Source organism: Podarcis muralis, chromosome 6 (genome assembly GCF_964188315.1).
Source record: "Podarcis muralis chromosome 6, rPodMur119.hap1.1, whole genome shotgun sequence".
Classification (NCBI taxonomy): Eukaryota; Metazoa; Chordata; class Lepidosauria; order Squamata; family Lacertidae; genus Podarcis; species Podarcis muralis.
Window position 1 is genome coordinate 59,671,297 of NC_135660.1, and position 288,358 is coordinate 59,959,654.

The window sequence follows — 288,358 nt, forward strand, 5'->3', positions numbered from 1 at the left end:
TTTCCATCTGTGCTCGGGGCGCTCCCCCTGTCAGAGCACCCTACCTGAGTGTTTTGGCTTGGCTAGAATGCACCATTGAATTTTGATTCCTCTTGTTTCCCTGGATGGAGGATAGAGGTATGTTTATGCACATGTAGAAACTAGGCTACTGTACAAAGGTAAGTTTTTGCATGCATGGTTCCACTCACTTTTGCCTTTGGCTCCAGTCAATACTGGCATGTGGCCGCCAAAAGGTTACCCAGAAGGGAATGTGGCCCTTGGAGTGATACATGTTCTCACCCCCTGCCATAACTGTTTGGAGCCATGAGTATCGGGGTAGCAAATATTTTAAAGCATTTATTTACTTATACGGATTCATCTTATCCTTCTAGTGCACAGCTCAGAACTTGCAACCATTCAGAATTAGAATATCTTGATCCTGTGGTTAATTTATGTACTACTTAATGTCAAAATAGGCTTCTAAGCAGTTTACTGAGTATAAAAACCTGTTACATGGCCATTAAAATATAAACATCTATAATTAAAATGCACAATAAAACAATCCCATTAAAACAACACAGCAATATGGTGTAAATGCAAAGATCCAAACTGACTACTTCTTATAATTTTATTAATCTCCAATGTGTTTTGAACTGTAGCTCTTCCTTCAAGGAGCTCACGCTTTTTAAGCAAGGCCTTTTTAAATAATAATAAAAAACTTCTTATCAAGATGCCATTCCTCAACTTGCTATGGTAATTTTTTTGGGGGAATAACTTGGATCTTGGGCACAAATATCAACAATATCATATAAAAAGGTTAGTCCCAAAAGCCTGGGAAAGTAACAACAAAAGCCCTGGTACCTAACAGTGCGACCCCATACATTATGTACTCAGAAGCAAGCCCCACAGAGTTCAATGGAGTTTACACCCAGATTAAGCAGGCAGAAACGACTTACCAAGTGGGGTGGAGCCATGAGGTTTGCTTCCCAGTTGGTTGGTCACTATTGCTTACTATGAAGGAGCGGTGGAAGGGCAAGGAGGCTGGCACAGTGCCAATGCACCATCAGAAGTACCAGATTGGCTCCGCGGCTTTGTTTGCACTGTACTGTCATGAGCTGACAGGACTTCAGGGAGGAGGAAAATGAGGAAGAGGATCCCAGTAAGGGTACAACTTGGAGTGAGTCACACAGGAGCCAGCTGGGGATGGGGAAGGAGAGGTTGGTGTAGGTAGTACTCATGGGGTGACAAAGGACGATGAGGGGACAAGGGACAGTGCACAGGAAGGCGAGTAGTGGGACCCCTCACTAGAGGCAGAGAGGCCCCTGTCCTCATAAACATGGCAGGTCCTGAGACGTAGGGAACAGCAGGCTTGGCATTCCAGGTAGCAGAGGTAGGCCAGGGCCTGCAGCCTAATTCACTAGCTGCCCAGGTGGGGAAGGAGGCATGTGATTCCTCAGCTGAGACAAACTGAGAGCAGGTGAGGGGTACATGCCTCATCAAGCCCAGATGCTGCAATCAGCAGACACAGTAGAAGAAGGCAACAGAGCTGAGGTGCTGTGTCTGTTCAACTGCCCACGCTGAGGGACCTTGCCTTGGATTCTCCTTGGACCATCAAGGGTTTCTACTTTGACTCTGGACTGTATCCTGACTGCTTAACTTCTGTCTTGGCTTACTTGGACAGACCCCAGACTGTGTTTCCTGATATTTGGACTTTGCTTGTGTGGATTGATCTCTGGACTTGGAACTTTGTATTGGCCCACTGTCTGTCTGCCAGGTAGGTCAGGGGATCAGGACATGCACTAGCCTGCAGGATGCCTCTTGCTCTCACTCCCAATTAGCAACAGCAACCCACCTGCTGGGAAGCTAGCATACTGGTCCAACTCCACCCACTAAGCTGCTTCTGATGGCAAATCTCAGCCCAGGGTCTGAATGGTCTTTGGGGCTCTCTCCAGACCACATCTCCCACTGGCTTGCTGGACATTCTCTTCCAAGTTATTTTGCCTGGCTGAATACGTCCATTAACTGTGATGATGTGTCCTTGCACGCGGCGGGAGGATGGAAAGGTTTGTAGAAATCTCTTGTTTTTACGGTAATTTTATTTTGTAGCTTGAGTATTGCCTACTATGGAAAGTAAGTCACATCTACTGTCCCCCCCACTGTTTGCCTCTGGCCCCACTCACATTGTCTCAGGCTGAAAAACGGTTTCCCTCCCTCCAGTGTATTAGATTTCAGCCTTAAGTTTGTCACACCAGTCACTAAGAGAGCAGCTTTCAAGTGTTGGGGTGCCACCACAGAAGAGGCCCTTTCAGTGGCCACTTCCAAACCTGCTTCTGAGAGGCAGAGGCACTTAGCATTTGCGGCAGCCTTCTGAATCCATTCAGGGAAACCCAGAAGCAGGTCTCTGCTCTTGAGCCCTCTGCTGCTGGGTGTACAAAAGGCGACTCCAGTATCTGCACACAGTGCTCCTGCTAACTGCAAGGCAAATTGCCAAGCAGATGATTAGTGCTGTCAGGCTCTGACAGTGCTGATCATTTCAGGGACGGGACCTTTGGCCTATGCTTAAGCTCCATCCCCCCGCAACAGTGACTCACACTGTCACGGCAGACAGCAAGAGCACTAATTGTAGAGTACAGTGGGGGATATTGTACTGTGCAGATCTGACTACGGCAGAAGGTGTGCAGCCATCTGCTGTGCTAAAACATACCAGGATCAGGGTTATGACATCTTTCTACGCATTCCGCCACATCTTTCTACCCACTGAGTGTGTGATCTTTTGAAACATTCTGTGCTACAAGGAGTTTTGTTTCGCAAACACTTTTTTTTCTAATGCACCAGGGCTGTTTGGTTTGCTGAGCATCCACAGCTACTTTTCTTTTCTTTTGCTTCTTTGCTATTCAAATTAGTGGACAAATGCATCAAAATGTAATCTCTGAAAGCATTTGTGTCACTTTTCTTTCTCCCTATAGTGGGGCTGAAAGGCTAGGCTTTCACAGGGTAATAAATTTGCCATACCAGCAGAGGGAAACAGTCCATCCTTCTTTCAGCTAAAGAGACTGAAGGTGGAACTGCGAGCTAGGAGAAACCACAGTCATATTATGATCCAAGATAGGGGGATGCCCAACCAATGCAGGGATGGGAAGAACATGCAGAGGAAAACTGGAAGGTGGGAGGGAGTGCTTAACCCTTTCGCCAACCACTCCTTTTCCCCAGCAAGTGCACTCTAGGCAATTTTATGAATTTATTTCCCCAGATAGCCTCCAAACCCTGGCTATAACAAACAAAAACATTGAGAAGCATTTGTGGGAAGAGAATCAGAGGTTATGGGCTGAGTTAAGTATCCTACCCACCTACCTGTTCTCCCTTGCATACGCTCCAGTCCCCTTCAGTCCTTGCATCCCATTGGGGTGAAGAGGGAGTCAGGACAAAGTTCCTTAGCCAGGTCTGTTCTTGTATTAACACTGCGAGGTATGGATGGGGGAGAAATTGGATTCATTTTGTATTTGAAGGCGAATCCAACCTAATCCACGCTTTCTTAAACACAAACTTAAAACACAGTTGATGCAGTTCTCCAGCCAAGTAATGCAAAAATGCAAATGCAAAGTTTCATCAACATGCATACGTTAGTGAAAACAACGTGGAAAAAGGCTTTATATTATAGAAAATTGCTTAGCAAAAATGTGTGTATTCGGCAAAATTGCCTACAAAATTGGGTCAAAGAAAGTTGCTGAAATGCTGATGGGTTTCTACGAGGACTTTTAAAAAAGGAAACTGATGTGCAGAACAGTATTTAAGACTGGAGAAATGGAGGTAAACCAAAACTGACAGATTCGCTCATCCTTATTATCAAGTTTGTTTAAGCCAACCTTAGTTGTCACTTTGGGGGATTCCACACATAGTTTATCTGAGAAAAGGTCATGGGGAGAGCTGGGCTTTGGGGGATCAACTGCTGTCTGTCCTCCTGAAGGCTTTCTGTTTTGCTCTTCTTAAAACCACAGGGATGCTACCTGCTACCCCATTTCATGGATTAGTATTAGCGAATTGTATTTGTATAGCCTCTAGAGGGGAGGAAGAAGGGCTTGGGATTTGCTGCTTCTCCTTTTAGTTGCAGAATCAGCAAGTATCTGTAAGACTCAAAATCTAAACAAATCGTATAGGGAAACAGAGAAGGGGGCGTAATAAGAAAGGAAGAAATGAAAAAGAAGAAAAGAGGGGGAATGAAAATGTCCTCTAGATATCAAGAATATCTACCAAAATATCTATCAACTAGGAATAAAACATCTGACAATGCTGTACATTATTTTGAATTCCAGTGATTTATAAATACTATTTTTAGATGAATTTATTAAGGGCACCACCTTTCTCTTTTTAAATAAATAAATTTAGTCATTAGAGCTGTCTCTCAAACCTTCTCTTATTACCTTTTAAATATAAATGTTGAGGAGATTGCCAGTTGATAGCAATTACTTCTCTGATGACTGGAGGGAGTTGTAAATTCCAATTTTTTCAGGGACAATTCATTTTAAATATGGCAAAAGAGCTCTTTGAGGAGGCAGGGGGATGTTACGGGCAATTAAACCTTGTTTTATAGCATCATAGATTTAGAGTTGGAAAGAAAAGTGAGGGTCATCTTGTCCAATCTCCTGCAATGCAGGAATCTCAAATAAAGCAACCACGATAGGTGGCCACCCAACCTCTGCTTTAAAACCTCCAGTGAAGGAGAGTCCACCACCTTACAAGGAAGTCTGTTCCACTATCTAACAGCTCTTACTATCAGAAAGTTCCTTCTGATCTCTTTTCTTGTATCTTGAAGCCATTGCTCCATCTTCCATGTGTGACAGCCCTTTAGATCTTTGAAGGTGGCTACCATAGCTCCTATCAGTGTCCTCTTATCCAGGCTAAACATACCCAACTCCTTCAACCGTTCCTTGGTTTCTAGACCCTTGATCATCTTGATCACCCTTCTCTGCTCACGTTCCAGCCTGTCAATATCCTTCTTGAATTGTGGTGCTAAAAAGAAATAAAACACCTCTGTCTTCTACATGTCTGGATAAGCTTGCCTAAATGAAAACGTGTCAAAATGTTCTGAAGAGTACAGCAAAGGCAATTGCCTGAATAATTCCATAAGCAGGGCGTTCCAAAACGTAGATGCTGCCATACTAATTTTTTTTTTTTAAAATCAATTTTTTTTCTTTGCTGTGGAGCAAGTATTATGTGGCACCTCTAGAAGTGTCAGGTCTATGGATCAAAGCTGTCAAGTGGGCATATATGGGGTAACGTGATCCTGCAATAAACTGGTCCCAAGCTGTTAATGGAATTACGGTAGATACTAATAGTATCACCTTGAACTTGGTCAACCAGTACAGATCTCTGAGAAGGGGGGTTAAATGCTGACAGGGTCTCACTCCCACCAGCAACTGTGCTGCAGTATTGTGTCTGAACACTGTTATATTGCCAGTGCTATTTACATGACCGCACAACCTGCCGGTTGGTACCAGTTCATAAATTGCAGCTGGGCAGCTAATTCAGAATCACTCTCTTTAGCTAGATATTATGGACCAAGAAATGATAACAAAAGAGGTTTTATGCAACTTATTGCAGGATCCACCCCCAGCAAATCCTACTCAAGTTCATAACAGTTGACTAGTTAATCCAAGGATGGTGAATGTGGTCTTCTTGAGCATCATCTTCTGTTGTTTATTATTTGGTCCTAACTTGCTCATTGGCTCTGCCTCTTGTTTTTTCTTGGATCCTAACTTGCTCTTTGGTCCTGATATCTAGCTTGCTCCTTTGTCCTACCTCCTGGCTGATGCCATAGAATCTGGTTTAAGCTCCTTGGCTTGGTGCAGGCAAATGCCTATATCCCCCCACTCCAGATCTTTCCTCTAGCACTAAGTAAATTGTAGAAACATACTTTGGAATTCTGTTTGGTTTATTATCCTGAAGAATGAGGTAATTTCCAAAGATGGTCAGAAAAATGCAAAGTTTGGCTTCTCTCTCTCTCTTTCTCTGTGTGTATATATATTATAAAATAAGCAGAACACCATGCATTTTCTTTTTAACATATGCTGTGCCAGTGTAGTTATAATTTATTGCCCAATTTAGAATAATTTTCTTGGAGAAATGCAATGTAATTTTCTACCTCCTCTAGATAAAACCAGATTATCTCCAGTTTATCAGTGCTCATTTTCAGTTTTAATTTAGACAAATGTGAATTCTAACATATTGCAAATGTAGCCCATGATGCGATAGGATTTGAGATCAGCTTACCACTGTGCATATATCTCTGCTGTGACTGGAAGATTTTAATCCACCCTTCTGGAATACAGAATCACTGATATTTGGGAATATTTGTTTTCCCATGGTAGTTTTGCCCAACATCTGAGTTGCTGATTAATGATGCTGAATCTGACTATAGATTTCACCTTTCTGGGTGGGTTTGTAGCATCTTAATTGGATACAGGTGGATGTAGCCTCTCAAAAGGCATACCTGACTCTTCAACAGCTGCAGTCCTTACAAGACACTTGAATTTCATAAGTAGGATGTAATCTAGCTGCTGCTACCTGAAGAGCAAAACAAATAGTCATTTGCAAGTTTATTTGGTATTCGAGAGTTTTGTACTCTTTTCGAAGAAGAAACAACATATTTTGAGCTGCAAATCATTTCAGCTCATTTAGCTGAGAGAGCCTAGTTGATTACCTGTAACATATCCACCATGTGCCCAGAAATATATAGGTCACAATTCAACACAGAATTAGGCGCACTCAGTTCACTAAAATCAGTGGGCTTAATCAGACCTTACTATTTGCTGTGTTGTGGCTATTATCCTCTCATTCTACCTCTCCATTGTATTTTAATTAATTAAGTAAAGGAGGAATACTCAAGCCAGTGCACAATATATCCTCATCAAAGCGAGTGGGACAAAAATAGCTACTGTGAATTATATTGCAGTTTAGGATGGAATGAAACCGGTGCTTAGCTTTATCATAATTCAGCGGCAATATTAATTGGCAGTAAGCACATGCTAGATTGCAGCCACTTCATTGTCTCACATATTTGGCACTTAACAGATGTACAAGACCAGTTAAATACGTACGGTATATTCTGATGTTATCAGATGTTAACATTTACTCAGGTTTATTCCGATTGGCAGGGAACACAAGATTTGAAAGGTTGTAGGAGAATCTAATTCAAACAAAGCGTTTTCAAGTGACAACCAGAATCTGAGATCTTAATTTTTATGGAAGGAGAGAACCTTATATGCAAAGAGGTTGTTACTAAAGTAAACACATATAGGCTGCAATCCTATATCTCTTGGACAGTAATCCTGCGCATGGTACTGTTGACAGTACAGATAAAAACATGCATATGATCACACTGTTATTGACTCTTATGTGGAGTATAAGCCTTCTACAGCAGAAACACAGCCATGAACATCAATGACACATCAACTTATGGCAAACTGCATGGATTGCCTGTCAACAAGGGCAGTCTGTGACCCTCCCCAAAAAGAAAGTCCACTTACTAGTAAAAAAAAAAAGGTTACTATACAAGCATGTGGCACTTTCCCTTTGATCCATTTGCCTTTTGGACCATTCTTTTCACTCTTTTGATACAGCAGTTTTGCAATAGTATCCCTATGCAGCACTGAGTCTTGTGGATTCAAGGCTTCTACTGTGCCAGCATTGGCACAAGGGCAATTGAAGCTGCCGTAAGTGTGGTGGCAATGAAATACCAGATCTACAAATGTGCATTGTTTTGGAATTGCTACATTGAGCCACCTGACCAAGTAATATCTATTGTGTCCGACAGCTTGATTTCATGGAGTTTGTTCTTGATGCTGGGACTTTTTAACTTCAGACATTTAAGATTGAAACTGAGTTTTGATGCAAGAAAAACATATGATCTGTATTACTTTACTGGCCTTCCTGTGTAGTGATGGGGGATAACTTTGATTCGGTTTGCATTTAAAGGGAAATTTACCAAATTCACGCTTTCTGAAATTTGTCTGTCTTTGAATTTTTCAATACAGTTCTCCAGTAGAGGCACATGTGTAAAAATGCATATATTAATGAAAACCACATACAAAAAAAAAACATTATATTATGGAAAATGGCTTGGCAAATATATGTATATTAGGATGGACGGTCTAATCCTTTCACTCTGCACAATTTTCCCAATGAAAACCACCCTCCTCAAAATATCCTCCTCTTTTGTCCAAGGAAAGGATTTTTGTTCTCTCTGCCTATAACAGCTTGCATTCCAGGGTAGAATTCTGCTTTTCATGCCTTAACCTACTTATCCTAGGACAAATAGAAGTTAAGGATGAAGAGTCTTTCACTGGGACATGAAGTGCAGGAGAAACAGTTAACTCCATGCAAATATTGTCACTGGTTTTTTAAAAAATAAAAATAAAAAAGTCTGCACATTTAATGACTACCTTGTTTAATCCTAATTTTGGATTTCTGGATATAAGAATAAGATGAGAGAGTAGTCTATTTTTTCATGCCTTAAGAACTTATTTTTGCCCACCTTTCCTTGGCCTCTCAGCCTGAGGTAATTCCCTGCCTTTCATGGTTCAATAAATTCTATGCAAGTTGAGCAATGAGGGTGGAGAGTCTTGATTCGCCTTCATGCTCCTCAACCTTGCAACATAAATAAATAAATAACTGAATAAATAAGCCAGCCTCAGCTTTTGCAAACATTTGAGACAGTTTTGCATGTATCCTCACTCTCAGCAAAGAGAAAAGGAAGGAAGGAGGTCCATTCGAAGTTCCTAGTCTTTGTAATTGCTAGTATCTGTTACGATATGAGAGCAACGCAGCTGCAAACTGGCAGCTTGGTGAAAACATCACATGATGTGACTAGCTGTGGGAAAGAATCTTCCCGGATGTTCACAGGCTTGAAAAGTCTTTGTGAAGTGTGTAATATGAGACCTTCCTGTTGCGTATGTGAAGGAAGTCTTTGCCACTTGATTGCTGAACACTGAACTGTTTGGACATGTTTTTTGTAGAGTTGCACAGTCAGAAAATAAACAAGATGTAAAGGATTTTCTGGCTATCTTCTTCCCCTGCTAGGGAAGCAAGGGGGAGAAGGGGGGGTGCATTTTCCACGCTGGGAAATGTCGCCTATCTCGATCTCCTGGACTGCGGAGATTGCAGCCAGGGCAGATCACCGGTAAGCAAGCCCGGGAGCCTGGGAGAGCTGCCAGCCTCTCCCGATGGGGCTTGTTTTCCAACAGTATCTTCGTCATTGCTAATATCTCATCGTTGATCCAGAACCTATCAAAACAGCTTCCTTGGCTTTGGAAGAATTGCTTCCCTAAACATCCATTCTTGTAGCCTTGCGAGGATCACTTCCTTCCTTCACATCCCCCATTGCTTGCTCTTTCCTGCCCCCAACCACCTCTGCCCAGCAGCTTCCTTAGGTCGTTAGTGACAAGCAGGTCATTACATTGGCTACAAGCTAGCGGACAATCAGAAACTGATTCAGAGTCATGGAAGCCAATAGATGATGCCCCCTCTTGATCTCTGAGCAGATGCTGCTAATAAAAATGACCCCTGGAAGCAGTGCGGGCAGTTCTTGCAATGTGTGTTTGTAAGCAGAAAAATAAAGGGTTTCCTTTTTTGGTAGAACTGCATTGGAAAAGCAATGTACTGGAAAGAGAACAGCCTTCGAGAGTGGCTAATAGGTAGGAGCAAGGGGAGAGCAGATAATTGAGAATTGAAACAACACAAAACTACTTCCAGAGCCCTTTTACTCTTTAGCAAGGAATTATTTCTTTGCAACCTGAATCGGTTCTGCTAACACCACATTCATAGTTCCTGATAACATTTCCTTAAGGTTTATCCTGAAGTTAAAGCCTTTAATTATGAAATAATAAGGAAATGGTTGTCTGCTTTGACATAATTTGTTTGCTTGAAACAACTGCCCAAAAATGAATGGGTATATCTTAAAGTTAAAGTGAACATACCAGAATTGAAAAACTTCCCCTCTACCAGCCTTGAGCTGGTTTATGAAATAATATGAAATAATATTCTTAATTTATAATAATAATCTTCTTGATTTGAAGTTGGGAACCGTCAAACGTTACCCTGATGAAAGAATACTGGGTGCTGCCAGTGCAAATGAACATGGTTCTTCTGAAATATAGCCTAGAGCAAGAGTGTTAAGCTGTGTTCATATGCAAAAAGCCTTTGTCATGGATGTCCCTAATTCTGAGGAGTCCTCTAATTGATGGATCCTCTGGTCATGCGATGGAAGGTGGAACTGAAGATAAAATAACAAAAAAAGCAGGTGTGAAGGTCATCATGATTGTTGTGTGAATGCATTGGAAACAGTTAAGCAATTTAAACCACAGTTAAGAAATTAATCAAAATCTTACTTAAGAGAATAAGGGATCAATCCTAAAATTATAACATTCAGCACAGTCAATGACAGTAGCTCAATGCAGATAAGGCACACCACATGCTAGGTGAACTGGGCTAATATATCCAGATTTCAATAGGTTTTTTAATATTAAAAATGTCATTGAACAAATTCAGTACAGGGCTAGAGCTCCTACATATTTTATACTGAACACCCTTGAAGGTATTTTAACAAGGCTGTTAAGTCCCCCTCATAAATGATTCTCGTTTGGAAATGTTAGCACAATGAAGGACTTCAAGCAGGAGCAACTCTTCTCTCTCTAAAATTTTGATGCAAAAGCGTGATTTTCATATACAGTGGTGCCTCGCAAGACGAAAATAATCCGTTCCGCGAGTCTCTTCGTCTAGCGGTTTTTTCGTCTTGCGAAGCAACCCTATTAGCGGCTTAGCGGATTAGCGCTATTAGCGGCTTAGCGGCTTAGCGGCTATTATAGGCTTAGCGGCTTAGCGGCTAAAAGTCTATTAGCGGCTTAGCAGCTTAGAAAAAGGGGGGGGAGCGAAAAAAATCGCAAGACTCGCAAGACGTTTTCGTCTTGCGAAGCAAGCCCATAGGTAAATTCGTCTTGCGAAGCACATTGAAAAACGGAAAACCCTTTCGTCTAGCGGGTTTTTCGTCTTGCGAGGCATTTGTCTTGCGGGGCACCACTGTATGCACTACTATATCATCAAAGCTCGTTGTGATGGCACATGTTGAAGCAAAACCTTGATAGGATTGTTCAGTGCCTGGATGGAAGATTACCCAGTCATGCTGTGTATGCAGCCTCCAGTTCCATATTGGGGGGGGGGGGGAAGAGGGATATAAATGAAACACATCCATGAAGGATGGTTGGGGTTTTGCCTGATGGCCCAGATAGCCACACATTCAAAGGCATCTTGTGACTCTTACGTATCTGTCTGACTTTTCAGTACACATATTTAACAGTGAAAATTTTCCACCACTATCATAACTCAGCTAAACACATCAACAGGATGCAAGTACTAAAATAAAAATAAAAATGCAGCATCTGTGGCCCAATGTAAGTACATAAAAGGATCATGCCGGAAAGTGGTTTCAGTTCTCATTCCTAATAATTTTACTCAGAGCAACAAGCGCCTTCAGATATTGAACCACTTATGGAAGCAATCTCGTTGGGCTTTGCATTGCACCCATACACCTAATAGAAAATGTCCACCTACTCAAAAAGATTTGCATTTCAGTGTGAAGGAAGAAATCAGCAGCCATTAGAAATGAAATAACAGCAGACTGATAGGGCAAATAATCTACCAAAGATGGTGGATGAATTCAAAACAAGAATACTAATGTTCCCAGAGCTTTTGCACATGCACGATCTAATTAATACTCACTAATTGTTATTAGTGTTGTTATTTCTATATGGCATGTGCAGGTCTGAGGTTCAGGAGATAGCTGAGGTTTGAATGAGGGATTCAACCTTGAGCCACCCTGATAAAAAAACAAAGTCTTGAAGGAACAATAGTGGTCACGAAGCTTGGGATCCCAGCCGAGGCTGCAGTCCTATGCACCGTTACCTAGGAGTAATATTTATTGAACACAATTGGACTTACTTCTAGGTAAAGACAGATGGGGTTGTGTTATAAATGCAGATGAGGGACCTGCCCCTCTGGCATTTTTCCTCCTAATATTTTTCTTTAATCAGCCAATTTCATCTATGGAAAAAATGGATTTTCCTTTCTCTTTTATTAATGAGATCAGCACTTCCTCGCAGTCATGCTGCAACAGTGCTACCAAAAAGATAAAGCTTCTATAAGAATGTGTGCCTGCCAGCAATTACCATAGCTAGTAAAATCTATATTTCAAGTACAATTGAAGACTGACAGGAACATGCCTAGGATTTTCTTTTCTGGAGGAAAGAGTTCTTTAGCTCAGAAACACACACACACACACACACACACACACACACACACACAGCCTTTCCACAGCAACATAAACATGCACAAGAGCTACACAGATTTTGATGTTCAGCCTCCAGCGGCTTTATAATGTTCACCCACCATTATTAAATCAATACCCCCTTCTTTGGGGAGGAAAGGAACAGTTTATGGGAAATTTTGATAAAAACAAAACACCACCTGAAACGCCAGTCTTTACAGTCGGATCTTCCTTGGATGTACTGTACAGCCACCTATTCTGCTAATGCTCTTTAAAGCTAAGTATATTCTCTCTCCTCATGTGGTGCTTGTTTTGAGCAGAGAAAACAGCTCTGTCCTTTTGTGACAGAGAAAAGCTTATTTCTTCAAAGAAAGAGGAAGAAACAACTACAGAAGCTGTTTTGCTTTAGCTGGTGAAACGAGATCTAAGCACATGGTTACAGAATGATGCTTCAGTTCACAGGGAAAAGATTGCTTTCTTCACAATATGCTATGGAGCTCATTAGTATATTATTTACCCACAATACTTACAAGCTTTCCTTCTCCTTCCTATTTGGGAATGTTTACAGCAGTGAAACTTGAAAAGGCTCCATCTTGTTTGCAATTCATTTGTACTGCAAACTTGTGACTGTGGTACGTAGATAAAACAAAGTCACCCGGTAGTCTTAAAATATTTATTAATTAAAAAAAAGTTAAAATATTTGTTTATACAAAGATGAGACTAATCTCATGCAAACTCTTCGCATACAGTAAAAATAACTCAAATATTAGTAGGATGGATTTACAAAATAACTTCTTTATAGTAGCTTTTTAATAGAGAAGTGCTGCGCTGTTCAGTGTGCTTGGAGCACCATCCAGAATAATTTACTTACAAAGCCATTTCTTTTCTTTTTTAAAAAAAAAGATTTATACATTGTTCTATGGGGAAAGGTGCCAAGATTTTCACACTCTTCACTATGGTTAACAATTAATACCTTATTACTACTACTACCCATAAAACTAGACTTAGACCTATGAACATTGAGTAATGATATCCTCAGTACCACTGAACCTTGGGACCATTGATGTTTAATGTACAAAGCTGCCCAAACATTGCTGTGCAGCAGATTCCTAAGCGCCTTTACTAGGAAGTAAGGTCCAGGGAGGTCAAGGGTTCCATACTTCCAAGTAAGGATGCATAGGAGTACAGCCGTAGATATTTTTTCTTAAATGGTTAAAGAAAAAAAAGTATTGAGATCATTATGGATGGCATCTGCTTCTGCTTAATTACAAATCACATCGGATTTAGAATTTGTGTATATTACAAGTAATTTGCATAATTAAAACAATTAAGGGACTGACATATCATGGTAATTAGAAATGCATCAAACTTGAATGTTGTACAAAAGAGAGCTTCAATATGAAACATTAAGTCTCTGAGAATGAAGTATCCTACAGATTCCTGCACAACAGTCTTGGACATACTTGCACCGAACCTTCCTCTGTGCACAGATGGCAATTTGGGTTGTCTGGCTTTCCTCTAAATTGCTAGGATCCAAAACTCAAAACGGTGACACAAAATGCATGCCATTCATTTCTTCCGCTGTAGATGCCACAGTATTTGACTTGCGTTCTTTTCTGTGTGTCTCCTTTTTATCTCATTTTCCGTAGCCGTATCCTGTTCTCTTTGTCTCTCTTTTTAAGGATAAGTATGAATTGGTTGAAAAAATGCTCCTGGTCTTTCTTCTTCTGAACAAGCCGAAACCGCTGATCTGTGCCATATTTCTCTGCAAATTCCTTAAATGTTGTCCTGGGGAGCAGGTGGGGGAAACCAACATAAGCTACATTTTCACAAAGCTCTTTGTTTGTCAATATATATATTCTAATTCTTTGGCCCTTCATTAAATGTTCACCTTTCTGCATTGAACTCATTCTTAATGTGTCTTGTCATTGTCAGTAATGTTGGAAGTAGAAATGTGAAAGCCAAAATGTTGAAGTCTCATTGATCTATCCAACTTCTCATCCCAAGCCATTATTTTCATTCTGCAGAATGTAGACATACTTATCGATTGCAGGAAGCTTGATTAATAATTAGTTCACTGTGGACCATCCACAGTAATTGGATAGGATTCTCAAAAATTAAGAATGTAAATTCTTCTTTAGCTTCAGCCTGCCAATCGAAAGGATGTGACCCACATAATTTTAGCTGGAGTTAACAACACTATAAAAATTTAGAAGGCGAAGACTTTTGTCAGACTCCATTTAATGAAATGCCTTTTGACTCCAAACTGAGAAATGGGGATTGGATCTATTTATTTTATTTTATTTTATTGCCATGGACCCTTAGAAGGAACAAATCAGAGGCATAAATCTAGCATAGAATAATGGGGAATAGTGTGACTTTAACACATGGAAACTGAAATATTCGCTTATATTTGTGTTCCAAAAGGTTTAATTTTGTATTAATGTCTTTCCTGTGGTCTGTTCCCTGGCTATGAAAGCTAGCCATGCCTGAGCTTCAGTCTCAGTCCTCTTTGGATTCCCCACCCTCCTTTATTTTATGTGTCTGTGTGTTGCCTGAGGGAGTATAAGTGGGCAGACCTGTATGGGAGACCTTGCTATGGAAGTTCTTTGGCTGCCATATTCGGAGCCAGGGAGGAATTTGCCAGCAGGTTAATTGGGTCTGTCTGAAGGCCTTGCCACCTTCATAGCAATTGTCACAACTTACTGGTGGATAAGGGATTGGGTTGGCTCACTGGACAGGGAGTGGCCCTACCCTGCTCCACACTATCAGAGTATCCCCTTAGTGAGATTCTGGGGGAGGGGCTCCTTGTCCTTGTTGGGGGCTGATGGGTCATAGCACCCCAAACAGTGACCGTGGCAGGTTGCGCTGGTTTGATGCATGTGGGACAGCCCTTAACCTTGGTCAACCATCAACCAGCAGTCGGACTGGTTGATTTCAGGATACATACCCAACGCCTACGCCAAAACCTATTCACATCTGTAATCAATAAAACTCTGGCCTGTTTACACCCCAGTACTGCTGTCCTGTTTTACTGCCATTGCTGTTATGTTCAGCCTCCACCTGCTCGTGGCTTCACTGTGCCTGGGGCTACAAAAGCTGTGCTATATAGGACTGAAGCTAATTGCTTCAGGCTCAGGGCAGAATGGGTTCAGGGCACACAGAGACAGAACCCACAGAGGTGATTGTGTTTGTGCAGAACCCCTTCATGCTTTTCATGAAGTTGAGCCCCTAGTTAACCCTTATCACTTTAATCCTGGGGTAGGTGCAGTGACCATAAATACTGCAGCAGCTCCCAGAGAGTTTTGTTCTTATAAAATGAACACAAATCTGCTCCTGCCATTCTTGTCTAACTATCACATTATTCTGGAATGTTTTCTGTTAGATTGCCAAAGGAATACTTTTACTCATACTATCAACAGAAGCTGCAACTATATTGTTTATATCGGTATCTGACGGCTTGCACAATTCTTTAAAATGCTAGTTTTATTCTTTATATTTGTAAGATGAAGCTTCATTATCATAAAGAATCTATCTTGATGATTTGCAAATTCCGTTAAGAGAATCACATTTTTTCACAAAGGGATTCTCAACAGCTTTTATGGAAAACAGCTTAGGAGAAGCAAGTAAGCAACCATTCAAAATCTTACATTTATTGTACAGTACTGACGATAAATTCTTATGTGGAAATAATTTGGGTTTTCTCAAAAGGCCGGCAAAGGAAACGCTTTACTGATTTTGCATTATAAACACACTCTTGTACTTATACACACTGCAAGCACTAATCACATCTGCAATTGGGTTCCTTAGTCAAAAGCATAATGAACTACTGCAATGGATTTTTAACAAGTTGTTTAGTATGATATGAGAAAAGCTACGGATCAAATCATCAAATTTAACATATGACTATGAAGATCTCAATCAGCACATTGGCTCTGATACTTAGTGCACCAATATATGAACATTTTGTGACTATGGACATCAAACACTACATCTATTATAAAATATACACCTTATGTACATAATCTATAGAGATGCTACTGGCTATAAAGTTTAGATCTTCCTGCATGGTTGAGTTGAGAACTGAAGGAAAGGAGAGTTGGTGAAGACTAGCACTGAACTGACATTTCAAGATTGTCAAAAGTTCAGCCTGAATTTGGGGAGAGGTACAGCTTACTGGAACACCCACAAAGTTCCAGTTGGCGGGTGAACATCTGGGAGATATTCTGGGGGGGGGGGGGAAATGGCTACCACAAAATGGCACCCACCAGCAGAATTTAATGGCCTATGAGTGAAGTCGTGGGAAGGAACATAGGAAGCTGCCTGAGACTGAGTCGGGCTCATTGGTCCATTTAGCTTGTTTTCACTGTCTGGAACTAGCTCTCCAGGGTCTCAGACAGGTCTCCCCACTCCTACCTGGAGATGCTGGGGATTGAACTTGGGACATTCTGCATGCAAGACAGATGCTCTACTACTGAGCAATGGCCCTTCCTTATGAAATGGCTCAGGATATGTTACCTAGTCCAGAGGGGCTATAGTGGGACCATATAACAGGATTTTGAGGTTTCATATGCAGTTCACCATAAAAGTTTTGAAGTTTGCCTATAAATGTGAATTGAATCAAATTTCTCCTCATCCTTAACCACATCTTAGCTTCTAGTTCAAGGTGCACTAAGCACAGCTATTGTGCAAAAGCTTTAAACTATAATGGGGTTTCCTCAGATGTGCCTGGAGTTACAGGGCTTGCTGCATTGTATCTAGTGCTTCAAATTTAAAACAACATATTCACATTCAGCATTGCATAGATTTCTAGGCCAAACAAGCATAACCCAATTCTAGTTCCATACCGTGGTGATAATTTAGATTCCTCCAGAAGCTTCTTAAACTCTTCTTTGGCTAGCAATAACTTATTTTTCTTTTCCTTGTATTCTTCTCTTATTCTGGTCTTGACAAACTGTTCAAATATCTTAGGTGGAGAATAAGAAAACAAAAGTCACACATAATTAAATTTGCTAAATTGGTTGGTGAAGTTCATATTGGCTTCTAGAACAAAGGTGGTGAACCTGTGGTCCTTCAGATGTTGAAGGCAACAACTCCTGTCACTGCTGACCACTAGCCTGACAGAAGTCAGAGTGCACAGCTTAACCATCCCTGTTCTACAAACAAAGCATGGTTCTGAAGCACATCTCCTTTCAATCATTGGAGAATGGGGACTGACATGAGAGCGTTTCAAAGAGAAACCATGAGAACCTCATTTATTTTGTCTATGGAGAGTTGTTTTAATCTACACCCACCCATACACCCACACCAAAAAGCAGCAGTATATAGTATAATAACCAATGTATTGTTATTAGCATGACTACAGTCCTATGCAGTGTCCTGGGAGTGAGCTAGCCTCAGTGCAGCTTACTTTTGACTTCATTAGCTCAACCTGTAACTCACATTGAGCTCTAGCAAAACATCTTCATCTAGTTCAGGCACCCCCAACCTTTGGCCCTCCAGATGTTTTGGACTACAATTCCCATCATTCCTGACCACTGGTCCTGTTGGCTAGGGATCATGGGAGTTGTAGGCCAAAACATCTAGAGGGCCGCAGGTTGGGGGTGCCTGATCTAGTTGCCTGAAACACAACCTTTAACTTTTGATTAGAAATGCAAACAATCTTGCAAGGCACTAGCTGTTGGTGTGATGTAGGAACCCCAGATGTTATCTTTCCTTTTCCTCTGGAAAATGTCCCAGAGCTGCACACATTTACATTCTCCCTCCACTACACCACTGATCAGCAACATCTGAATCAACTCTTGAAATTGTTTGTTCTAACTCCAGGGGTTTCACAACAGCTTCTTGGAGTTTAATCAGGGAAGGTTTCGAGACAAAGCTTGTGATTCAGCAGTTGAATTCAGATAGGACAAGGTCCTGAGTTCAGTTTAGGGTGTGCATTTGGAACAAGTTTGTTTTTTAAATGGAATGAATGAGATCTTTTTAGTCCATTTGTTACAAGCTGAACCCAAATGTGCAAGCAACTCAAAATGTGAAGCTATGGATTTGGTGCAATTTGGTGTTGTCTTTGCTATTTTCTTCTTGTTTCAATGGATGGAGTGCTAGGGGAAAGCAGGGGGTGGGGAACTGACTTATTCTGTAGCCATCATAAGAATGCTTGAACATATGAAGATTTTGCTGCATCAGGTCAGTGGCTCATCTAGCTTGGCATCCTGTTCCCACCATGCCTAATTAGTTGCCTATGGGAAGCCCACAAGCAGGGCCTGAATGCAACGACCTGCTCCCCTCATTAGACTCTGATAATCTGATGTTATTTTCTTAGCCTGTGTTTTGGGGCAAAATAATGATATAAAATATGGAAGTTATTGGCAGTGGAAGAGAATTTGGTTCTGTCGGAATCAATGGGAATCAACAGAAATTGGAATGGCAAAAAAGAACCAACACCATGAGAAAGCAAAAGGAAGGAAGTTTTCAATCATGAAAATGAATAGACCAACAAAACTGTTGCTGACATCACACACCCCTAGTCCAGTTCCCAGCAGTTCTAATCAAGAGGATCTAGGTGCCAGACTTTGGGGGACAACTCTGCAGGAGGCCTTAAATAACGGTTGCTGGTTGGATCATACAGCACTGGGCTCAATGAACTCATGTTTGGCTCTGTTTCATAAGTTCATAAAGGGACTTTGGCAAATTGCTGGTAGGCATGTAAATGAAGCAATGCTATACTTTTTGATGGCACCTAATAGTAATTGATTTGACAGGTAATATCTGCCTGCAAAGGGAAATTGCTTCACAAAGACAATTTTACTTCTGTGTGCCTTAGTACTCCTAGTGTATGTTCCCCAAGGCTCACAATATCATTTCTTTTACATCTGTAGAGTAATCATTGTTAATCTGCTGTGACCTTTTCACAGTAATTGATCTGTGAGATGAGATGAAATACCAATAAAACAAGAGAAAGTTCAATCCACAATCCAATTCTGATCCACTTAGTTCCAGGGTAACTGGCTTTCTGCGGAAAGATTGGAGAGGAAGTAGCTTGATGGTTGTTCTAACAAATGTAAACCTGAGGCTCTTTGGGCAGGACTGGAGTCACCATCTATGTATGGTATGGCATGTAGCTGAATGTTGTAGCTAATTAGATGTTAAATAACAGTAGACTGTTGGGCCTGAACCATGGGCCGAAGGCTAACGAAGCAGTTTTCTGGTTAATTGCAGCACCATGATTCATGACTTGCTTGATTCATGCACTGGCATAACAAATTGAAAAAACCATTGGTCTAGAAGGCTCATTGCAAGATTCATTGAAGTGACTCAAGTGAGCACATTTGCAAGTGGAGTAATTTGAGGGCTGGCACTTAGAATTCTAACTTGACTGGGAGCTACCACAGATGAGCAGCAGAGCTCATATTTTCCATGCAGAAGGTCCCAGGTTCAGTCCCCGGCATCCAGGTAAAGCTGAGAAAGGTTTCTGCCTGAAAAGCTGGAAACCTGCTGCCAGCCACTGTAGACAATGCTAAGCTGCATGGACCAATGATCTGACTTGGTATAAATCAGGCACATGTGCTCATCATATGATGCATATTTTAGGGAGAAAAGAGCATGTGCTGAATGGGAATTACAGAAATGTAGCTCAACTCAACTGATTTAGAATAGCCTATTTTTATATTGCATACCAACAAATGATGTCCTCCTCCCCATCCAACTACGGGTAATGGGCAAATGGAAGCAGGCTTCAGTCCAAGTATCCCTATCTGCACATGAAAACTGCACATGGAAACATGTATGTGATTTCCCAATCCAGCAGCTATGATGCACATTTAGCCTTGCAAATAAATTGCACCTGTACTGATTAACACTTTAGGAATGGGGTGGTGGTAATTTTGGACTTCCCCCAGACAGCCCTCCCTGCAAACTGCCTTATTGGCATATCTATGCTTCTTCGCCAGGGCCATGCATGCACAGCTGGATCATAGCCATTCTCTTCTGAGAACAGCAATAAACGAACTATTTTCTGTTAGTAGAGCAAGGATGTCTTTTAATTATTTTTACTGAACCCATCTCAGGTTCTTTTTTAAAAAACAACACCACATCAATGTACTTTCCTTTTGACTGTTCTTGAGACTGCCAAAGAATAATATGATAAGGGGCCCACTTTAATAGTTACAGGAAAGAGCTTTCCATGAGGTCAAAAATAGATGACCACATTAAGTTAAAATTGATAAGTGGCTCATTATCCCAGCACCCGAGCCCCTAAATGCAATGCTATTTCTAGACCCCAAATCCACTCATTTGTTGAATATTTTGCTGTCGGGAATGTAGCTTCATTGTGGGCAGAGAGGAAAGCCATCTGTTGGGACATAACAATCAATAAATAATTGCGAAACGGCAATGCAGCATGGGGATTTGAATTTAATCAAAAGAAGCCCATTCCTCAGATAGTCTCAAGGGAGCTGCGCCTAGTTATTTGCTCCGTTAGCAAACAAATTCTTGCGAAAGTTCAACATCTGACTCGCTGGCCTTTCATACAACGGAGAGATAATATGAGAACAGACCTTTCTCTGTTCATCGACAGGCCCTTCCAATAGACGAAGTGATAAATCTGCCCTTTTCAAAGCCCTTATCTACTTAGGGGAAGAGGCTACATCAATAATACAACACATAATTTGCCAAATAGTCTTTCATTTTTAAATATAATCGGTTTAATCAAGTATTATTGAGCTAAGTGGGAGCCTGGATGTAGCAGGGTTTAATCCTGTCCCCAAGGTTATTTAGCCCCATGCTGAGGTTGCACACATTCTCTAGGCCCCTCCCATGTGGTAAGATGGTGAACTGCATCAACAGGGAGTCTGTTGTATCTGTGGAGACTCCTTGCATGATTTGGAGCCCTGATACAAAAGGCTCCCACTGCAGAGATTCACTTTCATCAGATAAGACCCAGAGAATCACCATAACATCAAAGGTAGTGGGCTAAGCAAAAATAACTGCAGCTCTGTGTTCCCTTGTAGCTCAAGATATGTTTGAAAAAGACTCTCTTCTACCTGCAATCCAGAGCATCAATTAGAATGTCAGAATTCTAATGCATAATGTGCATTATGCATAATTCTGCATAATGTGTCAATTGACTTAGTTAGTAGGAGGCCACCTCTCACCCACATTCTAATGGAACACAACTATGGCTCTGAACAACCCACAAATATTTTGCATCCTAATTCAGGCATGAAGGTTTAGCCACAAAATCTAGTGTTCTAGCTTTCACCTGTCTCTAATTTTAACTTGTGTAGTGCTTATTTGTATGAAGAGTTGCTAAAGGTGAGATGATCAATCCTGCAATAAATGTTAATCTTTCCAGTTGACCAAAAGGAGGACATTTTTAACACTTCATAAAATTTCCTTCTCTGCAATTTGATTACCCTCTTTTACTAGTAGGAACACAATTTTAATCTTCTATATAAAGAAGAACTGAAAATTGCTTTTCATAGTCATTTTCCTTGAGTACGTAATATATTCCACAAATGAGACCCATGTCACCAATGTTTCAAAGCTAATATCTATAGTATAAGCTTTATCGACTGTTCATTAAGCAATTTTACTATATCATGTACATGCTTGATAAATGAAAGGCGCAATAAAGCTTGATTGACTAGGCACGGTCTAGACTGTGCCCTTGCTTAAATCACTGAAACAGAATACAGTGTTCCCCTTGCTGTATAAAACAGTCTTCTAAGTGCATTGTTAGGTTACAGTTTCAAATTCCCAATTATAATTTTACCCTAAAAATGGTAGCCATTCTTTATTAAAAGCAAACACATTTTAGATATGGCTCACCCCAACATGATCACTATGCAAGGTGCTCAGTCTCCTCATGAGTTTGAGGGCAAAGGTCTGAAGCAGGAAGCCTCCTAAATTCATGGGGGTTCCTTTTAGGATTTTGAACTTCTGCACCATCAATTTTTAATTGCACTGGGAGCTTCAAAGGTAGACGGGGGTCTCCACTCAGTGGCACTGAATGGGTTACCAGCATCCGGGGTTGCGTGGGAAGGAAATGGATGGAGTACGCATGCACATTCAACTGCCTAATGGTGTCTGCATCACCCAGGAGATCGCAGCCGCACAGGTAAGAAGAGTCGTTCTGTTGCCTGGAAAGGTCACTTCCTGGTTCTCATGGAGAAGCCATTTTCAATGGAGCCCAGCAACAGAAGTGCACAGCTCTATTGAGGCAGCACCAAATGGTACGGCCCTTCATCCACAAATCTCAGGGCAGTTCACATCATTTGTAAACTGGAGATTCTGATCACCAGGAAGTGATATAATTTAAAGGACTGCTTATCTATTTGTTCGGCTATAATAGTGACCTAAAGTACAAAATGCGGCTGCTTTGCTAACCTTAGACATTGCAATAGTCCTTTGAATCATAAGGAAATAGTGTGATGCCCTCATTATTTTTCTTGTTGGCTCAGAATAAGGCCTATACAGGCTTGGATTTATAGAAGCTAGCGTGAATCAGAATTTTTTTAGTAGAAAAGACTAGAATGCATACCCAAGTTGAACAACCAGGAGACTGTCTTCCAGCACCACATTCTCACATGAGTCATGTGACCCATGCAAGATCGTGCCCCCCCCAAAAAAGTGTTTTTCCAGTGCAAGATTGCAGCACCCAAAATGGCTGCCATGCTGTCACATAAAAAAGGGGATATCCCAGTTTTCTTGGGACAGTTGAAGGATATGTAGAATGTCCATGGCGGGTAAAGTATGAGGAATGATGCACTAATTCAGTAGATCAAAGATTGAAACTAGCCAGCTGTTTATCTTTTGTCCACCATGAATTCCACAGAAATGGATGGACTTCCCTGTTTCAACTTTCCTTTGCATATCTGTTTATATTTTCAGTTTGCCTCTTTCTGAAAGATATTCGTCGCCCATTTCCCTCAGTTTATGTTTACAGCATGGAAGCAAGGACCCATTTGTTTTCTGATGCCCATTTTTATACCATAGTTATTTCAGGTATGTCATGTTCTTTAAAAGAGTAATGTGAATTGGCTCAAGCACTCTGAACTGTCGGGGGAGGCATGCATTGTTATAAAACTTTAAACTCACCTGTTTACGTTCTTCTGAGTTGAGTAGGAGATAACGTGGATCAAATACTATTTTGTGTAACTCTTTTTCCCATGTGGAAAATGCAGAGACCTGAAGGAAGATATGAATGGAAGATATATAAACAATTTTCTGAAGGTTTTGGAACTCATCTGGCTGTAAATTCAATTTCTGAGTGAAAAAACAGAACACTGCAAGAATGCCACAAGCTACAGCGTTTGCCATGACCTAACTTACTCAAGAAACAGAATAAATCTTAATCAAGGGAACTGGGATTAAGAGGAGAACTGGCTGTGAGAACAGAATGGAAAATGTATGATGCAGAAATGAAGAACAGCAAAAAAAAAAAAAAACCCCAACATGTTTGAAGGAATGATCAATACCATAGGAAACAGATCAGAAATCAATATGACACAACTATAACTGTTTCATGGTGTCCCTCACCCACTCTTTTAACCAGGAATTTTAATTCAGAAATTATCTTATTCCTCAAATTCATTTCATTCAGCTTTCAAGTTTTCTTCTTTTTGTAATGGTCCTCTAAATACTTGTTAGCGATAGGTTTTGTAAGTTGCTTGGGGTCACTTTTCCATAAGTGACTAATAAAAGCAGATGCAAATCATGATGATAATAATAATAGATCCATTTGAATCAGCTTTCAGATCAGGCTTAGGCTGAGTAGAAACTGGGATGGGCTAGTTTAGTATTTTTATTTAACAGGATTTATATACTGATTAATCATCCAAAACTTATTGGTTCACATAAACCTGTATAAAATTACTATAGAAAGTAATTGTTCCTCATTAGGTAATTCATGCATGTAATCCATCCTGCTTTGCTTATTCTTTAGCAGTTGGGGTCCATAAAAATAAAACACAAACCAAATCTACAGTAGGGCAAAACCTTAATGAAACCAAAGTGTCATAAAACAGTGAATAAGCTTTAGAGTTCTCCAGAACTCTTCATTGGGCTAGATGCTTCACTGGATCTTGCTTGCATAGTTATGAGACACATGTAGCTCTTTCATGGCTGGGTCCTTCTGGTCTCTGTAATAATGGTCCCCTTTTGTCTGTCTCCATATCTGTACCTATCTGCCAACATCCGAATACAATGCGAGCCAGTACAACATACAACAGGTACTGGGGCAGTCTTAGGGAAGCCAAATAGACTATGCTGATATTGAATCTTGCTCTAATTAGCCTTCTCACCAGGGGAGAAACTTAGGTCAAACATGTTGGGAATCTCCTATAGGAGATCATTGCTCTTTAGGCTGAAGGCTTGTGTGAAAAATTTACTCAAAGGGCAAGATCCATGATTGTGCCAGCAAATACAACAATACTCCCTTTCCTTTCCTTTCCTCCCCTCCCCTTGTGTCCCCAATTTATCTCCAGGGGGTTCCCCAGCCCTGTAGAGAAAGGGAATGTTGTTTGGATAAGCATAAGTCTGTTGCATAGGCAAGACACCATGATTTAACACCCAAAGTGTTAAACCTAACAAAACTTTATCATTTTCACTGAAATAAAAAAGTTGGTAGAAATAAGAACAATTTTCAGATATTTATGTCCCGTAATGGATTGGATTATTCTGTTCTAACCTGTCCTATTCAATGCGTTTCTTCATAATGAATAGAACATACTCTTAGAATCATTAAAAAATTGTCCAGTAGCACCTTAGAGACCAACTAAGTTCTGGGTATAAGCTTTTGTGTGCATACACACTTCTTCAGATACACTGAAACAGAAGTCACCAGACCCTTATATATAGTGGGAGGGTGGGGTTTTTCTCAGGACGGTAGTAGGAGATCAACCCAAATCAGTGGGTATGGAAAACCTGTTGACAACTGTAATTAATCCTACTTAGTTGGTCTCTAAGGTGCTAGTGGATAATTTTTTATCTTTTTATTTATTTATTTTGACTGCGTCAGACCAACACGGCTACCTACCTGAATCTTAGAATCATATCATTAGAAACATGTCAACCATGGGATGTGGAATTAGTTAGATCAAGTCAGAGACGGTTTTGTGTGTAATGGAATGTAATTAAACATGTTTCCATTGGGTACCTGAACTGTTATTCAAAGACCTAAAATCAGGCAATAAGAAAGATTATAAGCTCTCTGGGCACAGATTACATTTATATCGTGTCCTTTACATCACCTAGCCTTTTGTACAACAAATGGAAGCAACGTAACATCATTCAACAGTGATAAATGTTGATAGGAAAGCAATATTAAAAAGCATTTATAGAAGCGGTAGGAATCATGAGATGGTTGCAACATACTGTTACAAATCTTGAGTTTATATCGTGTTCTCATAATCTGCTGGAATCAAGCCAGTCCAACCTTATTTCTTACCCCTCTTTCCAGAAGCATATCTCTGAAATGGGTAATACGTTCTTCCAATGGAAGTATAATCTGATCTTCAGAGGCTTTCATGTTTTTCTCTTCGACCTTGTCTAGCCCAGCGTTCTCAGGATCTTCCAGTCTTAAATAATGCAAGTAATATGCAAGATGGAATAAATTTTTAACGCTCAATTATCTTTAAAAACTCAGCAGGAACTAGAAAAATAAAAGCAGCAACTTGTTGCACAGAGTGTTCTTGTATTAAGTTATTTTTGTCTACGTTTAAAGATATGCAGCTGGTGTGTTCTTAACCTCATTCTTTAGAGGCATTAGAAACAGACTTTCCTAACCTGGTGCCTTCCACACATTTTGAGCTACAGTTCTCATCAACCATGCTGGAAGGGGCTGAGTGAAGTTATAGTTCAAAACATCTTGAGGGCACAAGGCTGAGAGAGGCTCCATAAAGGATGCCTTAATTGGAGCTGAGAGTTCAGATGGCACACTGTTAGGACTGTTTTATTGGGGGATAGTCCTTACTTGGATGTTCAGCTTTATGTGGAGGAAAACTCCTACCTTGCTCCATTTAGGATAGAGTGTGTTCTCAACTTCTAGACTGGGGGAAAACTCTGAAGTGATGTGGCACCAGATTTTGATTTGTGGGAAAGCCACTTCCACCCTACGGAGGAGGTGGGGTTGAGGGCTTCACGGCCCGAACACATGCGCAGCGGCTGCAGCCCAGCACCTGCGCAATTGGGGGGATTGGGGGGATTCCCGGCCGTGTCATCCCCTGGTCAGCCAATCGGCTGGTTCAGGGAGCATGGCCTGCCCTATTTAAGGCAGGACGAGGCTGGGGGTCTCCCTCTTTGCCGCCAGTCAGCTGTTCCTGCGTTCCCCACCCTACTGTCCTATAAGGTTTTTGTTCCTTGACCTTGCTATGGACCTTGGTTGGTCGCTGATGAGGGGCCTGGTAGGAATTTTTCCACTTGGAAAATTTGCACCAGCCACTTGGTTTTCACCTACCTCATAGCAAATCACCACAACTTTCTTGGTATTGGCAGTTAGGCATAGGTATTGTTCTGTAGATGGAAGAGGGGAGGTAGCGCCATCGCCTGTCCCACATATTGAAGGGTAGTCCGATAAAGGATTCTGGGGTGTGTGGCCCTGTCCAAAGCCTGGGGAGGTGAGGGCCTAAGGCACGCCCCCTAGCGGTCACCCCGGGGGAGTTCCTAGTTGATGTGCATCAGCAGGACTCCCCCTACTGGTGGTTAACCCTTTCCGGACTTCAAGCAGACGGGCTGAAGTCGGATATAGTCAGTTAGGACCAATGCCTAAGCCAATACCGCTCATCACCTGCAACCAATAAATTTGTGGCCTTATTTAGCCCATTAACCTTAATAATTGTGACATGTGTCATTATTTCCACTGGGGGGGGGGGCTGGAACTCGCCGCGCAAAGATATCTTATTCTGAGCGCTTTTTTGAACGATGCATCTTCTCAAGATATTTACATTTATACATTTCCTACTTAGATGTGATACGGCTTTAAAGTCAGTGAAGTGATAAATATTTGTTATCTCTTTTTACAAACAGTTTCCTCTATTACCCACTGTGCTTACTATAAGCTTAGTCAGGAAAGAAAACAGGAAACAGTGTTTTAACACTTGTTAATTGCTTGCCTATGTATTCCCACCAAGCCATTAGAAGCAAGAACCTCTAAATTTCCCTGCTAAAATACTTTCTATCTGTCACTTCCTACACAGCAGTAGATTAACAAAAGGGCTAACAGGACCTGGCTTGTTCAGTGCTAACCAGAGACAACTGGCAACCCATTGTATTTCATGCCATATACAATGTGCAAGATTTGTTTGCAGGGTGACTAAAATGGTTGCTAGTTTTATTATATGTGTGCTATGTAAATTATAAGGGCTAGTTCCTTGGGTAGATTGGAACTCTGCCATCTCAGCACTGAAGAAGCCCCTACAGAAGTTCCTTCAGTGAAATAAATGGAGATGCTCACATGCTCAAGAGATACATTATTCACCTGATGCGGGTGGCGTTGTGGTCTAAACCACCGAGCATCTTGGGCTTGCCGATCATAAGCTCAGCAGTTCAAATCTGCACGATGCGGTGAGCTCCCGTTGCTTTGTCCCATCTCCTGCCAACCTAGCTGTTTGAAAGCATGCCAGTGCAAGTAGAAAAATAGGTACCATTGTGGCAGGAAGGTAAACCGTGTTTCCATGTGCTCTGGTTTCCATCACACTGTTCCGTGTGCCAGAAGCGGTTTAGTCATGCCGGCCACATGACCTGGAAAACCTGTCTATGGACAAACGCCGGCTCCCTCGCCCTAAAAGTGGACATGAGCGCTATACCTCATAGTCAAATTCGACTGGACTTAACTGTCCAGGGGTCCTTTACCTTACCTTTACCTATTCTGCATCTTAGTCTCTAGCATGGGGAACAAAACTATAAGGGACATGGGTTAACATTATTCTGGCATTCTTGCTACACAATCAGTAGTTTAAATATATTGTAGTTCCAGTAATATCTGTTGTAGAAACTTTCAGAAAAGAGATTAGTCTCTCTGACAAAACCAAGCTGAAGTCAACTAACTACATTTGCACCTGATTAGAAACTTTTAGCCATTGGACATAAGCATGATTTTATTCTCGAAAGGTTCTAAATGGTTCAGCTGAAATGGGAAATGTTAAAATCTTTCAGCTAATAAATTCCATTACCCAGTAAAGCAATATGAGTCCTAACATTATTTTCCTTGCCATCAATAATTGCATTATACAAATTCACTCTTAAATTATACTAAAATGGGTATTGCATGATGTTAGTAGCTCCAAAGGCATCAAATTGTCACTCTTCATATAATAGTGACTTCGATATTATATTAGCCATTCTCATTCTCCCGAAATTATCCTATTCTGTAATATGATCTATAAAGCTTCCAGTCCAATTTCTGGTAACCAAAAATCATTTTTATTTCCAGAGAAATGGGTGGAAACCCAGAAAGCTACTTCATTAACGAAGATGCTCTCTGGCTGCCCCTTTTTTAGTACAGTTAATTAAAAATGACGCAAATAATGATGAGCATTACTGTTCCCAACCCTAATCCTGTGGAAAACCATCGAATTATATTTTAATTTGATCCTGGCTTGTTTTTAGGAGGTAATTTAATTATTGTTTGATTTTATACCAATGTTATATATTTGATGTTAGCCGCCCTGAGCCCAGTTTTGGTCGGGGAGGGCGGGATACAAATAAAGGTTTATTATTAAGAGACTAGGACCCTGTGAGATTTGACATCTTTCCGCAGGGCCTGCAAGACAGAGCTGTTCCACCAGACCTTTGGTCAGAGTTCAGCCTGACTCATTTCTCTTCGTATAAGAACAAGCACGAAGGAGGTTTCCAGCCTGCTCATAGGTCCTTAAAATATCAGTGGAAACAGTTTGTCTTGGAGTGTATTAACCACTTCCAGTTTTAATGTGAAGAGTGCCACTTGTCCAGTTTTAATTTTAATTGGTTGAATGAATTGTGGGATGTATCTTAATTCATTGATCGCTTGTATTATGTATATCGTCTTATTTATATGATGTTAGCCGCTCTGAGTCCGGCTTTGGCCAGGGAGGGCGGGATACGAATAAATATTACTATTTCTGGGTTAGCGGAGTCTGTAACCTGAAGCGTATGTAACCCAAGGTACTACTGTATACCAAAATGTAGTATGATTCATACAGCTATTATTTTTCTCAAAAATATATTACCCCCAAATAACAAGTTCTATTCCTGATTTGGCCAGGATACTGTTTCAACAAATTGCTTTTATATTGTAAACTGTCTTGGATGAAGGGTGGCATAAAAATTTAATAAGCAAACAAATAAAATACAAAAGCCCATTAAAATTTTTACTCGTCAGATATTCTGTGGGCACAGTTTACAAACTAAGCTGCAGAGGAAAGTTTAGGATGGCTTTCAGTTAAGTTCTTTGCAGAGTAAGCCCACTGAAATTAATGAACATGACCAAGTTAGCTCTAATAATTTCAACAGCTCTGAGTAAAACTGTTGAATTCTTCCCTTAATCCATGCAGATAAACACCTCTGCTATGGTTGGGTTTAATTTTAATTAAAATAATTTAAATTTAAAATAAGGACTTGAAATTCTTCATATAGCCAAAGTCCATTTTGGCATCTTCAGCAAAGGTTACTTCATGGATCTCATGTCAGAAAAAATATTACTTACTTATTTCTCTTTGTTTTAGTACTGTGATCATCATTTAAATCTTCTGCATAAGAGCCATCACTTTTATCTGCTAAAAGTAAAAAAAAAAAAGTAGTTAGACAAATTACAAACTTTACATTAGACTAATCAGCTAATAATTGTTTAGCTTTTCCTAAAGTCTATTCAGTTTCTAAAGATGTGCCCATTTATCTGGCAGTTTGGAGTTACCCTAGAACACTAGAGTTCCTGATAGATTTAGAATGATTTTAGAACAACAACATATGGCAATTTCTTGTTTTGATCTTCATACATTTTATTTAATACTACTTTTTTTAAAATGAAAGGTTGTCATTTCACATTTGGATAATAAATAAAAAGAAAAATATGTTCATTTTATTGCTGACAAGTTGAAAAATTTGATAGAAGCTCCTTTCTGCCAGAAGTATCGGTGGTATTCTTACTCAAATGTAGGGGAACTATAAAGCTTCTCTGTCATTAAACTTGACACACTGTATTGCAATCAAAAACATGCAGACATTACTGTCTCTCAAATTTAGAGGATAGCCCAAAGAAATGATTCATTCCTGTTTTGGCATAGATATTGTCTAACAAATTACAGTGGGATGTGGCTGTTTTTCAGAAGAAGTGTGATGTTTATGATCCCATTATCTATTTCTGCAATTCTGAAGCACTTTATCTTTTCTGCATATAGAGCACCACACTCTGAATAAAAATGAACTGGAGACAAACTCCAGCTCAGTTCAGTGTGGCTTGCAATTTCTAGTGTGTCTTCTAAAGTCAACATGATTTCTGATAAGCAGCACACTTTTATTGAGGGGAAGGGTGAAATACTCCTATATGCCCTCCTTTTTGAATATTTAAATATGAGGCTGGTCTATGATGAGAGAGGGAGTCATGGAGTAATTACAATTAAGTGTGTAAGAGAACTTTAAAATAAAAGTGTTCTCCCCAATCCAACTTGGGACTGTATCTATAGGCGCAAGGGCCCTCAAAGGTCATCTACCCTTTGTGGACACATGGAATACATTGTGATGCTGTCCCTAAAAGGTGGACACTCCAGCTGCTTCTTAAAAACCTCTAACAAATAATAGCCTACCATCTTTAGAGGCAGACAGTTCTACCATCCAACAGATAGTACCACCAGGAAGTTCTTCTTCATTGTTTCAACATAAAGTCCAATTTCTTGCAAATCTGAACCCAAATGTTTTCAACTCTCTGGAGCAGCAGAAAAGGTTGTCGGTCAGGTTGTTGAGTGAAACACCCAGGCATCGCATATTCCAACTGTGCTGGTTCAATGCAGCTATCAGGCCATGTTCAAGGTCTTGTTACTCTAAAGCCTGGAGCAACTTGGGACCAGGTTAGCTGAAAGACTGTCTGTCCCTGAATAGAGTTTAGAACACTTATGGTGAATTTTTATTCGTGGCACCACACCCTATACAATGCCACAGGGTGGTGACTCAAAAAGGGCGTTTTCCAACATTGCCCCTGCATTATAGAATGCCCTCCCCCCTGTCAAACATGAAGCATCAGCCAACAGTTATTTCTCTCAACTTGATGAGTCATCTTTTTGCCTAAGTTTTTCCTGAGCTATAATATTGGACCCTGTTTTTACTGAATTCCCATTTTTACCTGGTTTTATGATCATAGTTTTTAGGTTGCATCTCTGTCTTTACGGTAGTGCTTCCCTCTTTTCATGTTGCATTTCTGTACACCGCTTAGAGATTTTTAAATACAAAATATTTCAGAAATGCTTTTAAATAAATGAGGAATTTACCCCATCATCTATTTGGCAGCCATTCAAGTATTTGAAGATTGCTATCATATCACCTCTTAGTAATCTCTTTTATAGGCAAGAAAACAGGCTTCCATATGATTGTTCCTGCTTAGACTGCAATAATTCCCTGACCTGATCTAGCAGTCAAGTCCACACATACACACAAGCCTCCTTTAAACATTGAAATATTGGCAATCAGCTGTTTGGGTGGAATATTCAGCTGACTGGCAGGACTCCAAGTTTGTTTGTTTTTTACCCTCAGCCCCAGCTGCTACACATGTGATCTATTAAATCAGAGTCAGGAAATGTGACTTTAAGGTCTATGCTCACACTTTATTTCAGTCATTTTGCCCTTAATGCTGTATTCTGTGCTATGCTAAACTCACTCTTACAGGTTCAACCCGTTCTGTCAGAAAATAGGAAGTGAATTGTTCTATTTTAGTTCAGAGTCTTGGTCACATCGTATATCAATTTTTCAAAGCAGGCTGCTAAAGAAATGAATCAAGGAACACACATGCCCACATAAAACCAAACTGAACAAAATTACATTTCTTACTACCCCAGGACAATTTGCTATAATACTGCAATGGCTGAAGACCAAGGGTGCTTCCAGATGGAACCGTAACATCGCAAATAGGTCATTCGGGTATTGCAAACAGGACACTGGCAAAATGATTTTTTTTTTTGGGGGGGGGAGGAGTTTTGTTTATTGAATTTTCCCTGGAAAGGGGAAAACCTGATTGAATGAGAAAAGAAATACAGGCTGGCATTTTCATGTGGGTGCGGCAAAAATTTGACATGCATGAGTAGCACCGACTCCACCATAAATGCCCACCTGGGAGCAGCCTGAACAGGGGAGGGGAGGTTGGGCTGTCAGCAGTTATATCCACTTGACAACATAGTAATTTGTGAGGAATCAGATATAAATACTGTATAACAAGGCACACATAAATGCACAGTATAAAGGTAAAGGGACCCCTGACCATTAGGTCCAGTCGTGACCGACTCTGGGGTTGCGGCGCTCATCTCGCTTTATTAGCCGAAGGAGCCGGCGTACAGCTTCTGGGTCATGTGGCCAGCATGACTAAGCCACTTCTGGCAAACCAAAGCAGTGCACGGAAACGGCGTTTACCTTCCCGCCGGAGTGGTACCTATTTATCTACTTGCACTTTGACGTGCTTTCGAACTGCTAGGTTGGCAGGAGCAGGGACCGAGCAACGGGAGCTCACCCCGTCGCGGGGATTCAAACCGCCAACCTTCTGATCGGCAAGTCCTAGGCTCTGTGGTTTAACCCACAGCGCCACCCGCGTCCCATCAATGCACAGTATAGCTGGGTACTATTAGTACCCAGTAGGGACTGGTGAGACAGCATATGGGTGGGTCACGTGGAGGGGGGAAGTGTGGGCAACTTGGCACTGTGAAAGGCAGCATCAATCTGATGCTCCTGCTGTGACACACCACACCTCTGAGCGTCCTGTGACTTTCCTCCCACCTGTCCTTCTCGGCAACTGCCAAAAGCCAGGAGAACAACAGGGTCCCCACCTGCACAGCTTCACTGGCTGGTGCTCACAATGCCAATAATAAGATAACATGCAACCTGTTCTGTTGAGGGAGGTCCTTGCATGCAAAAGACTGAATGTGGCCCAGGTGTGGAACCATGGACACTCCTTAAGAGTGCACACTTCACTGAAGTTATCTGCAGACATTCTACCTGGGATTATTTTAGCAGCAATTTCCTAGTAGCTGAAAAAGTAGGTAAAATTAATTCCTGCAGCCTTCTAACAGAGATCGTTCTAGTTCTGATGATATGCCTCTCCCTCTCTGAACTGGGCCAGCATGTTTAAGGGAGCAGCTGCATACCCTTCCCACAGCCACCCAGCATGTCCCATACTGTATAGGTAGTCTGGTTGAATGCATGACCAAAAAGCCAGCATTCTGTTCTCACAGTGGCTAGCCAGGTGTCTATGGGAAGCCTGTATTCATGACATGAGCGCAATAGCCTTCTCCCACTTACAATCCTTAGCAACTGGCATTGAGAGGCTTAGAGCATCTGATACTAGAGGGTATGTGCAGCCATCATAACAAGTAACCATTGATAGCCTTATCTTCTACAAATTTGTCTAAGCATTCTGCTGATGGACTTTCAACCTTCTTGAAACAAAAATAGACCTAACCTATAATAAAATATGTAATACCATACTTGATGCTTATCAAAAGAGTATATATGTAACCATTAGGAATCTGTAGTGCAAACAAAGTATTATCTTTCTCTTAAAGAAGACACAAGTTCTTTAAGTGATTTTAAGCCACAGAAGAACCTGTTAGGAAGACGTATCTGAGTTAAGCTGTCACAAGTTAGCAGGCATCTGAGATGGAACATCTCTAAAACCTTTTATCACCCCATAGGCCTCTCTGAGCTGACTAGAAAAATCGACACAGGGATAGACTTTAAAGTTATTTGTCTCTGTGTGAGAATAGATAGCTTGGATAAAGAGCATATGGAAAGCAAGCAGTTTCAAAAAAGGCACCAAAACCATCCACTTTCTGGAAGTAAACAGAGCTGGGAAACACAATGACTAACAGCAATACAAGAAATATACACAAGGGTCAGCTCTATACTTTACTCAAAACCAAACGCAAGGTCTATTCCCGAAAAGGATAGGGCAAGACTGTATTGTTAAATTGGCCATAAATGTGTTTATTAATGCTGAAGCTGACTTGGTGCCAGATCAAGCTATTAGATTCTACTGAGTTCACATAAAAGTGAAACTGATAAAGAAGAATGACAAAGGGAAACGAAAAGCATCTGGAACTTTAGGTTAGGACACAAGTCCACTTTAACCCCAGATCCTGTTTTAACAGTTGAGTTCTAGGGACGCTGAATGAGAATTTGTACAAGAGGAAAACCATTTCATTAATTCCCAAGTTTCTAGCTCTCTCCAGAACACAATCCACTGGGGAGTTCTCCTGTGTAAGCCCCAATGAGTGAATGGGAGCTCCATCTGAAATATACGTTTAAACCAGTATTCTACAACTGTAAACAGTCATGGCTTCCCACAAAGAATCTTGGCACCTATAGTGTGCTAAGGCTGCTGAGAGATGTTAGGAGACTCCTGTTCCCTGCACAGAGCTACAATTACATGAATGATTGAACAACCAAGCCCTCTTCCCAGGGAATTCTGGAAATTGTAGCTCTGTGAATGGAATAGGGGTCTCCTAACAACTCTTGGCACCCTTAACAAGCTATAGTTCCCAGGATGCTTAGAGGGAGAGGTGCCATTTTCTCCAGTTGATTGAGGGGACCCAATGCACCATCCTGGTGTCATGCACGTGACATCACGCAACATCCTGATGTCATGTTTGCATCATCTTGAGAAGCCAGGAGATGTTGCTGAGCACCCTCTGAACATTGAGGGAGCCAGGTCTCTTCAAAAACAATACGGGGGTGAAACTGTGTCAGCCCCTAGGAACTGGCACATATGCTTTGATGGAGACTATGGCTGTTACAGTGGTATCATAGTGCTTTCAATGTATAGTGCAGAAGGGGTCAAGTGTTCAGCACATTTGGAATCAATTGCACTTCAACATCGAAGTAAAAATGCTTCAGATGTGGTGTTAAGGTAAAAGGTCAATTTGACCATGAGGATAATTGCCTCAGCACACTGATTCCTCCCTATCCCGTATTCTATCAATGGCATTATTATACCATTTCTACTTGTTTCTGCTGTTAAATTCCCAGGAACAAATCACTCAGCCCAAGCCCAATCAGCTTTTTAATCTGTTAGCAAAGGCTCTTTCTCAACAGCTGCCACCTGTCTATCTTTAATTCTGTCAGGGATATATAGGCAGCCTTGGACAGAGAGTTCCAAAAAAAGTGGAGCCTTTTCAGAAAAGCATGTAAGCAAGCAATCTCAAGAAGCCTCTTTCCTAAAACGTGGGTGAAATACTAATGCCTGATTAGACACAGCATTTCTTTAAAAAGGTGGCTTCTTATAATGGAGACAGAGTCAACAATTTACAAGGAAAACCCTGCAACAAAAGACAAGATTGCTTAGCCAGATAACTTACTTTCTTACACTTATACCTTTCCCCCCATCATGGAATTCACAGAACATGCACATGTTCTGCTTAACATAAGCAAAGTGGTAGCCTCATATGCTTTCAGACCATGTCCAGTTTGGAAAACATCTAGTGCAAAAACTACACAGAATTCAAAAGAGCTTTTGTTCAAGCCCATTTCACAAAGTTCCCCATGGCTGTGGCGGCATGGTCAGTAGGCTTCCCAATTCTGGAGAAACCACTCCTGTTGTCCCTAATCAACCAATAGGTAAAAAGTATTAAAGGCACCTCCTAGGCCTGCCTCTTAAAGGGGGAGGGACAATCAAAATCCATCATGATTGGGAAAGGGTGTCCGCCTAACCCTAGAGACATGAACCAAGCAAAATCTGAGATGGACCAGCAAAGGCAAGACTTTGAAAAGTCAATTATAGAAGGTTATGCTAGTATGAGGTCACCACTCCTTAGCCAATGAAGGTGAACCATCAGGTAGACCAGGAAGTTGAGTGTTTCCACTGGATGCCACTTAAGAGTAATCTTATTATCAGGAATTAAGACTCATAAAAGTCGATCTTTTTGTTTTGGCGGCCAAAAAGATCAGAAAGACGACCCTGGACAATATAGCAGTGAACTGTAAGACTATCATTTGTGGTGTGACACCCCTTTTGCTTGTATTTATTGTTGATTCAGATTTGTCATGGCCAATGGCTAGTACAATAAAGTTATTTGGATTGGATTGGATTATTGGGAATTAGGGAATTCTTGAGGGGAATTAGAGGATCTAGCAGGGCCTAGGGATCTCTAGCTCTGAATCTCCTGAATCAGAGGGTTGAACTAGATGGCTTACATGGCCCCATCCAACACTACAATTCTATGAATGAGTAGCACATAAGCAAGCAGGAAGACAAGTCTAAAGTGGACTCCCCCCCCCCCCCAGTATTGTCTGGTTTGACTGGCAGCATTTCTTCAGGGTCTCAGGCAGAGGTCTTGCGTTTCATTTCTGATCCTTAACCCTTCTTTTTAGAAGGAACAGAATGTGAGATGCATTGCATTGAAAAGCATAATGCACACCCATGAAATGAGCTTATGACACCTTCATGAATATCAGTGAGCATAAATTGTTACACAAATGTGCAATCTTTTTAATTATTTTCATTCATGCATTCATTTCAAGCACATTTGATTTCATGCAGGAAGAGATGCTATTAACCTATAATGTTCTGATAACTATGGTTAGTCTCACTTTTGTCCACCGCGGCAGTCTAATTAAAGTTGTAATAACACCACAATTCAGTTCAATGGGACACTTAAAATGTAGTTTATTTGGGCCATTTATCTTGTGCACTGACCATTTTTCTGGCCTTATCTTTGTTATGAATATACTAATAAGAACTTTAGCTGCAGTTGCCATGGGAAAATGGCCTGGTTATATCCCCCTGCTTTATTTCAAGAAAAACACAGGACAGAGCCATTTCTTTCCCCCCACCAACTATGCTTATTTATTTATATATTGCTATACATACACCTTCAGTTCTGGACCCACTTGGTTCTGCTCTGAACCATCAATTCCCAGTTGATCTTCATCTCTTGCTTCCATCTATGACCAGCACCAAGCCCCAAGATCTTAACTCCAAGCCCTATTGTCAGCTCTCACTGGAGCAGGTCCTGGGCTCTTGTCAGTGCCCTCCCTGCTAGAATGTGGTCCCCTTGGCAATTCCATGCCAAGGCTTTATGTCTAATATGCTTTGCACCCAACCTGTTGCCAGAATGTTTGGTTTTCTGACACGGTAAGCCTAGCTACAGTGCACACAAACAGCTCCATAAAGGTTATCTTGAATGTGGTTTTTTTTTGTTCTAATGTCACTGTGGGTATACCTCACTTAAGCCAGCATAGCTGCACATAAATGACCCCATTTGTCATAGCATCTCTGTGTGGGATTAATATGAGTGATTTCATATCAATCAGCATAAGAAATAATAAAAACTGGAAACAGATATATAAGAATGTAATATAAAATGACTTTTCTTCTTCTGATCTATAGATAGTGTCTTTGGGGAAAGCTTTAGCTCATTAGTAGTCTTTGGCTAATTAAATCTATGGCCTTTTAAACTGTGGGGTAGCATTGTAGTTGTTTGTTACTACATTGTGCATTTCTGTGCTTATATTGTAAACTGCCCTGAGCTCCACGGATGAAGGATGGTACAGGCGGCAACCATTTCGCATGGGAGTTCCGTTCCTGGCTCCCGCTTGCATCGGCAGAACACGTATAAGCATGCCTTGCCCCATTCTACCCCGCCCCACCTCTGTTCCGCCCCAGTTCTGCCTCCTTCCGGGTCCAAAAGGACCCACGCATCAACGATCGCATGACAATTGGACACACCTAATATGGTTGCCGCCTGTATAGAAATTTAATACATAATCATGGTAGTATAGAAGAATACATGCCTTGCAACCAGAAAACCCCCAGGGAACTTTTGGCAAGATTCCTGTCTGAAACCCCAAAGTGCTGCTGCCAGTCAGTTCAGATGGATCACTATGAGGAAACTTCCTATGCATCCATAGAATTTTCTGCCTGCCTGGGACTTGCAGCTCACACATGGGCTGTGTTTGACTTGGTGACTGACAAGTTGTGCAGGCTGCTTGATCATCCTGGAATAAGCTCTAAAAGAAAGTTGCATCTTGGTTGCATAACAGTAAAAAGGAAAATATGTATGCTCAAAGGTGTTTCCTTCCTAGCAAAAGATGAGCGAGCACTGCTGATTTGCCCACCAGTACTAGACTTTAAAAATATTGCGTCAATACACACACAGACACATACATATATAGAACACATACAATTTAAAATATATCTGAGCTCAGCAGCAATAATTCTTTCTTAGTGCCAAGGATGTCTTTAAGAAGTCTCCGGTGTCTGAAGATTGACTAACAATACCATGTTTTGGACGGAAGTACCTACATTTCTGCCAAATCTTCCATCATTCCAGCGAGATGGATCTTTGAGATTTGTTTCCTACAGCTGGGTTAAATAATCATTTATTACAAGACAGCTCCCCTGGGCAGCATAGTCAATAAAACATTTGGATAAAACAAGCTACGCTGGGGCTTTTTTCTGATAAGAACAAATGAAATATAACTGCATAGAAGACAAAAGAAGGCAGATTTGAGCTAACATCCCAAGTCTAATTGCATTTTGGCAGAAGTGAAACCCGCCTGCTTCCATTTAAACATGTTTAGGGTCAGGTTTTAAAAATAGGTTGACATAAAGAATTCTTGGCTCCCTGATCACAACAGGTGGATGCCCATCTTAACATAATTTATCTTTTGAAACATTTCTATGTTGCCTTTTGGTCCACAAAGGAATTTACAGAAATATATATTTTAATAAAATAAATTTTGATTTTTAAAATCCAGAATTATAAATAATATAGAGGAGTGGCATCTGGTACAATGAAAATACATTAAAAGCTTAGAGGAATAAAACTGTCTTAACTACCTAGCTAGAAATCATGAATGCCATTCTAACCTCTCTTGACACAAAGTTTCACAAGTGGGGCACTGCCACCAACGAGGCTCTATCTCAAGTTTCCTTCAACCACCCTTCTCTTGGTGGTAGTAAGGTCTCCATAGATTATCATAACTGATAAGAAGGTCCACGTAGGAGGAGGCTATTCTTCATTTAACCTGGTCCCAAGCCATTTGGGGTACTCCAGTAATAACCAGCAATTTAAATATTAGACCTTTTAGTGTAAATCAGAACTGATGAAGAGACCATTCAAAGATCAGATGCTGAACTAACACAAGATCAACATTCAAGTTACGATCATTTGACATTCAACTTTGCATATTTCATGGCCATCATCTCAGATCTAAATAGACATCTTTTAAATTTAAATAGATGAAAATAATCACAGCATTAGTTACTTGCTGAAGTTTCCAGTTTGCGTTTATGAGGTGGGTCTTCAATGATTCTGTTAATATCACCACGATTCTTTAGATCCACAGGCTTCTCCCATACTGACAACTGCATTGTAGGGTTGAAGAAGAAGACTCGGTCATCTCCAGTCCAGACTATACACCTATTTCAATCAACAAACTAGGCTTAGAGAATCTCAAATACAGTGTGGGAAGAAAGATATTTCTTGCAGTGCTAATTCCAGTCTTATGCTGGTGTTCCCAGCCATGGTTCTAAAGAAAGTAGGTCTATGCATGGTGACTCCACCTGCTGCATTGCATTCCCATTATCTGGCCAGGCTGTGTAGATTCTCCTTGCAATTTGGAACAATGATTGCACACAGAGCTTTCATGTGTAAAAAATAGCTCCCCACTTCAGACCTTCTCCCTCCAATGTGTGGAGGGGAGCACAGTTGGGCAATATGGACACAAAGGAAGGGTTGGGCCAGTATGTACAGTTGGGGCCAGCAAGGTGCTGAACAGAATAGGACTTTGGTATTTTCCATAAGTGAATGCATATTCCTATCCATAGTTCCACATTCATGTGAAGCTGTTGGAGGCTGCTAACTTGTTCACATCAGTGCCATGGGGAGGGCTATTTAACCCTTACCCCTTGGCCATTTTCCAAATAAATGTCACCTCCCTAGAGTTGCTGCTATCCCAAGAATGATAAATGCAATTTCCTCCTGCATGGGAAAGGGAGCATCTTGGGGAGGACAAATTTGGTCATGGTAATGGTAAAAGTAAAGGTACCCCTGCCCGTACGGGCCAGTCTTGACAGACTCTAGGGTTGTGCGCCCATCTCACTTAAGAGGCCGGGGGCCAGCGCTGTCCGAAGACACTTCCGGGTCACGTGGCCAGCGTGACGAAGCTGCTCTGGCGAGCCAGCACCAGCACCGCACATGGAAACACCATTTACCTTCCAGCTATAAAGCGGTACCTATTTATCTACTTGCACTTAAGGGTGCTTTCGAACTGCTAGGTGGGCAGGAGCTGGGACCGAACGGTGGGAGCTCACCCCGCCGCGGGGATTCAAACCGCTGACCATACGATTGGCAAGTCCTAGGCGCTGAGGTTTTACCCACAGCGCCACCCGCGTCCCTCCATGGTAATGGTACACGGTGGCAAAAGTTGAACACTGCTGCCACCACCGTTGAACTAATAGGCAATCTGCCCACCATGACTACATTTTAGAAGATCTGTCATGGATTTGTCATGTATAGTTTGGCCCTTTAAAAAAATACATATACCCAATAATGTATTTTTATACAAGCATGTCATGCAATAATAGGATGTAAACTTTGCAAAAGCTGGCTCCCCAGCAGAGCTGTTGGAATAATTTTCATTGTTTCATGACCCTGGTATATGTTAAGAAATCATCACTCACAATTATCAGCACATTTTCACAACTAGTAATTGTAATTGCCGTAATAATAGGTTACTACTGCAAATAATAGGTTACTACTCCAACACAATATGGTAAAGAAAGAAATACTTTTTTTTTTTTAAGGCCATGGTTCATTTCTAAATTGATGAAGGCTGTTAGGACAAAGGAGTCTCCAGCTGTTTTGCATGATGTATGCCATATATCATTAATCTACCAGCTATATTTATCAATCCATGCCAGGGGTGGATGGGGGTGGAACGAACAATAACCAAATATACATTGTACAAACATTTATAAGGGTTTATAAGGGTAGGCATCACTAGATTCATTTTACTAACAACTGAAATGAATCTAAATCTAATAGAAAACCAGCAGAATTTAGATAACAAAGTTAATTTTGGGATTAAAGCAGATTTCTAAAATTTGAACTTCAGAGTATGAATATAAGTGTCATTGGAAAAATATATATTAAACTTTCACAAAATGTTATTTTTTTTACCAATCATAAATACTCCACAGGGGCACCAAAAAACCCTTAAGCTCTTATCTGTATGGTAGGTGTCAGATGGAGGAAGGAAGCTAGATTTCAGAATGAAAGCTTGCATATAAATGAAAGATTAATAAAGATTAAGCAGTAGGAAGATGGAATTAGTTTTCACATAATAAATTAGGAGTAATTAAATTACAGCAAAATGTTACTGAAATTATTGGTAATACCTAATGGCTTTGGAATGAAATCTACTGGGCAATTTTCAAACATGTTATCTGTGATAAAGGATTTTTTTCATCTCCAGATTAAAGAAGAAAACACTCAGTTTAAAATTATTGTTCTTGTTGAACTATGAATTGGATAAACATTTTATACTGTGATTTTTGTAATAATGTTTAAGGGAAATTTTATGATTGTTTTTGTGCATGTTTCGGAAGCATGGTTCTTAATTCCACTACCAACCCTGTTAATCAGCTCAGAAACTGTAAGCACATCATTGACCAGGTTTTTAGCTCACAGTAGATCACACTGAAGTTGATAGAAAGCTTAAGGAGCAGAAAGCTAAAGTACTATAAATATCATGGCCATGGAAGCATGCACATTAAGGAGCAAGCATGTGATGTGAGTACAGGAGGATAAATCAGTACTTAATTGATTTAACATAAGACTAAACGTACTATCTCAGTAGAATAACTATCTGGGTTATATGAAGAATAATATTGAGTGCCACCAATGAATGCATAAACACTCATATTATTAGTGTCAGTAACAATCAGGGGCAGAGACCTCTGCATATGGCTTTCTATGGATGTTCTCATATACCAGTTAAGAATTTGTAAGCCTTTCCTCCCATGCCCTATAGCTAATCGAGTGGGGCTGGCACAACATCCTGCCTGTCTCTTCACAACCCATGGGACAGTTTTGGACAAAGGAAAATGGCAGCCTCAGACAAATGAGCAGGCCTCACAAACTGCTTTGAATTAACAAATAACCGCAGGGGATCCTGATCACTGATCTTCCAAATCATCTCAAGATAAGCTGTTTGTTCAGCTCAAAGCAAAGGGCTAAAACTGGAGAAACTCAAAAGAATGCTTGAGGAACTAAATATTGGCAAATTTCAGCAAGAACTGAGCTGATCCACACCTCCCAAATGGACTAATGTGCACATCCGCTGGCTTTTGCACTTTCAGAATGTTCAGGTGCAATTCTTGACAACAACAACAACAACAACAACAACAACAACAACAACAACAACAACAACAACAACAACAATACTTGATTATTTATACCCCACCTGTCTGGCTGGGTTTCCCCAGCCACTCTGGGCGGCTTTCAGTAAAATACTAAAATACAATAATTATTAATATTATCAAATATTAAAAATTTCCCTAAACAGGGCTGCCTTTAGATGTCTTCTAAAAGTCAGGTAGTTATTTATTTCTTTGACATCTGATGGGAGGGGGTTCCACAGGGACTAAATCAAGATACATGCAAGAATGCAGCTTTAAAGAGAAAATATATTTAGAAATGCATATTTTGCAGGAAAAAGTAGGCATTTTAAAGTAGGGCTTAAATAAATATTAATTTTTTTGGTGCAGATTATTCTTTTCTAAATGCATAGATTAGTGTAGAAATGGGGGTATTAATGAACTTATGGGTGAACAGAGGCAAATGTGCTTGAAATAGATTGATTCACCTATCCCTAGAACTATGAAGTGGCACAGCCTAACAGATCTATGAATACAAGAAATAGCTGGGCTTTCTATTTTGAGGCGGGGGTGGGAAGGCTTGCAACTGTACTTATTATGCTGATTTTATTGCTTGGCTTGTATTGTTCATTGTATTTTATGGTGGACTACCCTAGCAGCCCCTTAGAAGGAATATAAGGATATGAACTAAATGCATAAAATAAAAGCTAATAAATATTCAGAGCTGTAGATAAGTGTCCCAAATAAGATACAATTTCCAAGCAGTTAGAGATAAGGGTGGGCGAGCCCCCTGTGGATGACATTGGAAATGAGCTGAGCCATGTTCCAAACAATCAGGAAACGGTCTAATTCATTTCCAAGCCAAGCCAAATTTGACCCCTGATCTGCATCCACTAAAACAAAGTGGGAAGAGGGCCCCCCAACTCCTGCTGAATGGTGAGGCAAGAAGATTCTCACCAAGGGTGGCCCATCCTGTTTTGCCACCTGAGGCACAATGGGAATGTGCCACTACCTGCCTACCCTCCCTGCCATCATGTCCCACTTCCCATTTTCATCATGGCCATTTCTTTTCTTTTCTTTCTTTTTTTGATCCATTTATTGACGTTTCAATGCCTGTACATAATATTTACCTAGAATTTTGTATTTCTCATATTTATACATTCACATTTTCTATTACATTGTAAATCCACATTTACTTTTTACTTAATTATTCCATGCTTCCCCCCCTCGTGACTCAAAGACTTCTCTCCACCCGTGCATGACTTCCTAGCTTTGTTTTAAGATTTATTATTGTGTTTGTACTGTGGTATTTACATTTATTCTTGTATTTCTATCTATATTGACTTTGTGAGATCAATTGATTGACTGATCTCATGGCCATTGCTTTTCGCCTGCCCCGGGGCAACACTGTGCTAGAGGTGCCAACTCATGGGGCCCAAACTGCTTTGCCCCCCATATCTTTTGGGAAGGGGCGCTCCCCTCCCCAATGTCTAGAGGGCAAAGGAAGCTGAGCACAGAGCCGAGCACAGCACAGTTTCAATGGCTGGCTCCTCCTCCTCCTGCCATGGAAGGAGGCCAAGCGCAAGAGAGGAAGGCCACTGGCCATTGAAGCCGCGCAACACTTGGCTCTGCACCTGGCTTACTCCCGATGATGTGACATCACATGTGCAGTATGGGAAAGAAGAAATAAAACTTTCGCGAGCTACTTGAATAGGAAGCCGATGAGCTAATTCTTTGGGAAGGGAGAACAGCAGTATCTCCTATCAAGCATGATAGCAAACTTAGCCATCTTCAAGGGTGACCATTTTGCACATTCTACGTTACTATTTTGCTTTTGCAATGGAGGAATACACATGAAAGTAGAAGACGGCAGGCATTTATCTATTCACTGTCAGTGAGCTCAGTGTAATACCCATTGTAATATACATTACAATGTTGCCTTGGAGCCAACACATTGAGTTCTGAGAGCTAATTCTAAACTAAAGAGGGAAACCCTCAGTCTTTTAAGTAGTGGGATGTTAAGAGATGCACAGGAGTAAAATCTTCTGAAGCCTTTTTGCCAATAAAATTCTTGATCATTTCCCTGTCCTGGAAATTTTGATCATTCCACAATTCATTCTCTCCTCTGTTTCTAAATTCCACTTCTCTGGTCTGCGTTTTCTGTGCCATGGATGATAAGAGAATTGATTACCACCAAAAACGCACATTCATTTTGTGGACCGTTACCACTGGGCTGGCTGAAGTCGAGGTATTTATTTAATAAAAGCAAGGTAATAGCTAAAATAGAAACGGTCCTTTTCCACATCTAACTGAAAAACCCAGCAAGCCCCTCTGGAGAGGTGCTTAGAAATGGATCCAAATGGCAGCTCCCTCTAGAAATGCCTTCACTTTCTCACTTCTAACCCAATTTGACATTTAATTTAACCATTATCGGTCTCATCTCCCAGAATCGCACACTGCTTGTCCCTATTTGGCATAATAAAGGTTTCAATTATCCAAATGCAAAAGTATGGTAATTTGTTTCACTCACAGGACACTAATTAAAAAAAGGTGGCGATAGAAGAATTTTATATATAAAATCCTCTGAAAACTAAGGCTACAATACTAAGCACACTTAATCAGATTTAAGTACCATTGTGTTCAGTGGGTGTAGGACTGACATGTTTAGGATCACACCGCAAAGGGATAAACTTCAGAAAATAGTTCTTAAAGCACTAATTATTTGATGTGACAAACTTCTGTTTTTTTTAATCATCTTCATCTGAGAAAGTGGGGTTTAGTTCACAAAAATGGACACCACAGTTAATAGTCTTCAAGATGCCACAAGGCTCCTTCCTCGATAGTTAAGATTAGCTTTTTAAAAGCAAAACTCCTGGTTTATAGCTTCAGTTTAACTTGGATTATCACCTTTTGTATCACACATTCTTCATTCATTTTACAACAGCAAAATGTCCTCCACTGATTTAAAAGCCAGGAGGGCAAGTGGTCTTTGAGGTAAACCTATGTCTGATTTTTTTTGTTTTGTTTTAATCTGCAATGTTATCGACACTTAAAAGTTCATATCTGCTAGAGATGAAATCTATTGCCTCCTCAATGATTAATCAACTGTGCTGATTATTCTACGCATGTGTAGTTAGAAGTTCCACTGTGTTCAGTGGGGCTTACTCCCTAAGCAATGTAGGGTTGCAGCTTTAACTATAAAGACCCTGGAGCAGCAGCTGAACCCTAAATAATTTAAAGCTCTATTTTAAATAAGGCATTCCAACAAGCCCCCCCCCCCAAAAAAAGGACTGTGGTTTTCAGGGAGCAGAAACAAAAACTAAAGGGATTGTCTCTGGAAAGTATAGAGCTGCCATACGTCCAGATTTTCCCAAACATTCAAAGGCGGAATTGGCATCTGGGGGGAATTTCTGAAAGGCAGCACTTTGTCCTGGATCTTAGGGAAGTCAATTGAAAAATTGTGGTTTTTGCAAACTTTTTGAAATATGGCAACCCTAGGAAAGAAGGAACACCTGGATCACATGATAGTGCTTGTGACTGAATCAAATGCTAGTTAAACAGCATCAATGCTGAGGGAAATAAGTATTGTGTGGAGGGAACAAGAAATATCAGCAATAATTGAATCATAGAGTTGGAAAGAACCAAAACAATAGCCTCTCATTTGAAAGGATCTAAGTGGAGGGGGGTCACCCAAGGGTCTGTTTTGGAACTTGCATTCTTAAACTTGTTTATAAATGATATGAAGTTTGGGGTGAGCAGTAAGAGGTCAAGTTTGCTGATGACACCATTATTCAGGGTATAAAAAAATTGCAAGGAGCTCCAAAAGAATATCTCCAAATGGGATAAAACAGAATTAAAATGACAAATGAGGTTCAGTGTAGGCAATTACAAAGTGATGCACAAGGGGGTAAAAAACATCCCACCCACATATACTGAAGTGGCAGTGACCGATCAGGAAAGAAATATTGGGATCATGATAGATAGCTTGATAAAAATTTGAGCTAGGGTGTTACAGAGGAGAAGGAGGTGGTGGTGGAGGAGGAGGAGGAGAGGGAGAAGAAGAAAGGCAAATTCCATGTTAGAATTTTAAGCATTTAAAAATAAAATTGCCACTGTTGTAATGCCTAACACAACAAATTTATAGAGCAGTCACACTTGGAATGATATTGCAGTTGCTGTGAATCACAGGGGGTGAGAGTACTGTTGCACTTGGCGTCTGGGGAACACAAGCAGTGTGATTGTACCAATAACCTGCTTGCAGGCTTCCCATAAACATCTGGTTGGCCACTGCAAAACTGGATTGATCTTTGATCCAGTAGGGCTCTTATTCTGTTCTTGTCTAGTAGAAACCCCTGCTGATGCAGGAACTCCTGAAAGGTGGCCATCCAGCCTCTAATTAAAAATCCCTTACACAGGGAAGACTACTTCCTTCCAAGGCCATCTATTTCAGGAGCAATGTACATAACCATTAGCCAACCAATTCACTGTAAACACAAAGAAGACCCTAGTGGCATTTTAAGAACTAAGGGTGTGATCTTATTAGGACTTACTTAGGATTACATCCCATTAACTGCTGCGGGACTTCCACTTAAATGTGTATAGGGAAAAGCTGTAACACCTTTATTGTGGTATAAAATTTTGTGGACTAGAGTCCACTTCATCAAATGCATGAAGCACGAGCCTCATTTGAGAGATATACATAGATATAGCAATTAAGATAGATAGATAGATAGATAGATAGATAAATGTAAAGGACTGTTACAGACTGTACCTTTGCATTTCACAGTATTTTAGCTCTGCTGTTTACATTTCCTCCCTCTATATGTGTGTGTGTCCCCCATCTGCCTGCCCATCCATTCATACCCATATACACCTCACAAGGCTATAGAGCAAGTGTGACAAACTTTTAGCCCTCCAGGCATTCCTGAAATATGGCTCCCACCACACACAGTAAATGTGGCTAATGAGCAGGGATTATGGGAGTTGTAGTTCAGCAACATGTGGAGGACAAAAAATTCTGGTATATAGGAAACCTGGTATATAGGGAAATAAATTGTGACATCAAGCTATGAACAGTTTGACTCTATTAAACAGGATTTCAATACACTGTGGATTAATATAAAGGAACTGAGGTGTATTGTGAGGTTTAAAACTACCATTTAGGATGCAGAGATCCAGATTTTGAACCACTGAGAACAAGGAAAAAGGAAATATGTTGCTTATTAAACTAATTCACACATCCAGTCTAAATATCTTCATAATGGCATACACATTCCTCTAAGCAAATGCAATGACCTATTTATGTTCTTTTAATGTACCTAGAAGACAGAAAACATCATTTTCCTTTAGGTATTTTGCCTGTATGTGAATTGTGAATATGATGCATTATTTGCTATGACTATTCCATGGCCTTGCATGCAGTATGCCATAAATCATAGAATTGTAGAGATGGAAGTGGCCCTAAGTATCATATAGTCCAATCCCCTGAAATGCAGAAATCTCAAAACATGGTCCCCCATCCAATTTGGAACCAAACCGGACCCTGCTTCACTTTGCAACTGTGCTAGCTGCACTTCTAAGGGGAGCAAATATGGGTGGGGGCAGGCTGCACAGAAGCAATCAGAAACTCACCTTTTAATCTGCTTTAAGCTATACAACCTGGAGTCCCTCTCAGAATTCCTGCTCTTGTTCCCTCTCAGAATTCCTGCTCTTGTTTCCCAGCCTATGCCTGGTAATGTCACATCAACCACAGAAGCATGGAGCCAACCTACGAGTGGAGAGGGTTGGGGATCAATTCCAGGTTTTTACTGGGTGTAGTAATATTTTATAAATATTTCAATTTTCTATATCTAAATAGGCATGAATTAATAAGATGCTCCTTAAAGGATTGCTCCATGTTTCAGTGTGATTCTGTGATAGATTATCTGGTGGAATCAGCTTGATGTTAAGTGTCAGGTTGTTATTGTTATTGTTATTATTATTATTATTAATAATAATAATAATAATAATAATAATAATAATATCATCTTCATCACCATTATATCAGATTGAGTCTCTATGGTTCTATTGGGTATTCTACCATGATTAATGTTATTCCTTTGTGATATTATGGATTATTTTTTTACAGTATTGTTATGAATCAGAGTTCTGAATTAAGGTTGGGATGTTAGAACCGGGAAATAGCCAGACTAATGTGTGATTAAGAGGGGAAACAAGTGTGTAGTAAGAGTTGTCGTGGACCCACAGATAAGCCTCTGTTATTAGCATATGTGAAAGCTAATTAAATCAGGCAGACATCTTAAGACATGACCCCTCCTTAATCCTAGGAAATTAACATGAGTCAGGCACTAATTGAGTGAGGCAAGCTTCCTTGAGATGACAGCCTGATAGGGAGCATGGGATAAACTATTGGGAAGTTCAGAGCATCCAAGGGGCTAGGTGTGAAAAGCACAAATTGAATAGGCTTCTTCGCTTCTTTAGGGGATAAAAGTTGAGAGTTTAGAGTGACACAGAGGAGTTAAGGAACAGTTACTAAGCAGTGGGCTGGAGAGTCAAAAAAGCAGGATGCTGGTGCCTGTTTTGAATCCAAAGTTGTGGCTGTGGGAGAGGTCAGAATCTCTTGGAATGTAATGCTGGAGATCCCTCCACAGGATTCAGCTTGTAAGGTAAAGGTAAAGGTACCCCTGCCCGTACGGGCCAGTCTTGCCAGACTCTAGGGTTGTGTGCTCATCTCACTCTATAGGCCGGGAGCCAGCGCTGTCCGCAGACACTTCCGGGTCACGTGGCCAGCGTGACAAGCTGCATCTGGCGAGCCAGCGCAGCACACGGAACGCCGTTTACCTTCCCGCTGATAAGCGGTCCCTATTTATCTACTTGCACCCAGGGGTGCTTTCGAACTGCTAGGTTGGCAGGCGCTGGGACCAAGCAACGGGAGCGCACCCCGCCGCGGGGATTTGAACCGCCGACCTTTCGATCGGCAAGTCCTAGGCGCTGAGGCTTTTACCCACAGTGCCACCCGCGTCCCCCGATTCAGCTTGTATATATGTGCAAATAAACCATATATCATAAAAGCACCACAGACTCCGCTGTGCCTAACTGTCCAAAAGGGAACACAGAGTCTGGTTAGCATGCCTGGTACCCCTGGAATTTCATACTGTTTGGAGATTGGAGTGGTATGTAACTTTATGGAAGCATGGAAGTTGTCATGATAACAACAGCTAAAAATGGGAATCAGCATGATGCACAAACGGAAGTGTTTTTGTCTTAACACCAAGATAGGGTTGCATCCTGCCATTCTGCTCATGCAACAGACTTCCTCTTGTACAATGGAACTTCGCCTACTCCCCTGCAGCTCCCAAGCACCCTCAGAACCTGATACAATGAATGAAAGAGGAAGGGGAAGTTTTGTTGCAGTATTAGATACTATACAACCTGGAAATATCATTTGTCAAGAAACAAAACAGTTCCTAGGTGTCCCTAGACTTTTTATCTGGGCTGCTGTGTAACTGACAGCACAATCCTGTGCATGTTTTCCTGGAAGCAAGTGTCACCAAGTTCAATGAGACATACGTACTTCTAGGTACATGTACCATAATTTTGAGATTTTGGTATCTATATTAAATCTTATTTTTCCCAGTACTTAATGTGGACTTTTAACTAGGCATCTGTTCTGAATTTTAGGACTAGAGCAGGTTTAAATACAAAAATGTATTGATTTCATTTTTTTGTACAGTTATGAGACCAGTAGCAAAAAGTCACAGTGATAGTTTTGGAAGGAAAATTGTGAAACATGTCATTATGTCCAAGATATTTCTTTCTCCTCTGTTTCATTGGCCATGGCAAAACAGACCCTCCATTTGGGTGGCAATAGGATGAGTGAAACTATCTGGAGTAGATATGCTTACCATGGAGATCCCGGCACAGGAGTGGATGCCACAGGCTTGTTGCCATTTGAAGAATTGTCATCGTCTGGGAGCAGTTTTAAAGGGTGATTCTTCACATGGAAAAATAGAGAGATTGATCAACAAAAGACATGTTTGTTAAGTATAATTGGTTTAATTGACACAGAAATGGAAAATGCCTCTGCATTAATGAAGGTTTAATATTCAACCTTTAGAGTTGATAATTAACAAATTGTTTTCTGCTAGCTAATGTGTGAGTGTTGTAACCTTAGTTCAGGTGACAAAGGTACTGAGTTGCAAATAGCCATTTTGGATGGTGTTGCCTTTAGTCTTTTGTCTCAAAGCACTGTGGAGTGAAGATGTAAATGAAGCTCTCAATGAAAACAGCTCCAGGTGAAATGGAGAGAGAGAGAGAGAGAGCACTTTGCTTATAGGTCTGTTTGGATTTTTTCATATTTTGTAAGATGCTGAACTGATTATGCTTGGTCAAGCATATGTCTTATGGATAATTTGGCTGTATCTTTGATTATTTTGTTCTGTTTTGAAAGAGTTCTTCTAGTAAAACTTTGAATAATATTTTTATGGGTCTTGACAATGTCTATTTCCAAAAAGAGTCATTTATTATGCATCCACTCACTTCATGCTTCACAATATTAATATCTGCAATAATCATTATACTACGTGCTTCACTTCAACTTGCAGTCACTATTGAAATTAAGCATATGCTATTTTGCACTCATACAAACAATACATCAACCTATAAGGAACTTAGCAAGGAGCAATAAACAATATAAAAGAACTAGAAAGAGATGAATAGAAAGGTAATTGTAGCCCTGTACTTAATCTTGATAATAACATACTTATGTACAAAATACAAAAAAATGTGTGTATAGATAAAACGATTGTCAGGATTGTTACAGAAAAGAACCACTCTATATCAGATGTTATGACTCAATCCTATTGTGCATTTCAATTAAATTATTATTTTACTATTCATTTATTTGCAACCATCACAACTAGTTCCATTTCCATTTCAGGTGGGGTGGGGGGTGTTATTGTTATTTATTGTTTATAAGCCACTTTGGGAGTCATTTGAATTAAAAGCGGCATAGAAAACTAATAAATCCAATCACATTATGCTAGGTTTTAGGTGAGAAAAAGTATTTGAACCTAGGTCCATTGAATTCCAGAAACCTTATTCACTGCGCCACATATTAATTTATAAATTGCTCTGTGATGCTTCTTCAATGTCACCCTATTATTACTTTCCTAAGGGGCAATCCTGTGCAACAAAATACAATAAATAAACCGGAACGTACGTGGTATAAAAAAATTACAGGGTTTCAGCAGAACATTTTGGAAATGAAGCAGTACGACCACCCTGAAATGTTAGCAGGCATAAACAGTACTGAAAGTGGAATCATATATAACTGCCCCAATATGAGCACAAATCATCATTAATGCCCAATAAAAAGGACCTCTGAGTGCCCCCCTTAACCTTTCATAGGATTTGACTTTTTCACATGCTAAGCACCTCACGCGGTTGTACAAAATGCACGACAGCATTTATCTATCCAGTTCCACTGTCACAACTTTTATGAAGGTCATAGCCTGTTCATTTATGCTAGTGGCTTAAAGAATGAGTGAGTGAATAGAAGGAGAAGGCAGGTCCATAAAGGGCTACAGCTTGACAGTGCTTTTTCTTTAAGCACTGTAGGACACTTAGAGAGTGCTCTTCAAAATTACTTCATGGATTCTTGTAGCATTTAAGAGTGCGTCTGCAGGCCAGTGGAGAGATGAAGACACAGAGCAATGTTGATGTGAAACATGTACTTCCATAAATCCACAAGGACTCTGCAAGGCCTATGGAGAGGCAAAACCTAGAAAATGAGGGGAAATGTATTGATCAAGTACCTCTGTTCAACCTTCTGTTAAAACAAAAACAGTGAAGGCTGAAATATGTGGAGAGGCTGAGGAAATTCCAGCAGGGATCCTCCTTAGTTTGAGAAAATGGCAGAGCCAGTATCTTTCCCCTGGAAACAAGAGGAAGTTTCAGGCAACAAATGCAGTTTTACTGACTTATGGAAGCGTAGCAGATTCTGATGACAGACCTTGTGTGCATTCAGGACTGCATTTTGTGAGAAAAATACAGTTAGAAATGTAATTTTTGAGGGGAAAGACTGCCCCTGAAATCCATTCAAAAGTGTCATATGGTGCAGAATGGAGTATCTGGAGTTCTCACTGACATTACTTGCCCAGGTCATATAATGGCAGTCTTAAAAGAACTCAGTTGGCTGACTATTCATGTTCAAGCTGAATTTAAGGTGCCAGCACCTTAAACCCCTCAGTTTTTGGGGGATCTAAGCCCTTCCTCCCATATCAACACAGTAAGGGCAATGACTTTCTCCAAATACCAACTGGATCAGAAGTGAAGTTTGTTACAATAAGAGGGCAATGACAATGTTACAATAAGACGGCAATAAGAGCTCCATCTATCAAATGCCCTCCTCAAGGAGGTATGCCTGACACCAACTTTGCTATCTTTTAGAGGCATTTAAAATATTTGAATTATTAGACCTGAAGTACTGAAAACTCTCTAACTTTTAATGGTGTTCTTACCTGCTGGTTGTTTTGTTCATATTAATTGTTTTGAGATTTAATTTATAAACCACAAACAAATAATTAAATTTTGTGTGTGTGTGTGTGTGTGTGTGGTAGCTATTCATGAGCAGAACAGTTTTGGCTTCAGTAAATATTCAGTCACCAGTGTGCAGTTTTAAATGATATAGTCTCATGAATTTTGAAGCATGTGATCTATCTGAATCTTTTCCCTGGTTCCCATGTGCAGTGAGGGGGGAAAGTATTTGATCCCCTGCTAAATTTGCCCGTTTGCCCTCTGACGAAGAAATGACCAGTCCATAATTTTAATGGTAGGTTTACTGTAGCTGTGAGAGACAGAATAACAACAGGAAAACCCCCAGAAACCCAGAAGACAAAAGTCAGAGATTGATGTGCATTGTAATGAATGAAATAAGTATCAACCAGAATGAAATAAGTATCAATCTATCAACCAGCCAGATGTCAGGCTACCTGGTATCTTCACTGTATGTAACAAGCTGAGATTAGAAACACCTGCTGTAAGGAACAGGTTTTACCTGTAATCCCAGCTCGTTACAGTACCTGTACAAAAGATACCTGTCAACAGAAGCAATCAATCCAGCAGATTCCAAAGTAGCTACCATGACCAAGACCAAAGAGCTGTCCAAGGATGTGAGGGACAAGATTGTAGACCTGCACAAGGCTGGACTGGGCTACAAGACTATTGCCAAGCAGCTTGGTGAAAAGGTGACAACAGTTGGTGCAATAATTCGCAAATGGAAGAAAAACAAAATAAATGTCAACCTCCCTCGGTCTGGGGCTCCATGCAAGATCTCATCTCATGGAGTTGTGATGATCAGGAGAAAGGTGATGAAGCAGCCCAGAACTACACGACGGAACTTGTCAATGATCTCAGGGTAGCTGGGACCATAGTCACCATGAAAACAGTTGGTAACACACTACGTCGTGAAGGACTGAGATTTTGCAGAGCCCACAAGGTCCCCTTGCTCAAGACAGCACATGTACAGGCCCATCTGCAGTTTGCCAATGCACATCTGAATGACCCAGAGGAGAACTGGGTGAAAGTGTTGTGGTCAGATGAAACCAAAACCGAGCTCTTTGGCATCAGCTCAACTCGCCGTGTTTGGAGGAAGAGGAATGCTGCCTATGACCCCAAGAACACCATCCCCACCATCAAACATGGAGGGGGACATATTATGCTTTGGGGGTGTTTTTCTGCTAAGGGGACAGGACACCTTCACCGCATCGAAGGGACAATGGACGGGACCATGTATTGTCAAATCTTGGGTGAGCACCTCCTTCCCTCAGCCAGGGCATTGAAAATGGGTCGAGGATGGGTATTCCAGCATGACAATGACCCAAAACACACAACCAAGGCAACAAAGGAGTGGCTCAAGAAGAAGCACATTAAGGTCCTGGAATGGCCCAGCCAGTCTCCAGACCTTAATCCCATTGAACATCTGTGGAGGGAGCTGAAGGTTCGAGTAGCTACACTTCAGCCTCGAAATCTTACTGACTTGGAGAGGATCTGCAAAGAGGAGTGGGGCAAAATACTTCCTGAGATGTGTGCAAACCTGGTGGCCACCTACAAGAAATGTCTGACCTCTGTAATTGCCAACAAGGGTTTTGCCACCAATACTAAGTCATCTTTTGCAAAGAGATCAAATACTTATTTCACTCATTATAATGCACATCAATCTCTGACTTTTGTCTTCTGGGTTTCTGGGGTTTTTCCTGTTGTTATTCTGTCTCTCACAGCTACAATAAACCAACCATTAAAATTATGGACTGGTCATTTCTTCATCAGAGGGCAAACGGGCAAATTTAGCAGGGGATCAAATACTCCCCCCCTCACTTTATGACCAGAGCTTCTGAAATAGATAAATGGTACAATGCATTCTTGAAACTTGCACAAAGGAATTTGGTACATTGAAAAGCAAAATCTATGGAACAAACCCTTGCTATCTGTTTGATTTTTGCAGATAAATATCTACCCCCAATATGAATAATATAATGAGAAACAAACCTTCTCATCTTCAATCTCTGTTGGCTTATTTTTCATTTCAGTATGTAGAATCAGGGTTGGCGGGCAGGAGGTCCTGTTTGATTCTTTGCCTTTATCCGAAACTGAAACACAAAAGTAATTGGATCCAATAAGTGACTATATCCCACTGAGCTGTCAACGACTTATATTTTCCCCATTATTTGGGGTTTTTACAGTTTAACTGAAAAAGCTTGTTAGGCAGACATACAAAAAAGTTGCCCCCCACCCACCCACCCATGAGTAAATTATGTTGCACTTAGAAAATGTGCATCTCTGCAATACCCAACACTTTGTTGTCAAAATATGGTTTTCCTCATGGAGGTACAAAATGTGCCAGAGAACATTAGCCATTGCTTCTTGAAATTGCTGAAGTAGAACTATATGATCAAGAAAACTTTTTTCACTAGTTACTTCTGGCAATGGATTGGAACCTCATAACATTCACATAGCCCTTGAATAACGTGTCTCCGTAGAGCTAATCCAGAGATGTCTAGCATGGACCTTAGGTCAACAGGTGTTACATATTCCAGGACAAAGAAGGAAATCTGTGGCTTGTGTGTCCCACCTAAACTTCATGTATGATACAGTCGTAGTGAGGTGTAAGAGCAGACCTTAGGCTCATGCACTCACCCATATTGCATGTAGAGTTGTCAATATTAAGCAGGCTCGCTTATTCAGATATTACATAAATGATACCCATTTTTTTTATTTTCTAACCATAGAATTTTGTTTCTGCAAGCACAGTGAGAAGGTGCATGATTTGAGCTTTGCTCCTCTGCTGTAGCACATAATGGTTTTCATACACATTAAGTTGAAGCCATAACCAATTTGCCGTGTTGATTTCAAAGGAACGAGTGCATGTGTGTGTACACAGGTTTCATGCTTACAGAATAAAATATAGTTATTTATTATTTGCTTTATTTTTATTTATTTAACAATATTATGTACCAATTAATTAAGCAGTCACCATAGTACAATATAAAAATATTCAAAATAAAATATCAATAAAAGACAGACAGGCATAAACATGGTCAAAATTTGGATAAAAACCAGCAGTTCTGAAACGAATATACACAATAAAATTACATGTCTAAGTACACTTCCCTAAACAAAAACAAAAAAAAGGCTTTAGTAGATAATGAAAACAAAACATTAGCAGGTGCCTGCCTTATCTGCCATTGTATAGAAATGGCTGGAATATTGCACAAAATTTGGGGGTAAATAAGTAAGCAATAGAAAATAAAGGCATGAAAGAGACAGCTCTTACGCTCTGAGTTGAGTCCCAATTGAAACCATATATCTGACAACTCGACTTATCAAGTTATCTATAAAATAACTTGACTTTGGTGGTCTGCTTCAAAAGAAGCCAGCAAATTAAATCCCATCTCTCTTCCTCACCAGTGGCCTGCTGGCAGATGCTCCTTTCACAGAGAGAATGGCTGTGGGCATTGCTGCTAGTGCGGTGCATCAGCTGTGCACACAACGTAGAAATCTCATTCACAATTTTGAAACTTCTGGTGCAAAGATAAAGAGATACCAGAGATGGGCTCTTAGGCTACTTAATCTTACTTTAACTCTGCAAATTGAGATTAGTGCTGGGACAAAACAGAACCACTGACAGGATGTTGGCAGGCACACTGTTTTACAGCGCTAAGGGCATTTCCCTTGGTAGTAGAAAGCAACAGAGTTGCATTTCTTCCTAAACGTTCTAAAAATAAGTGAATCAGCCAGGGAATTAAGAGTCACCATCAGTTTTAAACATTTATCCCACCATATACATTTCTATATACATAAAACTGCAATGATTTGCAGTGCTGCATCAAAATCCTGGATTTGTATGAAGTCAGGGAGGGAAGGAGGCAGGGAGGGAGAAACATAATGGTATACATATTTTAAAATGGTGGTTTTAAACGGTGGCAGAGATTTGAATAAAGTAGGGGTGATGGGACACAGAGGAGATGGGAGAGAGCTTGAACAAGCTGGTAATATGGAGTGGGGGGAGCTTGAAGGAACTGTGAGGATATTGTGGGACTTTAAGGAGCTGTGAGGATATGAAGGGCTGAAGCAGGGCCAGCCTGAGACATTTTGGCACTTGAGGTGAACCACAAAATGGTGATTCACTCCCTGCCAGGGAAGAAGGGGCGTGGGAAGATCTACACCGGGAACAAGGGAGGAATAAAGTTCTACATTGGAATTCACTGCCCCTGTGTATCCTGCCGCCTGAGTTGATCACCTCATCTTGCCTCATTTGTGAGCTGGCCCTGTTCACGTCTAAAAAGTGATACATTCCCGTGTGAATGAAATGTGAAGTCTTTACTTCTGATTTCAAACCTCTGAGCATGATCCAAATGAGCAGAAGAAGAAAAATCTCACAACCCATAAAGCTGGCAAGTGTGGGCAGACACAATCAGTCATCCAAATACTTCCATTCATATTTTGACAAGAGACAGCTGCTAATCAGCACTCAAAATTCATCACAGTGTAAATGCAGTGAGAACGAGGAAATCATGCTTTCACCAGCACTGACTTTTTTATCTGACTCTGGAACACAAAGAGTAGTGCTCGTCTCTTCCACACCTTCCTATACAGTGGTACCTCAGGTTAAGTACTGAATTCGTTCTGGAGGTCCGTACTTAACCTGAAACTGTTCTTAACCTGAAGCACCATTTTAGCTAATGGGGCCTCCTGCTGCTGCCGCGCCACCGGAGCACAATTTCTGTTCTCATCCTGAAGCAAAGTTGTTGTTTTTTTTAATTGTCAAAAGTTTATTCATAAGAATGCACAAAATACAACCATCTGGCTATATTTTGTTAAAAGAAAAATAGCTGCTTTTTACCATGTTTACATTATAATGTATTCAGCTAAATACAGTCATTCTTCTCTGTCTTATTTTTGGGTTTTTTCTCTTCTTAAAGCATCTTTAATAGGAAGTCCAAGAAGTGGGGGAAAGCATGCAAATATCTGAAGCAAAGTTCTTAACCCGAGGTAATATTTCTGGGTTAGCGGAGTCTGTAACCTGAAGCGTATGTAACCCGAGGTACCACTGTAATAAGAATGTAAAAGCAGTCTTGTGGATCTAAGGGGCCACATAATTCGTCATCTTGTTTCCAGCAGTGGCTAACCAGATACGTCTGGGAAAACTTCATGCAAGACTATAAAGCAACAGGCCTCTCTTACTGACTGATATGCAGAAAAGCCTGCTACCTTCAAACCTGGATACATAGCAGGTTGAGGCTGACGTCAGAAAGGGGCACCTAGGGAGCAATACTAATATCTGATCTGTCTGACTAAGGAATGGGGTTGGATACAGAAGAGGGTGAGGGAAGCTCCATCACAGCAAAAAGCCTGCAGCATCAACAAAAGATGTGGCCTGTTCTGGAACCACCACCAATAGTGCTGCTATCAACAGTAGATTTAAATTGGGTGTTTAGGTGGGGAAATAGGAAAGTCATCTGAGGATCCACTGGATCCCAAGACAGCCCATTTGTTAGCAAGGGACCGAACCTGCACCCCCTTTGTTGCTTCAGCAGAAAAGAAGCACGTATATCCAGGGATGTCCAGGATTTCCTGGGCTCAGTTCACTGTATATGCATCTTATGACAGGAACGGCTGCTTATGTACACATATTAACTTAGCCTAGCCTACCTGCTGGCTGGAAAAGCAAGATACAGATATATTGCACACATCGTTAAACTATGGAATAGACTCCCACAGGACAGAATAATGGCCACCAGCATGGATAGCTTTAAAAGAGGATTAGAAAAAATATTATTATAAATCATTAATTCAATTCCTACACTGCCTTTTCTCTGAAAGCAGTCCAAGGCAGCAAAACAAACATTAAAACCATCTCCAAAACACTTCCAGACTGGGAAAGCTCGAAAAGGCACATTGAAAGAGGAAGGTAGGTGCCAAAAATTTAAGAGAGGCACCAGCTACCTAATGTTCAAAGGGAAGGGATTCCAAATTCACGGAGGATACAGCCATCAATGGCTACTAGGTATGGTGGCTATATTCTTTCTCACCAATGGAGGGAGTATTCCTCTGAATGTCAGTTGCTGGGAATCACAAGTGGAAAGAATTGGTGTTGCATTCAGGTCCTGCTGTGGGGCTTCTCATAGGTATCTGGTTGGCCATTGTGAGAACAGGATGCTGGAGTAGATGGGCCATGGACCTGATCTAACAGGCTCTTCTTATATAATTTCTTTCACAGATCAGGTCAAGAGAGCCACAAAGCAGCTTCTTTACTTTATTTGCAGTATTTCTGATAGTCACAGCAAAGTACTAGCTGATGAGAGGTGGTCAGAGAGATATTTTTGACTCTCTGTGTGTGCATCTTTGTATTTGTGTTTGTGCTGGTATAGCTTTGGGGTCTGGCTCCACTCACTGATGGAATGTCCCTGCCAGTAATCTGGCCTTAGAATGAAAAAGGTACCCCCTCCCCACCGATTTAGGTTATGATGTCAAATACTTGGGTATTGTCAGCTTCACAACCATGGTTATGTGCACTGCAAATGAACCGTTCCTGGTTTGCTTATACACAGCAAGGTATGCATTTTCAGCTTGGTTAAAGCCTCTGATACCCATTCCTTTTCTTCTCTAAGACTGCAGGAGCAGCTAACAAATCAACGCGTTGTTTACAGACGGCAAGGCGATTGATGAAAATATTTTGAACACTATGTGCCTAATGTGCCTGCTGGAAAGAGAGTATGCGAGAGGATAGGAGAGCTGGAGCCGCTTTCATTGGAAAGAAATACTCCTTTAACAGTCATTGATTCGGCAACGGCTACAGAGATGTGCAAATAAACCTGCATACCCAAGGCTTTTTACACACATAATTGGCTCTGGTGCTTTGCCTGTTCTAGCTGAGCTGAGCCTACTCAATTGCTCTCGGAGGGCTCAAACTGCAGAGCTCTATGACACATCTCAGTATTCCTTGCTTTGTGCTCTTCCACAAATAATCTCCAGCTCGAAAGCTGTATATTCTGGTAATACAAGCAGCTAGAATATTGCAACACTTGAGGATTTACAGAGTCCAGATTAATTGAATAGGAATAATACAACATACACAGAATAGATTTTTCACATATTTTGTTTTGTATTTATTATTACATTTTTGCATCTCGAGGTCCCCAAGCCACCCCCCAAATAACTCACAATGCACACTTAATTTTTGTTTAAGGTTTTTGGCATAATTTTGGCCACAACTTTATTTAAATACAAAACTGTGAGTGGTTGTTTAGGCATTGGTTAAGACTATCTGTCCCCCCGCCTGGGGACAGAACTGACTTCCGGGCACCACCGAAAGACAGTGCGGGGGAAAGCAAGTCGGGGAGAAATGGAGCTGAGTCACAGACCCTCACTTCTCACCCGCATGCTCCCTGAAGGCTTGCCGGCCCTAGTCCCATTCCAGGGATTGGACGAAAAGATGGCAAGCCCCAGGATTCCTTTAACGGAATTCCCTTTCCGCAGCAACCATGGAGGGGCAGGCCCAGCCTATCCTAACCCCTCCCCCACCAATTTATAACCAATGCCTAACAGCAACCTTACAAGTTGTGACGATTTGCTACGCAGTAGGCAAAAACCAAATGGCCCAGCCAATCAGCCAGATGGACAAAATTCCTACCAGGCCCCTGCCCCAACGGCAGACAACCCCATGACAGCCATAGCAAGGTCAATGCAACAACCCCTTACTAAAGGGCGGGTGGGCGGGTGATCCGTTGCACGCAGCAAAGAGAAAGCTCCAGGCTGTGTGCAGAGTATTTAAACATTTTACCCCTCCCACCAAAATTGCAACGTAACTTTTACCCCAGCAACCCAGTGAACCAATCACTGCCCCAGGCCATCTTTAGAGACCCTGTCTGGTAACAGAGGGGTGGCTCAGCAGACCCCACCGCAACACGTGCTCTCCATGAAGGAGAACATGCTATACCCCACCTTTCCTTTGATGAGCTCAAAGTGACATACACAGTTCTCCCCCCTCTCCATTTTATTCCCATAAGAATACATGAAGAACCTGCAGGATTAGGCCAAAAGGCCCATCTGGTGCAACACTCTGTTCTCACAGTGGCCAACCACATGGAAGCCAATAAACAGAACGTGAGCATAACAGCACTTTTCCCACCTGCTTTCCCCAGCAATTGCCTCCAACACTGGAGGCAGAATTAGCCACCATCACTAGTATCCTCCATGAGTTTGTCTAAGCTTTTCTTGAAACCAGCCAAATTGGTGCCCATCATTACTTCTTGTGGGAGCCAAATTCCATTGCTTAACTATATGCAGTGTGAAGGAGCACTTCCTTTTGCCTGTCATGAGTCTTCCAATGTTCAGCTTCATTGGAGGCCCCTAAGTTCTAGTACTGTGAGATAGGAAGAAAAGCTTTTCTTCACACCATGCACAATTTTATAAACCTCTACCATGTTCCCTCTTACTTGCTTCTTTCCTTAAACTAGAAAATCTTTCCTCAGAGGGGAGTTTCTCCATCCCCTTTTCTGAACCTTTCCCAGCTCTACAATATCTTTGCCGAGAGGAGAACTCTGAGCAGAGGTGTTCTATGCTAACAGGGTCCCACTCCTGTCATCAGCCATGCCGTAGCATTTTGCATTAACTGCAGCTTCTGGATCAAGCCCAAGGGAAGCCCCACATCAAGTGCATGACAGTAGTCCAACCTTCAAGTCATCAGTGCCTGAACTACTGTGGACAAGCTCTCTAGGCCAACGTGTGGCTGTAGCTGTCACATTTTAAGAAATTTGTTTTTATATTGATTTAATCTTATTAGGGTTCAGTTGCTTTATAACGATTACCCTTTAAATATTTTTAGCTTTTTGTATTTTATCTATGTTGCTTTAATTTGTGTAAACCAACTTGAGTCCTCAACCTGAGTGAGATGATGATGATAAAAATGTTTCTTGGACCAGCCACAAAGCAGTTCATACTTAGAGAGGGGGAAGGATCATGCAGTCCATTGCACTGTGGATTGTCTGCTTTTAATTGCCAGTTTGCAAAACTTTTGTAAGTTTAAAGGGGTGGCATGACCCCCCCTTCAGCAAAGCATTTGAAGATTAGTCACGTGAGAGAAAGGGAGGGATTGCTCTGCAACTGCCTCCCTTAAACTTGCAAAGTGTTCACAAATATACAGTAAGGAAGAGGTAGTCATTTTCTCCTCCTTTTGCAGTGCTGCTAAAGAATCAGCAAAAAGAGAAAAACTTTTCCAGTTCAGTCCCTGTTATCAATTTTTAAAAAACAAAACCAAAAGAAATATGTGTCTCTACCATAACTGTGCTGTGATGTCAAGCTCAGCAAGAGAAACAAAGAGCATCAAGCCCTAGCGCTATCTGAAGAAGTATTGATTTGCATGATCAAACAACAAGATTCAACCAAAAGACATTTGTGGAGATGTACAATGGCTTCTATGTGTGCACTGGGGCTCTCAGATGTCACTTCTTTTTTAAAATGTATTTTTATTAGAGTTTTTTTTTTGTTTACAAAAGTATGTGCAATGTCTCTTTCCCCTCCCAAGTAAGATTTTTTACAGATCAGTTTCATTTGTTGAGACATTAGGAAGAAAAGGGGGAAAGAGGGGGGTGGGGAAGGTGAGTGGGGTGGTGGCGGTGATGTTTCTATTTTACTTAATATATGTGGGGTTTTGTGTCAGTGTCACTTGTGCAGGTTCTCTGCTATTCACTTGTGTTCCTTTGGGGTGAGAGAGGTTGGGGTTGGCCTAGGGTGTGTTTGTTTGTTTGTGATTGGCTGTGGTGGTCTTTGTTTTCATGTGTGAGTGGGGTGGGTGGGTGTTTTGGATCAGGTTAGCCATATTAATTTGTATGCTGTTGGTGGATTTTTGTCATCTTGTCGGGCTGTGTATGTGATAAAGGGGGCCATACCGGAGTGAAGGCGTCTTCTTCTGTTTGTCCTTGTGTCCGTTTCAGTTTATTGGTTAATTTTTCTAGTAAGGCTGTTTCCCATACTATTTGGTACCATTGGTCCATGCTTACTCCTGACAGGTCCCTCCAGTGTCTGGTTATGATGTTTCTGGCTGCTGAAAGTAGGTGGGTTATGAGGTCTTTGTGGTGTAAATGGGCATTATTTCACTTCTGACTCTACTTCTTACTACTGTGTCAACATCTGATGTCAAAGGGGAAGCTTGCCAAATATAAGTGCAGGCAAATTTGTCTATGTCTAGTCAGTGCCAAGCATGAACCTACAATTCTGTTCCATTTCATTAATCTGTTGGTTTCTTTTTTTTAAAGTAATAATCTGAAAATGTATTTTAATGTGTATCTTCTGTTTAATGCTTATTTTAAATGTGTAGTCTCTTTCTCTCCCCCTCAGAAAAACAGCATATTGTTCGCATGCAGAAGATCTGAAGTTCAGTGCTTGGCATCTCCAGGTAGAGCTTGGAAAAACTCCGGCCTGAAAACCTGGAGGCATTTGGACTAATAGCCTAACATAGTGAAAGGCTGTTTGCTGTGCTCTGCACAGCAAATGTTTAAAAAGTTCCAAGAACTGCATCACAACATTGGATAAATTTGAAATCCAGTGGGTAGCTACATTCCAATTTGCACATTCATCCAAGAGGTGTGAATCAGGTCATCTTGTACTGAAATTTACAAAGACTGAATTCCTCAAGCATCTCTGGCCAAATGGCCTAAGTTGCTCTGTTTGAAGTGGACTTCTAAAGCTCTGTTACATAAGCAGAAACTGCCTCCCAGCAACTAAATCCATACTATTCTGTTATATATGAAGACTTTGACATTTAAAAAAGACTTCTATTTAACTGGGTAACAGTATTCAAACTCTGCCTCTTAGCTGGGTTCTTGCCATGTGGAGGATTCAGTGATGTCTTCGCACCTATCAAGCTATTCTCAACCATTGTCTGGTTTTAAATTGAAAAAAGGTGTATTTTATATCATGTCATAATCTTATGCTGAAAATGAAAATCAGTTGTTATCTTATTGAAAAATGATCATCTAACTAGAGTGTAGCAGAAACAAAGGGAGGCTCAAATCTAACAATGCAGCCATGCTACTAGACAAGAAAATAGGTTGTTGGTGGGTTGTTGTTGTTGTTGTTTTTTAAAAAAGCCATTGCATGCAACAGGGAAGGAAGATTTCCCCTAGAATAATATTTACACCTGCCGGAAGAAGAAAACATTGCGAAAAAAGTGCACTCATTTTGTCTGGCAAATTTATTTACTCCGATTCTGGCAGATTCTCTGTTCTCAGACAAGCCATTTTGAACTTAAGTTTCTAGCACAGTAGATGTTCCACACCATGATGAGCATGGTGCCATCCCATGTTTTCAACACAATGACTTGTTCTTCAGCAATGAGTGGCAGAACTGCAGGTTTGGTTTACTGTCAGCGGTACAGTAGGAAAGGCTAAATGCTCCCCACAGACCTTTGCACACTTGCATGGACTGAGGTGAGCAATTTTACAATCATTTATCACTTTAGCTTCCACTGTGCAGATATGGCTTGTAGCTTATTATATTCATAGCTGGTATGTGCAGCTGGAGTGAAGGTGGACATGGGTTTTTAAAGGACAGGCAGCAATTTACTAGTAGAATAGATCAACAAATGTAATCTTTTTCAAGAACCCATGCCTTTCAAACATGTGCTGTGATGTTTATGGATTTTATTCCACAAAACATGGCCAATCCTAGGCAGTGTTGCCTGTTATATACTGAAGTTCTCACCCTGGGCCAGCAGGGGGATACTGTAGATAGTTCAGGTCCACATATGCAAATAAGGGGTCGAAAGTGACGTTCAGTGATTGGATAGTTACAGAAACTGGTTACTGTTGTGTTCTAGTGGAGCTCTATATAAGCAGGCTGGCTGAACCCTTCAGTTCAGTTCTGTTCTGGCCTGTGAATAAACAAGAGCTGTTTGAAGAATCGCTGTGTCGTCTGATATGTTCACCCACAACTTAACATTGCCCTTCTAGAACTCAGTAGGGAAGAAGATGGGGTCAAAATTGGTATCAGTTGGCTCTGCCTTCACCTATGGTTGGGCTCCCTCTGTCTTCTGCCCCAGCAGTTGCAATGAGCAACAGCTACTACTGTTAGAGCTTTTATCAACTATAGCATCAAGTAGTGGCTTGTGAGTTCAGTTATTCAATGTATATGGCATTGGTAAAGCTTACAAAACAGTATTAAAAAGATACGGTAAATGAATAAATAAATGAATAAATCCTTTCTACTGAGACAGCATAAACAATTAGCATTGAGAACCACACCAAACTGCAACCAGTCCAAGGCTGATTTAAAATGCAATTAAAATCCTGGCTGAATTAGAAAGGTCTTCACCTGGCTCTACAAAAGGATCCAGATGAGCATCTCTGGGAACAATATTCTATAGTCAGGTGCCAACATTTAAAAGGCCCTCTCCTTGCTTCATTTCACTTGGCAGGGCTATCCAGATATCAAACACTCCATCCAAACTTTCCTAATAGTTCCAACACAATGCTCCTCAGTGGAAACAATTCTCAAATTCAGCTGAGAGTAATTAAGAGCAATCACTTCTTAATCAATTATCTATCTGCTTATACAAACATATATGTCTTAACATGGTACCTTGTGCTGGGCAGATGTGGATAATAACCACAAAACATTATTTTTTTATAATATTTGAATGCTACATTTGAAGGTAAAGGTTCCACATGAACAAAGCCATAAAAATAAAGCAGAAATGACTAAAACAGTAGCAAAAAACATTCAGTTTCAAACCAAACCAATGCTTCAGCAACAGTTAAAACTATAGCTCTGGGATGGAGAACTTTTTTCAGTTCAGGGGCCACATTCCCTTCAGTGCTATCTTCTGGGGGTGGGTATGACATGCTAGTGATGTGAGGGGCAAGATGCAAAACTGGTCAGAGCAACAAATGTACAAATTTTCCTTTGTAGTGAAAGCTGGTCTCTCTCTATCTTCCATCCAGACAGGCAAGAAGCATTATCAGAGATCGGGGACACATTCTGGCCAGACCAATGGCCTGCAAAGAGTCTTGGAGCCAGATAAAGAGACCAAAAGGATAACATTTGGCTCCTGGGCCCAAGATTCCCCTTACTTGCTTTTGTTACTTTTCAGCACCAACTGAAATCTTTCCTCTTCCACCAGCTTTTGGGGATGTAGTCATCTAAAAGCACTGGTCAACAGCAAGTGGAGAAGGGAAATGGCGTGTTGTTTTTGTATCACACTGTTTTTAAAATATTTTAATTTATTTCATGAGTGCTATATCTTTCTGTTGTGAGATGCCCAGAGATCACTTGATGATGGGCAAGTATATGGTACACAATGGCTTCTCAAACTAACCTGTGTGATGGTTATTTGAATCCATTCCAGTCTGATTCCCTGCATTTTGTTTGGACAGAAGCAACTATTTCATCTGTGGCTCAGACTGAAATCTAAGCCAGACAAGAACTACCAGCCATGGAGGTGCTTCATTGCAGTTGGCCGAGTTTTGTGAATGTGCCAATTTATGCTCCAAGTTTCCAAGACTTTGCCAAGTTTGGTGTCATTACCAGACATAACCATAAATCTTAAGGAAGGTATATTAGGGAAGTTGGGCACTAAATAAAATCTTACAAGCAAACATACAATGTATTGAACAATGATGATTTCCAAACAGCTTGTTACAAAGCTGCTGGTTTGATTTAAGGGAACTATTGATCAAACCTCATGGCAGTATTTACAAGAAATGATTCTGACCAAAAGGCTTAATGCAGCCAAAGTATTCCATGCCATGATGAATAAAATATCGGTAATCCATCAACTGAAAGTCATCATAATGTGAATTAACAGAACGAGTAATAGAGTTGATAGCTTACTCTATCACACCAATGATCTTTATGAAGCTTTCATATGCTGATGGTCATGTTTTTGCAATGTTTTCAAAAGAAACTCTTTTCAGTGAGAAAACAAACAAATGTACATTTTAGTTATTCATGAGGATAGATTTGTAAGACCCCAAAGCACATAACTTCTCAGGTGACAAACATAGCCAAATGTCTGAGAAATGAATAGCTAATGATTGAAAAGCTTCCTTCCTGTTGAAAAGTGAAGCACATCACTGCAAGCATTTCTGTTGATGCCTCTGCTAAAAAACAGTGTGATTAATGGCAGAATGCAGGGAGCAATCATGTGTGCAAGAGACAATGATATACAGATTACAAACAATAAATCAAAAGAGCCTACTTTTGAAGAGATGCCACATACAGAGAAACCAGGGATGCCCATATATCCATTAATGGATTTCTGCATGACAACACAATGCTATTGTAACTGCGCTACATTTTTAGTCCTCGCTGTTCATCTTCATTCTGGCAAAACAGTGGAGACATTTCCTTTGCTAGCTCTGTTTAGGTATCATTTACAACATAAACATCTCCTCCAAAAATACACACTTTGGATTAGTGTACACAATATGTACACAATGTGTACATCATGTCACAATGTGTACACACAGTAATTCTCCACTGAGTGCAAATAATGTTCTCCAAGCCATTATAATCCTCCTGGGACAAAATGGAGCACAATCCAATCCATAATATGCAGTCGATAGATTCCAGATCACAATAATCCACTACTGGAGAACAGCTGTGTTTTAATGATGCAGCTGCCTCTTGGTTTTAGAGGATCTTGGTCAATTGAACCTCAGTGGAACCACCTCCCACCACCCTAAGACCTCATGGATATTCACAGATGTTGGTAGCTGGCTGGTTAGATAACTGCACGTGATGGGTGAATCCTCCTCCTCCAACCACCTGTTCATGAGTTATTCACAGTTTGAAGCACGAGCAGTGTCCTGGCCCTGATGTCCTGGCCCTTGGTTAGTACTGTCCTCCAACATCCATATGTTCAGCACAGTCATCCTATGTGGCTCGCACATAGGATCTCATTTGCACTGTATGCAAGGCATGGAAGTCAGGAGCAGGATTAGCCTACAGGCGCAATTTCAGAAGTGGGGCCAGAAGTTCAGCTTGATTCAAATTGTGAATGCCCTGCACAGGAACAGGGCTGAACAGGATTGTTTATTTGCCCTCTGAGCCAAGAGGGAGAAAGAGGAGCTGGAATCCAAGTGGTGAGCCCAACAGAGGAAACTGGAGCAATTAATAGCTATTGCTAGCTATTGCAGCTATATTTTATACAGTAACAGGAATGTCAGTGTCTTTCCAGGCCTAGCTAACACTTGGGAGTCTGCCTGGACCACGTGCTCTTTTCCTAGATCACACACCTTACTAGCCCTGCTCTGCATCCTCCTTGAGTGCTTTTGTCTATTTGGAATGTGTCCTTGAACTGTCTCCTTTCACTTGCCTAGATGGAATATGCAGAAGAATGTCTCAGAGAGAGAGAGAGAAAGTGAGAGAGCACTTTAATTTTTGTGTTGCTGAAATGTAGCCTACTACACAAAGGTAAGAACCACATCTGTTGCTGTGTCCACTTTTTCTACTGGCAGAAGGAGGCCTAAAAGAAGATGCAGGCCTTGGGCTGAAAAATGTTCCTCACCCTGATTCATAGCTACTACAATGAACACTACGGTGCTGGGAAACTGCTGTTTCAAGGAGTGGGGCTCAAACAATCATTTTCTTGATTTACAGCAAGTCTGTACATCTTAAGATCCATCAAGTCTGATACAGTTCATCAGCCAGGTGATTGACAACCCCCTGTTTTTGAAATTTGAGGCCAAACACACAGAAAACCAGGTTGTAATACTTGGCTGGTGAGCTGCATTGGCAGTTCCTGCTCCTTAATTAGGGATCTGCAGAGTTCTTTCTCTCTTTTTTTGATACAAATATTGCTTTATAAAGCATTTTTTTAAAAAAAGAAAATCAGACCAATATGAAAGAAGACATTAAGATGGAAAACTGAACATGATAGGGGAAAACAAAAGGTAGGAATCTATCCATTTTGGTTTCTCACGTTTTTGCAATAGATTGGAACTAAAAAAATAAATAAATCACAAACATTTGCCAGCATTTTAGCGCACATTTCTCCAACTTTTTTTTTTTTTGCAATTTTGCCTAAAATACTTTTTTTTTTGCCATTTCCCTCAATATAATGAGTCTTTGTTTTCAGCAATATATGCATTTTTACGACATTTCCCCCTATCACATATATTTTTATGCCAGTTTTTTGGTTGGAAAAATAAATCACAACATTTGGAGAAATGCAAATTTTTAAGGAGAGCTGAATTTCCATGTGTGTGTTGATTCAGGAAGTGTGAATTACAAAAGTTCAAACAAAATGTGAACTGAACCAAAGGTCTCCCCCACCTCTAGCAAAAAGAAGAAAGAATAGCTAAAGGCAGTTAGGAAAATGACACCAGAGTGGGGTGTGTGGGGTCTGTGTGGGAAGATATTGAGGATATGACCTATGAGTGACAGATAAGGAAAAACAGGAGTGGGAGAAATGCTAACATTTGTCTGTTCCCAGCAAGATGCTCTGAAATCTGTCCAGATTACATCTCTGTTTCAATTGCTTCCTGATAACAATGTCACCTTTCAGACTTGAATAACTGATATCTGGATCCTGAAACTCAAATAATATATACTGTCTCCTAGGCATGATGACATCCATCTTGATACATTTCTTGGTAGCATTCATTTAATGTAAATTTTAAGTTATATGTGGCCAAGAAATGCCTTGTTCTACATGGATACAGGAAATTATTTAAAGATGTCCATCTCAGGCTCTGCGGAATGTATTGAAATCCAAAGTCGTGCCCTCCAAGCACTGGCAGAGAAAATTATGCACATTTCTTTCACAAAAAACAAACAACGGTTTAGGGATACTGCAACGGGAGGATGTCCAATAAAAGAAGTGCTTTTGTGAAGCCATCAAAATAAGCATCTCTCCAAAATATTCAAAATCACCTTTCGAATGTAGGTTCCTTAAATTTGTTCCATTTCGTTGCTGCAAATAATACCACTCCTAAAAGACGAATGTTTTTAGCATTTCAAAATTCATAACACATTGACGATGTTGTGGCATTAATTTCTCCAGTGAAATACACACTATTGTGACAGAGTGGCAGTCCAACTGATGGGTAATCTCCAGCAACTGGGAAAAGACTAAATACCCATCAAAACATATGCAAGGAAAAGACAAGACACTGTATGTGTTAAATTGGTGCAGCTGGAGAGTATTGTAAGCAGTCAGCTGTCCACACATACACTTCTCCTCTCTTGACATCCTTTGCAGTCATAATGCAATGCCTGAAACAGTTGCCTCTCTTTAACAAGAGGAAGGGATGCAGGGTTCTGTCCTGGGCCTGTTGTTGTCCAACATGTTTATAATTGGCTTGGATGAAGGTGTTGAAGCATCATCCAGTTTGTGGATGACACCAAACTGGGGTGTGTCTCTGCATGTGGCCAATACTGCTGCAGCTGTATTCCGTGTATGAACCAGCTGATGTATAATGAAACCTAGATGCTTGTAGCACCAATGAACACTGCAGCAATAAGAAATATGGCTAATTCCATACCAACAAATTCCAACAATAAACTTGTGGAACTGGAAAAACTACTGTTGAGGAGCCAAACAGGGTTGCCAAACGTCCAGAATTTCCCAGACATAGCCTGCAATTGGCCCTCATAAAAAGCATTCGGGCGGAAATCTCTGAAATGTCCGGGAAAATGTGAACGTATGGCAACCCATGTTGGAAGTGCAAATTTCGTCGAATTTCTTTTAAAATAACTCAACAACTTTTGTGTCCGAATTTTTTCTTTTTGAAATATGGCAACCCTACACTAACCACTCCCCCCCCCCACAGGAACTTAATTAGTGTGAATGTCTCCACCCCCCTCTACCCCTTAATTCATTTAAATTACTTGTAAGCCCCTCTTCATTGTTCACACAATCCCAGCTCAAGGAACAACATTGAATTGCAATGAAACAATAAACCACTTAAATACAACTCAATATGAAATCAAACAATATACTAACAACAATGGCAGCACTGGAACACAAATCAAATCAAATTATATTCCCACCCACTAACCTGCAGACAAAAATAAAAGCTCAAACACTAACCCTTCCTATAAACAGTCTTACATAAGAGTCAGTCACATCAACCCGGGGAAACCCAGCCAGATGGGCAGGGTAACAACAACAACAGCAGCCAATAGAGGGGCACCAAAATTTAACCCCCATGGGTTGAGATAGATTCCTGAAGAGGGCTATTGAATTAAGGTACTCTATCGCACATGAAGATAGGAGTGCCTGGCATGCTTTGGTCCATGGGGTCACGAAGAGTCGGACATCACTAAACAACAACAAATCACACATGAGGTGACATTGAAAACCACTTTTTTTTAATGAAGTGGCATATAAATCTTGCCAAATAAATAAAAATATGCTAATGCTCCAAAAGGCAATATCACCCTCTGATGCAATGGTCTGGAACAGAATATGTAAACATGTATCTGATTTGTATATATTTTGGATCCCTTGTTGTGTGTAACCACGATACATTCAGTACCTTTTACAAATATTTCTGTTAAAAGGGCTTTTCAATTTATTACTGTGGCATTTATTGCTGTGGGAAAGTATCTGGTTGAAAAATATGCAAATATGCAACATATGCTGTAGCAGTATAACCAGGAGAGCGAAACAGAAACACACCTGTTAATGTCTGATCCACCAAATTGGTTGCCATGAATGTCACAGCTGGTGAAGAGATAGCCGCTACCCTGGTGACTTGAGTTGGCATCAGAGGAGTCATTCGGGTATCCATCCTAGAAGCAGCACCTGCATGCAAACCCATAATGAGCACATTACTAATCTGGTTCCTTTCTCTCCCCCCCCTTTTTCTTTTTCTAATTTTTTTTTAAACTTTGGGCATCATCAGATGCTGTTAGCAATTACTATTTCTTGGCAAATATTTTACAACACAATTATAATATGTACATGAATACATTTCTTGAAAAATAAATAAACCCACTTCATTTTTACTCCCATCTTGCTATAAGAAATACATTCAATCTGAGGAGTCCTCACTGAATAGCAGAAAAAGGAGCCAGTGGAAGGGATGCAGAAGAGTTTAAGAAATAGATGAGGGGGTTTAGAATTTGTCCAGTTTAGAACTCCCAAATCTAGCCCACCTTTGAATTTCAGCTTAGTAACAATAACAGTAATTTATTATTATTTCTACCCCGCCCATCTGGCTGGGTTTCTTCAGCCACTCTGGGCGGCTTTCAACAGAACATTAAAAACAGAATAAAACTTCAAACATTAAAAACTTCCCTAAACAGGGCTGCCTTCAGATGTCTTCTAAAAGTCAGATATTTCCTTGACATCTGATGGGAGGGTGTTCCACAAGGCGGGTGCCACTACCGAGGAGGCCCTCTGCCTCCCTGTAACCTCACTTCTCGCAGTGAGGGAACCACCAGAAGGCCCTCGGAGCTGGACCTCAGTGTCCGGGCTGAACGATAGGGGTGGAGACGCTCCTTCAGGTATACTGGGCCGAGGCCATTAAGCTAATAATGGTTTGGCACCAGCCATCTCATCTTTGTCAGTTTTGCTCTTACCACCGCCATCACAGTCACCACCAATGGGGCCAAAAGACAGGACCAATCTTCATGTCCAATAATAGTCAATGTTGCTCAAGTTTTTAATACAGGCATTTTATGACTCAACTTGGTTATAGATGTGTGCTTACTCCACCCTCAGCAGCTGTTTTTTTCCTTTGTGCTTGAAGGCAGATTGAAAATGGCATATCCTCCAGAATAATCCACAAGCCAGAATATAGAATCCTATCTGTGCAAATAAATCCACTTCTTACAATGTGGCAAAGAATGAAGTTCTGGGATCCAGACTAGGAAGGCTTGATATTCAGTGGGTAGCATAGCAACAGGCAAGGAACTAGTTCAACCCTCAAACCAATGTTGTCATTTAGTATATGCATCCTCTTTCTTGATCTTTGCATACCCATGGGTGCACAAAACATTCATTCATTCATTCATTTAGAAGAATGATAAAAAATATTCAACCAATGTACAAATAAAATTGAAAATAAAACAAAGCTGAAATCCACATTCCACTAAAAACAAAAAAATACTCAGAACCATCATAATTCAATTCAAAACAAAGATAAATGTATAAAAACACAATTAAAGCCCAAAAATCAATAAAATAGCCCCTAATCTTAGCTATCTATTGAAATTCATTTCAGGGTTTCACATATGTTGGCCTCTGTAAATCAACTGCTCTCAATGCAGACTTCTTGTTTTTAATCAATTAAAAAAGTAGTTGTGCAAACCACTGTGTATTATAGTGGCAGATGACCACAGCATCCTTTTATGGGTGAATGGCTGCATTAATTTCCATGGATGGAAATTCCATGGATGGGGTTCATTCATTCATTCATTCTGTTTGTATGCCACTTTTCCACACACAAAAATCATGTTGAAAGATGCATACAACAAAGAAACTGGGATGCATTTCAAACCAACACTACAAAAACAATTTCCTAATAACATAGCAAATCAACAATGCAGTAACAATTTCCTAATAACACAGCAAAGCAAAAATTGAGTAACATGAAACCACAGTTCAGTACTATACATATAACAACATGCAGCATCCAGGAGCAAAAATAACAAGGAAGCTTCACAGTTTCACTTTAGTCCTCCCCTCCCATGATGTTGCTCACAGTCCTTCTCCTGCAAGAGCTTTTTATCAGGCTTCCAAGAGGAAAGGGTAGGGCAGCTGGAACCCCCCCCCCTCCCATGTTCCTGCTCTAGGATAGCGTTCTAGCTACATTGGTTAAAAACCTGCCCACATTCTCTGGCATTGGATTGCCCAGTTTTCCACCAACAGATACCCCACAAAGGGTGTGTGTGTAGGAGAGCAGTGCCTTCTTCCTCTCCCTGTCAGCAACTTCAGTGCTGCAGTGATGAGAACAATAAGTTTCTGATTCCCTTTCCCTTCCCCCCAAATCTTGAAACCAGTTTTAGGGGTAGAGAGGAGGGGTGGGGGGAGAAAACGGTGAATTTCATGGGGCTTTTGATGGTTTCTAATAACATGCACCAATACACCACAGTCTTCTAAGGATCACTTCAAACATGTGTCCATGCCGGCAGCTGCTACTGGAGTAGAAACATTGTGTGCCATTGGGCTATTTTAGATGGTGAATCCAATCCAGATATTATGGTTTGCTGTGAGGATTGCTGCCTTGCTACGGATGGAGGGGAGAAGAAGGTTACTCCTATTTCTCAAGGAGATCTGCACGAAGAAATAAAACAGGTGAAGCTTATCCTGCAGGGGGAAGAATTTCATCTCAATTACTGAAGTGTCAGGAACAGCAACTGGGGATAGGGAGCTAGCAATCCCAGCTGGCACACAGAAGCATTTCCCCCCCATCCTCCACTGGAAGTGAGCAACATCCAAATCAGTTCTGAATGAGGGGAAATGGGAGAAGGGAAAATTCTCTCTCCCAACTCTTCCTAAGCATTTTAGAATAAAAATAAATTGATCTGCTTCCTTCTCCCCAAACTCCACCCCATAAATTTGAGCACTGGTCAGCTTTAAAACACACACACCTGGCACCAACAGTCCAGTATTTACTGCTTTCCCCATTTTTTAATGTTTTTATCATGCCTTTTAAATGCATTGTTTCTTATAGGATCAATTACATTTTCACAGGACAAGCCTGGAATTCAGGCTACAAACCAGCACTGTATCTAGCCTCTTATGAGATGAAGGCAGGTTTAAAAAGGGGATGAAGAGATATCATAAATCATTTTACTATTGCTTAGGTGTGGTGGGTTTTTTTTAGACTCCATCATTTACGGCACTAGAAATGGGAAAACATATATGTAAAGCCCAGAAATGCAACAAATGCAAGAAAGATACATAGGACTAACAAGAAATAACAAATAAAGGGATAGAGAACTGTAGGCTAATTTAACTGGCTGTTATGTGCGACCGAGCCAGCTGTGCTCCCTAAATCTATGTTCTATGGATACCATGAGCATCATTTGATGAGAAGTAGCAACACCCCCCACCCCCCCAAACACACCCTACTGGATTGTGGCACAGGTGACTACTAAGGCTCTCAGTCACAACTATGTTTGTTATTGGTATGAGCTTTCATGTGCATGCACACAAAAGCTCATTCCAATAACAACTTAGTTGGTCTTTAAGGTGCTACTGGAAGGAATTTTTTTATTTTGTTTCGACTACGGCAGACCAACACAGCTACCTACCTGTAACTCGTCACAACTATGGTTAGGTTGTATACAGGTTGTTCCTGTCTACTCTGCACCAAGTATCCTCCTGCTGTTGGTTTGGGAAACAATGTAGACGTGTCATTATCCACAGTTCATCTATCTTGTATCTATACTGTCATTTCTTATGGTACATTTCCCTCAAGCCAACTTTAATTCAGATTGGAGGAAAGAACAACCTAGTTGCGTTTAAAGCTGGTAACATTGTCTACAAGCCTTGATCTTAACAATCAAAGTGTATTTCCACTTGCTGCAAAAGCGCTAATAAGATAATTTCATAAGCACCACCAATGATATTACAGATAGGCCTAAATGACAATTTCATGCTCACTCCTTAATATCCTTGTGTTCCCCAGAAGAGTTTTAATTATTGCCTGTAGAAGATCTAAGCCAAAGGTTTTCAAAACTCATTTTGAGCAGACAAATCCATGGAAATAAGGGAACAGGGCTATATAAGCCTGTGGCATGGATAAAAGGTTGCAGAAGACAAATCCATGGAAGCAAAAACGATTTGCCCCAAACAGGAGGCTGCCTCTTAGCAGTGTTAGCAATGGAGAGTCGCAGAGCTGCACATGTAACACTGACTGGGGCACTGGAGGCAAGTAGAGTTCATGCTTTATTCATCACTCATCAAAACAACATGAAACCGAGGCTGGAAATGTCAGGAACTTGATCCCACAGTCTCAGGGTGATTAATATAATGACCTTGCTTCTCTCTGCAGCAGTTTTTACTACATGTGGTGCTGGAATTCAGAGCAGGGCCTGAGAAGGACAACGGTGCCATGGGAGACAGATGAAGGAACAATATGTAGGACCCAAGGCAGAGAAGGGCTTTACAGAGAAGCACCAGCAGCTTGAACTGAACCCAAAAGGATAATGGAAACCATTGGATGAATCGGCTTGCACCATCCCAAATCCAGAAACATGTAAGATGAAGATCCTACTGGATCAGGCCAATGGCCTATCTAGTCCAGCATCAAGTTCTCACAGTGGCCAACTGGATGCCTGTGGGAAACCTGCAAGCGGGATCCAAACATAAGACTACTCTCCCTTCCTTCGGTTTCCAGCAATTGGTATTCAGAGAACTGCCATCCCCTGGGGAGGGAGGCAAGAGCCAAATGCAAGGCTACAACCAGCAGTTGCCTCAGACACCTTATAAACACATAAGATTGGGAGAGTCACACACATAAAACATGATCCAAATTTCTGTTTTATTTGCTTTTATACTGTTGTTTCATCGGTTATAGGTTTTGTGTTTTTGTTTTAATGGATATTATTTTTATAGAGCATTTCAGGAATGCTTTTGAATGAGTAAATGAATAAGTGGTTTTCAGTTCTTCGGTGAGAGGGTGGGCTGGAAGGTAACGGTGCCACTCATTGTTTATATGGGTTGAAAGGGTACTCTCCCTATTCATTATACTAACGTACTGTTCTGCGCTTAGGAACAGATAACATACTGGAAATTTTATAGCACTACTTTATGCTTCTGAAAGGGTTACACTGTCTTTTCAAGTTATGTCAAACTGTTATTCAGACAAACTCTGCCACATCTTGCTTCATTTCTGTAAAGCCTTCTGTTCTTTTCTTTTTTTTACAGCTGGGTATATTAACATAAGCCTTGCCATTCTCATTGTGTGCATGCTTGTGTGAAAATTAACTTACAGTTTGCATCTACAGCCCATTTAAGTATATATTTTTAAATTTTCCATGTATGGATAAAGTCCAACTGCTTGATTTAAGAATACCTTATGCTCACCCAATATGCTTGATTGATTTAGAGCAATCATAACCTTTCAGGAATAAATATTTGCACACTTTAGCGCTACAAGAACATAAAAAAGCAATCTCTACAATAGATTGCTTTAGAATTCAAATGCTAAATAAGCACTAAGGATTTGGCTTAATGTCATAATGTAAGAGAAGCGTTCAGAATGAAGTGAATATAACCCGGAGGGCTGAAATTATATCTAAGCATAATCCATAAAAGTCCTAACTATAAACCAAGCAATCAGGGTGCTTTTTTATTATTATAAACTTTAGGCCAATTTTCTTGTTGTGATTACTTCCCTGCCATTTTGTATCGTTGAATGTAAAAGGAGACTGCTTGATAACTAACTCATAGCCTTTTAAGAAATAACTCCCACCTCCTTTGACAATATTTCAATATGTGCTTTGTTATATGAGTTGCAGTCTGTGCTAAAAATGTAACCAGCATTGTATGTTCTCTTTTATAAAACTAAGGTTTAACAGCAACCACCTTTTCAACTGAGCAATGGCTGAGGCTATGTTGGTTCTAACCAGGACTTCTCTCTAGCAGCAGCCAAGACATGGGCAGGAAGTGTCACCTCCTTGAGCTCCTGACAGCTGAGTGAGGAGGTGGCAGCAGGAGGCAGTGGAGAAGTTGCAAGTGCATCAGCATGAGCAATGGATTGGCTCCCCTGGGGCATTTGCACTGTGCCAGCCTCCCCTCCATCTCACCCCTGACCCTCTTGGCAAGTAGCAGGAACTCAGCAGTCAGGAGAAGCACCCCTGCCCATCACATTTGCTGCTACTGCCTTTACCCCCACAATGTCTAACTTTCCTCACCCCAGCTTCTCTCACCACTATTTAATCTCTCTAGGCTTCCGTGTGGGAGTGAACAGCTGATGCACAGTAAATGTTATTCTTTATTATTATTCCGTTTATGTATGGTTTAGTGCCTAAATAGGCTTCTAAAGCGGTTTACAGGTACAAAATCCAATTACACAGTCATCAAAATATAAACCATAATTAAAATACCCAAGGAAACAATCTCATTCAAACAGAAAAGCAAAACAATTAAAGCAGGAGACCCAGGGTCAAAAGATCAGGGGGTTTGCCTGTGCAAACAGGTGTCTTTTCAAAATCCCCTTAATAATCGCAGGATGGCTCTGTCAATGTTGGTTTCTGCCATTCACAACTCAGGCATTTAAAGAGCCTTTTGCTTATATGTCACAGCTAGGGGGAACAGTGTCTTGAGCTCTGCACTAGTGTATTGGGCGGAGTACTTTGGGACTAGAAGTTATATTTAGCTCAGTGGTGAAGTATACACACTGCATTCAGAAGTTCTCTGGATCCATTAGTTGGTGTCTCCAGTAAAAGGTGGAAGGAACCAGGTGATGTGGGTCTGGTCCTCTGTGTGAGACTCTGGAGAGCTGCTGCCACTCAGACACCAGGCCAGCAGATCAATGATCTGACCCTACTAGCTTTATATGTTCATATGTTGCAGATGGCAAGCTTTTGAGGGATGAATTTCAACCCTGAATCTTCAATTGTCTAGCTGTTCTGCTTTCAGTGGCATTATTTGGGCAAATGAAACATATAATATTAAAGCCTGATACCCTATATAAATGACTATGTAATTGTGCATTAATGCTTTTTACACAGATGATGACCCATATAGTAATATGATTCGGCCCAAGTTCAGTGAATCTGGCATGCTAGTGAAAGGACTTCTGCGAGGCAAAGGAGCTTTTCCCTCCTCTAATCTCCCAAATCCACTTGGAGTGTCAGGAAAACCCCCAAGAACATTGCATGTCTGGCCAGCGGAAATGCTTGAGCTAAGGGAACGATCAGAAGATCTTTGTCTTATTCCTCCTTCTGCCTTAATACTTGCCCTTTTGGGTTTAGCATCCATGTTTTTATGTAGGAAGTTGCTTTGCCATTTGGCCTTCACAAACACGGCAGCTAGTGGTGTCGTACAATTATGCATCCTTGTGTTCCCTGCAGAGCGTAGTCTTGGACCCAGCTCATCGCAGTACTCCTCTGTGGCTTTGTGCATACAGTGGTACCTCGGGTTACAGACGCTTCAGGTTACAGACTCATCTAGCCCAGGATGAGAACAGAAATCATGTGGTGGTGGCGAGGCGGCAGCCTCATTAGCTAAAGTGGTGCTTCAGGTTAAGAACAGTTTCAGGTTAAGAACGGACCTCTGGAATGAATTAAGTACGTAACCAGAGGTACCACTGTACCTCGTAATGAATTATATCATTACTACCCACAAGAACTTCAGCTAGTTTCCCACAATAACTTCCCTTTAAATAGAAATAAGAATTAATGTACTACTTTTGGGGCAGTATCAGGAGGAGTAAACCACTCAAAACACCGACCTGGCGCTTCCTCCATTTGGCCCCTCCTTGAAGAGCACAATAGATGCTATCCCCCCTACATTCTTCGGTTGCAATTAGAGGTACTTTTTACACCCTGTGTGACAAGAAGATGGAGAGTGTTTTATGGTAGTAATGGCTAATTGGTGCTTTTATTTATGTTTTAGTCTCATTGATGCTCGGTTTTAGAAGCTGGGATGGTAGAGGATTAAATAGCTGCCCAAACAATGGAAAATGGTGGGGCGTATGACTACTTATATTGTTCAAAAACACATCAGAGGCAACTTTCAAAGTTTCAAAAGAGGATAAAAGGTAGAGCTTCCTCTCAACCAATTAGCTTATATTTTGTTGCTTTGTTTACCTACCTAAGGAAAGAGTCAAGGGTTCTCTATTTCCAATTATTCTGTCAAAAGTGGAGTAATTGGTTTTCAAATCAGGCAATTTAAAAGCAAATAAAAATGAGATAGTGCTCTAGCCACCACAGTTTTTTAAATAAAATCAGCTGCCTTGCAGCACAAAAAAAGGAAGCAGACATCCCCCCTCCCCACACTCCAGTGCCCAACTCCTCACTGTAAAATACAAAGCTAAGACATTTATTTATTTTTCATCATTATTATTTAGCACCTGTTCACCACTCTCGCAGCTGGTTTACACACTTCATTTTGTAAAGTTTATGTCCCCACCTTTCCAAATCCAGCATCAATCTGTCAACTCACCTACCAGAACCGCTGGCTTACCCCAGCCTTGTACAAGCATCCATTATCATCAGAATGATGGTGCTACCACAAAGCTAGATAAAAACACAAAGCTCCAACTAATCAATTGCGATTCAAGAGTACACAGGCTAGATTGAGATTTCTGCAAATACCTGTGATTTTCTACTGCAGAAGCAAAAATCACATCTTTGCTATAAGGGCACTGCATGGGAAACCAGGTCTGAGACTATTATAATCTGATTCATGGGGCTTGAGGGTTAGTGTCTATATGTCCTCTCAGCATTTATTAGTTTATTCTTTTAAGCATCTATGGGTTTCCCCTCCGCCATAGGTACTCAAAAGTGATTATACTTTCCTATTGTCAATTTCACATCAACAGTAGACCTTGCAGAGGTGAGGAGAAAGTTTGTCAGTGTTGCCTTTGCTTGTTAAAAAAATTGCTCATAACTTACCAAGTGTGCAATATGTTGATTATTCAACTGCATCATTTCTGCCCATTACACAATATGCAAAATTAAGGCTATTATTGAGATTGCGGCATATATATTACGGTTATGCACAATCTACCATGGCATTTGTGTGGACGTTGGGAATACAAAATGCTCAAAAATGTAGGAAAGTTAGAAATACGATGCAGAACAAAGGGTTTTTTAAAAGAAAAACACCAACAATTATTTTATTTATTTATTAATTAATTAATATACCCGTGCTCATATGTATCCTATAACAGTTCCACATAACAAGGCAATCAATATGAATATATATTCAACCTTATATTCTAATTTGGTCATGCATACAATAATACAGAGTGACAAGTAATCACTGAGTTATTTAATCTACCCAGGTGAATCCAAGTATTGCTTTTATTTTTAACGAAAAGCAGTGATGGGGGTAGAATAAGGTTACCAGATTTTTTTCAATGAATCTGGGGACACTTTTCAAATTTCTACTAAATAGATTGATTTTGTCAGGGGACTGATTTGTAAATCCAGGGACTGTCCCCGGGAAATGGGGATGTCTGGTAACCTTGGGATAGAATCCATAGGGAGATTGCAACATGAGCAGAACCCCATTCAATTTCCCCATCTTCAAAGCTGCTGTTTGTCCCCCAAAAGATACTATCTGCTGCAAACAGAGATTCTGGAGCTGAGTGAGAAAGGGATATAGAGCTAAACCCTTTCTCTTTGAACCATGAGCACAATCCAAAAACAGCTCTTTGTCAAGAAAGAGATAGACTAGGTTCTAGTCATTTTTAAAAACAAAACAAAAACAAAATGGGGGGGGAGTGGCAGACCTATGGTCCTATAGATTTTGGGCCCCCCCCCCATTAAGCATATTTTTATTAAAGATTTCTTGGTTTACAAAAGTATGTGCGACGTTGTTGACCTCTAGCTCCCATCAGTCAACATGGCTAATAGTCTGTGGTGACAGGACTTGTAGTCCAGCAACATCTAGAAGGCCAAAGGTTAGCCCCTCCTATTTTTAACTATCGTGCTTAACATAAGTTTGGCCCTTAAATGCAATACCAGTGCAAGGGAATGTTGAAATATAAAGGGACACATTTTTTCTCCTTTTGACTGGAAACCTATATGCATGAAGATGTTTGAAACTCCCAGGATATTTCATATCTCATAGTAAAATGGCATTTCACAAACAAAATGAAGCAGCACGCTGAAAAGAAGTCATAGATACCACAGATTAGAGATCTCCCTGTTTCCCAGAAAAGCACAATATCAGCCTCACAAAATATGCATTGAACAAACCATGAGTGATCTGCGGTCTTTCTTTTTTTTAATCAACTGCATAATGATTTTGGCTACTTATAAACACAGATCATGCTTAATGAAGCCTACTGAAATCAAGAGACTTAAGTACCCTTAATTCCATGTTGGAATGAACCCTTGTTTGGAAGCTTCCATTTCCAGTCATTGCAGCAATGGTAGAATACTAGTAATTTGCCCAAAGATAAGCTAATGAATGAATGGCTGAACTTGGATTTGAGAACTAGCCCAGGACCTGCATCTCCTTCCTATGTTACCTATCAATCATCCAGCTCTGAAAATCACATTGGTTTATATGAGTATATTGCTCTGTAAAGTATTAGTTAAGGTAACCATTTTAAAATGAAGCCAGAGTATAGGAACCTTTAGTAACTCATTGCAAACTCAGTGAAGTTAGTATGACAAATCCAGCTACGCCACACTTAAAAACAGTTCAAATAAAATATCCCCTGCCTCTAAAATTTAGAATTCTCCACAGCTTTTATAATCACCTTTTTAGTATTTCCTATATTTAGTTAATATGCATGTACTATGCATATTTCCTTAGAACTAAGTCTTTTTTGTCAGGGTATCTTTTCTAAAAAAGAAAAACAAATGATGTGTTAGAGAGGAAATGCTACAGATTGATTGCTGAAAATGATACAGGTTTAAAGACCCTTTGTAGGAATACTGGCTTCAAATAGCAGCAGTGGATCTCAGATAGGAAATGTTTTTGTTTCAGTGCATAAGTTTATCATCCTGCACACAAATCTGAAAATGTAATTTCAGAAAAACGGGAACATTTTTATCTCATTGTCTACATATTTGCCCTTTATTATAACAGGACAAACTCCTTCTTAGTGCTTATTAGATTGTTACATTTATCTGTAACAAGCAGATTAATAATGTAAAATGATTTTCTACTGTTATGAGACAGAGAATTTAACAAGACACATGTAGTGAGTTATTCACAAAACTCCCACCACTTTTAAATGAAACCAAGAGCATAAATCCCCTCTTGCTGTGCTTAAGAATATTATCATTCATCTTTTCTTCTAGTAGAAATGATCTTATGCTTCAGGGTATAAATGAACCACTTATTATTTTGGGTTAGAGGGAGAAACACAACATAAGCTAAAGCTCAGCAATCTGTATACAGTTCCTTGCACATTCAAATATACTCTTTGTATATGAGTTTGTATGAAGATACAGTGGTACCTCTGGTTACGAACTTACGGTAATTCATTTCAGAGGTCCGTTCTTAACCTGAGGTACCACTTTAGCTAATGGGGCCTCCCGCTGCCACTGTGCCACCGCTGCAAGATTTCTGTTCTCATCCTGAAGCAAAGTTCTTAACCCGAGGTACTACTTCTGGGTTAGCAGAGTCTGTAACCCAAGGTGTTTGTAACCCGAGGTACCACTGTACTGAGTTCTGTCCTTTCTTAAGGCTTATCTGAGGTTTTCCAGTAGTAGTAGACAAGTTTATGGCTGCATATGTATGTATAGGTAAACCATGGTTTGGCATTGCAAGGTTGAGCTGCCACAAGTCTCAGACTTCCTGACTAGCCCATCCCACCTGCTCTTTCAATGAGGCAGAATTTGGAGGCTTTTGTTTCTATTCTAGAGCAGCCACAGCTTTGCTGTGATTTTTATTCCCAGAAAAACTGCCATTAGTCATAACTATGGTTAATGAAAAGTCAACTTCAAACCATAGTTAGGAAAACTAGATTGCTTTCACTAACACTTTATGGTCCAGACCTAATGCTAAACTGTGGTTAACCTAAAACAGCAGCGGATGCTCCCAGTATCCTCTGTGTGTGAGCAGAAGAAGCCTAAAGGTCACTGCAGCTTGTCCTCATGATTTTAAACCATAGTTGAATGTTATATGTGAACCAGGACTGCAACAAGAATGCAAAATGGACATAGTGCAACCGAGAAGCAAGGCTTGGTTATAAGAATGCAACTCTTCATTGTAAGAATGAAATACTTTTTTAAATTAAATATAGTTTAGTTGTCAAATTTGCACCCCTGAAACATGTAGACAAAGGACCTATGCCTTCCCTGCTCATCTAATTAATGTTTTTATATATTTTTTATTTTGGAACAAACTGTCTATTGTTTTAGCTCCATCATGTTGCTCATCCCATTAGTGCTATCCCATCCCCATGTAAGAATGAAATTCCCTATGGTGCACTATGACTCTTAGTTTAAGTTCCCAGTCAGTCAGGTATACATGCATATGTATGTACCCACAGTAGCACTGTGTGCAAAGGAGAGAGACCAAGATGATCAAGTGTTTGGAAACCAAGCCTTATGAGGAATGGTTGAGGGAGTTGAGTATGTGTGGCCTGGATAAGTGGAGACTGAGAAGAGATGATAACCATCTTCAAACATCTAAAAGATGGGGCAAGCTTTTTTCTCCTGCTCAGAGGGTAGGACCCAAACCAACGGACAATAAAGGAGATCCTGACTAAACATCAAGAAGAGTTTATTGACAGTTTGAGATGTTTGACAGTGGAACAGACTCCCTCAGGAGGTTGTGGACTCTCCTTCCTTGGAGGCTTTTAAGCAGAGGTTGGCTGGCCATCTGTCATGGATGCTTTAGTTGAGATTCCTGCATTGCAAGGGGTTGGACTAGATGGCCCTCTGTGTTCCAAAATTCTGGAATTATGTTATCTCAGCACGTGCTAGTTCAATGCACTAGCTGTAGCTTATAAAAATTTTATCTATAGATTCCACGTACCGCCTGACCAGATGAAGTATGAGTCTTCTACAATTCTCTTTATACGTGGCAGCATGAACAACTGTCTTTCTGCATCCTGATTGTCTTTATGAAGCGTAGTGTTTGTGAACACTCATTAAGGCTCACTGTCATTTAACTTTCTGGGAAATGAGCAGACTTCAAATTTTAGCACAGCCCTACCACCAAACCAATAAATATGTTAATTAAGAAAAGAAAAGGGGAAGGAAAACATTGTCATCTTGCTTTGGAGTACTTTGCTTTGTAATGGTGGGTTCTTTACTATCTTTACATCTGTCTGAGTTAAATGAAGTAAATTTGCTGGAGAATGTGCGGGTGGAAGTCTCCTTTCATTACTTTTAATATCTTACTGATGCTTCTCATTTGGGGTTCTGATAACCCAGGACACAAGTTATTTTCACAGCTCATTTAGATGACACATGAAACGTATAATGAGTTTGATGCCATTGTAGTAAAGGCCCATTCTGTCCGCCCTCCCCCCCACCGCTTTTAACCAGGACGTACAGAGACTGGAGTTCTCAAACTGGAATAACTACTTCCTTCGGTAGCACTATTCAAGTATAAAGTACAGTATTTTGTCTTACTTTTCATAATATTGCCCCAATGCCAGTTATCCCTTCATTCCTCTAAGACAAAACAGGGAAGTGGTTTTCTCACTGTTTTCTGGGAATCCTGAGGTCCCTTTGATTACTTAGTAAGAATATGAGATATGGCAGCCAGTTCACCATAACCAATGTTTTTCAATGAATGGACTGTTGAGTGTCATAGAATCATAGCCTTGGATGGGTTCTTCTAGGTATCTAGTCCAATCTCCTGCTCAGTGCAGAAAATCAAGAACCCATTTCTGTCCAACATCTGCTTTAAGACCACTAGTGAGGAAGATCCTACCATCTCTCTAGGTCATTGGTTCCACTGTCCAATTGCTTTAACCTTTAAGTTTCTGCTGATGTTGAACTGAAACCGTCCCTCCTGTAACTGAAGCCTGCTAGAATCTAGTCCTTTTCTATGGGGCACCAATGGAGAAATTTGTTCCCTCTTCTGTGTGACAGCCCATCAGGTACTTGAAGAGCATTATCAAGAACACCACCACCTCTGCCTTCTCCAGTCTAAACAGCTTCTTTTCCATATTGCTCTTTACTGTTCTTCTCTGAACCCATTCAAATTAGTTTTAAAACTTCTTATATTGTGGTACCCAAAACTGGATATAGTACCTGTACCTTCAGTTCACATGGGGCAGAAGTGAACTTGTCCATGAAGTGCACAGACCAAAATATGACCCAAAATTCTTTCCCAAGTACAAAGGTTCCTAGGCTGATGCTTCTTGAGCAGGTGGTCTAAAATTGAAAGCCTTCTCCAAAAGTAGATGATTTGGGAAGAGCTGTGTGAGAAGCCACATGTGGAAGTATTTCAGGGGAAATTATTGTAAAAAATAATATTTCCTCAGCAACATCCCTAATGGTTTTTATTGTGGGAAGGGGGACAGATGAACTCATATACTTGCAGCTATAGCAACAGGCTGCTGTCCACAAAAGTCTAGGTTGCACGAAATGTGCTTGTCTTTACAGTGGTTCTGCTCTTGAAGAGCTTGCTGCTACTCTTCTGGAGAGTGCCATTTATTTCATAACAGGAACCTAAACACTATTGATTTTTCACAGGCAGGGTGCAAGGCACAATGTGTCCACTTCTTCCAAGATAATGCTTGTGGAGTTGAACCCAGTTCCACCCCCACCCCCTGCTCTGTAAAGAAAACAAAGTTATGATGGATAGATGGACAGGAAGGAGGGGAAAAAATAAACGTCAGGTGTTTGGCTGTTGCAAAAGGCTTCATTTTTTTTAAAAGGAAGTAAATGCTGCATGTGCATGTTGGAAAAGCATGAAGTCATTGAATTTGAAGATGCTCGAGGAAATCTACCTCCCAGGAATTGTGATTTTTGGATGCCTACAGGCAGCCCTATGTCCCGTGAACCTGGCAAACCATGTTTAAGGTCTCCAGAGTCATTAAAATGGAAAGAGATTTGGAGCATGATTGTGAAGTGATTGAGTTTCATTCTGGTCCGGAGGAAATTGCTAAACAAGCCAAGCTTGATTCAAGACCATCACTCATCCAGATGCTATTGTTTTGTCCCTTTTCATGGTGAGCCATTGAATTGCTTCTTCTGCATTTCTACCACACAGTGCAGGCATAAGCCCGCACGACTAGACCTGAAAAGCATTGTGTTCCCACTCAGAACTATCCACAGAGTTCTCTCCCTGACACATGCTGTTCTGAAGGTTCCCCCAAAACAGAAACTCAACACAAAGCAAAGTGAAATTCTGCTTTCAAATCAAGATGGCTGTGAAAGCTTCCAGTGCCTTTTTCACTGCACACAACAAAACTCCAGCAAGCAAGTTTAAGCTGCAGCTTAAAGATAACATGTTAGTGGACCTTGGGGAAGCTGGAATAAGATCTAGGGTTGGACTAGATGACCCTGATGTCCCTTCCAACTTTACAATTCTATGATACAAATGATTGACATGTGACTTCTAATAGCATCATCTGATTGGCAGGTCATCAGGGTCAACAGAAAACAGCTTCATAGGCCAAACTGGGGGACCCCCCCTGCTTTATTAGACCTTTTGTCTAGAAAATCCCAAGTAGACAGCAAATGTGAACTTTTGCTTGCCTAGGCTCAAGAGAACATAATAGTAGATTATTAAACTGTCTCAAATCTAGGATTATTCCACAAGCCACTTTGACCCTTTCTTATCTTATACTAAAGGAAGTAACAATATATCTTCCTAGGGTGAATGGGTTAGTAAATGCAGAAGGAAAACAGTAGACCCCATTTGCCATATCCAGTCTGACAGAATGTCATTACAGAGCAATTAATCCAATAGTGAGGGTCATTTTGCTTGTTGTTTGCAACAGTCAGCATAAAAAGCGCATACAATACCGTTCCATTCCTAACTTCATTACCCTGAACCTACATATCTCACAGAAGCAGCTGCATGGTAAAACGGAAACAAATATAAATAATCAAATAAGTATATTTATAATTCAAATACATCAACATCCTGGAGATTTAGTTAGGTGCCTTTAAACATAAATAAATGTTGATTAAATGTGAAATATACAATTGGAAGAAAAATCAAAGAGCAGGAGCTAATTACGCTGTGCTGCAAGAAAGTCATTATGGATTAATTGCATTCAAGCAAGAAGTGTATTTAGGAAAAAGGTGGGAAGTAGAAAGTAAAATAATAATGGTATGAAGGACTTTGTATTCACTAGTAATGCCTCAACATGGCTCCCTTTACCAGTACTGAAGTAGAAAGTTTTCCTTTGTCTTTGACCAAACATAAGATATGCTATAATCTGACAAAGTCATATGAAACTATTTGGAGATGTGCAGGTAGTACAACCCTGTCTCACCTTCAGAAAATAAACATTAAATAAAATCTTCAGTCAACATCAGTGAACATATTTCTGTTTGGAATGTGTACTACCTATCTCCTTACCTACTGTCATTGAGCCTTTCTTCTCAATGTTCCTCAGGTATTTCTCATGAGCAGGAACCCCCAAATTCACCTCTGAAACTCACTTTAGATAAATCTAGTGGATACCAGGGACAGGGCCTTATCCATGGTGGGATCTCATTTATTTTCCTGCCTTTGTAAACTGAAGGATCCCTGTGTGGTGTGCAAAGCAATCCATTATGCCAGGAGTAGACAGGAGGAAGATTCTCCAGCATGTACCAGGCTTCTCAGCAGCAGCATTGCTATTGCTAATGGAAGAGGGGGAGCGGTGAGGTGTCAGGGAGGTCAGTGCTGTGCAGGCACAGCAGCAGGAAGCCTGGATTGGCTCCATCAGTGCACCTGCGCAGCATCAACAAGACCAGCACCTCACCTTCACAATGTCAACCTTCCCACCTGTAAGCAGCAGCAACCTTGCTGCCAGGAGGTCAAGTGTACAGTGCTACATTATACATACTTTCAACAATTTGTGAAACTCCTTGTCCATGTTGATTCTTCTGGTGCCTACCTTGATGCAGGGGGTTAGGCACCAAAATCTAGTTTTCAACCAGAGGATAGTTAGGTACAGAGATAAATAGAAACAGTGTTTTTTTTCTGTGGGGACGCATAGCCTTAAACATTTTGTGAATCTTTGTACTTTTGTCCATTTACTGTATTTATTTCCTCCGATTTGAACTATAAAATGGTGATTTTCTTGAGTCAAATTTTTTAAAGAAAAAAGCACTACATGGAAAGATAAACCAATACATAGATATAAGATACATAGATAAATATTGGATATATAGACAGACACATACACACATTCAACAATACAGTAGCTTAAGAAAAAATGCACCAAGTTAAACAGAAGAATTAGTCCTGTGTCCCACTACAACTTTTCGTGAACAACTGCAAATGCATGTGTTTCACTTATAGGTCCTTATCTCACAATAATTGCGGGGACCCCCCAAAAAAACAACAACTTTGGGGGTCACAGAGGGGGCAAAATATATTTCTAGGTGGGTGAGAAAGAAAAATAGCAGCATATGTTAATAACTCGAGTTCAGAAATGGGGGCAAGTGCTGGGGTGAGATCCCTGAGCCCCTCCCCCCAGTGCTGTCCCTCAAATTCTCTCCATAGACTCCCATGAGTATCTGGTAGAGATGACCGAGTTTCCCTTGTTTGCAAAGTGAGAAAACAGTACCATTGTTTGTGAAACTTATCCTTTTTTTAGCCCCTTAGTGCTTTTAGTTGAGCTGTAATATTTTACATGAGACCAATTTGCCATATTTGATCAATTCATGCCTCAATCATTTGCTTGTTCAGACTCTTTCGGGGTTTTGCCACATTTATCCTCACCGCTGTGATCATATAAACCTTGCAGAGTAAATTATGGACTCCCTAGCATGTTCTTCAAAGATTGATAATAAAGCTAGTTTTAGAACACTATTTATTGTTTGCTGCCTCCCACAGTTTTAAATACAGAACACCTGTATTGCCCTACATCTCCAGTACACGTATATATGACCCAGTTTCTCCACAGTCTCTCCAACACACCAGAATCATTTTCTGCTGAAAGGCTATGGAGGAAGGGACCATTTATGGACTACTTTCACTGTGTGTTCTCTAATACAACAACTACAATGGAGTTGAAGCAGGCCACAAAGTTTGTTTGCTTTTATTATTAAAAAAAATGCCTATTTTAATTAGTTCATAAGTTTGAAAGAAATAAATGGCAAGGCATAACAAATTCAAAAATTACTTTCATTCATATTTAATAGGAACACACTGTCTAGATTGCATGAAAAACCATAAATGGCTTCTTTGTAGTTGTCTCTACTGAAACAGAGCAAGCGAGCAAATCTCATAATTACGGCAGAACTAAGTCTCTGTGTACACAAGGCAGGAGGAAAAAGAACTTGATGCCCACAACTCTAATGATGCATTTATTCCAAAGCTGACTTACAGAATTCTCATGTTTCTGAACTTTGAAAAACTCCACTGTGTGTGTGTGCGCGCACTACTCCCCCCCCCAAAAAAAGCAATGAAGCAAGGATTTTTTAAAAAAATAAAAGGCTTGTCCAGAGATACCAGGTAATTGCCAGTGGAACTGACATCATTCCTTCACAAAAAGCAAATATAGATTGAACACCTAAACCATCATTGGCGGCAGTGGGGGGGACTTGGGATTCATGCCCTTGGCTGCCTTGTTCCATATATTATAAACCGTGTAAGCCTAAACAGGTTTACTTGGAAGCAAATCACACTGAGTTCAGCAAGGTTTATTCCCCAGCAGTTTGTGTGTTTTGGATTGCAACCTTGGTTTTGATTTGCCTTTATATATCTTTGAGTTTAAAGAAACTAGTGCATAGAATGGAAATGTAAAAAGTCTACAAACAGGTGTGTGACTTTAAAGAACATCAGTAAAGTATGGGCTGTCAGATGCTGCATTTCCCTGGCACTTTTGCCAGAATAGCCACTGCCAAGTAAGCGTAGTTTTCTGGACAAGCGTAGCAACAAACCTGTGAGAAAATGTAGTGTCAAAAAGTTAACTTCAGAATGTTGGGTGGGGGTATGTGATAGCACACATTATTTCCCAGGCTTCATGATGATCTGCTGTGCTATGTGTTCATGCATCGAGGGGGGGGGGAACAAACTCCCATTGGAGCTTCTCATATGCAGGTGTTGAAAACACAGTACAGCTACAACTGTTCTTATAAAAGGTAAAGGGACCCTTGACCATTAGGTCCAGTCGTGGCCGACTCTGGGGTTGCAGCGCTCATCTCGCTTTATTGTCCGATGGAGCCGGCATACAGCATGACTAAGCCACTTCTGGCGAACCAGAGCAGCACACAGAAATGCCGTTTACCTTCCCGCTGGAGCGGTACCTATTTATCTACTTGAACTTTGACGTGCTTTTGAACTGCTAGGTTGGCAGGAGCAGGGACCGAGCAACAGGAGCTCACCCCGTCGCGGGAATTCGAACTGCCAACATTCTGATCAGCAAGCCCTAGGCTCTGTGGTTTAACCCACAGTGCGTGTTCTTATAGTTTAGCTTTAAATAAACAAGAAGTTCAGAAGTCATCTGAAATTGTTCTAGTGCTTCCTGGCTAATCAACTTTTGTTGAGATCACCATACATGCATACTAAACTTGTCATAAATAATGAACTTTGTATGTAGGATCAGCACAGTAATGCCATTGAAACCAACAGTTCAAAATGTCCATGCATTAATCTAATCAATTGTTTGTTTCATTTTTTTACAGGGTATCTACTCATAGCTGTAGCATGTGTGAAAATGAAGGCACTAACTCCTCCTACGTCTGAGGGGAACTTCTCAGAAATACAAAGTTTGGTTCACAATTTATGACACTGATGCAACAACAAAAGTCAGTATAGTAATATAAATTTGGCATGCCCAAAAAGCATGTCAGTATTCTGCACCAGATTAATTCTTCTCTGGTTTGGATTATATAAACTGAAATGGAAAAGAACTGCCTCCCCTTACTTGGTTTAAGGACAGAGTTTTCTCTGTTCCTCTCTGGTGCTTAGTAATTGAATCACATAGGATCTAACCCCTAGGGGCTGTGGGGGCTTCCCCCCCATAATATAATATTTTAGGGGGCCAGGCCCCCACAAAGTTGATGGGCGTTCCCATACAAATGGTGTGTGTGCACTGCATCATGTGATTGATTATGCAGAGTGGGGCTTACCTGGGCCCCCACAATATTTTATTCAAGTTGGCATCCCTGTTGAATGCTATGCCTTCAGAAAAAATTCCGATGGTCTAGGTACCCAGGATACTGCCTTGGTAGCATGCCAAGCACCAGAAGAGGTGGTGAGATAGGAAGGAAACGGTGAAAGGAGGAGAAAGAGAAATGTGACAGACACTATCAATGCCCCAGTTACATGAACCAGGTAAGAGGGCTTTTTTAATCCAATTGGAGAGGAGTCAGAATCTGTGTGCTCCTGATTTTTTCATTAGTAATGTGACAGTTCTGAGCACAATTTGAACCCTAAGTTATTTTTATTTTATTTTGGCTTTCTTTGGTGTGCTGAGCCCAGTTCCAAATCAAAATGAAGATGAGTGTGTTCACCCATCATTGGATGTGAAATGTGTTGGCATGAAATTCCAAAGTACCTTTACATTATTTTATTAGAGCATTTAAATGGCAGGCTAGAATTCATTTCCAGTTTATTAACTAAGGTCATTATTGCAGCAAAGTGATAAAACTACTTCCAAGTCACTTGTCTGCCACCCACGAGCTACTTGCTTGATAGAATTGAATGTGGAATCACAATGATGAATTGTGTGAGATCACACATAGTGCCGCAAATGCCATTCTTGCCTTTCCCCTTACATTTTGATTGAACTTCTATATCTGTATATTGCCAACTGCATGTATCCAAGTTGTTGTGGCAACTTCAAGAATGTTGGGAAATGTAGATTTCTATTTGTACTGATGGAAAATGACATCCCACAGAATTCTTGGCACATGCGAAGCAGATGTAACGGTGCTCTATCTGCAATGGAGGGAAGGAAAGAGGAGACAGGAAGACCTCGATCCTTGCTGCTTCACAGCCAGTGAGTAGGTGGAAAAGGGAAGAGTTCTTTGGCTTGATTTAAAATCTGAGCTATTGGAGAAGAACTATTGGAGTGGGGCAGGGCTTTCTATCTCAGAGTATTGGCCTGCTTTACAATCTTGCCAAATCAGTATTTTCAATCATTGCAGGCCACCACTAGTATTATCCTTAGGAATTCGTGTCCAGAAGTTGGAAAAGAAGTAGACAAAATGTTAAGGTAATATAATTTTTTAGCATCTTATAAAGCAGAGACATCACCTTGCCAACAAAGGTCCGTATAGTAAAAGCTATGGTTTTCCCAGAAGTGATGTATGGAAGTGAAAGCTGGACCATAAAGAAGGCTGATCGCCGAAGAGTTGATGCTTTTGAATTATGGTGCTGGAGGAGACTCTTGAGAGTCCCATGGACTGCAAGAAGAACAAACCTATCCATTCTGAAGGAAATCAGCCCTGAGTGCTGAGGCTCCAATACTTTGGCCACCTCATGAGACGAGAAGACTCCCTGGAAAAGACCCTGATGTTGGGAAAGATGGAGGACACAAGCAGAAGGGGATGACAGAGGCCGAGATGGTTGGATAGTGTTCTTGAAGCTACCAACATGAGTTTGACCAAACTGTGGGAGGCAGTGGAAGACAGAAGTGCTTGGCGTGCTCTGGTCCATGGGGTCACGAAGAGTTGGACACGACTAAACGACTAAACAACAACAACAACAACAATATCATTTTTGCATACACCCCAATCTCCAAGGAGTGAGATACTCCTTGAAAACAGAACCTGGCAGACAGAGCTCCCTAACCACCTCTATCTTTCCTGGAGGTTGGAAAGGGTGGTAAGTGCTCCTCAAGAAGATGAAGAAGCTTTGGATTCAACAAGTTCAAGAATACTTTGACCTGACTCTGAAATGCCACACTTGTCATCCTAACACCAATTGTCAATGGCAGAAACACCACTGATGGTAGATCTACCAATGGAATTTCCCAAAGGTGTAATAGGGCCTCCTACAGCAGGCATGTCCCTTCTTCCAGTGAAGTTCCTATGTGGGTTATAAGTGCATTCTACCTTCATATTACTTTTGTATCTCTATGTTCTTATGATAGGATTTGTATAGGTTGGAAATTTGTCTCTGACCTGATTCTGTAGTACAGTTATGTACTAGAATGTGGAAGCTGCAGCCAAGCCTAACACTGATATATGTTTTAGGGGCATTCTTCTTACTGCAGTATCTGAGATCAGTAGTATGAAAAATATTTCAAAAATTAGGTTATACAATCTTTTCTAGTTGTTAAATCAGGATATCTCCTTTGCTATTTTTTCCTTTTGGGGTGGGGGTGGGGAGTGGGATAGAATTTCTATAAACCCAATAAAAGAATATATATAAACACTCCAACTCATTCGAACAACTCCTAGGCTGAATTAAATCTTGGCAATTATTTTTTCTAATTACATTTTATGTCTATTATGAAAGCAATTACATAAAAAATAACAATGATGTATGGCATGTAGCTCTGCAATATTTTGCCGTGTTTATTGGCCTGGCACATATTAATATCCTATTCATTTTTCACAGAAAATCTTCAAAAAAGTTGCAGTGACGGTAGGGAAAATTTATACAAAGCTACTTGTTCAGAATGGGCAGGGAAAATTAGGAGGACATGAAGCTCCAGAGTTCTTTAAAATCCTGGGTAACAATATTGGTCAACACAGCGCAGCGCAGCACAGCTTGAAATGAATGCAGAGACTCCCAAACCCCTCTCTGTTACTCTCAACATCCTTTCATTACCCATCAAAATAAAGTACGCTTTTGTAAACCTACTGAGTATACTAGCCTTTTCCAACCTGCCACTCTCCAGATGCTGTGGACTACAGCTGCCAGCCAGCTGCTTCCAGACATCTGTCCAATCCCTTCACAGCCTCTATGTATTCTGATGGAATGGAGGGGGGGGGCATGTCTCCAGTATGCTGATGTCGTCGTTGTTTAGTCGTGTCCAACTCTTCATGACCCCATAGACCAGAGCACGCCATGTCACAGTGCTCCAAATCCCTGGATGTTCCCAACCGTTTCATATACAGTGGTACCTTGGTTCTCAAATGCCTTGGTGCTCAAACAACTTGGAACCCAAACAATGCAAACCCAGAAGCAAGCGTTCCGGTTTGCGAACTTTTTCAGAACCCAAATGTGCTCCGTTTTGAGTGTTATGCCTCCGATTTGAGTGCCACACTTCCGTTTTGAGTGTTATGCTGAAGTCTGTCTGTTTTTGCTATTTATTTTGCGTATGTTTTTGCGGCTCTTTTTTGTTTTGTTTTTGTGACTGAGGAACCCAGTTCAGCTACTGATTGATTGATTGATTGATTGATTGAGTGAGTGAGTGAGTGACTGTAGTACATTGTTTATTGCTTTCATTTTATGGATCAGTGGTCTCGTTAGATAGTAAAATTCATGTTAAATTGCTGTTTTGTTGTTTTTAAAAGTCTGGAACAGATTCATCCATTTTGCATTACTTTCTATGGGAAAGCGCACCTTGGTTTTGGAACAGACTTCTGGAACAGATTAAGTTTGAGAACCAAGGTACCACTGTAGATGTTAAATAGCATAGGAGACAGAATGGACCCTTGTATACCTTGACTGCTGAAAACCCAATAAACACTAGTAATACTTTCCCATAACTAGTAATACTTTCCCGTAACAACTGTGAAGGTAAGAGTAGAACCACTGTAACACTGTGCCTCCAGCTCCTAGAGTCGCTACTCAAGAACACCATGGGCAATGATGCCAAAGGGCACTGACAGATCAAGGAGAACCAGACAGACTGTTACCTTTGTCTCTCTTCTGATCAAGATAATCAATCAGGGTGACCAATCACGGCTGGCCTGGGATGTTTTGCCACTTGAGGCAAACCCCGCCTCCACCACACTGTTGGGATGCGTCTGGGGAGACGAGGGCATTTGGCAAGCCCCCAGCTGGCTACAGCCCTCCGGCCAGCAACTGGGTGAACTCCGGTTCTCGGGACAGCATCAAAAACTGCCACTCAAGCCTTAGAGACCTTTAGATGCAATCCAGCAGTTATAAGAACTCTTTGCAACGGAAGTAGTGGACAGAGGCATATGTAAGCATATTTACAGGCATTTACTCAGCATCAGGACAAAAGAAAAACATGTCTGCTTCCCTTCGTGTCCAAGCTATATACAAAACATAAGTATATACAAAAGCTATATACAACGGAAATTCCCAGCAGACTGTGCTGGAAGTAAACAGACATGTGACATACAACAACTCCACATGCCTGTTCTAACGGTGGAATGGAACTATATCCTAACACACACCCTGCCATTGCCAGTGCACCCCAATACCATGCCCCTCCCTGTCCCTCCAACCTTGACTGATGCTGCACTGCATCAGGCAAAAGTTGGATAAGTTCAGGACCCCCCCCCAGTTCACCCCTCCCCCCCCCCCCCAGATCTATGTAATAATACATCCAAGGAGTCTTTCCACAGGATTGTAATTTCCAGATTTTGGAAAGCCTCAGATGAAATGTGTGTTGCTTTAAACTAGTTCGGGGTCAAAGCATTCCCTAGAGAACCTGGCAATGTTGTGAGGAATAGGTCCGATTGCAGCTTAGGCTGACCAGACCAAAGGTACCTGGACTAGGACTTCTTCTGAGATGCTCACTTCATCAATTTCCATGAATGCAGGAGAAAGGCATAAGCCATTTTTAAAATACGATACATATTTCTGTCCAGCTAGATGCTCGTTCCTTTCTCTAGCCACATTGCAGGACTAGCTTTCATTTTTCATGCTGAAGTAACGCTATGCATATTGTTCTGTGAACTGACAAATTTTTTTTGATGAATAACATGCATTATTAGCACTTTTAAGTATATATCAGAAGTGAAAGTGGGTCCCATGTTGCAGCTTGGGACTCAAAGGTGGGTCACAGACCTGAACTGGCTGAAGACCACTGTTGCGGGGAAATAGTGCATTGATATTTTATATTAGGAGATTATCCTTTACATAGAAACTTGGGAAGCTGGCTTATTATACCGAGTTGGACCACTGGTTCCTCTAGTATGTTCAACACTGACTAGCAGCAGTTCTTCATGATTTTAGAGAGAGGTCATACCCAGCCTTGTAGATACTGGGGGGTTGAATCTGGGGCCTTCGGCATGAGAAGCAGGTGGTCTATCATGAAGCCATGGTGCTTTCTCATCATGAGTTTCATCAACAAGGTTAGGAATTAATATAGATGGTGGAGTACCAGTCTAATAAAATCCTGTTGTGGGTTAGGGGAGGAGAGTGCTAGATGAATGATGTGCAAAGCTAAAGCCAACCCCTCTCACATTGTTTCAAACATATTTCAGGGTGCTGTTCCCACACTTCCCCAAGAAGAAATGAATTCTTTACCATTCAGCAGCAACAAAAAGCTTAAAACTGCTGTTGCTCATCACCCCCATCAGAACTCAACTTCAGCTTTGGATCGTATTAAAAAGATTTTTCTTGTAAAAATTTAAATCTGATCCATCAATCCAATTCTTGGAAGATATGTTTTGTGTCTTATAAAGCACTACAATTTAGTGCAATTTTTTATTATTAGCAGTCTCCGCTCGAGAGGATCATAAAGTTAGGTTACAAAAGACTGCTGTAAAGGAAATTCATTAAAAGAAGATTGCACAGGCTTACATGTGCTTTTCATTAGTTTTGCTGCTAACAGCTCAGAGAAAGCTGCATTTTACTAACAGTGGGGAACAAAATCAAAACAAAGCAAGCAAGCAAAACAAAACAAAAACAGAGATCCAAAAAGCACAGTGAGCAAATCACTCTTTGGAGACATATAATTTCAAAACATAAGGTAATCAGCAATTTTAGTCATACTCAGGGCAGACCTACTGAACTCAATGAACCTGCATAACTTAAGTCTGTTGGTTTCAATGGGTGACCTCCAAGTATGATTACTACCATAGTAGATAACAACAGCCAAGAAGGAACTGCTCTGAATTCAAGGTTGCAAATTTAAATATATCTGCACATAAAAAAGAAGTCTGAAAGAAGCTTCTTATGCCCCAATCATTTTTCTGCACCATTCGGAAGAATGGTAGCATATGAATCAGACTGATTATTGAGTATTTTCAGCACTTTTGATGACTCATCTTTGATTGACTGCCAATCACTACAGAACTAGTCTCTCGGTGTGTAGGTGTGTGTATCTTTCACACGCGCAAAAGGTATTTTAATCGACCATAGCTGAGTACAAAGCAAACAGCTACGCACTGTAAATACAAAAGTTCAATGAGAGAACAAATCTCACAAGGATTCTACAAATCATCATTTTCTCCCCTCTAATATAAAGCTAAAACAGCAGTTTTGTATCGGTTCCCCTCCCTTTTCCTTTTGCTTTGTAAGGAGGACACAGCAGATGTCGCCCAGATGCAAACAAATGTTTGTTTGCTCGTTCACCTTGTTTCTTACAGATTGTCTCTTTTCTCCTTCCCTCCACTGTCCTCTTCCCTCTCCATTCCCCTCCTCTCCTGCTCTTTCTGTTGAGGCCCTCTGGGGACAAACCTCTGAAAAACAAACTGGGATTGCTGCTATAAGAATACAGGCAGCCATTGCAAAGGTGGGTTAAGGCCTGTGATAAAATGTGGAGATTCAGATGAAAAGAAATTCTCAGCAGAAAGTAGTACCAAGCAGAAAATAACTACCACATGTTCCAGCCATTGTATAGACAGCTGGAGGCAGCAATGCTTCTGAATACCAGCTACCACAGGAGGGGAGAGTGCTCTTGCACTCAGACCCTTCTTCAGGGTTCCCCCCAGGCATCCAGGTGGCCACTGTGAGAACAAAAGCCTGGACTAGATGGGCCACTGACCACATCCAGGAAGATCTTAAGTTCTTATGCTCTTAACCCTGGAAAGGAGACGTAGTTCATTAGCAGAATGTATGTTTTGTACACAGAAGGACCCAGGTTCAGTCCAGAATATCAGTAGCAGGTAGTGTGTCACAGAAGTGACACTCAGCTGACATCCTGTCAGTCATGTTGCTGCTGCTTAGATGAGAAGAGACAGGGTAGCAGCAAGGTTGGCGCAGTGCAAACACACTAGTAGAGTCAAATTGATATTCCCCTGGTGCATTTGCCTTACACTGACCTTATCACTACCTCTCCTTCCCCTCTCCTTCCAGGTAAACAGTAGTAATGTGACTGGCCAGGTGAGCCCTGCCCTTCCACCCCATCCCCAACTACTGCCCAAATATCTGCCTTTTTATTCATACTTGAAAGTTACTAATCAATGGCTAAATATTAGTCAAATTCTGTCGCTCAACTCTGAGAAAATCTGGAAGTTTCCTCTCCTTTCAGAATACCCATATCTAATTATGCGAATGGTAATTGGAATGTTTTAGCCACATTGGAAATAAATATCCTGCTATCATGCCATCTGGTGACAGATGTATTTTTTGTCCTCCAGGACTCTGCAACTTTCTGTGGCTGGGTGGGTTGCAAATCACTTGTTGCCTTTTCTCAGCCATACTGAATGCCTTTATAGTACATTTAGCCTCCGAGGAATTGAGTGTGCAGATTCCGAGCCCGTTTCTCCAGGGCATACCCTGGAAATTAAATAAAAAAGAATGTGGAAACCCACAGCTAAATATATATTTTTCATGCTCACCATATGCACTAGCTGTTGGGAGGGGAGGAGTCCTTACCACCCCTTCAGATCCTACATTTCCACCATGAATATGAATTCAGCTCATAAAGATTTCTGCCTTGCAGGAATAAAGCTGTGCTCGGAGCTCCAGCAGTTCAAAAACAAGTTTTAAAATGACTCATCCAGATGTTTGAACAGTGTGTCTGAATATTTTGGATGAACAGCTTCTGATTCCATCCAACAAAAGTTCTGAAGTCTATTTTTTAAAAAGCAGCAGCAGCAACAAAAGCAACAAGAACAACACAACTTTTAATTAAATTTAAAATGTTGGCCTGACTGCCAAAGCAAGCCAACCCAGTGGCTTCTGGACAAATCATGTCAAGATTTATAAGTGAGACATCATCATCATCATCATCATCATCATCATCATCATCACCACCACCACCACCACCACCACTATTACAATCATTATTATTTTGTGTGTGTTTGTACAGAAGGAACAACTACCTCTTCCATCAGGAAGCAACAAGTGGCTCACCGGACAGTCCACTCTTTAGTTGCTGCCCATAAATAGTTTATACAATAATTAATCCAATAAAGATTATTTCAGGATTTACTCAAGCCTTTTCCATTGAATTAGCGCTTTCGCTTACACCTCTTATCGGTGAGTGAAGAGAAGTGTAAGCTCCAAGTCGTCTGACTGAAGTCAACACTACATGAGGAAAGCAAGTACAGTGGTACCTCTGGTTACAAACTTAATTCGCTCTGGAGGTCCGTTCTTAACCTGAAACCATTCTTAACCTGAGGTACCACTTTAGCTAATGGGGCCTCCCGCTGCCGCCGTGCCGACAGCGCACAATTTCTGTTCTAATCCTGAGGTAAAGTTCTCAACCTGAGGTACTACTTCCGGATTAGTGGAGTCTGTAACCCGAGGTGTTTGTAACCTGAGGTACCACTGTATAGTTTGACCTGATCATATTCAATGAACAGCCACAGTGAATGGTGTATCATGAGATAATGGAGAGCAAAGAAAAGTGGACATACACTATGTTGGCGGCATTCTGGAGCAATAGGAGCACATTGGCGTCTTGGGTGGTTCTGCCCAGTCATTAATTCCTTTTGAATGGAGGAACTTACAGAAATAGGAGCACTCTGCGCCTCACCCCTCTTCAAGGAAAATAACACTGATATTGCCCTAAAACTCCTTGTCATTTATTTATTAGCTGCAGCTCATTTGGTAATTGCCCGGGGATAGAAAGATGCTGCTACCATCTAGACAAATGGTTTTTTAAAGTGCTATATATAGCTATATTACAGAAATTAACTTATCATTTCAAGATTTTGCATAGAGATGCAGATTTAGAAGATTTCACTGCTATTTGGTGGACTTATCTAACCTTTGGGGATCTTGTGCCTGCCAAGCATGATTTTATACAGAGATATTTATTAGTTACTTATTTACTATGTTCCCCTTTGAGGGCTCCTTAAGCATCTTATCTCCTTTACTCCCCCTGATTTACACCTCTGTGATTCCCTGGTTCTTGTTTTCTTTGTGGTACATTCACTTTGTACCTCTGATTCATCTAATGTTGAAATATGAGATCTACATTGCTTTCCTGATGCAGTTTACAAATGTTTTATTTGTTGTATTTCTGGTTAGAATATAATAAAATAAATTTTAAAAACAACCAGGCAGAGGGCCTTCTTGGTAGTGGCGCCCACCCTGTGGAACACCCTCCCATCAGATGTCAAGGAAACTATCTGACTTTTATAAGTTTTTAATGTTTGATGTTTTTATCGCATTTTTAATATTCTGTTAGGAGCCACTCAGAATGGTTGGGGAAACCCAGCCAGATGGGTGGAGTATAAATAAAATAAAATAAAATAAAATGGAGAACACCACCATGGAAATACAATTTTTTAAATGTATTTTCTAACACCTAATTGGTACTGGTGTACAAAGCTCTACACAGCTTAGGACCAGAATACCTAAAGGATCATCCCATCCTGTACAATCAATTACTGAATTTTTGCAGGAGAGTGTATCCTGCATCCCATCCCATCATGAAATCTGTTCCTTATCAGAATTGGGCCTTTGGAACTTCATCCCATTGTTTAGACACCTGCTAAACATGATTCAAATTCATGGAGGAGAGGGCAATAGAACACTTCTAGCCATGATGGCTATATTTTGGCTCCACAGCTTGAAAATCAGTTGTAGGTAACTGCAGGAGGGGAGTGTTTGGTTTCTGTTTGTAGGTTTCCAATAGGCATCTGGCTGGCTCCAACAGGCTCTTCTTCCTGCACTGCAAGAGTTTGGATGAGATGACTCTAGGGGTACCTTCCAAATCTCCAATTCTAATGCTCCTTTTTCAACCAACCTTCTAACATCTTTATACCAGTTGGTATCTGTCCTGGATCTTAACTGAGTTTATGTTATTTTAAACTCTTTTTATATTTCTAGCTGTTGTTTTTAAAATTGTTTTTAAATTTCACTGTCTTCATATATGTCACTTTTATATACGCCATTATATTGTGAATTGTTTTGAGATGCACCCTGGGAAGTGATTCATAAATGAATTAGAGATCACCCAGAACAGGAAACTGGAACTCTTCTCAATCTGTAAAATGTGGTAGGGTTGTTAAGAGGTTCTTGCTGAAACAGCCCTTGGTCACAGTTGTAAGATCATTAACTTGGGAGAAAGCTCCAATGAACAGAATGAGAATGATTTCTGAGTAGCATTGCTCTGTTGATCATTCTGTAGCAAACAGAAGCTACCACTTTGAACAAAGCTACATCTTTGGATTCTCCCTATACATTCCTATAAATGGGTTGGCAGTAATGATTTTTTTTACTGGTCCTTATTTGCTTACCCATTTATTAGAACTGTATAGCCACCTGTCAATAAGCATTCTGTGGGTGGCTTAGCACAAAATATAAAAAAAAAACCACAAGTGGCAACAATAATTAAGTTGATTGATCTGGATAATTTGCTAGCCGATTTTGAAATAAAAATTTTCCACTAAAACTTTTAGTTGAATCAATATATTCATGTAAAATAATTCAGTCAATAAGAGTAACATTTACAGTGCAATCATATGCATATCTATAAAGAAGCAAGCCCCATTAAGTTCAATAAGGCTTATTTCCTGGTAAGTATAGGGTTGCAGCCTCAGCCTCTGTTCTCTTACTTCAAAAAGTGAACATTTTCTGGCTTGCAGAATCTTAGAAGACATATTAGATAAAGCACTATATACTCATATATGTGCGATGGATGTGCTGACAAACAGTGCAGGGAAGTCCATGCATTTTGCATCACAGCGAAGCTTATTCCACAACAGCTTGTCATGTAAGTTTATGGAAAATCACCAGTGCAATGAATGTTTAATGATGGAATCCATTTTTCAGGCTTCACTTGTAGCTTGTAGTTTTTATTCAAATCATGTTCTCGGTGGCTTCCATGCAATGGTCCTAATCCAGCAATGGCTGATGCATGCAGAAGAAAACATTTCCATGGAGAGACTACCCTGTCTGCATTCACAAGAAGCCGAGGGAAATGTGAGTTCCTTGCAATCAATATCTATCAGAAAAGAGGCCTGACTAGATATCTGCTGCTACAATTATGGAGTTCCTTCATCATCAATCCCTATTTCCCTTGAGATAGAGGATTGCAGTCCAGTTATCCCCCAAGACCAGGGTTCTTCAACTTCAGGTCCCCTGACATTGTTGGACTACAACTCCCATCATCTCTGACCATTGGCTAAGTTGGTTATAGATGATGGGAGTCGAGGCCCGACAAGATCTGGGGAACCAAGATTGAAAAACACTAGTCACAAATCAATGGCAGTGTGGGAAGAAAATAAATGAATGCTGAGTTTTGAATAGTTATTTACTTGCTACCAGATGTGAAAGAGCTGACTGATGTGCATATGAGCTGAAGATTGCTCATTATTAAATTATGCAAAGCATATGTTTAAAATTGTCCTCCTAATCATTCATTAGAAATATATTAGGATTCTTAACACAGTGAACTGCTTTGGCACCATAGCAAGACACATGCATCTCAATACTTCAAATAGTCTTGTGAAAAGTAACATGCCACAAAAACGAAGACATGTTACTTTGCAGCATGTCCCTGTAAGTTACCTGGATCCCTACATTTTGCATACACTTTTGTATGTGTGATTAGTATAATGGAGGGTGAATCTGTGGCTACAGATAAGGCCGGTATGCATCCAAGTTGAAGGATCCAAGGATGAAGGATGAAAAAAGTGGTCCAAGGTTGAAGTGGGAAGGGAACAAGAATTCCAATGCATGTTGATAATTGGTCATGCTTGTCACCATGTGGGGCTGAGAAACAATCCCCCCATCACACCGATTCACACATGAATGTGCAGCAGTTATCCAAATGTGTGAAGTGGCTCCTGTGGGGGGAAATGCGTTTGATTGGCATGGAAAGAAACCTCTGTCTGACTCTGTGGTGACTGATCTGTGATGGCTTAATCACACATATAGGTCATCAGTTGATGCTACCATCAACAAGGGATGTATACGCATGTGTGAAGAAGCCTGTAGTAATCCTTACAAACCCTCTGTCGCTCCAGTACTGGAGATGAGGCTATGAGTCTGAGAAAACAGTAACTTGCCTAAGGCTACTGGGAGAATTTATTACTGAGAGATAAACCAGACACTAATCTTACATGAAAACCAGTCTGGGCCTGCCGATTCAGAACTTTGAAGGCTCTCTTCCTGGCCGACAGGAGGGGGTGATGTTATAACAATGGGAAGGAAGAACCATGGCTCTGCTTTCTTCTTCTGTTCTCTATCTCCACTTAATTGTCCTCAGCAGTTTAGAAAGGTGGGAACAAAGAAAATTAAATTATAAAATCAGGGGGGACGTGGGGTAAGGATAACGGCTTGATGAGTTGCTGCTGGATTATGTGATGTGTATTATACAATTTTTAAGCAATGAACCTATGGCTCCCTGCACAGGAGAAACAGACCAGGAGGCTTCTCTGAGCAATGTGCAGTGATAACTACTGTGTCTTTCGCAGGCACTGCAGGCAGTTCAAAGGCATTGCCCCACCAACCTCAGGTTTCCCTCAACTAGTCCCCACCTGCCTGTCTTTATACTTAGAACCAGTCTCTGGCTGTCAGCTTCCTCCTCAGTCTCAGTGCTGCCCATGCAGAACTCAGCAGGGAGAAGAATATGGAAGAAACTAGAATTAGTTGGCTCTGGCTTCACCTAGAGTTGGGGCTCCCTGTCTTCTGCCCTGAGAGTCTCAATGAACACTAGCCACCACTGACTAGGACTCATGTAATCAAACACCGATTTCAGAATGGGTCTGGAAGTTCTGGTGAACAATTCAAATGATGCCTGGGTCAAAATGTCTGCCTGCCTCTATATATGAGGGTTGGGACAGGATGTGCAGCTGTAATGTTACCTCTTTAGTCCAGGACAGTTTTGCCTTCCTGATCTTTTAACTGTGGCATTGCGTAATGCCAAATTGGGATTTTGGGGAAGATGGAAGGTCGCTTATTGTCGGCATGCTGATTTTAAGCATAAGAACACATATACAATTGTTGTAAGATGAGCATTTTAATTCAGTATCAATGAAATTATGCAGGGAGGGAATGTAATTATGAAATGCTAATTGCAATAGAAAAAGAGGCCAAATCATGTTGACTCTCATTCTGCTTAGTGGGACAAAATGCTTATGCATTTGTCCCCTTAAAGACAACAAAGGAGCTTCCAAAGCCTGACAGTTAGTTCTGTTCCAAGGGCAATTGTGAATCTGGGCACAGCTAAGCTTTTCAGGCTTTCTTGCAGAACCATAAAAATTGGAATTATAGCCATAAAGATCAGTATTACAAGGAGGGGGGGGGGACAGATTTTCTGCTCTGCGACTGAAGCACAGACCCATAGTCTTATTAAACAAACAACCAAAGGAAGGAAAAAAGGGATCGATGGAACTTAAATTCATGAACAATATATTCAGGGTGAATTAGCCATTTATGTGTATAGGAAATTATTCCATCTGGGTGCAGCCCATATCCTACTGAAGTCAAGGGCAAAACTCACATTGATTCTAATTGACCGGGCACCTTATATTAATTTCATTTTAAAAATAAACCAGCAGTACTGTAATTTTTTTTAAAAATACACCATTTTCCTGCAGGCTGTTATTTTGAAAGCAAGTTCATCCATAAATCTTTATTTTCTTCCAAAATCAGAAAGGGCACGTCATCTGCTTTTGCTTTACTGTGTGACCTGATAATGCTTCAAAATTAGATTCTGTTAGGAAAAATAGTTTCTAGTCTCCCTCTGGCTCAGGTAATATGTGAAGTAAATTCAAACAAATGGTGATGAATAGGGGTCCTCAGGGAGATCATTGTGGTGAAATGGGGGTTTATGTGTCAATAAGAATGCTATGGTTCTAGAGGGGCCAAATACTTGTTATTCCAACACCTTACCCAAAAGACAAAACCATCCATCTACTCTCTATAATCCTCAATGCAATTTGCCAGAAGTGGAGATCGCACACACTACAGAGATGTGCACTAGGAACAGATCTATCCTGTGACAGAGCAAAACCAGTGTGCTGATATATTTTTTAACCTGGACAAAAGCAAGTGGCCCTACACCCAGTCCATGTACAAAAGTCAACTAGACTGACAGTTAAATCTTACTAGAGCATTGTCCACAGTACCTAAGTGAAGAGGCTACCTTACAGGTACAGGATAACCTGTAGGGCACATTCAGCTATGTCCTCCAACACCTTGCTGCTGATTTCCCACCCACCAGCATCCATCATCTGAAAGTGACTGTCCCACTCTGCCTAGAGGTAGGGATCCTACTGTAACCATAATTCTAGGCCACTGGAAACTTCTTTGTGAAGAACTTTCTACCCTGCCGATATTGATTTCATTTTTTCTTTTATAGGGTAGTCAAAATTTGATACCAGCGTTGATAATTTTGGAAACACTTGAGGAGCGCTTTCTTTCTAGTATGCCATTGGCTCTGGAAGCTATGCTTTTGACTGCCGTTTAGCAAACAGCCTCTTCTGAAGGAGATGCCTAGTGGAAGTGATCTCTGAACATGAGATTATTGTTTGTGCCTTGGAGCATCTCAACAAATCATTTTGACAGTGCGACAATATCTCTTTAGAAAATGAAAATTGGGTTGTTTAAGAGAGCTGGCTCTTATTTTCTAAACCCTAAGTGGCTTGAGACCCTAATTACCTACATGCCTTCTTACCTTTCCACCTGCTTGTTCTATTCTGGAAGCGTCTCCTGCATCAGGAATGAATCAGATCAAGCAGGGAAAGAGCTGTTCCAGCTTTGGTGGCCCAGTTACATAATAACCCTTCCCAAGGATACTCATCTCATCCATCACCCACATTGCTATCTTTTTGGCACCAGGCAAAATAAACTTTATTTATAGGTAGAACAATCATACAGGAGCAAGTAGTTGTTGTGATGGGCATGTACTGCAAACCCAAAGTCCTGCTGGGCTCACAGCAGCAACAGAGACAATATGGGTTGCATGTGCCATTTCCACCTTCCTTTTAAAGAATTCCTCCCATTGGTCCTAGGATCAGCATATCCCCCCCCCACCCCATCCCAGTTCTGGGAATGTGATGAGGAAATGGGAGGGCTTTGGATTCAGTGGATCAAAACAACTCTCAGTCTCAATCCATCCCATCATAATGCTCCTTTTTTGGTTCACTCCACCAACACAGAATATCCTGAACCCTGGTGTAAGTCCCCAAAGTGCACACAGTCCCAAAGGTAATGCTGGAGAGGACTCAGACTCAGTGGCGTAGCGTGGATTGTCAGCACCCGGGGCAAGGCAAGTAATTTGCGCCCCCTAACCCGTGGATTTTAGCAGGGGGCAGAGAGCTGCGAGTGCGAGCACGCCCCCCCCCGCAGATGTTGCGCCCGGTGCGGCCGGCCCCCCCTGCACCCCCACGCTACGCCACTGCTCAGACTGTCCAGTGGTCAAATACAGTTTCAGGTCCAATGCAACGAGAAAGGTTCAAAGTCAAACCATAAGTCCAGGTTCCTACCTCCGAAGAAGATCCAGGAATGGAATCCTACAGCCAGTTCCAAAAGCATGGCCCAGCAGAGTTCCCAAGACAGCCAAGCCATGGTCCATCAATGGTGAAAGCTGAACAGACACCGTCACTGCCTTGCTTCTCTTTTATTCCTCCCAAACATACTTGGTGCACCTGAGCTTGCTCTAGCTGAGTAGCTGTGGCTCTCCTCTTAATGAGGCGTGTGATTCTCACCTGCCCTGAGCTTAATCACCTCCTCCCAGCCCTAGCAAGTCTCGTGATCTTCCCCTGATCAACTAGTAAGTTGGGCTGTGTTCTCTTGCCTGCCTCAGTCTCTTAAAGTGTACTTTCCGTTGTTCCTAATGCTTCAGAGTCCACCGCAGAGACTGGGACATCTCTGGTTCTGGTGGTGTCCACTTCCCCTGGCTCCCATGAACTGACAGCTTCACCATCGGTGTCCTCTGATGTCCCTTGAGTACCTCCTAAGTCCCCAACCTCCCCTTCCCCATCTTTATCTTGCCCCCATGTGTACCAAGATACTCGCTGGGGTTCTATTTCCCTTCCTTGGTGTCCTGCCAGTTAATGACAGAGAAAAGGAGTGGGACAACAGTAGCAGATCTTTCCTCAGGAGTTGGAGCGAGGTGTCTCAGGTTTGCTCATCCTCTCCAGAGGTGGACCTCCTTCTCTACCCACATAGGAGATCCACAAAATCTGATAGACTCTGAAATGCCCTCCCAGAGACCACAGGACTGGTCACTGAGGCATTTTAGGTGCTGTTCTTTTGGCTTTTACCTGCTTTTAAAAATTGTTGTACATGCTATTTTTGTTGTGGATTATTTTAATTATGTGCTCTTTTAATATTTCATTGTAAATCATCCTGTAAATGCGTTTCAGTGAAGGGCCTTATACAAATATTTTAAACAAATTAATAAGCAAGAATCACCTCTTCTGTAATTAGGAGTATGTTTTATGCAAAACATTCCTTCTCATTTTCCTTATCATTAAGATTAATTAAAATCTATAAATTTAAATACCATATTGCATACATCTTCAAAACTCACACCAGAACCAATCTGAATCACCAAGATCAATCTGTTATACAATGAATTTCTCTGGCAACTGTTGAATGCCCAAAGGCATTGTCAACATTAAAATCATATAAAATCCTACACATTCTGTTAAATTGTTCATTCTTAGCCACAATACTTACCTTTATTTTGCTCTTACTTTAATTCCCGAGGCCCAAAGAGTATTGCCTGCTATATTCTACATCAACAACTCCCTGAAAGATACTGATCTTTGTCAACTGAATGCCCCAAGGGTAAGAAACTATGTTTTGGGGAGTGTAATTCATACTCCCCATATGTCTACTTCCTGCAGACTGCTACTCTGATCTTTCAGTTATGAAATCATGTTTTAAAGTATATTAAACTATCAGCCTCATACTGACACTAATCAGGAATTCTTTAAAAAAAGTTCTGTTTTGAAATCAGTGGTTAGATTAGTGCAGTTTTGAAATTTCCGGTCTGCCATCTTGATTCAAAATTGCATCCAATTGTCTCCAAACATAGTTGGAAACAGACTCCTTGATCTCAGGAAGAATCATACACAATTTGGTTAAAACCAGTGCCATTTTGGTTTGGTCTACCATCTTAATTCTTGATGGTGGTGTCAAATCATATCCAAGCATAGACAAAAACTGCTCTTTGATCTAAGAAATCATCTTGCAAACTTCAGTGTCCAAATGCATAGGGGATAGACTGGGCATCCCCAACCTGTGGCCCTCCAGATGTTTTTGCCTACAACTCCCATGACCCCTAGCTAATAGGACCAGTGGTCAGGGATGATGGGAATTGTAGTCCAAAGCATCTGGAGGGCCGAAGGTTTGGGATACCTGGGATAGACAACTTTCCAAAATATATAGTATGTAGATTCTTTTTTGGTTGTTGTCGTTGTTTCCCTTTCCCCAAAGACCTAGAATGTAAAGTAAACATGAACTGTTACTTTGAATTAGAAGCGATGGGATGGGATGGATAAGTTGGATAGTGGTTTGGATATTATTCTGAGTAATAAAACATTCTGCAACTGGTCCAATTAATACTAATCAGCATCTGAGGAGACAGGACTTTAATTATGAGAGGAGTAGCATAATGATTCATGCATTTTAAGCCTATCTTTTGTCTAATAATGTATAAAGGAAAACTCTGGCACACCCATTATACACGTTCGATATATATATTAAAAAAACCCTTGGAGCTTTCTTATATTTCCCTGCCACACTTTGCTGCCTAAGAAACACTGGCTTAAAAACTAATCTGTATCACAGTTGGTAACTTCGATAAAAAAGCACATGAAAAAAGAAAGGGAAGGGAATCAATTGGAAGCTAGATAGAAAACACACAGAGAGAATAGTGAGTTCCTGATTTTTACTTTGTGGACAGTTATCTCATTGTCAGGTAAGGCTGAATCAAAAGCCAATTGCAATTTCAAACCATTGGCAAGCGGTAAGCCTGCAGTGTGTGTGTGTGTGTGTGTGTGTGTGTGTGTGTGTTTAAATTATTCAACTTTGTGTAGTACAGAGCACAGCCAATGTGAGACAACATAGTCATTACCAGTGTGTTGCCTCACCATGGTAGCATGAGCCCCCCATGGAGATTTTGCTTTACATCTTAAAGTGTATGTTAAAAAACAACTCTTCAATGAAATGCAAAAAATGGAAGCTTACAGCAAAGTACAATAGTTGAAAGATTAGTAGAGCTTTTATCCAATATTACAAAGGCTTTGCCTCCCATTGCTGGATAATTAACTTCAGTGTAAAAAGCATGTGTGAAGTGAATTGCATCAGATGCCAAAAGTGTAGCTCAAGGCTTTACATTTGTAGGGCTTGCATGGGCTTCAAACCAATACATTAATCGTGGTGCTGACTGCCTTTGCTCCTTATTCACTAAAAACAAGAAGAAGAAGCTAGAAGATCTTGGGTAATTTATTGCTGGAAAAACAACAATGGCAATTATTTTCAAGAGTAAGGGAAAAGAAGGATAATAAGGAACATTCTTAAATATGTGACAAAATAAGCAATTTTAATTGTTTCTTTCTTTCTTCTTGACTCTATACTGCAGGGGTTGGGATGTGGCAAAAAGTGGATGGAGCAATAGCGTAATTCCTACCTTTGTGCAAGAAGCATTGTCACAGTTAAAAAACAGAAGACACGCCTGTCCACGCAAGGCATTGGGGAGAGGTCAGTGAGCATGGGTGATTATTTCTGATGCTGATGCTACATCATTTCTTCTGGCTATGTGTATGTAATGTGATTTTGCAAAAGTAAATAACATTCCAGGGAAGCAAAAGTACCTGAGGAGTGCATGGAGCTGGTGGAAAAGGGGCATCGCCTGGAAAGAGTCCCAGGGAACAAAGAGGAGAGGCTTAGAGGGTTAAAAGATCTCCGTCTGCTCCCAACATTTGCTGGAGTAAATTATTCACTCAGCTATTCATGGTCTGGCAACCTTTGACCAGCCTTGCTACTTTCTCTGTGGGATCCATGATAGGCTAGCTAGAACATGACCGTATTCTTGGCAGGACTGGGATGAAAGCATCGGTGGCACCAATACAATGCACCCTCATTTATGCATCCCAAGTTTTTTCTTGATCCATTTAGGCAAAACCAAGCAGTCTGCTGAAACGAAGTTCTCAACTAGAATAAAATTCTTGCATAGATTGCTTTGTGATTTGTTTGTTTTTGTCCCAGTCTCTGACCATATGTCTTTGTGTTAAGACGAGCTGCATGTCATAACTGCCCATTCTTTTTACACTAGAAAAATGTTAGTCTCACACATTTAATTTGATTGAAAATTACCGTTATGCAAAATGTCCCAAGTTTAAATTCAATTTACACTTATTTTATACTGGCATGAGCAATGGACACAAACCACCAGCATTTTATCCCAAGTATCCTATTAAAATGAATGCTCGGAAGGGGGTTGGATGGGGACAGTCACTGCTACAATGTGTTAAGCCATTTAACAAAAACATTGGGGGGGGGAGCACTCCTGGCACTGCTAAGACTTACCCCACAAAGGATCAATCTAATCAAACTATATAATCCATTTCATTTGTACAGAAGCCAGTCCTTTATTTCTACGGAAAAGATGATTAGGAAAATAGCAGGACCCATACAATGGAAACTGCCTCATACTGAGTGAGAGAGTACTGGTCCATTGCGTAAAGTCTTGTTTGTTTCAAATTACAGCTCTGGTCTCGTCTAGGACTCAGGCAGAGTCCTCACCCATTCATGACACCAAATATCTCTTTGACACAGCTAGGTACCAAGGACAGCACCTGAGGCCTTCTGCATTCAGTGCATGCACTATAGATCTTCTTCACCTTGTTTTGTTAATATGAAGATCCACATTCAGGGTTGGCTCTTGATCAATATGCATAGGCCTTAGAGCCTACTTTTATACCTATCCGTGCTGTTAAATATTCCATGGGGGCTTTGCTTCAGGTGCCCCCTCATTCTAAAATATGACACTCATTCTGTGTGTCTGTGTGTAGCAGAACCTGGATTTCTGAAACATTGTTTTAAAATTTCGCTTAAATGTTCTTTTCTGCTAGAGTGGAGGTGCAAGCAAACAAGACAGCAAAATTGCTCACTGAAGACACACAGAAGGAGCAAAAAGAAATTTCTTCTGGCAACAATTATCTGTAAATGTACACACTAAAAATAAAATGTCAATGCCTATCTAATCAGCTGCATATGAATAGGTATTGGATAATAAAAAAACCCCCTGTTATCTGTGTTTCTTCATTATCTAACAAACCTTTCTGCAGATTTTGGCAGACACTCTAGGAGAAAAGAAAAGGTGTGGACAAGCAGACTGAAATAAAATAGTAAGCCTTTAAATGTTTAACTGTCCCGCTGAATTTTTCATGTTATAGGGACTACTCTTATTACCTGTCTCATTAAATACTGCAGATAAAAAAATAATGAGAGGGCATTAAGTTCAGAACAAGGAACTGGTGTGGCACTGGCTTCAGAACGAGGGTGTTATTCAGTGCAGACACAAAAAGATAACCCCATCTTTTTGTATTTTTTAAAAAAATAAAAAAACCTTAAATTCCCCTCTTTGAAAAAGAGCTGAGAGGAAGAGTAAATTCATGCCCAAAGGCACGTCACCGATGGGAACTGAGACACTGGTGTAAATGAGAGCTACCCTTTATCAGTATTTACAGAGCAATCCTTTGCACTGGGCTGGGGGGTGGTTTTAATTTGGTGGCATTATCCCTCTGCCTGGCCCTGCACCACAGACTCAAAGTTCCCCATTCTACCCACCAGGGATGGGGCTGACTGTATATTTTTATTTTGTTTTTAATTAATGTTTCCATAGGCCCCTCGCTGTGATGCCAAAAGGTGTTTTCTGCAGGCCCCAAGACCTTACCCATATTTTGTTTTTTAATGAACAGTGGGTGACTTAAAACAATGACTTAAAATAGTCTAGGATGGCTGATGGAAAAGCCTTTTACAAGTCAGCCTTGCAGTTCTCGCCACACAGACATTGGCACTTTGGTCACACACGCTGAGTGTGCCCTGAGAGTTGACCATGAGCCAATGGGGCCTTCCATCCAGAATGGGTTAGCTACTCCTGCTCTACAGAAAAACCTAAAAATATATATCCAAAAGCCAATCCAGGGAGAAAATGGAACAAAAGGCACTGGATTGCCTCTTGACATGTCCTTTTTGCCTGATATAGTTGATAGAGGGGTTTGGCCTGATTGAGACATTTTCTTAAGTATGTTGGTTCGAGGCATTAACTAAATACTGCAGGAAGTGATAAGTTGATTTGGTATTCTTGTCTATTTTGGGGAGAATGAACCATAGCAGAGTATTTACAAAGCAAAGTGTTTGGTCAATAAGTGTCTTGAAGATTTGCTTCCACTTTAAAGACAGTCAAAAATATTTGCTGACAGTTATAAAGTCTCAATGCTTTTGGAAAAACAGCTTAGATGTTATATTTTGTAAAGCTGAAAGACATTATTTCAAAGATGCTTTTAAGAGTTTCCTTCCAGAAGATTGTTATGCTTTCTTTCTTTTGAAGTATTGTTGTTCCGTAATAAAGGGCATGGTGCTGCCGTCAAATAATATCCCTCCTGCAAGTTTTGTCAGGCTTGAGTTTCTCCCACTTTCCTTCCAATTGCTCAATTTTCACTTGGATGAAATCCTTGAAACTAAACATAGCCATTAGAACTGTGTCAGGTTACAATTTGTTATGAAGTCCGATGTAGCAATAGTTCCTCCCCTCCACCTTTTATTATCATGTGCCACAATCTTTGGAGTCTATGGCCTCCCATTCTCTGCAGCGTGGGAACTGCCTCCAATATGTATGGAGGTCACACAACACTTAAAGCTTTAATGGATTTGTGGCAACTGGAATACACATACAAACAAACAGAATTCACAGTGCCTGCAATGGAATTTGCCTTATACCAAGTCAGGCCATTGGTCCATGTAGCTCAGTACTGTCAAAACTGACTGGTGGAGGCTTTCAAACCTACAAGGAGATGCCAGGGATTGAACCTGGGATCTTTGACAGTCAAATGAAATGCTCTACCAATGAGCTATTGCCTTTCTCCATCTGAGGCATTCTGCCTAAATATCTGTTACTATACTCAGCGAACCATTTATCCAATTCGGTTTTATTCCACCCTGAATCAAAGTGCTTGAGGCAACCCTATCTTGAAAAGTGGGGTTGAGTCCTGATGACTCAGATTCTATGACTAGCAGGGCCATCTTACCAAAGCAAAATGCAGCTTAGCAACAACAACAACAACAACAACAACAACAACAACAACAACAACAACAAGTGACTATGGGTTGATGAGACATGAGCATATCCAATTCCCATTTTCAAACACTGATGAATTTAGGGTCCAATTGGTGCTGTGGGTTAAACCACAGAGCCTAGGGCTTGCCGATCAGAAGGTTGGCGGTTTGAATCCCCGCGACGGGGTGAGCTCCCGTTGCTCAGTCCCTGCTCCTGGCAACCTAGCATTTCAAAAGCAGGCAGTGCAAGTAGATAAATAAGTACTGCTCTGGCAGGAAGGTAAACGGCATTTCCGTGCGCTGCTCTGGTTCGCCAGAAGCGGCTTAGTCATGCTGGCCACATGACCTGGAAGCTGTATGCCGGCTCCCTCGGCCAGTAAAGCGAGATGAGCGCCGCAACCCCAGAGTTGGTCACGACTGGACCTAATGGTCAGGGGTCCCTTTACCTTTACCTTTACCTTTTTTTGCCACACTAGGGGGCACCTGACACAGGCTCATCTTTTCAATGCCTGAAACCAGCAGTACATATAGTTCATATCACTTCTAATACCCATTCAACACACAATAAGCAATAAAGTGATTGCAATATCATAAGCAATATCATAAGCCAGGCACGGAAGTGCCTGGCATGCTTTGGTCCATGGGGTCACGAAGAGTCGGACACGACTAAACGACTAAACAACAACAACAAGCAAAATCAAGCATCATGAGATACTTTAAAAGTCATGAGATTAGTAAGTATTCTTATTTTACCATAAAGGTAAAAACAGAATGCTTTAAGTGTAATATTTCAAGTGTTCCAAATGTGGGTTCAGTTTTCATTAATTTAGAGTGTCCTGGAACTTTGTAGAATTTTGTAGAACCTTCCAGAATGTTAAAATTGCATTTTCCCCAAAGCTCTCAGCATTGTTCTTTATTAGCCAAACATATCATGTGAAAAGTATACTTGTGTCATTCCTAAGAACTAAAAGTGGGGAGGATGCTGAAGAAACTCCTTAGCTAGGGATGACCCTGGCATCAATGCTCATTTCTTATTTCTTACTGGACTAAAAACCCTTCCAGATGGGTGTTCTATTGTGGGTGTATTCCACAACATGTTCTAGATACAATATAATAATAATGTATTCTGCAATGTTTCACCAATGCTGTCACATTATTGCTGTCCAGAAGTGCTATAAAAAAAGAAAAGTGGTACAGAAATAAGCCAGAACATTTGCGGTATAAAAGGTTTTGGGATTTATTGATTTTTCAAAGTATTGAAATTTCAGCAGGAAGCAACAGGATATGCACTGAATGGAAATGAAAGTGTGAATGTCCTCCAAATTTTGTGGGTGCAAATAATTCTGAAAGCAGAATTGTGCACAGATACTCTAGTAGCATCATGAGCACAAATACTGATGGATGTGCAATAAGAAAGGATGTCTGAAGAGGCTGAAAGGCAAATGGGAACTCTACTACCCTGATTTAGTCAATTAATTTCTATCAAACCATGATACAATACAATTTCCCAAAGAACTGTGACCTCCTCAAAGATATTTCATCTCATCCAAAAACTAAAAATGTAAGGGTGTTTATTTGTTTATTTAAGCTGAAACTTGCACCTTTATCATTTGGGTTGTATCTAGTGGTATTCCTTCACAGACAGAATATTCTGGTCCAGTGAAAGTTTCTATCAGCAGAACAGGGAGAGTGAGAATGTTTTTTTAGATGCTCTCCCCACGCCCTCCAGCCAACACACCATATTCTATTGGTTCTATTGTAGATTTGGGGTACATAGAGGGACTCCAGAGGGATGGGAAATAGGCAAACTTGGTTCCCTCCCCATTTTGCTGGGAGAATCCTCCACTGCCTTCAAGCGCCTTTCATCAGGAGAAAGACACCATTGGATAGGCCCTTTTGTTCCAGTTGTTTGAGCAACGTTCTTGTTACAACTTTCCACTTCAAGGGCTCTTTGCTGTTTTGTTTTTTTAAAAAAAAATATTCCAGATAGAAAATGAACTGTTTTAATAATGAACTTCAAAACAAAGGATTGGCACCAGAGATTTGTGTTGACCTCTGATATGTGTTGTGAATTGTTAAAAGATTAAAGAACCCAGAAGTTCAACTTGTTTTTGCCTCACACATTCCGACTTCATAGGAAGGTCATTAATGATGAATTGCAACTAGGTTCTTGGTTCTAATCCTTTAAGCATTCAGCTGGTTCAAACTCTATTTGTTTCGCTGGTGCTCAAGTTAGCAGAGGACCTTTGAAGATTAGGCACGCAGTCATGCAGCCTGTCCACAGTAAATTGCATGTGCAGCAATGCGACATTGTTCTCACATCCATCTTAGGCAGCACAGACTAATTTAATCCTGACATGTTATTGATTCAAAGGGTATTAAAGTCCAATAGCCTCTGTATGAATTTCAGAAAGGTTGCCTCTAACCTGCATCAGAGCTACAGAAATGTTATTTGCGCTTTATTGTTCAGACCCAAACACATAAAGCTACACAGATAACAAAGGCCACAGTTTAGGATATATTAGTCCCCAAGGAATAATACCAGGTACTTCATAGGTTGGCCATGAATTGAATAAGAAATGCCCAATTACCAAGAACAGCCAATGTGGCAGAGCAGTCAGCTGAAGCATACTTGGAAAATGTGGGGTCAGGACAGCAGTGACATAGAGGTTTTGCAGATACACTATCAGAGTCAATCTTGGGCTCCTACTGGTGCCCCATGAAGTTCCAACCTCACCGCCATCCTTCCCTGCCCTTGAAGCAATGAATTGTTGGAAGGAGAGCACAATATCATCCCACCATACTGGTTGCTCCTGCTGAGGATTCTTGGATCTTTGGTTGAAATATGATACTGGGGCTGGGAAAGGCAGAGATGTGAGTCTTATTAGAGGCCTACACAGACAGATAACATTTTCAGGTGCCATGTTCAGGCCTCTGAGCAGCTTCAGCCGCCACAAAATATACTAGCCCCTAATAATGGACTGTGTCCTTTATTAGCCAACCATACCATGCATGTGGTTATTTATTCATTTATTACACATATTTATGAATCTCCTTTCAGCCCACAGAAGCCTCCAAGGCTATATGTAATTACAATGGTTTTTAAAAGGTGGGGGAAAGAGAAGCATAACAAAACCAGAGAGTGGAATTAAAAACACACCCAAACTAGCCTCTTAATTCCATGCACTGTTCTTCAAGCAACAGAGCTAGGTTATGGAACTGATTTGTTATAAGGCCGCCCTGCATATGTTCACAACAGATGATTTTGTGCCAAGAACTGGGAGTCAGAATAACGAAAGGGTCAATACAACCTACCTATCTAGAAGCAGAGCTTCAACCTTTCTTTTGGTTTATTGCTAGTTAGAGCTGTTGCTGAGAAGAGTTAAATAAATTTAATCAAAAATCAATCACTGAAACGAACATACGCAATAGTGCTGTGCAGAAATAGACCCTCCAATTTCTTGAAAGTTTTATTCCTCTGGGGAAAGATTTGTGCCTCATTCCTCCTGCATTTGATAATTTCTCCAGAATGGGCAGTATCCAATGCACTTGTTCCTTTAGCTCCTCACCTCCCTCTGTGCACCCTGCACCCTCCCCCAATCTGCTCTGGGGGGTTGGGGGGAAATCCCAGAACAGGTTTGGGGGGTCTGCAGGGGCTCAGAAGGAGAGGAAAGGAGAAGTTCTGTTGTGCATCCAAAAGTCCGTGCACTGATAGAATGAGTTACTTAAATAGTTGATTGCATAGTGTCTTTCAAATTTCAGTTAGTGTGGACTTACTTCATTGTTGTAAGGTGGCCCTGGTGGGAGGTTGAGTGTGTCCCCCAAGCTGCCTGCCCTTCCTGACCTGAGAAAGCTCCATGGGTGGAGTTACCACAGAGCCAGCATGGTGTAATGGTTAGAGTGTTGGACTAGGACCTTGGAGCCCAGGGTTCAAATCCTTGCTTGACTATGAACTTCACTGGGTGACCTAAAATAGTCACTGCCTCTTAACCTACCTCAGAGGGGTTATTGTGGGCATTAAATAAGGAGGGGGAGAACCATGTATGCCATCATGAACTCCTTAGAGAAAAATGTGGGGTATAAAGCCAACAAATAAATAAAATAATAAATGAATGTCTTCCCCAGGTCTTTGATTGAAGCTTGGGGAACAGGGAGGGTTGTTGAGTGCATCCAGCTTTTGAATGAATGAGAGGACACTCAGAAACATCTCCCAAGTACTGCACCAATGCGAATTTCAGCAAAATTGTCTTTTTCCTTTGATCATTTTCAACCACAATTTCTCTTCTCTGTTTTCTGGAGAACGGTTGAAAGAAATGGAAAAGATTTTTTTTTTGACATGGCACTAATGAGCTATAAAAGGGACGCCGGTGGCACTGTGGGTTAAACCATAGAGCCTAGGACTTGCTGATCAGAAGGTCAGCGGTTCGAATCCCCGTGGTGGGGTGAGCTCCGGTTGCTCGGTCCCTGCTCCTGTCAAACTAGCAGTTCGAAAGCACGTCAAAGTGCAAGTAGATAAATAGGTACCGCTCCGGTGGGAAGGTAAACGGCATTCCCATGCGCTGCTCTGGTTTTGCCAGAAGTGGCTTAGTCATGCCGGCCACATGACCCAGAAACTGTAAGCCGGCTCCCTCGGCCAATAAAGCGAGACGAGCGCCACAACCCCAGAGTCGGTCACGACTGGACTTCATGGTCAGGGGTCCCTTTACCTTACTTTTTAATGAGCTAAAAGCAACCAAATGTATCAAAGTGTCAGGTCTTTGTACCAACTTTGAATCTTCAGAACTGAACTCAGACCATATGGTACCTCCCCAAGAGGTGTCCATTTGGCCAATGTGACCAACTTTGAGGAAGCTCTGATTGGCTGGAAACTGATGCTGAGAAATTCAATCCCACCCCAACCTAAAGCCCTGCTGACAGTGTCTGTATGATTATTGGTGTGCTTTAAATAGCGTGCTTAATGTGCACATCTCTTTTACTCTAAATCAAGGTAGTATGATGTCCATTGACTCTTTAGGGACATGGTAAAAAGAGCCACACAGGCCAATGTTTTCATGGAGACCCTGAATAAACTTTTAGTACAGACTAGCTCACTGTGCAGCCCTTTGGATTCACTCAAATTAGAAGAACTCCTGAAACTTACATAAATGATGTAATTTTTAAAATAAATTACTGTTTTATAGAAATCAGCCAAATTATACGTGTTTCAAATACAAAGTGCTATAATTGCTTGATTAAGTGCTCTATTCTAATTGTCAGACTGCACATTAGTACAGGGGAAAGCAACGTGATGCATGGGGCATTCATAGGAAGACAGCTATTTATTTATTTTCTCTTTTTGCTTATCCGTAGAGGATAACTGTTGCAGGCACTTGGCAAATAGTTCTGCTCATTAACTTTTCATTGACACAAGAAATGAGTTACACGTCTATTTCTCACGAATACTTGTCTAGATTTTAAAATAGTTTAATTTCATTTTGTAATTATTTCAATTGTAACCCGGTTTGAATTGCAGCTCATCCATTCTAGGACCAAAAAAAGCACAATGTACTGAAAAACCATGCACCCCTTAATGTTTTGTAAACTAAGCATCCAAAGTCAACCAAACAAAAAAATCTAAACACATATTACAACAGTAAATTATTTGCTAATGGTGGATCTAAAGCAGATATTTCCCTGCTCTAAATTTTACTGGACCAACTTCCCCCAAACTTATGTTCTTCAGGTACATTGGACTACAACTCCCATAAGCACCATGCTGTATTGTCAATGGCCAGGGATTATGGGAGATGTAGTCCAGCAACATCTGAGGGTCTGCAATTTAGGGAAGGCTGCACTAGAGAATGGTAAATGGGCAAGAAAGTTGACAATCGCATCTTTCTATTTCTGGTTCTTTGATTTATGGAATATCCTGATGCTCCCTCTGAGAACAGATCACTTGTTCTGCTGCAAACATCAGAAATCCCATTAATCCCGTTACAGCATAAAATGCAAAGCCATGCATTTCGTTTGCTTTCCCACCACGAGGCATGGAGACAATTAGCTCTTCTTTCTTTGAGAGATAAGTCTCAGGTTTGCTCTGTGTCCCCTGCCACATTTTTTGTCATGTCGGCTGTTAGAGAACTCCAACTCTTTTTGCTGGAAATCTATGGAGAATTTAAATGTATATAAAAATGAAGTCTCAGCTGTTCCCTGCCCTGCTCTCATTATTGCTATACATCTGTTTCACAACGGCCTACATTAAGCATCTTAAAATATATTATTGAGGCGATTCTGTCACTAGCAAGCCTACACAATAACATTAAACTAATATAAAGTTGTTAATAAACTGCTTCTTTTTTTAAAGGGGATGAGCTCAGCCTGTTTCAGAAAGCTGCCATCCATCAGATTACTAAACAATCCCTGGCCTAACCCAGTTTCTCATAACTCTTTAAATTGAGGCAAGTGGTGTTACATGTGACTTCCTTCCAAAAGTATTTCCTCGGGGCTTTCCAGCATTTTGCAATGAGCTCTAGAAGTGGCTGAGCAAAGCAATGCATTTTCACTTTTGAGAAGTGTCAACCTTCCCACAGGGTTTTTTGTTTGTTTGTTTGTTTTTTTGCACCCATTAAAACATGGGTGAGGGGCAAGATGGAGGCTCAAGATGGCTGCTCAGGATCTTTCAACTGTGCTTCTCAATGACAAGTGAAAGCCTGAGCTGGGCAATACAAGAACAGTGAATTGATTTAGTTGACACTGAACTAAAGCTTAAATAGTGAGGCTTTGGTACAGTAAGAGTCAGAACTGTACATCTTCTGGAAAAAGTATGAAATCTTGGGTATATGAAAGATACCCTATGAAGTTTAAATTGAGATAATCCGACATCCCTAACATTCTCAAATTCAAAAATGGCAAATTCATTTTGTAACGAGATGGGTAGTTTTGAACTGTGCATTTTGCGGCACTTGTGAGGCATAATTGAGACCAAATACACACAGAAAATCTCAAAGTGCAAAAGTGAAATTCAGGGAGATTACTGCTCTTATCCAGAGCTTATCCTACCAGCTGCAGGTTCATGGCCACCATTTTTTCTCTGCGAAGTCCACAGGAGCTGGGGGTCCCTCAGAGGAATGCTGGTGGGGGAAGATGAGTCCCCCTCCCTTCCCCCATTTCTCCCTTCCCATAAAAATCAGCTAAGATGCCCCTTCATTTATTTTATTTTTATTTTTTAAATCACACTCACACCCCACCTTTCCCTGAAGCTCAATGTCATGCTCATGGCTCTCTCAGTCTCCATATTGTTCTCACCACAACCTTGTGAGGTAAGTTAGGCTAAGAGAGAAAGTGATGGGCCAAAGGTCACCCAGCAAGCATCATGTCTGAGGAGGGATTTGTACCCTGGTCTCCCAGGTTCTAGTCCATCACTCTACCCACTGCAATACAAAGGCTGTTATAGCTTTTGCTACCTATGATTGAATGGGGCAGAAAAAGTGTGTGTCCAAGTTTAACATGAAACTTTGCTTTCTGGCAGTACTGGAGCCATCCAACTAATGTTTCTTTTGTGTGTGTGTGTGTGTGTGTGTGTGTGTGTGTGTTTTCTTAAATATAAGAGATGACAGACATTTTTCTGCAAAGATACATCAGTGAAAGTTCATTAGCTTTAATGATAAGAAATGAGGATTTGGTTCTTTTGTCTTTTCAGCTGCACTGTCTCCAATTCATTTTAACTAAGGAGCTTTAGGAATTATGTCCATTTCCAACGCTAAAATATTGTATACATCTGCAAGCTCATAAGGGCCATTTAAATTAATTCAGACAATACTCTGGCAACGAGCAATCGGCAGTAATAAATGTTTACTGAACTAAAGCACACAATATTATTGCTTTTCACTACTGAACAATTCAATGGGACTGTTATCTTTATCCTTTGCAAAAATAAAAAATGGATTGCCGCCTGCTCAAGCTAAGCAAGCGGGAAAATACGATCCTCTGGAAAGCAAACAGTATGCAAATTCACTGGGAGGAAAAATCAACAACGGTTCTCTTGCAAAATAATCTTTTTGCACACTGTCAACATAGCGCAACTGCTGAATATAATAAATGAAAGGACACTATAACACTAGTCAGGCATTTCCAAAAGAAGCAAAGATAATTGTATGAAAGAGGAGAGCCAGGCTGCGCTCGCTCAGCCTGCCTCTGTCGTCATCCTTTGCCATCATCCTGACCCAACCCTGCCAACAGGTTCCAGTCATGTCTGCAGAGCAATGGACTGCTAAAAGCTGACTGTCAGTCCTTGCTAACTGAAACCCTGAGCACACAGGCTTTCCATCTCATTGAGATAGTCTGCACAAACTTGGAAGGCTGCCCTGATGCAAATATGCCACTCCTCATGGACAATATTGGAGAGGGGCCATGTGGTGGCAGGTTAAGCATGTGAGACCCTGCTATATTCCCTCCTGTGTGTATTGCCTGAGGCCTGACTGTTCACTGGGGAAGGATATAGCTGCCATGTTACACCACTGCTGAAAGAACTGCACTGGCTAACAAGATAACGTCAAGGTGCTGGGACTGGTATACAAAGCTTGATACAGCTTGAGACTGGGATATCTGAAATATTGTCTCACCCTTTATATATCTAGTCGCTCACTGTGCTCTATCAGGAGCCAAACCACCTATGTATTAAAACTTAAGGTGAAGAAATAGAGATAAGTTGCCCCAATGCATGGGTACAATATCCATGTAAATTGGAAAATGATATAATTATGAAAACAGTAGAGCTGTGCTGAATGTTCACCTGCAAACATTTAGGAAAGCAAATAGCATTTTTTCATGGGTGCAGAAATAGTCCTTAGACAATCCCTGGTTTCAGCACTGTTCAGAAATGTTTTGCTGACATATTGTTGTTTCAGGGGCTTTTCCTCTCTCTGACTTCTCTCTGTTGGAGTGATGCCAGTCAGTCAGAGGCTCCATAGTCAGTGTGATGAAGTCACTGAGGGAAAATGTAGACAACTTAAATTTGGGTCACTGTTTCTCTCCCTGCATGTGATGAATGAGTGGAGGTGGACCAAGATCATGCCTGCTGAGCCCAAGCTTCCTTGAACATGTGAAAGGGGCCTTACACATGTACAGGATTTCAGAATGTGTGAAAGAACCTTCATACATACAGCCACATGCACAAAGAAGCCCTTTTCATGCATCTACTCTGCTTGGAGATTGCAGATAGCAGAAATGGAGGGCTCAAACAACCAGAACTAGGCTGCTTCCTGGACAAGTCTCATAAGGGATCCTAATCAGTCAGGAGCATAATGTATCTTCTCTAAACCGGCAAACCCTTGAAAATTGACAAGAGACAATGAGAGCTTCTGGGTCGCCTTTATGAACCACAGTTTTCAAGTGTTCCACCAGCTTAAAGGAGGTCATTGACAGAACAAAGTCAGCATGATGCACAGTGTGAGTCTTCCGTCTCCCTTTTTAGCGCACTCGTTAATTGGCTAGGGCAGGGGTTGGTGTGGCAGACATTCTCACCTCCTTACAGTGTTCCACGGACATTTACTGAAATGAGAAGAATGCTTTTGGCATCTGATGAAAATTTGCTCCAGAGGGTTGGATGACCTTCCAGAACAGTGTGGAAATTGGTGTTGGGGGCTCCAGGGGAAATCACCTCCACTCCTCTTCCATTAGTGGAAGCTGCTGCTAGGTCAAAAGCTCTTCTGTTAATGTAAAGTCTCCCTATGTTTGCAGAAGGAACCAACCAAATGCAATCCAATGGTGATGATGATGACGACAGCATAATCACACCTTGCAGCTAGGGTGAAATTATGCTAATAGGTTGTACATCACTTTCAGTCTCATTGAAAATGCATTTCACTGTATCTTTAGTGCTCAAATTAGATACCTTTTGCTGGATCCTGCATCATATCCCCATCATGACCCCATATCCAACCCACAGTAAAGTGGTACCTTGGTTTAAGAACGATTCAGTTTACAAACTCTGCAAAACCGGGAATAGTGTCCCGGTTTGAGAACTTTACCTCAGTCTAAGAACGGAATCCGAATGGTGGAAGGGCACTGGTAGCGGGAGGCCTCATTAGGGAAAGTGCGCCTTGGTTTAAGAATGGTTTTGGTTTAAGAACGGTCTTTCGGAACAGATTAAGTTCGTAAAACGAGGTACCACTGTACTGCACTACCATGATATCCAAAGCCATCTTAACACAAACTTAACACAAACACAGTCACTGACTTCTCCATACCCCAAACCCTAAATAAACATGACATCTTAAACCCACTTTAGGTTCCACTGAAATTAGTGGTGCGTACTTCTGAAAAAGGAAAAAAACAAAACACATTGGTTACAATCGTGTACACTTAGATTGCCTAACTCCCATTTGCTTCAAGTGGGATTTATAAAAGCCAACTCTGTGAACGATTGCAGCCTTACCTTCCATCAGAGCAGCTGGCAGGATCAGGCTGCTGTTGAATTAAAATGGATTTTAAAATATTTTTATTCAAACTGAGGCCACAATCCTATACACATCTTCCAGGGAGCAAGCCCCATTGAGCACAGTGGCATTTCATTCCAAGTAAACATGCACATAATTACACTTCACCTATGTATTCATCCATCTCCAGTATTATGAGTCAGGACACAGTAGCAAGGCGGCACAGTTTGCATAAAGGTCAATTAATATTAATAAAACAGGTTAAAAGTACTCTGTATTAATTAATAACTCACAACGCTAGGAAACATGGTGCCTTCCAGATGTTGCTGCCATAGAATTCCAATAAACAGTGGCCATTCTAACTGGGGATCATGGGAGTTGTAGTCCAACAACATCTGGGGGGCAACAGTTTGGTTACCCCTATAAAACACATTCTCCAACAACCATCAGAATAAAAAGCCAATGTAAAGTATTTCCTAAAGAACTGAAGATGTAGGCCTTTATTTGTATGATGTAGAGTTTTTAAGTCCCACCTTTCTACTGCCTCTGCTAACTCAAGACAGCTTACAACAATTTAAGAGCTATGTTATTTAATAAAGTGTATATACCGCTTACTACTGGAAAGAAAACCACTTAGCGGTTTACAGAGAACACTGAAATATTCATCAAAACATATGAATAAAAGCAAATGTTAAAAGTTGGCATAAAATTTTATCAAAATATAAATAACATCAGATAAAACCTAACCTTTACATAAATGACCAAGTACTTAGTAGACAAAAACCTGCCACAATAAAAATGATTTCAGCAACCAGCGAAAGAAAGCTGGAGAATTTAGGAAATGCACTATCCAAAAGGTGCCTAGCTTTCCTCTACATTTTAACACCACTAAAAATGAATTTCAGCAGGCAGAAGAAGCTGGCATGTAGTTATCATTTCTGATTTAACTTTTGAGATATGATGTCGTCTTATAAAGGCAAAAATGAATCTTTCTAGTTAGAGAGACTTGATGACTTACACTCTGGGGAATGGGGTTCAGAACCCTTCCAGACCCTCAGATCACTGGAGCAGATTCATTCCAACATGAAAAGGCACTTGAATCAAGCTCAGTATGTGTAATAAATATTCACAAGCCCTGCAGAGCCTGTGCCATACTATACTGGGATGTCTCCTTGACACGAGCTCTTAGTGTTTACAAAAACCACACATAATTGCCCGTAGATATAAAAGCCAGTTACCAGAGTTCTGAGTAGTGACAATGATGAATTTCAAAATGGGAGGGAGGGTTGCAGCTCCAAGTCCCCCAGTTCAAGATGCCTGAGAACAAGAAGAATAGGCAGGCAGAAAGCTGCTTGCCTCAAAAATGAAGGTGGCCCTGTGGAGACCCAAACACATTGAGGGGAATCTCAGTGGTCAAAGACTGCTCACCGGTGGCTGATTCCTCTTACCAACACAGTCACCAGTCTATCTGTGGCTTCAATGGGAGAAGCTTGAATTGGGGGCCAGGACACAGCAGCAAGGGGGCTCAAGCAGTGGGTCCATAATGCCACCTTCCCCTTTCCCCATCCTTCTTTGAAACCAGATGCTGCTCCAGTGCCATCATACAGCTTCCATCATCCCTGGTGGAAATGGACAGGCCAGAGATGGTGGGCAGTGAAGTTCCAGGTGGAAGCAAAAGCATGGAAGTGCCACACTGGAGCCAACCGCTTCCTGATCCTGGCCGCAAAGATAAGCAAATCAGGGATGGTTTCCCACTTAAGGCAGGTTGTGGTGTCTGCCCTAATTCTGCCCACATAAGTCAAGCAGAGGTATTTGTCTCTGCAAGCACCTCTGGGCCTGTTTATTGGACCACCTCTGATTACAAGCTAATCCAAAACCTCCTCAGTTGTCCAATTCGAGGTCATCCAAGCACTCTCCCCCTCCTTTGAAAGTGGCAGGGCTAATGCAAGTTGTGATCCAGCAACATGGTTCATCACTAGGTGATATGCAACGTTGGTCATAAGAGTAGATCCATTTAAATCTGTAGACCAATGTAAATTGTTTTTAATTGGTCTACCCTATGACTTATTTGGATGTCACCCATCCTTCCAGAAGTCCCTGCAAAATACAGGCCATGTCTACAATGTCTACAAACATGCCTACTTTTCCTTATAGTAATGGACATTTTTCAAGTTAACAATTTCAGGTTAACAATGTTTGCGATACAGGAAGCAGAATCAGAGAATCTGTGAAAGAATCTGTGCAAAACCATTATGGCAGAATGCAATGCCAGTGTGGATTTCGCCAATACAATCCATGAGCCAATTCCTGCTCCCTCCTCCAATACTGAACACATTTTTTAAGAATGACATTTTGTGCCAAGGTGACATTTTATCCTGTATTCCTCCATGTGTATTCATGTGTGCATGAAGATTTTGCACTGGAATTACTCCCACAACCCCCAAATAAACTGTTGCAGGACGCAGGAAGCAAGCCAAGCATACTTTTATGCACCCGAGACATAAATAGCAAAAGTCACTTGGAGCCATCCAGATGAACGCTAATAATCCTGAACTTGCTTACTGTGAAGCTATGTGCATGGAACACTGGTTCGTGACCTGTGTGTTTAACCAGCACATCACTAACTCTGGTTTATTTTGCCCATCTGAGAAAGGATATAAATCTGGTGCCATGCACTTTGCGCTTACAGCTTTTCAGAAGTACTGCATTATTTTAGAGAGAAAGATGCCGGTCTGCTTTTTGTTCCTACAATTGAAAAACAACACACAACCTACTTATGCAGTTATTATTTCAAACTCTTTTTGCTCGGTATAGTCACTTGTGTGGGGTGTATGTGCTGACGTATTATAATCTGAGTGTAGGGATAAATTTATGGGTAGAAAGCAAGCTGAATATTGTCTGTTAATGCAGTGAAGAACCTTTCTGCAAATGAAGCATGCTTGAATGTCTGTAATTACCATGGATACATGCACATGTCCTACGAACCTGTTTTTCCTAGGCTTGATAAAACACATTCTGGCAAGCTACAGATGCCCCACAGCACATCTACACCAAAGCATTCAACACATATTCTGGTCTGACCTGTCTTCTTGCATTTCACAAATGCTGAAGTGGAATGGCCTGCTGTGAATATTTTTATATTTCCAGAAGGAATGCCTTGGAAGATAATGTTTTCCAGGTGATATACTTTTAATTCTCTTTTATGCGTTGCATCATCAGGGCATTACTATCTTTTACCCCTCGGTAAAAAGGAAATGAGTTGTGTCTGATCGATCTAAAAAGGCAGAACGATGGCCAGAGAGATGCGTTTCTCTCTCAGTGATTCATACATATTTCCAGGGAAGAAGTGTCAAAGCTCTGTGGAATTTGCTTTTAAGCACTGCTGCTTCTAATGCATTAAAGAACATTACACCATATATTTTTATGAGGGGAAAAACAACAACAACAACCCAGATATCATTTCACCTGTTTTTCCAAGTCAACGTTTAACCCATTTGAACTTTTTGCACTGGGGATTTAATAACAGGAGGAAGCATGGTGCTTAATGAAAAAGAATGAATTTTGAATTTCTCACTTAGTACATCACGAACACAGCAGGAATACACACCATGCCATGGAGATCCACTCTGGTTTGCATATCACATTTGCAACTCATTAATATAATTTGCATATAATGATGGACGTGTGGTGCTATATCTGAAATAGGAATCCACAAATCTGAAAAACTTCAAAACCCTGGATACACAAATTTAAAAATTATGTGAGATGGGAAAATAATAATGTCTGGGAGCTTAATTTTACTTCTCTGCTTATTTGTTTCTCTGGACTTGGAAGGAATCGACAGGGCAGGAAGTCTAACTGCTGCCCTAGGCTAAGCTGGGGGACCAACCAGAGGCAGAGCAAGGGAAGAAGGGGGCATGAGAAGACGGCAGCTTTTAGAACATCAGAAAAAGGTCCTGGAAAAATCTGGAATGTGTGGGTGTGTGGCAGCTGGAGTATCATGGATGTGCAATGCCTGAAGGGGATAAATATTCTTTGGCATGATATATTCCACAGTAGTTTGCATACCACTGAAACTATAGCATCTGGAAACCATTGTATTTCAAAATACTTTTCTTCAAGACTTGATTATTTGGAATACACTCTACTTGGTGCTATCCTTGGACTTTGTCCAGAAGCTCCAGCTGGTGAAAAATGTTTTGGTGAGGCTTTCAGTGGGGGCAGACCATGTCCAGCACATCATAGTGGCACTTTAAACCATGCACGGGCTGCCCACATGTTTGCAGGTCAAAGCCTGGGTAGATTAAAATACCTTTGCGTTTTACTCCACATACATATTTTTTTCAAATATGCACTGGACTTCAGATACCTGGTGTCACTAATTCTACAAATTATCAGCAGTATGTTTTAAGCTAATATATCCTGTTGAGGAACAGTTGCTTCTGAACTACCACTTCTATTTCACAATTTTGTGCTAACCGGTTTTCATTGCACCCAAACTGTAAGACAATGCTTCTTATGTAGCTTTCCTCAGTCTGCTAAAGAACAAACAGGTTCTGGATTCCTAGACATTTCTAATGTAAATGGTAAAGGTAAAGGTAAAGGGACCCCTGACCATTAGGTTCAGTTATGACTGACTTTGGGGTTGCGGCGCTCATCTCGCTTTATTGGCCGAGGGAGCCGGCATACAGCTCATGTGGCCAGCAGGACTAAGCCGCTTCTGGCGAACCAGAGCAGCGCATGGATACTCCATTTACCTTCCCGCCAGAGTGGTTCCTATTTATCTATTTGCACCTTGATGTGCTTTCGAATTGCTAGGTTGGCAGGAGCTGGGACCGAGCAACGGGAGCTCACCCTGTTGTGGGGATTCGAACCGCCGACCTTCTGATTGACAAGTCCTAGGCTCTCTGGTTTAACCCACAGCACCACCTGCATCCCTCACCTGTAAATGGTACTTAGCCTGAATGAGATAATTCAAATAGTTTTCAATTCAGTAACTACCATATAAAACATTTAATTAACTTTCCTACAGTGCCAATAAGTTGCTAGCATGAGCTCTTTCTTTTTGTTAGCTGGAAGAAGGGGAACTTAAATCTTGTTCTCATCTCTGGTATCTATTTTTATCATGCAATCTTCTCCAGTGGCTCCACTAATATTAATACATTGTACGCAACATTTTATATGCAGCATTTACTGTCACTCCTGATAAACCACTGGGGAATTTCTCCTCCCCCTAGAGAAATGTGATGAAGTGGGTCTCCCCAATTGTCTGTCCACAAATAGGTCATAAGTGCACAGTTTTAACATTTATTCGGGGGGGGGGGGGGAGAGACAAACACCAGTTTAGGAGCCTGAACTGCCCACCCAGCAAACTTTACACACATACACACAAACACACATTCCTACCTCTCCAAGTTGGGCAGTAGCAGAGCAAAAAATAAATAAATAGGGGGGGGGACCAAACATAGCACTGAGGTGGATGGAGCCCAGAACCCTGATGGTAATGCACAGTTCTGCTTCACAATCATCAGACTGATGAGGGGAGAGAAGATGATTTGATGAGGAGAATGATGATAATTCCTCCCCCCCTTAGTTGATCATCTGAGGAGTGGGGTTCTGGGGTGTCCTGTGTGTGTGCATGTGGACCATATGGGGGTTAATCAAGTTAAGACCCACCCCCTAGATATAGAGGACAGTGTTTTTGCCAATTGCACATTTATTTATTTATATTTTATTTAAGAGCTATATACCCATCTTTCATAAAAAAGGGAGGGGGAGAAGAAGTCACTCTGTAGGTGCTGCTTTTATAGGTGCTGGATAGGACCAGTTTTGTCATCCCACTTGCTGTGATGTTATTCTTAGGAGGCAGTGCTAGCGCGAAGCCACAATATTAATTCTGTAGAGTGAATAAATCCATGTGACACAAACCAGGCACTGGAGGACTCCTATCTATGTAATGGAGGAAGAACTGAAGGAAGAATGCAGTTCCAAGTTCAAATGGTGAATTCAGCCTCCGAACAAATTATTACCATTAACTAACTAGTGTTACTTCCACCGCCTTGAAAGCCCTGGTGATGTGCTTGCTGGCATAAATGGTTTTGGGTTTCGCCCCCAGCAGACCAGACTACATATTTTCCAAATCCAATGGATTGGATTTGGACACTCACACTTGAAACTGAGTAGAAGTCCTCCTTTGATATTCCAATGCACCAGAAAGAGCATTTGTATATTTTGTTTATCTTACGAATCATTGTTACCACTGGGAAAACCAGTGCAAACTGGGGAAGATGAAATGGATGACTTCTAAGAACCCTGGGATATTTTCTTCACAGGTGGCAGGGTGTCCTCAGCACAGAAGTGGGGTGTCTTGAGGAGCCCCTGTACTGGTGTGACTAGAAGGTAACATTCACTATGCAGCTCCAAGTCAGAGTGGAGTTACCCATAGAACAAAGATGGGACACATGAGGATCTTCAGACCAAAAATGTCTGGAGGTCCACCATGATAGAAACATAGGGAGTTACCTTGTACATGTACACAGTCCTATAAATTGTTCTACTTAGCTCGGTATTATCTGCACTGACCGACAGTGGCTCTCTGGGACTTCAGGCACTGCCCCATGCTGCTATCCTGCCCCACCCTCATCCCTGTCATAGTGCTTATAGACAGGCAGCCTTTCTTGCAGCAGCTCATAGCAAGTCCGTAGCTTAGTGACAATAATCTTCTTTGTATGCAGAAGGTCCCAAGTTCAATCCTCAGCATCTCCTGGTAGGTCTGGGAATGTCCTTTGCCTAAAATCCTGTACTGCTACTGCAAGATCAGTGCAGATAGTATTGAGGTAGACAGGCCAGTGGTCTGACTAAGTATGGGCCAGCTTCATGTTACAGCAGTGTGTTGGGAGTTCAGGCATTAACAAGTTAAGTTGAATACCCCATGCAGATTCTTAATAAAATGTGTCCAAGTTAATTCCAATTATTGTATGTTGTCTTCACTCAGCAACGAGGGCAATGGGTCATTGAATTAGTAATGTATAGGGAAAAGCAGTTGAAATAATTAAATGCAGTGGCGTTTGTTAGGGGAAAACACAGTAATTCCAAATTAATGGGGAATAATTGTGAAAATTGCCGCCTGGAAATAGATCCAGGAGACAGTAATTCAAAGTGGGAGCTCTTAATTCCTGGCAAATGTGATAATGTTGGTGGAGACCACACTCAGTAATCATATATTATTTCTGCTTCTCTAACCCTTCCAAAAAGCAATATAGGAAACTGACAGAGTAAAGGGGGGTATTTAAATGATGCTGAAAATCATGAAGGCTGCAATCCTGTACACATTTACCTGGGCATAAGCCAAACTGAAAACAATGAGACTTCCTTCCAAGTAGACATGTACACCACATTTAACACCACAGGCTTAGGTTTCACAAGCAGAACCTATAAAAACTCAAAATCCATAAAAATGAAAACGTCAGCATGTTTTTTTTATCCAAAAATGAATATTTCACAAGGAATTTAATCATCCGCCACCCCGCAGAAATCAATTTCTTAAGAATAATATAATAAAATCTCAAAGTGCTAAAGACAACCCGCCTCTCGCTCTATGTGAAAGGAAAAATGAAAGTCCTGTATGTGCAGGTTTAATTGTTTTGTTTCAAAAACAGACATTTCTCCACCACCACCAACTTGGTTACTTCTCTTTTAGATACTACTGCTTAGTGAACTGATCAATAAGAGAGCCAGTGTGATACAGAGGTAGACCAGGGTCCCCATCCCCCCTTCTTCACCAAGAATCTCACTGGGTGACCTTGGGCCAGTCACTCACTCTCAGCCTAACCCACCTCACAAGGTTGTTGTAAGGATAAAATGGGAAGGGAGAGAACTATGTCTACCGCCTTGAGCTCCTTAGAGATCTAAATGCACACAATCAATCAGTCCGTCACCAGAATACTGTCAGTGTCTGCCTAAGTTCAGAAGCAGGCTGTGGTTTTTCCACATAAATGATGTCACTACAGAAAAGACTCGCCAATCAAACCTCCATTAACTGTGGCACCACCTTACCTGATGCCTGGACTGTTTGACCTTGAACAGACTTCAATTTTTGTGCTTTTTGTCTATCTTTCTCCAGAAAATATTTCCCCCATTGTCATTTCATTTGTGTTAGCCTTTGTGATTTCAACTGTCTCAATGACCTGTGGACAAAAAGCATCCCCGTATATTACCTATCAGCCATTTCACAGGACATTTCTTCCTCTTTTTATTGTAGAAAATCGGCTTAACATCTACTATTTGCTGACATGGGTGTTTTGGGCCATTATATTTCATGTGCAGAAACCAACACTTTATCAACAATAAGCACCACTGGAAAGAGATGGAGTGAGTCGAAGAGTGCATCTCTGATCATGTCCCAATCTCCTAAGATTGCTATAGCCGCAGCCTAAGGTCATCAATCTGCAAAGAGTAAACTATGGTGAGACTCTGGAAATAAACAATACATTCTGTGGCTCCTGAGTCATGTGAAGCTCATTTTCAGAGGGGGAAATACAGCCAGACTTTGTACCTGGAGATTGTATAAAACAGCAGTTGTGTGGCAACCTCCCCATTTTTTTCTTGAAAAGAATAACATCTGAAATGACCTTCCGATGATACAAGGTAAACTGCAGCAGATTGGCCTACCATTAAGAGACCTCAAGCCTCCACTTAGCCTTGCTTCACGTTACAAGTAAAACAAAAGGTGTGGTTCTACTCCACTCCCCACATGATGGCAGGGATGGGCTTAGAATGAAGCATACATCCTTCTCTGACAGCCTCTCACAGCTGAAAGAAGCATCATTGATGGAGGGAGGCTGCCCAAAATGGAGTTGAATTGGCCATAAACCACTGAATCCTCTGCTACTCCTGCTTTCAGAGAGAGACCTGATATGGGTCCCTCAAAAAAACAAATAAAAAACAACAACTGCCCTATGTTCCACCCTGACACAAGGAGCTGTGGACTTAGGATTGCTCTGCCCATAGGTGCCAATGCCCTGGGTGCCCAAGCACACAGAAAATTCCCCATGAAGGGGTCGGGCACCCATGGGTTTGGCACCCAGGCACCCATAGTTGTGGAACCAAGTAGGCATTCCTGGCTCTGCCCATCTCATAGAGTAGAGTATATTTTATGCTTTGTACATATAAAGTTCTAGATTCAGTCCCAACAACTCTAATGAAAGTTTTTCAGAACTGACAAAGACCTTTGCCTGATACTACGGAGAACACTGAGCTAGGTGGACAAATGGCCCAGCCCATTATTAACAGGAGCATGCCTATTTGTGCCTACTCAGAACTAAACTCCATTGAGTTCAATAAGTCTTATTGGTTGGTTGGCATCTGTCTTGAGAGACAATGGAATGCACCTCTAGGGGTGAAGTCAAACTGCTGCATTAGCGACACCAAAGTGACCTCCTGGGTGCAAGCCTGGGCAGTGTGTATGGAGGTCCTAAGCTGCCCAGATGACCCTCCTCTTTGCCCCACTGATGTGGTCCAAAGGAAAGCAGAGTAATGCGTTTGGCACCAGCTTGGCTGCAGGAGTTGTCAGCATACAAGGTGCCACCCAACCATCTTAGGGACTCCACTCTGGATTTGTGTGGGGTTTACTCCTTAGCTTTTCCTTCTCCCAAAGATACCCTGAAAAGCATTGGAGGTTTAGGACCAGAGTTTTCCTTCTTCTATAGGTTGCTGAGACCTTTAGAGGAGGGGGGGATATGAAAGGAGTAGCTCTCCACCTTCTGTAGCAGTTTCTTTTTCTTCTTCTTTTTAAAGTTGTAATTCAAGGGATTTTTCAAGTGCAGTTTTAATAGATATTTTTAGACTATGCTTTAAAATTGTCAAATTACCTCTTTCTATACCTTGCCCTGGGACTATATGATGTAGGGTGGGCTATAAACATTTATAATAAATACATAAAATAAATATAGGTATTTTGCTTTGAGGATAGTCATATCAATGAAATATGGTCCCCTGAAGTCTGCTCTGTGTAGCACTGTTTCTGCTATCCACTCTGTTCTAAGAGCTATTCCACTGAGGTGACATAGCACTTGAAGATTGATGGGGATCCATTGGTCAAAGTGAGGAAGTCGCATTCTTTTACTCAATTGCCTTACCATGCTACATTTGAAAGTTGTTAGGACTACTAGGGAACTTTCCATGAAAAGCTAGCCTACCAATGATGAGCTAGTTAAACTTCTGGCTGGATTTGGTGTATGGCAGCGTTCTAAGCCCTCAAAGAGCTTGATCCACTGTCCAGTTAAGCCAAAGAACTTGGATTGAAGTCACTTTGTTTAATATAGATGAAAAAGACTTCGAGCAAGCTCTTCCAGTTCTTTTCACCAAAGGGAAGGCTGAAGCTGAAATCCTTTTCAACTTCAAAAGGATAAAGGCTGCATTCCTAAACCGGTTGTGTGCTGGAGGTTTTGAATGCGTTCTTTTTCATTCACAGACAAAAGCTAGTTTTGTGACAGAAGTGAACAAGCAGTCTAAAGGAACGCCAATTGTACATATTATAACAGATATTAATTTGAAAGACACTTATTCCAATTTTATGTTGAGACGGAAATTATCACTCAATAACTATAAACATTCATTTGCTTGCTCCATTACATTGCACTAATGCTGGGCAAATAACCTGCCACGAATAAATGAACTGCTGGATTTTTCCTCTTCATCTATTAGCAAATTAGCCACAAATGATCAACATTTGTCATTATTGAATTATTAGAAATATTTGAGGGGAAGACTTATGAGTTGAACCATATGCATGTCTATTCAAAAGTCTATTCAAAAGTCCTCTTAAATTCAATGAAACTTACTACTGGGGCTAAGGTGGTGAATCTATTTTCAGATCAAGGGCCAAGCAAGGCCCACCCATGAGACAAGGTGAGGAGACCACCTCAGGCAGCAGGATTCACAGCAGCCTCTCAGTAAATAGGAGGCACTGCTATTCTCCTCCCACTCCTCAGGAGAAAATGGTGTACGCTGCCCTCTAGGGCCCCTGCACCTGCCTGGTGTGATTCAGAGTAGGCCCCATTCCCCATCACAATGGCCTTTGAGTCCCACTTCAAAAATAGGGTAAGGTTTATCTGATTCCCCTGCTTGTAATGAAAACAAATCATTATTCCCCCCTAGTTCCCAATGTAGATCTTCACTCACCCCATCTTCCCTGGTGGGGATGGCCAAGTGGGATTTTGAACCTCGGTTTCCCAGGTCCAAGTCTGGTACTCAGACTACTACACCATGCTGGCTCTCAAATGACTAGCCTATTCTCCATGCTTAATGACTAGCCTATTCTCCATGGCGTGCTCTAGTCCATGGGGTCACGAAGAGTTGGACACGACTAAATGACTAAACAACAACAACATTCTCCATGCTTGAATGGCAGTTCTCCTAGTGGTCAGCAACAGGTGGGTTAAACATGGACAAAAGATTCATTCCACAAGCAAAATAAAGGAGGAGAATTTCCAGCTATCTTATAGACTGGCAATAAAACCAGTGACACCATTTTGTATCTGCCACTTATCGAGATGGTCATAAGTATTATGACCAATTTGAAAGGGGCTTTGGCTTTGTTTATTGCAGAGGAGGAACATTTCTCCCAGAACACAGCCACCGATAATACTTGGATAATGGTTGCTATTAAAATCCTGTTTTACTGTCAGCAGAATTTGCTAATGAGGCAAGCTGACAAGTGCATGAAAGTCCATGTGGCAACATCCCTGGCATTAAGAAGCATTTTTGAACATGTAGTGTTGTTTGGCCGTTAAGTTACTGATAGGAAAAATACTTAGTCACTTCCCAGCTGTTCGGTGGCAAGCTACGACATAAAATTTAAACCATTAAATAAGTCTGAAAGCAAGAGAACAGGTGGCAAATGGTTTATATGGCAGATGGTGCCTTTTTAATATTTGTACTGGCTGCTAATTTACAATACAAGAGTCCATAACAACCATGCCGTATTTTACCTTTCTTATTCCAGAAATTGGTGAATTGTAGGAGGGTATATGACAATAAATACCACAATTCTTCTTTGTAACAGGTAGAGTTATCCTTTGGCTAGCCCAATGAAGCAAATATAAAATGTATAACAATTGATTTCTATTCCAGGTGTCCTTTGTTCCCAAAATGTGAATGAAATTCTAAAGCTTGTGTATTTTAGACCCTTAAACTCATCTCAGTTTCACAGCACCATCCTAACTACCGTACATCGTGCTGAATTTAATGTGGCTTACTCTCAGGTAAGCAGGGCTAGGAATGCAGCTGAAATTTATGTTTCAAAAACTCTGGAAGTTCTATGTAGGTCAATAATAAGCAAATAAATCCCCCTCTTTTTTGCTTTCTAGAAGAGAGCATATTTTATAATAGGCAGATGCACTGAAGAGTTGCCTCTTTCTTATTATAGTAATTCTATAGTCAGATCTCTATGAGAAAACCCTGCTTCCATGGCACATTTCACCCCTTTGCCTGGTTTATGAATAGGTAAACAAATGAATAAGTAAAAATTCCAGAGCAGCTAAAAAGAGACACAGAGACAATTGTGACAAACAAGACATGCAACATCAATCCTTCTAAATTAAAATGGGAACAATCATGGCATTGTAAATACCATCTGATATGCAAAATCATCACTTGCTAAATCCACAATGCAAGATAAATAAGGGTAATAATCGTTTTATAAAGCGTGGCATCACATAATCTTATGAGTGCAGTACCTATAACATGGGTTTGCTCTTATTTGAAATGTAAAGTACAGTGCAGGTGTATAGGCAGTAATTTGAAAAGATCTGTACTGGCCAAGACCCAACTGATTTGAGACTTGGATCTAACCACTAAACCTGTTTCTGAAGCATTCTCTGGAGCTCATATCAGCTGCAGCCTCAGCTCATTGCCCCAGTTCCACTTCTGCTCGCTATGGTGGTATTGCTGCCTACCGCTATCATGTTGAATTAAACACCTATGCATTAATATGTGCTACATAACAATTATTATTTATAAAGTACCTGAAACACTGGCTCAGTATCATCTACACCAAGGGAAACCAAAGTGATGTATTCCAGATGTTGTTAGAAAATTGCAGTGTTCATCTGCCTCCAACCAGAATGGCCAATGGTAAGCTGTAGTCGCATTGGCTATCCCTGGTCTATACTTTCACCAGGCAGCAGTTTTCCAAGATTTAAGAGACACCATAAATTGAACCCAGGTCCTTTTGCATGCAGAGCACTGAGCTACACACCATATAGTTATTAAAAAGAGCAGTCCCTGACTACAGACCTACAGCATAATGGCAAAAGCAGGGAAGCTGCAATACTTGTGCTGTTCAGCACAAATGCGGTATTGTGTTGTATTCTTCTTTGGGTGGGGCTTGTTTTGATTCCAAGAGCATTGTAGAGGCCCTTGGGCAGAAAAGTGACCTAGAAATACGGATATAATTAACTAAAATAAAAAGGAAGGAGGAATGGACATTTATAGTCTAGCCTGGAGGTGACAGAGCCAACGGTAGCTCACTATGACTTGTTTGCAAAGCATTTTGAGGATAACATTATTTACATCTGCTGGGACCTTGACTCCATTGTTACAGAAGATGAAACTCAAGAGGTGTCCAGAGCACTGTCTAGTCCTATTATGTTGAATGAATTTCAGTTTGTAAGGCTTGCGGATGTCAACAAGGTTTTTGGATCTACCAGGGAAACTATGTGTGCTCTGGATCTTTGGCCTTCTTGGTTGATAAAAAGTAGCAGGAAGGGGACAGCTGGCTGGGCCAGGGAGGTGATTAATGCCTAGGGTTGCCATACATCTGGGAAAACTCAAACGTATCCTCTTTTTGGGGGGGCAGCATGCCCATCTGGCTGGATTTTTACATTTTAAAGGAAATGTCCAGTTTTGGGGGGCTCCGGCTCCGGCTCTCATTTGGGCTGTTCTGCATGCCATGGCTGCTGCCAGCCCGAGCTGGGTAAAGAGGTGAGGTGGCAGCAGCCCTGCATGCCTCTTTTCCTAGCTTGGTCTGGCAGTGACTTGGGCTGTCCTCTGTTTTGCTCTTTAAGATATGGCAACCCTATTAATTCCTCCTTGTGAGAAGGGGTGGTCCCTGCTGCTTGAAAGAGGCAGTGGTAAAACCAATACTCAAGAAACCCTTCCCTGGATTCAGAAAAGTTAGGTAATTACCTGCCATTCGCCCCTTCTTGTGCAAGATTCCTGATTTCTAGATCCATTTCAATTGGGGTTTAGGCCCAGTTTTGGCACAGAAACTGCTTTGGTCACCCTGTATGATGACCTATGTTGGGAGAGAGTCAGGGGAAATGTTAATTTTCCCTGACCTCTCAGCAGCTTTCAGTACCATCAGCCATGGTATCCTTCTACAGCGGCTGTCAGAGGTAGGTGTGGGTGGAACCACTTTGTGGTGGTTCCGGTCATACTTGGATGGCGTTGTACATTTTCAAGAAGTGTATACCTTAGCGAGAAAAATTGTGGAAGGGGGAGAGAGCCTTATATTTATATTTTGTTTAAGAGGTCTACATAAAATGGTATAAAATATTCATTAAATATAACAATAAAAGCACACTTACGTAATGTTCACCAAATGCATACACATACACACATCAATTCCTTTGAGTTCAGCACTAACTAAAATTTGAAATCTATAGAGCTACACTGCTGTCAAAGTGATGGAAAATTCAAGCTTCCTTGCTAGACAAAAAAGAAAGAAAGAAAGAAAAAGACCTTACAATAAGCTGCCTCTGTATCGATTCACATGCAGCGCCACCCCAGGCCTCCTGCTTGCTTTATTTATTATCTCCGTTAATCACCATGGGAGCATCAACAGATTCTTCCCAAGGGTTTCATGGACAAAGCAATTTGCAAATCACAGATACTACACAAAGCCCTGGAAATGCATGCAAACTTTCCCTTCGACCGATTTCCCTTTTCCCTCTTTCCCCTTCCGAATTAATTGTAGCTTTCCACTTCCAAAACAATTCAGGCTGCTCTCTTGAGATGTTACGGGGGACGGAATGTATATCCCCAAAACTGGCCTTCTAATTTGCAAACCATAGTTCATAGGGAGCCTGTTTTGCATCTCACTACTGGGAGGAACAGGAGAAAGAACAAACCTTAAGCAGCTAATACTGGATGAAGTTTTTGCATGTGTGGTTGATTCTGGGCTGCCCCTAAATGAATTCACACATTACATTATGACAAATACTATTTGTATTGATATTGGTCACAGTCCAAAGCATGCCTAAGCCCAGTGATTCCATGTTAAACATGCATAAGCCCGGTTAAGCACATGTAAGCTCAGTGATTCCATGGAGGAGCAGCCTTTGGCTATCATGAAAGGCGAAGACTAACTTTTAATGTATTTCAAGAGGGAAACTTGTTGGAGGTGAAAAACTCTCCTTTTTTTACTACATCAGTAATTATATTCTATAAGGGAGAGTTTACGGAAGAGAACTTACTTCTTTGGCTGATTTCTAAAATCTAGCTCTTGTTATTTAAGTGTATCTGAGCATTTTCTTCAGTTCCTTCCCAATTTTGGGAAGCAATTTCTTTTCACTTGCTCTTCCCGTTCTCTGTCAGTGTCCAAAAGGAATTAGAACAAAAGTATTGGCCCAGCTCCCACAGAAACCAGGCCAACTGCATGAGTTGATCTATTAATGACCTTCCTGGATCAGGCCAAAGGCCCATCTAATCCAGCATTCTGTTCTCACAGTAGCCAACTAGATCCCTGTAGGAAATCTGCAAGCAGGACCCGAGTGCAACAGCCCCCTCCCTGTATGTGATTGCCAGCCTGTGATTCAGAGACATCCAACAGCTGGAGGTAGAACACAGTCGTCATGGCTAACAGCCAGGGACAGAAATAGACCACCTGCCCATCCACAAAGCCCTTATGTTTGACAATGGATGAGAGCAGCTGAGACACAGGGCATTAGGGTGTCTGCTGAAAACAAGCCCCCCAATAGAAAATGGAGATGTGGAAAAAGAGAGGAAACTCTTGCCTTTGATAGCTTATGAAGCTGGATGAGAGGTTAAAATTTGCCGGGAGGGGGTTGAATTCCGTGAAGTTAATAACAATGGGAAAACTTTGGGGAAAGAATACCTTTCTCACTCTCAAGAACTGCGAGTTCTGTGCTTATACAGCTATAAAATGTTCTGATGTGGGGCTGGTGCTTCTCTCACACGATATGGTATGGTAGAGAAAAGCTGGAGGGAGATAAAAGCATCCTTTATCTCTTCCTCCCTCTCCCAGTCTGAACAGCACTGCAAACTTCCTCTTTCAGGTTGCCTGAAGACCTCAACACAGACATTCCTCTTGATGGGTGGAGATGGTGTATCATCATCATCATCATCAAGTAATAATCAAAAATTGTTACTAACAACATTATTAGTGGTAGTGGTATCTAATGTTCCCATTCTATTGGAGCAAGAGACTTGCACTAGCAGAACATAACAAACACAAACAAATAATGTATTACTTATACCCCGTCCATCTGACTGGGTTGGTCCAGCCAATCTGGGCAGCTTCCAACAGAATGGTGTCCCCTGCACACACACACACACACACACACACACACACACACACAGCCCGTTAGCTCTAGAGGGTTGGGGGACTCACTACCTTGTAACACTCCCTCCTCCCCTCGACCCAAAAGCCTTTGCCAGAGGTCTCCGCATAACATTATTATCAACTATTATGACATGCTCCATCTGAGCAAGAGAGTGGCAGGCAGGAAGCCCCTGGTGCCAGTTGTTGACACAGATGTGCATCTGTTTCCATGACATTGATGTTGCAGTGCTCACCCAAGCCCAATTAAACTGACTGGATATGCTTTGCGATACAAATGAGATTTCACATCCACATCCAAAAACTATTAATACATGTCTAGCTGCCAACAACTGCAATTGGAATGCTATCATCACCACCGCCACCTTGATGTGCAATGGAGTCGTACCATTAACTAACAAGCAAATATATATGTAACAAATATTGTTTTCTTTCAAGGCGCTACAGGAGAGCAAACCCCTAACTGTTTAATATACTCCTGTAACACTATTTCCTCAGAATCTAACCTGCTATGCAAAGACAGGGCGGTGGTAGTGTTAAATGAAAGGTTCTTATATTATTCCATTTTGTTTGTTTCTACTATGATTAGATTGCCCTCTCTAAAGTTTATGGATGGCAAATATGAAAAGAGAGCTCATTATCATATTATTCTGCAAACTGGATAATGAAAATACAATAATCTCTGGGGTTCGCAGATGGCACTCTTCTTCCAAAGATTTATTTTGGTAGGAGTTGAGGGCAATAAGTCATGCTTTATAAATGTCGACATACTGATCTTTTTAACTGAAAGGCAGACTGGCTGTAAAATATACTTTACACATGGGATTAGCTCTATATTAGATTATTTGCTTCCTTGATGTTTTCCCAATCATTAAGTTCTGTGGAGAAACAGAAATGTAATTTTGTTCTTGACAGCAGAGTACTACTTTTTGACCAATTGACCATTTTTTTTTTTACCTTTCGGGGAAGGAACTTTAATTTAACTTCAATATCTTGTCAACCATGCAGCTCAACGGGAAAATATCATGACTAAGGTGCTTTTCAGGAGAAAATGGGTACTCCACATATTTTACTATAAGAAGAATTTCCTCTGAAGTAGCATTAAGTCACAATTAGACATTTGTTTCAGGGCCAAAATTATGCATACATATTAATTATTACCAGGTATCGCTCTTGCTTAATCCATTTAAACTCAGGATTCCCCCAAATTTCAACCTATTTGCACATACTCCAAAGGTTCTGGTGAATTATTATTATTGTCATTGTTAGTGTTATTAGAATTAATTTATTCATTGCCTTCTAAACTACTGTCTTGAGGCGATTTACACATAAAATAATTAAAAACAGTTAAAAACACAAAAACAACAAATAGCATTTAAAGCAAAACTAAAACCCTAGCAAATGGACACTCATAGTGAAGACCTATTTGCCCCCCTTAGGAAAGTTTGTTGAAACAAACACGTCTTCAGCTGTTTACAGAAAGTGCAGATCATCTTTCAAAGATGCCTGTCATCTTTCAAAAACAATGCTGTCCCACAGAACAGGGGCATTCACACTAAAAGCCCTGCTATGAGTTACTGCAGAATGGACTTCTGAGATCTTTGGAACTCACAGAAGAGACTCTCCCACAGACCATAGTGACATAATGGGTACATAAGGAATAAAACAGCCTCAATATCGGAACTTATATCTTAACACCAACACCTTGAACTTGGGCCGGGTAGCAAATTGGCAGGTGTTATATGCTGGTGGTAGTTTGCCCCCACAAGCAACCTAGCTGCCATGTTCTGTACCAGCTGCAGCCTCCAGATCAACATGGGCAACCCCACAAAAAAACGCATTGCAATAATACAACCATTAAGTTGTCCATGACTAGATGGCTGTGGTGAATGTGAATGTGAATGCAGTGAGGTTGAGTTGCCTTTCCGACACTGGTGTTGCTCCCCCCACCCTCCCAATCTCTGATCATGTACAGGAGACATATGCATTTTGTGTTTTTATATTGTGATTTTATCCTGTGACCCACCCTGAGACTTGTGGGTATAGGGTGGTATACAAATTTAAATAATAATAATAATAATAAGTATAGTTAAAGCCATGGTTTTCCCAGTAGTGATGTATGGAAGTGAGAGCTGGACCATAAAGAAGGCTGATTGCCGAAGAATTGATGCTTTTGAATTATGGTGCTGGAGGAGACTCTTGAGAGTCTCATGGACTGCAAGAAGATCAAACGCATCCATTCTTAAGGAAATCAGACCTGAGTGGTCACTGGAAGGACAGATCCTGAAGCTGAGGCTCCAATACTTTGGCCACCTCATGAGAAGAGAAGACTCCCTGGAAAAGACCCTGATGTTGGGAAAGATGGAGGGCACAAGGAGAAGGGGACGACAGAGGATGAGATGGTTGGATAGTGTTCTCGAAGCTACAAACTTGAGCCTGACCAAACTGCGGGAGGCGGTGGAAGACAGGAGTGCCTGACGTGCTCTGGTCCATGGGGTCACGAAGAGTCGGACACGACTAAACGACTAAACAACAACAATAATAATAATATTGAAATTTTCTTCACTGCCAGGAAGGCGGTTACAACGGAGGAGACCACCTCACCAAGTAACATATCTTGGTAAATAGTCATATGTACTCACCCTCAGTTTACAATTATTTACTACCATCGTGCATCCTGGAAACATGAGTTTCAGTTTATTGTTTAATTAGACAGCTATCGGTGTATCCCATGTTTGCTTTGCTATGGAAGATTTATTTACAAGCTTAAGTAATTAGCATTTCCCCCCTGCTCTATGAAACTGTTGTAACCTAATTAGTAACAGAAAGCATACTCACAAGGAAGCTTCCCATAATCTATGTTCCTTCCTGTAGCACCAAATAGGAATTGTGGGAAGCAAACTCGGGGGGGGGGGGGACAGGTATATCTTTTTCAGGGCTGCATTGTGGACTTTTTGCAGTTCCAAGAGACATAGTAAGATAGGGTGCCAATCTGGGTCATGAACCAAAGCCATATGGACTGCAGTGATCAGATCTCCTAACTGAGCATTATCAACTAAATAATTGGACACTGGCAGAGTCATTTCAAACTCCTGCCAAGGGTCCAATGGCCTCCAATAGTGGTTCCCCAATTATGTTCCCCATGTGAAAATTGATGAGAGTCTTGGCAGACTACTTAATTATTATTATTTTGCATGTTGTACTAAGTCTAATGCACTAGGCTAGATGCCATGTGATTTTTATTTGTATTTTGACACACACATCCTAGACCACCTGAACAAAGCTCAGACCACAGTTTGGGGACCCCCAGCCTAGGCCATTAGCTCTTAGTATTACAGGACCTGGCCTTCAGGTAAGTTTTCAATGGGCCACCATGCTCCAGGTAGACAAGAGAGCTGGCTTCAACCCACACCTGTAGTTTTCCATCTCTTGCAGAAGATCACCAATAATGCAGTGTGAACCAGAAGACAGGAAGAAACAAGGTGCTTGATGTCAGAGGTGTTTACACAATCCAAGCTGTATCGGTTTTCTTTTTTGTTTTTAAAGTCCTATTGTGCATTCTGCAAGAGAGGATATCTATGAATAATGCAATTTCTTGTGCATGATTGATAATGGTTTTATTGCTTAGGCACTCCTAACATGCCATTTGATATCCTATCTGCCTTATTTTCCTGAGGAAAACAACTGCTGTCGAAACCTGACATGTTTATCATTGCAAAGCCAAGCCAGTTATCTAAATGGAAGAGCTCTTCTGCTGTGATAATCTTCTATCAAGCCTTAGGTAGTTCACATGGAGTACATGCTATAATAGCTGTACATTAAAAATGCATCTAGTATGACAACTGCTTCTCACTGGAATGCTTCTCCATTGATATGGAAGGAGCCTCTTGAATAAAAGGATGGAGGCAGAAATCGTGATAGGATTTGAGGCTGCTGTTTTTCCTGTACTGATTAAAGAACGGCTCATTTGCCCTTGGAAAGTCCTCAGAAGATGTTTACTAGTTAACATGGAATGAGGGTGATAGGCCAAATAAGGATATTTTGTATTGACTGTTGTAAGTCATTCTGAGAGCTTATTTCAAGTAATAAATGCATGAGAGGGAGAGGGAGAGGGAGAGAGAGGGGGGGGGGGAATGTGTCTGTCATTCAGATTGCAAGGCTGATGTTTTATAGCTTTCATGCAGAGGCTGCCTCTTGTTAAGTCAGACCCTGGTCCATCTAGTCTAGTATTGTCAACACAGTGTGGCAGCTGCTCTCAGGGGTTTCAAGCAGGTGTTCTGTCCCATCCCTACCTGGAGATGTCAGAGGCTGAACTTGGGACTGTCTACATGCAGAGCAGATTGCTCTGGCCCCTCACTCCATACAAAAGACACAACTTTTGAGTGAAACTTATCATGTGCATTGTCTCGTTCACATGCACTGTCCCCATGCTCACCCCAATAGCAATATTACGTCACACGTCATCAAAACACCACCAATGTTCTTGAAAACACTGAAGGATCATACAATTCAAGCAACCAATGAATACAAATGTATATATCAAAACGGATGCCCCCAAAATGAGTTCAGAATATGGGGCCATTATTGGGAATAGGAGAAATGGGAAGACAAAGCTTAAGCAATTGCACACGAACAATTTTGGCTTCTTAGAAAAAAATCCTGTCAAGATCTACTTCAAAGTTGAAATGCGCCAATGTTCTTTACAGTATCCATCTTCCACCACAATTACTTTGGAAACCTAAACCAGGAACTTTACAATGTAGTCTTGGTCTACCAATTTACAAACCACAGATTATTTTTTTTTTAATATTTAACAATGATAAATAAGGGAAATGGATCATACCTGGGAAAGGTGATGTCAAAACTGGTATTTTGATTGGTGACAAAGTTAGCACACGACATGGCTGAATACTTGTCGATGGTCCCTGAGGGGCATCTGCATCTACTGATACCATGGCTGCTGCAAATGCAATGGTCTGGTTACTGCCAGCTTGTTTAAGGCACCCACCTATGAGAAAACCAAGTATGATTTGCATTATATTCATTGAACATTGAAATTTTTTGACATTCACATAAAATCATGCACTCAGCAACCTAATCCTGCAAAAGTCCCAGAGGAGTCAAAGGAAAGATTCTACCAGAGCTGTTCCTTTCTCCATCTCTTTGACATGGTTAAGATGTTCCCTTTTTTGTAGTCCATGGAACACCTTTACAACCTAGTATGTATCAGATATGTATCAGATATGTGGTTCAATCACCAGATGCTGAAGAGTGGATAGAGAGTTTGGTTTGAATATAGAAGACTCAGATTGAAATCATTGCTCATCTATGAAACAAGCTGAGCTCCTTGGAAGAAAAGGTGGGAATAATAATAATAATAATAATAATAATAATAATAATAATAATTTATTATTTGTACCCCGCCCATCTGGCTGGGTTTCCCCAGCCACTCTGGGCGGCTTCCATAGAAACCAAAGATACAGTAAAATATCACAGATTAACTGCATGCAACATCTTTGCACCTTGCTTTCTACATAATATAAATAAATCTATTATAATAAATGATCTGTTATTTTAAAAAAAATCTATTAACATATTGCTTATCAGAAGATTTTGAGGAAGTTTACAATTAAAATTAACAAAAAAAAAACACCCTAAAAACAAATCAGAATAATTCACCATCCAGTAGAACAACTGAACAGCTGACAACAGTGAATTTTTTCAGACGTTACATATTTAGGTGTACATTGGAAAATATAAACGACTAAAGTGATAAAATGCATTTCCAAACACACATTGGATTCCGGTGGTCCACTTGCCAAGAAGCTACAATGGGGTGCAGCTCCTCTTCAGTGTATGATCAGTAGCAAGTCAAAGATAGCCTCTGTGCAGGGAGGGGCTGCTGCTGCTAGGCACTGAAAGAGCTTGGACACAAGCTCACGGTACAAATTTGCATAAAAATGCATATGCTAATACATGCATGTATTTGCCTCTGAGAAATTAACATGAAGGCACCCTATTAGTAAAGGGGGGAACCAATTTTAAAAGAGGTAAGAGGCAGCCCTTATGAGGACTGCTGCACAAAACATGGGGATCAGACCCCCAGACCACATTCTAACAATTGCCTACTCCCAGTAGTGGCCAGTGTCCATTGGGACTGGCAAGGCAGGGGGACCAATAGTAAGCAGAGCCAGAGCTAATCACAGGCAGAACCTACTAATTCAAGACTTGTCCCCATCCTCTTCCTTGTTGAGTTGTACTAACTAAGGCTAAGGAGGAAGCTGGTGGCAGGTGGAGGCTGGCTGAGGGCAGACTGCAGTTAGTGAGGCAGTACCCCACTTGCCCTTATGGTCTGGTCTTTACTGCCTGGTTCTGTGTAGCTACATATACACTATACCTCCCCTGCCCAAGAATCTTGGGAACTGTACCCATCATGGATCTACAATTCCCAGCACCCTTAGCAAACTACAGTTCCCAGGATTTAGAGGGTGCGTGCTTTAAGTTTATGGTGTGTACACAGCCTTAGCATGTGAAATGGCCCTTATATTTGCTCCTCAAATGAAGCAGAAGAATATGTTATCAGACGGTTTTTAACTTTTAAGAGCAGAAGAGATGTGCTAGTTGATTCCATTAAGGAGTGGGAAATACTGTGGCAATGAAGAAGAATTAACCCTTTCCTGCATAGCTTTTACCTCCACAAAACAGGTTTAGGAGGAGGCCTTTGGTGCTTAATCACTGCTAAGTATGCTAAATCAACAGGAAAATGGATAGTAAAAAAACTTAAGGAAAGTTAATTTGACAAACAACAGCTGTTACCCTCTCTGCACTGAGCTCTGCATTCAAAAATTAAGCAGTCATTAGCTTATTACATCATTTAGCAAATGTTTTCAGTTCAGGCGGAAATCCTCACAGCAATAGAAGGCGAGTAGTAATTCTGAAAAAGCCCTGTTTGATCTGAGTCATGACTTTAGGCATTTCCTAGTGACATATATTATATGACAGATTTTCTTTTGATGCCATTACCTACATGATTGCTGGGGATATATAGTCTATCTGCTCAAGGAGGTGAAAAGTTTAATAATGAACTGGCCTAGATGTCACAGGATGCATTTGATCTACTTTTTCTTTTAGAACCCCAAATAAAATGTAGAAAGAAAAAAGAGGGTATACGTCCAGAAAAGATGCAAGAGAAATAAAACAACCACCTGCCTTGCTACAATTCCTCAAGTGCATTTCAAATCTAGTTTTAAGCAGCATTCAGAACTTTGTCCATCTTTCTCTTGGGACTAAGGTGGACAGCTGGCTTTCTGCATATCTCACTTTATAAATAAAAATGTTTTAATCAGACTCAGGATACCTGGCTAACCATGGCTGATTCCCCTGCTGGATGCAGATTTGGGATTTTAGAATTGGTTGGTTTTGGGTTGTTGTTTTTACTAGAGAAGTGTTTGTCATCATACTGGATGTTGCAGAGATGGAAATACAGTGGAACCTCGGTTTTCAAACGTAATCCGTTCTGGAAGACCGTTCGGCTTCCAAAGTGGTCAAACACCAAATATCAAACGGCTGGCTACAAAGTCAATGGGGGGGGGGAGACACACTGGAAGCCGTTCAACTTCTGAAAAACGTTCGAAAACAGGTGCAATTACTTCCAGGTTTCTGGTGTTCGGGTTCTGAATTGGTCGGCTTCTGAGATGCTCGAAAACTGAGGTTCCACTGTAACCTGTACATTATAGAGTCCCTTAGCAGAGGCTTACGACCCCACCAGATTGTTGATAGATGCTGAACCATTCAGTGTCACACTGGAAGACAGATTTTATGTCCACAGCAAATTAGTTCGCAAGTTGTTCGCTATGTTCTCCACAACCAACTGGGACACCTTTGGATGGGAGGGAGATGATGTCCTGCTTGACTGCATTCATCAACAAGCAGCATCTGAGATCCACTGAAGTGCACTGTGCCAAAGGCAGCTGGTTTCTCCACAGAGCAGCAACCAGGAATGGCCCAAACCTAATATAAGTGAGCAACTCTTAGCATGCATCCTGTCAGCTAAATTTTTTTAATGTTTACCTTCCAGATGTAAGGTGGTAACTTCAAGTTCAGCATTCCCCACTGTAACAAGCAGGATGAGGCATACTTACCTTTTGTTTTCATATAATTGCAGTAAAGCTATTCATTTCTTGCTGATCTTAGGGATAGCTCAATTGGTGAGACTCATAATCTTAGGGTTGTGGACTCTAGCCCCACAATGGGCAAAACTCCTGCATTGCAGGGGGTTGGACTAGGTTATCCTCATGGCCCCTTCCAACCTAAGTGTCACATGTGTGTGTCACAGCATACTGGAGAAATAAAAATAATAATTAAATAAAAAATTGTCCAGTAGCACCTTATAGACCAACTAAGTTTGTTTTGGGTATAAGCTTTTGTGTGCATGCACACTTCTTCAGATATACTGAAACAGAAGTCACCAGACCCTTAAATATAGTGGGAGGGTAGGGTGGGGTATTTCTCAGAAGAGTAGTAGGAGATGGGTGATTGACTCAATGGGTATGGTAAACCTGTTGACGACTGGACAATTGTCCTAATTGCAGTGGTTAACAGAACAAGCTTATACCCAGAACAAACTTAGTTGGTCTATAAGGTGTTACTGGACATTTTTTTATTTAATTATTTTTCTTTTTATTTAGACTGCGTCAGACCAACACGGCTACCTACATGAATCTAGCATACTGGAGGTGATGCAACTGCCAAAAGTTAAGTCCACCCTTCATGTGATTACGAACCTATTGAAATTTGGTATTCAGTTGATTTTCTTCATAAGGCTATATATATAGTATAGCTACTTGGGGGAACTGACTTGTATGGTGGGGGAGGGGGGAACACTTGGAACTCCTAGGCATAGTTGTAAATGGGTACTAGACAGTCACAAACTAGAGCAGACCAAATTCTTCCAGTACCTAGGGCTTCTATTCCATCATTCCAAGTCCTGAAAACATCATTGGCAGACCACCTGTCAAAAGGCGGAGGTAGGCAAACATGGCTATACTTCGATTCTTTTATATAAGGGGAGGCCATTATGTTCCGTCAGCCATTAAGGTATTTAATGCAAAATCTGTCTCTCAACTCTACTCCCCAAACGTCTGGTTCAATGGCTCATTCTCCAGGTTCAATGGCTTCCAGGCTAAGTTTCTCTGGTCCCTCCTACAAGTTCCAAATTGTGTTCCAAATGCAATACAGTGGTACCTCGGGTTACATACGCTTCAGGTTACAGACTCCACTAACCCAGAAATAGTACCTCGGGTTAAGAACTTTGCTTCAGGGTAAGAACAGAAATCGTGCGGCGGCGGCGCAGCAGCAGCGGGAGGCCTCATTAGCTAAAGTGGTGCTTCAGGTTAAGAACAGTTTCAGGTTAAGAACGGACCTCTGGAACAAATTAAGTACGTAACCAGAGGTACCACTGTACTATTTTTTAGAAACAGGTGAATGTCCTCTATCAACTAAAGCATGGTGGGCTGCCCTGAGATATTAGCTCAAGATCTCAGTCTTTGGCCTAGGGAAGGGGTTACTTGCATACCTAAACAATGAGGAGTTTACCAACTCATGGATGAAAATTATGGTTAGAAAAGCCACTTTAATTGGTATGCCACCTTCTCTCCTGTACCATCTGGGCTATGATACCGCCCTTGAATCTCTGAGGCAAAGGCTCTGGGACATATCACTTAGTGATCTCCGATCTCAGTCTCATTTTATCTGTAGCAGTAGGAATTCACTATGGGTTCAAGTTTCAGACACCTGCATATTTTAGAAATTTGTCTGTACCAACATACTGGCGTCTTTTCACCAAAGCCAGACTAAATATATTCCCATCAGAAGTGTTAAACGGCAGACTGAGAGGTATCCCTTATCAAAAAGGGATCTGTGTGTGCTGTGTGTCGACTGCATGAGGCATATTTTATTGCATTGCGGACAATACGATCAAGCTAGGGAACTATTGATTAAACCACTATTGGCAAATCAGCCGGGTCAATCTGAAGCCTACTATATCAAATATCTTCTGGACAACAAATCCAATGATATCACAGTGGCCGTGGCAAAGTTCCTTTCAGTAGTCATACGAATCAAATATCAACATATCCATGATTAAACAAATAACGCTTTGGTCTTCCTTCCCTGGGGGGGGGGGGGGTTGTCTGTATGAATCTGTATTTTATTCTGAATCCATGTTAAGGGTCATTGGACAGCAATAAAGATTATTATTATTATTATTATAGTTGTTGTTCTTAGAACTTCCCAACTTGGACAATGGACATAAAACTATATCATGTAAGTCACCATCTCTGGCTATAACTCTGTTGTCTTAAAACCCTACCAAGCTTATAAGGAGTGGTCTAGGAAGAAGCACTTGTGACAGAAAGTTAAGTAACTAATTTGGATATTAGGTTCTTCTTTTATTAGGAAGGCCAAACATTCTCAAGTTTCAGTGGATTATCCTGGTTTCTGTAATAGTGATCTTGCTGCTTTGGGCATGTGCACACACACACACACACACACACACACTACACAATTACAATAGCATAGAAGAAAGGACATTGTTCAGCAGCAGAGCACACGATCCAATTGCAAAAGATCCCAAATTGCATTCCTGATGTGACATCTACAGGTATGGCTTGGAAAGATTCCTGTCTGAAAATCTCAGCTGCTGCTTTGTGTTATAATACTGAGCATGGTGGCCTGATGTTCTGAGTCAGTACAAGGCAGCTTCCTATGTTTCAGTGAAATATGGCCGGCACTTGAAATCAAAGACAGAATAAATGGAGTTTGTGAATCAAAGGCCTCAGGGGGAAAGGAGAAAGCCTGTCTAACCAAAGAGAAGCAGAAAGGTAGACATTTAGCAGAGAGTTTGTTCCTGTTTCCCCCCCAAATGACTCGGCAGCTCCCATGATTACTGATGGCTATGTGTTGATTATATTCTTCTGTCTCATATTCCTCAGAAAACATGCCACTTGCTCAGAAAATTTGATGGATTGCAAAAATAGAGTGAGAGCTGCCAGTCCCGGCTAGATCTGTATCTGAAGTTAATGGTTGTTAGGATTATACATTTTCTTGTTTTGCTACAACAAGTCTGGCCGCATGTTTCTTAATTGTTGCTGCCGCTGCTGCCGGCTTCTGCCATATGGATATTGATTGCTGTTGCTGTTTCTCTGTCAATTCAACTAGTTGTTGGCTGCCAACATGCTAGAAGGCTCTCACAAATGTGAAAAACAAAATATTTGGGAAACTGATGAGCCTAAGAAACTTCAGTGAGTAATAAGAGAGAGAGATCTTTCGTTAGAAGCAACAACCACGCACTCCCACCTCTGCACTCTCTTTTAAAAGAACTTCCATTAACCTTGAGAGAACTCTACCAAGTACTTTTCTGGAGCTACGCTGGCAAATTCCCACTGTGTCAAGGATATGTTCTGATATGCACGTCGTGAATGATCACATGGGCAACCTTGTTGGTACTGTAATGCATTTGGGAGACTGCTTGAGGGAAACCTACGAAACAGAGCTCGGGGTAGGCAACATATGCAGAGCCCTTGAACATCTCTGCGTTAAGCAGAAACTGTATAGCCCTGTTCAGGCATTCTTAAATTGTTTTCATGGAGGGGGTGCTAGGTTGTGTGTAGGACCCCAACCCCTCTACACTTGCCCTGCCCCTCTGAGCAGGAAGGTCCTGAAGGTGGATTTGTAAGTGTGTCACCTGAACCTATAAAGCCATATACGGCTTAGGCCCAGGCTATCTGGTCTCCCATTTGAAGCTGCCTGGGCTCTGAAGTCTTCAAGGGAGGCCCTTCTTTCAGTTCTACCACCCCCACAGGCATGCTTGGTGGGTACACGGGAGAGGACCTCCTCCTAGAGAAGGAAAATTGGCTCCCACCATGTTGGGTGCCACCTTGAGAGCCAGTGTGGTGTAGTGGTTAAGAGCGATAGACTCGTAATCTGGTGAACCGGGTTCGCGTCTCCGCTCCTCCACATGCAGCTGCTGGGTGACCTTGGGCCAGTCACACTTCTTTGAAGTCTCTCAGCCCCACTCACCTCACAGAGTGTTTGTTGTGGGGGAGGAAGGGAAAGGAGAATGTTAGCCACTTTGAGACTCCTTAAAGGGAGTGAAAGGCGGGATATCAAATCCAAACTCTTCTTCTTGTCCTGCTAGCAGAAGGCCTTTGGGAACTGACTGTTTTTTTAAGGAAAGGGCTTAATAGTACTGTGCCGTTTTTATTAGCTGTATTTGAATAAATTTGTATTTATATAGTTTTAATTCTATTGAAAGTTTAATTCTTATTATCTTTTAAGCTTTTTCTATTATGTCTGTGCTATTTTAATTTTTGTAAATTAAATACTTGAATCCTGTTCTGGGGAAAAGGGGAGTTTGTAATCAACATCACACGCAACATCATCAACATCACACGCTTACAAGCCTTCTTCAGACCTTCTCATTCAACATGTGAATGCACTTGGTCACCTCCTTGAAAGGTACAATGTCAGAACAGAGCTTCAACTGGTTATCAATCCAACCTTATACATGGATGTAGCCAAGGAGAGCAGGGTGGGCAGCTGCCCCTCCATTCAATCAAAATGAATACAAATCAATTCAAATCTGAGGCTCTGCCCTCCCCCGCAAAAGCCTGGCCCACCTAACAAAAACCCTGGCTATGCCCATGCCTTATAGAATAGATTGTAGTGGTGCCTTTCAGAAGCAGTTTGAATTGTAGAGGAGCCATTTGCCACCAACCCCTAATCCAGATGAGTCCCTCACAACAAATTGGGGGAAGCAATGGGGAGCACTTTCACCTTTGTGAAGCCCTAAACACTCCACTGCCTTGACTGATAGTGATGGCCCCAAACTCATGGTAAGCTCCCCTTTCCTTGCAGGTTAAAGATCTGTGGTAGAAGGAACAAGCTGTAACCAGAGACAGAGTTCCAATGCAACTCTGACCCTGAAAGGATGAATGAGCAAGGACATTATTCTTCCCAACAGCTTACTCCTCGGACATGGGAGACTACTGGAGAGATGACAGAGTGTGTGGAGCCTTGCTTGAGATATGCATTTATCCTAGGCTAGAGCCATCCAGTCTCAATCACCTCTTCATTGAATTGAACTGAAAAATGTGGCAAAGTGTTTGTGTGGAATGGTCCTTATTAATACAAAATTAAGAAATAATCAGTTTGTTTGTGTTTTTGGAAGAGAGAATAATTATTGATGCATTAGTTTCACTTCTGAAATAATACCCAGTAATTCAGAATACCAAAATCTGGGGAGAAATTCAGATGAGGAAAATCTCATCCCTAATTCTGATTGTGCAGCACAAAACTGAGAACCACTCCACCCCTGGTTCATGAATTCTCAGAAACATCTCAACTTTAAAATGTTTGCAGTCTTAAATGCCAAAAGATTAATGTCTGTGGCTTAGAAGTTACCACTGGGATTGCTAACATGGTGCTCTCTAGTTGTTGTGGACTACAACTCCCATCAGATCCAGCCAGCATGGGTATTTGCCAGGGATGATGGGGGGGGGGGTTGTAGTCTACAACATCTGAAGCTTAGCTAACTATAAGCTACAGAGTTTAAAAAGTACTATCATTTAAGTTGTTGTTATCCAACTCTCTGACATTTTGGCAACTTTAGTAATTCTTAAGCAGAGCAAAATAGCACTAAAATATTATTCATGAACACACACACACACACACACACACACACACACACTTACACTTTGGTCACCTAATGATTGTTTCTGGGCTACCACAATACAGCTGCTTCTGCCTTCAGTTTAGCAGTACTATAAAGGAATGTGCAGTGTCCATTGATCTTTCCAGAGCAGATACTTTTTTTCTGATGAAAACAGATAGATTTTCTTTACAATGGCACACGTTGCTGTGGCCTTGCTTGCTGGGAAATGCTTTCAGTGCAATACTAGTGATAGAGATGTCACCTTTTCTTGTAGATACCAGAAGTGATCAAGAGCATGTTTATTTCTTCACAAGTACATAAATGCTACATGTTCTGATCTCAAAGTATTTGCATTCACCTCCATAGATTTCAAAAGCCGATTTGGAGGGTCCTATGCAGGCAAAACGTACAAGGATGTTAAAAGATGCAAAAACAGTTGGTGGTGACATCTCTATGGGGAATTCAGCACATTCCTAATTCACTTAGCTGCTTCAGAATGAGTAGGTTTTGACAAGTAGGGTCTCATAGCTGGTTTCACAAACAGCTTGAGTCAACCAACATATACTTCTTGGGCTGGCTATCCTCTTTGTGAGCAGAAATGGAAGATGCATGCCCACTCACTTCTTCAACATATGAAAAGGATTGTCAATGTGTATGTGTGTTTGTGTGTACTGGCCATTCCAAGCCAGGAAGGTTTCCTCAGAAGCAACACCTAATTGGGGACTACTTCCATGTATGCATGCTGTCTCTGTTTAGAGTGGTCTCACTGAGGTAAATGGGAATGAATGAAATATGCAATAATGTCAGTTGCTTCCATGAAGCAAAATGGGCTTATAGGCATGCATGTTTGTTTCAGTGGGTCTCAGTATGTTCTGCTTTAAGAGTGAGCATGCCAGTTCAAATGATTTGTAGATTCTAATGTGGAGAATAAAGGAACCAAAGTGCAATGTCAACAATGGCACAGGATCCCTATATATTTGTGTCGGGGGGGGGGGGGGAGAGAGATAGGTTTTGAGCTTTGCAGCCGTCACTATGCTCTCAATCCATAAGAAGCTAGAATACATCATGCCTAGAATTTGAGCCTTGAACTTTTACTAGCAGATACTTGGATTGAATGCAAAATCCAGGCAGACAATGGGGAATTGGAATGACTTGGAGAAAGAAGTGAAATGTATCTGGAGGAAGATGCTTAGATCAAATTGTTTGCTCAGCCTTAGAAATGGGCAGACAGGAACAGGCACATCATTCAGAAGTGATCATGATTATTCATTGTCCTTTCAATATTGTACATAAAGGTCAAGGGGATTTTAAACACGTGATTCCCTTGGCCTGTACTGTGTGCACATTCTGATAAAGTGGTTTAATTATTTTAAGGTTCAGTATGAGAATGTCACATAACAATGGTGTTTACTGAAAGCTAGACCTTTGCATTAAGAAAAAAATATTTATAGAACCATGAATTTAAAAGCATCCTTCATGCTAAGGTTGCAAACAGTGACTCGCTTGTCACCTGTGTTTAAAAAGAGCAATATTGCTCCCTGGCTTCGGAGCCAGCAAAATGGTTATTCTCCCTGGCTACACACGATTATAATCTTATGAGTGATACCACCCAAATAGGATGTAGGTCTTTGCATCTCTGCTCACTTGTTTCCTGGCAAAGCTACATTAGGATGCACTAAATTACAAACTTATAAAATGGCAATCAGCAGTGTGTCACTTTGAACACAATATTGTAATCCTGAGACATGCAAAGTAATAATCAATTAAAAATTCACAAATCCATAAATGCAAGCTTGTAAAGTCTTTTATAATACTAAAGGGACTCACAAAATATAAACATTCCTTCAGTTTTTAACCATATTGATTTTTATTACCTGTTTGTATTATGTTGGAAATCATAGTGTTACCAGATATATATTAATTTACCACACGCTGTATTCCAACCATGCCAAAGTGCTGTGACTTTAAATCCTGGGAACTGTAGCTACAGTTCCAGGAACCCTTAATAAACTACAAACCCCAGGATTCTCGGGGAGGCAGGGAGCCATGTGCAATGTATCGTGTAAATGTGACCTCTATCTCACAGGGAGTCTTTATGAGTACTACATACTTTGCCCTCTAATGTGTGGAGGACAATAGGGATGTACTGTATTTTCTGCTCTATAGGACGCACCGGAAGATAAGACACACCTAGTTTGGGGGGGGGGGGGAGGACACAAGAAGGATAAAATTCTGAACCCCAGAAGCCAGAACAGCAAGAGGGATCTGGCTTCTGGGATAGCCTCTTGCTGTTCTGGCTTTGGGGACAGCCTTTGAAGCCTCCCCAGGGCAGCGGGGTGCCTTCTCCCCACTGTCCTGTGGAGGCTTTGCGCAGCTAACCCCAAGCTAGAACAGCGAGATGGAGCGCTGTGCAGTGCTCCGTCTCCCTGTTCTGGCTTTGGGTTTAGCCATGCAGCCTGCATTCGCTCCATAAGACGCACACACATTTCCCCTTACTTTTTAGAGGGGAAAAAGTGTGTCCTATAGAGCGAAAAATACGGTAATTAAAGGTGGGGTGAGTCTGACCAAACTGCGGGAGGCAGTGGAAGACAGGAGTGACTGGCGTGCTCTGGTCCATGGGGTCACGAAGAGCTGGACACGACTAAACAACAACAACAGCTAGCACATCCCCACTCTCAAATGAAGGGCACTCAGGCTTCAACATTGCATGCAGTTGTGGGTTAGGCAACTCCTAAGTCCACCATCTTATCATTACTGTGATTGACTCTGAATTTGTTAAGGCCAGTTGTCAGGCACACATTGGCTTCAAGGCTTTGGGAACCTTTGTTGCTGAGCCTTTTGGAATATGCCTGGTGAATTAAAAGGGCTGCTCTGGGCCAAACAATAGCCTTTTGCTGCTGCTGTTGTTTTCTTGCAGCAGAAGTGGCATGTAGTATAAATCAGGTTATTTTTTGTCCCTTAAATAACCCAACTCCTCAAAGTAATGTCACCTCCTTTACAAAGGGACTCACATTGATTGCAGCAAGTGACAGCTGCTCCCATCTCACTAGCACAAACTCCTGCTGCTTGCTTCTTCTCTCGTGTTGGACAGCACTCATACCTCAATCTGGTTTATGTTTGTTTATTTAGCAAGATGTATATACTGCTTATTCAGAAAAACCCCTCTAAGCAGCTTATATAAAACAATGTAAAATATTCATAATACAGATAAAGAACTTAAAAAAACAACAACTAGACAAATATGTGCAATTTGGTCAACTATAGATAAAGTAACACCACACACACAAACATACACACTATATATATATTGATCTCTATCTCTCTGTCTGTCCAAGTGCATCTCTCTCAGTCATTTCATGGGGTGAAGCAAGCATCTGCAGCCAACTTCACATTGCCAGCATGCCACAAGCAAGTACACAGGATGGCCCACTGGATAGTGGGGGAGAGAGTACTCCCACCTTCCTTCCACATCCTACAAACCCAGTTTGATTGCAAGGGCACAGAGCCTTCCAGCTCTAGCAACTGATCTGCCACATCAAGAAATAAGATAAAAACAGAGAATTGTCAACCTGGTGCTCATAGGCACCAAGGAAATCCTGTGTGGACACCTTGGTGCTCACATGTACTGGGTTACCAATCACATACACAGGAGAAACACTGATTCATATTCATAAAAAGCTCAGTAAATCCATGGCACAGAATTCCTAGGCACAAATATCAATGAAGTAATAATAGTGAGTGCCTCTGAGCTTATGAAGAGTCTATTTCTCTCACCAATGAGCAACTGTAGCCTGCGCACACTCTGAGAATTAAGACATTCTTAAGGACTATAAAATATCTGAGCAGCAGGTCTTTCTGGCCCCTGAGCATTCCTCTGTGTTCTTTGGCTAAATATTTAATCCCGACTTCAGGCTTGGTCTTTGGTTTGTACTCCTGCCTTTACCATGGGCTTTGACCTCTGGACCACTTCTCAGTTCCAATTCCTGCTTGTTATCAGACTCAACTCCAGATTCCAGACTCCTCACTTGCCTTCAACAGCTGCTTAACAGCCCAGGGATGCATACAAACATGGACCCATTGAAAAATTACTGCAAGACAGCAAATGTTGCTGTGACTGCCTGGTACATATGACTGCATCAAGATGCTTAATTAGAAGGTGCCATTCCTGAGGTCAAGAGCTTCAACTGGGGGGACTGGAGCTGAAAGGACAGTGTTGGCAGAAATTTGCACGAATAGGCCTTGCCAGTTCAGGTGGTTCATGCAACCTGCAAATCATATGGGCTGATGTTGCATATCCCTGAAGCTGACTGAACACACAGAGGACTGAATACACAGTTTCATGCTCCTAGACAGAGACCATGAATTTCTTATTCTAGGTGCACAGTGAAACACTAAAGCTAGGTAAAGGTACCCCTGCCCGTACGGGCCAGTCTTGACAGACTCTAGGGTTGTGCGCCCATCTCACTTAAGAGGCCGGGGGCCAGCGCTGTCCGGAGACACTTTCCGGGTCACGTGGCCAGCGTGACAAAGCTGCATCTGGCGAGCCAGAGCCACACACGGAAACGCCGTTTACCTTCCCACCAGTAAGCAGTCCCTATTTATCTACTTGCACCCGGGGGTGCTTTCGAACTGCTAGGTTGGCAGGCGCTGGGACCGAGCAACGGGAGCTCACCCCGTCGTGGGGATTCGAACCGCCGACCTTTCGATCAACAAGCCCTAGGCGCTGAGGCTTTTACCCACAGCGCCACCCACGTCCCTAAAGCTACTGGCACTTATAACATTATGGTTCGCTTCCTTTTGCCCAATGACATAAATTATGAAAATTTAAAGCATCTAGATAGTGTCTACCAAACTTTGCAAGGCTCACATTTCATTTGACCATTCCAAACATATTTGGAGATTAGTCTTGTACCCCCATTCTCCATGGCTCATGTGACAACAGGGTTGAGGGACTAGATCCAGCTAATGGCCTGGATTCCTATCTCCTTCCACTTTGAACCAATATTGACAGGTGGGTGAGGCTGCCCACCTTGCGATCATCTTACGCCACAAAGATATCAAGTGGTTAGTTTTTCTTTGCCTGCATGGTTTGATTTCAAACCGTGAGGACAAAGCAGTTCTTTGAAGTGCCAAAAATCAGCTGATTGTTGTCTTTGCAAACACTGATGCCTGCAGAGGCACAGGACCTGAGAATGTTGGGTGGTAGTCAACTAAGTGTTACTCAGAGTAGACATATGGGACTTAATAGGCCTAACTCGGTCACGTTCATTGATTCCAAAGGGTCTGCTATGAGGAAAACTTAGTTGAATACCATTCTCTGTTTTGATAGGGAGTCACATCTTTACCTGCCCCACACCTGGCATCATATATAACATAAGATGTGGGGCAGGTGGATGTGGATTGGCCAAAACAGTCTCACAAGCCAAATGGGGAGATATAGGAAGCTCAATTAGATCTTCAGGCCAAAGATTTCCATAGCTGTTACAAAGTGTGAAAACATCGTGGCAGTCTGTTAGCTTAACTAGTACCAAACGATATTTAAAGATGTATTTACTGTTTGCAGCATTTATATATGCCAACACATACATGCATGTTTGTCATATATGTGGGTGTGCATGCCTGTGTTTCAATGAATACCTTGCCTTTGGATCAAAAGATCTCCCAGGCACAAGAATCCACTGAATACCAAGTCTGGCTACTGCTCCATCTTGCTCAGTACTGCCTACACTGACTCTCCAGGGTTTCAAAAATAAGTCATTGCTAGTCTTAACTGGAAATGCCAGGGACTAAACCTAGGACATTTTGCAAGCAAAACATGTGCTACTTCTGCAGGGAATGGGGGACGAAGCTGGCTCCTTTTAGCTGCTCAAGCTCTGGCTGACAGTGGAGTCCAGGCTGGCAAAAACCTATAGGTGCTATAGATATCATTATTCTCAGTGCACAAATAGGGAAACAGTTGGTAGAATGACCTGCTGCACCTGCTCTCTGGCCATTAAAAAACACTGGCTCTGCACCAGTCAGTAGATCATAATAATACAGTGCATGGATCCCAAATCCCACAGAAACTATGCAGAGGTTGCGATCAGGCTACTGAACAAGCCAAAAACTTCAATCCATTCCTTTAAAATTATTCCAGCTTCCCTTGAGCTTTCCAATTTCCCTTGACTTTCTGCCATGTTACTACTTACTCCTGAGAACTGCAAAAAGCATAATAAATGTGTATGGCTTTCAGGGAAGAAAAGAAAGATGCTAACTAATGTTGCACATCTTGAAATATTAAGTTCAATGAAGTAGCTTTCCTTGGAAATCAAAGCTACTTCAAGGTAATCAAAAGGCTGTGTGTAACTTGGCTGAAGGTCAGGCTGACCTTGACAAATGAAACAGTATCTAATGAATGGTTGATTATGTACACCTGCTTTTTAGGTGGCACATCAGATAAAATAAGAACATTGCTAACTTATCATTAAATGACTTGAGTCCTTTGACCCTTCACAAACTGAAGCAGACAAAATTATTTTTGCCTTGCAGTCTGTCCTCTGTTTAAACAACAAATATTGACCAGAGTTGGGGGGAAACAACCCTATAATTCCTAGGTGATAAAATAATGTGTCATTTTTTTTATCTTTGGGTCAACAAAAAGATTATGCAGGTTTCTGAAATCTGATTTTATCTGCCATAGTATATTGACCCATTGCTCTTTCCTACAGAAAAAAAAATCAGCTTTCAGGTATTTGCAATTGCCAAATCAGACATCTGAGCTTTGCCAGCCTTCAATATTTCATAATGAATGAGCAATCTGTTTTTATTTATTCAGCTGTCACTCCACTTGGGAGAGAGGGAATGCTAATAATTATGGACATTGGAATTCCTTATGTGAATATTCTGTTTCTCACCATGAATCCCTATATATGTTCAGCCATGACAATCACATTAAAACTGTTCTAAAAGAAATTACATTCCTTCACACACATTACTCGACAAATAAGTATCTCATAAATGCAATCTTCCCAGCACAACTTCCACAGAAGAACAATTGAAAAGAATTTTAATATCAACAGTTCTTTGTGTACTGGATTGTTTTATGCTTCAGTATTCCAAGCAAGTTATGCAAATCAGTTTACTAATCTTCCTCTTTTTGGTCATTGCATAACAGCATCCCACAACCTAGTGTGCTTCATGTGTTTTGGACTACATTTTCCATCAGGCCCAGCCAGCAGAACCAGTGCACAGTCGTGATGGGACTCGTAGTCCATCAACATCTAGAGGGCACCAGGTTGATGGAAATCTTCTGTACGGCATTACTATCATCAAGTTATCATTCACCAAAAGGGACCACTAACAAATACCCTCTGAGATACATGACTACAGTCTTCATGGGCCTCTATGCCTCACCCATCTGTTCCCACGGTTGTCTTTTACAGAACTCCACCTTTCCCACAGGATTGATCTTTAATGGAATAAGTTTAGCTGGTAGACTTGCAAAAGTAACAGAGCAACAGGAGCTTGATAGCATAAAACAACAGTAGCACAGTGTCCCGTTTGTGGAATCTCCAATGCATGATCAGGAAAGCTTTTGGGACCCTTTCCTGTAAACTTTAAATTGACTTTAACACAGGTCACTCAAAACCACTTGCATCAGATGAAGTGGACTGTAGCCCATTATTATGACATTCATTTATTTATATTATATTTTATTTTATTTTATTGCTGCAACAAGCTAGTATGGCTGCCACTGGAAATCAAATTAAGTCCAACATAGCATACTAGCATGATCATTTAATGAAACGGAAGCTCCCAGAACTAAAGCTGCTACACAGAAGGTAAATCAGCTGAAAAAGCGAAATCTGCTGCTGCACCAAAGCATTAAAAGTTAGCAGAATCCTGGGAAGGGATTACTGTAGTTTCCTATTGGAAATTTTGCTTTAACTACCCCCACCCTCTACTCCCAATCAGATATTTCACTTGGCCCTTCCCTCTCCCCATTTGCCTTCCATGGGAACATAAGAAGAGCCTGCCTATCTAGTCCAACATCCTGTTCTTCACTGTGCCCAGCCAGATGCCTATGGGAAACTTGCAAGCTAGATTCAAGTACAAGAGCACTTTCCCCTCCTGTGGTTTCCAGCAACCAGTATTCCAGTAGTTCATGTGAACTACTTATGTCAGCTTCATCAACAAAAGGAGCTTGTCCTCCAAGGCATCTTCCATCTTTCTGAAAGGTTACATTATAGTCCCCAAATAAGTGGACTGTCAGTTACATGAATAGAGTTCACCAACAAACTAGCCTCCTAAGGAGCTACGTTTTCCACATTATACCCCCTTTTAAAAAAGAGTATAATGTGAAAAACTCACAGTAAGTCAATTGCTCTTATTCTTCCAATGAACAGAAAGATCAAATTGCAACAAATGCTACAATAGATTTCAGTCTGGTGTTCTTGTAATATCTGGCCATTAGCAGGAATGACTACTAATAATGGATCCTTGCTGGGATGTAGACCACAACTCTCTTTCTCATCCAGATATAGATAAATACACATCCCTATTATTTTGTCCATCCGCAGAGTATTTTATGGTTTTGTATAATTTTCAGTGGAAGGCACAATAGCGGATCAATAGGGAAGAGCAGCAAGAAGATAAGGCAGCTTTGTGTAAAACATCTGAAAAGCCATTGAAGTTCAAGAATTATCTAACTTGTCCAACATGTATCAATGCAAAATAAAAATCTAAGCTAATTGGAATAAATAAGTCTTGCTGGCTGGCAAGGAATCACATTTCTCCGCCAACAAAGAAACTCTGTGCTGTATGAGAAAATTATCTCTTCTCATTGTGTAGCACTATTCTGGGAAAATACAAGAAAGAAGAAAATTGCATTAAAGCAATACTGTTTTCCATTAAGAAGAAAAGCTGTAAAAATAAGACAGGGCAATTACCATCTGGTTATTGTTTGAAATACATTTTTTTATCTAAGCAAATGGAGGAAGGACCAGTACAATCTTTAAAAATTCAAGTGGCTTGCTATGCATTGCATTCTCTAATTATCATTATTCAGAGGCTTAAAAAAAAATCAGAATTGCTGCCAATTAGTATGCTTTTGGGGGAATCCATAAAATACAAGTCCAGATTTATCCTTTGAAAGATATATCTTCTGGCCCTTTCTAGGCATATACTCAAAAACAGCAAACAAATCAACCAATTTCAGCTTGCTTAGCTGTGTACCGTACCTGAGATATGCAAATTTATGGAATTGATTTCATGCATATTGTGGTATGTAAGTTGGTTTTAATGAACTGATGGATCAATTAACCATCCATGTTAATAACCATCTACATGGGATAATTTGAGTGCTAAAAATACACATTTGAAATTAATATTCTACAGAAAGTTGGCTCAGCTTCTTAAAAAGCTAATTTTGTTGTTTGACAGCAAACTAAGCTATTCCGGCAGGCTCTTGCTGAGTTGGGCATGTGGTAAAACAGCCACATGAAGGTTAGATTAACTTAACACAACACATGTCCCCGCCCCCCCGAGCAGACTATTGGAATGCCATTCCCCATCTCTTGCTGAGGAAAACATGTATGGAGGTGTCCAGAACCTATGTATACTAGAGACTTCCACTGCCGCCTCACCTCTGATAAAGTGGTGGTGCACAGGGAAGGTTTAGTTAGCAGACCTTACCCCTTGGGTGAATTAGACTGGAATAATTACTTGGCTCTTTCAGTACATCAAGTTATGGTGTCCCATCAAAGTACACTGTGTTGAAGACAGCAACTTTGTACTAGGATCCAGAATTTTGTTGCTTTTGCAGGATTTGCTGTAACCTGTCAACAAGCCTGCTACAGTTTGGCACATTTTGCAGTCTGGTGCACTTTTCGGGCAGAAGTAAGGCATAGAACTTACAGCCCCAAAACTCTGAGATAGTATACTCAGGGGGTTTTTCCATGTCGTTTTTTAAAGGGTGTAGTGTCTATTGCTTTCTCTTCTGCAGGTGGTTGGCTGCATTCATGGCTTCACCCCAGAACTTCCTTGAGACAGCAGCATCAATCAGCATGCTCATTGACATTTCCATTAGCGAGTGATGCTTTCTCTCGGTGATGCCATTTTGAGAGGGCATATACAGAGCAGTGGTTTGATGCTGTATGTCATTCTCCTGCTTGATATTATGACCAGTAAATTCACTTTTGTCCGTGCGAAGCACTTGCACTTTTCTCTGGAATTTTTTGCTGGTGAATGTTACACAATCCTTCAGTTTTTCAAATAATTCTGCTTCACTCTTAAGAAGGTAGGCCATGGAGAAATGACTGAAGTCATCAATGAATGTGAGAAAGTATTTGTTCCCTCTTGGCTGTGAGAGTTGACACTGGTTTGCACATGTCACTGTGCGCAAGCTCCAGAGCAGCAGATGCTCTGTTCACACTGACCTTTGAAGACAGCTTGTGAGTTGCTTTTGCCTTAATACAGATGATGCACTTCATCAGTGTACTGCAGGTTGACAATTCCAAGCATCTTGTCAATTGCTTCTTCAAAAGTTCCTTGGTTGCATCTGGGAATCTGTGCTCCATTCTGCAATTCCATTTGTACAAGCAGATGTCATGTACTTCTTGCTTGCTTGCCTTTGCATCTTCTGCTGAAAGAACAAGCTTGTAAAGATCGCCATCTATCTTTGCAGTGGTTAGTACATCTTTTCCCTTCTTAATGAAGCAGTTGTTCCTGTTAAATGGTACAAGAAGACCCTTATTGGTTGCATGCTTCATGGAGAACAAACTTCCACAGAGATCAAGAATATATAACTTGTTGAGTATGGGAATGAGCTTCAACTTGTCCCTTGGCTGGACACACTTGAGAAAGCCTTGGTCCTTCCCTTCAGCAGTGATGCTGTTCCCATCAGCAAATTAAATCTGGTCGTTTGGATTGAGTGATGCAATGAAGGACTTGGCATTTGACATGTGACTGCTTGTGACAGAAACAACATACCAGTGACGAGGCATTCTGTTGTGGATAGCTTTGAGGCTTGTGTCCCAGATTTCTGTAGAAGCATCACTTGCAACCTTTGCTTAGGGATTGAGTCTCTTTTGAGTTTGCTTGCGCTGCTCAGACTTCCACTTGTGGCAGTATTTCCTTTGATGTCCCATTTTCCCACAGTGAAAACATTTTCTTTGGTCTTTTTGCTTTCCGGTAGCCTTAAGAGATTGACCTTGACAAGGGTCTGTGCTACATTCACCATCAAGACATTCATTTCTCCTATGATGCTCCTCAGTGAGTTTGGAAAAGACATAACTTGATGTCAAATCAGCTTCTGGTTTGGTTTCCAGGGTGTTTATCAGCAGAGCAAATGACTAGGCTAAACTGCATACCATGATAGCCACTATGTAGTCACCCTTCATGTCCCTCCTGATTTATCTCAATTGCTGAATAATCTCTAGGATGGCATTCAAGTGAGTCTACATATATCTGCATCCTGCTTCAACCCAAATGAATACAGCCTCCTCAAAAGAAACAGCTTTGAATTCAAAGTGGAACATTGCTGCAAATTGCACAGATCAACAGGAAGGAAAACATAGAGCTCAAGAACATAGTTATTTATTTTTAACTAACCTGGAATAGGCTGGGGTGTTAACACCACTGCAGGAAGAGGCCTAGGGGCAGTAGCTGGCCTAGATAAAGCCACAGCTACTTGATTTGTCATAACAAGAGGTTTATCGTGTCCCTGGTAGATTCGTAGCTCCTCAGGATGTATCCATGATGAATCCAGAGCAAAGGCATTGTTTAAATAAATCTGCCCAGAAGAGGAGAAAGAAAAAGAGAAAAACATTGCTCATTATATAATTCAATTGACTGCTATGGCTTCTTTAACATTCATTGGAACTCTCCATTATCAGATTAACCTTGGCTTTCTGAAACGCTTCTAATTATTTGAATTCTCTGTATCTACCCAAGCGATCTGATGTCAAACCTTTGTAAACAGCACTGCCAGAACAAATATAAAGCTTAAAAATTTGGAATAGAAAATAATTGTACCGGCAGAAGAATGGAAAATAAAGCTGAGATATTGTTTGCAGTGGGTGCAGTTGTGCCATTCACTATTCACTGATAAATCCAACTAATCAATGAATAAGACTTGTGTGTGAGAATGAGAGGCAACCAGTTAACATCATCAGACTGCATTGCTTCCTTCAAGTAAAAAGAAAACTCCTGTTTCATCTACATCTTTTATGAGTACTTATAATAAAAAAAATAGTGGATTTGATGCAAAATAACTTAGTCACAATTTAGCCCTGTAGGAGAGAGAGAGAGAGAAAGCAATCCTAATGCCCAGATTCACTGGCTAGAGAGGGTTAGGATATGGCAGAGGTTCCTCTCCACTCATGGAGAGGTGGGGAGGCTACACCCACAAAAATCTCCATAGCCATAGATCTAGCACTGGAGGTACTTCTATCCCTGGCAGTTGGCATTAGGCCTTGGAACAGACCTTTTAATACAGTGAGAAGCTGGGAAATTGCTTTGTGTGAAAATTGCTTTTGCAGCCTGTACCCAAAGTCCCTTCATTCTCTGGAGAGCCTCAAGATTTGGCTCCCCATGCACCCAAGAACCGAGGTAAATAATTTTGTTTTACTGCAACCAATAGGGGGATTTTTTTTTTTAAAGATACATATATCAACAAATATAAGGTAAGTCCATCCCACTGCCTTCTACCTTGACTGCTGCAAGCTGGTAGGACTTTGGAAACTGCAGATAATCCACCACTTCACATCTCCCCCACTTAACAACTGTCACTCAAGTTCCATTGGTTTCAATGGGCTAAAGCATATATAACCTCCTCTGGCTCGAACCATCTCTATCTCGTTACAGGTAGGTAGCTGTGTTGGTCTGCTGTAGTTGAAACAAACCAGAAGCACCTTAGAGACCAACTAAGTTAGTTATTGGTATGAGCTCATACCAATAACTAACTTAGTTGGTCTCTAAGGTCTCTATCTCTATATATCTATATATCTGCTTCCCAGTTAATCAGGGATACCTTTTAGTGGAGCAATGGTGTTTTAAACAATTCAGCTGATTAATTGTGGCAGGCATGGTACTTACCTTTTTAAATGCAAGATAGTATTCAAGCTACATAAGCTTCCTGCTCCATTAAAATTGGAAGTTTCTTATTGATTTCATTAGGAGAAATACTATACCCACTGTGAATGCATTTCCACTTTTGAGACTATTGATTCATATATAAATTCCAGAGCCCTAAAAGATTATCCAAATTACATGTCTTTGAGGAGCCTCTGGGATTCTGTCTATCAAATGACAAACTTTGTGGCCACAAAGAAAATTACTTTGTGTTTGTTATACAACATGGAAGTCTGACATTCAAAAAAGAAAAGCATTTTTTTAAAACAACAACATGAACCCCACGTGGCATGCCCAAGTCCTTTTGACCCTGGCCACGATGCATAAAGCATATGATATCAAATGATGCATGTATATCACTTCCTCCATAACATTCCTTCCTAAAAACAGGGTTGAGCATATATCTGAATCTTGGTACAGACACACAACAAATAAAATCATTATTAATTTTCTTAGTATATCTTGGTAAGCCTAAGAGTTAATTCAAATGTGCAGGCAGGCTCACGGCACTAATTTCCTAAAACTTTGGTATGCGTAGAATGTACACAGTGGGTTGCTTCCTTGAAAGCATCCCTACATCATGGAAAGGTAATATCATTAAACTGGTAGGCAAGAAGCCTTCTCCTCAAATGAGAGCTTTCCATAACCTTTGAAACGGGGATTTTTCAAAATAATAATTCCCCACAGGTATTCTATGATGTCTGGTGTGAGCATTTTGCAAATACATATGGATTGATTCAAACAGCTTAATGAGACTGGGGTCTTTTATCAATATCTGAAATGCCCTTAATGCCATTGGGTTTTGTTGGAAAAATCTATGTCAAACAATTCTGTTTGTTTGTTTGGTTGGTTGGTTCCAATTCAATCTCTGCTGAAACTGACACTGTTCCAGATTGTTAAAGTTCAGGTTCCAATAAAAGCTCAGGAACTGGTTCAGTTCACAAATATGAAGCTCACAGTAATGGCCATTTGCACAGTGAGGTGGAGCAAGCCCATTAATCTAAGACAGTTACAACCAAGTATCAGTAACCAGGAAAGTTTTATGAGACCTTCCAGTCGGGATTCAGGCCTCATCATGGGACTGAAACTGCCCTGGTTGCATTGGTCGATGATCTCCAGCGGGCTAGGGACAAAGGTGAGAGCTGTTTCCTAGTTCTGCTAGATCTCTCAGTGGTTTTTGATACCATCGACCATAACATCCTTCTGGACTGTCTATAGGGGCTGGGAGCTGGGGGCACTGTTATACAGTGGTTCCGCTCCTTCCTCCTGGGCTGTGTTCAGAAAGTGGGGGGGGGATGAGTGTTCAGACCCCTGGGCTCTCACTTGTGGGGTGCCTCAGGGTTCCATCCTCTCCCCCATGCTTTTCAACATCTACATGCAGCCGCTGGGATAAATCATCAGGGGGTTTGGGCTGGGTGTCCATCAATATGCGGATGATACCTAGCTCTACCTCTCTTTCAAATCAGAACCAGTGAAGGCAGTGAAGGTCCTGTGTGAGTGTCTGGAGGTGGTTGGAGGATGGAAGGCGGCTAACAGATGGAGGTTGAATCTTGACAAGACAGAAGTACTGTTTTGGGGGGGGGGACAATAAGCGTGCGGGTGTGGAGGACTCCCTGGTCCTAAATGGGGTAACTGTGCCCCTGAAGGACCAGGTGCACAGCTGTCCATGGAGGCGCAGGTCAATTCTGTGTCCAGGGCAACTGTTTACCAGCTCCATCTGGTATGCAGGCTGAGACCCTATCTGCCTGCGAACTGTCTTGCCAGAGTGGTGCATGCTCTAGTTATCTCTCGCTTGGATTACTGCAATGCGCTCTATGTGGGGCTACCTTTGATGGTACCTTTGATGAAACTACAACTAATCCAGAATGCATCAGCTAGACTGGTGACTGGGAGCTGCCGCCGAGACCACATAACACTGGTCAAGTTCTACATTGGCTCCCAGTACATTTCCGAGCACAGTTCAAAGTGTTGGTGCTGACCTTTAAAGCCCTAAACGGCCTTGGTCCAGTATACCTGAAGGAGCATCTCCACCCCCATCGTTCTGCCCAGACACTGAGGTCCAGTGCCGAGGGCCTTCTGGCAGTTCCCTCACTGTGAGAAGCCAAGTTACAGGGAAACAGGCAGAGGGCCTTCTTGGTGGTGGCACCCGCCCTGTGGAACGCCCTCCCACCAGATGTCAAAGAGAAGAACAACTACCAGACTTTTAGAAGACATCTGAAGACAGCCCTGTTTAGGGAAGCTTTTAATGTTTAACAGACCACTATATTTTAATATTTTGTTGGAAGCCGCCCAGAGTGGCTGGGGAAACCCAGCCAGATGGGTGGGGTATAAATAATATATTATTATTACTGATCTTTTTGTGTGTGGAATCAAACTTGAAAAATCTTCTTATAACCTTGCATTTTTTATTATATTCATTAATTGCTCCATAATTTAGTTATCTGAGTAATGCACATAAATTGTTCCCTACCATGTTGGAAATGGAATGTGAGGTCGAACCTTACATTTTCTTCTTATGGACCGACCTGGACACTGGAATCATCATTGGAGGCCCTTCTTTGTGTGCCTTCTCCACAAGATGTCCAGAGGGTGGCAACATGAGAGCTGGCCTTTTCTGTGGTGGTTCTCAGCTTGTAGAATGCTCTCCCTAGAGAGGTTAACCTGCTGCCTTCGTTATGTATCTTAAGGCACCAGGCAAAAACATTAATCTTCTGCCAGGCCTTTGGCTAATTAAACAACCTCTGACCATCTAAACTGTGCATGTGGGAGGGGTTATTGTTTTTGTTTGTTGCTATGTTATATATTTTTGAGTTTTTATATTGTAAACCACCCTGTGATACTTTGATAAAAGGTGGTATAGAAATGTAATAAATAAAATAAAATCACAAATACCTCTCTCACACTGTCTGTCTAACATCAGTACACATCATGAGGCTGGGATTCCCCTTTAAATATTTTGATCAAACATACACTTCCAGTCTGCTTTCTTACATCTTCTAATCTTTTGGAGTCTGCTATCATTTGGCCTTGGTCCCATTCACCTAGCAGTACTTAAAAGCTTCCTTTTCTACATAGGGTAATGATCCTGGTTTATGTAGATTAACTACCTGGCATAAAGGATGCTCAAAATATTGTTAGGCCCCTGCAAAACAAGCACAGCTCAGAGTGGGATATCATTTCCAGTGAGTCCCTCCCCACCCACCCACATTGTGCTCCCCATTGCTGCATTAAGGGCTCCTCAGTGTATGGACTGAGAGCTTCTTCAGGTTTCCTGGACCAGGAAGAAGCTGCTCACTTTCCTCTGATTCTAAAGTCACCAGGCTAGCAGATGTCTGCACTCGGGGACACTTCAGTCACAGCCACTGCAAATAAATTCTTTTTGTATCTAGGTTAGAAAGACTAGGTTTCAAATCAAATTAGCAACAGTTTAGAATCTTTAGTCCCCAGTCTGGCTCAACACTGGGTGGCACTGTGGTTTAAACCACAGAGCCTAGGGCTTGCCGATCAGAAGATCGGCGGTTCAAATCCCCACAACGGGGTGAGCTCCCATTGCTCAGTCCCTGCTCCTGCCAACCTAGCAGTTTGAAAGCACGTCAAAGTGCAAGTAGATAAATAGGTACCGCTCCAGCGGGAAGATAAACGGCCTTTCTGTGTGCTGCTCTGGTTCGCCAGAAGCGGCTTAGTCATGTTGGCCACATGACCCGGAAGCTGTACGCTGGCTCCCTTGGCTAATAAAGTGAGATGAGCGCCGCAAGCCCAGAGTCGGTCATGACTGGACCTAATGGTCAGGGGTCCCTTTACCTTTCCGTTTACCTGGCTCAACACTGGAACATGGGGGAGGCAAGGAACACAATGGGACCCTATCCTCTTTTTTCCCTGTAACAGGATGCTTTTCATCAGTGGTTTGTGTCTGAAGCTTGAAGAATACTTCCAGTCCAACCCCTGCTGATGGTTTCTAGACCCAGCTCTCTTGAAGTGGGTGGGGTGCAGAAGCCAGGATGCACTCCAAAATGTATAAAAGTGCTCATTCTGCTGCTGGTGAGCCAGTGAGTGAACCACATCAAGTGTCTTCATTTACATGCATGCATACATATCCATACATTTTATTTGTATACCACCTTTCCAAAGTTCAAACAGTGCTCAAGGTGGCTTGTAGCATGCGAAAAGGTACATAACTACAGCATAGCTAAAGTTCCCATAAACAATAAATGAAACATTAAAGATACACAACCAAACTGAACCATTTCCACATAAGGCCTTATTATGAACAGGTAACCTGGCTCTGTTGGGTCATCACAAACTAAGTCAAACTCAGAGTACATCAACTGAAATCAACAGACTTACTACTTGTCCACTGTTTTCAATGGCTCTAACTCTAAGTATGACCAACAATGGTGATTGCCAAATTCATTTTATTTCAGGAGTCTTCCAGTTGAGGTTCATCAGAAACTTTTAAATAATGACTCAGGTTCTGGTCAGGTTTGTGGTTCAGGGAGGAAAATATAGTTTTGGGTTGAGATTCAGAATGGTTAGAAACAGCATTATTAATTCACTGTTATTCATATATTTAATTGCAAAATTTGTAAGCCAGTTTGGAAGTTTAATACTGAGATCAATATTTTAAATGAATGAATTGTACCCCATACATTGGTACAGCAATATAATTCTACCTCCAAAATCTCAATGCCTGTTAAGTGAAGAAGAAGGCAAATTTTAACTTACCTTGCAATTTGGAAGCCTCTTTTCTACCCAACTTTTCCCAGAATGGTGTGGAGCAGCAGTTGTGTATACTTGAGGAAAAAGAGGGACAAACTCCACACTTGAAGAAGGTGAAAATCCAATCACTGGAGAATGAGCTCCAAACATCCACTAAAATAAAGTTTTTAAAAGGTAAGAATACACTCTAACATATTAGTCCAAACAGCTTTTGTTTGTTAATTATTCATGTTTTCATTTCTATTTCATATGTATTTTTGAGCACACATTATATGATTCTTATGTATCCTTTTGCTTTCTCCAAAATATGAAAAAAATTCACTGGGGTGGGGAAACAATTCAAAATTTACTGAGTTCAGCTATAAATTACTACTACTAAGGGCTTATGCAGCAACTCAGAACTACAATACCATGGTGAAGAGGGACTGTGATCCTAGTACACATCTAATATTAAATATGGCAAGGGTAAAGAATTAGTGGAGACCAGCTGGAATCTGACTAAAGCTACGGTATGTAGATATGAGTATGTCTGCCTATGATTTCAGGAAACAATTCTATCTATAGTGCAACATTTCACCCTGAATTCTGTTTTAGATGCAATCTAACAGGAATCCTACTCATAGATGAGTGATCCCAATTCACTCCTCAAGCAGACCTCTCTTCCATAGTCTATTTCCACTCCATTCTGTGCTGCACAACACCTTTGCTTGATGCTGCAGTACATCTGATGGTATTGGCTGTTGTGAATATAGCCATGACAAACCACAGCACGGCACTGGTGTGGTGTCTTGAGACAGTTCTCAGTGCTAGAATGATGCTACAAGTCATGTTCCTTCCTAGGTACAGCAGTGGTTGTTTCACATCCTAAACTTCTGTTTTTATAAGCAGTGGCTCATATGACAAGGCTGTTGGACATCAAGCAAATGTTTTAAAACCATAGCTAGGTGGATGACAAACAGCATAATTTAACTACTATGTTCAAAGGAAATCTCACTAAAATTAGTGATCATTCAGCTTTTACACAGGCAACAGCAAATCAAAGGCATCTACAGGGCCTTTGGTATATCCAAACTAGAGGAATGTTATTGCTTTCAATCCAATTCCATGGTTCTCCAAGTTCATAAATTTTCATTCGGTCCTGGAGTGTGTCTTTCACTCATCACTATGCTCTGTTCCTACATGCAACCATCAAGTGCCAGTACAGATTTCTAGCTTAGACATTTTATTAGGAAACTGGAATTTATCCAAAGAATTTGGAGTTCAAATATCTAAGTGAAACAGCATCAAATTTATGTCAGAGGCATTAAACACCACACATAACTAATTCCATAATTAACATAGTCAATGAAATCTAATGCATGTATTAAAAAATACTTAAGGCTAATCTCTAAGCTGATCATCCACCACTACTTTCAAATGTGCCTTACAATCCATACATGTGTGTGAGTGTGTGTGTGTGTGTGTGTGTGTGTGTGTGTGTGTGTGTAACCAGCAGTGATGATGAGATTTATTGCTTGAATTAATATGTGATCAAGAACAGCTAATGCCTGCCATATAACATTAAAGAACATCAGAGCAGAAGACACCAAATGCAATTGCTTATGTTAGCATTATCTTTATATGTCCAGCTGATGCTGTCACAGTAAACTCAAAGTGATGGTAAGAGGGTTAGTCCTAATGAGCAGATTCATGTGCAGCCACCCACTTTCTTTTTTTTATTAAAATAAATATTTTACAGATTTCTAAACATGAAGGGAAACACAAGTTCTTAGACATTTAATACCTCTAGTGGTAGCATCCTGGCATAGCAACGGGGGGGGGGGTTGCAACACATCCTCTCTTAAATCAGTCCTGTTCTACACCTTGAGAAAGCCTTCTGGAGCAGGCACAAATATTGTAAAAACAGCATAGTGCATTGAATGAATACACCAGCTGGTCCAAAATGCTGGTATTTTTAAAAGAGTGTGATAACTTTGGTTTAAGATGGTCAGGAAACATTGCTTGCAATATTAGAATAACCTTTCTGTAGTTTTTATTTAGATGAGCTTTATGCAATCATCCAGATTGTATGGAAGATGATTTGTAATGCAAAATAAATGCTCAAATCCAGCCTTCAAATCACTGCCCAGTTTGCGACTAGGATGCATCTGCAATAGGCTCGTGTAACTCCATTCTTTTTATCGAGTTTTCCATAGTAAACAACTCTACATTCTGACTGACTGCTGTAAAATACATGGCCCTGTTATTTATGGATTTATTAGGGTATCAACAGGAATGAGTATTAAGGGAGTAGCAGGGCATAGACCTTATGGCAGTGTCGTTCCAGTGCAATCGTGAGAGAGACATTACTAAAAAAAACAACGAGCAAAGAATGAGCCCTAAATGTCAGAGGACTGCAGTCTTTTAAGGAAGGCACACTATTTTGGATGTATTTTATAAACGTATGAAGCTCAGAAATGTGCAGTCCGTGTGGTTTGAGAGTGAAAAGGAACGAGCTCAGCATTAGCAATAGCTTCGTATTAATAGTTAATGTGGTCTCTCTCCCTCTCTTTCCCTCTCGTCTTGTCTTTAAAGTCTGGTGGAGACACAGTGCGGTTCAACAGCAAGGCGCAGACACACGTCTGCAACAGCGAGGAAATTTACGGGCGAACTTCAGCACCACGGCGCGTCGGACAGCGACAGAAGTTCCTTTCCCACCTCTTTCACTGCCAGCTTACGCGTTGCCCAAGGCTCGAAACGAGTTTCCCAATGTCCCCTTTCTCATTCTCCTGGGCGCTTTTGAACCCACCACGGAAAGGAACCGGCGCGATGGGAGTGAGGAAAAGCGAAGTGCGCTTCCAACAGGACCCTCCGTCAAAGCAACCAGAAAAAGAAGCACGAATAAAGAAGGCGGGGGGAGGGAGGCAGATGGTGGTGAGGGGAGACAGGCAAAGAGGCAAAGGTTCCTTCCTTACCTGCCCGTTCAGAAAGGGAAGCTGATGAACCGCGGAATGATGCTCCGGTGCCATCAAAGGCAGGAAAGGATTGCAGGGAAGTTGCCAGCCCGAAACCCCCTGGATCAGCGGCGCAGGCGGCGGAGGAGGCGGCGGTGGCGAAGAGAGCAGCAGAGGAGGGGGCACCACCCCAGCGGCGCCCCCGACCCGAAAGAGCCCCGCCGCGCTCGGGACCATCCAAATCCAGGGAGGTGCTGGGGGCTCCGCATTCCCGGGCCACAGGAGAGGCTGCTGCCGCTTGGCTCTCGGCACCGGGAGCATTCTACATCTTACAGTACGATTCCACCGGCGAAGGCGAGCGGCAGCGGCAGCGGGATCCCGGCTGGGGGTTCAGATCCGCGGCGCCTGGGGCAGGGGGGCGAGGGATGCCCATCAGTGCCCCGGCTCTGGATGGAGGCTGAGAGCGGCGGCAGCGGTCGCAGCAGCGGCGCCTCAGTCCTGAGCCGGTTGGGGCTCCACTTCGTTCTGTGGCGCTGCCGGGAGCTCCGCCCCTTCGCAGCCCCTCCCGCCTGACCACGCCCCCCGCGGCGGCTGCTCTCGCTACTGCTGCTGCTGCTGCTGAGGTTGCAGGGAGCCCGGGACAAGGAGGAGGAGGAGGAGGCAGAGCCGCACGCAGCCCTTGCTGCAATTGACTGGACGGGGCGGGTGCCCTCTAACTTCTCTCCTCTAGCAAACCGGACGGGGCGCGCCGCAGAGAAAAGAGGAGTGCGATGGGCATGGGGAGATAAGATCAAAGTGACGCGGGGGTGGGGAGCGGCGAAGGGAGGGGGGAATCCAAGAGCAAAGGATGGAGGACGACTCGAGGGAAGATGGAAGCAACGCGAAGACGGGAGGCGGGCGAGAGAGGAGGATGAAGCCAGAGAAAGAAGAGCCAAGGGAGTAAGAGAAAGAGAGGGGCAGAAGGGATCTGAGCTCGAGGAAGAACTGACCAGGGTTTTGAGGGGCCTCTGAGCACATGCAGAGTGCATTTCCCCTGTTTACTACCTCTAGCCCTCACACACTTCCGGGAGTTAAGGAAGGGCTTCCCAGGAGATTCAGACTTTGGCATCTCTCGCTTTTAAGAAGTGTTGCGCTTTTCAAAGGGGGTCTTGCGGGGGCGGGAGAGGAGGAATGAAGAAAAGGGAAGGGAGGGAGAGGTGAGAATGGCAAAGAGTAGCTGTGGAGGGTGTGAAAGAGGAGATGTGAGAAAGTTCAAATGGGAAGAAAAGAGGGTCGGAATGTGGAGTTTGGAGGAGGTTGTAGTCGCATATGCCATACATCTCCTTGTGGTGAAAATGAACAGATTCCTCTTCAGGTGTTGCCCTAGAAGTATGAAACCCTTTGTAGCTGCTCCTTAAAATCCAACACTGACTTTGGATTTCAGTGCTAATTACATCCAGCCCAATATTGTCCGCACCTAGAATGCAGAATCTATGTGCGCGCACACACCAGGAGGGGTTGCACTCCAAGTCTGATCATCACCAGTCAGCATGCCCAGGAATTATGGGAGCAACACTTAGAGCAGTGTTTCCCAACCTTGGGCCTCCAGCTGTTTTTGAACTACAACTCCCATCATCCCTGACTAGCAAGACCAGTGGCAAGGGATGATGGGAATTGTAGTCCAAAAACAGCTGGAGGCCCAAGGTTGGGAAACACTGACTTAGAGGAATGCAAGTTCACCATATCTGGTCTACACTAGACGGACAGTGGCATTACAGGGTAGCAGAGTTTTCTAGCCTTACCTGGGAACACCAAGGACTGAACCTTTGGTATGTAAAGCATGTGCTCTACCACTGAGCTATGGCCCTTCTGGTGCTTCACATATGGTATCACACATGCTGTTACATTGCATTCAGTTGCATATTCTCCCAAATGGAAAAGATAAGATGGGAAATAGCACCCCATGCAGCTTTGGTCCGACCACCCTTGCAGTACTGTGTCCAGTTCTAGGCACCTCAATTTAAGAAAGATGTTGACGTGTGCAGAGGAGGGCAACCAAGATGATCACGGGTCTGGAAACCAAGCTTTATGAGGAATGGTTGAGGGAGTTGGGTATATTTAGCCTGGGAAATAGGAGACAGAGGAAACATCCGTCACATGGAAGAGGGAGCAAGCTTATTTTCTCCTGCAGCAGAGGCTAGAACATAAACCAATGGCTTCAAGTTACCGGAAAGGAGATTCTGACTAAACATCAGAAATAACTTTCTGATAGTAAGAGCTGTTTGACAGTGGACTCCTCTCCTTTGGGAGGTGGTGGAGGTTTGGGAGGTCCTTGGAGGTTTGTAAGTAGAGGTTGAATGGTCATCTGTTATGTCTGGTCTAGTTGAGATTCCTGCATTACAGGGGGTTGGAAGAGATGGTCCTTCATGTTCCTTCCAACTCCACAAATCTATGAGTCAGTGTAGTTTTCTAAATTAGACACTGTAGCTGAGAAACAATCTGTCCTGACATCCCATTTTAAACCTGCTCCTGTAGAAGTAATTACCATTCATTTTAACATGACTTACTTACACATAAGTCTGCTTAGATATGTAATCTACAGGGACAATCAGCAAAAGCCTCCTTGCCATGAGTGGGAGGAGGGCAAGAGCACTTCTATGCTTCCATTCGTTTCTGTGGGGCTCACATAGCATTGTTCCCAGTCCTTTCTTCATTGATCTCTAATCAATGCCCAAGAACAGTAATTATCACAATGTGTGTGAATGCTTTCAGTCCCCTGTAGTTCACCTTCCCACAGAAAGCATGCCTGGCCCACCTCCTCTCCTCTGCTGTAGGAACATAATATGCAGCATTTTATCCAGTAATGCACTTAATTGCTAGTTAAGCTCATATCTGTGGGTTCCACTCGGACTTTCAGCTGCATATCAGGGAATTGCAATGTGGATTGACGCTCCCCTCCTTCTCCAGCAGCAGTGTGGGCAGGCGGCTCAGAAAGGTCAGAACCCTCTAACCTGACACTTAGCTAAGGACTTCTCCCCCCTTCTCAGTTACAATATCTAATTCAGAACACTGCACTGAAGGTTGGGATTTATTTTCCATCACACTGGATTTATGACCTCAGATGTTCCCCTTTACATTCTGCTTTGAACTTCTTTAAAATTGTGCTTCTTAATTCGTGTGTCCCCTTCCTTCATTTCACCCACATTGTTAATGAATTCAGTTCTGGATAAACATCTTCAACCTTCCTGCTTTCAAGTTCATTCAGCTAAGGGAGATCATGGCATTAGAACAGTCTGCACCTCTGACTGATCCTGGGACAAACTATAAAATGGGGGACGTGAAGGTGGTGTTGGAGCCGACTAATTGGGAATGCCTGTTCTTTTATTGTCCTTATGTCTAAGGTACAGAAAATGACAAAGGAACTGACCATGTTAAATATGCATGTCTGTCAGGTGCTCAGATACAAATGCTGTTAAGTACCTGGAACAGACAAGCAGACAGGCAGTCTGGAGGGAGAGAGCCTGTAGGCTTCCAGCAGTAACAAGTTGCCAAGACAAGAAGACAAGAGGAGGTCTTAGAGCAGACGATGGTATAAAGACTGGATTTCTCGTGTCACCTGATTTCCAGGAGTGATAATCACCTGGAAATACTGCCCTAGCTATGACGGCCTGCATTCCCTCTGATGAGTGCATGACAATGTGGCACACTTATGCCACATCAGATATGAACTATGCATTCCTGTATGTGGGTCCCCGCCACCCCATTGTTTGGCCCTTTAAGAAACACAAAACTGCTGGTCAGGGAAGGCTGGTGTGTCCCTTTAAGATATATTCTAAAAAGGTAAAATAATATGCTACACACAGAGACACACACAACTTAGGTGAGGCATGAAATATCTAAGTGATATCACACTTTGCAGGATTCATCCAGCTTCCAATGGTTAGCAAGAAGCCCATCCAATAGGCAAGAAGTCACAGGCAGATTGGCTTAGGTATAACTGTGGATACTAGTTTTCCCAGTAGTGATGTATGGAAGTGAGAGCTGGACCATAAAGAAGGCTGATCGCTGAAGAATTGATGCTTTTGAATTATGGTGCTGGAGGAGACTCTTGAGAGTCCCATGGACTGCAAGAAGATCAAACCGATCCATTCTTAAGGAAATCATCCTTGAGTGCTCACTGGAAGGACAGATCATGAAGCTGAGGTGCCAATATTTTGGCTACCCCATGAGAAGAGAAGACTCCCTGGAAAAGACCCTAATGTTGGGAAAGATTGAGGGACAAGGAGAAGGAGACGACAGAGGACGAGATGGTTGGACTGTGTTCTCAAAGCTACGAACATGAGTTTCACCAAACTGTGGGAGGCAGTGGAAGACAGGAGTGCCTGGCGTGCTCTGGTCCATGGGGTCATGAAGAGTCGGACACAACTAAATGACTAAACAACAACAAACTGTGGATAAGATAGACCAAAGGGAAAGGAACACAAATCCAGCTAGAACGCTTATGGCTGAAAACCAATCTGTTTCAGAAAGGGAATATGACAGCATCCTGTCAAGGGAAGTCTGGCCTGGATGTCAACCAGAGCCCGACTAAGATCGCTTTCTATAAAACAGTGCAAAGCAATTATTAAGTAAACATGGTGCGTTGCAGTGTTTCATAAGCTAAAATAAAAATGTCATTGTCATGAATAAGAGCACCCACGCCAGTTCTGAATCTGTAGAAAAGCACCTTGGGAGTTCTGAGCTGCATTGGCTGAGAGTAACAGAAACAAGCTCTGTGCATGCTGGGATCACTCTTTTAAAACAAAACCTACCCAGCTCACCTGCACTGGTTAATATTTTTTGATGTTAGACAGAGCCACAGGGTCTTTCCTGCAATACCTCATTGTATGACTCCTCCTGGGAATGCGTAGGGGGTTGCCAGAAATGCTCATCACCCTCCTATATGCCTATGAAATCCTCCCATGGTGCCCAACATATACACAAAGAGAACGGTTTGTCCTTTGTAGCCAAATAAGCAATTAGGAACTGAAGCTAAATGGGCTCTCTGAGTGACAGTGATTCTGATGTGTTGTGTCATTTATTTATTTACATAGGAATATTGGAAGCTGCCTCATTTTGAGCCAGACCGTTGGCCCATCTACCTCACTTTTGTTTACACCAGGGATAGCCAGCTTGGTGCCATGCAAATGCTTTGGGGCTGCAACATTAGCCACATCCAACATGGCCAATGGTCACAGATTATGGAAGGCACTACATTGTCCATCCTTGGCACACACTAACCAATGGAGGCTCTCCAAGATTCCAGACCAGAGCATTTCCCAGCCCTACCTGATGCCACAAATTTCAACTTGGCCCTTCTGTGTGCAAAACAGATGCTCCAGTGCTGAGCTACAGGTAAGTAATGCATATATAGAGAGAAATACTTTTTTAAAGAATGGTGATCTGCCAAATCCTATAATCTGGGTTATTGAGACAAGAAGTATTCCAGAACCTGACAATTGTGGCCCAAGCTGCTGCGGCTGACAGTTCCTTGTCATTCAAGTCTTGATCGGAATCAAAATCTAAGGAGCCAGACAAGGGGAGAAGTGAATTGTTTGTCTGGTTATCAATGAGATCTCAGAAAATACTTTTGTCCAGAATCATTTTACCTCGGGGCAAGTCCCACCACATATGACGGCAGGTCCCAGTATCCCGGCACCCCTTCCAGCATAAGAAGGAAATGGTACTTGTATATGTGTTTATGTCAAATGTGAATTGATGCGTGTGAGAGATGGTATGTGAATAGGGAACAGGTGTGTCTGTATGCAAGGAAAATAACATGAATGATGAATAAAGGATTGAATGGTGTGTCTGTGTGAGAGAGAGAGAATTGCTGATGCATGAATGGGGTACATGTTTGTGTGTGAGTGCATGTATGAATGTATGGATGTGGGTGGGGGGGGTCTTATGTGTGATTTTGGCTCCATCCACTGCTGCTATGTGGTTTACAGCCATCCTCCCCTAGGGAATGCAATCTCTGCTATTTGCTCATGGAAATTCTAGTAGTAGCATAGGTTCATTTCTTCGGTACATGGAAATTCTAGGGCTGCAGAGACTTGCCCCCAAGACACAGAGTCCTCAGATTTCTTACCATTCCCCCATTTCTTCACCTCCACTGCCTTCTGGCTCCCATCTCTTTTTTCTTTCCTTCTTAAGTCTTTTTCACGTTTTCTCAACATTTTAAAAAGAAATGCTAAACATTGTAAACACCACTGCACACAATAAAAGAAGAGAAAGGGAAAAGAAAATCTGGGTTTTATTTTATTTTCCCTGTGGGGGGGGGGGGAAGCAAGTTAAACTATATGGGTAGAACAAAGGCCAGAAAAGTCCTAGGGCAGAGGATCCTTGAGTATTTCAGTATAAATGCTCCAAAATAATTTGATTGCACTCATCATATAGGCACCTACCCCTAGGCCTGGTTCCGGAATGTTCAAGTCAGACTAATTGGCCTTCCTAGGAGAACCCAGGAAAAGCAACAACAATAATCTATGGCTCCTTGTGGGGATCAACCAGCCTAGAAGGCTTGAACTGAATCCCACAGTAACTCGGGTTGATACACAAAATGCAGAAAGTAATTTGGACCTATGTAGTGTCCTCCACATACCCACACACTTTTCTGTTCACATCTTGGTCTTTCCCAACTTGTTCTTGGTGAATTAGGATGAGATCATTGCAAGGCTCTCAAGTTTTAATGTTTTGGGGCATTTTGATTCTTTATTAAAGCCAAGCAGAATTGTTGACTGTACTCAAAGTAATATTTTTTTTACAAGCAAAAAAAAAAAGAAAAAAAAGAAAAAGAAAAAGAACTACAACAAAAGAACTGTAGCTGTCTTTGAACATATTTTTCCCACCTCTTTTATACCCAAGGGAGATGTTTTTACTTCAGAGAATTACTGTTTTCCCACCCACCCCACTCTATTTGTGAAGGATGCTCTACGACTGATAAATTGTGCGTGTTTGGGGTTTGTTTTTGTTTATCTCATAGATCCCTGTTCTTCTTTAGAAAATTAACATGGCTTGATGGCAGGAGGGGGAAAGAGGCAGAAGGAAGGGGGGGGGAGCTGATTTCTTCAACCTAATGATAATCATTACCACAAAATAAAACCTGTTGTTCAAACAACCAGAGGATGCCTATTCCCCCCCCCAAAAAAAAAGAGATCAGATTTATGAGGTTGCTTCCTCAACATGGGGCTCAACTTGATCCTGCTTGGCACATATGGTTATGAGTTTGAGCGGCTCAGTTTGAATGATGCCCTGAGTTTCTTAGAATTCTTGGGATCTGTTTAGGGAGAATGTATAAGAGCAAGCTTGTCAAACTAGTTCTTTTATTAAGATAATGACTTATGGAAGCATAAAGGGAAGAAGGTGACACAGAGACATGCTGGCTCTGTGCTGGGCTTTAGGTCTCCCCTGGAAACATAATGGGAAGCAAACTCAAGGCTCTGAGCCCCTCCATCCTACGCTCAGGTTGTATACATGTGCAAATAAAGCCTTATACCCTAAAGAGCTCACAATCTTCCCTGGCCTTCATTCCAAAGAAATAGAGCCCTGAGAAAGCACTTCAAACCCCTCGAGTCTCTCACTGCTTGAAGATTGGGGTGGTGTGTAACAATATGAAAGGTGTTGGTAAACATGCCTTAAACCTTGTGTTGTACTCTCTCAATACTGGAGCTATCCTGGGACTATTTTGCAGTGTATCCCAGGTGGTTCAGGGGTGTTTGTGAGTGTCATTTCTTCCCTTTTACAGATCATCTCACTAGTGTTCTTCACTCTGCCGCCTTCCCAGGTGCTTACTTTTCAATTAAAATCCAGGAAAAGGCATCTTGCGGCAACTGTTCCCAGGGGACATTTTCAGATCAGGATTCCTGTTCAGCCAAGGAAACTGCAGCAGTGCCAGATTTAGGGTGGTGCGGAAAGTTCCCCCACACAGGGCATCTAGCCAAGGGAGTGCAAAATAACAACAACCACCCCTATGTTTATATGGGTGCTTAACTGAGAAGCTCCACTAAAAAAGCAACTGTACACAAAAAAGGTATTGTGAAAATAAAAGAAAATATGGGGGGGGGGGTTGTCCTTGCCCATGGTTGCAGAATGCTAGGGATATGTTTGCTTGAAAGAAAAACACAAACACAACCTTCAGCCACCTTACAACGATAAGGTAACTTCAATACCCTACAGTGACTGACATTCTAAAGAAATTCTGAAGTGCCCTGAGAATGAGTCAGAAAAATAGATGACTCTTTTACAGGAATCAAAACTTTGCAGAAATTGGAGGACAGATTTTGGCACAGCACTAGTTTTAGCTCGTGTGAGGTAGCACATTTATGTGTGAAATGATCTTTACCCTTGTGATTGGTTTTTGCGTTAAATTGAATCAAATTTCCAGAGCACCTACTGCCGACAGTGCTCTAGAGGCAGCACAATGCTTTAAGGGTTGGGATCTGTGTTATGCAGATGATATAATGACAGGAGAAAGGGGGGTGGCTAAAAGGAGTCATCTGAAAGCCCATAAATGAGCAAAACCATCCATACTAATGCATCATTAAAATTAATTCTAATACCAACTCATTTCAAAGCATAATATGGCAATCTAAATAAGCAATTCACTTGGGTAATATTAACATCATAACATTTTTAATTCATTAATTAGTAAAACATAAATGCGCTTACATTGTGATGAGCTTGTGGGTACCAGACTCTCCTGCGTTGTGAATTTCTGGGTGCCAGACACTTAACCCTTGGATTCAGCAGATGTTAAAATATAAGCCAGGCAAGTTTCCTGATGAGGTAATCACCTGGAGTGATGAGCCACCAGGAGAACAAAATAAAGGTGATGAACCATTAGGAAAGCTAAGAAGAGGGCTCTATGCCACAGGGAAAATGGGAGGGGCCCCTCCTCCAGCTCCGAATTAGAGAGATGAAAGGCCAGTGTTTTTAGAGTTCACTGTGATGTAAGCTAGAAGCTGGGGGGAAAGCAGCAAGCAGAGGGTCAGAGAGCCATGACTGATTTCTGTTTGAATCCAAGGCTGTGACTATGGGAAAAGCAATAACCTCTTGGGGTGTCAGTGTTGTAAACCCCTCCATTGTAGACTCAGGTTGTATATATGTATAAATAAACCCAGTGGCGTAGCGTGGGGGGTGCAGGGGGGGGCCGGCTGCACCGGGCAAAACATCTGGGGTTAGGGCAAATCCACAGGTTAGGGGGCGCAAATCCACGGGTTAGGGGGCGCAAATTACTTGCCTTGCCCCGGGTGCTGACAACCCACGCTACGCCACTGAATAAACCAAATAACCTAAAGACACCACAGTCTCTGCTGTGCCTCATTTCCAAAAGGAAACACAAACCCTGGGTGAATGCCTGGAACCCCCTGGAAGTTTGCACCACTCAGAGATTGCGGTAGCGTACAGCAATATTATTTGTGTTAAAGTGTTAAACCAGCTTCAGGTCTGAGTGCAGCCAGGTATTAAGAGACAAGAAACAGAACCACCACAGTGGGTCAAAGAGGTGGGTTTTTGAAAAAGAAGAAAGAAACTTGAAGAGAGATTGCTTGGGGAAGCTATTCCAGGATCATGAAACAGAACTGGGAAGAAGCACCCTTCCAGAGGTTGGAATGAAGGCACAGAGAAACAGTATCTCTTAATTACTTTTTAGAAATATAAAGCTGCCAAATTGAACAGAGAATTAGCTTTCCTAACTGATTTGTACAGCAATTAAGTGAGATATAAAATTTCTGGCTTAGTGTCAGAAGTTACAATGGATGGGGTGGGTAGGACACAATCTACCGTCTCTTTTTCCAAAATGAATATATACTTTCCTAGCATATAGCTTCCTAACATTCCTTGTACATTATAATCTAATGGAACACTACTGCCACCCGTGAACATGATATGTTTCTTTGTGTTATTAAAGTCTATAATCTGAAGCAGTTTGTGAGCCATTGATGGACCAATAATAGTGGCCGGGTCCCTGTAGGTCCAAAGTTTTCACTATCAAGGGAAAATAGGGCTTCCAATTAGGTGTTTGTCATATGCCAGCTGCTGTCATATAACTGGGCTATAGTGTTGGCTTGTTCTTTAAGCAGCTGGGAAGACATAATTAGGGATTCCCTGGTGCCACTGTGTGTGCTTTTCTTTGTTTTCTAATACAGGCTAAACTCATAATGGAGAAGCTTTTTATAGCCATTCCTTGAACCTAGATTGCACACTAGAAAGCCTTATGTTGTGATTAGAATTTCTTCACTTTGTTGTTACATTGTTATCCGCTTCCTAGATATTGGTTCAACTTGTAAATAAAAAATAAATCTATTGTTAGCATTACCAATAAGGTATTTACAGTTTACAATACTACAGCACCATGGACAATTCCAAAGTCTACATCATCATGGATGGAGAATTCGAGGCTCCCCAGATGCTGTTGGACTCCAGTTGCCATTAGCCCCAGACACCACGGTTGGTGGTCTGGAATGATGGGAGTTGTAGTCCAACGACACCAGGAGGGCCTCAGCAATAGACTTTCTAAAGGTTGCCCTTTCCTGTTACTAACTACATTATCTTAAATGATGAAATTTCTCTAATGTGTTTATTGTGGTTGATTTTTATCTCTAACATTGTATTGTATTTATGGTGCTTTGTTTTCTGTTTTGTAATATTTGTGAACCTCTATTTTTCTTTTTACAATGTGAATCTGTATATAAATTATCAGGGAAGGGTGGAACTAAATGAACCTCAGGCGTGTACAAAATATATGGGGGAACCCACTGAACAGTGACAGAGTAGTTTCTGGCACAAATATTTGCAAGAAACTCATTCATCCTTTTCATTTTTAACTCACGTGCTGCCTTTCTATATTACTGTACTCAAGATGGCTTACTACCCACAAAAATGTTCAAATATTCAACAGCTGTCATCCTGCAACAGTTCAAAAGTATCTAAAAATAAACAATTAACAAAATTGAAGAACTCATTTCACAACTAATATTACAAAATAATATCAATGAAATATCACCAAATGTCTATAAAAACCATCTCCATCAGTCACACTAAATCATTAATTGATAAACAATATAAATATCTGCAAAAATACAATACCTAAAATGGTACAGACTAATGGCGTGACTAACACTTGATTCAGCGGTCAGTCTATCCTGCCCACAAGCATTTTTTTCTGAGCCCCCCAAGAGCCCATCAAATTTAGAGACAGTAACAAAAACAGAAGCAAAGTAGACACAGTTGAAACCTGTCTGCCCAGCCAAGCACCCTGATTGTCAGGAATGTGGCCCCCCAGAGCGCAGGGGAAGAGTTAGACTCAGAAACCTAACTAAGTGAATGAGGGACTGACTCTGCAGATGAGAGCTGGCTGTAAGAGTCGAGAAAGGGCAGTTCAATCCTGCTTCCTGGGGAAGACACTGTTAGCTCTCAAGAAGAGGAAGAGGGAAGGCAGACAGAGTGTTGCTAGGCAATCAGCAGATAAGCCAAGGTCTGAGTCTGTGTTGAGTGGGAGTGGGACCAGCCTCTCAGTCCCTGATCTAGGCATCTGGATAAGATCAGATGTCAACAAAAGGGCAAGAGGGGAAAGGCGGGAGTTTGGCATCCTTCCTGCTGTGGGAGGGGGTGGAAATTCAGGCTGACCAACTATCGTAAATGCGAGCAGGTGAGAAACCATGCTCTGGGTGTGCCTTTTTGTAAATAAACGTACATAAAACTGCCGGAGAGTCATTACTTCTTATCGGGGCTTGATTGCATGCCAGAGAGCATTACACTGATGGGGATATAAATCAGCTCCCACCTGTTCTATGGATTCATTATTTGGTGAGCAGAGAACAAATGATGATACCCACTTCTTCATCCGATCTTCATGGATCAGCTGATGTTGGAAGGTTCTTTGTGCGGGGTGTGTGTGTTCTTTATACTGCAGTGGTTCACAATTAGCTAAGTACTGAGGACCCCCTGTTTTTCAAAAGCCAAGCTATTTGACCCAAACTTCTGAAAAATTTAGATAGCTCTATGGTAGTTTTTGTTATATGAATGGTGCCGCAGACCACCTGGGGTTCATGGACTACCAAATGGGAACCACTAGTATAGTTTGCATGTCTGTTCATGTAACAGTCTGTGTGAAAGAACGTGAGGTGGCCACACCCACTTTTGGCCACACCTGCAGCTGGCATAATAATAATAATAATAATTCATGATTTATACCCCACCCATCTAGCTGGGTTTCCCCAGCCACTCTGGGCAGCTTCCAACAAAAGAGTAAAAATACAGTAAAACATCAATCCTTAAAAACTTCCCTAAACAGGGCTGCCTTCAGATGTCTTCTAGACGTCAGATTGTTATTAATTCCTTTGACATCTGATGGGAGGGCATTCCACAGGGTGGGCACCACTACCGAGAAGGCCCTCTGCCTGGTTCCCTGTATCTTCGCTTCTTGCAGTGAGGGAACCACCAGAAGGACCTCGGCGCTGGACCTCAGTGTCCAGGTTGAATGATGGGAGTGGAGATGCTCCTTCAGGTATACTGGAGCATGTGAGCCCCAGAGGGTTGACGAAGGGAGAATGTGGCTCACAGTCCCAAACAGGTTAGCCATCGTTGCTACAAGAAATGAACATAAGGAATCACAGCTGCACATGCTCCAATTGTATAATTAATTTTAGCCATTTTCCTTCTAGTTAAAGTAGAATTCAAGAACAGTATGACACAGCAAGACCTACAAAATAATGAAGGGGTAGAATGGGACTTGTCTCTTATTTCTACTATCATTCTGCATAGTCTTCCTTTTTCCAGGGCATTTAAGAGCTAAATGTTATCACCTGCTTTTCTTCCTCACTATTTAGCAAAAAGAGAAATCACTGGGGGCCTTTAACCAGAAGAAGGTGAGAAGCTGTAGATATCCTACAATTTTATGCGATGAAATGGAACTACTTAAGGATGACAGAAGGTGAACTTTCCCTTTCAGTTTTCCCAAAGCAGTAGGGAGTCCTATTGCTGAATGGGATCAACTTGAGTACCTTATCAACATACTGAACTCTACCCGAGACTTACAGAGAAATACTGGATTTCCCCAATAAACATGCCCTAAGTGTGCAGGGTGGATGAAGCTGTGCCAGAGGGCAATCTGTACTCCTGTCATTCAGTGTCAAATTAAGCCCCAACATAGAAAATGATTTTTTAGGGTTGTAGTTCAGTGCATCTCATTTGCATGCAAAATGTCCCTGGTTCAAACCTTGGCATCTTTCTGTAGGACTGGAAGAGTCCCCTATCTGGAATCCTGGAATCCAGCCACCGTAGACAATTCTAAGCAGCAGGGACCAATGGTTTGACTATTAACATGGCCTGAAAAGACACATTTTTAAATACCACTATCTTCCCCCATCACCAACCATCTGTACTGTTAGCATATCCCAGTATACCAGCTTTGCTCCCCCCCCCTTTTAAAATGTGGCAGTAGCATTCAGCAAGCATCTATTGTTCAAATGTTTTGTCACTTTTCTAGTAAGAGTTTGGGAATCACCACAAGGAAAGAGACAATTAGTCTAGCCTGCTGTATCACAGTAATTTGTTTCCAACAATGGCCGACACAAGCTGCTTCATAAATGAGTAGAAAAGAAAACAGCAACATCCTAATTGTGTAAAGCTACAGCACTAGGGGCAGGGGGACCCATAAGTGTTCTGATACTGGCTGATAGTTAAATGTTTCTACTCCTGTTAGATTATGAGATCTAATCATCCCACTCCTTGTTTTAGAAATTAGTGTTCAACAAGAATGAAATTTGGGATGGACCAGTCTATTCCTAGTCTGTAACATTCATTCATTCATTCATAAGTCAATTTTCTTCATTTTCTGCATAAATCTGTGTATAATAATTTTAAAATATGCACAACATATTTCAAGATGCATTTGCTCACAGAGTATGTGAGCATTCTAAAATGCACGTTATGCCAAAATATGCATTTTTTGTTTTTTTTAAAAAATAATTTTTATTAGAGATTTTCTTGTGTTACAAACTAGTAAACAGTGGGGAAAGTACATACAGCATCTCCATTCTTGATTTATAGAGTCTTTTTCACAGTTCGTTTACGTTTTGTATGTGATACTATCAATCTAGATATGTGGTTGGGAGGAAGGGAGTGGAAAAAGAGAGGGAGGAAAAGAGAGGATTAAAGTTGGGAAAAATGCATTCTGAAACACAAGTTGGTATGGTGTTTTGAACCAGGCACTGCACCACAAAATGTGGAAAAGTATGAAATCTGAAGAATAACATTATTCCAATGTACACATTAGCACAGGAGCTTTGGATCACGTCGGCTTGTATCAGATTTGCAAAGAAAAAAATCCTGAAGACAACATATTATCTTTTAACTTCAGTTTTCAGAAGAGATATTCATCTTAAGTGACTCTTATAATAATGCTCAGCATTCCTACAACATGCTTTGATGGTTTCACACACACTTGGGTGTTCAACATTCCAAGTACTCTCAACTGTGGTGTTCTCTATTTAGACCTGAACTGCCAGGGTTAGCTTAAATGGAAGATGTGCCTGCTAAACTATATGGACCCACTAGCAGAGTAGCTTCAGAAGTGCAATATTGCCAGGTGAAGGGGAATCTGTAAGACCTGCGGAAGGGGGTAGAACTCCCAGAGGATGTCTTGCAACTTCAGTGTCTCTTAAAAACAGGGCTCGGTTTAGTACATATTTTTGTACAAGCTTTTGTATCATAGCCTTGAATGAGCCCAGGGGAAGTGGGGGAAAGCGGAACAATGCCTTCCTTGTGCCGGTTCTTATTGGCAATTTCCAAAGATTTTTAGGAATAGTTAGCATGTCTGCCAGCTATTTTGCCAAGTGATTTATAGAATAACAAGACCTTCAAAATGTGCCAGCCACCGTGTGCCGTTATGAGAACAAATGTACAATGTATGCAAGATCACACCGATAATTTAAGCATGGGAAAGAAAATCTGGCTATTACTACATTTCAATTTCTTTGTAATCCTAATGAGAGGAGATAGAGGAGGGAAGCAAACAGCCATTAACTCTCCCTGTTAGACCGACTACCAAGTCTGTTTATTAAAATCCATAGTTCAGGCTAATCATGTTGAATTGAGGAGTCAAGTGCGCTTGTTCTGTTTCAAGGAGGCTTCCCCCCCACCCGCCTCCCCTCAATTACATATGCAGTCTAGAACAGAGCACCACACTGTTTTGCATGTAAGAAGTCCTGTTAGATTGAGTTATTCAAATTAAGGTAGTTAAAGAAAGAAATGGCAAGGGGCATAGAAACAAGAGGGGAAAACTCTTAAATTATTAAAATGGAAAACATACATATGTATTAACAGAATGTTTTACAGATGCATTTACAGAACAGCAGAGCTCCAGTATTAACTGGGTGGGGGGCCCTAATAGGACTCAGAGGTAAAAGAACTCAAATATTTATTATTCATTGGAAAAACAGAGGGGTGGGGGAATCAGCTAGGCATAAACATTGCTGCTGCAGTGGGGTGGGGAGTAGGAGGAAAAAGATTGTTTAAAAATAAAATATCCAGCTAAATACCTCTTGAGCTTTACAGTCCTATGCGCCCTGGGAAGGCAGAGGTGAAGGGAACTCCACTCTGAGAGAAAATTGTGATATTGGATGCTTCCACCTCGGTGCCATGTAAAGTTTTGCGGTTCTTGCCCTACCAGCCTTGGGAGCTCTGATGTTAGTAGAACAGAAAAAGATGAACATAAGAAAAGCCTGGTGTATCAGGTCAATGGCCCATGTAGTCTTGCAACCTGTTCTCACAGTGGCCAAGTGGGAAGCCTACAAGCTGGGCAGGAGAACAACATCACTGCCCACCTGCGATTCCCAGAAACGGGTATTCAAAGGCACAGTATCTCTGACAGTGGAGGTAAAACAGGATTAAAGCCTAGAGGCACAATGGACTGGACAAGGGAAAGGCTTAAATCCCAAGTATCCAGTGCCTTTCTACTTCCCTGACGTAGCTCCCAAGCAAGAAGAAAACAGCACCATCCCAGGAGCTGGTATAGATTTTCTTCCCTTTATCAATCAAGATCAGTTTTCAAAAATCCATAAATGGATGGAGGAGCGCAGCAGCGTTCCTCTGCCTTGAATTCTGCTCTGATGGAACCAGCCTAGCAGGGTGCTGAAGGAGATAGTTTATTAGCCTTCCATTATTCCTTTTCCCCTCCCTTCCTTAGGATTGCAGACTTTAGTATTTGTTAGAGATGCTGCCTGCACAGTTTGCAATGCCCTGCATAGAATAGAGTAGCAGGGGACTCATTAACTCCTCCTTTCACATCTATGACATAATGTGTGATATGAGGCACACCTACAGCTAGGGAGGATCTTTCTAATTTTCATCCATGGTGCTTTCACATACAGTAATTGGTTCCGTTTCTGCATTACTCTGTAATTTTTTAAAGGATCTTTCCAAAGTGCATCTTTAACCATACATCCTGATACATATTTAAACATATATTTCCTCTCAAAATGTTTTTGAAATGTGATCCTTTCCCACAAAATAAATATTTCTGGTGCATGGAAACTAGTGAGAATTTCCACCTTCAGAAAAGCGTAAAATTCAGTGGCTAGCTAAGTTCAGATGCACACATTAGTCCCAAGGATGCAGATCAAGTCGATTTGTATGGGCGTTCACAAGGATTATGAATTTCTCAAGGATCCCTAGGCTTTTGTGTGTGTACATTAATATTTACTGTTGCCACCAGTTTTTTGCCTAAAGCAAGTGTTTGAGGTGAATGTTAAGTTCCCTTCTTTCAGGGCATTTTGGGTGTGTGTGTGTGGAAAGGGAGAGGTAATCAAAAAGTCAAATGGCACAGGGGCAGGATTGAGAAATCCACACTGATATGTGCACATCACTGCTCTTGTTTGAAAAAGCGTCAAGAAAGAGTCTCCTTTTCCTCACTACTAATGACAGGAAAGTCTAAAAAACCTATATCTGCATCCCCCATCCCTCCATAGGGCTGACTGGACCTGGGGCGAGGATGATTCAGATTTGGTATGAGGGGAAAGAATTAAGACTCTCGAAAACAACTAGCATTAATGCTGCAATTCAGTGTCCCCCCTGACTGATAAAAGAAGGAGAAACAGTAAGGTGTTTTTGTTTGTTTCCTGGGTTGTTGTTGTTGTTGTTGTTGTTTTAAAAAAGAACACCTTGGGAAATCTGATCACAGTTCTCTTGTCATTTGGCCCTGTAATGCAGTAGATTAAACCTCTCTTTTTAATTTATTCCACTGATATCCATTGACAAATGACTGCACCATTTTTAACTTAAATATTAAGTGTGGGTGTTTCCACATAATATTTTAGAATGATGAATAAATAATGGGGTTGGATTTTTACACGGGTGTAACACAGATTTGTATATATTTTAAAAATAGTTCCCTGAGGTAGGCCCTGTAAGGCCTTAAAAGACATTGAATGTTTAAAGATATTTTGAAGCACTTTTGGGAAGTTTTCCTCTATGGGCATGTGGGGGGGGGGCTGTATTTCTCAGAAAAAATAAAATTTAAAAAGCCCCATGTTACATTTTGGGGTTAAAATGCATCTCTCCTAGGCCTGAAAAGTTTTTTTGTGGGGAAAGTGTTACCTTATTTTTATTGCACTACATTGTAGTGGGGGTTTTTTGTTGGCAAAAACAAACAGGATTGTAAATGCGTGGTAAATGGGAGCACTGTCTCTCGGTTCTATGTTAATAGAGCTCTCTTCTCTGAAGTAATTAACATAAAGTGCTGTATCCTAATCACATATGCAGATTAAAATTAGCGTTCTCCCCTTTCCTCACTTGAACTATGCTGGTTGTACGAATAGAAAGGGTAGGTAATCCAAGTTAATGAATGTCTCTGGAGTCTTCTTCAGGCATTCTACTTGCTCTGGTATCACACACAATGCAGATCCCTGGATAATGTACATCGTGTGGAGAGTCACCATGATTACAGGCAGGGCTGGCCCAGCCATGAGGCAAAGTGAAGAAACTGCCTCAGGCAACAGGCAACCAAAGTGATTAAGGGTATGGGAACAAAAGCCTTGTGAAGAATAGTTGAGGGAGCTGGGTATGTTTAGCCTGGAAAAGAGGAGACTGAGAGGAGATATGACAGCCATCTTCAAATAACTCAAGGGCTGTCACATGGAAGTTGGAGCAAGCTTGTTTTCTCCTGCTCTAGAGGATAGGGCCTGAACCAATGGCTTCAAGTTACAAGAAAGGAGATTTCAACTAAACATCAGGAAGAACTTTCTGACGGTAAGAGCTGTTCAACAGTGGAACGAACTCCCCTGGGAGGCTGTGGACTATCCTTCATCGGAAGTTTTAAACCAGAGGTTGGATGGCCACCTGTCCTGGAAGTTTTACTTGAGATTCCTGCATTGCAGGGTGTTGGACTAAATGATCCTCAGGGTCCTTTCCAACTCTAAAATTCTATGATCCACAGGGGCAGCAGATCCCAATGGAGATCTTTATTCCCTGCTGGTTCCTGATGCAGCTCTTCACTCGTCCCTTCTCTGACATGGAGGAGGTAGCCATTTTGTGATTCACCTGAGGTGCCAAAATGTCTTGGGCCAGCCATATTTATAGGAAACTCCCCACTGCTGCTGCCTTCCCACTGTGGAGTGTGCCTAGGAGTGTGATGTGACTAGGAACTGGGGAAAAATTAGATTCAGTTTGCATTTAAATGTAAACTTTCCCAATTTGACCTTTCCAAAACAAGATACAAAGTGGTACACAATTATAGTTCTCTAAAGTTTGCAAGGCGGCTCCCCAGCCATGCCATACACACAGAGATGCATATTCTAGGGCAAAATATGCCTAGAAATGCATACCAAAATGCATTTTTTAGGAGACATTGCTTTTAATAAAAGAAAGAGTATATTAAAGCAGTACTAGGTGTGCTTAGCATTGCATCATGAGACTTAGCTGAAGATCAGTTCTGCTGTATGGAACATGTGATGCATTATTTTTTTTACAGAATATATGGAAATTTCCTGTTAAAACAGTATTTTTATATAAAAGATATACTTCTCTGAAATAACAACAAAGAGGAACCCACATAGATCTCACAAAGAAGCTTGCTGATTAATACGGGTGCCCAGTGGCGTAGCGTGGGTTGTCAGCACCCGGGGCAAGGCAAGTAATTTGCACCCCCTAACCCATGGATTTGCGCCCCCTAACCCGTGGATTTGCGCCCCCTAACCCCCAGATGTTGCGCCCGGAGCGGCCGGCCCCCCTGCACCCCCCACGCTACGCCACTGCGGGTGCCACCAAGTGGCATACAATTTTGTAAAAAAATCAATTCAAGATAAGCCAAACAAAAAAAAAAAATCTTGAGTCTTTCACCATTTCCTCCCTCCCCACTGACAGTTTTCTAATACAATTGCTTTTCTCATTAATTGATGGAGAACATTTGTTTGCAGGGCAACTTTTCGGCATAGGGCTAGTCTCTGTAGCATGCTGGATCAGATATTCTCCCCAGCCTTATGGAGCCCTGGTTAGGAGAAGCAATATTCTGGACAGCAACCATTCATGCTGGAACATGAATATTTCAATCAGGTCTCACATTTGAGCCATTAGTGCAGTGGGTGAAGCATCAGGAATAAATACATATAAATAAATCAGGGGCTAGTAACCATTTTCAGTCTCAGGCATTAGCAGGGTTGTAGGCAAAAGTGGGCAGAGCGAGGTATGTAAATGTTACTTTTGTACAGTAGGTTCATTTCTATACATGCTCAAAACCCTCCCTCTAGCCTCCATACCAGAGTTCAAAGGCATGTTCCAGCCAGGCTAAAATACCTGAGGAGGATGTGGAGCAAGACCTGCAATGTCACCTGGGAAGAGAGGGTGTGGCCTGTGGAGAGAGTTTCAAGGACCTTGAGCTTGTTTGGAGGTTCTAGCAGGGGAGCGCAGCTATCGTATCCCCTTGACCGAAGAACGGTACACTCCTTCTATCTGGGATGGTCGTCCTCTTCCACAGAGGAGTGTAACATTAGTAAGGGATCCAGGCAAGGACGTCCCTTATCCCCCCTTATTTTCATTATGGTAATGGAGGTAATGAACAATCAAATTTGGGAATCAGTCAAAGGCATCACCCTGGGCGACAAAACATACAAGCTCAAAGCGTTTGCCAATGACCTGATTATTATGAGTGAAAACCCTAAAGAAAGCTTGATAAGGGTGCTAAAAGGTAAAGGTAAAGGGACACCTGACCATTAGGTCTAGTCGCGAACGACTCTGGGGTTACAGCGCTCATCTTGCTTTATTGGCTGAGAGAGCTGGCGTACAGATTCCAGGTCATGTGGCCAGCATGACTAAGCCGCTTCTGGAGAACCAGAGCAGCACACGGAAACACCGTTTACCTTCCCACCGGAGTGGTACCTATTTATCTACTTGCACTTTGACGTGCTTTTGAACTGCTAGGTTGGCAGGAGCAGGGACCGAGCAATGGGAGCTCACCTTGTCGCGGGGATTCGAACTGCTGACCTTCTGATCAGCAAGTCCTAGGCTCTGTGGTTTAACCCACAGTGCCACCCGCGTCCTGATAAAAGTGCTAGAGATAATTAAAAGCTTTAGAGAGGTGGCAGGTTTCAAGTTGAATACTACCAAAACAAAATTATTAGTTAAGAACTTACCAAAACAAGAAAAAAATGAATTAGAAGAAACATCAGGATTGTGGATCTGCCAGAAAGTGAAATATTTGGGTATTTGGATCACCCCTAAAATAAAATGTGTAACATTCAGAAATATTTCATTGGGCCCAGGAGTCAGGGAAGGCTGCTCAGCTCACCTTTTACCCATCTCCACTGTATGTTTCAGGAACAAATATATATATATATATATATATATATAAAATTTATAGATGAAGCTGCATTCTTACTGAGCAAAACACATAAAAGGTCTCCTGCTTTAAAAAACAGAACAAAACCAGCCGGTTTGAATGCAGGCAATTACAAATTAAGATGACAGCTACTGCTTCACAAGTATCATGAAACAAAGATGCAAAAGTGTTTTATGGACACAGAAAAAGAAGCTCTGGTGCTAATTCTAGAGCAGGCAAATACACACTGTGACCCACCAAGCCAAACACAGCCCATCAGACGTAAATTGAGTTAGGTGCTTGACAACCTCCATGTGCAGTCTTCAGCAGGAAGAAAAACAGGAAGCTTATTAAGCCACTGATGGACAGCTAGTTGGGCCAAAGTTGTACTGGCAATGGAGGCACCGGGGGAGGGGGAAATGGGATGTGGGTGTGTGGTGCTGGGACACACAGAAAGCTCACAGTGTTTTCCCCACTTTTCTACTCGATTGGTAAAAGAGAAAAGTGGGATATTTCACATTATCACATCCATCCTCAACCTACCATATTTCCTCCCAAGTTCATCTGATTGATTTCAAGGAAGTGCACCAAGGATTGCATCCTTATTGCAGTTTCCAATTTATGATTCAGAGCTTTGGGCATTCACCATCACCCTAACATTGCTTCTGTCCCACTTTGCATGGGTCAGCACAGAAGATCAGATGCAGAATCGGAGAATTCCTGGTTTGTGTGTCTTGCCCATTTCTGGTTAGGGGAAACCCACAGAGGATCCCATGCATGACTGTTCCCCAGATACTGGAGCCAACTTAGAGGTTTAGACTGGTGGCTATTTTAAAAAGAAATAAATAGTAGATGAAATATTTCTCCTCTAGCTTCCTTTAATGATAGGAATGTAACTGACCTGCTCATACTCCTGGCTGCCAATTTACAGAGGGAATGGTGGTGGCAACTTTCAAATTGCAGTTCGGTGTCAGTGCCAAAGGGGAGCAGCTAACTTCCTCTTTTTGACCTTTTTGGACCATGACATTGCCCAACTTTGCTGAGAACCTCAGCAACTAACAATAGAATCTGTGACTAAAGAATGGAAGAACATTGGGATTAGGGTGCAGATAGTGTGCCTGTCACAGGGTACAGAGGAGGGCAAATGTGTAATATTGGGGTGCAGAGTATAGTTACCAGATTTTTTCCAGTGAATCCGGGGACACTTTTTTAAAAATTTCATGCTTTATTATCCATAATTACATGGTTTTCATGGGGATCCAGGCTGTACACTCCTGTGCTCTTGGCAAAAAATCAAAGCCCTAAACAGGATCCAGTAAAAAGCTAGAATTTTATTCTTTGGAGGAAAATAAATAGCTGTACAAATAAATGAATTCTCTAATAATTTTAATTCCTCAGGTTTCAGGGCTGAACCCTATCTCAAATAGCTAGAAATATTTTTCGAAGGGAGAATAAATCCCCTCAGCCTTGATGATACAGCAGGTTCATGCTAGTTTTTAAAAGGAGAAATGAAAGAGCCGGAAAGCCTGGCTGTTGTGTCAGGTAACACAGGGGGAAAAGAGAAGCGCTTTGCTCATACTCAGAGGCACTCTTTCCCCCTCAGCCGTGAGTGAGCCTGGTGCATGGAGCTTCACGAGGTATCCTGGAGATCAGCAGGCTGAGAAAGCCTTGCTCTGCAGCCTCAGACGCAGCAGCAGTCGCTGCTGCCGCCAGTGTCCTGCAAGCCTGAGCTCCTCCTTCTCCTCCTCCAGCTGAGTCCCCTTCCGAAGCCGTCTCGCCTTCCTTCCTTGCCGCCAGTTCTGCCTTGCCTGCGTGTTTGACAAACTGGAAGGTGGGAACTGGGGAACGAAAAGCTCCCTGCCTGCTCGCCCGCTAGTTCAAACGCAAAGAAAGAAATAAGAAAGGCGCCCTCCACAAACAGCGAGGGAGGCAAAGAACAAAACATAAGAGGAAAAGCCCCTTAGCGCTCCATGAATTTGAGCGAGGGAAAGGCTTAAAACAGTAGGGGAAAGAGAGGTGGAGTAAGGGCTTGGGGATGCTGACACAAAGTCAGCTGCGTTTAAAGCAACAGCCGCGGGTGGTGCTGTGGGTTAAACCACAGAGCTTAGGACTTGCCGATCAGAAGGTCGGTGGTTCAAATCCCCGCGACGGGGTGAGCTCCTGTTACTCGGTCCCTGCTCCTGCCAACCTAGCAGTTCGAATCCATGTCAAAGTGCAAGTAGATCAATAGGTACCACTCCGGCGGGAAGGTAAACGATGTTTCCGTGTGCTGCTCTGGTTCTCCAGAAGTGGCTTAGTCATACTGGCCACCCGGAAGCTGTATGCTGGCTCCCTCAGCCAATAAAGCGAGTTGAGCGCTGCAACCCCAGAGTCGGTCACGACTAGACCTAATGGTCAGGGGTCCCTTTACCTTTACCTAGGGACTGTAAGAGAATGGGCTGCTTGGGAGTGGGGAAGGGGGAGGGAGAAGCCCTGTGGTGCCACTCTGGCTGCTGACTGCGGGCCCAGAGAGCGCAGCAGCAGGAGCAGGAGCAGCAGCACCCAGGTCCTGGGATCAGAGCCACCGGAGCTGGGAGCAATCCAGGGGACATTTAATGAAATCCAGGGACATTCTGGGGAGGCAATTTGTCTGGGGACAGATTTGCAAATCCAGGGACTGTCCCCAGGAAATGGGGACATCTGGTAACCCTAGTGCAGAGAAATTATGGGATGAGCAGGGATGAAGTAACTGAGGTATGGAATGGCAGAGAGATAAGGATAAGAAATGGGAAGGCAGAAGAAGTAGCAAAGGTGGTGAATGAATTTGTCAGTTTTCACTTTAAGAAGTTGGGACAGATACATGCACATGAATCTTTCTTTTTACAGGAAGGACATCTGGAAAGCTAAATCAAATTGAGGTGACAGGAGAGATGAAGTTCTAGGGTTAATTGACAAATTAAAAATGAACAGGCCACCGCACCTGAGTGACACACACCTGAGAACTCTCAAAGAAGTCAGATGTGACACGGTTGATCTTCTAACAAAATATATGCAACTTGTCACTGAACTTGGCCTCCCTATTAGAGGACTCACCAGAGGCAGCCAATATAACATGAGTTCTTTAAAAAAAATGATCCAAGAGTGAACCAGGAGATTACAGTCCTGTCGTTCTTCACACAAGCGTGATTAATTTTTTCAAAAAACTGCCACAAGATTAGTTATTTATTTAGTCATACAGTGCTTTCAATGCACACAGAGAAGTTTATAGAAACGAGCTGGCAGATTCACTGCCCTGAAGAACTTACAATCTAAAATTTGACCCAGGAAAAATAAGAGACGAAGGGGAGAGAAACAGTGGCAAGGGTAGAAGGAGGAAGCTTGTTTCACTTGTGTATTTAGGCATAGTTATGGCATGACATGGAATGGATAATGGCCACCTAATACGGCTTCAAAATCAAATAGTTGCTTATATGACTTCAGCATTATACATACATTGAATTAATTCTATTTTGTCCTCATATTGAAGGAGGGGTGAATTTGCCATACCCTCCTGCTCTGCAAGAAGATGAGAGACGGACTCACCCACAGGGGTGATGTGGGCAATCACATAAGGTGATCTGTCGTATAGGAGAGAAGTGGAGATCAGGCTGTTTAAGCCCACTGCATATTACACTCTTCCCTTTTCTCATTGAGACACCGACCCTTCCCACCAGTTTTCCAGTGTGGGCTCTGAGTAGGAATTCACCCATGTCGTGTCTTTTTTCACCTACCATACTTCACACTGTTGAGTATTGTCTGCATGACTGGAGTGGTGCTTTGTTGGAATTTGGCTAATTGGCATTTGGTCCAGGTAGGTGAGCAGATTTTGGAAAATATGCGACTCATATCAGAGCCAGAGTGGTGTTTGGGCCTGTCAAGGAACATACAGTAAGGGAGGAAGAGTTTCAGGAGACAAGATAGTTGAAGTCCTCTCATCAACAGAGGCTTACCCATAGAGGATAGTGGCACGGGGCGCCAGGTTCTGGAGGGCGCCAGGCGAGAGTCCGGGGAACACTGAACGAGCACGCTGAGTGAGCAAGGGTGCGTGCGCCGCTCCTGCCAAGTGTTGGCTCGGTTTTTTCCCTTTTAGCCTGCAGGTGCTGATTTCTGCGGGACGCCAGAAAGCTAAAAGGGAAAAAACCGAGCCGACGCTCAGCAGGAGTAGTGCACGTGCCTTCGCTCGCTCAGCACAGGCCCGCTCGCTTGGTGTGCTGCCTGCCATGGTTACTGTGGCATGAAGCGGACAGCTGAGCCGGGGGGGCACCGCGTCCAGCCTCCACCTCTTCCCTGCCGGAGGAGCCCTCTCCAGCCTAAAAAAAGGTCAACAACTCTGGGGGAAAGGGGGGGGGGTGCCAGAGGGATTTTTGCACCACGCTGCTGGATATGCTTAAAATGGCCCTGCTCATCAATCCACCTGGGCCTGATTGGTTTAGGTTAATCTGACTGCAGATTCTATAGTTGTTATATTTTAATAAATATAACCCGTTACCCATGGGGCGTGTTGTCAAATGGCACTTATTTCTGAGTAGACACGCATAGGATTGCAGTGCTAGAGTAACAGCCATGATGACTAAAATGGAGGCGATATGCCTCCCAATTCTTTTCGCTTGGGACAAACAGTGGGGGAAAGTTATTTCCTTGATGTCCTCCTTACATACTCATAATATTGCTGTAATGCAGAAACCCAGACTGCATCTGTTGACATGCAGACAGCAATATTTCATGTTAATGACAGACGTTTCCTAAGGCATTTTATCTACCCTCGGCCCACATGACTTTGTTTTTGTTTATTTAACAAATTGCTTAGAAGCTCTGGTTTCAAAAACCGACAGTGTTATCAGAGACAAGCTGGCATGCCAAACTCTGGAATACATTAGGGGGAGATGGATGTAAGGAGGCTGCCTTGTCCTCTTTTCTTGTACCACTATGTTTGTTAAACACTGAAGTGAGTTAAGCATTGCTACTTTGCAAAAGGGGAAAAATGTGTGTGTGAGAGTGCTAGTATGGTTAAACTTTAAGCTGACTTTAAAGAACATTTCCCAGTTCTTGTGGCAAAGCGACAGTGGTACAAGTGTTCTCGGGGCCCCACCCACCCACTGTGCCTCAGTCTGAGTAAGGACCCCTTCCCACAAAGTGAGGCATGGGAATGGAAGAGCGTACAGTGGGGTGGCTAGCAACAGCCTCAGCATCAATAATGGCCACACGGTTAGTGGGTAATGGAGGCATCAGTAGAGGAAGTGGTCAGGTGACAATGCAGCCAGCAGGGATTGTAGCGGGCAGGCTTTCAGGTGGTAGATAAGGGATGCATGATCTGCCACTCTTTCAATCTGCCACCTAAACCACTTGCCTCAGTGCTGCTCATGTTGGGGGCAGCTCTGGTCTGCATTCAGAAGAATGTAAGATAAGAAGAGCAAATTCCCCAATGGCATAGATGCCTTTGGCACTACTCTTTCTTTCATTGGAAAGGGTGTGATTTTGACATGAGAAGTGATGTACGGAAAAAGTGAAACTATCATAACTCGGCAGACTGATACAGCAGGAATTCTAGTCTTATAACCAGAAATGAACAATAATCCCCGCATCTAAGTTGCATTCACAGTACTTTACAGTGGTACCTCGGGTTACAGACACTTCAGGTTACAGATGCTTCAGGTTACAGACTCCGCTAACCCAGGATTAGTACCTCGGGTTAAGGATTTTACCTCAGGATGAGAACACAAATCGTGCGGTGGCAGCGGGAGGCCCCATTAGCTAAAGTGGTACCTCAGGTTAAGAACAGTTTCAGGTTAAGAACGGACCTCCAGAACGAACTAAGTTCTTAACCTGAGGTACCACTGTATTTCATTTTCATGAAAATCTAGGAGAAATTTCTGTGTTGTTTACCAAAAAATTTATTTACAACTCCATTTACTCAGAAAACTGCAAGTGTTTTGTTTTATAATTTCATGTGACAAAATTTGGGACAGTATCCCAGCATACAATTTACACCGATCCTGGTCCGACTGCACTGGCTACCAATTAGTTTCCAGACCAATTCAAAGTGCTGGTTTTGACCTATAAAATTTTAAATGGCTCAGGACCTCAATACCTTGAGGACCACCTCTTTCTATATGAATCTACTCGGACCCTGAGATCTTCTTCTGAGGCCCTTATTCATGTGCCTCCTCCTCGAGAGTTCAGGAGGGTGGCAACATGAAAGCAGGCCTTCTCTGCAGTGGCTCCCCATCTGTGGAATGCTTTCCCCCAGGGAGGTTAGTCTGCCTCCTTCATTATACATTCTTAGGTGCCAGGCAAAAACATTCCTCTTTAACCAGGCATTTGGCTGATTGGGTGCGCTGTGGGTTAAACCACAGAGCCTAGGACTTGCTGATCAGAAGGTCAGCAGTTCGAATCCCCGCGATGGGGTGAGCTCCTGTTGCTCGGTCCCTGCTCCTGCCCACCTAGCAGTTTGAAAGCACATCAAAGTGCAAATAGATAAATAGGTACCTCTCTGGCGGGAAGGTAAATGGTGTTTCCGTGCGCTGCTCTGGTTCGCCAGAACCGGCTTAGTCATGCTGGCCACATGACCTGGAAGCTGTACGCCGGTTCCCTCGGCCAATAAAGCGAGATGAGCGCCGCAACCCCAGAGTCGGCCACGACCGGACCTAATGGTCAGGGGTCCCTTTACCTTTACCTTATGCTCTTTTAAAATGTGGTGTGTGTGTGTGTTATTGGGTGGTTTTTGTTTTTATTTTGATTATGTATTTTGTGGTTTTATATTATGATTTTATCCTATGAACCACCCTGAGACCTATGGGTGTAGGGCAGTATACAAAATGAATAAATGAAATGAAAATACAGGTATTTTCTGCCGTTTTAAATTTATCATGACATGGTATATAAATAAAAAATTGACAGTTCCATAACCCAATAGATATCATAGCATAAAAGGAACATTAGAAAACAGGACAGAACCCCTCGCATTATAACCATTAAAGCTAATACAATAAACTCCACTCTAAAAGGAACCTTAAGTACACAGCCATTGGTTTCAATGGTTGTATTTAAAGTGTGACGTGGGCTGCAGATCTAACCCCACTTATCCAACTTACTTCTGAGTAGACCTGTGCTGTTAGTTCAATACAACCTTTCAAGTGTTTAATTTAAAATATTTATATACTCCTTTCCCCTCAAAATAAATGGATTTTCCCACCGAACCTCTCTGCTTCACCAACATTCAAAATTTAGAAGCTAGCTTCCAAAGTAATAAAAGTACTGTAACAGCTTTCGTCTTTAAACTTTAACATTATGTGCAGTGGGTTATTAATTGTAGTTACATTATTAATTTTTCATTTCTATACAAATAACAGGTTTTTAAAAAGTACATTTTAAAGTCCTTTCAATAAAAGTTTTAGGAAGGCTTGCCTTTCAAAGTAGTCAAGCATCACATGTTTCACTGCACACTCTTTAGAGTTTTACACTGAGAAGAAACATTGTTTTCAGAGCAAATGAGTTCTGAACCAGGCATTCCTGTTGTCTCTTTGCACAGCAAAGTGGATAGGGTGAAGTGCCACAGGCTAGGGAAGGGTGACATTATTGATATTAATAATTTTAGATCTGATTATAATTTTTGTGGAAATTGTTCACTTTGGTTTTTCATTTTTTGATGTGTTATTTATTGTTTATGACTATTTATGTTATGTTTATAATTATGTCCCCCCCACACACACATTGTAAGCTGCTTGAGCATGGCTTTAACTGTGGGAAAGTGGCATACGAATATATTTATGAACGAAGGAAGCTGTCAATTTTGATTTTCCCCAGATTCTAATTTTTCCACTCTTAAGTTCAGTTTTCCATATTTCCATATCAGTATGCAGGTTTTTTATTCCGCATGAAAATTCACCATCATTTTAGTGTGAATTTCTCTCCATATACACATATTTCTCTGCCATTTTCCCTAATGTACACATTTTTTTTGCAAAGCAGTGTTCCCTAACACCATGTCATTTTCACTAATGCGTTTATGCACTCTTTACCTTGATATATAGGGACGCAGGTGGCGCTGTGGGTTAAACCACAAAGCCTAGGACTTGCTGATCAGAAGGTCGGCGGTTCGAATCCCCGTGACGGGGTGAGCTCCCGTTGCTCGGTCCCTGCTCCTGCCAACCTAGCAGCTCAAAAGCACGTCAAAGTGCAAGTAGATAAATAGGTACCGCTCCGGCGGGAAGGTAGACAGTGTTTCTGTGTGCTGCTCTGGTTCGCCAGAAGCGGCTTAGTCATGCTGGCCACATGACTCAAAAGCTGTACGCCAGCTCCCTCGGCCAATAAAGTGAGATGAGCGCTGCAACCCCAGAGTCAGTCACGACTGGACCTAATGTCAGGGGTCCCTTTACCTTACCTTGATATATACATTTTTATACAAAGCCCTTGGCTGATGAACTGTACCTAAAAATTCGTAGAAGTGTGGATTTCAAACAATGGCTGTACTTCAATTAGGTAAGGGCTTATCCACATTTACCTTTCCTCCACTCTTTCCAGACCTGATCCATGCTTTAAAACTCTAAGTCATAGCACCCTTTTTCTTCCCCCAGAGCTTTCCCCATGAAAAACTGCTCTTTAGTGCTCAATAGGAGGAAACATCAATCTGAATTGATGTTTGCTCCAACTGAGTGCTAAAGAGTGGGTTTTTTGTTGTTGTTGTTGTTTTACAGGAAAGCACCAAGAAACTAAAATAAAATTGCTCAGATACAGAGCTTTAAAGTGCCAACCTGTGCCTGGAAAGAGTAGGGCAAAAGTGTAGATAAGCACAAAGTCTGTATTAAAGTGAGAACTGTATCAATTTTCTCCCCCATCTCTACCATACCTGTCAGACTTCGGGAAAATCAGCTCCCTCCCACGGGGCAGCCCAGAATCAGAGAAACGGTAAGCCATTTATTGAATAATTCACAGAGAACGATGAAGGAATGCAGCCTTCCTAAAAGTGGAGATGCTCTAACTGAGCTCATTCTCCCTCCCTTCCTAGCAACAGCACTTACCCTTATGGTGGCCACCAGGAGCTAATGATCTCTGAGTCCTTCGCTCTTCAACTTTCAAAGCATGCTGAGTTCTGGGAGAAGGGTGTGTGTGTGTGTCAGAAATGCTCTCCAGTGATGACATGTCAGCTGGCTGCTCAGTCAACGTCTCCCCCTTCTCTTCTGCCAACACCTCCCAACTCTTCTGCTCATCTGTCTCTGAGCTGTGACCTTCCTCAAACCACTGCTGTAATTCAAGACTGCCTTCCTCTTTTCTGGGAAGTTCAGGAGGAGGGAGGCGGTCTCCACCATTCCCCCTCTGTCCAGTCCTTGACAATACCACAGGTTCTTACATTACTATGATTTTCATCAAGCATTACCATAAAGTATAAAGAAACATGGGAAAGGGAAAGCAGGAATAAGTATGTTAGCTATGTGGCTTCCCCATCTTCCCCATCACTGTCCATTGATGAAAAGGAACTGTGTGAAGCAGGAGTCTCCTGCTTCAATGGGGGGGGGGTTCTTTCACATTTCAGGACCCAGAGAAATCTCAGATACACAGCTCATAGTGCTGGACATCACCATAGAAAATATTAAATGGCAGTGGGCATGAATAAAACTGAGCAAGAGCTTGCACAGTAATGCTCTTCTTATCACAGCCCACTGAATACCATTTAGCTTGAACCAGTGTAAAATCTGATGCAGAAATAATCCTCATTCATATCTCCATTTGATCAGATGCCAGGACAATTCTGACAACATGGCGTAGGACTTTTGTAATGGGAGCAGTTATGACTTTACAAATTAAATACGTCAATACCTTTCAAATTAACCAACCTCAGTTATGTTGGATTTCATTTTGAATTACCAATAAACGTTGTCCTTGGTTTCTGCACTCTAAGGGAAGGACAGATCACGGAGTTGTTAATATTGCAGCCATTACTTAAAGTTACTGCTCTTAATAATATTGACATTTCATCCTCAAGATCTATTCATTAGTCCTTGCTAATGCAATTTTAGAGTTTGAAGGGGAGAGAGGGAAAGAGAGAGATTAATTGATCATTGCAAGGAGCTGCACTAGTTGTGAACTTCATGGAAACTGTTGCTAGAAATTCACTGAGAAGCCTACAGAAAAGGCTATCTGGTGGATGAACATGCTCTCTTTTGAAAATTCAGATCTATTCAGTATTTCAAAGAAATATTATTTGTAACTGATCTGGCAGATGAAACAATGTGATAAGGGTTTGTTTTGTTTTGTTGATTTTGCCCTGGGAACAGTTTAGTTCTGCTGAACTTTAAATGCTTTTATGCTGCCTGTAACTGTTTTCAAGGTATGAAATAGGGATGATTAGCTTCTAATGTCTTAATTAAAGTTTTCATATTTTAATGTTTTGGTTGTGAGAACTTCTTACAGGACCTTTGTTGATTGCAATAAATAACAATAAATATCCTGACCTCAAAATTGCTTTATCTGTTGAAATATAACTGGGATAATGTGTTCTTTTTACAATTATATTAAAAGGGCTTAAAATCCAAATATTCATCTGTCTGAAGTTTTTTATATGTTGCCTTTTTGTCATACTGATCTCAGTGTACTTTCCATGAAAGGATGCATCAAATAAAAACAAGATCACTAAAACACAAAGTACAATGAAAACAACAGTAGTACTTCAAAAAAATTCAATCTCTTCCCCTCTCCTCCTGATTTAGAGATGAATTTAGAAAACATATGTGTTTTTACCAAAGGGTGAAAGCTCATTAAGTTATTTGTACTTCCAAGGGCAAGAAGTTCCATAACTGGGGTGCAATGATAGTTAAGGCCCTCTTTCTGGTCCCTGCAAAGTGACCAACTTATTGGTGGGTCCACAATTTGTGGCCAATTGAACGCTGTGTGCTAAATTAAAAGATTCACCACTTGAATTGTCACAGTTTTACAGCCAGTTTTATGGTTTGCTTTGCAAGGCAGATTCTGAATAGGACTGGATCCTTATGAGCTATGGTGTCATGGCATTGCATGGTGCTATGTGAGTGCAGTAACTTTCTTAAAAGAAAGATCCTGAAGCTTGTGTTGATCTAGAAACACTGCACTCTACATGTCCTTCCCCCGTCTTATGGTTTGAGATCTGGATATGTGAACTAATCACATACCTAGAGGTGGAGAACCTGATGAAATGAAGGGGGGACTATGTCTCAGCTGCAGAGCACATGATTTGAAAGTGGATGGTTCAAACCATTGACATCTTCAAAAAGGGTAAGATAACAGGCAATGGGAATGAGCTCTGTCTCAGAATCATTAGCTAATTGTCAGCCGAACAACTGAATCAGTGATGGGAAACCTCAGGCCTGGGGGCCAAGTGTGGCCCTCCAGTCCTCTCCATCTGGCCCTTAGGACTCTTTCCAGGTCACACACCCTCCTGAGCCATACTCATCACCTACTCTGCTTTGCACCGTCCTGGAGTATTTATACCTGCCTGGAATGTATCTGTGAACTCAGATAATGCTGTTACAGGGTGGGAAATTCAGAGGGATATGTTATTTTGAAGGAACTACCCTACTGCACAAAGGGCAAATGCACAGGTATTGTTCTGCCTGCTTCTGCCTCTGGCCCTGCCCACCATGTGGTCCCTGGTAAGTTGTCTTAAAGGGAACATGGCTCTGAAGCTAAAAAAATATTCTCTACTCCTGGGTGAAATGACTAAATTTGTCCTGGTCTGACCTAGTGTACAGCAGCTTCCTCTGCTTATAGAGCCTCTCACCTACCCTGCTTGGGGGATTCTTTAGCCCACCAGGGAAGCAAGGGGAGCAATAAACCAGGGCAAAAATGACTATTGTCTTCAGTCCCCCTTTCCTCCAATTTTTGGTACTTCCACCCATGTTCCAAATGAGGCCCAACAACTGTTTGTTTGGACTGCATTTCTGTTCGATCTTGCTTCTCCAATAACTTACCAGCCTGATTTACAATTTTGCTGCCATGACGGGCTCTTGTAAAATCATCACAACAATTCTAATAATGTGCGAACCATTCTGCTTTCAAAGGCGCTTGTGAAGCAGCTCGCCTCTTAATGAGCTTTCCTACAGGCTATTAACTGACATCAGGAACCTTCTCCAGTTTGCTTCTTTCACAGAAGAATCGATTTTAAAGGCTAATGTCAGCTGTCAGGTATTGAAGGAAGCAAAGCTCCTCATGTTAGCCAGCGTTAGGAGGTGAACACAATGAAAGCATCTTGTGAGTTCATGCTTCTTAAAGAAGTATTTTTCCTATCCCAGTGAAAAATCACTCTGTAAAGAGCTTTGCCAAATCCCATATTACATCCCCCCCGCCATATTTATGTGTACTGAAAAATTGATTCCAAATCCAGTTGTATGCTCACAGATTTTGAGGCCACAAGGAAGCATTGGCGATGCCACCCACTGGACTATTACTTTGTAATTTACTGTAAATGCAATACAACCCTTTTAGGGTCCAAGACATGGAGGCTACAACTGAGAAGGGTCATAATCCAATAACCGCTTCGTCCCTTTTTACACCAGCCAAATCATTTTGATGATATGGACTATCACCGAGTTACTTCATATCTGTTTGGTTTCTTTGCAAAGTAGGATATTTAGCACAGTGGAACTACTATTTTAGAACAATGTTCCCATTGAAATCAGGCAGGCAGCCACAATTCTGATATTTTCCCACCCACTGAAAACATTTCTGTTTCACTGAGTGTTATTAGAAAATTAATCTGATTCAGTGTTGGTCATTTGTTCTGTATTCTATGATTATGTTTTAATGTTTGCATTGTACATTACCATGGTATTTTTGAATGAATTGGAAATTTAGAAATATTCCTAAACCTTTGGAGAATTGCTAAAATTTGCATATGTGAAGAGTGGAAAAACAAAAACTCTTCTGCTATTGTGGAATGGTTGAGGAAAGCGCTGCCCTATAAAAAGCACATGCTAAATGATGATCAGGAAGATAAATTGTATAGCAAATATGTAAACTTTCTTATTTCCTTATGGATACCTTTTTCATTTCTTTATTGCATGGAAGGTTAAAATATAAATGCATAAATGCATAAATAAATAAGTCCTCATGAAAATTCATCAGGAAAAGCCTTCTAATTAACATGTTTGAATGCAATTTTGCCTAATACACACATTTTGCAATGCATTCCCCCCTAATTATAATGCATTTTACTTTTAGTAATATACGCATTTTTATGCACCCTGTACTATATTCATTTTCCATATACATTCCTCGGCTGCAGAGCTGCACTGCAATATCCAGACGTGTGAATTTCAAAGGTATAGCTATCTGTGATGGTGATGGAGTGCTGTGGGAAAATACCAGAACAATCAGCCACAGCAGCAGAAGAGGCCTCAGAGGAGAGATTCCCAGTGCTTTTTTTTGGGGGGGGGGCGGGACACAGGGGTACACATACCCCTAAGCATTTTGTGAATCTCTGTACTTTTGTCCATTTACTGTATTTATTTTCCCCGATTTGAACTATAAAATTCTCTTGAGTCAAAATGAGAGCACCCCTAAACATTATTATTTTTTTAGGGGAAAAAAAGCACTGGAGAGACCCCACAGTTACCTTAAACCACTGTACTTACTGCAACAACAGATAGCCTTCCCCGGCCTCAGTCCTTACCCTAACTGAATTCCATCCCTTTGTGGCAGCTCCCTCACTCTGCATTTGTTCCTGATTCACTCCTGCTTCCCAAGTATGTCATAGCTGCCACGCCACCTTAGCCAGATGACTCCCTAGTTGAAGTGACCATGTTCCTGTCATCACAGCAGTTGCAGTGTTTTAAGTTTATCAACAACTAGCATCAGCTGGGCAGTTACGTTGTTTCCAGCTTCACTATTTCTAAGAAACAGAGATTGGAGGGTGAGCAAGGGAAGAATGTTCCACAGTACCTTGAAAATCAATTTTGCGCAGCTCTTCAGCATGCAAATATGTTTGTGGGTCTCAACTCCTCTCATATTTCAACAGCAACATCGAATGTGAATATTTTCCCTCAGAAATGAACAAGACTTCACAAGATTAAACTAAAATCACTTTGGTTCTCAGTAGATAAGTGCCCACATCTCCATGTGCCAACCAGGAGAGTTCCTGGGGCATTCTTCTAAACCTCATACATTCAAATTCTTTTGAATTTCCATATCCTTACCCCAAAAATATCTTTTGGAAGCCAGCTTCCTCTTAGTACACACATGCAACAGTTGTATTAATGCCAGTTAAGAATCAAAGGGAAAGAATCAAAGCCTTAAAAAGGAAGTGTATGTGTGTGAGAGAGTAAACCCAAATCTAGCATGAGATTTTATTTTCAGAACTAAAGCTGCAGCTCAGAGTTTATATGTGGTGTTAGCAAAGCCACCTAAGGTGTTCTAGTTATGCCAAATTCAGCTCACAGTAACCCAAAGGAGATGCCCCCCTCCCATTGTGGAACAATGTTTGCCTTGGCCCAGTATACCTGAATGAGTGTCTCCACCCCCATTGTTCTGCTCGGTCACTGAGGTCCAGCTCCGACAGCCTTCTGGCCATTTTCTTACAGCGAGAAGTGAGGTTACAGAGAACCAGGCAGAGGGCCTTCTTGGTAGTGGCACCTGCCCTGTGGAATGCCCTCCCACCAGATGTCAAGGAAATAAACAACTACCTAACTTTTAGAAGACATCTGAAGGCAGCCCTGTTTAGGGAATTTTTTATGTTTGATGTTTTATCATGTTTTTAATATTCTATTGGGAGCCACACAGAGTGGCTGGGGAAACCCAACCATATGATGGGTGGAGTACATTATTATTATTAGTTTGACAACTATGGTGCAAGCATTTTGCTGAGTGGAAAAAACCTACCTGTTCACACAGGAATCCCCAGGCAATGATTCTTAGTACCAGTTCGCAGAACTCTGGATAACAGCTTACATGTTTGCTATTTAATTGTGCTGGTTTATTTTGTAAATCACTATCAGATTTCCCTATTAATGTCCCAAGGATCATCAAAGCCCAAAAATCTCTCCTGGATTCAAGGGACAGCCTGCTGAGGCCCTTGCCACTAGGGTGTGGAAACCTTTCACATCACTGGACCCCTCTCATCTTCGAGAGTCTGAAACTGGTCCTTGTGTGACTCTGAAGAAACAGATTATCCAGGACCGAAATATGACAGATAACCAGGTTGAGACTATTTTGAGGGTGATTTGGTGCCCCCAGCCTATCCCTCTCTCTTGACACATGCAATCAGGGATGGCCACAACCCTCATTTTACATGATGCTACATCTGCTGCTGCTACTACCTTGTGATTCAGTCACTTCAGTCTCCCACTGCTACCAGCAACTACCTACAGCTTTGGTCACCTTTTTCCTACAGTGATCCCCTCTGGCCTCAGGCACTTCCTTCCCACTGCCCAGGAGCACTACCAGACTGCCTAGGGAAGGTCTGTAGCTTAGTGGCAGAGGATCTGCTTTACATGCAGAAGGTCCCTGGTTCAATCCCCAGCATCTCCAGTTAGGGCTGAGAAAAAACTTCGACCTAAAACTCTGGACAGCAGTTGCCAGTCAGTGTAGACTAGATATTGAACTAGAGGGACCAGTGATCTGGTTCGGTATAAGGCAAATTCCCATGTCCCTAACACCACGGCCATCACTTTGTCATGGTGCTTTCCCACCATGGCAAAAAACAAACCAGTGATGGTGTTCCTAGGCAGTAACCAGCATCCCATTAGATTTCACCCCAGGGTCTTACGGTCTGAAGGACACCTATATCCTTCCGAAGAGAGCAACACAGAGAGACAAGAGCTGAGATGGCTTCCTTACCACACCGTTTGAACGAAAGTGCAGCAATCTTGCTTATTTGCGCCAGCTGTGAGAGAACAAAGCTATTTGCTGTCACTTCTCCCTACATCAGACTCCGGGCGACAGGATTCCACTCGCACACTCTATCTCCTGCATTCTCCATAATCATTTCCTCCACAATCTCATCCTTTGGAATAGGGAAACCAAAGTGAGTAACTGAGTGTCCCTCCAGGGGAGGCATCTCAAATGCATTTCTTCCAGAATTTGTAAACAACTTTCAAAGCAGAAGACAACATGAAGAGACTTGGAAATTAGCTTATCACATATGCCTTGCTTGTGCACATGTCTCTTTGAACATGAGATGCAGCCATGCCCCAGGAAGCATACAAAGAAAATTCAGTTTGTAGGTATTCAAGGTCATGTGTGCATGCGCTGTAAATAAGGGCTTCCCCTGCTCATTGTTTTATGAGTGTCTATACAACACTAAAAAAAAATCACCTTCTAGAAAGAAAGAAGAGGCATTTGCAAACCTATTATGTGCCTAATCAGAAATCTAAGCCCCATTAAGTTCAATTTGGTTTATTCCTAGATAAGGGTGTATAGGATTGAGCCTTACAGCAGAATTCTATAAATGTCTGCTCAGAAATGTAAGTCCCCTTGAGTTAAATGCTAAGAGTGTATACGATTGCAGCTGAAGAGCACAAAATATTGCATTGCATGATGTACTCCGGTATCATATGGCTACTTTTACCACAAAAATATACTAGCCATTCATCAAATGTGAAGGACAAACAAGTGCAATATTTGGTCCACGCCTCTTACTCAAAGCCAGCATTTGTGAAAGGACAGAGATGCCATTTCTAGGTATTTTGGATTGTGCATGCATTTAAATTTTATTTATAAGAGGTGCTTATATATATTTTTATTCTGGTATCTGAGCCTAAACACTAGAAACTTAGTGATGGCCAAAGCCCCTTGGCATGATTCTGAATCAACTTGATATTTATTAGCTTCTTTGGAGAACTCTTCGAAAAAGCTTTCCAGTTCTTTGAGAGTGAACTCCTTCACAATAACAGTGGAGTCGTCTTAGTTTTGCTTTCTTTGTTGCCATTGCAAAGGCACCTTTTCTTTTCCAGTAGCTTTTCAGCTGCCCTTCAGATTTTCCACTCTCCCCAAGCATTGGACACTTATCAATGCTCAGACAAAAACGCACTATGCAAAAGCCTCCAAAGGTTGATTTTAAAGGTTTCAGGCAATTGTGCTGCATGATGTAGCAGAAGGAATTTGAACTGAAATAGGGAATCATCAGAGCTAAAGGGCAAAATTCAGTGCTGCAGTCTCTCTTAAGGAACAGCTTTCTAGCCAGCTAGGCACACCAACTCTATAGGTCCAAGGTGTCTTTGGGTCCCTTAGTATCTGTTGGCAGGGGGTTGGCCCCCTCAATGTTGAGGGGGTGGAGGAGGCCAGGAACAGATGGCACAGGCTCCTCTGGAGTACATGAGAGGAGGAGCTACAGATCATTGAAGATGTCCCATGCTGGGCTCTGCACTTGGTCTCCTCCTGATGATGCTGGTGTGTGACACACGCCGGGCACGTGATGTCACACACATGCGACGTGCTACGCCCCCCCCCCCAATCTTGGGCACAAGATGGGACCTCTGTATGCAGCAGAGGCATTTGCTAATGAAAAACAAAGGGAGGTGTTGCCCTCCTCAATTTCCTCTTCTCACTGCAGCCCCCACATTGCAAAAAATGTGTTCTGAAGGACACATTTGTCCTTTGGGGGGAAGCTGGTGCCTATTGGAACTGGTGGAGTGGAAGACAGGGAGACCAAGCATAGGCGAAGTCAGAGTCAATGATAGGCTAGAGCCAACCCCCGAAAGAAGGCAAGCAGACTCGCACAGGACGACAAAGAGAAATGAGGCCGGAGGAGAGGCTGGCACTGCAGCATAAAGGCTGCTGGACACGCCCCCCCCCCATAGCACCTGGTTGGACGGCCACCGGGGGGGGGGGGCGTGAGTGCCAGCCAGGTGAGCTGGAGGCAGGGGGCAACGCCCCTGCTAGCAGCGGTGTTCGGGCTCCCGTCCACAACCACTCCCCTCTCTTTCAGGGAGGAGAGTCTTTGTCCTTTGGGGGGAATCTGGTGCCTATTGGAACTGGTGGAGTGGAAGACAGGGAGACCAAGCATAGGCGAAGTCAGAGTCAATGATAGGCTAGAGCCAACCCCCGAAAGAAGGCAAGCAGGTGGGGACTATGATGTTGGTGGGGCAGCACCTCATTCACCCTCATGGACCATTCCCCACTAGACCCAGCAGAGCAGCATGGAAGGTGGAGCAAGTGGTTACAGTAGCATGGAAGAACTCTTTACGTTAGTGGATACCACTGCTAGATCAAATGCCATTCACAAGTGGAGCAACAACATTGCTTCTCACCCAATGTGCAGAGAACTACCTGGAATTCTAGAGACAGAGTGAGGTGTGGAATCAGGAGCTGCGATTAGAAAAGCCATCTTCCAGTAATATTGTGAAATGCTAAATATTAAAGCCCATATCTGAAGAACTGTATGCCTAGTTTCACAAGGCAAAGGTTTGAGCTTTGAACTTGGGCTTCACAAACACAAGCATCCCCTTGCCCCTCCGGCTGCATAAACCTCATTTTAAAAATGGGGAAGTTTCAAAGCAGATTGTGATGTTGCTTGTTGTATTTGTGTGCATGCAGAAAAGTCAGAAATTCCACTGGGCACACTCAAGCCTTAGGTGCACTTATAATTGCTCCTTGAATTCTGGCATAGGTTAACAAATTGAACGAATAACCATAATCTCTTGAATTCATTATGCCATTACATGTAAAAAGAATGATTATTAGGTTTCATAATGGGATGCATGTGAATTACTTCTGTCACTGAAGTCAATATAGAAAACAAAACTGGAAGATTTCCTCAAGAAAACAAACATTTCCTATTGTGTCTGGAGCAATTAAAATATAGCATTTGATCACTCAGCAAAAGCCCAAGTTTTTTTATATAATAAATAATAAATAATAATAATAATAATAATAATAATAATAATAATAATAATAATAATAATAATAATTTATTTATTTATACCCCAACAACTCTGGGCAGCTCCCAACAAAATATTAAAAACACAATAAACAGGGCTGTCTTCAGGGGTCTTCTAAAAGTCAGGTAGTTGTTTATTTCCTTGACATCTGGTGGGAGGGCATTCTGCAGGGTGGGTGCCACCACCGAGAAGGCCCTCTGCCTGGTTCCTTGTAGCTTTACTTCTCGCAGCATAATCTGAGCCCAGTTCTCATTTTTCAGAGTCCTGGGGCTGTTTACACAACAGCTACCAATGCCAACAAAGAGCAAGGCAAAGAGGAAGAGAGGAACATGTTGAAACAGACACAGGAGAAGGAAGTCACATAGAGCTCAAGGGGAGAGGAGGTTAGGTGCTCACATATTGTGGTTGAAAATTACAAGGAACTTTTCACCAAGCAGTCTTCAGTTCCACAGAGAACTGCCAGTTCCAATCTCATTTAGGCCTGTGGGAATTCACCAATCATTGGAAGAAAGAGTGCAGTTGTGCAAAAGTGTTTGTGAACTTGACTGCTTATGAGGGCCAGCTCTAACATGATGCAGTGTGAGGCAGCTGCCTTAGGCAGCAAATATTTAGGAACAGTGAGTGGAGAAAGCTCTGTGTGTGTGCTATGAAACCAGTCCTGCACCAAGTATGGTAAACTAAACCACTGCCCTTGGCATGCAGTGGGGGATGCTGGAATAAGACACACTGGACCATTGAGCTTTTGTACATAAAATGAGACTAGGAAGAGGCAACTTCTTGCCCTTTACTTCAGGCCACAAAACCACTTAAGCTGGCCTTGCTGCTTATTAAATACTATAATCCTGTGTATGTTTCCTCAGACATAAGTCCTAGGGAGCTCACTGAGACTTTCTCATGGGTAAATATCCATAGGATTGGGCTGCAGATGTTTTCCCTTGCCTTGCAGAACCCCATTTGCCTGGTCAATTCACCATGGTTTATTTTTATCTACTAGAAAGTCTTCTAGATCATTAATTTCAAAAGAAATTGGCTCTTTCCTGCAGCAAAACTGATGTGGTTGATTAATCTCCAATTCTTGCATATAACAGCTTTGTTGTGAAAACAGATTTCTTTTTCCTATGTATCACTTAATGCTAGTAATGTAACAAAAATGCCTCATCTGTCTTCTAAGGTAGACCACTCTACCGAACTATAACCTCAGAATAAAAGCATCCTCATTCAAAGAAGCAGAAAAAAGAAGTGAGGCATGAACAGTGCTTATCTGATGTATTATTCTTATTTATTAGCACACTCTGTTGCAGTCCTCTGTTTTAGCAAGAAGAAAGGGATTGTAAATATCTTAGAAGGAGATCACCCTAGGGGATACCTAACTTTGCCATTTGGAGTGGGAGGTTATAATAATAAAACATGGCTGGAGCATGAATCCTAATGGTCTGTTCGTAAAGCACTGTGTAAAAAAACCCCCAAAACACCCTCAAAGCAATTGCCACAATTTTGCAAATAATCATAACACTTATCTGGGAATAACCAACACTATTCTGTTAGTAAGAGGATGCATATACCCAGCCTAACTGCACAAGCAGACCAAGTAATAGGTGGAAATATCATTAGGAGTGCCTATGGAATCCCACTCAGCTCTTGGATGATGTAGTGCCAGTGATGCAGATGGGTGATTTTAGATGTAATGGTCTTACCAGTTTGTGTATTAGCAAAGTCACTTAAAAATGCAGATGAAGTCCAGAGAGAAAAGAAATCCTGATAACCTTCTACTGAGGAAATTGAACAAAAGCATTGTATAATTGGAGGGGAAAGGAAAAGAGAGAAGCATTTTCTTAGGTTAGACCTTCTACATAGCAGGGAGACATTTGACCAAAAATCCAGAGGAAAACTCCCTCAGAACTACACATTCAGTTGGAGCAGGTTGCTGTTCTGCCTTGTTGCTAAGCAACACTTCAACACACCCCTTCTCAGTTAGCTGACTTACTGATAACAGAATTAATCATTAAGTTACAAATGAATGATCCCTGCTGTAGCATAAGACTCTTAATCTCAGGCTCATATGCAAATATTCCTGTCCACTCCTCTTGGTGATCCTAGCTTTTATAAACCCCAAACTGTCTTATTGGATATATTTACATTTATCAATGTTCATATGATTTATTCATCTCAGTTTATAACTCCAGCACAATGGTTTTGATTGCCATGGTAAAAAAATAAATAAATCAGCAATTCCAGTAACTGCTGTGTGTTAGAATGTATTTCAAATTTATAGAAATGTTGTTTGTGGGTGGGTTGGGTGGAAATACAACCCACCAGCAAAGTTGACGGATTAACACAAATCGCGTCGAGATTCTTGCAGAATATATGCCTCAGGAATTTACTTTGCAATTACAAATCAATCTGAAAACTTCAGGTTGAACTATAGCTTAGTCTTTAGAAGGATGGCTGATCTTACTTTATCAGCTTCAAGTGACAGAGTGTCAATTCGATTCTGGGGTAACTTGTTCCTGTATTTAATTATTACAACAGCTTGAACATACACGCTTTTGTTTCCTGTCTGAATTTGCCTTGCCCTTACTTTTTGACTATTCAATCTTCGAACATTTTAACCTAGCTACAATTCTAAAAAGCAGGCATCAGCAGTAATCTGGCTAGACACTGTTTTTTAGGTGGGTAAATAAAAAAGGTCCATTTTCTTTCACACTTTAAGAAGGCATGCTTTCCTAACAGAAGTCCCATGGACTTCTTGGCTCTTTGTTCCATATCTGTGCACATTGGTCAAGAGAGGCCATTGTGTGAAGAGAGTCTTGGTGTCCACATAGCAAGGGCAAAAGCCGCTGTGAATGAGTAGAACCTTCAACCCACATCTCTTTGAATTCTAGCCCATGTCGGTGCCGAGTTGATGCAAATCCAAATCTTGTGTCAGTAGCTGGCATAGCATAATAGTAAAAGAGTTATCTGGACATTTGCCAGCACACCCTTAAAGAAGACCCAACAAAATGTAATTCTCATGGAGAAGGTTATTTTTTTCAGATATAACATACAGGATTTGCAAACAACCAAATAAACAAGATTCACTGAATCAAAATATAGTCTGGGCAGAGAAATTCCCTAGGGCTGCCTCCCCATTCCTGGTGCTTTTACAGGCTCCACCTGTGGCCCCACAGAAAGGGACAGGAAGGAATTTTTCTTCCTTGCTATGAGACCTTTGGAATGTGAACCTGACAAGTGTACCATAGTCCTGCCAGGTCCGTGTTCACTCCAGTGTACCTCCCAAGCCTACCTGGATGGGCAAATATTTACCTGATCAATGGTCCATCTTATCTGTCTCTGTAAGGTGATACTTAAGTGGCAGTTTTTCCATACCCAGTTTCATGTTTGGCAGATATAAGTTGGATTTTGAGCTGGAAGCCTCTAATTTAGGGGAAAGTCATTTTAATGAACTACTGCTGCTAATCCCATTCATCAGCATCCACCAAGTCTGTTGTTTGCATCAGTCATAGTGAACGACACTACAAGTTCCAGGCAAATTCAGTGGACCCTACAGTGCTCATTTGCAGGCTGAGCAAAATTCCCACCGGACTATAAAGGTTGTTTTATGGAGGACAAATTATCCTGCATGACAACTTTTCTTCACATGGCTGCCTGCATCATTTGCACATAAACAGGAATATACTTGGATTGTAGCTGCAAATTAAGGCTACATTCCATGCAACACAAATTCTAGAACAATCCTACTCACATCATTGGGATTCACCCAGATTTAGGACATCAGTGGAGACTGCAACTGATGTCACTTAACAGCATATTTTCTTATATCCTGATAACTAAACCTTACTTTTCCAGCACACCTGTAAATGCAGCTTTTTCAACTGCAGCTATCCTAGGTTTGTAAATACAGAAACATTGTTTTTTTTAAAACAGCTTGCAATATCCAGGAACAACTTGATCATACATCACTTTATTTCACCTGGAAAAGGTACACAGTAATTTAAGTGTGACCGTGGTGCGGTTAAAAGCATGGAGACAAGTGAGTTTTCTGAGCATTATTACTGTTGGGGTGCACAATGGATTTTTAAAAGTATTTGCCAATGAACTCAGATCGCATAGACATTTCCACTATTTTGTGCTCAATTTTAGCTTTCTTTTTTCCTTTTCTTTTTAAAAACCATACAGATAACTGCTCCTTGCCCAAGGGACAGGTAACCCAAGGGACTTCCTGTTGCCTACTTTGTTGGTGGCAGAATGTGACAATGAAGGTGTAAAGATGTGATTTCTAATCAAGGGGCTGGAATGACGCATAGGATCCAAGTAATAACACATTTTCACTGGTAGATATCCCTAGTGAGAAGATTGTATATCACCTATTAACAGCTGCCTGTTATGTGCATGTCAATGTACAATTTACTTTATGGCAGGGAAGCCTCTTACATGTCGTGGAAGGTCAGAATGTTCTTGAAGACTACAGCCTTATTGTAGAACAGAGCTATCAGAATGTGCTCTGTTCACCAGAAGGCACTGCAGTACTACTAGAATAGCCTTCTCCAACCTTGTGTCTCCCAGATATTTGGACTGCAACTCCCATCATCCCTGGCCATTGACTGTGTTGGCTGAGGCTGATGGGAGCTGTAGTCCAAAGCAGCTGGGGAGCTCCAGCTTAAGGTCCAGAGAGTTTGGTGAAGGGACTGACAAAGCAGGACAGTTGGCTGAAAAGTAGTGATCTAAAAATGGGTCATAGAGACATGGAACTGAAGGGAGAAGGAGTCAAGGGAAAGGCTCCAGAGCCTTTAAATGGAGCACAAGCATGTTCAGCTGGTTTTAATCCTGGCTGGGACAGTCGTGTGGATAACCATTTCCTCTTAAATAGCCTGTGTGAATTGCTTCATGTAGGATTCTTTTCCTCATATTGAATCACTTATTTTCTTACATCCTCACCCTTTTTAAATAGCTCTACTTTACAGTTAAAAGAAAAATATATTTATAGATATCTGTTTGTGTGAGAGTATATCAGTAATGAAAGAAACTGACATGGGGCAATTCATAGAGAGGTTATTCAAAGAGAAATTACTCTAGCCTCCCACCCACCCACCCTGCAAGTTGGGATCAATGGGCAGCAATAAGTCTGAGGGCTTGGTAAGCAGGGCTGAGGCCACCATGCATCACTATGATCAGTTTCTCCATGCAATTGTGCTCACATAGAGCAGAATACCTGAATATGGCCTAAACTAACCAGAATCTGAACAACTTATCGATTTCCTCCCCAATGATTATTTTCTTCATTGATTCAATATTATGTGATAGGAATGAAAGAGGCAACAGCACAACAGATACTACGAAGAAGCATTTATCACCTTCCCTGACAGATATTTCCACACTAACAATCAGTCATTCTTTACAATTCAGTTTTCTTTCCCATGGAAGGCTGTGTGTGCTTCAGCACAGTGAAACTGCGTAGCCTGTGTTATACCCATAGGGTACTAAGCTTAGAGCAAATTTTGCTGAAAGTGATGGGACTGTGATTAGGATCAGCTGCAAAAATGGTAAGGGCTCTAGGCAGCCAAAGTTAAGGATCTTTAATTCCCATTGATGTCAATAAAAGGGTTAAGCATGGGCTTTATTATCTCCCAAGGAAATCAGTGAGACAAGTGTTTCCTAGGCTGGATTGTATGCCTTACCAACAACATTTAAGGACAGCCATGCACCACAAATCATTTTGTAGACAAAGAATTGCTAAGTTAATCTGAGACCAACTCTAAACTTTATAAATCGCCAAAGTACTGACTTGGAATAGAATAGCTGTCTGAAGCAGTAGTAGTTAATCAACAGAATGTAACATTTATAACTTAATTTAGAGAGAGTTATTTAAATGCTACATAGAGTAATCTCTTTTCTATAAGCCGATCTACAATTATTTCAGAAAAAACACATTATCTTTCTCATACAGCATCAAGCTTGTGAAATGGATTTATTCATTCATATATATATATGTGTGTGTGTGTGTGTGTGTGTGTGTGTGTGTGTGTGTGTGTGAGAGAGAGAGAGAGAGAGAGAGAGAGAGAGAGAGAGAAATGATGCCAGTTATACTCTCATTTTAACCGTCAAACACCTGCTGCAGTGATACAATCCCACAATATTTGGTAAGTGAAAATATATTTCTATTCTTATCTGGGAAAGTTCACATGAGTATTTGGAGTTTCCTTAGCAAGAGACAACCTCTTGACTGTTCCTGCATCTCTGGTGGGCTAGGTTTCTATGTACTAAATCGTTGGCCAGATTACATGAGTTCTCAATGATTACCTCTTGGTACCAAAACCTGTGTTAAGATCTAGACATTGTACCCTATTCTAGCATTTTATAAACAAGCAAGCAAGCAAACAAACCTCTACATACAAGCAGGTTGAATGTTGATGAGAGTATTCCCATCTGATTCATAAAGAGTGACTATTTATGTAAAGCAAGCAGCTTCCTCTGCTCATAGAAACAGCCCCCAGTGAAGTAGAAGCCTGAATCATATAGGTTCTAAATCATGTGGAGAAACTCTCCACTTAAACCCTCTATGAGTTGAAAGGCAATAAGGATGGTGACATGGAGGGCAGAGTTTGGCATGCTTGTCCCTGCTCACTTGTAGGGTTTGCCCATGGGCAGAATGCCCAAAGAGAGCTGGTGTTGCCACCTTAGCAGAGTTGATTATGTCTTGGTCACAGAGTGGAGCCATGCCAGTGCTGCAGTTGTGAGTCCTTTGTCACTATATCGGCCTTTATTTGTATTTAACATAGGCAAAGTATGACTCCAAATCCTTTCTATGAGAAGGCTACATTTCTGCAAAACTTATGGCCAGGAAGATTTTCTAGATTCCAAAGAGGAGGGAAACATGCTTCCTTCAGTTACCAGGCTAAGTTTTATAATTGTTTTTCGATATCTACAATTAATGGGGACATTAATTTTTGTAGCCTTGCCAACTGGCAGCATGCTTATTGTATTTATTATAAGAAATGCCAATGGCATGAGCCATCACAGGCAAACATTGTTTTAATCTAATTTTTGTGATAAAAAAGGATGTCACTGTCTTATTTTGTATAAGCTGACCTTTCTCGTCTTCCTGTTTCAAATGTGTACAAAAATGTGTAAATATCTATATTGAGTTGGTCTCTAGATAACTTCCTGGCAATCAGGTCTTAATTATACTGAGTCATAAGAGATTTCAGCCAGCATATGCCTGAAGTCTCACTCTATCAACGTGGCTTTAAATCAGCTCTCAATATTTCAGAAAAGGGACTCTGTTTAATTTCAGACTCATTGCACAGAATCCAAAGAGCAACTCAAGGACCCTTGCATATATGGTGGCATTTAATTCTCCCACCCCTTTTGGGCATCAGGCCTGTATGTAATACCACAAGTTGCTTTTGAAAGCCCCTCAGTTTCAAAAGTGACTTTGTATGTGGCACTGGGGAAGACACATGTTTCAAGGAAGTCAAGAGCAAACCCTTGTTGGTCTTGGAACTACTATTTTCACTTTCCCAGGTGGTCACTCACCATTCATCCTGACACAGGTCAGGCCCAGGCCTGCTTAGTTTCAGTAAGGGGGTGACCAGAGTTGTACAAGATTCCTGTCTGAAACCCTAGAGAACCAGCTGATGTAGTCAGTACTGAGTATGATAGACTAATGGTCTCATTTAGCAAAAGGCAGTTCCCCCTGTTCTTAACTAGTTATATATTGATCAATTATCATTTCATACAATTAAACAATTTATATATAAACAGGAAATCTCTTTGGTGTGCATGCACATCAGATTCTATGAAAACACACATGTCTATGCATGTTCATTTTAGACTATATTAAGCTGGCGTTTCCTTTGAGACTATACAACACATGCATGGCTTTTCTGTTACAGTTGACTTAATTTAACAAACCTATTTCATATGCTTTTTATTAATAAAGTTTTAATGAGCACTGGAAATTGTATAATTTTGTTGAAGTAACATGTAAACTGGGGATTACTGCAACAAGAACACTGTTTTTGAGAACTGCTAATATTTGCATAATTGCTTGTGGCTAAAGAAACAAAACTTTGTTTTTATTGTTTCCAGCAACCTTGGACAGAGGAAACATGATTAACTCGTGCTTCCTCTTTTTATTTTTCATGATATTTAACATGTGGACTGGGAACTCCCATGAGCGCCTAGCAAATCCTCTGCTCTATAAATATCTGCCCCAGTGTTGAGTCACCAGATTGCAGAGTGGCCATTGGGTCTTCTGAGCACTGAACAGAAGGTCGAGACCTTTGCGTGTCGAGGTCCCCAAGACACCCCCCAATAAAACACAAGTGACACATTATTTTTGTTTAAGGTTTTTGGCATAATTTTGGCCACAAAGCGTGTTCTCCTTCAGGGAGAGCACGTGTTGCGGTGGGGTCTACTGAGCCACCCCCTTCGTTGCTGGGTAAGTTCTCTAAGATGGCCAGGGGGCATTGATTGGATTGCCGAGTTGCTGGGGGAAAAGTTATGTTGCAATTTTGGTGGGAGGGGTAAAAGGTTTAAATACTCTGCACGCAGCCTTGTACTTTCTCTTTTGCTGCATGCAACGGATCACCCGCCCACCCGCCCTAGAATAAGGGGTTGTTGCGTTGACCTTGCTATGCCTGTCATGGGGTCGTCTGCCTTTGAGCGGGGGCCTGGTAGGAATTTTTCCACCTGGCAAATTGGCTGGCTGGGTGGTTTTTGCCTACTGTGTAGCAAATCGTCACAACTTGTAAGGTTGTGGTTAGGCATTGGTTATAAATCTGGTGGAGGAGGGGTTAGGATAGGCTGGGCCTGCCCCTCCATGGAGGGGTTAGGATAGGCTGGGCCTGCCCCTCCATGGTTGCTGCAGAAAGGGAATTCCGTTAAAGGAATCCTGGGGCTTGCCATCTTTTCGTCCAATCCCTGGAATGGGACTAGGGCCGGCAAGCCTTCGGGGAGCAGGCGGGTGAGAGTTGAGGGTCTGTGTCTCAGCTCCAATTCTTCCCCGACTTGCTTTCCCCCGCACTGTCTTTCGGTGGTGCCCGGAAGTCAGTTCTGTCCCCAGGCGGGGGGACAGATAGTCTTAACCAATGCCTAAACAACCACTCACAGTTTGTATTTTAATAAAGTTGTGGCCAAAATCATGCCAAAAATCTTAAACAAAAAATTACGTGTCCGTTGTGAGTTATTTTGGGGGGTGGATTGGGGACTTCAACACGCAACTTTATTAAATTACAAGCAAAGTGAGTGGTTGCTTAAGCATTGGTTGCAACTATCTGACCCCGCACGGGGACAGTCTGACATTCGCACACCCGCGAAGTCAGAAAAGGGTAAGACACCCGGGGAGAGAAATGGGACTGGGAACCATGCCTCACCTCTCCCCAAATGCTCCCAGGGGCTCTTGCGTGGCCCTAGCCCCTTGACAGGGTTCGGACAAAAGCATGGCGAGCCCCTGGGTTCCTTTAACGGAAAACCCTTGCAGCAGCAGCAGCACTTTTGGAGGGGCAGGCACAGCCAAATCCATGCCCCTCCACCAACCAATTCCCAAACCAATGCCTAACCGCAACCTTACAAGTTGTGACGATTTGCTAAGCAGTAGGCAAAAACCAAATGGTACCAGCCAATCAGCCAAATGGACAAAATTCCTACCGGGCCCATGCCCCAGAAGCAGACGACCCCATGACAGGCATAGCAAGGTCAAGCAAACAGCCTAAAATAGGGAGGAAGGGCGGGTGATCCGATGCACCCAGCGAAAAGAGGAAGCTCAACGCTGCTTGCAGGGCATTTAAAGACTAGGGCTGTCAATCAAAAAATGGCAACATATAATACCCCCTCTGCTAATGGTGGCCAAACTCTTTCCCACCCAGCAACAGCGGGGTGTCTTGCTAGCCCCCACGGCAACACATGCTCTTCATGAAGGAGAACACGCTTTCCTAGTCTGTTGTCTTTCTGACTTGTTCTTTGCCACTGACAGTTATTTAATTCCCGCACTATGATATGGAAATAACAGATTTCATTAAGCTTGCAAAATTTCCCCCCTCCTTTTGCCCCCTGCTTTCAGGTATACATTTGGAAAATAATTATTTGGTAAAAAATAATAATCCTGTTCAGTTTGACACAGCAAGCTGAATGCACATTGGGCTTCTGAAAATGGTAAGTGAAAACCAAACCAGATGCATTTATAAGAATCACATAGGTACTAAGCCATGTGCCAAATTCCCAAATGCCATGCGCTGAACAACTGCACATGGTTTCATACGTGCAGATTGTTCCCTGAAATGTCTCTCAAAGCTGACCCTTTCCACAACCATTTCTTTCTCTTCTGGGCTATAGTTTGAGTATCCAGCAAAGGCTTCTTGCTGGCGGCATCTTAGAAAATTAGGTTAGGGATCTTGTCAGTATGGCATCATAGTGCCAACCCCAAGTGGTTATATCTAATGTAGCATCACCATCAAGGACAAATGTAACCAACTTAGAATGTGGGCTGTGATTCCTAACTGGTGGTCCTATTAGGTTTTTAAGTGTATTTTATTGTTATACTACATTGCAATTTATATTGTTGTATCTGCCCTGGGATCATCTGTGATGAGTCATGGGATATAAATCCCATTTAAAGAAAGAAATAAAGGACGAATAAGTCTCTAATGCTTCCAGACTTTTAGATGCCAAATCAATGCAAGTGTCGTAGTACTGCTGACCACACTGAAAATGTGGCAAGTCTTCTAAACAACCTTTACCACAAACTTACAAATTAACTAGCTTTCTGAAACACCCTTAAGCCATAATTTTAGGACTCAGAAGATTTATTTTCCCCACTACTTCTTCTGCAATGATTGCTAATTAGCAGTTTTAAAAAGTTGTAAGTGATTGGGCTCAATCCTTCCTCCCCTCCCTCTTTTTTTTCCAAAGGACTTTGAACCTCCCTTGCATGTGTCACAGATAAACCCAAATCAGAACCATTATATCCTCTTTAAAACAGTATTTTAACATTAATTTTCCCCTATAGCCCAAATTTAGCTACACATGCTTTTAAAAGTAGTTTTAATCCAATAAAACATGGGAAGCATGGATCAAAGAACATCCCAGAGGCACAATTCACAGAAAGCTGCAAGTACAAAACTCAATGACATCGAAACCAACATATATTTCCTATATGGGTTTGACATCCTGCTGTCAGGAAACAGCCCACTGCAGCTCCAGGGACCTAGGTGATGTCAAGGGATATTTACCACCAATCTCTGACCAAAGGAATAATAATATTTTTTTATTTATCTTTATACCCCGCCTTTCCCGGTTTAAAAACCAGGCTCAGGGTGGCTAACAGCAAATATAAAACAATTGATTAAAATGTGACTTAAAGATAGCATAAAACAGCATAAAATACAACATAAAATATAGCATCAATATCCATAAAATTCAAAAATTCAGGGGTCATTTTGGGGAAAACAAAAACAAAAAACCCCAGTCAATAGGTATAAAATGATCACCAGGGCTAACTGGCCAAGTTGGTCCTACTAGGGCCAGCAAGGAGACCAGGGAAGAATTTAAATGTGGGGTCCCAGAAAGGGTTTCTTCATAGAAGAGGAAAGGGAAAAGGGAATAAAGGATCAGGCTAATTCAAATTGAAGGCCAGGCAGAATAGCTCTGTCTTACAGGCCCCGTGGAAGGAGATCAAGTCCTGCAGGGCCCTAGTCTTGTGGGACAGAACATACCACCAGGTTGGAGCCATCACTGAAAAAGCCCTGGCCCTGGTGGAGGATAGTCTGGCTTCCTTAGGGCCCAGGACCTTTAAGCTATTATTATTCATGGACCCTAGGGTCCTCTGCAGGACATACCAGGAGAGGGGGTCCCATAAGTAAGAGGGTCCTAGGCCGTATAGGGCTTTAAAGGCCAAAACCAGCACCTTAAACCTGACCCTATACTCCACCGGGAGCCAGTGCAGCTGGTAGAGCACTGGGTGAATATGCTCCCATGGCAGGGACCCCATGCACGGAAGGTTGATATTTTAAATTTAATACAGAAATAATTGTTTTGCAGTAATTGAGCTGCTTGCCTGTGTTCACTCAGTTTAAAGGCAAGGTAGAATTGATGCTTTTGAATTATGGTGCTGGAGAAGACTCTTGAGTGTCCCATGGACTGCAAAAAGATCAAACGCATCCATTCTTAAGGAAATCAGCCCTGAGTGCTCACTGGAAGGACAGATCGTGAAGCTGAGGCTCCAGTACTTTGGCCACCTCATGAGAAGAGAAGACTCTCTGGAAAAGACCCTGATGTTGTGAAAGATGGAGGGCACAAGGAGAAGGGGGTGACAGAGGACGAGATGCTTGGATAGTGTTTTCGAGGTTACCAGCATGAGTTTGACCAAACTGCGGGAGGTAGTGGAGGACAGAGGTGCCTGGCATGCTCTGGTCCATGGGGTCATGAAGAGTCGGACACGACTAAACGACTAAACAACAACAAAGCCATCATGGTGCCTCCAGATGTGGCCTCCAGATATTGATGGACTATAGTTCCCATCATGTCTCACCATTGAGCATACTGGGTGGGGCTGATGGGTGTTGAAGTCCCAAAACATCAGAAAGGTACCATGTTGGCTACCCATGATTTAATCTGTATTTTATTGTTATCGTGAAAGAATGGGGTGGAAAGTTAACAGTGGTTGAAACATGTATGGTCTTCAGTTATATGTGTATGAAGGAAGTTACTCCCCCATTTGTCCAAGTTCACATGCGGCAATTTGTGCATATTTATTTTGCAGCGCCTTAAAACAGGAGTAGTCAAACATGGGGCTTGACAGGTGTAGTTAGACTACACCTCCTATCAGCTTTGACCATTAGACTTGCTGGTTAGGGTTGAAACCAGTTTCTATAATCCCAAACTTCCCTTGGCCACCTCCAAAATAAGGTAAATATAACAAAAACTTGTGCACCTCACCCATGAGAAAAGCACTGAATTTCCCCCCCTCTTTTGGTAATTTCCAAATTATTTTGTTTTCACTGACAGAGAATCTTTACAAAAGTAGGAGAATTTGTGGCCACAGCACAAATCTGAAGGATTCTACAGAAAAGCCTCACAATAATACTTGTATTTAGATACTAAAAGGAGAAGAAAAGAGATTCATATCCTCCACTCTGCAAAATATGCAATTTCATTTGACTTTTTTCCCATTGCTAATATATAACTGAAAAACAATTCTATCTATATACCCCATCTCACTCATTACCAACCTTATTTGATACATTAAAAGCTGATTTCTTTCTTGCATTTTTTTTTAAAAAAAACCTCACTGCTGCTTTAAATATTTTTGATAATACCACTGTTCTCACAATAGGCTTAAGCCCCACCCTCCTCATCCCACAACATGCCCCCACCAAGAATGTTAATAAGACAATGAAAGGCAGACCCAGCTGGAAACAGAAGCTACTGCATTCAGGTAGCAAAGTCTGGGCTTGTTTATCGCTAGTCTTGGAGATGAACTTACTCACAGAGGCATGTAGAAAGAGAAATGTGATGGTTGCCTGTCATCTTGCCATGCCCGTCATCAGATTCTCCTCCCTTGGAGTTAATAAAAAACAAGCCAGCACAAGATCACCCAGCAAATGTAGCACTGGCTGCCATTTCATTTGTCACAAGGTCAGTTGATTGGTAAAGCTGCAAACAACGTGTAAACATTGAATGTGCAGGGTCCGGACGCTGCACATCAATACGTCTATGTCAAAACTGCTTACAGGTTCTCAGTGACCAAAGCCACTTCTTTTTCTTTCAGTGTGCTACTCAGACATATGTTTCTGTCTGCCTGTTGTCATCAGCCTCAAGTTTAGGAAAGAAGCAGATTTCATCTACATCCAAGTCCAAAACGTGTATGCTTAGAAGTAAATCCCTATGGCTTGAGGAGAACGTACATATGTACAGAACTGTAATTTATTCCATAGCATCTTATTTGAGATAAAATGATCTCTCCTGAAATTTAACAGGATTTTCATCGGTTTCTGAATGCAGATGCAGTTCAGACATCCCCACCTTGACACTTCTAGCGTAATCCCTTTCTCTTGACACAGAAAGAAGGTTAAGCAATAACTATATTATTGCTGTACACTAACAGTCTTAAATTGAGAGCTTGATGGCATGGCTCTGAATATGAATAACTTACTCAATATAGTTTGGAAAGAGGATTGTAGAGCACTAACTAGATTGGAATCGTGCAACTCTGTTTTCTTCTGACATAAAAAATATTAGCCGCAGTCATAAAGCCTGACTTTGGAACCATAAGAGCTCACGAAGCTCTGGCTTACCTAGGGTTGCTACAATGTCATTTTAAAATCAGTATTTGGAGTTAACATAGAAAACTTTACAGTGACTTTATGCTACAGACTCTTTCAAGTGTGTGTGTGTGTGTGTGTGTGTGTGTTCGTTCACAACAGACAGTCACTTCGTAGACATTGCATTGTTTTCAAACAACAAGCATGCCAGCAACTTTGAAGAGATACATTAGTGTGTGGACCTAATTATTGGTTTTAAAGGTGCCTGCCACTTAGGTGGCTTTCAGGACTGTGCAAAATATTTATTTACTAAAACATTTACATACAGCCTTCTACATTAATCTTCAAATTGGCTGTTAGTTTCAGGTTTGCAGATGACTTAAGAATATAATATGAGTAAGAAATGATATAACTGGATACGTAAAGTTTTTTGACCATAGTAACTCCTAATACTGGGGGTCATTATTGTATATAACCCATGGAGCAGTTCTAATCCTGTAGGGAGAAGGCCACCTGTAGACTCTTCCCTCATTGGAAGCCAAACATTATTATGCAACAAATGGGACCTGGGCAGACTCAGGCTGGTTAGAACTACCATTTGTAGTGTTTGCAAGCAAGAACCATGCGGTAGCCAGTTTCATGTGTTCACCCTCAAAGGTGCTGTCATAACACAGCATTTGATTGCCTTCTGGTTTTGCTCGGTCTTCATCTTTCCTAAGAAAAGCTATGTGCACAAGGTTCTGCTCGCAATTACAGCAAATGCAATGAAAGGAGTGCAACAGAGGAGAAAATGGAGCTGTGCATTTGGAATTAAGCTAAAAGTCTGTTTGATGATGAATGAGCCGAAGCAGAATATAGCTTATCCCTTCACAGCTGTGCTCACTTTGCATGGTAAAGGGATTTGAGAAGTATTTAAGCATTGCTGACTATTACAGCAAGAAAGCAGTGTCTGGATCACTGGCTTTTCTAGCTTACAAAGGAAGCAACTCACAGACGGGTTAAGCCGGTGCAATTGAATTCACTCCCCATACCTAAGCTACTCCCCAAACTTTGCACTAACTTTAAATCATGGGTCATTGATTCAAATGTTACTTGCTTCCATGTTGCATTTAAACCATAGCTCTAAGATGGTTTTGTCTCATTGATTTTGAGGGAGAATGTCCTTTGATTCTAAAGGGTATCTAGTTGGAGGCAAGGTTTACTGGTCTTAATGGGTCCATCAATGCAAGCATTTCTGTTTGCCTGATGGAATGGTCTCACCCCTCCTTTCTCCCAAGAGCCAGTGTGGTTCATATTCATGAATTGTGATCAATTTGGATTTTAGATGTGTCTGAGTGTGTGCCAAGGCTGCTGTGGTTGCATTGTGACACACACACACCATTCCAAAGGCTGGAATCAACTAAATAGATGGAGACAGTGCAATGAGTCCTGCTAATACAACAGGGATTTCCTCTTTCTTCTTACTGTGTGCCCCCTACATTCCCCCAAATTGGCTCAGGGAGGCGTATCAGGAGATCTCCCAGAAGAAGAAGAAGAAGAAGAAGGAGGAGGAGGAGGAGGAGGAGTTTGGATTTGATATACCACTTTATCACAACTTGAAGGAGTCTCAAAGCGGCTAACATTCTCCTTTCCCTTCCTCGCCCACAACAAACACTCTGTGAGGTGAGTGGGGCTGAGAGGCTTCAAAGAAGTGTGACTGGCCCAAGGTCACCCAGCAGCTGCATGTGGAGGAGCAGAGACGCAAACCTGGTTCACCAGATTATGAATCTACCACTCTTAACCACTACACCACACTGGCTCTTGGGAGAAAGGAGGGGTGAGACCATTCCATCAGGCAAACAGAAATGCCTGCATTGATGGAGCAAACTCCTTAGTGCTACTTTGCATTCCACCCTAAATTTCTATCCATTCGAGTTAGGGATGGGAGAGAAATTCTCTGGATTGTGCAGTACAGTTCTCCAGCCACATATTGTGAACAAAATGTATTTATTAATGAAAATTGCATGCAGAAACGTTTGTTATGTGGAATTCACAGTAAGATGCTGATGAGTTTTCATGAGGACTGAAAAATAAAGAAATCACAAACCGAGGTAGGAACCTGAACTGAAGACTGGGAAAATAAGAGTCTGAGAGAATGCAAAACTGATATATTCATGCCTCCCTGGTTTGAATGTTCCCCCATAAAAAGAACTCTGGGCCATGAGAGCAAGGAGATCAGGGAGATGGGTCTTCATGCTAATGCACTAGCTATGGAGGACTACTTAAGCAGACAGTCTGAAATGGCACAATACAAGAAAAGCCATTATCATATGATTCTGCTAAATATGCAGATTGGCTTTTACTTCCAATTAGTCACTTGAGTTCTTCGAGCACTCTGACTTAATCGTGCGGATTGAGCCGAGAGATTGCATTCCTCAAACAATTACACCACAGCTACCTTCTTGACTCTCCCCCCGTACCACTCCAGAGCAGGTGACTGCAACCTAAAAGAACAGGTGCTTTTTGCAATGCCTTTTTAATAACTTTGCTCAAAATGGTCAGCGGCAGGTTTCCAGAATCATAATGTTGATCAAAATGTCAAAAGTGGAATTAATGACAAAATTAGCCTATTGACAAGGAAGGAGTTGCAATGGCAAATGCACTAATATTATTTTTTCCCCAGCCTCTGTTTTAGACAAAAAGAACATAATTGACTGCCTACTGCTAAATTTTTCATCTCATTTCTGTCTACCTTGTGCAACTGGCCTGTCAGAAAGGGCAACTGGAAAAAAATGTAGCCAAATAATTGGGCATCTTGCTAATGAATGCCCACTGTTTAAATCAGGGGTTTCCAAACTTTTTGGGCCACTGCCCCTTTGGGTCCATAAACTCATCCTCAGTGCCCTCTACCTAATCCTATAAAAAGCATTAGTTAGAATATCTTCCTCACTAAGCAAAATAACACAATGAAATTCAACACAATGAAGTTCAAAGCAGTAACAATCAATTGCACACTTATTCACTGGACCAAGTTCATCAATGTTGTTGAATGAATTAAATGAACAGTTTTAATTCATTCAACAACATTGATGAACTTGGTCCAGTGATACCAGAATCTCCAAGTTGGATACTCATATACACATTCAGTGTCCCCTCCTGCCCCTACTTGCTTCTTAGCGCCCCCTAGGTAATCCCACCACCTCAGAGGGCAGTACTGCACACTTTGGGAACCTTTGGTTTAAATGTTGATGAAATGTTTTAACATTTCTTCTTTTTTTTACGCCATGTAGGAAAATACTAGCCAGGTATCTTTTTTTATACAACAACAACACTGTTGGAGGATTCATCCAAATGAATTTCATGCAGCTACTTGGTGGAGATTGGGGTGGCGTGTAACGTTATTATGATTTTTTTTTAAGCATTTGAATTGTATCCCTGATTATATGTTGTAAGCCACACACACACACATATATGGAAAAGTGGCATACAAATAAAATAAATGAATGTGTGGCATTTTATCTATATTTTATGCATGTTCTGAACACAAATAGGATGCATGCAAAAGACACACAAAAAACATAGTTTCCCATTAGTCCAAACTGGGGACATTTGAGGAATTCTGTTTATGTGAATTCTGATGCAAACTGACCCAATCTCCAGTTTACAGACTAATGTTCAGATTAGAACATCAGGCAACATCCAGCTAAACAGTTTTGCTAGTGCATTTACTTTTTGTTGCACAGTGGAACTTCCTTGCCCTCTCATCTCCTCTCCCTGTGTGCTCCATAAAATGTACCTTGAGGGTTAGAGAAAACCCCAAAACAAGCACACAGGTGGAGCAGACTTTGGGGAAGCTCCATTGTGCAGATTAGGTACCTTGCCCTAGTGGTTTAGCTGGATACCACCCGATATTCTTTTCTGCACATTAGCCTGGACACTGCCCATTCTTCTTCAGATTCCACACCTTTCCACACTGTTCTCGGCTCAAAAGAAGCATCAAGGTGAGTTAAAATATGCACATCAAGATAAAATGCACTTAGAAATGTGTACATCGAGATATATAATATCACAAAATATACATTGAAATGATTTATGTAAAATTAAACATGTCTCTAAATAAAAAAATAGTGTGTGTTTTTTAAAAAATATCAGATTAATGAGGAAATGGAACAAGGTCATGAGTGAACAGCTGTGGAATTAACAAGGATTAAAAATATTGACTGATCTGTCCATCTCTGGTCCAAATGAGGGCATTGCAAGTGCAGCATGTGAATGTAAAAGCAGCTCTGGAAGACCCAAGGTATATGTGCCTGAATTTGCACTCAGGATTAGGCTGGAAAAGTCTTGAGGTTACCTGCCTGTTAAGAGTGAATTTATACTACTAAGTGGGGAATCTGAGAAAGGAGGAAATTAGCAATATAGCCATGAGGCAAACTTATGTGTCATTCAGGAAAAAACCATAAACACTAGCAAGCCTGAAGAGCCAGTTCAATCCCAAAGCAACAGTGGGAGCAGATGTGTTCTTTATTCTAAAAATCCTATGAAATCTAGAGATGACAAGGAAGATCTCAAAGGGCTTTTGGTCCTACCTGGGTTTTCTCTTTGTCTTCCAAAACTTCTAATTTCCCCTTTTCTCATGACAAAATTTTCAAACCAAGTGAATAAATTCTGATGAGCAAGTGACTGTTTAATGAGGCTTCTTTCTCATATATTACAGTTGTGCGTGTGTGTGTGTGTGTAGATGTTGCATACTATATAAAGGTTAAAAGTCTGAACATTTTATTTAGACATAGTTCTTTGTTTTATGCTTCCCTGCAGCAGGAAATTCCATGTTCTGTTTGTTATACATAGTATCCTTTGTAGGAGAGAATAGAAGAGATATCAGTGGTTTTGTATAATATCTTTTTTATTTACAAAGATACATGTTGAGTAGGTGGCAACAGATAGACACTTAGGCAGACAGTGCTAGGCTGAAAGTTTCTTCAACCAGAGCCCTGCTGGATTATCTTCTAAGTCCAGCTTTCTGTTCTCACAGTGGCTAACTAGATGCCATGGGGAAGCTCATAAGCACGACTGGAGGGAATAGTCCACTTCTGAAAGTGAAAACTCCCCACTATGAAGCCTTTCACAAGCCAGGTGTTTTTTGAAGCCCACCTGTCACCATGAGATGTCAAGCTGAAAAGCTCCTGCGGTTGCAACAAAGGATGTATTGTAGAATTCAGCATTTCAGTCAGGAAGCTGTAGGAGTCAGATAAACGTAGCTTAATGAACAGGGTCTCGAGTAATAGCAAGTAATTTATCTGGGTCACATTGAAGACTCAAATAGTCCTTCAGGGGAAATGTGCATCCTAGATCCCACCTCCTTGGAGAATTTAAATTAAAGGGGCCACACCCAAAGTAGCCAGTGTTGAAATCAGTTAAAGGTGAATGATACTATTGCAACCAATGGGGAGAAGACGCACTGTTGTAATGCTAACGGATTCCTGATGAGGTTTGAAGGGAAATGTCAGGTACAAATAAGGCACCCAAAGTTGAAACATTAGTTGCATTTTTTGCAATATGACCATTATTTGCAATGTATGCTGCATGAGCAATACAACCGCAAATGCAAATGAGAATTTTATTCATCAACATCTCATACCAGTCTCTATACAGCCTGGGTATTTTGAATATAGCACTAAATTCTCCAACCCACTGAGATATTAGACACAAAAATGCCTCACTTCATTTTTAAGGCAAAGTGGATTTATGACTCCTGTCTTGCTCATATGTAATTGACCATAATTCTTCAACCTTTGTGGTGCTGATGAAGCCTTCCTTCTCCTGAAATCCTCATTGTGTGAACATCGATAACAGGGAAGCAATTAGACTCCTCTAAGGAGCAAACAAATGTTGATTTAAAGATGAAATACTCCACAGAACTACAAAAGCAATTGATCAGGCATACGTTCACATTCTCCAGAAATGACTTACACCAATGAGATAGCAAGTTGCTAGTGAAAAGAGTTCCCTCTGATTTTTTTCCTCATTACTCTTCATTTCCACATTCTCTTAGCTGTTAAGTCAGTAGTGGCTGATGGGACAGTGCAGGTGAGGCTGTGTTGCTCTCCTGTCTTCCCAACACTGTGCATCACTGCTTGTTACTGAGAGGGAGAAGCACAAGGCAGCAAGGAGCTCAGCGCGGTGTGAGTGCAGCAGCAGTTGTTGTGTACCTGCATTGTGCAAACCTTCTGGCTGCCTTTCCCTTCCCCGTGTCGTTAAGCAGCTTTTATCAGATCAGCAAGGTGAGCAGCCAGGGTGGCTGCAGACTGCAGGAACAACATTTAAATAATAATAATAATAATAATAATAATAATAATAATAATAATAATAATAATAATAAACAACCACCCTCAACCACCGCACAGTGATAAAGTAAGCTCCACCTGCCACTCATTGAGGTTCTATATGAGTTCTAAACTACCATGCAGATGAACTGTGTAAGGGGATATAGGGTCGCTGAACAACTCTCAGCATTCTTAATAAACTACAGTTCCCAGGATTCTTAGGAAAAAGCCATGACTGGTTTAAAGTGGTATAATGGTGCTTTAAATGTATAAGGTAGGTGGGACCTCAGTGTAGGTATTTAACTCAAGTAGAAGATTATGCATGCATGTATAATAAAGTACAGGGACGCGGGTGGCGCTGTGGGTTAAAGCCTCAGCGCCTAGGACTTGCCGATCGAAAGGTCAGCGGTTCGAATCCCCGCGGCGGGGTGCGCTCCCGTCGTTCGGTCCCAGCGCCTGCCAACCTAGCAGTTCGAAAGCACCTTCGGGTGCAAGTAGATAAATAGGGACCGCTTACCAGCGGGAAGGTAAACGGCGTTTCCGTGTGCTGCGCTGGCTCGCCAGATGCAGCTTGTCACGCTGGCCACGTGACCCGGAAGTGTCTGCGGACAGTGCTGGCCCCCGGCCTCCTAAGTGAGATGGGCGCACAACCCCAGAGTCTGTCAAGACTGGCCCGTACGGGCAGGGGTACCTTTACCTTTACTATAATAAAGTACATCCATGACACCATTAGTTCAAAGTGTATATTTCCATCGTGGGTGCACCAAAAAATAGCTGAAGGCTTAATTTCTAATTGGCACTATTTATTGAATTTTGCATAGTGGAAAGAATTAAGGATGCCAAAGCAAATGAAAGAGGAAAGTGCCATGTTACTATAATTTCAGGAAGATACAGAATGCCTTCTTTCATTCTGATTTTTATTTTTAAAGTAACCACATTTACGGAATTGTCTGCTCATATGTTTAAATTTCCAGAAGCAGACAGTGGTATTGCCCTCTAGAGGTACACAGCAGAAACTGATTGTTTTTGACTGTAAAGCAATTTTGCATACTGGAAATAATGATGAAATCTAATGGGGGGGGAGTTTTTATATGTATCTTTTCAGTCAAACTGTTCTGTATATTTTTCTGTTCTTTTTGTTTTGCTTTATAATCTCTTTTGACATCCCCAAGTAGCATCATGACTTCTGCAAAGTACTGAAGGACTTTTTGGGGAAGGTGGTTTGCAAAGTGGTTGTGCTTAGGCTTACTAGCTAAAAGGGGAAAAAATTGGTTCCACTGCATTTATAGGCAAACCTAACTAACACAAAATTTACCCATCTCCAAATTTAGCAGTGCAGTTATCCAGCCAAGTAATGTGTCCAAAAATGCATACACTGGAGTAAAGCACACACAGAAATTCATATATTAGTGAAAATAACATACAAAAATGAATTAAACCAGGTTTAATTGCTTTGCTCCCTCCCCCCAAAAGTGTATATTGGCTAAATAGCATACGTTTGTATGTTAGTGGAAATTTGCACTAAAATGTTGATGCAATTTCATAAGAACTTTTTAAAATGCAAATTGATGTTGAAATGATGAGCACTGAAGTTAAAACTGAAAATAGAAACCAACAGATTCACCTTTACCTACTCTAAGATCATGCATAGCTTCCCTTCTATTCTCCAAGTGCAGCTCTTAGCTCAAGCATCTCAACTCCAGAAGCCCCATGAAGGCTTGTACACAACCTATTTCTCACTTGTTCTGTGTTCTAAAAAGGCATTTACGCAAGAACTTAAAGATGCAGTACTTGTCCGAGGAAACGAATATGCATAACCATGCTGGATCAATCAGACACCTTGATTTCATATGCTCTTATCAATAGGTGTCATGTTCCCTGCTATTTAAACCTATTTGATGTTCTAAAGGCATGACATTAAAACAATATCCACCACAAGAGAATGAAATATTTGCATTGCAATTGAACTTTGCAGACATGCGAGGCCATATTTCAATGGCATCATCATGTTTTGCTGTATCCTTCAGAAGAATCGCACAAACCTCAGAGGTGTGTCTCACATTAATCAGTTAATTAACATTAATTTGGTTGATTAGTATTGTATGGCCTTAAAATGTGTCTGTGGGAATGGAGGTCATTGGTTTATTTTTGTTGTATTTGGTGTTCTCATTTTGTATTTTTATGGTTTGAAGTGCCCTGTGATCTTTGGGTGTAGGGTGGTATACAAATTTAAATTATTATTAATAATAATAATAATAATTAATATCACCTTACCTAGTTAGTATGTGGGGTGATAATAAGATTGTATCTACCCTGGAAACAGAAAAGGCACAGTGAGCAATGAGAAAATGAAGCATACACTACTTCCATACACTGTCTATTAAAGTGTAGGGCTGGAAGGGGACTTAAAAATAAATAAGTTACACTGTCAGTATCCAGCCCTCATTGGATGACCCACTCAAGAGGATATACTGTGGAGGGCCAGCCAGTTGAAGTTTGTGCATTACATTGAGGGAAAGAGGGGTTGGCTTTTGTTTTGTTTTTGTGTTTTTGCCTGCCCCACACTGGGAGATTGGTGCTTAATGCAGGGCAGTGCCAAGCAATTTGATTGGCCTGTCACTGCAACAGGGTAGTGTGGGAGAGTAAAACTACAGCCACAGTGACTGATGAGCACTGTTAGGTACCATTTTGGAGAAAGGGGTTTTTCTAGACTTAGCACTCAGGGATTTGGGACCTGAGAGTAGGAAAGGACAGAGTGCCTTTGGGGCTAGCCTGGCTCTAACACACAAGAGTCCTGGGTGGGGAAGCGATTAATGCCAACACATTTTGCTGCCTTGAGGAGGAATAGAAATGGTGTCCTCCTCCCAAACTCAATGCCCAAGTTCGCTTGGCTCCCGAGAAAGAACATCTCCCAAGTGCCTCTCCCCTGGGCAAATGAGAATAATGAAAGATGACTTGAGAGTACATGATTTGTCCATTTTATGTTATTGCAGGAGGAGCACTTTTATTCAATATTGCTCTTTCATCTTTTCATTGTTACTTTAAATGTTGTTTTCTGTATGCTTTGATAATTGCAAATTGCTCCGAGACATTTCATGTAGTTAAGTGATGAATAAATGCATTAAATGATAATAGCAATAATTCATTATGTTAAATAACTAACCATTTGCTGCCCTTTCGTGACAACCAGAATCAACTGACTGATTTTGATCAGCTCTTTCACTCTGCTTATTGGAAGGGCCAATGCAAATTCAGGAGGACCTCCCTTAACACCAAACACTGTGGTCAGATGAATTAGAAGAAGGCATTACACTGCTCCCAGCTCATGGCAGTGTCAGGCTCACCCTCAATTAGACAAGACCAGCAGGAGATTACCAGGTGACTCCTGCCTCAGTTCCCACATAACAGTAGAAAAAGGTCTGAAAAGTGTTGGTTAACAAGGGTGTGGCCCTTATTCTAAGTCTTGCCTCCTTATTCCAGCTGTGGACATAATTTGTCTCTCATTCTGAGGTCCACACAGCAGAAACCATTCCTCATCAAAACAGCCCTGAAGACCTTTCATTTCACAGAACTAAGCACTGCATTCTTATGCATGTTTACTCAGGAGTAAGCCCCACTCAATTTAACGGGATTTATAATTTAATCCCAAAATGGTTTTATAGGATTGTAGACTAGTTAAGGACTAAACACAGAGCTAAAGCTTCAATTCTACCGTTTACTTGGGAGTAAGTTCCACTGAAGACAGTGGGGCTAATTTCTGAGTAGATGTAGATGGGATTACATGGTAAATATCTCAAACTAGATACTGGAGTATGCTATATAAAGCAAGCCATATTGTATCCTCTGCTCTTTTGCTCCACCAGCAATGCCAGGTTTATGTTGCAGAGATGCATCTTATTTCGCATTGTACACATGAGCACATACAATCACGTGACAGGAGCAGAAGTCATGGTTATGTCCAACTTCAAAGCCCCCAGTCTCCAACATCACCCATCCATTCCACATGGTTTTTGCAGACATGAGGAACCAGACTACACATAAGTGATTCCCAGTGGTACTATATAAACTAGCTCAAAGAGCATTCGCAGTATCCCAAAGCACAGTAAGGTATCATGGCAAAGATGTAAGTGTTACAGCTACTGGTAATGTGAAGGCAGCTGTAGGTTGCTATGAATCTGAAGCCAAATAGGGTTCAGCACAAATCAAGTAGCCTCAGGAGTCAGACTACAGCCTAAACAGATAAAAGATTTGAGGGAGATGTCTTGTTTTACAGGTAGTGAACCAGAGTATAGATACCCAGTGACTTGACCAAATATTGAAGAACCATATGGGGGAAATTAAGAAACAAGAGGCACAGAAATCCTAACTGTCTCTTAAATCATCTCTGGTCTGTTAATAACTCCTTGAGCTGACAAGACTGTGGGAAAATGTGGATTTCTTGCAATATCAAACATCATAATAGCCCTTGTAGGCTAGTGAAGCCCTACAGCTGTATCTATATTTTTACAGCAGGCAAGTAAAAAGTGTTTATGTGTAGGGTGTATAGGGCAAAAATTCCCAAAATAGAGTTAAAGCAGTAATACCAAATCCCATAAAAAGTGAGTCTGGGGTAGACCAACCCTAAATGGCCACTTATAAAAACAAAGCAAAGCAGCTTTGAATCACCGGTCATAGAAATATCCCCTAAAGCACACCGAATATTCTCGTTTGATGGTTGAACTGCTACAACTGAAGACTACAGTGGTACCTCTGGTTACAAGCTTAATTCATTCCAGAGGTCCATTCTTAACCTGAAACCATTCTTAACCTGAGGCACCACTTTAGCTAATGGGGCCTCCCATTGCTGCCTCGCCACCACTGCGTAATTTCTGTTCTCATCCGGAGGTAAAGTTCTTAACCCGAGGTACTACTTCCGGGTTAGCGGAGTCAAGTGTTTGTAACCCGAGGCGTTTGTAACTCGAGGTACCACTGTACTTGGTGGTGGTGGTGTGTGTTAAATGTTATATTTATAAAAATATAGCAAATCAGATGCTCTGCCAATTAGCTGAATGATTAAGTACAGGCAGGGGATCAATGATTACATATGAAGAAGGCATCCTTCACCCACCACCCACCCCCTGGCATGCAAGCTGTACATTATTTTCTCCCCAGAGTTTTGTTCTCTCTGTTGCCAAACTGGTGGCTATAGGAAGCCCTCCAGAAGGACATGCATACAGTGGTGCTAAGGGAAAAGACCTGATAGACCTTCCCTTCTCAGCAATGATGAATGAGCTCTATGTGCACAATAGTAACCAAAACCTGTATTATACTGCACTTGCAGACTTTACTCATGCCATTAATGCTATCTGACAGGGTGGACAGGCTTGCAAGGTCTACTTCATTTTATACAAGAACTCTCGAGCTCTGTCAACCAGACCCAGGTGCAAAAGATATACACTTAGAATAATTTAGCGTTTTCTTGAGTAGCAGAATGGAATAAAGCCCACAGTCTTTCTACATTCCTACAAATACACTCCTGGCCATCACCAAAAGGTTTCTTCATTTCATCTGTAAAATTTAGGGCAGGAGGCAGTTATTTTCTGCTGTTCTTTAAAATGGGGGTCAGAAATCCTCATCAATCTACCCAGATATCTATCAGGACATTCCAATCTATCTTCTTCCTATCACCGCTATGTGATATGTGCACGCAATACAATACCCATGTTGCTGCATGACTGTGATAATAGAATTAAATATTACTAATGAATGAAGGCATAAGGCTTGTATACCCGAATTTCATATGGTCTTGCACACACACAATTCACTCAAAGATAAATAAAAATGTGGGGTGTTGGAGAAGATTTTTGGAGAGAACCACAAATGCAACAGTCTAGGTGTACAGATATTTCCATTGAATTCTTCTAGGAGGTTTTGCCCCATCCGTACTGAAGAGGTATTTAAATAGTTAGAACAGCAACATCCCTGCCTTTGTCAAATAAAAATTAATTGCTCAGCATTGCATCCAAGAGAGAATTTATTACCAATAGGTTAAACTCCTCAGTACAATTTATAGATGAGCTTCTTAAGTCCTATGAATTTCTTTTTAATAAAGAAAGCTGTCATTACGTGAATTAAGGACACTAGGCCTGATGATAATCAGTATCATCCACAAGTTAATTAGCTAGTAAAATATTCTGTATACATAAACATCATTTAACTTAATTGCTACCTTGGTCATCTGGCAAGGGATAGCTCACCGAGTCTGGCGGTTTATTGTCTTGCTTTGCACATTGCATCATTGTAAAGATGCAAAGTGTGGAAACTGAGAGACACATTTATCAATAGGACATGATTTGTGAGAAAAGGTATTTTTGGTTACATGGATTTGCAGATATTTGTGTTCCCATGGCACTCAGAAAGGTAGGTCTGCTGCCATATGTACAATACAGTTCATTACTTACCCCACTCTGACTCCATACAGCATGTCTTCAAAATCTATTATGAGCCATTTGTGGACCACACATATCATTTAAAGCATTTGAGATGCTTTATATTTCTAAAAAAAAAATCTATGAGAAAACCCTTTGATCATACAAAAGTACTCAGACAGACTTGAAAATCTGAAACAGGTCAGAAAGACACCCAGAAAGAAGATTTGACAGACATAGTATTGGATGGAAATGATGCATTTATAATATAACAAAGATCTGCAAACCAATTCAACCAAATTATGGAAGTGCAAGAAAGTTAGAATCTAGAAAAGTCTGATAGGGATGCATTCCTTCAATCACTAGGCGTGTTCACACCATTTCCAAAGTGAAGGATGGGAAGCAGAATACTCAATATCTTGCCCTCAACTGCAAAATGCCTCATGTTGCTTGCCTTAGACATTCTAAGAAATCCATTCACATGCCTTCACTAAAACACCAGTAATTAAACAAAACAAAAACCCACAGTGGCAGTCAATGGAGAGAGAAAATTACTCTCCCAAATCCAAGTAGTATTCCATACAGTGTGTAGGTAAAAAAAGGAGAGGGCCTAAAAGGCTATGCAAGGATACCCACCCCACAAATCCCTAAGGGGCAAGTAGCAAAGCACACACTGCCAATGAGAGGAGATGCTCTCCAAGAAGATGAAAATGTGGTCCATAAATGAGGGCATTCTTTGAGATTTGACAACTAGGTGTTGGTGACCTGGTTCAGACAAAATGTTATCAGGATTATGAACCATTTTCACATGTCTTCAAGGTACATGTGTGCATTTTTATGAATGCAAAAACATACAAAGGATGGACTGTACAACAGTTTAAAAACGGCTTCCACCTTGCAATGTATCAACAGCTTGGCTCAAATGCTTGCTTCTTAATGGAGGTGATCTGATGTCCCAACACTCATATTCAAAAATGTGAGAGTAGGCTTGTAGAGTTCTGTGGGTTAGCTTTGTCTTCCAGGACACCAAGCCACCTCCCCCTGCCCACCTTCCATGTATTCAAGTAAGAATCCCCCCCCCCCAATGCATCAGGTCATGTTTTAAACCCTCTTTGATGTAGATAGCACAGTGTGTGAACCATGGGCACTTCAGTAGTGTGTGCATGCAGGGAGAGGAGGCAGCTCACATGACCCTGGGACCCACTTCACATGTTCTTTGAATACGAGTGCATGGTAATCATCTGGCACCCCCTCCACTCCCAGTATATATCATAGTCTTGTTAATGAACAACAACATGGAGAACTCAGTGAAATGGGAGGCCAGCCAATGAGAAGAGTTTCTGAGGTATACTTGCCTGGAGGCAGATTGGCATCTGAAGTCCAGTCCAGTCCAGTCCTAGGGGTGGGCGAGCAGTAATCCTCATGGTCAGAAGGTCTAGGAGTCAGGGAATCCAGTGACCATGGGGTCAGGGGAACAACAAGGTAGGACCAGGAACTGCAAGTGTTGTCACCAGCATCTGACTGCTGCTGGAAGCTCTGCTTAAGAATGTTGAAGCCAGCTGGTTCTCATCAGTGCCTTCTCTCTGTCCTTGAAGACTGATCAGCTGCAGGTGGAGTCACTCTGCCTTCTCCCCCTTCAGGTTGCTGTTCAGCAGGTGAAGCTGACTCCTGGCCCATGACAGTATGACGTGAAAACGATCATAAACAAATACAATGAATACACCACAGCTGAAATCCTATGCACACTTAACTTGGAAGGAAGGAAGCCAAACAGTAGAATTCACTTCTGAGTATACTTTCTGAAGACGGCATAGTTCATTGATACAGTGGTAGCTGCTTGTGAAACAACTGGGTTGTTTTATCCTTGTATATGGCCTTAGCTGATGAGGATGAAGATTATGATAATTACTTTAAATCACCACAGGAATCTAGCAAAGAAGCAAAGTGATGGGAAAGTAGCCAGAACATGATTTGATAAGCACATTCCCATAAAAACATCTTAAAAACACAGTTGGACTGCAGGCTTACATTTCGTTTGCATTATTTTCATTGAGTAATCCCTTTTTCTCTTTGGATTCTACTGAGGGACACTGCTGAGTCTCAATCACAAACATTTCTGGCAAGCACATATTTGTTTAAAGCAATTGCTTTAAGATTTAGAAAACAAAACAAAAGATGGTCGATCTTTTCTTCAAATGTTTTGGGATTTGTTTGTTTTTTGGCAGGGTGTATGGGGAGAATGAAAGCCGAATTTTCTTGAGTCAATTGTCATTTTTTAAAGCTGATGTATTTTATTAGATCCAGTGTCGGATTTACGTATAAGTTAAAGAAGCTATAGCTTAGGGCCCCACTCTCTTAGGGGACCCTAAAAAATTTAAAGGAAAAAAAACCTGGATGTATATTTCCAATGTATAAGATAAAAAACAAATAAAATAAAACCTACATACAACAACAGTGTTTTGTGTTGTGTAGGCTCCTATAATGTACGTAATGGGCCCCTCCTGCTAGCCTGTTCCCTAAAATATCATTTATTTGCTCATTTCTCTATATAGGGTGCCTACATTTTGCAAGGATTGGTTGTAACAATTACTTTGATAAAATACATATTTTGTTATGTGCAAATGGCTTTAGATACCTATTAGGTCCATAAATTACCATATAGCATATATTCAACACAAAAAACATCAACAGTTTGTTGTTGACAAATTTAAAGGGCCCCGTTACCTCCAGTAGTTTAGGGCCTCATCAAACCAAACCTAAATCTGGTCCTGATTAGAGCTCTTCATTATATTCCTGAGAGTATAATGCCTGGCAATCTTCTCCTAGCATATATGGAAGAGCTCTCCTGAAGTTGCGATAATTTTCAATATCCTGTACTTCAAACCACAGATAATTTTGGAAGGGGGAGCACATGCACACATCAGAGTTGACAGCGGGAATCTTAAATAGCAGTACAGAAAGTGAACTTCCATTTCAACTCCCAAGCAGAAAGCGCAGCAAATTAAAAGTTTGTATTCGTGTTTTGTTCCTTCTGCATTTACATATGACACTTCGCAGTGTAGAAATTTGACAGTACCAAACAGTAAGGATCTGGTGGATGTTTTCTTCTTTGCTGTTACTGAGAGGGGAACAGCTGGCTACACACAAACAACAAAAATACATTTAAAGAAACTCTAAGGCCCATTTTGAACAGGGACAGAGGGTGCTCAAGTCATCACCATCTGTTATATTCCGACCCAAATCATCCTTCCTCATGCTCCCATCTCCCAATAGGATTACAGATGCATCTGGAGCCCTGTAGGGAGGGAAATTAGCTAGAGGAGGGTAGTGATAAGCTGGTCAGTTTCTCATTTTTTCCAATCTTAAATTCAGATTAAATAAAGTCCTCATGGAACTCCACCAGCATTTTAGTGCACATTGGTCCTCAGACACACCTTTTGAGAAGCACTTTCACCCAAAATACAAATTACAAATACCTAGTATAGGCAGGGCTTTTTTTCAGCTGGAACTCACCAGAGCTCAGTTCCTGCATCTCTGAGGTGGGCACCATTGCCATTATAAGAGGGGAGGTGCACATAGTGAGAAAAATAGCACCATGTATAGTTATTTTTGTTCAGATATCTTGCCTGGAGAAGCGCACTGCAAAATTCAGAGAAGTGCAGATTTTGAAGGCTTTGTGTATTGTTTCAGAAAGTGCAAATTATCTCATGCCAATAAAGGCCAATGACAACAACATGTACAAATTAAGTTTGACAATAACTGTGAAATGAAACAATTTGCCCCCCCCATCCCTATCTAATAGTGAATCTGTGTGATTTTCTTCTTTCCTGTGAACTGAGTTTTGGTCTAATAAGAGAGTCTGGAAATTGTTTTGATGACCACATGCAAAAAAGATTATATGATTTTCAAATCTTTAATTGTTGTAGAAAAGCAGTTACAGCTTTTCTCTCCTTCCCTTCCCTTCACATCTCAAGTTGCACCTGTCAAAATCCAATAGTCTCCTTAAGTGTGCACTGAATTGATTTTGCACCCCATTCCTAACTGGGAAAGAGCTAAACACCTACTCCCAGTATTGTTGTTCCACTCAAAATGACTTCATACCACACAAATCTTTGTGTGCATCATACCCCTGTATGCATAATTTCTAAGATGGTTTGCTCAGCTGTCAAACTTTTTTGACAGATAGGTTTGTGCGTCAGGTCAGTTATTGTGATCCAGTGCTGCTGTCTGCATACTTAATTTATTTTTTAAGGAGACCACAAGCCACAGTACAGACTGTTCCAGTCTCTTGCTTCACCTTCCTCTCCTACTTACTGTAAAAAGCCAGATTTGAGGATTTTTGAGTCATCATGTTCCTATCTTTATTCAAGAGAGGGTCATGGCAAGAAAAGTCATGTGAGAAAGAAAGTTGCCGTGATTCTGAAACTTAAATTTCAAGTATTCTGGTGAACCCAGATCATAACCCCCCCACACACTTTTTGGTTGTTAAATGGGGCTTGCAGAGAATCTTTGGCTCTGAATAAACACCAATAATTTAATTATATAAATAATTTTTATTGGTTTTTACACATGTTTTCCAAACCTTTAGGTATCACAGCCTAGGATTTTTGTCAACCTCGACTAATGGTTTTCTAACTTTCCTTCTGATTTTGCATTTTATTTTAATAGTTATTGCTATAAAATCCAGATCCTAAATAAACTCCTTCTTAGTCCTTTTTTGCAATAATTCATACACCAATAATTTAATTAAATATATATACAACTGGGTTGTTTGGTCTCTTAAGAGGGTTTTGATGAAAGATTCTGCCTCAGGACTACAGCTGTTTGGGAATAAAGCCTATTGAACTTTGAAGTTCTTCCAAAGAAACATGCTCAGCATTGTCCTACATACTGAAGGTCAACATGCTAACATCTTTTGTTAGTATATGGATGGATAGAATGTGACACGTCAGGAAGCATATGGTCTTGCTGATGACAGCCTGGAGAACATTTAGAAACAGGGGATTATTCAGATTGCCTTTGCCCTCTTAAGGAAGCATATACAGTAATAAGGTTAGGGATCAGAAGGCAAGCAGCGTTTTATCATTCTCTGAGTTACCAACAAGCTGAATTCATCTTCATTGGAAACAGTTCAGAACCACCGTATTATTGTAATGTGATTTGTTAATTTTCTGTGGGCACTAATCTAACAGGTGAGGCTGGACTGACTGGCAATTGGAACAGAACAACTTGAAGACCCAATGATGGTCCATCAGGAGAAAGACATCCACCGGAGTGCTCTCTGCCATCAGGAGACAAAGTTTGGCTGGAAGCTTGTTAGTGCCAAGTATTTATGAGGCCACCTGCTTTGAGTGGAGTTAAGCATGAAGGCCCAGGAAGCCATAAACAATACTTTAGAGTCAAGGATGGGGACACAGATAGACGCAAAAGCAGGAGCCCTGAAGGGAAAGCGAATCAGGAGAACCTGCTGAAGGTTTTCCAACTCCCCTACAAGGAAAGGCTACAAAATTTATTTGTTTGTTTTAGTTTAGAGAAAAGGCGTGTGAGAGGGACATGGCAGAGGTTTTTAGAGTTACAGTATGCATGGTGTGGCGACAGTGGACAGAGAGATGTTTGTCACCCTCTCTCATAACATTAGAACTCACGGTTATCCAATGAAGCTGAACGGTGGGAGATTCAGGACAGACAAAAGGAAATAATCTACCACTGGGTTCCTTCTGCTATTTGAGACTGGTTACAGAAGAAACACTACAGAAAGGAGGTCAGCTGGTCCAAAGGTAGTGGTTATTTCCATTTCATTTGATTGTTCATAGTCAGTTACTTTGGAAGCAAAACTATTGTTGTGGATCAAAATGTGCCCTGACCTGCCCAAGGCCACAGTGATCTATGTACATGTACAGTGGTACCTCAGGTTACATACGCTTCAGGTTACAGACTCTGCTAACCCAGAAATAGTGCTTCAGGTTAAGAACTTTGCTTCAGGATGAGAACAGAAATCGTGCAGTGGCAGCATGGTGGCAGCAGGAGGCCCCATTAGCTAAAGTGGTGCTTCAGGTTAAGAACAGTTTCAGGTTAAGAACGGACCTCCGGAACGAATTAAGTACTTAACCTGAGGTACCACTGAATATAGATATGTACCATATACAAGCCCTCTTCAGGTGTTCACCCTGAACATATAAGGGATCATGGGAAGCTGTCTTATATTGAGTCAGACCAATGGTTTGGCTTTTTTGGGGGGGGGGGGAGGAAGGGCCACATCTCAGTGATAGTGCATCTGCTTTGCATGCAGAAGGTCTCCAGTCCAATCCCTGTCATATTCTGGCAGGGCTGGGAAAGAACATCTACCTGTAATCCTGGAGAACTGCTTTCAACCAGTGTAGACAATACTGAGCTGGGTGGACTAATGGTCCAACTCAGTATAAGGGAACTTCCTATGTACTGGGACAGAGTTTGTGTGCATAGTTCCAGCTCCCAATGTCACCAGGCATCCTCTACTGCTGACCTTCATGTGTTTAGCATGCAGGCCTGAATGGGCCTGGCAAGCACTCTGACAGGCCTCCTTGAACCCTGCCTTATGAGGGTTCCTGACTGAGAGGTAGCTTGGAAGCATGTTCAGACAAACACACTTTAGAGCTTGGCATTATGGTTAAGGATGGAGTAGTTTTGCCCAGTGCACCCAGGGGAATTGGGGTGGCAGTCAGCACTGCTCCCTTGTCACTCTGCACACTTTCGGCCTTGCACGTTTAGGATTAATGCCTGATGGGAGCTCCAGGTACACAGAAATATCCTACAAAGGCTTGATTCATTAAGGCCAATGAGAATTCCAGTGTTTACTGGCACGAGGATGACAGCCCATGACTTTAGGTCATGATTGTGTGTCTATTAGATCAGATTAGATTGCAGTATTGTAATTTTTTTGGTCTCAAGAAGCCACAGTTCTGCAGTCTATGAGACAGCATAATAACACATAGCAATATAATTGCAGTGAATGTCCTTACAAAGCCATGCCTTTGTAAATAAAACTGGTCAACAGCTTTGCTGTGTTAAGGAAAACGAAAAGACACATAGACAGCTTCTTCTAACTTAACAGCTGTTCAAACTGCAACATCCATTTATGGATGGCAATGGTACTTTAAAATACAGTAATTGAAATAGACTTTTGAACCATGATATTCACTGGTTCATGAACACAAAGGGCAATTCCATTCAGTCTGCTTCTGTCTCTCACAATAAATTCAAATCCAGTGTCTACCGGACATGTGCCAAACCTACTCAGTGATCATTCAAACAGTCCATTTAGGGATGTTGCAATTTAATGAGTAATTTGGGGCAGCATGCAGCCATTACCATGACAAGCTTTAATTTGCTAAAAACAACAAAAACAAACAAAGCAGGGACTGGGTTCAACTCAACTTCTTCACACAATGATATTAGTACTAAAGACAGAGGATGCCTTCAGAGGGGCATCCTTGTGTTATTTCTATTATTAGATGTGTAAATGTATGAGGAAAAGAACTGTATTCTCCTCTTTCAACCAGCCTTTGTATGAAGAGTCTCTGAACAATCACAGGCAACACGCGGCTAATAATGTTCCAACAAAATATTTGTAACATGTATTATTTCACAATTCATAAACAGAAAATATGTAATGGAATCCCAAATAATAGAAGTCAATCAATGTTGCATGAACAAAATTAGAAAATGTAGTCAATCAGTATCAAAGAGGCAAACAAGCCTTTCAAAAGTCACAATCCTGTAACTGTGCGGTAATGGATGCTCCAACTGTAGTAAAATTGCACAGTGTAGTCAATCAGCTTACTACACTTCTAAGTGAGTGCTGATCCTTTGCTACTTGATGTACCTGTTAGGACCATTTATTCGCTGATGAAGAGTTACTATCGAAACAGTTCATCATCTGGAAAAACTGTTCTACTGTTCTTCTGATGTAGAAACATGGTAAAATGAACTTAAGATTGGGAAAATGTAGCATCTGGGTGGTAGCAATGGGAACTTTTACCATGACTTTTTAATGAAAATGCAGATATTAGATCAGGGTTTAAGGATGCTTTCTTCATTAGTAAATATCTGCAGAGGATGCACCCATACTTGTCCCAGGCAATCCTTAAAACAGTATCCCATGCGTATGTCTTAGTGAGTACAAAACATTACTTTTGCAAGGCTCTTTCAAGTAGGTTTCCAGGACAACTTACACATTGCTTGCAGCTTGCTCAGAATCTAGAAGCATTATTGTACATCACTCTAGGCAATCTGTGATAATTGTTGTTGTTGTTTAGTCGTTTAGTCGTGTCCGACTCTTCGTGACCCCATGGACCAGAGCACGCCAGGCACTCCTGTCTTCCACTGTCTCCCGCAGTTTGGTCAGACTCATGCTGGTCGCTTCGAGAACACTATCCAACCATCTCATCCTCTGTCGTCCCCTTCTCCTTGTGCCCTCAATCTTTCCCAACATCAGGGTCTTTTCCAGGGAGGTGGCCAAAGTATTGGAGCCTCAACTTCACAATCTGTCCTTCCAGTGAGCACTCAGGGCTGATTTCCTTAAGAATGGATGCATTTGATCTTCTTGCAGTCCATGGGACTCTCAAGAGTCTCCTCCAGCACCATAATTCAAAAGCATAAATTCTTCGGCGATCAGCCTTCTTTATGGTCCAGCTCTCACTTCCACACATCACTACCGGGAAAACCATGGCTTTAACTATACGGACCTTTGTTGGCAAGGTGATGTCTCTGCTTTTTAAGATGCTGTCTAGGTTTGCCATCGCCTTTCTCCCAAGGAGCAGGCGTCTTTTAATTTCGTGACTGCTGTCACGAAATTATCTGTGATAATATTAGCCTATAATTCCTGCCCTGTGCTCTTTTCCCAGCTGCAGAGCACTGCACTGCATTTAAGAAGATGCTGCCACCGCACAAGGACTTGTATGCTACAGGTGACACTACCTGCCCATTCCCTACTCTGCATCTTGCCCTGTAACGCTCTTTGTTATAACTCAGAGTGCCCAGCAATGAGTCTTGCAACACTCCTAGCACATTGCCTTGACTGATGGTGTCCTTGAATGTTTCATAAAATTTAAAAAAGTGGACACATGCATACTTTCCAGTCTCCTCCTTCAGAGGGGGGACAATGTGAACTTTGAGTATCTGGAGTCTATACACCTAGGGTTGCTTGATGTGTGAGTTTCTTTTCCACATACTACAAAATGTGGCAGAGCAAAAACTGATGGCACACCTTTCTTGTAACTTAAAAAAGATCCTGTAACTTAAAAACACCATCACTACATACCCAATGGTGGGTTTCCATGTTTCCCTAGTATCTACCTTCCTTCCCATGTCTGGCTCTCATCAAAATATCCCTTTGATTCTCCTTCTGGGATCCTAGACCAGCAAACATTTTTTTTTATCATCCTAGTGCTCAAGTGTCTCATTGAAATCAATAAAGTTTAATGGCATTAAACATCACCTATATAGAGTTCACGAAGATCATGGCCACTGGTCCCTGTTTGTGTAAAGCAGAGTCCCGTGCCCAGCGGAAGGATGAGGAGTACGTACTACATACTCTATATTGCTTTATTTACAGTTCAAAGCAGATATATTACAGAAAGACATCTTGCCTCTGCAGGAGCAGATAATGCATCCTCTCTCCTCGACAGCTTGGAGAGAATCACACAGTGAAAAACAGGAAACCAGTGTACGTCACATCCAGTCTCCCTTTCCCGTGAGAAACTCCAACAGTACAGACTGTGGAATGTAAACACCTGTCTCGTGACAAGCCCTTTCACTGCACAGTGAAGGAAAGCAGAAACCAACATCCTCCCCCTTTCTGTGAACATCACTGGGCAGCGTGTTCGTACAATATCAGTACAAACCCAACTTCTGCACATAGGTACAGTGTTGATCCCTTGATACAATCTTGGACAATATATCAGCAGGAATTTCATTACCTGGCATATAGGACACCGTTACGAGTCCCTTCTGAATACATTCCCTAGCATGCTGCAACTTTAATTGCAAGTGCTTCGTGCTTTGCTTACAACCTTCAGACTTCAGCAAAGCCAAACATGCTTTGTTGTCCTGGTAAACCTGGATTGGACATTTGACAGGAATTTTCATATCTTTGCACAATTGTACCAACCATTCACAATCCTTAAGTGAATAAGACAGTGCATTCAGTTCAGCTTCACAAGTACTTAAGCTAACTGTTGTTTGCTTCTTGCATGACCAATCAAACAGACCCTGATTGTACATGTAGCAAACTCCAGACGTACTTTTCCTGTCTGCAGTGTCACTTCCAAAACTTGCATCTGCAAATATCTCAAGACCACCAGACTTCTGATTGTTAAATCTCAGTCTGTAATGCATAGTGCCTTTCAAATACCGCGCTATGCGTTTCAGAGCTTTCCAATCCTTGACACTAGGATTGTTGACTTGTCTGCTTAGCAAATTACAGCTAACAGCAATGTCTGGTCTTGAACATCTGGCAATGAAGTTTAGCTTGCCTAGCACACTTCTGTATAGTGTAGTGTCAGAAAATGCTTCTTCAGTGTCATCTACCTGATAACCTGTTGTCATCGGTGTGTCTACAGGGTTAGCATCCATCAGGTTTAGTTTGCTTAACACATCAGCAATTTTCCGTGACTGGTGTACTAGAATGTTACCATCTTGATCTCTCTCTATTTCCAGAGATAGGTAGTTGTTTACCTCACCAAGATCTTTCATGTCAAAGTGCTCTTTCAGTTGAGCTAGGGCGTTATTGTACATTGCGACATCTTTCCAAAAGAATAATAAATCATCAACATAAAACAAACAGTACAGTTTCTTTTGCCCCTCCTCTTTGACAAATACACATGGATCAGCTTTCCCTTGCTGAAAACCTAGAGAAAACAATACTTCAGTGAGTTTTGTGTGCCAACACCGTGCACTTTGTTTGAGACCATAAAGGGATTTCTTCAGAGCACAAACAAATCCCTGTTTTACCTGTACGCCATCAGGTGGAAGCATATAAAGTGATTCATCCAGAGATCCGTACAGAAAAGCTGTATTAATATCATGGTGACTAATGTGTAGATTTTCCTCTGCAGCTAGCTTGAGCATAAGCCTAATGCTTTCATACCTCACTGTGGGTGAGTAGGTCTCGTGATAGTCTTCACCTGGTACCTGTGCAAAACCTCTGGCTACCAATCTGGCTTTGTGTCTGACTATCTTGCCATTTTGATCAGTCTTCGCTTTGAAGACCCATTTGCTTCCAAGCAGTTTCATTCCTGGAACTACTGGAACTAGTTCCCATGTTTTGTTCCTTTCTAAGGAATCAAGCTCAGCCTTCATGGCATTTAACCATGGCTCAGCTTCCTTTGAATCCAAACCCTGGATTTCTTGGAAACTTGAAGGTTCAAATACCTTCTTGGAGCTTTTAACAGCTGTTACTGCTATCGTAGCAAACTCATCAGCAAATCTCTTTGGAGGTTTGCCCTTTGTGGCTCTCTGTGACCTACGAATTAGCCTTAAGTCCTCAACACTCTCCTCTTCCTTCTTAGGAGAAAAACGACCTATTGTGAACAATGGTTCCTCCAATTCTTGATCAGAGCTTTCAGAGGGTCGCATAGAGGCTTTCGCACTCTTGAAATCCTCTGAATCACCCGATTCAGTTTCAGATTCAGACTCAGAACCTTCATCAGTGGGTGTGGGTTGTTGTGGTTGCTTTTGACTATCCTCAGTCTCATCACCATCATCAGGATAACATTGGAAAATTCCCACATTCTCCCCCCACTTTGCATTGTACTCAACACTTCTCGTGAGCTTAATTGTCTTAGAGTCAGTCATCATTATTCTGTAAGACCCTTTCTGATAACCTAGAAAGATACCATGCAAACCACGTTTGTCTAACTTGGAGTTTTGTGGTGAATGAACCCACATGTCAGAACCAAAAATTTTCATGTGTTTGATGTATGGCTTCTTGCCAAACATCTTCTCATAGGGGGTACAACCAATCGCTGAAGATAACCTGCGATTGTAACTGTAAACAAAACACGAGAGAGATTCGGCCCAATAACTCTCTGGAAGATTGGCATCATGCAGCAAGGTTTTTAACCCTTGTAGCAATGTCTGATTTGCCCGTTCCGCAAGTCCATTCTGCCATGGCGAGCGAGGACTAGACAAATCGTGTTGAATTCCTTTCTCAGTCAGAAAAGCTTCAAACTGCTGAGAAGTGAATTCTCCCCCACGATCACTGAAAAGAGTCTTTATTTTCTTACCATGCACATTTTCCAACCAAGCACAGAATTCCTTGAACCTAGGAAAAGCCTCTGATTTCTGCTTGAGATTGTACACAATAATATATCTAGAAAATGCGTCAATGAGAACCATGAAGTACCTATTTCCACCCAAAGAGGGCGCTAGTGGTCCAACCAAATCAGCATGAACAATCTGGTATGGTTCCGTAGCTTGCCTACTAGACACCTTACCTTTTGCAGCCATTTTCACCTTGTTTGCTGCGCATGCTTTGCACTTCATGTGGTACTTGCAGGGTTTAATAGTCATACCTTCAACCAAGGCAGGCATTTTAGATACTGCCTCAAAATGCAAATGACCAAATTTTCGATGAAAATCATGAATACATTCTGCATGCAAACTTTTGTTAGAACCTGCAATGCAACAAGTGTCATCCTTTACAACATCATCATAATACAAAACAAACAAACGATCAACATATTCAGCATGCAATTCATAATCATTTTTCTTTGTGATGATGCACTTCTTGTTCTTGAAGGACACGTCAATGTTCCGCTCAATCAGCTGTCCAACGCTGAGCAAATTATGTTTGGAATCTGGCACGTAAAGGACATTCTGTATCGATAAGTCCAAACTGTGAAGAACAACAGTTCCGTAGCCTTTACTGGGAATCATGTGGTCATCCGCCTGGTGAATCGCTCCTTCCTGCGGTGTAAAAGACACAAACAGTCTCTTATCATTGCACATGTGGTGGGTTGCCGCCGAATCAACAACGAAGAAAGATCTAGACGTCTTCTGGACCTCTGCAACCTTTGGAGTGAAGCGTGAAACCATAGCCTTGTGCTGCGTTGTCCTGGACACCGGACCTTTGCCTTTGCCTCGGCCTTTTCCACGCGATGAGCTTTCGCTGCGCTGCTCTGTCTTGGCCCTGGGATATCTGCATTCCCTCTTCATATGGCCTAGACGTCCACATGAGTAGCATTTCACTGCCTTCAAAGCTTTGGCGCCATCTGGTGGTTCCACTGCACTATGGGATGACGTCTGTGAAGACTCCCCCTTGCCCATGCAGCTAGCACCCCGGCGATCTGCTTCATTCTGAATCACGGCAGTAACAAAGTCCACTGTCAGCTGAGCTGTTGGCTGCACAGCAATCTGGGTTGCAACAGACTCCCAACCTGAACCCAAAGATTGTAGTATCATGAAAGAATACACAGCCTCTGGAAAGTTGAGTCCTCTCTGTTGCAGCTCATGTCTCAGATTTTGCATCTCCATCAGATGTAAACGCACATCTCCACTTTCAGCAAGAGCCATATTATGCAGCTTGTTGAAGTAAAACATAGTAGATCCAGCTTCTGTCCTTAAGTGAGCCTCTCTCAAAGATTCCCAAATTTCTCTGGCTGAGGTCTTATCACGCAATAGACAGAGCTCTTCTGGGGATACTATCAATGTAAGTGTTCCCCGTGCTTTGGAATCCTTAGCTTTCCATGCATCTGTAACTGGAGCTGGGGGGGTTTCTGTAATCACCTCAAACAAACCCTCTTTCCGCAGAACTGCCTCTGCATACTGAACCCAGTCCGCATAGTTTTTCTTGTTGAGCTTAGGAATCCCACAAGCATCCTGAAGGGCCATCATGACTCTGGCATTAGCCTTCAGCGTCATATATGCTGCTTTAAATCTTGCTGCGTCACTGCTGCAGCTGCTTTGTTCCAAAAGCGCTTTTAAAAGTTACTTTCGATTTCCCCAGCATAGTAACTTGAGCCTGGGAGCCTTTTGCGTATTCCCGGCAAAACGGCTTTAAAAGTTCAAAGTCCAGCCATAAAGCCATTAACTGGAAGCTGGCAGGCTGCCCGGAGCAGTAGTACATACCTCATCAATCATGTTTACGCGCAGAGCAGATTCCAATCCGATCTGTCCCTCTGCATTCCGATGCTTTGCCGGCACTCCGATTCGACTTCTGGAGCCCATAACCACGTGTTTGTGTAAAGCAGAGTCCCGTGCCCAGCGGAAGGATGAGGAGTACGTACTACATACTCTATATTGCTTTATTTACAGTTCAAAGCAGATATATTACAGAAAGACATCTTGCCTCTGCAGGAGCAGATAATACATCCTCTCTCCTCGACAGCTTGGAGAGAATCACACAGTGAAAAACAGGAAACCAGTGTACGTCACATCCAGTCTCCCTTTCCCGTGAGAAACTCCAACAGTACAGACTGTGGAATGTAAACACCTGTCTTGTGACAAGCCCTTTCGCTGCACAGTGAAGGAAAGCAGAAACCAACAGTCCCATCACCTCCTGGTAAATAGAAAGGGAAGAAATGGAGGCAGTGAGAGATTTTACTTTCTTGGGCTCCATGATCACTGCAGATGGTGACAGCAGCCACGAAATTAAAAGACGCCTGCTTCTTGGGAGAAGGGCAATGACAGGCCTAGACAGCATCTTGAGAAGTAGAGACGTCACCTTGCCAACAAAGGTCCGTATAGTTAAAGCCATGGTTTTCCCAGTAGTGATGTATGGAAGTGAGAGCTGGACCATAAAGAAGGCTGATCACCGAAGAATTGATGCTTTTGAATTATGGTGCTGGAGAAGACTCTTGAGAGTCCCATGGACTGCAAGAAGATCAAACACACCCATTCTTAAGGAAATCAGCCCTGAGTGCTTACTGGAAGGACAGATCGTGAGGCTGAGGCTCCAGTACTTTGGCCACCTCATGAGAAGAGAAGACTCCCTGGAGAAGACACTGATGCTGGGAAAGATGGAGGGCACAAGGAGAAGGGGGCGACAGAGGATGAGATGGTTGGATAGTGTTTTCGAGGTTACCAGCATGAGGTTGACCAAACTGCGGGAGGTAGTGGAGGACAGAGGTGTCTGGCGTGCTCTGGTCCATGGGGTCATGAAGAGTCGGACACAACTAAACGACTAAACAACAACAAAATATAGAGTTCATTCTTAGCGTTGCTACATCAAAAGGAATGATGACAAACTGAAGCAGAACGAAATGGGCGTGGGAGATTCCTCACCTTGGCAATCTGCTCTGTGGCTACCCTGGATCAGGGTGATTTGACCTTTGCTACTATGTGCTAAAATGTTTGTGCACACAGAACAATTGGAAGAGCATAATGTTGAATTTCACCCTGGGTGTGGATATGACCTAAATGATTCCTGTATTTACAAACCATTAACAAGAGCTTTCACTATGAATTCTGAGTCCTTTTGGGGGGACATAATTTTGAGCCATTGGGCTATTGGTCCCTATAATGTGTCTCAGATGTGCCCATTCTGTTGAATTACATGTTAACAGATAATTAAGGTTGAAAGCTACAAATGAATTTGTCAGAATATTTCTCTGGGCCATCTAAAAATAAATGGCTGTTGTGAAAGAGCACTTACATTTTTATTTATGCCTGCCATAGCAACTGATTATTTGTTACAGAATCAACTTGTTATTTCTCAGGGCTCCTAACTAAAAGGTCTTTAGGGTAGTATGATTAAGTGACTTTTAGCGGCTGACCAGCACCCCAATCATTCTTTACTAAACCCAAATCCCTCCCCTCTAGAATCAATTGTGGATAGGATGGTAGGAGTGAAGAATGGATTTAACAGCTGTGGAAAAAATGTTTCAAATTCAAGCTGTAGTAATAGAAGGGCATACAGTATAATTTTCAGAAATAAAGAACAAAATGCACACACACCCCAGTCTGAATATTTTAACATCTGATATTCGGTACAGGAACACATTGGATCTTCTGAACAACTAAGAAACTAACAACTAACAACTGTCGAATTTGAGAAGCTCATGTTGAAGACAAACACATATTTACAAACGTTAATCAACTACTGTTAAAATATGACACAGAGGAAGGAACAGGTCAATAAATACGTGATCACTTTGGCAAAGAATATGACAGAAAATGTGGAGGTGTAGTAAAAACTCTGGTTCTGGGGATGTAAATTTTCTAGATATGGAAATAAGAGAGAACTGTTTTAAACTTGTGTTCTAATGGTAAAGATAAATATTTGCAGAAAATGTCAAAAAGTGGACTTTTATTGCCTTTGGTGAAAATTATCAGGCAAAAAAATATTGGAGAATGGTCAAAGACCAACTGAGTAGGATTATGGGCTATAGAGTTCCACTGCATCCAATGGTTTTTCCCCAGATTATTTTGGATGGCTTAGTAAAACTTGAGCATGTGTAAATGGTTTATTATCTATTAGTGGCAGCCAGAAATCTGCATGCAAGAGATCTAACACATCCATCTATCACAGAGAGTGCTAGAACAGATGTTGGGAGTATACCCTGATGGCTCAGCCAACATATTTCCTTAGATTAAGGAAACGAAATATCAGGCAGAATATTGTTAAAATAGCATACCTTTATTCAGCATTGTACTAAAGAAAGCTCTCTTTTTTCTGGATGTTAGTTACAACCGTGACCTAGGTTGTTGAAATATTTGCTGATGTGATGCTCATTTTTAGTCAACTTAAGGAACATAGCTGTCAATGATTTCTTAAGGTCCTTTGGAAAGTCCCCATTAGTTTCTGCATTAAGGAACACAGGAAGCAACCTTATATTAGATGGCCATTGGTCCATCTAGCTCAGTATTGTCTACACTTATTGGCAGCAGCTCTTCAGGGCTTTAGGCAGGGAATGCTCCCAGCTTGATCTGGATATGCCAAGGATTGAACCTGGGACCTTGCAGAAGCTCTCCTTCTGAGCCAAGAATTCCCTAATTGATTCTTCTGCAGTGTAAGTCAGCACATGAAGGGAAGCCACTCATGATGGAGCAGCTTTGCACAGGATCAGATCCTCCTGCTGACCAGGTGGTAAGAGAGAGGCTCTGATCCTATTTTGTGCCCCTCCTGATTGTATTTTCAAAACCTGTTTTAAGCTTATGTTAAAACAGGATTAAAGAAAACATCTTAGCCCAGGCATAGGCAAACTTGGCCCTCCAGATGTTTGGGGACTACAACTCTCATCATCCCTTACCACTGGTCCTGTTAGCTAGAGGTCATGGGAGTTGTAGGCCAAAAACATCTGGAGGGCCGAGTTTGCCTATGCCTGCCTTAGCCTCTCTGTTAAATGACAAAATGCAGGGCATTTGGGCCATCTATCTGGGCTGTGCCTCAACTTCCTCTTCTAACAACGTAAGTTCTTCTATGATCCCAGCAATGTTTCTAGTTGCCTTTGTTGCACTAGCCTGAGATTTCAGTTGTCCTTTCTGTGCATATGTGTTTCCCAATCAAAGCCTCATTGGAGAATTATACAAAGCTATTAATAATCATCCTTTCTGCCTTGGCTGACCTGAAGCAAGGAAGACAGACCTGAAGCCCTGATACCTTTAGCAGTTTTGCAGAAGAGGCTGTTTTAAGGAGGTGTAACTTTTCTTATCCCTGCTTCACCTGCCCATTATTCCCTCTTTTACACACCCAGAGACAGTCCCAGAGCCCTAACAATCTTTGCATCTGATTACCCTACTTATCTGTATGACAAGTTCACCTAATAACAAGAAGAATTGCATTTGGCTTCTTTAGAGCTCCCTGTATCTCTATATCTATCCTGGCCTTTTACAGACAGTCTTCCTGCCTGATTGTTTAAAATATCCATTCCCATCAGCTCTTGGTTCCCTCTCTTCCTAACCTAGAATCAAGAAATGGCTTCTCTTGACAGCTCCTGAAAGGACTAACTGAATAAGAAGGGACTAACTGAATCAGAAAGGGCTAATCCCTCTGTGGACTCAATCCAAGATACAAAGCTTTTACCGCAGAAAAAAATCCACTGGAGAAGCAAAAACATCTAACTGAAAACATGAGGAGCTCTGTTGTATTCTCTGGCTGCCCAGCCTTATAGGACTGGGGACATGGCTGGTAAAAATAATAAGAGTAATATTAGACCAGGGTTCAAAATTAATTTAATAGTAATTAGAATCATAGAATTATAGAGTTGGAAGGGATCCCAAGGGTCATCTAGTCCAGCCCTCTGCAATGCAGGAATCTAACGAAATCATATGTTACAGATGACCTTTGTTTAAAGGCATCCAAGGAAAGAGAGTTTACCACTGCTCCTGGGAGTCCATTCCCCTGTCAAACAGATCTTACTGTCAGAAAGTTCTTTCTGGTGTTTTCTCAGAATTTCCTTTGGTTTGGGTCCTAGCCTCTGGAGAAGGAGAAGACAATATACTAGCATTTCTTTCTTTTATAAGGCTGGGGAAAACAAATATTTATTGTGCATTTGGAAATCTTTTTAGCTTAGCAAGTCAGACTATAATGTAATACAGGGCTTGCCAGCGTTGTGCCCATGAGTGTCAGTGTGCCCACCAGCACCTCCTATGGTGCCCATAAAAGGTCTCAGTTAATATTCCCTCAAAAAGCCACAATACACAAGAGGCTATTTGCTCTTCCTGGTCAGTTTCTGTTTATACTGGCTCACCCACTCTTACATGGCATGCAGCCCACTGAAGATGTCACTGGGTGCCAAAATTGGACACCCACCCTTCCTTCCTTCTGAAAAAAGGTACATAAATCTTCTCTCTGTGATTGGGGGGCAGCTGTGGCTGATGCAAATGCCTCCTTTTTCATTGACGTGGGGATGATTTGAAGGGGATGTCCACACCATTATGTGGTCCACAGTCTCTACTTCTCTTTCAGATGTGGCAGGTATTTTGTGTGATGCTACACAAAAGATGGCATTTCCAGTATTTCCTCAGAACAATTACCCATGCTCAGTTGGTTGGCTTGGGCAGACAAGAATTAAATCTGGTTTTCATTAGCATGCCCTGTTGTTTAGGTCACCTAGTAAGTTGAGGAGCACACCAAGGTTTCAAGCTGGAGGAGATCATTAATCAATAAATCCATGAACAGCTGTTTTCTGGGCACGACCCTTGCTGTTCAGGTAACAACACGGAACACATCAGGCAATGTAAAAGGTTAATGACTAGAGTGCAATCAGCTGAAGTTAATGTCAACCAGGGTGTTGCTAAACAGGATGTTAATTGGATAACAGGTGAGTTTCAATTAGGAACATTTAAAATTTGTGTGACTGAACTCATACAGCAGTAGAAAGTGTAAATAAATGCTGAGCTGTCCAGTGAATTACTTTACTCACTTGTGCTGGTAAGGGAGTCTGCCAGATTTTGAAATAATGGGTTCAGTCTTTGTGAATGCCAGCCTGACCCACAGCTTCTGAACTGAAGTATGGAATGGAACATGGTTCTTTTTTCAGGTTTTGCATATCTCTGAATTTTGCAAAGCAGTTCTTAGCTTAACAAATGAAGCAAAGTGCATTTTAAAATGTGCATTTTGGGAGGAAGGATGTTTAGAAATAGGTTTTGAAAGAAAATAGATTTAGAAATGTATGGGCAAAAATACATTCAAATTGAATTTAAATAGATACCTAAATGATTTTTTAAAAATCATCATCAACAACAACAACAACAACAACAACAACAACAACAACATGGAGTTTAATACAGGAACAGGAATGGAGCAGATATGAAATAATTTATAAACAAGAATAATGTTATACAATTAAGTAAACCAGGTTTTCTGATGTCATTTGTATATCACAAAAATAGCATAATAAATGTGGAAAAAATATCTACAACATACATTTCATTATTAGTGGTCAATGTATAAGTTCTTGGTTCATGAATTGATTTAAACAATTAGGAAGGAGAAGGAGGAGAAAAGAGAGGGAGGGTATTAGAAACTAAGTCAAAGTTGAAACCGAATTAGTAAACATTGTAGTCAGAGTTTGTGAACTTTTAAGAGCTTATTAGTGCATGCACTATCATTACTCCAGGTCTCTTTATTTTCCAATGTGTATCACTTTAGGATGAAATTATGTTGACAATGTTGGTATCCATCTGTCTTGGGAGACAATGGAAGAGTGTGCCTTCAGGGGCAAAATCAACATGAATGTGTAACTTTTATCCACTGAAAAGCATTGTGGAAGTTGAATCTATAGTGATGAATCTGTGCTAATTGATTCACACATGCAAGCCGGAAGTGGATGCTACAGCGGAACACACCCTTGTCCCACACACCTTTCACAATAGGGAATGAGGAAGCTGCATGGGTATTCTGAACTTTAGCTTAGAAGCCATTGGATCTCTTGAAATAGGGATAGAATCACCTTCTGCCTTATACCTATTTCAACAGATGTGAAAGGTGTGTTGGATTCATCACAGAACAGCTGAAAACTGCAGGTAGCATTTGCCAATCAAAAGTCAGAGCATAAAATGTATATATGATTCTGTATGGATTTCTGGGTTATATAGATCCATATTTTTTTATATAAGCAGGATGTGATGTACAGGTAACGCCGAACATGAAATGTTATGCTCCCCTTCTCAAGGTGTGGAGTCCTGCTGTGCTATATCCCAAAATGATTGATCCCTGCTGTGTTAACACCTCAGGTTGCTTGACTCATGCTGTTTTCAAGCCTGTAGAGCTGACTGCCTAAAACACCACTGTGGACATTATTTTTGTTCACAATACCTTTATTATAGGCTACCAGGTTGACCAAGGAATATAATCTCACAGTTAAATGCCTTTTAGTGTAATATTATCACAACACGATCTCAAAAAAGAAAAGGGGGGAAAAGAACAAGTGATGAATGCCAGTGAGGTTCATTAATGCATCATGAGAAAATGGCATTTATATCATAATTATCTATAAAGTAGTTATGGCTACAAGTACTATAAAGCCATTGAGTTATAGAAAATAAAGCCCTAATGCACTGCAATTCGGGGAAATCCTCACATTAAGTTTTTCCCCAGACCAGATGCTTCCTAATATAAGCAAATGGAAAATTAGTTTAAATGAATTTTTAAAATATTATAGGAACCTGAAAGTATTGGAGAAGGCAGAGCAGAAATGCTGCATAGATTTTTCATCTTTTTTTAAGTAATGAAAATTATAAGCAGGGTATAATTTTCTCAAACCCTAATAAGAATTGAATTTTTGATGTATAAACCAATCTACAGATCAGAATAATCCTGTGGTTCAGTTTTGCTGGGACTGTACCACTTGAATGAGATGGCACAGGCTGCATGTTTAAAATGCTAGAACATAAAAAAGTCACATGATGAAGAAATGATCCAAACTATCCCACCTAGCTCATATTAAAATACTAAGATCCTTACTTTCTAAATGCAAGGTTCTCACTCTCTTTTTAAAGCCATTCCTTGCCTCAAACTATAGCCTATGTCATACATTCCAAGTAGGACTGTGCAACTGAATTATTCTGAATATGTATTTCAGTTCTGATACAATTGATAATAGTGGGGCACACTGATTGTTGAGGCAAGACATAGAGAACCAGGAAGCAAGAGAAAGCGGGTTGAACCAGCTGGAATTCTGAAGAGAGCAACACTCCACACTGCAGGCCCCCCTGATATGGAGCAAGCTGCGTTGAAATGCATCATGGGAATTCCTATAATTAATTTAATAACCCATTTTACCTAGATGCAGACTCATGACTACACACATGAATTTCCTAGTGAGGCTAATGTATCTGCCGGCTTGCTAGGGAAGCATTTTATTTATAAATATTAAACCAAAATGGAATAACTGACAGGAAAAGTGGTCCTCGCATAAACAACGGGATGAATTTATTATGGTAAGTGCTCCCCAAATAAAAGCTACACGAATCCAATCGTAACTTCAAGTGTTATCAGAACACCTTTCAAGATGCATACACAGATTAAGGATTTTAAAAGGCCCTTCGTAATGACAATTTGCTCCTGCGCAGTGCTTCACTGGAAAGACTGGATATAAACAAGTGTTCTCCTTTGGGATCCTTGTGATCAATATCAGAAGTCAACTCCTGTGTGACTGGATCATCATTCTTCCCTTCAGAAAACATTAGAGTTTATTTGGCACCACCTCAGGAGCCAGTCTCTCAGTGATATATCTTATATTATTGGGAATGACTGTTCCAGGAGAAACCTTGTGCAATGCAACAATCAGCATTCTACAGGAGCCTCCAGATAAGCGGCAAATAGGCCCTTTAATGGCAGTGGTATTGAAGCTGTGGAGAGCTCTAAGGGGCTCCATGATGCATTTTGAGACAGTTAGATCTCACTGTGTCACACACCGCTATCATCTTCCCCACATCTCTGTTATGCATATGTACTAGAGCCTTTTAAAAGGCTTCATGAGAGAAGATGGGTGAATATAGCAGGTGCCAACTATTGTCAGGAAAATTATGGGTATGGTGAGCTGCACAAGAGAGCATCAGGATGTAGGAACTGGATCAGGGAACAAGGCTGGGGCTGTGAGTGGGCACATGGGAGAGCAACTTCCTTCTGTAACCAGAGGCCCATAGAAAGACTGTGCCCCAGGTATGGCCAAGGCCCGGACTAAATTGGGAAGACTCAGAAGGTTCTAGCCATTGCTTGAATCAGGTTGAGACAGCCCTAAATTGCTGTGGGTCAGGATGGATGGCCCAGAGCGATCTGGGGCTGTCTAGGGGTAGGGCGTCAAGCAGCAGAGTCCTGTGCACTCAGATTGAGTATTCCCTCCCCAGTCTAATTTAAAAGGTAAAGGGTAAAGGAACCCCTGACCATTAGGTCCAGTCGTGGCCGACTCTGCGGTTGCGGCGCTCATCTCGCTTTATTGGCCGAGGGAGCCGGCATAAAGTTTCCGGGTCATGTGGCCAGCATGACTAAGCCGCTTCTGGCGAACCAGAGCAGCGCACAGAAATGCTGTTTACCTTCCCGCCGGAGCGGTACCTATTTATCTACTTGCACTTTGACGTGCTTTCGAACTGCTAGGTTGGCAGGAGCTGGGACCAAGCAATGGGAGCTCACCCCGTCACGGGGATTCTAACCACCAACCTTCTGATCAGCAAGTCCTAGGCTCTGTGGTTTAACCCACAGCGCCACCCGTGTCCCCCAGTCTAATTTACTAATTTACTGCTTTCTAGAAAGTGAGAATGAGCACTAGAAAACTAGGATCTGCCCAAAGCCTTCTAAACAAATTCAGTATTGTACTTAAAGCTGTATGCTTGGCTGAATCTCCAGGCCTGCCCTGTCTGGAGCTTCAAGCAAAGTGAGGGGGGTGGAAATGGTGGGAATGTTAAGCTGTAGTTGCTATAGAGAACTTGGAGGCAGAATGATCCTCCTTGTCATTTCTTTGGCCAAGAATGCTATTTTAGGCTGCAACCATGAACGTTAAAATAACATGTGGAGCAATGGGGCACCCTATATCCATTGGCTGTCCTCTTTGCCTGCATCCTCCCCCTCATTTTTAGATGCAGGGAAGAACAGGATGAGGTATCGCCTAGTCACCTATAAAACTTGGCATCTAAGCAGATGCATGAGCACAACAGCAGAATCTCAAGGCTCTCTGAACCATGACCACTGTCTCTTAATCTACTCCACGCATTTGCTGTTGAACGAAAGCCTTGTACCTTTTACAATCATTTCAGCACCAAACATTATGATTGCTCCAAGCAATCTTTTGACAATGTGAAAGCACAAAAGAAGTATCATGTTCGAGATCTACCTCGCTGTCTCAAAAGCGACTTCAAAGCCATTTGCAGTGTAACCAGTCAAAGCTCAATTTGTAGTATTTAAGGAGAAGAGATTGACGCAGTGAATCTAATATTTGCATCAAAGTATACAGTTCCCATGGTACATTTTACTACAGGCAGAGAAACATCCTCAAAGTCATACGCAATCAGGGAATTGGACTCACTACCTCAATTTAGACAGGAAAGCAAACTTAATGAGGAAATGCATTGAAACAACAGTTGCCATTATAACTTACATAGCAAAGCCTCGCTTTTTATTTTTGAAAGCCAGTGTCTTAATAAAATACAGCATTGGTTATAGTTAAGTACTGTGCAAGCTTTCAGGCTCATCAGAAATGCTTATTATTTTTCAGCTCCAGTACCCCCTATTATGATCAATGTAATAGCTTTGCCTCAATAACTCACTAGGCTTGTATAAAACAGCCACAGCCATGGAGGTTTCCTACTGACATTTATACAAGGCCATCGGAGAGAATATACTGGCTGCAACACCACCAGATCTTCACAGTCCACTTTATTACTGTCCAAACTACCAACATTCTTCAAGGTTCAATTTGCTACCATCAGAAAGGCCACAAAGGATATTCCAAACAAAGCAACATCTACCAAGTTTTTTGCATTGTAGCTAGCAGGAAATGGCAACAGCTGGTTGTGATACGACATGCAATTCACAAGGATATATTGTTGTCGTTTGTTGCAGTAAGTATGCTTGAAGCATATATTGTATTTGTGTGAGGGTATGTGTGTGTGTGTACACAGGCACACATAACATGCAGAGAACAATATGTTGTTCAGAGCAATATCTGTCCCTTAATGAAGCAGCCTGTTTTGTTCCAAAACAAGAGATTGACCAACCATCTCTGGTTGGTCCAATTCAACTTACGTTTCAGGTACAAATCAGCTTAGTTGAAAACAAGGGATGGGATTCAACATCACACCCTTCCAAGCCTTCCATTTTCTCAAGTATTTCAGCTTGCAAGACTGAATGACACTCCCTTCTCCCATGCAGTGTTGTGGGGGTTCTCCCAATACCCCCAAAGTCGTCTTCTTTTTTCTTCTTTTTTCTTTTTTGCAGGGGGAATGCAGAAGTTCTAGCACAGGGCTTCCACTGACTAGTTTGCTGAATCCCTGCCAAAGCACTGTTTCTCACTATTATGGGAAATTATTTTTTAGAAAAACCTATCCCCCCCCCCCCGCTTTTGACAGAAGTGTATGAAATTTGCAGGCATAAAAGAGACTTCAAAGACAATTAAGTCTTCCAGATAGCAGGAAGATTTATTCTAGGGGTCTGCTCAAGGCGTCTTTAAATAAGTGTATATGTGCACATGTGCCATTATTTTCTGGAATAACTGGATGCTTGGGTGCAATTTTCATGGGTGCAATTTGCACTCCACTTGCTCAGTCACAAAAGCCAATGGAGTTATCCGAGTGAGAACACTGATTAAGGAAGATGCTAGAAAGCTTTGCATGAGTTGCATGCAAGTTCCAAGTTCCTCCATTCTTTACTTCTATTCTCCATGGTATTGTGCAGTCTATATTCAGCACTTTGTACACAAATTATCCTGCAGCATTTACATTTTGAAAAGAAACACTACCAGGAGAAAAAGAATGCTGCTCTAAGACCTTGTTCGCAAACACTCCTTATGATACAACAGGGCTCGAGAGGATTCAAATGTTCATGGTGGTTGACTCCCCATGGTGGATGCAATAAAACTTTGTTGAAGGATAATGTCTGTAAAGAGCAGGCATTTCTGTGGTTATAAAGGAAGCGTTCTCATTTCTATTGCCTCTGGAGAAACTGTTGAACACTGTCTTACAGTACAAAGTGCACTCTGCTTTCTGATGCTACACTGAGATTTATAACCTGGGCTTCATCTCTGACACCAAAAGTTATTTGTGTTGACCATTTTGAGAAGGATGTGGGGAGAGAAAAGATAGAAATACTGGTTCACACATGCAAATATATTGCTATTGCTTGGTTTTTCAACACTTAGTGCCTTACAATGAAGGTATGAACTGCCTTCCAGGTTCCCTTTTGTTCTCACTATGGTCAGATGTTCCCGCTTCCCCAAAGCCTTCTTTGCCCAACACTATGTACGCAAGCCACTCTCAAATGAGGGGTGGGAAGGGCCCACAATCCTTCTACTTTTCATGTTCCAGGGGTGGGAATCCAGATCCAGACAATGGGATCCTCCCCCAACCCCACCTGATGTTGGAAAAGGGCAACCAAAACTACTGAAGGGATGAAGCAACTCAAAATGTTGCAGCATTTGGGGTTTTTTAGCTTAGAGAATAAGGAGAAGAAGAGGTGGCATGATACAAACTTATGAAATTATGCGTGGCATGGAGAAAGTGAATAAAGAAAATGTTTTTCTCCTTCCCTTACTGGTACTCATCAACTTCCAATGGAGTCGTTGGAAATTCAGGACAATAAGAGAAAGGATTTCTTCACACATCACATAGTTAAGCTGTGGAACTCATTCCCACAGGAAGAAGTGACAGCCAATGACTTGGAGGACTTTCAAAGAGAATTGGTCCAATTCATATAGGATAAGGCAGAAGACCTTCTCAGTGGTGGCGCCCGCCCTGTGGAACACCCTCCCATCAGATGTCAAGGAAATAAAAAAAATTGACTTTTAGAAGACATTTGAAGGCAGCCCTGTTTAGGGAAGTTTTTAATGTTCGATGTTCTATTGTGCTTTTAATTCTGTTGGGAGCTGCCCAGAGTGGCTGGGGAAACCCAGCCAGATGGGTGGGGTACGTATAAATAAATAAATAAATATTTCTATTTATGGCCACTAACCAGAATGACTGTCAGGGACGTGGGTGGCGCTGTGGGTTAAACCACAGAGCCTAGGGCTTGCCGATCAGAAGGTCGGCAGTTCGAATCCCCGAGACCAGGTGAGCTCCCGTTGCTCGGTCCCAGCTCCTGCCAACCTAGCAATTTGATAGCACGTCAAGTGCAAGTAGATAAATAGATACTGCTCCGGCAGGAAGGTAAACGGTGTTTCCGTGCACTGCTCTAGTTCGCCAAAAGCAGCTTAGTCATGCTGGCCACATGACCCGGAAACTGTCTGCGGACAAACGCCAGCTCCCACAGCCTATAGAGCGAGATGAGCACCGCAACCCCAGAGTCGTCCGCGACTGGACCTAATGGTCAGGGGTACCTTTACATTTTAACCACAGTGGCTATGCTCTACCTCAATGGCCAGAGGCAGTAATTGTGTCTGAATACCAGCTGCTGAAAATCTTGGTGGCATTGGTGGGGGAATAACGGTCTTGTGTGTGGGTGTTTCACAGTACAGGTAAACCCCATCCTTTAGCAGAGAGTTGTATTTTTTTACCTGTCCAACACCTGGTATAATATACAAAGTCAGGTGTAGGACAGGTTGGGTCCATTGTGGGGGAAATGACCTTGTGAGACAAATAAGGACTCCTTTGTATCTGCATTAAGTGATAAACATACATCTTTCTCCACAGGCCTAACTTATCTTTAGCAGAATAATATGTGTAGTGTTTCCACAGTTATATGTCATATGTTTATTTACACACACATAAAATGACACGTAATTTAAATCCTTATGGATTTTTCTTTGAAATAACTAAACACTCATCTACAACAAGCAGATGGTTCCACGAGATTTAAACCCAAGCACACTTAAATTGCCTTAAGGGCCATTGAAATAAATAGTGCTTAGCTCCAAATTTAAACCTTATAAAGTAAGTTTAGTGGGTGTCATCCGGAAAAGTTAAATGTCCTTGTCAATGGAACTTCACCATGCTTCACTGTGTACTTCAGTTATATTTTTATAGATTGGGTAGAAAGGTCCTTCACTTTGTCAGGATTTCACCCAACGGAAATAATTGAAAGGAAATTACTTAAAAAAAAAAAAAAAAAAAAGTCTGTCTCAGAGACATCTGATCTGTTGGTGGGTTTGCTTTTAATGAATAGGAATGCAAAATTCATGAAATATCCAGTTCTTAGCCTCAACTATTAGTATTTTGTAGGGCTGTGCACCAGATTCAGTTATAACCTGAGTCAAATCAGGTCTATTGGAAGAACTCAGATGTTTGATAAGGTGAGATGGGGAAGTGGGTAAGAGGGACAGCATTCATGCTTTTTTCTTCCACACGTCACAAGTAATTAACAATGCCAATTTATTGAGGAATCAACACTGTCTGTTAAAAGGAATGCCAAACTATCCTTAAAACCTTTGTATTCCTAGAACTGCTTTGAAGAACTTCATATCTATTGTCTCTGTACTTAATGCTTTTTTGCTCATTATGCAGAAGTTATAAAAAAAGAAGAAGGAAAACAACCTTAAGGGAAGAGATAAGAGAAACTAAGGCAGAAAGACAAGTTATTTGCAAAGGAAGAAAGAACAACTTCTGCAGCAGAGATGAAGCAAAGATTAAAATGGATGAAACAGCAAATACAAAATAAATAATAGGTATAGACTTAATAGAAAAAAGCTTCATTGAAAAAGCTTCAGTGACAATTGGCTCACATTTGTTTGAGTCAAACCATGTGGATTCATCTGCATATCTTTAAAGAACTTTTAAGTTTTCTGTTCAAACTTTCCATGCCTAATTTTTAAAGGTGGGGTTTTCCTTCCATTCTTTTCCCTGACTCTGGGTAATAAAAAGTATCATGAAGTAGAGCACAGGACCGAACACACGAAAACAAGATAGCAGCTGAGCGATTTGAGGAAGCATAAAAGGGATAACAGCAGAGCCAAAAAGGGAGGGAGGGCAGACTTGGCCCAATGATTTATAGTTGCCAATCCCTCCTGTACACCTTCCCAGTAGCAACAACACTCTCACCATGTCCCCTGTTTCGATTAACAATCCAGGAGATGTACATTTGCAGTCTTCTAAGGATGTGGGCAGGTGGTATACCTCTCAGACAGAGTCCATTTTAATTTCTCCCTGCCCAGCACTGAGATTGGAAGATTTTCCTCTCTGCATAACAAATTGTCCAAATTCAATCATGAGCCACTATGAAGAAATGGCTTGCCCCACAGTTGTTAGCCTCCACCCAGGGAGATTAAATGTGGTCTTTACCTGGCGTCCATATCAAGTACACCAGTCATTCACCTTCAAGAAACAGACGATAATGTTCTCTGCCTGCTCGGTACATTCTGTCCAGGCACCAGCAATGATGCCATTGTACATGTTAAGTTATGAAATATCATTTTCTCTTCCTTGTCTGAAGATAATATGCACTTATACATTATACAGTACAACGCAGCACATTTTCAATGTCGTTCCCCTCCCCCGCCTCTTCTCCAATAGCAAAAGAGAGGGCAGGAAATGCTCTTCCCTGCCTTAAGCAGGAACGAATTGAGCTATGCATGTAATCTCACTGACTCTTCAGACTGGCCTTAAATGTGCTCCTAAAATAATCTCATTAGCGGTAGCTTTCAGACCGATTGATTCTGTACAGAAGTAGGTGTAATCCTGTTTCTGACTCTGAGAGGCTCCATATCTAAGCAAGTCTGTATTCGTGACGGTGATGCTTGAGACATGCATTGGTAAATTTAAGTGGCAGGCAGCCGGAGAGGAATCGTGCTGACGGATTCTTGGAGTCAGTGGCAGTCCTGCATGCTATTAATTGACACAGCAGTAAACTAAAATAATAATACAAGAAACAAGCATTAGGCCTCATGTGTAGCTCATAGAGATACAGGGTTATTGCATTAGTAGCAGCCAGAGAATCCTACACAGATTCACTGGCACAAACATAAGGGGAGCTAGACATAGATATTGATTTTCATGCTTGGTTTTTATGGGGCTTTTCTTTCATCCCAATTTCCTGTGTGGTGGTCTTTGCTGCTGTCTTCAAATTATTCCTTTATTTCTTGATTCCATACACTTGTGAAAATGCTAGTTTGGTTTCTGGCAGGTTTCTTTTTCTTCCTTAAAAAGCACAGCTTGAGGGGGCGGGCAAGCTTGCAGATTTTGTAATCAAAAGGGGAACAAAGTCCTTTTTTTCTTTAAAAAATGTTTAGGGGTACTCTCATTTTGACTCAAGAAAATCACCATTTTTTATAGTTCAGGTTGTGAAAAATAAATACAGAAAATGGGCAAAATACAAAGATTCACAAAATGTTTAGGGGTATGCGTACCCCTGCGTACCCCCAGAAAAAAGCACTGCACACAGACATACACTTCCTATTTCAGAAACTCCACAGAACCCTCCCATTGAATTGAATGGGGCTCACTCCCACCTAAATAGGGACAGTACTGCAGCTAAAAACCTCATTATTATTATTATTATTTTTAAAAATTGAAATATGGCACAAGACCTGGAAATTCAATCAGGATAGATGTGCAATTTTCTCTATTATACCTCCTTCAGATTCTTGTACCTAACAGCCATTTGGAGATCCTGGAGGACCATCACAAGTTGGGAAGACCACTGTCTCATGGAGCAGGTGTCGAATAGCAGCAAAATGAAACCATCAGCTGGTTTCATTATTTACTGCTAGTCCTACTGCTGCTGGCGCCTGCACCCACTGCTTCCTCTCTGTTCCTTGTTCTGAGGAGGGCCAAGAGGTCCTTCCTGAGAGTGAGGCATTTCAGAAACAGTGATCAGGGGAGTGCTTGTGCTGCCATGGTTTGCCATGATGGAGAAAGTCTTTGTAAACTTTAACTTTTAAATGTAAAGTTATTTTAAAGTAACAGAAAGCGACAGAAAGTAGCAGAAAGTTCCTTAGAGTGAAGGATGAAATGGAGGGAAGGAAGAAGTGACAAAAAAAGTAAGAAGGAATGGGGGTATCAGGGGTAAGGATAATGTTGCTACTGCCACTGCAAAACAAGGGTGGGGAAAAGTGACAGAAGGAAAAGGACAAGTGGGTCATTGCTTGCCTCAGGTAGCACAAACTCTTGCGCTGGCTCTGTGTGGGGATGATATGTATACATGCCCATTTCCTGTGGGAAAATGGGCAGTATCCAAGTAAACAGTTCAGCTAATGCAATGAGTTTTAGCTGCCCAGTGGAAATTCTTCTCTCTCTCCACATGCAATCCCCAAATCTGTTCCAGGGGTTCCCCCAGCCCTCCAGAGCAGATTTACAGAGGGCACTTGGGGAGAGGAGTTCCATTATGCAGCTTAAACGCCTTGTGCTAGCGAAACTAGTTTGCCGCCCTGTGTCTACTAAAGATTCCCAAAGGCTGTCAGCTTTGCTATAATTGTGCATCGCTTCCAATAGCAATAATTTTTTGCACATGAAAATTAGGGCAAACTTAAGATGTCTGATTTTTTTCTTACTTTGGGCAAATAATTTGCCTTTAATTGACACTATCAAAGCACATATGCTATCATCATAGAAAATGATCAAGATATTTGCAGCTCAAGTATCTATTATTTTTCTAGTGAAATTGCTGTTTTTTCCTTTTTGTTTTTTCTTGAGCCGCTGGTTATGAGTATCTATGATAGCATGAAGTGCCCTGCTGGCTGGAATATAAATCTAGATTATAGCCACACTAGCATCTTGCCTTTAAGGGGTATCATGATAATGTCCACTGGCTTTTTATGTATTTAGCCAGGAGATTGCAGAATGGCCTTATGCTAACCTTACAGCAAATGGTCACCTTCAATATAGCTGAGAATTAATTCAAGTAAGAGAGAGAGAGAGAGTCACAGTACCTGCTCCAGAGTACATATAATTCAGTAAATTTATATGTGGGTGTGGGTAGGTGTTAAACACACATTTGGTTTAACCTGCAATTGATAATCTGTTTCTAGATCTTGTCTTTTTCTGAACACAATACTAAACTGCCATACTATCAGGACCATGCAAGCCCAGGTCACTTTCACATGTGCTCACTTGTTAATCCATCCCATCCACTTTCTCCATTAGTCCGTGATCTCCTTTTGTTTTAAACTTAGCATTAAAACTGCCTGTTAGATATGTAATTAAATATGCATTTTAAAATGCATTTGCTCTTAAAATATGCATTTCTAAATCCATTTTAATATACTTTCTGAGCTGAAAACTGGGTCAAAACAGGAAGTACCTGTGGGATTGAGTGTGGGTATGTATGAATATTTTTAAGGATTGTATGAAATGTATGTTTGTTTGTATATTCGCTATATGTATGTATTAATGTTGATATTTTTAATAATAAAATATTTGCTTTTTTAAAAAAGAAAACTGGGTCAAAACATCCATGAGTGTGCAGAAACTAGTGGAGAATCAAATTCCAATCAACCTATTTGTCTAGGAGGTGCGGATCGGCCAGCATGACTAAGCTGCTTCTGGCGAACTAGAGCAATGCATGGAAACACTGTTTACCTTCCAGCCAGAGTGGTACCTATTTATCTACTTTAACGTGCTTTCGAAATGCTAGGTTGGCAGGAGCTGGGACTGAACAATGGGAGCTCACCCCGTTGCGGGGATTCAGACCGACAACCTTCTGATTGGCAAGCCCTAAGCTCTGGAGAGAGAGAGAGAGAGAGAGAGAGAGAGAGAGAGAGAGAGAGAGAGAGAGAGAGGACCTCATTCAGCCTCTGGTCCTGAGGTTCTCCATCTCTGCTCTACAGATTTTCAGGTAGGGTATCTCTCAGCCCTACCTGGAATGCTGAGGATTGAACCTGGGACCTTTTACATGCTGCAAAGCCACAAGCATTCCTTAAAAGATATAGATAGGTAAATATACAGTAGGACCTGGACTTAATGGTCTTGTACAATACCCCTTTTAGGTGTAATGTTCACTACACCCAGTCCATACCCAAATACAAAGCAAGGTACTGATTATTGCTTCCTATTTATGAAGACCTTTAACAGGCACCACAGCAGGTTCTGGTGGGCACACTGGCACTCATGGGTAACATGTTGGCACCTGTGACTTACTTCTAAGCATGAAAAGCCAGCACTGCTGTGGTTTGGGGGTGGGGTCTTCCTTCTCATTATGAATTAGGCCCTGGACTTCTGTCTCAAATTCCTGACCTGGTGGTAGCACTGCCTAAAGTTCACCTGACAGACGGGGGACCAATAGGTTGTCTAGTGAGACATATTGTGTCTGGATTACAATAACGTACGTTGGAATTGGGAGAGAAAGCTTTCCATTTTGATTCCACAGATCATCCATTCTTATTCCTGCAGTACTTAATAATTTTACACCTTTCAAGAACAGGACTGTTTTGTAAATCAAACTTACAGCTTTGATTTGCGTTCGTACACACTCCGTTCAGTTTCTGTTGTTATAAAATGTTATAAAATGCTGAATATTTTGGTTTCCCATAGACATATTTTGTTTACCCTTCTCTGATTCCCAATTTCCCTTTACTTACTATAACCACTCAGATCTATGTTTCAACAAACATGAATAAAAGAATCAGACACTTGATTTTGCACTCCATACCTTTTCATTGCAAATCCATATTTCTTCACAGGTTTTTCTCCTCCTTTTTCTAAAGAAGAGAACAAAAATATGTTTTATTTCTTCCTTTAAGGCTAGGAAAAGTCTTGCATGTTCATTGACTTACAAGGTGAGAGAAATCAGCCCCTTGTATAGAAGAGTTAAGAAGACTCTTACCAGAAGCATGTGCTGCTCTTAGGCAGAAATAGATATAATATTGCTTGTAGTCAATGCGTATTGAGTGACAGGAGATGTAGAGAAGAGGGTAAGGAAGAAAAGGAAGTAGACATTGTGGGACAATTATGCAATCAGAATAGCTTCAGCTGTGAAGAAGGCTGAAGAGGTGGTGTAAATACACTTATATCATGTTTTTGTAGTTATGTAATACAGTGGGGAAGCTACAAACATGAGTCTGACCAAACTGCGGGAGGCAGTGGAAGACAGGAGTGCCTGGCATGCTCTGGTCCATGGGGTCACGAAGAGTTGGACACGACTAAACGACTAAACAACAACAATACAGTGGGGTGAATGCAGTGTTAAGCAAAAGGCAGTACCTCTGGTGGGGGACACACATCATGCTCCTTCTGGGGTAGTTCATCCACCTTTGGTCCCCACTCTGCACTAAGCTCTCACCCGAGGCTCCAAGAAACTGTCAGCATGTGAAAGTGGTCACATCCTGGGAAACAGCCTTGACTGGCCAGCTAAACCACATGAGGGTAGCCAATGGGTCTTAAACTCTTGATGAGTTAGGGATTTGTTACCGCCTGCATGCAAAAACAGGTTCCAGCGGCTCAAGTGGACAAGACCAATAGTGGGTCCAACGATCAAGAAGGGCAAATGGGGCTCGTCACCCTGGGAAGGTAGCCCATCTAGGAGTTAGACCTCTGCTGATTTGCATCTATACTCATTCATGAGAAAGGCTTCAGGAGCGAGCCCGGAGGACTAATCTCTATCCGCTATGCCACTGTACAGAATGGAAGATGGCAGGATCCCTAAGGATGTATTTGACACAAAGCTGGCTTCAGGCACCAGGCCTGTTGGCAGACCAACTCTGTGTTGTAAAGATGTCTGCAAATGTGACCTGAAGGCTGGCAACATTCACCCTGCCATGTGGGAATCTTTTGCAGACAATCTCAGCACCTGGACACAATCAATCAGGTTGTGTATCCACAGCAGTGACCAGAGAAGAAATGACTGCTGAGAGAATAAATGCCATTTAACAGCAAAACCGGATGCCTCAGCTGCAATAAAACATGTTTCTATCATATTGTTCTCTGCAGTGAGAGCAGGCACTGTAACTCTCCAATAGTTGAACTTTACCCCCAGTGGCACACACTTCCACTGTCTCTTGAGACAGACGGAGGCTAACAAATACAGTAAGCCTGCAATGTGTGCACATTTAACTTGTGCACATTCAGTTTTATGCACATGGCAAAAAATAATAATTAAAGGGGGTAGACAGTGGGGAAAATGACATTGGCAATCCCACCCACCATCAAACCCAATGGGTTTTGTGTATAAACCATTTTGGCTTTAGGCACACTCCCTGGACTGTAACCCTGTAAGGTGTGGGTCTACTTTACTCAAAAAGGATGTGGGGAAGATGACTGAGCTAACAGTTTCTTAGGAGATCCCTCACAAAGCTACAATTGCCAGTGCTCTTAACAAGCTACAGTACCCAGAATTATTTGGGGGAAAGCATTAAAGTGGCATGTGTGGACCCAGGGAGTCAGCCCCACTGCACAGAATAGAACTTAGTTCTGGCATGCATAGTTACCATTTTAATTCTGTGTTGGGAAATATATTTGGTTTACCTTTTTTTCTCCACTAAGTTCATATACTGCATCATGTTTTATAATTAGGATGATTCTGTTTTCTCCATGATTACAAATACATTCTGGAATACATAAACTCCCTCTCTTGCTCTAAAAGCAGACATTGTAGTCTATTACTTTCTCTTCCGCCTCTTATTGAAGGCACATCTTTTTTGCCTGCTAAATAATGCTGGAACCCAGCATTTTGATAAGCTGATACTTGGATACTTTGCATAAACCTCTTGGAGGTTTTTAAAAAATAGAATGTAACTCAGAAATACTTAAAAAAAATAAAATCATTTATTTTATGGTGTAAGCTGCCCAGATATTTGTGTGTGTGTTATTCAGCAGCACATAAATAATGGAACTGAATAAAATAAATATAACATAAAAGGGAAAGTTGCAGCAAGTTCTTCTTCTGCAGCCTGAGCTTCTTTGTGCCTTAGCAGCTTCAATGGCAGACATGTAACCTGGTAAATATGTATTTACTTTCAAAGAGGGGAAAAACCCCACTCACAAAAAGGTTTGTTTTCGAAATCTGAACCAACGCAATATCATAATTTACCTGTAAATTCTGGGGGGAAAGATGGATTTTGGTCATTTATTGGAGGCACAGGCAGACTGACCCAAACCCCCAGTCTCAGCTGGCTAAGTTCAGTTGGTTAGAGCATGGTGCTTATAATGCCAAGGTTGCAGGTTTGATCCCTGTAAGGGACAGCTGCATATTCCTGCAGGAGGTTGGATTAGATAAAACTCAGGTCCCTTCCAACTCATCATCATCAACCTTTTATTCGACTGTCAGTCAGAAAAAAGTACATTTGTCAATACACAGTTAAAACATCCAGGAAGATTTTAGAACTTAGCCAATACTAAAATGGGCTAAACAGATAGCCCTATATCAATACAGTCAATTATAGTCTTGCGACGCTTAAAAGCTAAAAAAAGAAATTTGGCCACCAAGGAAGGTATAGTTCTAGTGACGTTATTCAGCAAGTGTAAAACCTGGTTTTCTCCGGGTAGGAAGCTAAATTGACATAGGAGTGGGTCTATAAAATTTTGTCTAAGCTCTGCATAAGAAGGGCAAGTCAAGAGAATGTGTTCGGTGGACTCAAGCGCACCCATGGCACAATGACAGGTTCTCTGGGCGTATGGTACTCCCCTGTACCTTCCCCACAATATCGCAGAGTCAAGGACATTTAATCTAGCCGCTGTAAGAAGTCTGCCCTTCCAACTCTATGATTCTACCATGCTGGAGGGGACTTGGATGGAGCAGAGACATCCTTCCACCGAGTCCAACCAGGCTCTGCCATCCTCTGCTGGTGAGGGAACTTCACCATTGGTGGGAAGCTCCACTGGGAGCGGCACTCCAACTCACCCACCAAATCATGGATGGGCAGAAGTTACTGCTGGTGGAATTCCCACTAATGGCAGAAAGTTGGATTATGTGCTGAACCTGCTGCCATCCTGTGACACCATTGAGCCAGATTTGAGCCTCTTTGCTATTCCAGCTTGGGAGAACGAAGGGGGATTCCTGCCCCCGTATTTTCTGATTTGGGCAGCACTGCGAATTCAGTGCTGGCTGCTAATCCATTAAATCCCACATCTGCCAGCTAGGAGTTAGGAATACATCCTCAATTGGGCTTGCGCTTTAGCAGCATTTTCTAGACCTTTCTGTCTGGTTTCCTAAAATCAAAAGGATTACAAATAAACTCCAGCATTCAAAGAGTTTCCACTATTTCCATATATACTTACTGATGCTGCAGGAGAGTAAAAGACTGAGGCAGTCCTGGGGAACCAATGACTTTCCAGATATCCTTGGACTCCAACTCCCATCAGGACAAGGCAGCACAACCAATTGTCAAGGATGGGGGGAGTTGTAGACCAACAATGTCTGGAAGTCCACATGGGCAGCATCCTGATTCACATATTCAAGTCATGGCATCATGACCTCTGGTGATCTAAACACAAAGCCCTGTGGTGCGACTGATTTTGCTACAAGGCAATTTTAAGAGAAGGAAGTGTCACTAACCCAAAGAAATTATTGTTTCTATTATATATAGTCTTGTATGGCTGGCACTCTGCAGAGCAGAAGAATATAGCTTCCTCTCCTAAGGAGCTTACAATCTTTCTTTTTTAACACATTGCCACAACTATGTTTCCTTCATTTCCACCTTTTGCGTTTGCATGGACAGCTGAGGGAACAGCCATCACCTCTCCAAAAGCAAGATTTTATTCAAGGACCCATTGACCCCAAATGTAGAGACCGCTCCACAAAGCAAAATATTCACACGAAGCAGCTCAGCCCACAATTCTGTTGATTCTGTTGACTTGCTACCTCAGATTGTTTGTTTTGAGCCAGGATTTATGGTGGCATAGTGAACATTTACGTTCCCAAAGGCAAACCTTCCAGGCATATTTTGCAAGGTACTAGCACTGAAATCTACACCAGGTTGTCAAATATGCTACATGCTCACTTTGATCATTTTTACCAAAGAAGTGTGAGTATTACTTGCTGAAGTTGTTCTCAAGAAAGTGAAGATTTGTGCATCTTCTCAGTGTTCTCTGAACATCTCACAAAATGGTGTCTTATTATACACCAGCTAAGCTGATTGATCCTGAGCAATTTGGTGCAGAAATCTTTCTTTTTATATATTCTCTCCCCCCCCCCGCACTTCCTTTGTCCCACAAGTGGGTGGAGTGTCCTTCATTACAGGCAAACATTAATACTGAATGAACCAGCAGCTGCTTTTGCTAATGAGCCCTAAGTAAAAGAAGAAGAGAGCGGGAGAGAGGGAGAGAAAGATTTCAGAGGTTGCACTTTCCTGCTTGGCAGCCTGCCAGCCAAAATCTATTAGCAAATTCTGGCTTTCTAGAAACAAACCTGTAAAAAAAAAAAGTAGTAGTACAGTGGTACCTCGGGTTAAGTACTTAATTCATTCTGGAGATCCGTTCTTAACCTGAAACTGTTCTTAACCTGAAGCACCATTTTAGCTAATGGGGGTTCCTGCTGCTGCTGCGCCACCGGAGCACGATTTTTGTTCTCATCCTTAAGCAAAGTTCTTAACCTGAGGTACTATTTCTGAGTTAGCGGAGTCTGTAACCTGAAGCATATGTAACCTGAAGCGTATGTAATCTGAGGTACCACTGTAGTTGTTTATGGCTTACTGATAAATGCCTCTCTCTTTCCTAGCTGGTGTGGACTTGGATGTGAAGGGTTTCAGTTCAAATTCCAGTCCAACCATGAACTCACTGGGCCTCTTTAGGAAATATGCTGCCTTTCTTTCAAATCAGCTGAGTGCTCTCAAAATTACAAACCATCATTTTGTGACTAGGTTCCTGACTCTGAAAAGCATTTCCCCTGAAATGACTTTGTGAGGCAGGGAGTGAGACCCTGTGGCCCTCCATTTGTGGTTGGACTCTAGCCCCCATCTTCTCTGACCACTGGCCACACCGATTAGGGGCTGTTGGGAGTCATAGGCCAACAACATCTTAAGGGCCAAAGATTCCCCATTCCTGGGCTAGGAGGCTGCTGCTGGCAGACTCTGGTTAAATGCCTTGGCCATTTTTGTTTGGCATCACTCAGGGTGCGATCTTGTCCCCCATGTTGTTTAACATATACATGGGAAATCACATACAAGGGCACAGTTTGCTATAACAACCAAAAAAAATTGCTCTAAAGGGACACAATGGTAGCAATAATATATTGATCATAATAAGTAATTTATAATAATGTGGACAAAATATCGTCACAGCTGCAAAATGTACATTTCAGCAAGGCTTACAAAGATTCATACAGCACCAAAATAATTATTATTGCATTGAAGAATGCTCTAAACAGCTGAGAATGACAGGCTTCCACATAAGCTCCTAGCTGTTAACAGCAACATGGGACTAGTACTAGAAGAGATTGCCTGGGGATTAGGAGAATGTTATGATCAACATTCTGATGTCCTTTTCATCTAATAGCAAGGAACCTGTTGGTGTTCTGAATTAGGGCCTGGTAGCTGTAATAGGCTGGATGAAGGCTAATCAGCTAAAGCTTAATAAAGGCAATGTCAACACTTAAGGGGAAATGGGGAAAAATACACTGGTTTTTAGATTCCCTGTTATAGTCAATGAAGTGGGTAAAATGGAGCTTCAGATTTAACAGATCAGATTCAGATCTGAACAACCCATTGAACTGGAGCGACACAAAGTGGATCCAAAACAGATTGGGCTGCTTCTGAATACTACAGATAAAAGGCAAATCTGGTGACTGCTGTGTCCCCCTAATATATATGATCCTGGCATCTTAAAGCAAGCAGCACATAAACGGGTACATATAACAATGTGTAAAACTGCACAAAAATGCTTAGGTGTTAATATTTATAAAATATGCTGCAGAAATATAGTATAGCATGGGCTCTTTATAAATATTATATGGATAATATACATATTTTTCTTGCTTATATTGTTGCATGTCAACGACAAATACCCAGTGCATGAGCAGCAAGGACTGATGGAAAGATCAACTGGGCTGAAGCTCCCAAATTCTGTGCATAGATTAGAACCATTTAAAATAGATTCCTCCTCCATTCCTAGGTGAGTCTTTGCATAAATTCTGAGATGAGCCTTGTTGCATATTTTAAATGTTTTATAAGATCTAAGTAGCCTGATTCTTAGCCTTTTCAAACCAGAGCTCTTAGACTGAAACCAATTTTCATCCAGGTGATGATAACATGTTTAAATTTGAAGTACTCTGGTTTAAATTGAAGATGAAAATAAAAGGTAGCAAACAACTGGTGTCTCCAGAGGACCAGCAGAAAAGATCTTATTATTGACAGGTCTGGAGGTCACAGGGTTCTGGCATGCTTCAGCATACTTATGCATTTATTTACATTATTTATAAGCCTCCTTGTAACAAAAGGTTCTCCTGGCAACTCAGAGAATAAAAATAACAAATTAAAAATATGATACAATAAAAAAATACAATAAGAGAAAACACAACTGCAATCCCAGATAAGATCAAAGCAGATGAAAGAACATGGAGAACAGAAAATTTTTTAAAAAGTCAAAAGAATGTGAAATACTAGAATGTGAATGGGAAAATAAAGAAGTTCTTTTCCTAGCACCATTAAAATAGGTTCCAGATGTATCTCTCTGGTGGGCCACAACAGGGGTGCCAGCACTGAAAAGGCCTTAGCCAGTAGCCATTTGTCATCACCCCATTTGGCCCTCAAAGAATGTCTGAGAAGAAGATCCCAGGGTCTGGGAGCATCTATGTGAAAACAGCTGACACAATGCGGTCTCAGGTAATGAAGGTCAACTGATTCCCCGCCAGGAATTAGACGGGGAGGTGTTGATGGTGACATGCACAACATGTTCATAACACCCAGCTGGCAGTCTTATTATGTACCTACTGAAACTTCCAGACCATTTTCAAAGGAAATCCCATGTATAACATGGGATGGGCATGGATTTACCATGGCATGGATTGCAGAAGCAAGCCATGACATAGAATCATAGCAATGTAGAGTTAGAAGGTGCTCCAGGCTCTGAGCCAGGGTTTAGCACACCAAATCAGGTTCCAGTATATCAAACCAAACCTCCAGCAGAGGTCTGGCAAGCTAATCTGGTCAGTCCAGATTATTTGTTTTTAACTTGAATTGTTGAAGTTTAGCTCATTCCAAATGGAATGTCTGGCCAGGTGTTAGTTGGTAGGTTTGCATGCCTCCAAACTGAATGCTGGTTTCAGGGAGGTTGGCAGGGTGTCTCGGGATCTCCATTCCAGATACTATTTAGATGGAAAATGGTTATACACGTATACCAATCAGCAATAAATTCAGGAGTCATACACCAAGTATATGCGTGCTTAAATGCTGCCGCATACAAGCTTATGCATGTCCCAGTTGCTCACATTCAAAACTTGTTAGCATTGCCTCTGTTTCCCTCCATATCTCCTTTCTTCCCGTTCCTCTATATACAGTACATTTACAGTGGAATTTTAACCATGGTCACAGTCACAACATACATTTAAAGCACTATGATACCATTTAAACAGTCACAAATGCCCTACGGATAGAGATGGGATTGTTCAACCACTCTGGAAATTGCAGCTCCATGAGGGGAATAGGGGCTCTCCTATCAACTCTCAGCACACTTAACAGAGTACTGCTCCCAGAAATCTTTAGGGAGAAGCCATGACTGCTTTAAATGTATGGTGTGAATGAATGTGGCCCATGTTTTAAAAGTAGTTTCATCTCAGTCCCAACTATTTGATGAATAACACCAGCATATGCCTATGACAAAACGGTGGAACAGCTTTAGCGGGTTTCTAAAATATAGAAATCCGATCTTGGCACATGTACTGCTCCTTTGTCACTGAGGAAACTTTTAGGCGTTGTATTTTTGGCAGGGATTGCAAATGGCATTCAAATATATTAGAAATGCCAAGTGCAGTCTGTTCTAACAAAAAACGAATCAAAGGAAAGATCAAAAGCATAAAGGAACTATACCTGATAATGCTTGTAAGGCAAAAATCACACCCATGAAATATTACTCTCCGACATCAGTCAGAAAGATAAGAAGAGAAGTAGCCAGCAGCTACATTTCCCAGAAACTTGTAAAAATGGTGGCAAAGGGGTTATGAATTTTCTGTCAGCACTATTATTTTTATTGAAATATAGTAATTTTGTCCTTTCCTGTCAAAATATTTTTTGGGGAATAAAAAATGTAATTTCTGGTATTTGTATAGTCTACATTCATCCTGAACAAATTAGGAATGGTAATTGAGTCCCATGTCATTCCACACACACATGCACACATCTATAATCTGCAGCAGAGTTCTTCAACCTTGGGTCCTCAGATGCTGTTAGAATACAACCCCCATCATTCCCAATCAGGTTAGCCAGTAGTCAGGTATGATGAGAATTGCAGTCCAACAACATATGGTTGGAGAAGATTGAAGAAGGCGGATTTAAAGCATTTCATCCTACTCTTCAGCCAAATAAAGGGCTCCTAGAACAGGCGCTGTGGGTTAATCCACAGAGCCTAGGACTTGCCGATCAGAAGGTCGGCAGTTTGAATCCCCGCAACGGGGTGTGCTCCTGTTGCTCGATCCCAGCTCCTGCCAACCTAGCAGTTCGAAAGCACGTCAAAGTGCAAGTAGATAAATAGGTACCGCTCCGGCGGGAAGGTAAACGGCATTTCCGTGTACTGCTCTGGTTCACCAGAAGTGGCTTAGTCATGCTGGCCACATGACCCGGAAGCTGTACGCCGGTTCCCTCGGCCTATAGAGCGAGATGAGCACGCAACCCCAGAGTCGGTCACAACTGGACCTAATGGTCAGGGATATCTTTACCCTTTACCTTTACAAATGTCGGTGATAAGACAAACCCTGCCTCAGACTTACAACCTAAATAACCTAAAAGACATGGGGCAAAAGGTAACGGGATTGGGATGGAGGAAGGAAATGCAAACTTGGGCAATATTTCTTAGTTGCAGAAATTTGTAATGGCCAGCTGGAATAGGACAGTTGTGTTCCCAGAATACAGAGGTGAACAAGAATGGCTCTGTTTTGCTTGCTCTGGCCACTTCAATTTTGGAAGGTGGCTACCAAATCCAGGGACATCTAGGCAATGGCATACTCTTTTTGGAACTCCTAAGATAGGAAGTCTTGATTAATTTGATCTTCGGAAATTCCTGCACAAAATGACCTCATCACTATCTCTCAGACTAAAATGTGGGTTGGAACTCTGCCATCCACTGGATTTCACACTACTCCAAATGTTGCAATATAACTCTTGGCAGTTTGAACATGTCAAGATAAATACATATTTTTGAGAGTTTTTTTTATTGAGTTAATAATTAATAGAAAAATGCAACATTTTTGAAGCCAGAATCATCAGCGTCAAATAAGATAAATGGCAATGTTTGGATTACATTAAATAAAATGGAAACCATCAACATTTGTCATTAGAGAGCAGGGATAAATGGCATCACTTAATGCCAAGACTAGATATGGGGAACATTTTTCATCCCAAGGGCCACACAGCAAGGCCTGCCAGGCCACATTTGACCCTGTCTCTAAGGTTCATCTCCCTTGGTTTTGATCACTTGCCTCCCCCCACCTGTTTGCTTCTGAAAATGGATAATTCATTTAGAATAATTGTGTTTATATATAAATATTTGTTTCTCATTTTGTTTTTGTTTTGGCTCCCCCCCCCCCGCCCCCCGTTACTGCACTTGACTAGTTTAGATTGAACTGGCAATAGGTTGCATCAAGCAAACAACCTTATGAATAAAAGACTAATTTCTCTCAATGTTGTGAGCAGAATACCAGAGGTTTAAGGATTTGGCGGTCTTATGTTTGTTAATGAGTATAATGATTGTGGGTGTTTCTCTTCCGTGTCCTATGAGCACTTTTCTGTGCATATTGTGTTTCTTCAGCAGACGATCTTAGAAATTCATCCAAACCAGTTCCACATCACAGACACGTATAATAAGAAAATGATTAATGTTTGTGAAAGCCCATGAAAAGAATCTGACTGAAATGTCTCCATAATGATGTAATAGCATTGATAATGAGAAATGTTTTAGCCAAGTTTATTGCAGACTGAGCAAGGAGGATGAAATGGCCAGAGATCAAAAGAAGGATGTATTCAAAATATAGCAATATTTTGAGAAAGATGGTTTCAAATGGACTTGATTGAATATTGAAAATATTCAAGAGTTGCTTTGTCATCCCAATTGCAGCTGATTTGGTACAGGCCAGGTTCAAGGGTCTTGTGCTAATACACAAAGTGCTAAACAACATGATCCCAACATGCCTTAGAGACCACCTAGTTTTTGCTTAGACAGACCTTTACAACATGATTTTTCTTTTTACCAGTTAGGTATTTATTAATATTTATTGACATTCTATTTATGCTTTTATGGATCTTTTGTTTATTTCATCATTATGTGGTACATCCTGTTTTGCTATATTTTTTCAAGAAATTATAAAGGAGCATCATTCTAACAAGAGGAAGAATCACACAAGGACCTATGTGCTTTGCTTAAGGCATGAGGCAGAACTGGTAACCTCCAAGGCTTGGAATCACCCATTGCTCCTCCATCCCAGAACCTTAGGTGAAGTCTGATACCTGCAAGCACCAGGTGAAGATGAATCTAGTCTGCAAGTGCCATTTCCATAAAGAGTCTAAGTGCAAAACTGAAGGCATCAACACTCAATCTTCTTTTTATATCACCCTGCACCGCTCCAAATCTCCCAACAACCTGCTGAAGTCTGACAGATTTCTTGAAAACTCAATAACTTGCTGATTGTCTTTTGGTTGCTCCCAATAATGATGATGGCCAACTGTGGATTTTGATTATTCTTTTCTATACCTGAAGGAGCATCTCCACCCCCATCATCCGGCCCGGACATGGAGGTCCAGCTCTGAGGGCCTCCTGGCAGTTCCCTCACTGCAAGAAGTGAGGTTACAGGGAACTAGGCAGAGGGCCTTCTCAGTAGTGGTTGCCCACCCTGTGCCCACCCTCCCATCAGATGTCAAGGAAACCCAGTCAGATGGACAGAATATAAATTAAAAAAATTCTTATTATTCTTAATATTCTTATTATTGATCATAAGGACCCAAGAAGAGCCTGCAAGATCAGGCCAATGGCTCATCTAGTCCAGCACCTTCTTCTTACTATGCCAGTGGCCAGCTAGATGCCTGTAGCAAACCCACAAGCAGGACTCAAGCATGAGAGCACTCTCCCCATACTCACTGTGGTTTCCAGCAACTGGTATTCAGAAGCATTACTGCCTCTGAGCATGGAGGCAGAGCATAGCCATCACAGCTAGAAGTCATTAATAGTCTTCTCCTCCATGAATATGTCCAATCCTTTAAAAAAAAAAATCCATCCAATCTGTTGGCCATCGCTGCCTCCTGTGGGAATGAAGTTCATGGTTTATGCACTATATGACGATGTACTGATGTGTCCTCAAGCTTCTAACATTCAGCTTTGTTGGCTATCCACGAATTCTAGCGTTATGAGAAAGGAAGAAAAACATTTCTTTATCCACTTTCTCTATGCATGCATAGTTTTGTAACTTTCTGTCATATCACCTCTTACTCACCTTTTCTCTAAGCTAAGAAGTCCCAAACTCTGCAACCTTTCCTCATGGGAAACGTGTTCCATCCCCTTGATTCACTTTGGATAAAGCAGACCAACTTGACTGCTTTGGTGATTTGATTTGATTTTTAATTTAAAAAGATGACGCAAACCTTCACGAGGGTGTGTAGGAACAGTGACTTTCAAGGTCAGATTTTAGCAAAATAGTTCACCCAAACTGCCCAAATTAACCATTGAGAACACTACCAAACTTTGTTGGCTGACACTCAGAGGAAATGAAAGACCCCACCAGAGATGCTTTTATTTCCAGAAAGGTCATAAATCTCTGAGGGCACAATCCACTTGAAAGTCTCCTGAGTTCTGCACTTGTTCTGCCTGTTAAGTTAAATGCACCTTACACAGGAGAACTTCCTGGTGATTTATGGATTTGGGAATCTACAGTGATCACAGTTTTTAAATATTTTATTATGTGCACTACCTTGGTTTTAGAAATTTCATTCTCAGTGACCAATCGAATGTTTGCAACAAAGGGGGAAATGGTTGTGATCCAGAAACAATTTACCCTACATAACAAGAACAAGGTTTCCAGTGTTATATTGTCCGGTAA

General features: G+C 41.6%; 1 protein-coding gene across 1 annotated transcript; it reads right to left on the bottom strand.

The window, feature by feature from the left end:
• Nucleotides 1-12,951: 12,951 nt before the first annotated feature.
• On the bottom strand, nucleotides 12,952-176,629 carry TCERG1L (transcription elongation regulator 1 like). The gene is made up of 13 exons (XM_028729901.2): nucleotides 176,059-176,629; nucleotides 173,111-173,257; nucleotides 166,868-167,048; nucleotides 146,411-146,575; nucleotides 72,022-72,147; nucleotides 55,386-55,486; nucleotides 50,744-50,832; nucleotides 39,725-39,879; nucleotides 29,973-30,042; nucleotides 25,740-25,869; nucleotides 23,390-23,479; nucleotides 17,140-17,258; nucleotides 12,952-14,080 (listed from the first exon to the last, which is right to left on the bottom strand). The coding sequence occupies exons 1-13, from the start codon at nucleotides 176,356-176,358 to the stop codon at nucleotides 13,924-13,926; spliced, it is 1,830 nt and encodes a 609-aa protein (XP_028585734.2). The 5' UTR covers nucleotides 176,359-176,629; the 3' UTR covers nucleotides 12,952-13,923.
• Between the last annotated feature and the right edge of the window lie 111,729 nt (nucleotides 176,630-288,358).

Excerpts from the sequence above, each read along its gene's own strand:
- TCERG1L (XM_028729901.2), bottom strand. The coding sequence starts at position 176,358 with ATGCTCCCGGTGCCGAGAGCCAAGCGGCAGCAGCCTCTCCTGTGGCCC. Across the intron at positions 146,576-166,867 it reads AACACCCCAGCCTATTCCAG|GTGGGTGCCTTAAACAAGCT; the intron begins GTTAGTTAAAAA and ends GTTTTCTCATAG. Across the intron at positions 23,480-25,739 it reads ATATGCTTCTGGAAAGAGGG|GTCTCTGCATTTTCCACATG; the intron begins GTAAGAAATAAG and ends ATCTTCCTTCAG.